Genomic DNA, 288,358 nt, shown 5'->3' with positions numbered 1-288,358 from the left:
ATCTTCAAAAAAAATTGTTTGCCCACACAATGACTCATACTATTTATAAAAATGTTGTTGAAATATAGTAGAATTTAGATTAAAAAAAAAAAAACTCAGATGGGGCACCTGGGTGGCTCAGTCAGTTAAGCATCTGACTCTTGATTCCAGTTCAGGTCATGATCTCAGGGTGGTGGGACTGAGCCCTACATTGGGCTCCAGGCTCATCAGGGGGTCTCCTTCAGATTCTCTCTCTCCCCCTCTCCCTCTGCCCCTCCCCCATTTGCTCTCTCTCTAATAAATAAATAAATCTTTAAAAAAAAAAGTCAGACACCGTAGTGAATGTGGTGTGCCACCCAGGTCCCCCTCTCGAAGCACTCATCTCCCCAGATGGTTGGTGGCTGGATCCTCTGGGAATTGCCCTTTTCAGAACGGGTTACACCTCCTTCCCAGGGGCAGTCAACATACAATTAGTTAATACATGTCCCCTTATAAAGGCCCATCCTCCTTACCTCAATGCATGCCAACGATGCAGGGCCTTCTCAGCAACAGAGCTGACTACTCTTCACTCTCTCCTTTTGCTGGATACTGCTCCCATGATTCCTCCACAGGTATTGAGCCTAAGAATTCCCCATTAAATACCCTGAGCATGAACTTCCCTCTCAAAACCTGCTTTCTGTAGAACAGAACTGGAAATATCTATCTAACTCATTAGCTCTTAAAACTGTTATCTCAAGGGATGGGGGGAAAAATCTCATTTTAAAGATCAAATGTGGAGCCAATGTCTCACCTTGTCCTTACATTGTAATTCTGGAAAGAAATTATTTTAATATTGTAAGAGTAAATTTTTTTTTTTTTACATTTTCCCTGATGCCACAAGTCAAAAAGGCATGTTCTCCACTCCCTTTCTTAGAACATATCCTTGAGAAACCTAGTATTTGTAAATCCTTTCTGTGTCCCTTTGATTTGTACATAAATATTGTTAAAGGATAAATAAATTAGTGTTACAATCTAGGAAGGTTTTTCTTAAAGGTCTAGGATCTATTTCTTTGAAACATAAACCTCAAGGAAGCTGGAGTCCCCGTCTCCTTGTTGTCAGACTCTTAGCCTGGAGGCCTCTCCAAGCTGTAACCACCTGCTTGTCACAGAGATACAGAAATTTTATTACTTTCTTGGATAAAAGCAATTAGTTAGCCCAGCCAGCTACTCCAATCAGCAGGTGAATTTGGGATGATCTGTGAAAGAATGTGCAGCCAGAAGTTCTGTCAAGTTTTCACGACGACAAGTTAATCTTGAGAACATGTATACAAGGGATCATATATGTGTGGCAGGATACAAAGAATGGGATTTTCCCTGTCTTTGTAATATCATTAGCAGATTACCTGTGATGTACATCTCAGTCTGACTTAATGTTTTCTTTCTTATTTACATTTGAGGAACAGTTTTTCTAGGTTGACAGGGGATTTTGTCAAGTTTTCTCCAACATGCCAAACAAGTTTCCGTTATAAATAAAAATATAAAATGAAACTATGGTATCAGCAGTGCTAACCATGCTGATGCCTGTGGTTTTCCTGTCACTTGATCATTCCTGGGGTTGCAGTTGTACTCAATGCTAGATGAGTCTTCTTAGTGGAAAGAGTTAGAGAGATGGCTGGACTCAGTCTCTGGAATGCTCATCTGTCCAAAAGGGCTCTGGGCAAAAATCACACATTACAACACTACAGAGTTTGAAACCCCCTCCCCACGTGGGCCCTGGTTATTACTGTGCTGGCTCAGGCCATGTATGTGAAGAGGATTCTTCACACCTAGAACTATGTGGCCTGTTCCAAAACCAGTCTTCTTTGGCCCATCATCCCCAGGACAGCAGTTATTATTAATCCTTTAGTGAATGTCATTAATTCTTGGAAACTCTGATGACAGCTTTTAGCATCTTACTCAGAGAAATACACATATATACCTGAAGTCAGATTTATGCAAGCAAATTTAGGGAAGTTCTGCAATTGTTGGTCCTCTTCCCCTCCGTAATAACAAGAACTCAATATTCCCCAACACTGTATAATTTTCACCTGGCTACAATTACTGTTTTTTTCCCTTCTCCTTGCTCCATTCCTTCTAATTGCCTAGCATCAGAGAAAAGAGGTCTGTACATACCTCTAATATTCAGTAAATATTATTTGGGTAAATCCTAGACTTCTTAAGATATGACTGATGCTGGGGCGCCTGGGTGGCTCAGTTGTTAAGCGTCTGCCTTCGGTTCAGGTCATGATCCCAGGGTCCTGGGATCAAGCCCCGCATCGGGCTCCCTGCTCGGCGGGAAGCCTGCTTCTCCCTCTCCCACTCCCCCTGCTTGTGTTCCCTCTCTCGCTGTGTCTCTCTCTGTCAAATAAATAAATAAAATTAAAAAAAAAAAATGACTGATGCTTATGGTTAAAATGACAAACTAAGTTTGTTTTTTTTCTTGCTTTCCTGTGAAGAACTGAGTTTCCAAAATAAAAGGGTCCTTCACTAACCTTGAATTTCAATTTAACCTCACTGTACTTCTAGCAAGAGCCCTTTCTGTATATATTATGCTATGTGGGTGGGCATAATGTAGTAAAGGACATAGACAGACTCTGGATTCAGACTGCCTGGGTTTCAAATATAAATCTTTGTGCCTCTGTTCCTTAGAAAAAGAAGATAATAACAGTACCTAGGCTCATTTGTTTTTGGTAACAATTAAACAAGATATTTCATGTACTATATTTACTCAATGTTTGCCACAGTAAATGTCCAATAAATGTTAGCTGTGATGATTATGAGAAGAAAGTTCGTATTTAAGAGATGCTATTTAAAGATTAATCCCAAAGAAAGCCACTGTTGGAAAAGTTAAGTACAGATATTTATATTATTACTTGAAAAGTAAATTTTTATTTATTTATTTTAAGATTTTTTATATTTTAAAAGTTTTTTATTATGTTCAATTAGCCAACATATATATAATACATCATTAGTTTTTGATGTAGTGTTCAACCATTCATTAGTTGCATATAACACCCAGTGCTCATCGCAACACGTGCCCTCCTTAATACCCATCACCTTCCCCATCCCTCCAACCCCCTCTCTTCTGTAACCCTGTTTGTTTCCAGAGTCTCTCATGGTTTGTCCCCCTCTCTGATTTCTCCCCCTTCAGTTTTCCCTCCCTTCCCCTATGGTCCTCTGCGCTATTCCCTATGTTCCACACATGAGTGAAACCATATGATAATTGTCTTTCTCTGCTTGACTTATTTCACTTAGCATAATCCCCTCCAGTTCCATCCATGTTGATGCAAATGGTAGTATTCATCCTTTCTGATTTTTAAGATTTCATTTATTTGACAGAGAGAGTGAGAGAGCACAAGCAGGGGGGAGCAGTGGAGGGAAAGGGAGAAGCAGGCTCCCCACTGAGCAGGGAGCCTGATGTAGGACTTGATCCCATGACCCTGGGATCATGACCTGAGCCAAAGGCAGATGCTTAACCCACTGAGCCACCCAGGTGCCCTGAAAAGTAAATTTTTAAATAAAATATATTAGAGGTATGTACAGACCTCTTTTCTCTGATGCTAGGCAATTAGAAGGAATGGAGCAAGGAGAAGGGAAAAAAACAGTAATTGTAGCCAAATTCATATAGATGAGTAAAATCAAATATGGGCTGAAGAACAATCCTACATTTGAAGTTTTAGCACATGGGGTGAAATTTTAGAAGTTTTAATAGGACACACACAAAGTTCTTTCCCTTTGAGATAGATTACATTTTTGTTTGTTTTCAAGTTTTCATTTAAATTCTAGTTGATTAACATATAGTGTAATATTGGTTTCAGGAGTAGAATTTAGTGATTCATCACTTACATATAACACCCAGTGCTCATCACAAGTGCCCTCCTTAATACCCATCACCCATTGAACCCATCCCCTGCCTACCTCCCCTGCAGCAACCCACAGTTTGTTCTCCACAGTTAAGAGTCTCTTATGGTTTGCTTCCCTCCTTTTTTTCCCCCCTTCCCCTTTGTTCATCTGTTTTGTTTCTTAAATTCCACGGGAGTGAAATTATATGGTGTTTGTCTTTCTCTGAGTGACGTAGTTTGCTTAGCATAATAATACACTCTAGCTCCATCCACATCATTGCAAATGGCAAGATTTCATTCTTTTTGATGGCTGAGTAATATTCCCTTGTGCGTGTGTGTGTGTGTGTGTGTGTGTGTGTGTGTGTTTGTACCACATCTTCATTATCCATTCATCCATTGATGGACATTTGGGCTCTTTCCATAATTTGGCTATTGTTGATAATTCTGCCAGAAACATCAGGGTGCGTGTGCCCCTTCAAATCAGTATTTTTGCATCCTTTGGGTAAATGCCTAGTAGTGCAATGGCTGGGTCATAGGGTAGTTCTATTTTTAACTTTCTGAGGAACCTCCATACTGTTTTCCAGAGTGACTGCACCAGTTTGCATGCCCACCAACAGTGCAACAGGGTTCCCCTTTCTCTGCATCCTCACCAACATCTGTTGTTTCCTAAGTTGTTAATTTTAGCCATTCTGACAGGTGTGAAGTGGTATCTCATTGTGGGTTTGATGTGTATTTCCCTGATGATGAATGATGTTGAGCATCTTTTCATGTGTCTGTTAGCCAGCTGTATGTCTTCTTTGGAAAAATGTCTATTGTAGTCTTCTACCAATATCTTAACTGGATTACATTTTCTACTTAAGATAGATCTATCACACTTTGAGATAGATCACATTTTCTACATAAACTTAAATCTGATGAATGGGGCGAGAAGAAAAAGCCTTTATGCTGAAATTGTGAATGATATTAGAAAATTCGAGAATATAATTTGAGAGTGATTGGAGAACATAGCTCATGTTAACATGTTGCTCTGTGTTCCTCATCCCCTGCAGAAATTATTTAGATCTTTTATTTCCTGGTGGGAAATTATGTTTTGAGAAAATGTAATCACTGTACATTTGAATAACTATCATTTCTCTTTCAATACAATTCTACTGAATGTAAAAAATCCATATCACTCAGCCCACTATTTGTGAACTTCTTAAAAATGCATATAATGAGTTACTACAGTTCCAGGTTTTTGTGTTGAAACTGAATTAGACAGCAAGAGAGCAAAAACTTTTTTTTTTTTCTACTTCATTTCCATTGCAAGCCCCAAAGGGATATGCCAAATTGTCTTTCATTTACAGAATATCCTAGGGGGATCAAAACTACAAATCCTGTCCACCACAAATAATAACTTCTCACACCCAAAAGAGTCAAGGTGGATTTACTACAGGGGATCTCAATTGTGTACTTCTTTCTTCTGCTTCTGTAAATTCAGTCTTTTGAATTGACCATCTGGAAGAGAATCATTCTCTTTGTGCTTTTATTTGACCTGAAGATGAAAGTTTAATGACCTTGATTTCATGAAGCAAACTACTTCTTTTCCTCATAAATACTGGCAACATCCACATAGCCACTATTTTGTGTTGCTGTTTTTATGGCTTTCAAAAATTATTTGTAGTTATTTCATATTAGTTATATCTTACCCTGGATTCCTGTCATCATCATGTAGTAAAGAATTGGCCTTAGCAAAGAGAAATCAGTCTGGCTTTTGCCCTCAGCTTCTGGAAGGTAATTGATACCAGGCATGATAGGAGTGTCTTTGCTTGGGTGGGGGGCTGCTCACACTAGATCTTTAAGTGGAGCTGGTGACATCCCATCATTGTAGAATGGGTACTGGCCAGACAAGAAACACCAACCATGTGACTTAGGGTGAAGGTATTGGGTTAAGCAGTATCATTCGACCTGGATTCTGAGATCAAGCATTTAGGCAATCAATCAATGTTGTTTACACAATAAGCCCAAATAAAAACTGTGGCCACTAATGCTCTCATGAGCTTCCCTGGGTGGCAATATTGTATGCATATTATCACAGATCAATGTCAGGAGGTTAACACAACAAAAAGATCGTATTTGTAACCTTCACAGACCCTACTCTATGCATCTTTTCCTTTGGCTGATTTTGATACATATCCTTTCCCTGTAACAAACCATAACTATGAGTAGCTTTCTTTCTTTCTTTCCTTTCTTTCTTTCTTTCTTTAAGATTTTACTTACTTATTTGAGAGAGAGAGAGCACAAGCAGGGAGAGTGGCAGAGGGAGAGGGAGAAGCAGGCTTCCCCTCGAGGAGGGAGCCTGATGCAGGGACTCGATCCCAGGACCCCGGGATCATGACCTGACCCAAAGGCAGACGCTGACTGAGCCACCCAGGAGCCCCGAGGATGATAGCTTTCACAGTGAGTTCTATGAGTCCATCTAGTCAATTAGTGAATGAATGGGTATTCTGGGAACACCCTGAATTTACAGTTGGTATCAGAATTGAGGATAGTCTTGGGGACTAACTCTTGAGAAGTCATTTAGTATATATACAATAATATCCTCACTTAATCTTTCAGTTTTGAATATTTAGGTTGTTCCTAATTTTCTGCTATTAGGGATAATCCTGAAATGAATATTCGTAATTTGGCTCTTCTTGACTATAAATATCTTATTTCTCATGAAACCAATTCTCACATGAAAATTTCTCTTATTGTAACACCAAGTTTTCTCACCAACTTTCAGTTTGGTTTTTTTTTTTTGGCTTTCATTGTCATGTATCTTTATATATTTTTTGGTCTGTATCAGTTGTTGTTTGTTGTTTTTTAATAGCTTTATTGGAATACGTTATATGCCATAAATTTGGGGCATTTAAAATATACATTTCAATGGTTTTTACTATATTTACAGAGTTATGCTTTTATATCAAAAGAGTTTCTAGTAATGTAAAATAGGGACAAAATTTCATCATTTAATTTTAGTAATTCTTGGATATCAAAAGTGGTAAATTATAGCATTCATTCTAACTCTGGCCATGCAACATTATGAAAGGTGTTTCTTCTCTTCTTTCCACAGTTGCTCTGATTGTATTGATGACAATATCTATTCTGCCTGGAATTTTTGGCTCCCGTTTTATAATTGCATGATCTTATTCTTAGCTTTTTGTCTATCATTCTCATAAAGGCCATTGATAGCCTAGCAATGAGCACCTTCCCTATGCAAAGGTTTCACTTGAACTCAAGAGAAAATGACTGGCTTATAAACAACTCTTTATCAACCTTTTATTTGACATGTTTTTCTCTGCCTTGCAACAACTGCCTTCTAGCTGTGCCCTCCTCAGTAGTTCTTCACAGATACCTATGGAGTATCTTCTCAAGGAGCCATATCTCTTAACCTTTTACCTTCCATTTCCTTAAAGTTTGCTGTGGGGTTTGTTGTCAGCTGATGCAATTAAAAAACACCAAATTTTTAAGTTCCTTTGCATAGTTACTTTGATAGATTACTCCAAGACACAGGAGAAGAGCTACAGCACTATTAGAAATTGGCTTGGCATGCAGCACATTTCCTAAACTAGAAGAAAAACAGCACCATGAATTTTTTGAAATACCCTCAAGTCTGACCTGTGTTTTCTAGAAGGTGATTCTTTTCTTTAAAAAAATATTTTCTTCCTCTGCAGTGGAAAAAGAACTAGCAGTTTCTCATAAATATATCATAAGCTGCAATATAATTTATGGCAAAAGTTGTTTCTTCCTTTAATTTCCACTGGCTCTCTTCTAACCTGAACACTATTTACAATCCCCTTAGTCACTGAATTAATCCTATAGCTCCTGAATTCAGTGTCTCTGTTCAAAATCATGCACAATGTTGCCATTCTAAGTTTTCTAAAATACAATTACCATGCTTTTCCTGGGTCAAAAATCTTTACTGGCTCCCCATTTCCTTTAAGATAAAAGTAAAATAACTTAGGCAATATTTAATGCGAGAGTAATTTATAGAGACACAAGTTTCGATCCCTACTCTGTTACTTTGCAATTTTGTGATTTGAAGGCTATTGCAAGTCATTTCCTTTGTTGACAAATTTGACTATCCTTTGAAGGTACTGAGAAAACTAATTTAGTATGTGCCCAGTTCCTGGAAAACAGTAGGTGCAAAATAAGTGCTTCCTGCATTTCCTTAGCTTTATTTTTTTTAGATTTTATTTATTTATTTGAGAGAGAAAGCACAAGCAGGGGGAGCGGCAGGCAGAGGGAGAGGAAGAAGCAGGGCTCGATCCCAGGACCCTGAGATCATGACCCAAGCCGAAGGCAGATGCTTAACCAACTGAGCCATCAAGGCATGCAGGCCTTAGCCTTATTTTTAAGCCTTCCTCTATTTTGCCTATATATATTTTTTTTTTTCCTGAACACCTACTGTGCACTATGTATACTATCAATGTCTGTGAGGGATATACAAAACAGACAGTGTTATTGTCCTCAAAGAGTTCAGTGTAAAGAACATAAAGACAGGGCAATAGAAACCTACATAAGGAGATGTGGATTTATGAAATATATAGTTGGTTGAGTCTACAAGGCTTGGTGATTGAATGGAGGTGTGAGGATAATTAAAGGAGAGGACAGAGTAAAGGAAAATCCCAGGTTTATAGATCAAATCAGTGGTTAGATAGCAATTCTTCTCTTTTTTTTTTTCATAATATCTCCCTCTTTCTGTTAGATGACCCCTTCCCTTGAATGGATTAGAAGTTTCTTAAGCTCACAATACCATGGCATAGAATTGCTTAAATCCGCCAAAGTGCTCTGTATAGAAAACAGACACTCAATGAATGATTAATGGAGTAAATGTTTGTAGAGAAGAGAGCAATTTGGGGGTGAATGAGGTCTGCCAGGGATCAGTGCCTCTCCTTGCTATTAATCAATTCAATCACATGAAAGGATACCAAGACAAGTACTCACTTCTATGGTGAATAGAGTTACTTTTAACAAACTTTGAAAGATTCACACATCTTATGTTAGTCATTTTAATTCCATCTCCTGGAGCTGTTAAAAAGCAAAAATGGATGACTTGAGTTTTTTGTTTGTTTTCTTTTTTTTTTTTAAGATTTTTTTTTTTTTTTTTGAGAGAGAGTGAGAGAGAGAGAGAGCACAAGACGGGGGAGCGGGAGAGGGAGAAGCAGACTCCCTGCCGAGCAGGGAGCCCAATGCGGGACTCGATCCCGGGACTCCGGGATCATGACCTGAGCCAAAGGCAGTTGCTTAACCAACTGAGCCACCCAGGCGCCCTGTTTGTTTGTTTTCTTAATAGTGGCAAACTGAAAAAAAAATCAAAATGTATGCAGGTATGAGGAAGAAGAAAATCCAAGAAACTGTTTATATAAGGGAAAATCACATTATAAATTTACTAACATTTTATAATAAACTATAAATGTTTAACAAGGCCTTTTAATTCATATATATATAACTGTATGCACATACACATACAAAATAAATACATGTACATTACTTAAACTACTAATTAGTTTTTGTTTATTAATACTGTGTAGTATTTAAACTATTAATTAAGTTGCAAACTTATGTGATTTATCTGGGGTTTGAAGGAGTACTAGATTTCAAGTACTAGAATTATTTTATTTTCTATAGTGTTTTACTGTGAGAGAAGCTAAAAGACTAAAAATATAGGTATATTAATTCTTTTTTTTTCAGCTATACATAATTTAAAAAAATTTTAATTTTAGTGTAGTTAACATACAATTATATTAGTTTCAGGTATACAATACAGTGATTCAACAGTTCCATATATTACTCAGTGCTCATCAAGATAAGTGTCCTCTTAATCCCCTTCACCTATTTCACCCATCCCCCTACGCACTTCCCCTATGATAATCATATTTGTTCTCTATAGTTAAGAGTCTGTTTTTGGTCTTTCTCTTTTCTTTTCTTTGCTTCTTTGCTTTGTTTCTTAAATTCCATATATGAATGAAATCATATGGTATTTGTCTTTCTCCAACTGGCTTATTTTGCTTAGCATTATACTCTTTAGACCCATCCATGTTGTTGCAATTGGCAAGATTTCATTCTTTTTTATTGCTGAATGGGTATAGTAATCCTTTTATTTGTTTGTTTTTGTTTTAGTAGGTTCCATGCCTAGCATGGAGCTCAATGCATGGCTTGAACTCACGACCTGAGATCAAGACCTGAGCTGAGATTAAGAGATGGACGCTCAATTGACTGAGCCACCCAGGCACCCCTGGTTATATTAATTCTTGATAGGAATTTGTAACAGGTCATTTAGAAAAATATGGAGCTGATAGGAATTTGTAACAGGTCATTTAGAAAAATATGGAGCTGATAGGAATTTGTAACAGGTCATTTAGAAAAATATGGAGCTGATAAAGAAATTTCGAATAGCCCTTGGTTTCCAATCAGAGGCAGAACGTTGGGTAGAGATGAACATGGCAGTGACTAGGATCAGTCATCACAATAGACCTTACCTTCTGAAGGAACAGAAATACACCTTAATTACTGCTTATAGTTCTTGCCACTCTGTGATGCTATCCACTAGGTAGTAAACAAGAGTCATTCACCATATATTAACTAGCAACTAGAGGCCAGGCACTGTGCTTGTAAATATCTGGTGATGAATAAGGTATTATTTCTGTGTTGCAGAAGCTTATACTTATGGGGTGATAGATATGTAAACAAATGATTCTAAGATGCAATCATGCTGATTCCAGGCCCTCAAAAGACATCAGTCTTTCACGGGGCTCTTTTCTCTGCTGAGTCAGGACCTGCTCTCCCAATCTTTCTCAACACTGTGGCCCAACCTGGCTTGTGCATCATTTAGAGCTGGCATGCAAACTGAGGTTATATGCAATGAATAAGAGCTCTGATTGCAAGAATGGAGAGAGCTGGGGAAGCCAAGATGCTCTGTCTGATCTTATTGAAGCAACCTATTTCAAACTAAGTGATGTTGACCCATGCTAGCTCAGTGAAAAACAGGTAGAAGCCTGAGACCCATATGGCAGCATAAATGCAAGCTCCTTGAGGCCAGTCCTTAGGAAATGGAGTAAACCCTTTTGTAAATGCCAGTTTCCTGCTAAGCAAGTTGGGGCACAGATGGCTAAATGAGAAATTACTATATTTTCAGTGAGGCATCTGTTATTTTACATTACCACATCCTCATTTTTTTTTTCTCTGTCTGAGAAGCTGTGCCAAGCCATTGGGCAATGCTTTCCCCTCCATTTAGCATCTCTGTGTGTTTGGCCCAGAGATTCTGAAGTTCCCTCACAGACATTCTTTTTTTTTTTTTTTTTTTTTTAAGATTTATTTATTTTAGAGACAGAGAGTGCGTGAGAGTGGGAGTAGGGGCAGAGGGAGGGAATCATCAAGCAGACTCCCCGCTGAGCATGGAGACTGATGTGGGGCTCCATCCCAGGACCCTGAGATCATGATCTGAGGTAAAATCAAGAGTCAGATGCTCAATTGACTGAGCCACCCAGGTGCCCCCCACCCCCAGATATTCTTAACGGTAAAGTATCTGGAATTCATTTTTGCAAATACATTAAAGAAAGGTAGATATCTTACTGAGTCAGGGCTGAGAGCGCTTATTTCCTGTCTAGTATGCAATGACCCCCAGGGCTCAGGCCCCATGTGGAGCTCAAAGATGTCCCCAGAGAGGCAGAGTTCCTGCCTGTGTGTAGGTTGTCCTTATCACCCATATATTTTATTGTCATAGGAAATAGAGTTTCTGAGTCCTAAGATTTTTTTTTTGCAGTAACTGCCTCTTCCCTAGGCTGAGTGCCAGAGAAAGAAAAGAGTTTAGGAGATTCTAGGAGGAGAGACAGAATTTACAGAGTAATGACTCTCGGGTGTGAGGGAACAGAAGAGAATAGCACCTGGCTCTTACTAGGTTTCCCATAATTTTATTGTATGTGTGAATGAAAACATAGTTGCAGCCTGAACTCAAATTAGAAGTCTTGTCTTCCTGATGGCTGGAATCATATCATAATAAATAAAACATAGTTTGCATTTGTAAAAAAAAAGTGTGAGCAGAGGTGAAAAAAGTGTTATTTATTGTGAACTTAGCACACAGAGAACACTATGAAATATGTAGTGGAAATAGATATTATCAGGGCATGGTTACACAGTTACTGTCCTGTTTCAAGTCGTATTGTTTGTAAATTATTGACTTTGATACAAAGAAGGTTTAAACAAAGAAGTGTTTTCAGAACAAGTAATTAGAATTAATTCAGTTGGGTCATGATCCTGATGGAAGCAAGCATGAGTCTCTGAATTTCTCCTCTATTATTTACTAACTTGGGTAAGACATGTAGCATTTTTGATCCCCAGAGTTCTGATAAAAGCATATCTGGGGATACAGCACCCACTTTAGTGTCCTGCCTTGAAAGTACTCAGCCCTTTGCCTGGCCAGATGTGCCTCGCACAGTGTCCAGTAACAACAAAATATTATTTTTTCCTTTCTTCATGTAAATTGGATATTGTGTTGGGTCTTTCATAAAGTATATACTTTTGAAAGGAGACAGTATTGAAGAAGAAAAACAACTGGTTTTTTGAGCCACTCTAGGTTTACAATCTGAGTTTAAATTAATAAACAATTTAGTTTCTACTTTGTCTGGCTGATATTTATTCATCTAAGAAAAAATATGCTCAAAGGCTGGCAAGGTTGGATGAATTCTCTTCTCTTATAGATTTTCTGTCACAGTCACCTTTCTCTGGACCAGGCTCTCAATTTTCTTGGTAACATTAGTTTAAAGGTGAATTTCAGAAAGTGTAATAGTACTAGAAGAACTATTATCTTGTACAATGAAAAAAGTTCTGGAAGTTAAAAACGCAGGCTTTAATTATTAAACACAAATTGTGGTAATTCTTAGTGTTAGGTGCTTAAATTTAACTTAATTTAGCCCTTACTCTCGTTTAAATCCAAAACACCTTTATCAAAAGCATGAAAATACCTATTTCATTTTCCAAAATATTTGCTTTGTATTTTAAAAATTTAGAAAAAGAAAAATAAGCTATATCACTTTATATTATTTCTGATAGTTTTTGATAATTCTTAAATTTTATGGAATTTAATGAAATGCGGATATCAGCCATTCTCCAAACGATCAAGTGAACACTAAATAGGGGACGATGAGAGAAAACTATTTTGACACAATTCTCTCTAAAGCAACTCATGCAGCAATTAGCAACATAAATTATGAAGGCAATTCTGTTAACCAAATATTAAAGACACTGAACTTTTATAACTTGGGCCAGCAAAGATTACCGGACATGTTGGAGACAGTGCAGGTTTAGTAATAAAGCACAAGAACTTACAAATCAGCCATATAACCACTAATAATAATACTAAAGATGATAATAGTAATAGCTAACAAGAGCTTACAATGTACAAAGTACAAAGAGTTTCCAATGCACCTGCATTGTTCTAGCATTTACATGTATTACTTCAAGATTTCATTTATTTATTTGAGAGAGAGAATGAGATAGAGAGAGAGAGCATGAGAGGGGGAGGGTCAGAGGGAGAAGCAGACTCCCCGCTGAGCAGGGAGTCCGATGCAGGACTCCATCCTGGGACTCTAGGATCATGACCCAAGCCGAAGGCAGTCACCCAACCAACTGAGCCACCCAGGCACCCCTACATGTATTACTTCAAATTAAGTTATTTTAATTTCCATTTTGAGCTAGGTAATCTTTAACAATTTCCTGCTACTGTTATAGGTTTGTGCTGCTTGATGGGTGCAACTCTGGGTTTATTTCCTCCAAGCTTCACTCAATTTTTATTCAATCAGCATTCACATTCAGAGCGTTCTGCATATTGTAGGAAGCAGAAAGGCTGGAGATAGGGTGAGGCAAGTGAAGCACTCACCTCAGGCATAAATGTAAGGGAGCACCAAAAAGCTCACTCACGACAAATTGCGTTTTAATGCACAATTTTTAAAAATAAAAATGAATGCGGGCGCCTAGGTGGCTCAGTTGGTTGGGCGACTGCCTTCGGCTCAGGTCATGATCCTGGAGTCCCGGGATCGAGTCCCACATCGGGCTCCCTGCTCGGCAGGGAGTCTGCTTCTCCCTCTGACCCTCCCCCCTCTCATGTGCTCTCTCTCATTCTCTCTCTCACAAATAAATAAATAAAATCTAAAATAAATAAATAAATAAATAAATAAATAAATAAGAATGCAAAAACTCCACAATGAACAAAAATATAAAAATTTTAAATAAAGACAAGATCAGTAAGTGCTACATTAGAGCTTGAGACAAAAGAACAAATCAGAAATACTGACATTCACCATGGAGTTTCTGCATTCATTTTTATTTTTAAAAATTGTGCATTAAAATATTATCTCAGTTACTGAGTTTTGAGGCACCCCTTAAATCTTGTGTCTGAGGTGAGTGTGTCTCACTGGCCTCAACCTAGTGCCATCTCTGTGGGCAATTATTTTCATATATGGTTTTATCACAGTTGGAGTGGCCTAAATATTTCTCCAATGAAGCCTTTTGCCATAAAAGGGAAAAATGACTAATTTCCTGCACAATATTATCTGGACAACCTTTACCCCAGAAATAAAACCATACAGTGTCTCTCCAGTATGTTGTTTCTCTACTTTAAGATCTACCAGGAGAAAGCAGGTATAAAACGGAATTTTAACTCTTGACTCAATGTATTAGTTATGCGAGCATTACAGAAAATGATCAAGGGATCGCAACTGAGGGTAGTATTTCTAAATAGCAATTACTATTGCTCAATAAAATGTTATGACTAAAATGCAAAGATAAAAAATTGATAAAGAAATTACCATTTAAATCTCTTTTACCTCTTCCCAGTGATGTACTCTCTAGTTTACTGGTGGCATGAACATTCTAAAAAAGATTCAAAAAAAGGCATTTTTTAAACTTAGGGTTCAGAGCCTCGGTTTTATTTAAATTGAAAAAGAACAGAGACATTATAATGATTCTCAAGAAGGCCAGTAATAGAGACTAGGGGCCATTTACTTTCTATCCCTAGTAGTTTCTGAACATAAAAGAAATCAGTAGGGAGTCACATGTTCTTCCAGAGATATTGACTCAGGGAACAAAGGTGAACATCACATAGTTCCTACTCTTGAAGAGTTTAAACTTTGATACGTATATATGTCTTTATTTTTTTAGGAAAAATCAGAATATATTTCTGTCTTTTATTTTGACGTGTTCGAAATTCATGTTACAAATAAAGGTTTTAAAATACTCTTCTAGCACTGTGGTTTAATGGACATCTTGAATGTGGATTATTATTTGATGAAGACTAGCTGGGAAATTCTGATAAGCATGAGATTAAAATTCCCATTGTTTCTTGGAATTCTACTGATGCTCTCCATGTTCCTACATTTTAATCTTTCATTCCCTATGTCTTTGCTGTGGACTTTGCAGAAAATGTAAAGATAGTCATTATGGTACATTTATAATGCGAACATAAAGAAGAAATTCACATTTTCGCAGTATCTACTAAGGGCCAGGCACTGTGGTAGGAAAAGTCCATGTATTATGTATCTCATATAATTCTCACAGAAATCCCTAGAAATACATATGATTACTTCTATTTGATATGAAAGGAAATTGTTACAAAGCAGTGAAGGGATTTGTTCAAGATCACATAACTAATGGATTTCAAAGCTTCTATCTAGCCCTGTCCCAAAACTCATGCCTACCATATTTTCATGCAGACACAGCCCAGCATATTCATGACCGATACTCTGGGAAGTATCAAGGTGCACAGTGGAAGCCAAGTTGTCAGGAGGCAGGAAGTTACTCCCTGACTGTCTACCAGCTACAGTGGAAAGGACAGTTGAGAAAGAAGAAAGAAAATAATCACAATCAGAGAAACAACTTTACATACCTAAATTCATAAAATTTGTGTATATTCTCTATGCTTTTAAGGATTAGAGAGAAAATAAGGGAAATTTAAAAATAAACAATGTTCAAGTCATGAATGGGAGGAGGAAGAGAATACAATTTTGACCCTTTGTTTGGTTGGAACAAACAAAGTGATAAGGAGGCTTTGCCCCCAAAGACAAAGAGATACAAGTGGATGCTCATCTTTAAGCAAGATGGTAGCCGAAGGAAGAAATCTTGCCAGTTCTATCTAGAAACCATTGAATCAATGCTGCTAAAAATCGTGTTTTATATTAATAAAATCCTAAATCCAGATCATGTGCCTCAAAAATGTCATGAATGGGTGAAGAGATCTACCTAATTTACATAAAAATTTACATAAAATTTTTAAGATGAGAGGTAGATTTAACTTATCAGGATTGATTCCCTGGCTGCAGGCCTCTCAGAAGATGAGAGGTAGATTTAACTTATCAGGATTGATTCCCTGGATGCTGGCCTCTCCTTGCAGAGATCCATGGAGATCGGTGTTGGAAGCAATTGTGATCCTGGTTAACTACGAGTCTTGAACCATGGCCTTCCTGCCCTCACTCCAAGGAACAGCTGGTGCTAAGAACAGCTATGAATGTGAGCTGGTTAGGTAGAGCTGGAGTCCATGTTCTACCAGTAAAATTGCTACTTAATTCCTGCTCTAATTACACAGGGAAGGGTCTGGACTTTGTCTTTTCATGCAGTTTAAAAGCCACAGAACTCAAAGGGTCAAGGTTTTTTCCTAGACCATGACATCTGGCCCTGCTAGATATCTGTGCATTGCCCTAAAAGGAGAGGGTGAGGTGGGCTGCCACACAGTCACATGCTACTGATGCTATCACATGAGTTCTCCCTTAGGAATATAGTTCCATCAGGCTTGATGTGTTTATCCCCTTGTCCTCATTTGCATTACGTAAGTACAACAATATCAAACAAAGATACAAATGTTTGTACCATTCTTATTCTCAACCCTAACTGGCAAGGAGTATTGAAGATAAAGGTAATCTTTATCCAAACAACGGAAAACACCACGAGTTAAGTGACAAAACTTCAGAATCCTGAGCTGCGTGTATTACTGTAAGTTTCCCAGGACTCCCAGGACAAGGTTGAACAACCAATTCCCTCCATTACTCAATCAGGAGCTTTCCTGAATTCTGCCTCTCTCTGTCCCTCTTTCTCTCTCCATCTTTAATCTATCACTTCATTTATAGGCAATGTAGTTGCTATCATGGAATCTGGAACCCTCCATCTATTTAAGGACTTTATTTCCTAGAATGAATTGTTGCTAATCACAGCATTTTGATAAAAATATTCTATAGCAAATCATTAACCAAACAGTCTAAATTTCCCAGAGGAGCAGTTCTGTTTCTAAGGAAGAAAATGCGTTCTTTTTGTTATGGCTGCATTCTCTCTTGGGAAAATGATTTCTACACTGCTTTGCACATACTGTAGCCTTTTTTTGACAGTACATTTATAGATTTTGGGGTCTTTCTCTTGACATCAAAGCACAGTAAAGGAAGACTTACAACTCTGTGTGAGAATTTAACATTGATCCCTGTCTGCACCTCCAATCCAATAACTGCATGCCCAGAGGCGTGTAATTATTCACAATCCACTGTTGTTTCAGGTTCAGCTACTGAAATGAGCAGGCCACGTTTTGTGGTGTAATTTTTTCCAGATGCTGTTTATGGTCTTTTTGAGGCATCAACTAATTGGATGCATGAATCCAGATGAGTTTATGAAAAATGTGTTTATGAAGAAGCAATAAGCATTTGTTTTATCAACACATATTTGTCACTATTTGTGTAGGTTTGTGTGTTGGGAGCAATGACGGACTGCATCTCTTCTCCCACTCCTCAACCCGACTCATCCATTTCTATCATTTCTTTTCCCACCAACGGTGTGGATTTTAAAGTTATGTTCTCATGTTTTGAGTCAGATCTATTCTCCTTGGCTGATGAGCAAGGAGATTCTGCTACTTTGTTCTGTCTGTGTTTACATATTTCTCCAGTCCAAAACAACAATAGCAGCTATAAATGTAATGTCTCCTCACTCCTGTCCTGCCAAGGACACAAAATTAGGTGTGTTATAGCTTGGACATTCACTCACCACCCATCTATGTCAGCTTTTCTGAGTTCATTTTTCATTCCAGAACATTCAGAAATTTTGATGAATTTCTTATGGAACTAAAAATAAAGCCCATTTAGACAGACATAGCCACTGATGAAAAATGTTGGTTTCTTTTTAATCAGTCTTAGAGATTAACATAAAATCCTGCTTTGTAAATCGATAAATCCCTACTTACACTAAACAAATAAATTTGTTTGCTTTAAGTATCAAAATAAATAAGGGTAAAATAGAGATTACACTTGCAATGCTACAATAAATAATTTAAAAGCATCACAACAGAGCATATTTATGATTGTTTTTAAAAAAATAATGTGTTAGAAAGATAACATCTCTCCATAAAAGAAAGGACTGGGGAATGTCATTAGTAATGTTGCTTTCTATTGGCATTTCAGGAAATTTTCCTCTAAGTAACCCGGATTATATGAAAGAGTTGAAGATCTCTGATTCACTGTTTTGGATTTGTTTTATACCCAGAAAAAATCTCATTAACACTTAGTTACTGTGAAATAATCTAACAATTTTCATTGTAAAACAAATTTTTTAGCTAGATTTGAGTTTCAAAAAACAAATAAATTGAGAACAGACTGGATAACACTTCAATCCAATCCAAAAAAACCCTCTTTAAGTAAACACTAATTACTTCTTTTTACTCTCTGCAGTAGAAATACATAAAAGACCACATAACTACAAAGAATATATGTAGCTTGAAGAACCCAAGATAAAAATCTCTTAAAATTTAAATGTTAATCAACAATGAATGCAATCAACAATATAGAAAGAGCATCTGTAACTACAAAACAAAATGAATGGTACAAACAATAAGAACTACGGCCTTAGAGAGGGAGAAGCCCTCATGAGAAATATTGGACACCTGAACTCCTAGGTTAAGAATATTGATTATTGGATCAAATGTCTTTCTTTTTCTTGGATTCTTTTTTAAAATAGCTTTATTGAGATTTAACTGGTATGTAAAAAACTATACATATTTAATAAATACAATTTAATGAGCCTGGACATACACAGGCAGCCATGATACTACCACCACAATCAAGGTAACAGACATACCCATCACCCGCAAAAGTTTCCTTATATCCATTTTTGGTTTTGTGTTCTTTGTGATAAGAACACTGAACATGATATTTACCCTCTTAACAAACTAATTTTTAAGTACACAATATAGTATTGTTGACTATAAGCCCCTTGTTGTACAGTAGATCTCTAGAATGAATTCATCCTGCATAACTGCAACTTTATACCAGTTGAACAACTCCCCATCTCTACCCCCTGCCTCAACCCCTGGTAACTACTATTATATTCTTTGTTTCTTCGATTTTGACTGTTTTAGATAACTCATGTAAGTGGACTCCTACAATCTTCATATTGCTTATTTTGCTTAGCATAATGTCCTCCAGGTTCATCCATGTTGTTGCAGATGACAGAATTTCCTTCTTTTTAAAGGCAGAATAATATTCCATTGTTTGATATACCCCACATTTTCCTTATCCATTCATTTGTCAATGGATATATGGGTTGTTTCCATAACTTGGCTATTGGGAATAGTGTTGCAGTGAACATGAAAGCACAGATACTTTTTTAGGGGTCCTGATTTCAGTTCTTTTGAGTATATACCCAGAAGTGGGATTAGTGGATTATATGGTAGTTCTATTTTAAATTTCTTGACTGTTTCCTATAGTGGTTACACCATTTTACATTCCCAATAGTGTAGAAGAGTTATAGTTTCTCTACATCCTCATCAACATTTGTTATCTTTTTGTTTTGTTTCTGTTTGTTTTTTTTTCCTCTTGTATGAAGGACAATGTCAAAGGATGAGAAGTTAAGCCACAGATTAGGAGAAAATATTTGCAAAAGACATATCTGATACAGGACTATTACATAATATATACAAAGAACTCTTAAAACTCAAAAATAAGAAACAATCTGATTAAAAAATGAGACAAAAATCTTAACAGACATCTCATCAAAGAAGACACAGAGATGGCAAATAAGCATATAAAAAGATGATCCACATTATATGTTACCAGGGAAATGCAAAAAACCAAAATGGTACCACTACAAACCTGTTAGAGTGGTCAAAATCCAAAACACTGACAACATCAAATGCTGACAAGGATGTGGAGCAACAGGAACTCTCATACCTTGCTGATGGGAATGCAAAATGGTACGGCCAATTTGGAAAACAGTTTGGTAGTTTGTTATAAAACTAAACATACCCTTACATACGATCCAGCAATTGTGCTCCTTGATACCCAGAGGAACTGAAAACTAGGTCCACATAAAAACCAGCACACAGATATTTATAGCAGCCTTATTCAAAACTGCCAAAACTTGGAAGCAACCAGGATGTCCATAGTTTAATGGATAAATAAACTATAGCACATCTAGACAATGGAATATTATTCAGCACTAAAAAGAAATGAGCTATCAATCCATGAAAGGCATGGAAGAAAATTAAATGCTTATTACGAAGTGATAGAAGCCAGTCTGTAAAGTGTACAGACTGTATGATTCCAACTATATGATACTGAAAAAGGTAAAACTATGGAGACAGTAAAAAAAAACAGTGGTTTCCAGGATTTGGATTGGGGAGGACAAAGATGAATATTCAGGGCACAAACGACTTTTAGGGCAGTGATTATCATAATGATGAATATACATCATTGCATATTTGTCCCAACTCATAGAATATAGAACACCAAGAGTGAACCCTAATGTAAACTATGGGCTTTGGGTGATTATAGAGTGCCAATGTAGGTTCATCAATTGTAACAAATGTACCACCCTGTGAGGGATGTTGATAATGGGGAAAGCTATGCATATATGGGGGTAGGGAGCATATAAGAAATTTCTGTATTTCTTAAATTTTGCCTTGAACCTAAAACTTCTCTAAAAAATAGTGTTTGTTTTTTTTTTTTAAATGCTACTTAAGCTTTTTTTCTGAGAAAGCAGTAGGGGTATAAGAGAAAGGGAAGCACAAAATATATGTAGATTTTAGATACCAATGTATAACATATGAACATTAACATAATTAGATTTCAGAATTGCTTCCTGCTTTTTTACTTTACATTTTAATTACTTCATTTCCATTCAGTTGTAGTTATTTTAACACATTCAAAATTAGTTAATAAAGCTGTGACTAGTCTTAAATTTAGAGTGGGTTAAATATTTGAATGTTTTTGCTACTGAATAAAGCAGGAGTAACCTCAAATATAACAATTATTATATTTTACTTTTAGAGTCCTTACTTAGCATATGATGAATTTAGCATAACATCCCTGAAAAAAATTACTGAAGTCAGTTTTATATTTCTACATCAGTAAAATAAAGAAGCTCTAAAATATTAGTGCATTTTCAGGAGAAAAAAACAATCGATCTGATTGTACCTCCTTCCACTTCTGATATCAATGGTATATATTCTTCATGATATAGATAGCTTCCACTTTGAAGCAAAACACATACGCAGACCTCAAGGCATGGCCAGTAAAGCAGAGGTGTGAATGAAACAAACAACCAAACAAAAAGGGATATAAGAGTGATTGAGTGATTGGCTGTTTGGAGAAGAGGAAGGATTATCAGGAACCCTGGGTGGAGAAAGAAAAGTGGAGACAAAGATCCTGGCAGCAGCTGAGGATGAACGTGGATGCCCCGTGTCCAATTTCATATTCCAGACAGTGTTATTGCAGGAAAGAGGAAAGCTGCCTGAACCACAACTACCTTTGATTGAGCAAAACTTAAGACTCTTTGTGTTAAACCAGTAATTTCAGGGTGTACTTGTTAACGCTGTATAACCTGCCCTACTTAATGCTGAACATGCCCCGGGGAATAGTGAGATTAAGGTGAATATCTAGTGAAGATAAAGCAAGTGGAACAGCCAAAATTCCTTTGAGATGGCAAAATCATCCATAAACTAACCTCATTCAGTAGAATTTGTACCTTGGCATCCCAGGTGATGTCAATTCTTCCTAACCTAATCTATAGATTCAAAACAATCTGAATCAAAACCTTAGCAGGCTATTTGTTAGATATCAACAAACTTATTCTAAAATTTATCTGGAAAGATAAGAGATTCTAGAATACCCTAACAATACTGAAGAAAAACAACAAATTTGGAGGACTTATATTTTTAGACTTATGTAGAGTTTAATCAAGACAGAGTGGTATTGACAAAAGAATAGACACATAGATAAATGGAACAGAATAAAGAGCCCACAGATAGACCAATATGAAAGTACTCAACTGATTTTTGACAAAGGTACAAAGTCACTTTAATGGAGAAAGGATCATCTTTTTTAAAAAAATGGTGCTGATACAATGGACATCCAAATGTAAAAATATGAACCTAGACACACAACTGACACCAATGACAAAAAAATGAACTCAAAATGGATTCTAGGTGTAAATATAGAATGTAAAACTCTAAAACTTCTAGAAGAAAATATGGGAGAAAATCTACATAAACTTAGGTTTGGTAATGAGTTTTTGTATGTAACACCAAAAGCATGATCCGTGAAAGAAAAAAACTGAATCTATTAAAATTTAAGATGTCTGTTTTATGAAAAAAAAAAAAATAATAACTGTTAGAAGAATAAAAGGATCCTAAATGGACTGGGAGAAACTATTTTCAAAATATATAAGTGATAAAAGACTTGAATCCAAAACCAAAAAAAAAAAAAAAAAAGACCATTTAAACCCCAATATTTGAAAAAAAAAAACAATATTTGAAATCAACTCAATTTAAAAAATAGACAAAAGGTATGAAAAGACATCTCTCCCCAAAAGATATACAGATAGCAAATAAGCATATAAAAAGATGTTCCACATCATTTGTCATTCAGGGAATCCAAATGAAACCACGAGATACCACAACAAATCTACTAATGGGTACATCCTCCAAAACTGACATTACCAACTGCTAGCAGGAATGCAGAGCAACAGGAACTCTCACTTAGTCTGGTGGGAACGTGAATTGGCACAGCCACTTTGGAAGACAGTGTGGCAGTTTCTTACAATGCTGAACAGTCTCACAGTTAAGACCCAGCAATTGTGCTCTTAGATATTTATCCAACTGATAAGAAAATTAATGTCCACACAAAACCAGCACATGAATACCTTACAGCAAGCAGCTTTATCTATAATCACAAAAAACTGGAAACATCAAAGACAACCTTCAATATATGAATAGGTAAAATATATTAACATTCATAAATTGGAATATTTTCCATGATAATAAATGAGCTATTAAACAATGAAAAGACATGGAAGAACCTTCACTTCCTATTTCCAAATGAAAAGAGCCAGTTTGAAAATGCTACATATTGTATGATTCCATTTATTTGTATTTTTTTTATACAAAAAGAAAAATCATAGAGTAAACATTAGTTACTATCAAGTAGATGGGTGCTGTGTTGAATAGAGGAATCACAGGGGATATTTTAGGGTGGTGAAACCACTCTGTGTGATACTTTAACAGCAGTTATATGACATTATACATTTACCAAAACCCATTCAACTTTTACCAAAATGCATTCAACTTTACAGCTTAAAAGTGAATCTTAATGTAGGCAAATCTAAAAAATCATTTGGGAGATCCAGAGAGCCTTAGCTGGGATGTATATCGTGAAAAAATACTCTAATTGTATTATAAACACTTGAAACATTATTGAAGGGGGTGGGGAAAACGTTCTTATCTAAGTAACTTTGGAAATATGTAAAGTCTGTGAGAGTAAAAGTAAAAAAAAAAATGCACATAAGACATTGTACTCTAACTGATGAGGTTGCTTCAAACTGAAGTGTGGGTTAAACATTCTGATATTACTATACATGTAAATGGAAACTGAACAAGTCAATGAATGGTCAGTGATGGGAACAAATTTCCCATTGTGTTTCTCAAGTCAAGAAGAGCCTAAGAAGACATGAAGACTAAATGTAATATGACATCCTGGATAGCATCCTGAGACATAAAAAGGACATAGCTAAAATCTAAAGAAATGTAAATAATATATAGATTTTAGTTAGTAATTAAATATTAGTATTGGTTCATTAATTTTGGTAAATGTACCAGACTATGGTTCTTAGTATGTACCACATGTAAGGTGTTAATAATAGGAGAAACTGGGTGTGGAATATATGAAAACTCTCTGTACTATCTTTGTAAACACAAAACTTTTCTAAAATAAATTTTGTTTCTTAAAGATGAAATCTTTAAAAAAAATAAAAAATTAAAAAATTAAAATTAAAAATAAAAATGAGGCCTTTGGATCTATACTTCCAAACAAAGTAATGACCTCGTATTTACTTTGTTTGAGTTTATTTTAAACTTGTTTTGTTAGTGCTATCATTTCTAAGGAAAAAAGATATATCTTTACCAGTGGTTTTATCTATCTATTTACTTACTAGTTTAAGGTAAGCAATATATTGATTTGATACATTTATATATTGGGAAGTGGTTACCACCATAGCGTTAGTTAACACCTCTATCACCTAACATAATTACCATTTCTTTTTGTAGTGAGAACATACAAGATATACATACTCTCACAGCAACTTTCAAGTATGTAACATGGTATTGTTAGCTCCAATGCCATACTATGCATTAGATCCCCAGAATGTATTCATCTTATAACTGGAAGACGTACTACTCTTTGACTAGCATCTCCCCATTTCTCTCTCCTGCTCCCCGCCCCTGGTAGCCACCATCCTACTCTATCAGAGGTTCTATTTAAAGCAGCCATAGGTGCTATTTGCAGATCTCTTAATCAGAACGCCCACCATTTTTTTCTTCAGATCTTATTAATTACCATCTGGACTGTATATTGTTTCATATCAATCTAAAATATAACCAGAGCTTAATATTTTCTGAGAGCTTACAGTAATTGGCTATTCTTAGGTAATAGCTTTGCAATAATTACAGTTGGCAAATTCATTAGTTCATTGACTGAAATGCCTTCTTTTTCTTTCTGAAAGATTATAAATGTTTTAGCACATCTTCATATGCAAACTGGCTCAAAAATACCAAATCAAAATCAAAACTGACTCAAAAAATATATCCTATGTCCAATTCTGTTTTCAGTCTAGGTGTTTTGAAAGTTCTTTTGTGTGTCTATCTATAGTCAGCTCGGAAGAAGTAAACTGTTTTGTAAAATATTTTTTAAAGAATAGTTAAATGAAAGCTAATTTAACACTAACAAATGTTAGAGTCCAATTTTTAACACTATTGATGTTAGGTGTAGTTCTTCTCTAAAGCCCCACCCATGTACATTGTTTTAGCCAGGTTTTCTCTAAGTTGTCAAGATGAAAAATTCTCTAAGAATGATTAGAAATTATAATTTATATTAAAATTTAGTCTTACACAAATGTGATGAAATGACTGCCAAAGCCGGACTGTTTCAGTGACTCTTTGGATAGGTTAGGAGAGGCAGAATGGATGGGTGAATTGATGCTTTCCATTTCTGCCTCTGGTGTCCTAAAACTGTTCTCTTCATCGAAAAAAAAAACACCATAGTAGGTAAAATGTGCAAATGAGCACGTGTTGTGATGAGCACTGGGTGTTATATGCAATTAATGAATTGTTGAACATAACATCAAAAACTAATGATGTACTATATGTTGGCTAACTGAACATAATAAAAAATGAAATGCAAACAAAACAAAACAAAAACAAAAAAAATGTGCAAATGAAATTATTTCTGGCTGCAACTGTACTCTCTTCTTAGTATGGAAAGAAAATTTGGTGTCTTTAACTATGAGAGACAGTGAAGATATGCCCAAGAGTCTTCAGCAGATCTATTCCATTTCAACAGATAATTTACAGCTGCACACCAATCCAAGAGATGAATTGGAAGCAATTTATCTACTTAATACACGAGAGAGCAAGATGAAGACTTCTAGTCCCTTATAGAAAATACAGTTCAGTGAAATCAAATGTATTTAGTCAACTTTTTCTAAAGTTGGAGCATTCATTGGCACATACAGAATTGGTCATTGTACATGTAAGCAGCTATTTTGTTCAGTGAACATCTGCAGATCCAAATGAGCTGGTTAATGGAAAGGGGGATAGTAGAGAAATGGTAACATCTGTCTCTTGAAGATTTACCTTTGATACTACACAATATGCAAACTTTCCCTGCTACCTAAGCGTAATTCCTATGCCCTGAAAGCATTCTCTGTTTAAAAAATTGCAAAAGGATAATCATATGCATTCATGAGCAGATACTACATTCTGATCCCTCAAAATGTGTATATGAATAATGCAGAAGTATGGGAGATAATCCCTAGTCTTGCCAGGTTTAATAGCTAAATTTAAAAAATGGACAGCTCAAAACATGGTTGAGGACAAAGGATACGGAATTCTGAGTTAGAAGAGCTGGGTCTATATAGCCAATATATAATGTCAATGGCAAATTGAACTTGGGCTCACGAACCTCTCTGGGTACACTGCTTCCTCTCTGATGCAAAGATCAGATTATTACTACATACCTTATTGTACTCTATCTTAAAACACCCACTGAGCATCAAAGCACTGGGCAGCAAGACAGTGAAATTGGTATCACCCACTCTTGTGACCTTCAGATATACAAATCTCCTATTTATATCAATAGACCTCCTATTGAAGTCTCTAGGCAAGTAAGGAGTGTTGCTATTACGGAGACAGAGTACTCCAGGAAGAGTCACAGGTGGCTGGAAAGCCACACCACTTTTAATCCCCACCAGGCACAGATCATTGTCAAATTCAAAAAGCTTGATAATACTAGATGGTTGATAAATATTTCTTAAAAAATAAATAGAAGTGTTTGTCACCAGAGGTTCAGTTACTTAGTTACCATCTAGTTACCATCTCAGGCATATTTCAAAACAATGCATCAGGGACCACAGCACAACGGTATGTATTCAGAGTGTCCTATAACTGTAGTATTTTTAAGGTTTACAGAGTGATTCCTCACAAAGTAGAAACAAAAAGCTTAATCTGTTTGGGAGGACAACAAGAAAAGTGGGTAAGAGCTAGAACTAAGGACAAGGGACACTGTCAAAATATAGAGTGGGTGGAAAGAGGAGAGAGAAGTATTTAATCCTACTAAATGTTGAATCCAGTGGCACAAACTACAAGCCCTGTTGTTGAAGAGGAAGGAGCTCTAGGAAAGGAAAATTGAAATTTTGAACTTCGCTCTAGGACAAAATATCAGTAGAATCTAAGAAAGGTGAGGAGAGTGGTCATGGAGGAAATGAACAAAAGCCTGGACGAAGACAAAGAGACAAGATTAGACAGCAGAAATAGATTCAGTTCTCATAGCTTCCTCCCTAGATCTGTGATGTTTATTAGTGTTGCTTAGCAGATGTTGTGAGAGTCAAGCAGTCCTTCAGGGAAGGGATGCCTGCACTAGAGACAGAACTGGATGGAGCTTAAAATCAGCATCACAGGAAGTATGGGAATAATACGTGTTGTAGAGCAACTGGAAATAATATTGGTCAAGTACAAAAAAGTCAAAATTTTTTGGAAGGTGATATGGTTGGAAGAGAAGCTAAGGAACTGGGAAGCTACTGATAACCATCAGTTGGAGAAGCAGAATGATAAATATAAGTCCTAAGGAAGGTTAACTACAGTGGTTTAATAGAATATAGTTGAGAAGAAGAGGCTAAAAGCCTAAAGGTAAGAAGCATGGCTAATCCAAATAAAGGCAATTTTTCATGATGAGAGCAATGAGGGGGACAAAAAGATAATTATGAAAAGATACACTTTAAAGGAAGTCTAAATATACTTGATATTTTCAAAATAACAGAGAGAAATTAAAGATGATGTCATGATACTGATCCTGAAAATATGTGTATATTTCATAAGGTTGTGAAAAATGAATATTTTCATGTTTTTTTTAAAGATTTTTATTTATTTATTTGAGAGAGAGTGAGAGAGAGAGAGAGAGTGTGTGTGTGTGTGTAGGGGGGAGGCACAGAGGAAGAGGGAAAGAGAGAATCTCAAGCAGACTTCCCACCAAGTGTGGAGCCTGACATGGGGCTTGATCCCACAACTCTGAGATCATGACCTGAGCTGAAACCAAGAGTCAGACACTTAACTGACTGAGCCACCCAGGTGCCCCTATTTTCATGTTTTGATATATGTTCTATAATTTGCTATTTATTGCACTGCAACAGATGTTTAATTTTTACATTGCAAATGTCATGTGGTTTCACAACGTTTGCCTTTTATCAACTATTAAATACTCAGAAAAACTGCTGTTCTTGAATACAATCCTTTTTTTTTAACCCTTCACTGAGCAGTGGGGCGGGGGAGAAGAAAGAATTCTAAGAAATTATAATTAAAATATGGGATGGTTGGTTTCATTTGTGTACTAACATTTCAAATATCCGAAGTTTATTAAAAACTGATCGTTCATTCATTAACTTTGTTGACAAAGAAGAAGAGGCTGTAAAGCAATCCAAAGTGTTTATTGGGGGTCTTAGAGTTCGCAATCATGGAGACACAGAATGGACCAAAACTGAAAGTGTGCTTGGAATTGTAAGCGGGGAGTGCAGGCTTACAAAGGCAAAACCCACAATGGTACATAACTTGTTTTGAAGGAATTATGATTCCTTAGACAGTTATACTATCTAATACACAAACAGGTGTTTAGCTAATAGATGTTACATTATCTTATTTCAGTCTAAAGTGGACAGATGTGTTCCAGAAGGTGGCCAAGGTGCAACTGACAAGTTGTGACTGACGAAAGTCAAAGTCCATGGTGTTGCAAGAACTGAAACAGGATACGTGCCCCTTCTTCCTCAGATCCTCCCAGCCTTATTTTTTGAATGACGCTCTTAAGCAATGCTTACTTCACTTTGTAATCTTTCATAATTTCAAGATCCCAAGCTTCTTTTTGACTAGGGTTGTCAGATTCAATAAAGAAAATAAAGGGTGCCCAGTTAAATTTGAGTTTCAGATAAACAACAAATATTTTTTTACTCTGAGTATGTCCCAAATGTTTCAAATATTTGCCAACTCTAATCTGCCAACCCTGTTCTTGACATGTTATTTTTTTTAGTTAAAGAAGAACAAACAAAATTATTGAATATCTTTTTTGTTTTTGTCTATCCATAACCAGAGATTTGAATATACAAGACATCAATTAGGTCTAGCTTTGATGTCCTGAAGTCATCAAGACAATGAATATTAGTAGATTCATTCAGGTTAAAAAAAAAAAAAAGGAAGATCTTTAGACTTGAATAAAGATTGCATGACAAAACATTCATATGTCTTCTAATTGTAGGAGTTGACTAATGCACACATTAAGTCCGTATTTCCAATTTTACAAACTTATATAGTATTTCTGAAAAGATTTGAGCTTCAAATAGTTTATATTAAAGGAAATAAATGAGTCTCCTAAACTTTTAGAAAGATTACAAGACAAATTTTAAATATTCCTCTGGCCAGGAAAAGTAAATTCCCTTCAGGCCTAAACCGGGTGTTTTAAAAGATTAAGACCTAAGGTCTTTGAAAATAAATGATGCTATAAATTAACTAAATGGTTAATATGGTCAGAAGGTTTTGGTTAAACAAAACAAAGAACAAAAAAGAAAAGAAGGTAGAATGTGTGTGTGTGTGTGTGTGTGTGTGTGTGTGTGTGTGTGAAAGAGACAGAGACCCAGAACCAGAGACAGAGATACAGAGAGAGAGAGAAGACAAGACCTTGAATGCAGGTAAAGTGGGGGTAGAAAAATTGGATTAACATTTTGCTAGGCACTATATTATGTTTAGGTACTTTAAATTATTATATTCTGTCCTCCTCTTTTTGGGTATTATTATTACAAATGAGAGCGGTGTTTTTGGTTTTGTTTTTTAATTGGGAAATGTCAGATGTTATTGATTCCATTCTAGTTAGAAATGCTATGCAACACAAAACTGAAAATTTGGGAGCTATTTTAAATTTCAAGATACCAAAAGGTTAAAACTGAAAAGTTTATGTTGAAATGTCTTATGAATCTTTGAAAGATTAACTTTTCATATACTATAGCCTTTAGATTCAAGTCAACTCTTGGTGTGAAAAATAGATCCTTTGTCCCAAATATATCTATGTTGACTTTGTCAATCTTTGTATCTTCATTGTGCTCCATATGTGATCTTTAGTTGATGGCTTTTCAAAGAAACTGGAGTTTAGTTTGAAATGTATAGACATTCTCTGTTTTGAGGACAGAGAGGTAACAGTCTTCAGATCATAGTTGCCCACAAGAGTATTAAGTTCAGAGAAATTATAAAAATTGAGTGCTTAAAGATACATATATGTATTATTTAAAATAACCTTACTAATAGTTTATAAGGCTGAAAACCTGAATCATTTAAACACGTCCGCATACATTTCAAATCTGAATAATTTATTTCCACAGTCGGGTCTTTTCTCAAAAAATAGGTTTTAAAAGATTACATAACATTTCTACCTTCATCTAATAAATTATGAATGATATTTTAAACTTGTCAATAATATAAGAACAGTATTTTCAAGGTCACAAATGACTTTATGAATTATTATATACATGTGCCTGATTTAAAGATATGGACAATGTTAGAAACTTTAGAAAGACAGATTGTCAGTTTTCATTATCTAAAATCAGGAATCACATCTGCCATTTGTGGGCATTAAGTACTTGCTAAATTCTGTCTTTTTTAAAAAATTTTTTTATAAAAACATATAGTGGAGTCAAGAAAATGCTCAGTTTTCAAGGTTCTTCTGTAAAACAACTTCCAGAAGAACAGAGAAAATATGTATTCTCATGTACCCTTTTAATCCACGGACTCTTTTTCTCTAGGATAAAATTAATGTCTTAGGATATTTGTTCTACTGGGTAAAGGACTGCTTTGGAGATAATTAATGTGGGTTCATGTATTTTACCAGTTCACTGCATTTTGCTATAAAGCAACACGCCCAATGTTTTCTCAGTATGCTGGACATATAACAAGTATCCATGGACTAATGATAACGGACTAGATGACTTTGTTTCCAATGACAGGAATTAAATGAGACTTTACAGCTATTAAGATTGTTGTTGAGGGGCACCTGGGTGGCTCAGTCGTTAAGCGTCTGCCTTCAGCTCAGGTCACGATCCCAGGGTCCTGGGATCGAGCCCCGCATCAGGCTCCTTGCTCCGCAGGAAGCCTGCTTCTCCCTCTCCCACTCCCCCTATTTGTGTTCCCTCTCTCGCTGTCTCTGTCTCTATCAAATAAATAAATAAAATCTTTAAAAAAAAAAAAGATTGTTGTTGATGAAAAATCCTATAAATCTTTAAAAGGAAATTCCATTTTTAACTTTTAAGCAAAACCAAATAAACTTTCCAGCAATAGTATTGCTTGTCAGTGAAAAGACCACATATACACATATAATACATAATGAAAAACTGAAAATATTATAATTTTGGTATCTTGATATGTTTCTGGAGCTATATTCTCATTAATTATAATGGACGTTATTTTTTAGAATGGTTTTAGGTTCACAGAAAAAATGAAAGGAAGACAGAGATTTTCCATATAATCCTTGCCCCACTCATGCCTAGCCTCCCCCAATATTATCACCTCTCACAAGAGCGGTGCATTTGTTAAAACTGTAAACCTACAGTAACCCATCATTATCACTCAAAGTCCATAGTTCACATTAGGGTTTACTCTTGGTGTTGTACATTCTATAGGTTTGGACAAATGTGTAATAACATGTATCCACCATTATAGTATCATACAGAGTAGTCACTGCCCTTTAAATTCTTCACGCTCCACCTATTCATTCCTTCCTCCCGACTGATCTATAACAACTTCTGACCTTTTTCACTGTCTCCATAGTTTTGCCTTTTCCAGAATATCACATAGTTGGAATCATACGGTATATAACCTTTTTTAAGTTTGTTTCTTTTACTTAGCAATAATATGCATTTAAGTTTTTGCCATGTCTTTTCATGGCTTGATAGCTCATTTTTTGTTTTTGTTTTTTAGTGTTAAATAATATTCTATTATCTGTTTATTTATCTGAAGGAAACCTTAATTGCTTCCAGGTTTTGGAACTTAGGAATATAGCTACTATAAACATCTGTGTGAAGGTTTTTGTGCAGATATAAGTTTTCAACTCCCTTGAATAAATATCAAAAAGCGTAATTGCTGGGTTGTATGTTAAGAGTATGTTTAGTTTTGTAAGAAACCACCAAATCATCTTCCGCATTGCAGTACCGTTTTGCATTTCTACCATCAATAAATGACATTTCTTGTTGCTCCACATCCTCGCTGGCATTTGGTATTGTCAGTATTCCATATTTTGGCCAATCCAATAGGATGCCGTGGTATCTCATTGTTTTTTTTAATCTGCAGTTCCCTCATGCCATATGATGTGGATTGTCTTTTCAAATGCTTATTTTGATCTGTAAATCTTCTTTGGTGAGGTATCTGTTAAGGTATCTTAAGGTATCTTTAGCCCATTTTCTAATCAGGTTGTTTTCATTTGTTTAATTATTTTATTTTTTTCATCATGATAAGTGTACTTTTTAAAATCCGCATCCTCTATTTCCCCAATCCCCTCACCACCTGCCCTCTGGTAACCATCAGTTTCTTCTCTATAGTTAAGAGTCTATTTCTTGGTTTCCCTCTCTCTCTCTCTTTCCCTTTTCTTTATTTCTTAAATTCCACCTATGAGTGAGGTCATACAGTATTTGTCTTTCTCTGACTGACTTATTTCGCTTCACATTATGCTCTCCAGCTCTATCCATGTTGTTGCAAATGGCAAGATTTCATTGTTTTTTTTTTATGGCTAAATAATATTCCGTTATACATATATCACCCCTTCTTCATCCATTCATCTGTCAATGGACAGTTGGGCTGCTTCCACAGTGTGACTATTGTAACGAATGCTGCAATAAACACAGGGGTGCATGTACCCCTTTGAATTAGTGTTTTCGTATTTTTGGGGTTAATACCCAGTACTGCAACTGCTGGGTCATAGGGTAGTTCTATTTTTAATTTTTTGAGGAACCTCCATACTGTTTTCCACAGTGGCTTCCCCAGTTTGCATTCCCACCAATAGTGTAACAGTTACTTTTCCTCCACATCCTTGCCAACATTTGTTGTTTCTTGAGGTTGCTTGTTCTCTTATTGCTGTGTTTTAAGAATTCTTTGTATATTGTGGATAGTAGTCCTTAATCACATATAACTTTTGCAAATATTTTCTCCGAGTCTATGGCTTGTCTTCTCATTATCTTGACAGCAGAAGTTTTTAATTTTAATTAAATCCAGCTTATCAATTCTTTCTTTTATTTATCATTTTGTGTTGTTTCTAAAAAGTTATTGCCATGTCCATGGTAAGTTAAGATTTTCTCCTATGTCATCTTCTAGGAGTTTTATAGTTTTGCCTTTTATAATTAGTTCTGTGATCCATTTTGAGTGATTATTTTTGAAGTATGTAAAGTCTGTGTCTAGATTCTTTTTTTTTTTTTTTTTTGCATGTGGATAACCAATTGTTCCATTCTCTTTACTTTTTCTTATTATATAGCACTTTGGAACACATATTATAACCAGGTTCCAGACACTAAGTAAGTACTTTATAGTTATTATCTTATTTAATCATTGCAATGATTCTATGCATAAGCATATGCATATTCCTATTTTTTAAAAATGAGGAAGCCATTTGTTTTACTTTTTCAACAAATGCACAGTGCTTATTAGTGCTAGAAAGCATACTAAACACTTTAGAAATATTGACTTTCTTAAACCTCATATCAGCTCTCTGAGATAGAGACTATGATTATCCTCAATTTTCAGATGAGGAAACTGAGAGGCAGAGAAGTTAATTATTTCACAGAAGGGCATACTGTTAGTTATTGGTGGAGATGGAATTTAAACTGTGGCTTTCTGATGCCAGACAAACACAGGTTCCGTGACTTGTGTAAGAATGTACAGCTGATAATGGATGAACAAGATTTAAACCAAGGTCTAAGTGTAAGTATCACCATTAGACTCAAGTAAGAGAAGCTTCTATCCTGGGTCCTGTACTTTGGAGGGCTTCCTCTCTGGACCTCCTCTGACTAGGCTCCCATCCATGCATCCTGATCCTACTCCACCTTTCAGAACCATATTACTAGCAATTAGCACCCAGAATTGCCATTTCCAGCCCTAGCATGTCTACTCCTGCTTCGGTGTCTCCTAAGATCTTTCTGTACCATTAGAAGTGAACCCCCTAGTTTGAAAGAAATATAGGCATAGCTTGGACATGAAAGCTCAGGACTTCCACATATGTGTACAAGAGACACCTTGAAGTTCAGAACACATTCAGGGATGAGAAGTAAAGGGGATAAGCCGTGGTCCACAAGCCAACAGCCTCCTCTCTCCATGCTGCCATGTTTCAGGGCAAAACTCAATAAGAGTTTGAGCATTCTAAATTTGAAAATATGGTCATCTAGGTCATTATGAGGAATAGTTATGTAAGTCAGAAAATAAGACATGTTTTATCAATTTCTTAATTTTGTAACATTTACCTATTTAGATACATGACCTATATGTGAATTCTTGCCTGGGCCCCACAAATTTTAGTAGTGGACCTATCTATCTAATTCCTATAAACACACATTTCTCATCTTTATGCTATTCTGCTCCTTTTTTCATGGTTTCACAAAGTAGTATTTGGGAAGTTTGGCAATTAAAATGCCCTTCCTACAAATTTCTGTGATACTATGTTTTTCTGGAAGGTATCAAAACTTTTTCTAGTTATCCCATTATGGTAGCAATCCATCTTATTCAAAATCTTTTAGTAATAGTAAAGAAATCGTATATAAGTTGATCTGAAAAATGCTTACAATGTGCAACAAAATGTAACTTCAGAGAAAAATCAATATTATATTAGCTCAGGGTTTAGCAAGAATATATGAAGGAGTCAAACATACTAAGACTGGCCACAAAGAATACAGAAGAAAAGACAATTATGCAAGGTCAAACTTTCTTATTAGAGACAGAATCCCCAATAAAAAAAATTAGTCTTTCCATTGTAAGTTAATATACCTCCATTTTGAAAAATGGACTTTGAAACAGCTGGTCACGCATGAGTAAAACGATGCTTATAGCCAACCCAGGAGATTAAAGTCGTTCACTTTGGAAAGGAAAGAGCAATTACTGAAAAAGTTTAGAAACTTTAAGTACTCCATTAAAAAGTTTTCTATCTGATCATTTTTAATAGCTTTTCTATTGGAAGACTTTTATTTTATGAAGGTGAAATGGAAGTGATGGTCATATCTAGTTCTTTAAAAACATTCCAAATTATATAGGGAGAGGTCCAACTAGAATGCTAAATCAGATTTCCGCTTGTTCTCTCCTTACAGCCTGCTTTCTGGGCATGCTGCTATTTCATGGTCCAGTTCAACTGTCTAGTTAGGGACAGATGCATTGATACTGAACAACACCTGTCCTCCTAAGTCTGGGTCTTTGTAACAAGACATCATCACTCATCCTTATTCTATTGAGTTAAGTTCAGGTTATTGAGTTTGAAAGGCATCCTTGGACCTGGGCCCACAGTTTCAAATTTTGCTTTTACTATTCCACTTATTAAAGTTAACAGCTTTATCACAGTATCCAGTATTTGTGCTCCACTGATGGATTCCAAAGCCACTTTGGATGAGGCTTGAAACAAAGATCACAGAAGTAGAGAGCAGATTACGTTCATACCCCTAATTTCTCATGTTCTTTCTTGCCACCCAGTGGCATCCTCAACTCTAACTCCCTATTATATCTAAACTTGGATGCTGTGATATTTCTCAATGTCTCAACTCACTACATTTTCTGTTAATAGTAATAGCTAACACTTACACAGAGCTTGCTATGTGCCCGGCACTACTTAAGCATTTTAACTCCTTTAAGGTATAAGAACCCTATGAGGTAGGTGGTATTCTTCATTTTTACAGATGGGTTCTTTGTTCTGTTGTCCTTGTTAGTTACTTCACATTTAATTCAATTATGTATTCATTCAGCAAATACTTGGTGAGCCTCTGCTTTGTGCAAGGCACTGTACTGGGCACTAAAGGAAAAACAACAAATACACATACCCTCTTCCTTTGTAAACAAACTCAAGGGCTTCATTGCCTTAAGTTGAACTCAACCCAAGAAAGTGTTAAAAGCAAGTAATTGTATTACTTGTTACAAGTAAGGAAAAAGGGAGATGCCTCTGGAAGCACTGTCTCCCCTTAGGGAGCTTTTACTCAGGATGTTAGGGGGCGGGGGCAGGGAGCTTGCATATACATTAAGAAGCTTATACATATTCTATTACTTAGGTACTTAAGTTTAACCCTGCACGCTTAATGGTCAACATGCTAGGGCATACCTCCTATTCCAAAAAATGGCATTAAACCCTGCCCATAGGAGGAGATCTTAGTCTTATAATGACCAAAAGGTAACTTTAGGGCAAGTCAGGGCACTTCAGCACCTCAGCTCCAATCCGGCTCAAACCGGCTCACCCAAGGAGACACCTGGTGGAACACCTGGCCACACCTCTCTCCTTGCTAGATATGCTTGTTCTGCAAAACAGACACATTCTTCCCTAGTTTGTGTCCCTTCCCCCTCCTCCCTTTTGCTGAGAGCTTTCAGGCCTCTGATCTGAGTAACTCCCTGTGGCAACCTAGCTAACACCTTCACACACAGTAAAATCTAGTGGGGGAGGCAGACAAACCACCAGCCACAGGATAAATTCCAATAGACACACGCAGAGGGGTCCTTAGTGTCAAAGGGGGGCCACCTGAATCAGACCAGGAGGATCTAGAAGGCTTTCTTGTATAAGGAACACTTAACATGAATTTAGAAAGACTAGTTAACTGGAGAAAAGTGTGGTGAGGGACAGAATTTCTGTGAGGGTGTAGGTGTAGTACTTGGCACTCCAGGCAGAGGAAACAGTATGTGGAGCAATGATTTGGGTTATTTGTAAGAAAAAGTTTGACCTGTGGCAAAATGGAATTCTGACGAGATGGAACTTTTCAACAAAAAGCAGGTGGGGGGTGTGGAGTGGCAGTTGCTTAGCTAGTGGGAGAGTTCAGCTTACTGCCCAACAGTCATATCTCCTATTATTTTTGTCCATAGTTATCTAGTTGATCATAAATTTCCTTGTGAAATAAAAATACATTTTAGGAGTTTAGGATAAACATAATAAAAGTTATGATTATTGATTTTGTGACTATATACCCTGGAAATCTAACTCTTGAAGAGAGAACAAGAGGTGGAGAGACAGGGGAGACAGAAAAAGATTCTGGAGAAAGATAGGAAGGTTTGCAACTATTTATGAATTAAGGGATACATAAAGGTCTTCCAACCACTCATCTTGGAGATTCTTGTTGAGAGTAAACTCACTTCTCCAATCTGCTAGCTTGTTAGCATCTAATTCCCTCAAGTCTAAATAAATGTATTCTTTTCCTAACTGTCTCTTCTGGTTACCAATAGCAGATATAGATATGCTTCCACTGTTAGACAAAATCTATCACCTTGTATAATAATTTATATTTATTTTTACTCAATCCAACTATTAACAGTATTCTTTCACATGGAGTTAAGTATTACTCTATAGTACAGCATTCAGGATCACAAGTGTTGGAATAAGAGACCTTGTTTCATTCATTCAGGCAATTCAGGCTAATCTCAACACAGCAGTCATCTCCATGACCCACCCCCCATCACACATACACAAAGCTCTTGGTAGTCCCCTGTCTTGCTGCTTTGCTTTCCCAGAAGTGCAAGTCAGATCAGGCTGGTTTCCAGAAGTGAGTCAGGCATCCATTCTCTATGACTTCCACCACAGGAATCATATTTTAAAGTTCTCCAAGAGGAACTTTTGATCAAATGCAGAGTCAGAAAACCGCCCACCCCTACCCACCACCATATGGACACTTGTAATACACCCACAGCTCTCCAGGGAAAGCTTCTCACCAGTAACCTCTCCTCTCTTGATCTTTTTCAATCTTAGAAGTGGGTGAAGGTTTTCACATGCTATAGAACAGTTTGTCTCCATTCCCTTTGTAAAAGATCTATGGGTGAAGGGGATGCATTTGGTCTGACACTCACTTTTGTTATCCTTAAAATATCTAAAACTGAGCCCAGAGGAATTCCTTTCAAGCACGTTATTGCGTAAGAATTTGACATTAAATCCAAACAATATGAATTTAAACATGTATGTCATAAATTTCAGACATTGTTAGATTATTCAAACAACATTAAAGTTAATAAAATAAAACATTTTTCAGAGCTGTTCTTTTAAATATCAGCACTGGGATCTACCCCCCCCCCCTTTTTGTACCCAGTAGGATAAAAAAATCCAAAGTAATTTTTTGAAATCAATTGCATAAAAAACTTATAAAGCAAAAGCATGTTTATAGACGAGTCATAGAGCAAGAAGAGACCCAGGATATCAATGTTTTTCTCTTAGTATAGTTTTGCTAAGATTGTCTTATAATAGTTTCTAGTGAAGGCTGGTCCATGTTATTTAAAGTCATCATAAGTCACCTAACAGTGACACTGAAATAGTTGAAGAGTAAAACTATAGCCATTAAGATATTTAGTAGTTCTACTGCTCCTCAACAGGAAGTACAATTTGATTTGGAAAACAGAGGTTCTTTCTTTTATGGATTTGAAATCCCTTATCTGAAATTCTTGAGGACAGATTGTTTTGGAGTTGGATCTTTTATGATTTTAGAAAAGTAGTAAAGTGCATAATCTGGGTATTCCATTCTTTTTTTTTTTTTTAAGATTTTATTTTATTTATTTGGCAGAGAGAGAGAGAGAGAGACAGCTAGAGAGGGAACACAAGCAGGGGGAGTGGGAGAGGGAGAAGCAGGCTCCCGGCCGAGCAGAGAGCCCGATGCGGGGCTCGATACCAGGACCCCGGGATCATGACCCGAGCCGAAAGCAGACGCTTAACGACTGAGCCACCCAGGCGCCCCTGGGTATTACATTCTACCCCAGAGGTTTCTGAGGCAGCATCCTCTACCAAACACATAAATATTACTGCAGTGAGACGTGTGACCATTCACAATAAATGGGAAAAAATAAAGGTCATTAACAGATTCAGATTGATTCATTTCAGGTTCTGCCATGAAATTGTTTAATTTTCTGATGCTTTTCAAAATTGTAGATACGGAGTTATGAATGCATACCACCTTGAGACAGAATGCTTAGTTAGCTGAACAAAAGCACAGAACACTTAGTTAAAGAGATAAAGGAAATCTCAGGGTCATGTAAAAGAAAATGAATCATTCATTAGTAATGATTTGCACACTGAAAAGAACTTAAACCTTCTGGTTAATAAAACTGTAAAAGATCATTTCTCTTCTTAAAGGGAATCTTAAGCAAGTGCACAGAATGCCCTAGGACTAACACAGCCAGGGACACACACAAGACAATCAGCAAAATCTAGAAAACTGAAAGAAAAATAATTTTCTTAACCACTTGAGTGAATGGATTTCATCAACTTTCCAGGGGAGAAGAATGACTGGAAATTAAAATTATTACCCTATTCTATATGTTATAGTTCTGAATGTATGAATATTTGTAAGTCAACTCTCTAGTAACCAGCATAATGTCCTCAATCTAGAGTGGGAGTTGAGACAATCATTAGTAAAGCCTGAACTGAAGAATCTTTACATTTATGTGCATCATGCAGAATTCTTCTCAATTCTGCAGCTAAAGCTTTAAAGCCAGAGTAGGCAGGTTTAGTGAGTCTAATTCTGAAATGTCTGCTGCCGAATGTCCTGCCAGATTTCCTGTGTGCATGTGCCTCTCACGTCATAAGCATTAAGGTGTGAGGTAATATGTAGAATTAGATAATTAATTAGTGATAAAGTAATTTTTATCCTGTCCAATTCCAAGAGACTGATGTTCGAAATAAAAACACAGTACGACAGACCTGAACAATGGATATAAAAGAAATAAAGACTATAAAACTGGAGGTGGGGAGATGTGGAGAAAAATGATATTAGTTTCTTTTTCCTAGGACAAAGTAATTGTGTGCAAAAATTTAACCATAAGTTTCCAAGTAAGCATGACAAAAATGATGAATATAATCATGTGCTTTCAGTGAGGTAAGGGCAGAGTCACTGATACAGAAATTCCCTTTATTTTATAATTAATATTGGGAATTATCTGTATAACATTGTTTTGGCATATGAGTTTTGACTCTATCCTTTGAAATATCTATGAGTACTACATATAGGTGTAATAAGTTTGGGGACATTCGAGTCAATTTTGATTATTTCTATTCTGTCTTTATTTTGTCAAAAAACTTCAGAGGTCAGTTTCTTTTTTTTTTTTAAATAAGTCTTGAGATGCAGAAGTTGAGATCACTAGTCTTGGTAGAAAATGAGGCTAATTGGTTAAAATTTTACTGCAGTGGAGAAAATTTGTAAGGCAAGACTATTTCCATGTTTCTCTGAAAAAAAGTGTTTCGTTGAGTGGTTATCAAAATGTTGTATAATATGAATAATGAAAAGCACTGAAACAAGTACTTTTACATCAAAGTAATTTTAGTAAAAGTACTTTTTTCCCAATATGATTAATGAAGGAAAGAAAGATCATTTCATATTTACTTATATCATTGAATAGCCTTCATATTTCCATGTTCCCACTGCTTGACTTTCAAGTTACTGTCCAAATACCCCACAATATACAGGATATGTGAAGCAACAACAAAACCAGGGAATATACCTGCAGAATAAATTTTTCTGGAAAATTTCAGAACAATTAATTTTATATTAAAACAAGATATATTTTAAAGTAGAATGAAAAATCTGCATGGTCTTCTAAAGTAAAATTCTAGACTTCAAAGGACAGCCGTGCCATTGATGGGGCAACTGAAACCATCCCAGAAAACTGTAGCTTTGAGGAATGACTCAGGAGGATTGGAGATCTTTCCACAATGGCGTAATGTCCCTTTCCCCTCTTCCCCAAACAGAGAAAATAAAAATAATGTTACTACTTAATGAAGATTATGTGTTAAAGATGAATGGAAACTACTATTTTCACTGCCTTTAACACATAACTGAAATGAAAACAAGAAATATCTTCTAACCTTTTTCCAACTAAGATTGTTTCCCTAAGCCCCCCATATACAGATACTCTGGAGAAGCCCCTGCTCTTTTTCTTTTTCTTTCTTTTTAATTTATTTATTTAGGGGCACCTGGGTGGCTCAGTCAATTAAACATCTGCCTTCAATTCAGGTCATGATCTCAGGGTCCTGGGATCCAGTCCCCTGCCCAGCTCTCTGCTCAGCAGGGAGTCTGCTTCTCCCTCTACCTCTGCCCCTCCCCCCCATTTGTGTGCACTTGCATGTTCTCTCTCTCTCAAATAAATAAGTAAATCTTTTAAAAAAATAAATATAAAATCCTTTTAAAAATAAAATAAATCTTTTTAGAGAAAGAGAGAGCGCACACACTTGGGAGGTAGTGGCAGAAGGAGAAAGTAACTCAAGCAAACAACGTGCTGAGCGTGGATCCCCATGCAGGGCTTAATCTCATGACCCTGAGATCACAACCTGAGCTGAAACCAAGAGTCGGATGCTTAACCTACTGACTGCACCCCCAGGTGCCCCACATTTACTTTTCTCTACCAAAAAAGAATTTTTTTTAGACAGAACATTTAAGATACATGACCCTAGATCATATGATCTGTCAGGATAAGGAATCTGATTTCTCTGTGTGTTCCCAGAACCAACACGGTGTCTGAGCTCATAGAATGTTTATTATAGTGAATTTTCCTCACTTCCCTCGATTTAAATATTGTGAGACCCAAAAATACATAAATATATTTCCAAACTTTTCACAAAACCTCACACAGAGATCTGGAATTCAAATGATTTTCTTTCTTACTGGCTTTTTCAAATCAGAATGTTCCTGACAATCTGCCACTTTGGGAAGCAGCTACAGTGGCCTGAAATAGTTCAGGGTCTACTGATGGCCCCAGAATTTCCTTGTCAGAGAGGCTCTGAGGTGGCAATCTGGTGAGACATGGGAGATGCCAAACTTAGGAGAAAAGTTGTGAAGTTGCATCATCACAACAAGCACATCATTCTGTTCTTTGGGGGATTCCACTATAAATATAAATTTTTAGTACTTTAGTATGTAGTAATAATCAAGAGTCTTTCTATGAATTAACTAGAAAAAACAGTAATTTAGAAGAAAATCACTATGAAGAAGGAAACCTAAATAGAACAAAAAGTTACTGTTTTCTAAAATATTCAAACTAATAAAATTGATATGATATACTAATTGTGATTAGTAACTTTAAAATTTTAAACAAAAACTGAGTAAAGGTAAAATTGTTTTTTTAAATTTAAAATCTTACTAAGTATTTTTTAAAAACTAAAACTATTCACAATTACAGTGTTCATTGTCTTGTTGCCAATGTAAACAATACATATATGTCATTGCATGTGCATTGTTTCTATAGCTATATGCAAATTTAAGAGTGGTATGAATTCCTTAATATTGCAAAATAGTCCTTGTTTCCATGTACAATGGTTGTAAATACTGTATTAGATTGTAAGTAATCATAAATTAGAACACAAACAGAAGCAAAAAATGGACATTGAGCACTACTGTGAAACCGTACTTATGTATGCAAGAATTGCTTGCATTAATGCTATCTTAGAAAAATAATTTGATAGGTTAATTAATTTGTCTTTTTTCTTTTCTTTTTTTTTTTAGTGTATTGTCTCAAATAGATCAGAAAAAAAAAAATAAACTGATACGATAGAAAATGAGCTTAGCATCCAACTTAAGTAGGTGGAAAAAGAACACTAAACATATTTAAAGAAACTGAAAGAAAGTATATAATAAAGCAGTGGAAAGCCTAACGATCCAGTCGGATCACTAAAACCAAAAGTTGATTCTTATTATAGACAAACAATAACAAAAATTCTGGCAAAAGTGATCAAAAAAGAAAAAAAAAGGAGAGAAGTTTAATTTGTCTTTTTTCTTAAGCAAGATTTCTGCCTCTCAAATCATTCTTGCCCTCCAAAACAATGTGTTCTTAACAGCAGCAGTGGCACAAGCTATGTATGTTCACAGCATGAAAGCTATAATCTTATTCCAGGGACATAAGGCAAATGATTAAAAAAAAAATTCTGTAGGACCTATGGGTATTCACAAGTGCCAGGCATATGAATACCTCTTGCACCAACCTAAGGGTGTCTGTAAATTTTCTTTCACTGGATATTAGAGTCCTGCTGAACAGAATAATACTCTTTTTTAACCAGGTCTACCCTCACATTAAAGACCTTCTAGAATTCCTAAAACCTACCGACCCAATGACAGAGGCACCTCCAATCATTTGGGCAATCACACAGATTCCCACAAATTCCCTAAACATTCCCACTTGGTCTTACAGTCTGCATTGAAAAGTGCTGTCCCCTAGAGTGAGTGAAGTTAGAGCTAAGAACTATTAAAATTGGGGCGCCTGGGTGGCTCAGTCATTAAGCATCTACCTTCGGCTCAGGTCATGATCCCAGAGTCCTAGGATCGAGCCCCACATCGGGCTCCCTGCTCAGCGGGAAGCCTGCTTCTCTCTCTCCCACTCTCCCTGCTTGTGTTCCCTCTCTCACTGTGTCTCTCTCTGTCAAATAAATAAATAAATTCTTAAAAAAAAAAAAGAACTAGTAAAATTTAGGGGCACCTGGGTGGCTCAACTGGTTGAGTGTCTGACTCTTGGTTTGGGCTCAGGCCATGATCTCAGGGTTGTGAGATGGATCCCCAACTTGGGCTCCGTGCTCAGCGTGAAGTCTGCTTGAGATTCTTTCTCCTTCTCCCCCTGCTCCTCCCCCTGCTCTCTCTGTCTCTTGCTCTCAAATTAATTAATTAATTAAATCTTTTAAAAAATAAAATTTAGACACTAACATTAATGTGGCTTCATTTAAATTTAAGCTAGTAAGACAAAGTAATTGAGTTACACCTCTAAGAATGTCAGAAATAGTTATCAACACTTTTACACAACAAAGGAGCTACTGGTGATCAGGGCATGCTTCCCTCTAACCAAGCAGAACTTCATTTTCAGTGGGATTACAAAGTACCAATGATTCAGGGGCGCCTGGGTGGTGTAGTTGGTTAAGTGCCTGATTCTTGGTTTCAGCTCAGGTCTGATCTCAGAGTCATGAGATCATTGAGCCCTGCATCTGACTTCCTGTTCATCATGGAGTCTGCTGAAGTTTCTCTCTCCCTCTCCCTCTGCCCTGCCCCCTCTCTCTAATGAATAAATAAATCTTAAAAAAAAAAAAAAAAAAAACCACAAAGTACCAATGATTCATTAATCATTATTATTATTACTTCACCAGTTTATGTATGTTGATCTACCATGTAGATCCAATAAGGCAAGAATGTGAAAGATATATGCCACAACTCTCCTCGTGGAAGATGTGAGAAACTATTCAGTCCCAGCATACCTTCCTGCTAAGCAATATGAGTCCTCCTGTTCTCAGACCCACATTCCAGGTAGCTACAACTAGGTGAGCTGAGTAGAACATGAGATGAAATTTGTTTGCCATCCCTCATGCAGATAAAGATTAATGAGCTATTAATGAGGCACTAATGTAAATAAAGATTTTTATGTTCATTTGTTAAGTCTTAAACATCTCTACAAGAAATGCTACCTCAGGTCCAGGCATTCTGGAATCACTGAAATGTGAGTAAAGAACAACAGTACCAATGGCTTTATTCTCTGGCAGAAAGAGACTGCAATTTATCTGACGGGTATGAAATTAGTTCACCAGTCTACTCTAAAAACCTATTTCAGGAAGATTATTTACATCAAAATTACTGAGAGAACATGTGCTCCTGTTCCTAGTAAAATGGAGTAACATGCCCCACCCTATCACTCACACTGACTGAAATTATAAAATATGTACAGAATGTGTGGAACAGCTATTTGAGGACTCTGAAAGGAAACAGTAGCAGGTGGACTGAGGAAGAAGATCCGTATTTAAAGTACCATGGAACCATGAGGCAGTTTACCATTTATTCCCCCTTCGGTCTATTCCCAATCTAGACCCAACTGAATCTTAAACATGGAAGTGGGCAATGATGTCGATAGTGAGAGCTCCACAAGACACTCTCTGGGTCTGACTCTGTGAGCTGGAACCACGTTTCTTCATGCTGCGTGGGAAAGGTGGCTGTACAGGCAGAGGTGTGGGTGGGGGTAAGAATCCCTTATTTGTGTTTTTTGTTTGTTTCTTTCTTTTCTCATCCTCTAGTGTCTCCCAACTCCCAAGCAATCCTGCCGCAACAGTGGTGACAATGGAGCCCACAGGACTAAATCTTTAAGGAAAGGGACATTTTCTCCCTGATTGTAGGTCCCTAACAGGGTAGGACAAGCCCCCATTTCTCTCTATCTTCCTGTTGTTTGACACTGAACAGGGGGTGTAGCTATGGAAAGTGTATAGCTTGAGGCCAGAGGACAGAAAAGGGAAGCCCAGAGAAACAGAAAGGACTGAAGACATCACTGAGAGAGAGGAGTTCAGAAAAGCCCCTCATCAAGTTGTGAGGTGTGCATGCATGGGTCAGATACTAAATAACATACCAAAGACATTAAGAAGTGAATTACAGGGTAGATCACTGCCAAGATTCCAACTAGGTGTTGGGTGGTGTGCATAGAGGAGACAGATCACTAAAGCTTTGAAAACATAAGTGGCAATGACACTAAAACTCACAGAAAGCTGATTAGAACTTGTAGCCTGAATCCAACTGGGTCAATTACCTGCTAAAACATGGGATATAAACAAAAGCCTAAGTTTCATGTCATATTTAAAATGTCCAAGATACAACTTAAAATCACTTGCCATGCCAAGAGCCAGGAAAATTACACCAATGTCTGGATGACATCAATATTGAAATTATCACAAAAAGACTTTAAATTAGCTTTTATAAAAATTCTCTAAGAATTAAAGGTAAAAACCCTTGAAATAAATGGAAGAACCGAAAACACCAGCAATAAATGTAGGATATAAAAGGCAAAATGAAAATTTTAGAATACTAAATACAATAACTGAAATAGGAACTCATTCAATAGTCTCAATAGCAGAATGGACATTACGGAGGAAATAGTGAGCTTGAAGATAGATAATAGAAATTATGTGAGCTCAACAACAAGGAGAAAAAAAAGAGTGAAAAAAATTAAATAAAGAGACTCAGGAACCTGGGAGAAAATAACATTCATGTTATTGGAGTCCCAGGAGACTGTATAGTGCAGAAAAATATATTCTAAGAAATAATTTGTGAAAACTGCCCAAATTTGGCAATAGACAAGAACTCAGCAAATCCAAACAGGAAAGGCAAAAGAAAAAAAACAAAAATCCATATCCAGACACACAGCAATCAAACCGCCAAAAACTAAAGACAAAGAAAAAATGTTTGAAAGTCACCAGAGATAAATGACATATTACTTAGGGGCAGTGGTTCTCCCCTGGGGTGACTCTGTCCTCCCACCCACCCAGGGAACTCTAGGCAAAGTCGAGAGCCAGTTTTAATAGTCACGACAGGGGGAGAGGTACTACTGTCATCTAGTGGGTAGAGGCAGGGGATGCTACTAAATTTCTTGCAATGCACAGGACAGCCTCCCAAAACAAAGAATAGTTAGGCCCCAAAGTATCAATAATGCTAGAGTTGAGAAATCCTGCTCACAGGGGAAAACCTATTCAAATGACTGAGAATTTCTCATCAGAAACCATGGAGGCCAGAAGGGAGGGAAACAATTTTAAATGCAAAGAAATGTCGACCCAGAATTCTATATTCAGTGAAAACATCCACCAGAAATGAAGATGAGGGGCGCCTGGGTGGCTCAGTTGGTTAGGCGACTGCCTTCGGCTCAGGTCATGATCCTGGAGTCCCAGGATCGAATCCCGCATCGGGCTCCCTGCTCGGCAGGGAGTCTGCCTCTCCCTCTGAGCCTCCCCCCTCTCATGTGCTCTCTCTCTCATTCTCACTCTCTCAAATGAATAAATAAATCTTTAAAAAAAAAAAAAAGAAAAAAGAAATGAAGATGAAATAAAGACATTCCCAAATGAGAAAATAGTAAGAATTTTTTCCAGCAGACCTGCTCTTTTAAAAAACTGTGTCAAGGGGTGCCTGGGTGGTTCAGTCAGTTAAGCATCTGATGTTCGGCTCAGGTCATGACCTCAGAGTCGCGAGATCAAGCCCTGCATAGGGCTCTGCTCTGGGCACAGGGCTCTACGCTGTGTGTGGAGCCTGCTTAAGATTCTCTCTCTTTCTCCCGCTCCCTCTGCCCTTCCTTACCCCCCACTCACATGTGCTCCCTTTCTTTCTCAAAAAAAAAACAAAAAAAAACAAAAAAAAACAAAAACAAAAACTCTGTCAAAATACATATATTGATGTGGGAAACAAAGGCAGAAGAAAAATTATTAAATTTCCTTACTACCTAGAGCCCACTGACAAGTCCTTGAAACAGGAAGAGTGACCTTCCTCTAGGGACTCAACTGCCTCGACGTTAGCACTCCGTTAAGGGCAAAAAGCAATCCTAGCCTGACCCCCTCACCCAATCCTGTAAGTCTACTTTAACACATAAAAATTCCTTTGGAAGCTTCCTTTATCTCTAAACCCCCCAAGGTACACGTTGGCAATCACCCCTCAAGTATATGGCCCACCAACATACATCTGAAGGGTGTCATGACTAAGGTTTTATTAGACGGTAATGAATGACCTCTTCCCAGCCATAATAGCTAGCCCTCTCGAGGTCCTGGAAACCTTGCTTCCAAAATTCCTTAGAGACTCACGCTATCCCTAACACCTCCCAACTTGAAAGTATATAACGAGCCACTCCTCATGACCCCAGTGTAGCTTTCTGCCCATGGGTCCTGTCCCTGTGCTGTAATAAAATCACCTTTTTGCTCCAAAGACGTCTCAAGAATTCTTTCTTGGCCATCGGCTTCGAACCCTAACAAAGACCTATATCATATATCAAATATACTGACAAATTTAAATATGATATTAAAGATGCTCAAATTGAAAGAAAAAGAAAAGGGATACAGACAAATGAAACAGAGAGGAAAAAAACAGGAAATCTAACGCTGAATAGAAGAAGTCGGTCTCCAAGGTTACATTTTATATGATTACATTTTTATGATATTCTTGAGCTAACAAAACTGCAGTGCCAGAGAACACCTGTCATCATCTGGAGTTAAAGTTGACAGGGGAGTGTAAATAAAAAGTTACAGCACAAGGACATTTGGGGAGGTGATGCAATTTTCCTGTATCCTGATAGTGGTTGTAGTTATACAAATCTATCTATCTATCTATACAGTGAAATTTCTAGAACTGTACGAACAAAAAAGATCACGTTTACTGTATCTAAATTTCTAAAAATAAAATTTAAGACCATTGAAAAAAGAGAGAATATAATCTATAGTAATGTACTGAAAGCACATCTTTTTAGACAAGGGGAATTTTTTGTTCCCAGATTCGTGAATCAGTCCACAGAGATGTTGCCAAACCACTGCGAATGCCTCCAGGACTTAAGTCTTCTTTTAAATGTTAAAATTAACAACAAAATGACAATAACATTAACAACATGAATAAAAACTGTGGTAATATTCAGGTGCAAAGACCAGCATTTCGTGAGTTTCTTATTTACTGACACGTGAGTTTCTTACGGACAGGTGAGCCAGACTAGCACATTAGATGTGAAAACCAAGACTATTTCTGTATATTCACTGCCCTCTCCAAACTTAAAAGATTTTCAAAAGCACTATTCCTAATTTAGAAAAAATACGGCAAAACACAGAAAGAACCATGTAGGCATTCAAACTCTTTGATGCTGTAATTCCACTCATGAGACTTCTTCATAAAGTGCTATAGGCGGAATGGTTGTGTTCCCTCCCTAAATTCATATGTTGAAATCAAATCCCAAGTGATGGTATTTGGAGATGGGGCCTTTTGGGAGATAACTGGTCCTGCGGGTGGAGCTGTCATGAATAGGATTAGTGTCCTTATAACAGAGACCCCAAAGAGCTCTCTTCACTCCCTTCTGCCACGTGAGGACACAGCAACAAGGGGGCTGCTTATGAACCAAGAAGCAGGTCCTCAGCAGACACTAACTCTGCCGGTGCCTTCATCTTGGACTTCCCAGCCTCCATAACTATGAAAAATAAATTTCTGTTGTTTATAAGCTTCCCAGTTTATGGTATTCTGTTAAAGCACTCTGAACTGAAGCTTATGGGAATAAAATACCATGAAGCATTAAAAAAAAGTACAAATATTTCATTTCTCAATGACTTGTAAAGGTATAAACTGTAAAAATTAATTAACTAATTAATTAATAGATGGAAGGGAGGAAGGGGGGAGTGAGGGAGGGATGAACTAAAACAAAAAGCCACATAAATGTCCGATAAAAAAGAAAAAGTTGATATGCTAAATCAACAGAGTGTAATATAACATAATCATTCATAATTATGAAGTCTCTTAAGACCCAGGAGAAAGTATAATAAAATTTCAAAATCAGAAATGCTGCAGACATGATGACTGCAACTATTTAAAATATGCACATGTATGTGGATTGGAAATCAACTTTCTTCTGTGAAAGTGAGAATGTCATCAGGAGAGCAAAATTATGGAAGCTTTTTTTCTTCTTTTTGAAAATATTATTCAATTTGCTATATTTCTATCTTCAATGATAAAAGAAAGCACTTCAATTTAGAATATATATGGCTGACTGGGGCGCCTGGGTGGCTCAGATGGTTAAGCGTCTGCCTTCGGTTCAGGTCATGATCTCAGGGTCCTGGGATTGAGTCCCGCATCGGCCTCCCTGCTCCTTGGGAGCCTGCTTCTCCCTCTGCCTCTCTCTCTCTCTCTCTGTCTCTCATGAATAAATAAATAAAATCTTTAAAAAAAAAAAAAAGAATATATATGGCTGACTAATTTATAAACTTGAGCACAAAGTTCTTTTCTTTTTTTTTTTTTAAGATTTTATTTATTTATTTGAGACAGAGAGAATGAGAGACAAAGAGCATGAGAGGGAGGAGGGTCAGAGGGAGAAGCAGAGGGAGAAGTATTGTCTGCTTGTGTGCATTTTGGCCCCTCACAGGAGAGAGAAAGGAAGTGATTAATTTTTGAGTGCCCATTTTGAGCCTTCTATATTGAATACATGATACCAATGTTTCTAAACAACCACTCTGAGGTAACTACAATATTCTCCATTTCTCAGATGAGGACAGTGGGGCTCCGTTTCTGACATTTCCCAAGTTCACTTGCTCACAAGGGAATAAAACTGGCTTTCTCCCTCCTAATTATTTCACTTTTCTCTCCCTCTTTCTCTCTCTTTCCCTCTTTGTTCTCCTGCCTTACATAAAAACAATGAAGAGATGAAAAACTGAATCCATTTAAAGGAATAAAATAATATTGTCACTCAAGCATTCAATTTCCCGTAGGCATTTGTTATTAGAATCCCAATAAATATCAGAATGTGATACCTGAGTTTCCACTGGGCAAAACCAAAAAGGCAGCCTCATGTTACAGCTTTGGTAAACAACGGAGTAGTAAAGATGGCGAGAAGCCATAGCATATAGGGCACAATGTAGACATTCTGTAGAAAAAGTATATCCAACTATGGAGCATACTCATGTTTGGAGATAGAAGGCAAAATGAAAGGTATAAACCAGACTTAAAGCCAAAGAGAATCATTTCTATCCCCATATTCTTGGCAGCTGCAGCTGACTGAACAACATGTCTTGGTGCTCACAGTTGAGACTTCCTTAGCAGGTGCAGCATAGGTCTGCTTTCCTTATTTGTTCATTATCAAATTAAAATGTAAATAAAGCTTGGAGAAATAATTTTAAGTACACTAATGGTCAAAATATTCTAATCATTTATTTTATTCTTAATATATTGTTTGGGAAATGGTGCTTTTGTTATAAGCACAGGTCATAACATGTCATAAATAAATTATGTACTTTTTAATCTGATTAATTAAAACCAAAGCACTCAAATGACCATATAGTCCAAAGAGTTTTAGTCCCTCATTTTATTACATACCACAATGGCCAGGTGCATTAACATACAGATATCCAAAAAAGCAACTCTCAAATCAATGACCAATATTAGATTTTTTTTTAGATTGTTGTCTCTCAGTCCCCATATGCCTAGGGATTATATCTCTGTTCATTTCCTTCTCAAGTATCTAACTGTTTCTTGGATATTTCTAACTTTGTTTTGGTAAATTCTATAGTTACATTTATCACCATTTTATTCATTCATAAAGGGGTACATATCAATGAAATTTCCAAAATATGCCTGTGGAAAATCTCTTACTGTAGTCATCTTCTATCAGTTGGGAGACGTTGAGATAGCCTTCAACACCAAAAAAATTTTTTTCAATGTAAATTGTCAATTACATTGATACTTATCAATGAAATATTTCTTACAGTTAGTAGAAGTGATCATTTGGGGTGCACAATCATCTTTATGTGACTTTTTTTTAAAGTAAAGAATAAGTGATCTTATGAGACTCACGGAAATTTAAGAATTTATTTAGCTATAGACACCTGAAATCTTAACAAATAATTACTTAACATAACAGGTGTTTGATCTTGGACTTCCAGCCTCTAGAACAGTGAGAAAGACATTTTTGTCACAGTTAGTTCTCACTGTTGTTTCTGAGCTACCCAATCTATGGTATTTTGTTATAGCAGCCCAAATAGACTAAGAAAGCTGGTTCTGAGAAGTTGGGGTGCTGTTGTAACAAATACCTTGTACTTCCTATTTGAACTTCTCTGATAGATCAGCTCCTCTGGGTCAGAGTCCCTTTCCTGTTTCTGACCACATATAGTGCTACTGGTTATAATGAGCAGGGTTATGTCCTTCAGGGACTGGAGCCTGGTGAGATGCCTATACTATCTGAAAGCTGAGAGTCTGAGCTGGAAGGCAGATCTGAAAGTCCTTTGAGAATTCCCCTTGGTTCAGTCTCCCTCCAAGAGTTGACCAGGGGAGGGCATGGTTTCAGGGAATATGATAACTTACATTATAGTCAACACAATAAACAAGTCACCAAATTATCCCTGACACCCTCAAAGTCAGGGGCAAGGTTATCTCATAATCCATGTAACAAGTTCCATGCACATCCATTAAGGACCATTTTAAAAACTGGAAAATGTTAAAAGCTTCAGGGATAGTGAAGCTGAATTCATTGTAATTATGTAACTTTTGAAACTTAGGTCCCTTTAGCAGGAACCTTGAAAATCTCCTTCAGTGCAAACCTGCAGCTATATATACATGATATCCAGAAAGGAACACATTTTCCCAGCCTTAGGGACAATGTGCTTGAATTCCCTTGGAAGTGCATTTAAATTAGCTGGACTACTCCTCATGATGAAAATTCACTGGTTCACTATACAGCTAGACCCACTGTAGATCACTAAAGTTAGTATGTGGAAGAAAAATGTACCCAATCTATGCAAAAGGTATAGGTCAGTCTGAAAACCATCCATGCTGAAGGACTAGAGGGATAATATATTTCTGATCATTTGCTCCAGTACCTATGACTTCCAGCTTTAATTATGTTATTACAAAAACTGTCTCCTGGGAGACTACTGAGATTTTTGTTCCAAAATTGCATCTGATACAATTATTTGCAAACTTTGAGACATAAATTAGCTTACTTTTCAATTTTTCTACCTGGCTGATTTAGAGCTATAACAAATTGCAATGAAATGCAAGAAACTTTTTGCCAAGGCCAGCTCCACTGAAAATAAAAAAAAAAAATTATTTTATTGTAGCTAAGGAGTGGGTTTTGCACTAATAACTGGCATGAAGTGGATTTTCACTAAGTGTGTATGGTGTGCATGCACATGCATTCCTTCATTCAGTCTATTTTTTACCCATCTTCTTGATTGCTGCCTTCAGAGGCTGACTCATATGAGCTACATCAACAGCTTTTGGTACTTTCTGGCTTCCACTTGGATTTACCCAAAGGGTATCCCCAGCAGTTGCCAAAGGAGAGTAAGATCACGGCACTTATTCCACTAGCTATCTTCTTTAAGTAACTTGTATCTCTTAAAAGATCTTTTCTCCTGGCACAATGAACATCTTGTTTACTCTGTCCATGGTCCTGAAACAATTTCTTCCAACAATTTCTTCCAGTTCTCCCTTTAGGCCTGGGTCAGGGAGATGGGAGATGGCCATACACTTTGTGATCTTTATGATGCAGGAAATCTGGGAGTTTCTTTCCTGCCACCTAAGTAGCAGGAGGAAGGAGGAGTAAAGGAAAAACAGTGCCTTCCCCTGACAAGTTTCCAGGTATCAGTGGGAAAGAGAATACAAGATGGCAACACCTAGGATTAAGGGAGTCCATTCTTGCTGAAGGATTCATTATAGAAAGGAGATAAATGATTATCAAGGGGAATACCATGAAAACATTTGCTCTGAGCAGGAGGTTGCCCATCACCAGATATCACAAAGTTTCTGGCTTTCAGACAAATAGAAATTTCTCCACACAAAAGTTTCCAGTAGCTTCCTGCAGTTTTTATGATGCTGAACACTGACCCCCCAAAAATAAGCTTCAATAAAACTTTACTCCTCTAAACTGAGCATTTTATTGCTTCTTTGTTAATTAGATATCTTTTATAATCATGTATAGTGTTTGTTTCACTTTCATGCCTACTACTTATACTCATCCCAGTGGATCCAGCTTCTTTGGATTCATATCTCACATAATTTAATACTATAGAGATTTCCAAATTTACATTAAAAAATAAGTGTTCTCCAAATTGATTCCTGGTTAAAATCCAGGAGTCCAACCAATATTTCATCATTGCAAGGTGCAAGAATGACCCAATTCATCAAAACAGTGGTTTTAAAACCAGATATCTGAACTATAAGGGTAGGCAGTGCAATGAGATGGTTAAGGACATTTAATTCAGGGCCATCAGGCAGATCTGGCTCCCGTCTTGACTTTGACAGTTACTGGATGTGTGACTCTTTGCAGGTTACTGATATTCAAGAAGCCCCAGTTTCATCACCCATATACAAGCAAATCTGTATATGGAGACAATACCTACCCCACAGGGTCACTGTACTTATAAGTGAAAAAACGCAAGAGTAAAAGTTTGACAAATCTGAACTATTATCATCTATTGGACATGCCTTAAAGGAGACCCGAGACTGAGTGAAATGAGGACTCCCTCCCATCTTACCTCCCAAAGCAGCTCTGCTATTACTCAGTTTCCATTTTGGGTTTTCAGTGCAGATTCTATTTGAAGAGAAATTTTCACTATGAAAAAAAAAAAGATGAAAATCAAGATTTTAAGAAAATAATAATAATCAACATTCTTTGAGTATTTATTACATTCTAGACACTATTCTGAGTGCTTCTTATGCATTCATTAATTTTCACAGCAAACTCTGTGAAAGGAATAATTATCTACACTTTATAGATAAGCAAAAGAAGACAAAAAGAAGATAGGTAATTTGATCAAGTCTACCTACTTAATAACAGGATATGGACTAGCAATGAAAGATCTAAGAATTTAGCAATCCAGGAACAAACTATGGTAACCAAAAATATTTCCAGCAGCCTATGTACATGTAAAATACTATAAACTGTTCCAGTGAAAAGTCACAAACTTTACAGTCAGGTACACTTGGTTCAAATCCAAGTTTTGGCCACAGTAGGTGCATATTCTCTATTAGAACTCTCAAAGGGACAAATACTCAGCTCTTTACTGGTATAAGGATTTAGAGATTAACTGGAAAAAATACCAGATGTCTTACAAGCCAAAGCATAAACAATTAAAAAAAAAAAGTGTCTACAGGCATGACTAAATGACTCCTTAAATCACTGGTTTAGGAGATCCCTACCTAATGAGACAAATCCCATTTTCTATTATAACAAAAGAAAATTTCAAATGCTTGTTTTGCTGGCCTTTCTTGCAACTGAGGCTCAGGGATGTAGCCCCTTCTCCCCTAATCACATATACACATCCTAGATTTTGAATCATGTATTAGTAGTGCAAAACCCACTAACTACGGAGTCTATTCTGCAGAGGGTGCCATCAGCAGATAGGTTCCATCATTGGTAAGCTACACTGCAGATCTAAAGATAGTGCCATGGATCAGTGTTAACTGTGTCTGCAGAGTAAACTGTGGTAACTATGACCAAGTCAGTGCTGTGGTATCTAGACCAGTTCTTCAGTGTCATTTGGGGAACTGTTATTGGCTACATAGTTTCTAACCTTGATTTTGTATCATTTTCAGAGATTCTGACAGCTGCCAATAAGCTTTCCATAAATCTTCTGCTTAGAGTAGTTAGTTATTACTGTTGCTTGTACTTAATTGTCCTGACTGATACAGTAGCTGATGCATAAATTCAGATGTTTCAGGAAGCCTTGACAAATGACTAGGAAATACATATAATTTGTTTCCAGGTGAGTGTTTTTGCTCTGTCCTGTAGAGAGACTGGCTAACCCCTTACTGACATCTACTTGTTGGAAGAGAAACATCATAGATAGGTATTTCATGTTGTATTAGAGAAACAGATTCTACTGATTCTGACAGATAAAGATTGCCTTTAAAGGGAAAAGCTAGCTTGACAGAAAAAGAAAGTGTGCCCTTTGCTATATTTTGATGTGAATTTTATAAGGTTCCTGTACAATATGGCGCTGGGTGTTATCCTTGAAAGATGGTAACTGGTCCAGTGCCAAACTCATAAAAGGCTCTTGGGAAAGACTTCTTAATTTGACTATATGAAGCACAGTATATGAACATTCCCTAATCATATTTTTACCAGTTTCTGAACAGAATGTTGCTTTGGCTGGTGATTTTAGAATAAGACCTATTCTGTAGAAAATCACATAGCAGAACTTTTCATTCAGAAACCTAGAAATCCACTTCTTAACACAAGATGCCTTCTGTAGTTCAGAGCTCAGGGAGAGGGGAATTGAAAAGATGCTGGCATATTAGAAAGAAGACTCATTTATCTCTCTGAAGTTGTGCTTTTAAGCCAAGATCACACACTCCTTAGGGGGCAAGAAAGCATCCAATGACTACCAGCCTTGGGCATCCTATCTTTTTCATGGAAATACACTTAATTATCTCACTTGACCCAACTCTTACTTCTGCTATCCCATCCAGGGACTTCTGATCTTCTGTGTTTTATGTTTTATTTTCAGCTTCAGGTGTACTTGGATGTTAGGATTTTCCTTGGCTTTGAATCTCTAAGCTTCTTGGAAATTGACTTGAACTCATGTGAACACTTTTTTCCTCATCTGGATGCTTCAGATGCCCATCCCTCCTGACTCAGTTTTATTCCACTACATCTGGGCACAAATTCAGGGAAATGATGACCCAGCCTGCTCCAAAAATCAAAAAGGATATCAAATACCACGTTCATCAGTGAGAAGGCCTGCCCCTGAAAGAACAAAATCTCCAACTAAAACCAGTTAAAACAACACTGGCACTTTCTATCATACCAAATCAGAAGCCTAGAGGTAGGAGGTGCTAGTGTTGGAGCAGATATTCAGCACTATTATCAAAGATCCAAACTCTTTCCGAATTTTCTCTCTGCCATCCCTGTGTTGGCAATGAATCCCAATATGGCAGGGAGGTTGCCGCCACAGCTTGGGCACAACAGCCTTTGAAGCAGAAAAAAGAAGCCTGGTGAATTGGTGGCTGGGAAGATGAAGGAGTAGGAGGACCCTAAGCCCACATCCTCCCAATGATACCACTAGATAACACTTACATCAGTGTAAATAACCCAGAAAATAACCCAAAGACTAGCAGAACAAACTCCACAACTAAATTTAGAGAAGAGGCCACATCAAAGAGGGTAGGAAGGGCAGAGACACAGTGGGGAGCTAAACAGACCATGGGACTGTCCACTGGAGGGAGGGACCCACAGGCATGGAGAAGGGAGAGAAAAAGATGATCACGCTGGGGAGCCCACACAGAGAAGATGAATCCCTGTAACATTTGGCTTTGAAAACCAGAGGGGCTGAATTTCTTGATTTCTTACAACCAGAGTGACAAAGTCTGAAATGTTAAAAATGATCAAGCTTGCTTCTGGAAGAGCTTGTTCTGCTAGGCTTTGGGTTATTTTCTGAGTCCCCACCCTTCAAGAGACAGCACAACAGTCTATGGAGATAGAGCATAGAAGCAGCAGTTTGAAATATGTCTGGGGCATACAGGAAGGAAAGTTGTTTACTAATCTCAGAGCATGTCCCAGAGAGACAGAGATCCCTGGGAGACTCTTCAGGAACAAAGGAGCTGGAAGGCACCATTTCCCTCCCCCGCCCGAAAGCATAAACACTCAGCAACCTGTGAAAAACAGCCTAGTGCTGATACTCACTACCTAACTTGCTACCACCCCCACCCGCCTACGCTCCCATCCCCAGCCCCCCGCCGTAGATCCACCCTTTCCACTCACACTTGCCTCAGTCCCAGCTGTATGAGTCCCCTCCCTCAGAAGACCAGGATAAACCTTGCAAACATCATACCTTACTACCTGCATACTTTTCAAAACCTCATTCTAGCTGCTGCAACAGTGGATCCCCTCCCATGGAGGACAGGCATGCACCTTGTTAAAATTGCACACCCTGCCCACACACACTTTGTGGATCTAAACAGCTGGCCCTGGTCTCAGCAATGGTTGCACATCCCCTCTCCCTGATGCACAAACCCTGCAGTCACTGTGTGCCCCACCCCCCAGCACATTTGGATCTTCCCCCTCCAATATGCCCTTGGCCAGAGCCCATTCAAATCAGGGCCACAAGCCTGGCAATGTGCAAACAGCCCCAACAGGGGCTAGCACCATTCCAAAGTGACTCCTGCCATGAGGAGAAGGAAAGATAACCACACACATCAGTCAGACTGTGGCTTCAGCAGTGGACTGGGGGGCAGACAGCTTTTCTGATTCTAGGCCCTGCCCACCAAAAGCTTCTCAGGGAATAACACAGGGAAAGCACCCTAAAGTATGGTGCTACTGCATTTCTGGTAAATGCCTGGTCTGACTCAACTCAAGCCCAAGGCAGTCCCAGACTAGCCCACTAACACCTCAGGGACCAAACACTGCCCCCAACAGGCAAAGAGAGCCACTGCAGATGACCTCACTGAAGGCAAAGTCAACTATGTTGACTGAAAATCAACGAGAAAACAATGGCTTTGAATAACACACTGGACTGGATGGATTTAACAAATATGTTCAGAACATTCCATCCTAAAACAGCAGAATACATATTCTTTTCAAGTGAACATGGAACATTCTTCAGAATAGATCACATATTAGGCCACAAAATAAGTTTCAACAAATTCAAAAAGATTGAAGTCATACCATGTATTTTTTCTGACCACAACTCTATGAAACTAGAAATCAACCACAAGAAAAAAATCTGGAAAGAGGACAAATATATGGAGGTTTAAATAACATGCTACTAAACAATGAACCAAGAAATTAAAGAAGAAATTAAAAAATACATGGAAACAAATGAAAATGAAAACATAACAGTCCAAAACTTTAGGATGTGGCAAAGATAGTTCTAAGAGAGAAGTTTATAGCAATACAGGCCTACCTCAAGAAGCAAGAAAATTCTCAAATAAACAACCTAACCTTTATTTACTAGAAAGAGAAAAACAAAACAAAACTCAAAACCAGCAGAAGGAAGGATAAAATGAAGTTTAGAGCAGAAACAAATGATATAGAAACCAAAAACACAACAACAACAACAAACCAATAGAACAGACTAAAGAAACCAGGAGCTTGTTCTTTGAAAAGATCAACAAAATTGATAAACCTGTAGCCAGAATCATCAAAAAAAAATTAAAAAAGAGGGGGGACTCAAATAAACAAAATCAGAAATGAAAGAAATAACAACCAGACACCACAGAAATACAAATGATTGTAAGAAAATATAATGAAAAATTACATGCCAAAAATTGGACAACCTAGAAGAAATGGATAAATACCTAGAAACATATAACCTAACAAAACTGAAGCAGGAAGAAATATAAAATTTGAACAGACTGAACATCAGCAATGAAACTGAATCAGCAATCAAAAAACTCCGAACAAATAAAAGTTCAAGGCCAGGTGGCTTCACAGGTGAATTCTACCAAACATTTAAAGAGTTAATACCTATTCTTTTCAAACTTTCCAAAAAATAGAAGAGGAAAGAAAACCCAAATTCTATGAAGCCAGCATTACCTTGAAGCCAAAACCAGATAAAGACACCACAAAAAAAGAAAACTACAGGACAACATCCCTGATAAATATAGATGCAAACATCCTCAACAAAATCTTATCAAACTGAATCCAAAAATACATTTTAAAAAATCACTCACAGGGGGCGCCTGGGTGGTTCAGTTGTTAAGCGTCTGCCTTCGGCTCAAGTCATGATCCCAGGGTCCTGGCATTGAGCCCCGCATTGGGCTCCCTGCTCCGCGGGAAGCCTGCTTCTCCCTCTCCTACTCCCCCTGGCTGTGTTCCCTCTCTGGCTGTCTCTGTGTCAAATAAATAAAATCTTAAAAACAAAAATCACTCACAGTGATCAAGTGGGATTTATTCCTGGGATGCAAGAGTAGTTCAGTATTTGCAAATCAATCAACATGAGACATCACATCAATAAAAGAAAGGATAAAAACCATATGGTCATTTCAACAGATGCAGAAAAAGCATTTGACAAAGTACATCTATTCATGATAAAAACTCTCAGCAAAGTTGGTTTAGAAGAAACAACTCTACATAATAAAGGCCTTCATGAAAAACCCACAGCTAACATCATACTCAATGGGGAAAAAATGACAGCTTTTCCCCCAAAGTCAGGAACAAAACATGGCTGTCCACTCTCACCACTTTTATTCAACATAGCACTGGAAGTCCTAACCACAGCAATCAGACAAGAAAAAGGAATAAAAGGCATCCAAATTGGTAAGGAAGAAGTACAACTTTCACTACTTGCAGATGACGTGGTTCTGTATATAGACAACCCAAAAGACTCCACCACAAAACTACTAGAATTGATAAATGAATTCCCTAACGTCACAGGATTCAAAATCAGTGTACAGAAATCTGTTCCATTTCTAAACACTGATAATCAAGCAGCAGAAATGAAGTTAAGAAAACAATCCCATTTACAATTGCACTAAAAAGAATAAAGTATCTAGGATTAAACTTAACCAAGTTAAGACCTATACACTGAAAACACTGATGAAAGAAACTGAAGATAACACCAAGAAATGAAAAGATATTCTATACTCACGGATTGGAAGAACAAATATTAAAATGTCTGTACTACCCAACACAATCTACACATTTAATACAATCAAATCAAAATACCAACAATATTTTTCACAGAACTAGAATAAACAATCCTAACATTTGTTTGGAACCACAAAGACCCTGAATAGCCAACACAATCTTGAAAAAGAAAAAAAAAATGGAGGTACCAGAATTCTAGACTTCAAGTTATGTTAAAAAGCTACAGTAATCAAAACAGTATGGTACTGGCACAAAAACAGACACCTAGATCAATGGAACAGAATAGAAAGCCCAGAAATAAACCCTCAGTATATGGTCAATTAATCTTCAACAAAAGACAAAAGAATATCCAATGGGAAAAAGAAGTCCCTTCAACAAATGGTGTTGGAAAAACTGGATAGCTACATGCAAAAGAATGAAACTGTTTGACCACTTTGTTACACCACACACAAAAATAAACTGAAAATAGAGTAAGGACCTAATTGTGAGATCTGAAACCATGGAAATCCTAGAAGAGAGCACAGGGAGTAATTTCTCTGACATTGGCCATTACAACATCTTTCTAGATAATGTCTCCTGAGGCAAGGGAAATAAAAGCAAAAATAACCTATTGAGACTACATCAAAATAAAAAGCTTCTATACAGTGAAGGATACAACCAACAAAACTAAAATACAACCTACAGAATGGGAGAAGATATTTGCAAATAACATATCAGATAAACGGTTAGTATCCAAAATATATAAAGAACTTATACAACACAACACCCAAAAACCCCAATAATACAATTAAAAAATTGGCAGAAAACATGAACAGACACTTCTCCAAAAACATACAGATGCCAATGGATACATGAAAAGATGCTCAACATCACTGATCATCAGGGAAATGTAAATGAAAATTACAATGAGATATCACCCCACACCTGTCAGAAGGCTAAAATCAAAAACTCAAGAAACAAAAAGTGTTGGTGAGGATGTGGAGAAAAAGGAACCCTCAAGCACTGTTGGGAATGCAAACTGGTGCAGCCACTGTGGAAAACAGTATGGAGTTTCCTCAAACAGTTAAAAATAGAACTACCCTAAGATCCAGTAATTGCTCTACTGGCTATTTATCCAAAGAATACAAAAACATTAATTTGAAGGGATATATGCATTCCTATGTTTATAGCAGCATTATTTACCAGAGCCAAATATGTAAGCAGCCCAAGTATCCACTGATAGATGAATGGATAAAGAAGAGGTACACACATGCACACACACACACACAGTGGAATATTACTCAGCCATAAAAAGGAATAAAATCTTGCCATTTGCAACTACATGGATTGACCTAGAGTATATAATTCTAAGCAAAGTAAGTCAGTCAGAGAAAGACGAGTACCATGTGATTTCACTCTTTTGTGGAATTTAAGAAACAAAACAAATGAACAATGGGAAAACAAGGAGACAAACCAAAAGACAGACTCAACTGCAGCAAACAAATAGAGGGTTATCAGAGGGGTGGTGGGTGGGGGAAATGGTTGAAATAGGCAAAGGGGATTAAGAGTACACTTAACTTGATGAGCAACAGGTAATATATGGAATTGTTGAATAACAGTATGTCATTGCTTGTTAACTATGCTGTAATTAAAATGAATTAAAAAAATGTTTGACCCTGACAAAAGAGAAAAAAGCAGCATGGACAAAATAGGTTTCTGCTTACATAGCTTTTCCCAGGAAGGCAAATTATTCCCAGGATATCCTCTGCAGACTTACCTTACATCTCACTGGCCTCCAACTCCCACACCAAAAACTATCACGGTGCTGGGCTCCCTACCACCCAAACCCATTTGGAATCCTGTTGGCAAGAAAGGAAGAGATGCATTTGGATGTGCAACCAAACAAGTCTGCCACCCCAGCACTGCTCAGGAGTAGAGAAAAGCATGGCAGTGTATGTGCTAGCCTTGTTCTTTCCACCTTTTTCTCACAAAATAACCACAGAAAGAAGTGTGGAAACAATTTGCGTCTAATCCAAAGAGGACAGTTAGTATTCATACCTTTGCAAATTGCATATGCAGTCTAAAATAGCAATCTCCTGCTTACAGAAGGAGTCCTTTGGTTACTCTCCCATGAGAAATCATGTTCAGCTACTTGAAACAACATGACTGCTCTTATTTCCTCTCACCACGTTTGGGCTGCAATAAAAGGCAGGCGTGACAAAGCGGCCGCAGAGCTGAGACACCCACAGGAAGGAGGTGAAGCATACCAGTGCTTTCTCTGCAGGATCCTGGAGCACAGCACGGCCCATTCTGGGGAGAAGGCTGCACGTGGACAGAAATGAGCCACAGGCGGATGTAAACGTTGTTTTGTATGGGCCGCGCAACTCGCAGGAACCCATGGCGAGAAATGTGGAAGAAGAAAGACGGACTCAGCTGAAAACTATTCTGACTGCACCATAAAAAAATGCTGCTGACTTGCTGGGAATATCTGCTAAAATAGAAGGCTTTAGGATAGACATCTAAAACAGCATTTATCACAGCATCGACAGTCCTCAGTCAATATCCTGCCCACATAACACACTTGGCCATTGTCTGTGTGAATGGAATAGGTCGGACTGAAATCACCCCCACACAATAGAAACTTCTCTGTGAAGCTCTACTTTTCTTGGGATCATCTACTCCAGAAAACTTGAACCTGAGTCGCCAGCCTTATTTCATCTCAAATAAGTACATTTTATAAATCCTCTCGTAAAAAAAAACAGCTCAGCACTGTGAGTAGCGATTGCTCTTTTAAGACAGAACATGACGGCAGTAGTAATACTATAGTAATGTGTAAGACAAGCTTTCATTAATGTTTTATTCGTCAGACTGCAGAAAATGGATACTAATCATATTGATAATCTGTCTTTTGAATGTTAACCTCTTGTGTGCTAAACACCTTGCTTTTATAGATGATCTCTGGTAAAAATCCTCACCAATAACTAAATGAGATTCAGAGAAATCTTCCCAGGATTATGCAACTAATAAGAGATGGGGCTGGTCTTCAAGCCCAAGTGTGTCTGATGCTAGAGCCTTTACATTTGCTATCTCCTAATACACTATTTCATATGTGCTAGTATTTCCCATAAAACCAACAACACTTCAGGCCATCAAAAACGTCAAGGGTGAGGATGAGGGAAAGAGGAGAGAGCCACAAAGAAGAGGAGTTGAAACTTGGCCTGTGAGGGGCACAGAAAGCCACAGGGGTAAAAGACTGATAAAAAGTCCCCACAACAGGAGGACTAACTATTGAGAAATGCTGCTTTAAATAGTGGGAAAAAGTAAATCAGGAAAATGGAAACAACATGTAATATTTTTGCTGCTGAATCTTAATATTGGCAATATTCATGAAGCAATTCATATCATTACCTTTAAGTTCTAGATTTTCCTCAGTCCAATTAATGAATAGAAATATCTCAAGGATATTTCTGGATGTGCCTGTGAGGGTGTTTTCAGATGAGAGTAGCATTTGAATCAGTGGACTCAGTAGGCTGGCCTACCCAGGGAGGACGGGCATCATCCAATCTGTTGAGGCCCTGAATGGAATAAAAGATGGAGGAAGGAGGAATTCACGTCTTTGCTGCCTGCCTGCCTGATTGAGTTTGGGACATCTCATTTTATCTTCTCTGGACCTCAGACTGGGATTTAAGCCATTGGCCCCTAGTTCTCAGGCCTCCAGACTGGGACTGAATTATACCATCAACTCTCCCAGGTCTACAGTTCACAAATCACAGATCTAGGATTCTCAGCTTTCATCATTACATGAGCCAATTCTTCATAATAAACACTTCTCTCTCTCCCTCCCCGCTCTCTTTCTTCTCTCTCTCTTCCCATATTTATACATGAAAAGCATAGGTTGCAAAGTATGTCCTAGTCTATGATCATATACATGATACACACACATACACACACACACATCAGTTGTCAGATATCATTTACAAAAACTGAGGTGAATAATGAGAAGGAAAAAATGAACTTTTTGGTTCCTATAACCTATAAATGGGACTTAGGGGTACTAGGGTTGGAGGCGGTAAGATTTGTTGGCCAGAAAAATATAGATGGATTGAAGCAGAGTTTCTTAAAAGAAAAAGGGATACTGTTTTTACCTGAAAAAGAGTAGAAAGTTCTGCTGAACCAGCCAGAAAAATAGTAACTAGTTCCATTTGCATAGATGAGATAGATAGATGGTTAGATACATAGATGAGCACACATGGAAAAAATAACAGATATGTGACAGAATATTAACAGCTATTTTATCTGGATGGTCATATGATTGGTGACTTTTTTTTTCTTGGAAGTTCTCTATGTGTGGTGGATATTTGACTCTCAATCCCCATTCCACTCTTTTTCAATTTGGAGGGTCTGGAAAGCGATCATCTCGATCCCCCAATATTCTTGATCCCCCAGTATCATGCTGCTAGCATTCTGGATGCAAATTATGTGCCACTAGTACTTGGGAGAGATTTGGAAGGCAGAATGAAGAAATGACCATCCCCCCCCCCCCCAACTGTTGGCTGTTGTTAGTGGTGATGTAGAAACAGGAGACTTTCCTGCAGCTGCGCTCGTGTCCTTGTCCCACTACTCCGGTATAAACACTAAGTGACTTCCCAGTCTCACTTGCTAATATCTGGATCGCAGCTTCAGCTGCTTTTTCTCCAGTGTGAGAGGCAGTTGTCCCAGCACGTGGTAGTGGTTGCTTCAGGGACTAGAGCTCCCCTTGTGGATCAGCTCTGTATTATTCTGGAAACCAGTCCAGAAAGTCTGGCCCAGAAACTGTTCTTTCAGCCCTTCCAACAATTGTGTAAGTCCCTAATATCTTGTATTAAATGCCTTTCTGCTTACTTTTCCTGTTTCCTGCACGCAACCCTACTGATTCACCTACATTTTTCACTCTACCATAAGTATATACCTGTCTTGTATAACAAAAATATTTAAAATCTCATTCCATGCCTCTTCAAGACAAACTTCTCATTTAAGTTGGTCTCTTTACCAGAGACCATATCAGAAATGCCCTTTGTTCATTCTTCTATGTATGCATTTGCATGGTCTGTGTCTTGCTTTGGTCTGTTTGAGCTGAAAGAAACCAAGGCACGTCGTATGTCAGCAAAGTGTTCTAACATTCCTGCCACATAGGGACACTGTAGCGTTCAATCCGACGGGACAACGACAGAGTGAGATGGAGTGGTAGGCAATCCCGAGCCCATAAAAAGTTGAGGTGGAAAGAGACTTTTCAGAAGTCTCGAGCTTATCCTTGAGCAGATAAAAACAAGAGCAAGGATGATTCAGAAGCATGTGCTTGTATATTTTGATCTGTACGTATGATTTCATTATTCTTCTTCTCCCAACAGAACTCTGAATTTTGACAGTGCACCCGGGAAATGAAAATCATCCATGTCTGTTTGGCTTTGATTCATTTCCCCCTCTTACTTCGGATAGAAGAAAGTTAACATGAGACAGTATTATTTTGTGTCCTTCTTAAGTTTTGTTTTTTTTTTTTTAAAGGTAAATGCATATGGGGAAAATCTGGCCCACCAGGAAGTAAATCAAATGTGTAAAAAGGGAGTTTCTGACCCTTCAGCTTTTTAGCCATCCCAGGCAATCCGTCTGTCCAGGGATAACCACCACTACCAGTTTGGATAAAACCTTTGTGACCTCTTTTGATGCAATTAGATACATTACTGTTTTTTTTTTATGTGAACTTACTGTACATACTGCTTGCTACCTTGTATTTTCTCTTAACAATATATCATAGACATATTTCCATGTCAGTATCAATTATACTTCTTTCTTTTAAAAGGCTGCATGTGGCCCACTTTACGTGATTTAACTCTCATCCTATTAATTGACCTTGAGATTGTTTCCTCATTTTGATTAATGAAAACATGGAGGCAGTGTGTATCTTAGTGTAGTTTGACTTCACTTGATTGAAAAAAAACCTCCTAAAATGTAGGTTTCATGTGTTATCTACCAAGAAAAATGTTAAGAACTACTTAATTTATATTTTATGAGGCCTGAGGGTAAATTAATATTTTTGTCTATAGTTTGATATAAAATCTGGGTAGGCAAAAAAGTGATGAGTTAGTATATTAAACGTAAAGATCTTGAATCTTTTCCCTGCAGTAGACTGAAAATAAATTCACCAAACAAAAGATCTCATTAACCACTTATGTTCATAGATGAAATTAAGAAGATTCATATATTTAAAATACAGAACGTATCCCCCCCCAAAAGGAAATTGAACAAAGTCAAAAGCCAAGCCTATTCTAAAAAATTTATCAGTAAATATTATCAGTGATTAAGTAAAAGATTAAAAATGTAATTTGGCATAGACATTTCAGTTATCAGAGAAGGTAATATGTCTGAAATAAATTCTAGTTATATTTTGTATGAAGTGTATCCCAAGAAGAGGTTGAAAATAAGAGTTTAAGGTGAAATTGATGGTACAGATCATGCTAGGAAATCACTTATTCTTTAAAGTCCTAAACACTTAATCCCAAGACTCTAAAGAGAACTCTCCGCCCCAACCCCGTCAACACTGGCCTCAGAATGCAATCAGCAGGGGGAAAGACAAATCGTCTTTATAACAAATCAGACTTCCAGAGAATCTCAAAGCTCAAAGGGACTTCAAAGGCCACCTAACCTGTTGACCTTGGAATTCCCTTTTCTGCCCCCCAACAAAGGACTACTAGCTTATGTTGCAGGCCGTTCCTTACCTACCACAGAAATTGGTTCTACTTTCAGATACTCTGTTTTTAAAATCTTGGATTTAGGCGCCTGGGTGGCTCAGTTGGTTAAGCGACTGCCTTCGGCTCAGGTCATGATCCTGGAGTCCCGGGATCGAGTCCCGCATCGGGCTCCCTGCACAGCAGGGGGTCTGCTTCTCCCTCTGCCCTCTTCCCTCTCGTGCCCTCTGTCTCTCATTCTCTCTCTCTCAAATAAATAAATAAAATCTTTTAAAAAAAAAAATCTCGGATTTAGGTCCTCCTGTAAGCTTTTGGTTTTGAATCAACTTTGGAGACCCTCCTTCACACCAACAGCCTTGTAGATTAACTGAAAGATAGTAATGACCTGCATCCTGACATTCTCTTAAGGGTAAACATCTTGCCAATGGAAACTATTCCGAACCCATCAAGTCAATTACACTTTCCAGAAGCTCTGATTTTTATCACTGATCATTAATTTTATCAATCTACTAGTACTGGTTGAGAGCATCCCACATGTCAAGTATGACACTCTTACTCTCTGGGAATACAACAGTAAGAAAAGCGAACACTCCTCTGTCTTCATGAAGCTTACATGAGAGTTAGGGCAAAAAAAGACATTGATCGATGTATCTGCCATAAATCATGTCCAGGTACAGAAGGCAGTGCCACAAAGGAGAAGGATTCAGCTGTGTGGGAGCACACAGTAGAGAGCCTTGACCTAGACCTCGGTGATCAGGTGGGCTTCCTGGAGAAAGTGATGGTTGAGTTCTGATCCTAAGAACACTCAGACACATAGGTAGAGATGCAGGAGAGTAGCTTTCCTGACTGAAAGAAGACTTGTACCAGAGTTTTAGGAGGAAGGAGCATAATCTAAGGAAAGTGGTATAGCAAGTGCATAGAAAATGACTGGAAAGAATGGTGTGGTTAAGGTTTGTTTGGGTGTTTAGGAGCCATGGCAAGTTATTGAAAGGTTTTAAGAACAGGAATGAAATAACCAAATTTGCATTTATAAAATATGGCTCTGATCCCACGAGAGAAAAGAGATCTGAGGATAGCAGGAAGGAAGGAAAGTCAACTATTGGCAGGCTATTTTAATGGTCTGATAGCAAAGGCTAGAGGATGAAGGAGACAGAATGGCTGGCAAGAAATAGATGCACTTGAGATATTTAACAGAGAACTGTTCAGAATGCCAAATGAACCAGTAACAATTTTTAGAAGTTTTTGCTAATACAAAAGTTTAAAACAAAGTTATGAAGCAGTTTAATTTTAATTTCCTATTATTTTGGAGGATTAAAAACTTGAATACTGAATATACAAAGATGATATGAAAATTAAACTGTAGTTTTTTAAAAGTCCACAAAGTACAACAAAAGAAACATTTCAATGCATTTCTTTTTTCCTAATTTGGACACGTCAGAAAGTGTATCTGCAGATTTTAATTTAATGTTTCATCTTCTTGAAAGAATCTTAGAGGAAGAATAAAAGGAAAACAACAAGGAATTTAGAGGTGGATAAGTCCTTATATTTTTAAAAAAGGTATTATCATGAAACATACAAAATAGAAGAACAGCAAAAAAGTAAAACATGTTAAATATAATCTTCTTTCTTTGTAAAGACTGTGAGTGATAAAAAGTAGAGCTGGAGAGTATTTCTTCCTTTCATGAGCTGGTCAGGGTGGTTCTTTTATCATAAAAGTAATACATTGGAGGTTTAAATCTGAAGCTACTGAAGAAGCTACTGAAGAATCCCAAACAATGATGTCAACAATACCCTCATTATAAATCCTGGAAATCAGTAAAATTGAAGTTGCCTATTTCAAATGTAGACATTGTTTTTTTTTTTTAAAGATTGGTCACCTAGCACCATCTTCTGGCTACAGGATGATTTTTGTTTTCCGGCTCCCTTCAAACAGTTACTGTGTAAATATTGTGATTGTGGCGCCACCTGCTGGATTTTTTTTTGTCTAAAAACAAACGTGACCCTGAAGAGCTGCTGAGACATTAAATAATTACCTGCAAGGGCATGACTTCTACTCATCCTAGAAAAGAATGATACTTGCAAATAACTAGACCTCCTGATTCTAAGAATTATTATAAACTACCCACACATAATATTCTAAACAATATGGACAAAGAGATTATATATCCCTTTGGTAACTCATTCTCTAGTTCCTCTTTTGCTGTCCCCATACAACCTTTAGACCCATGCAAAATTACCCACCTATTAGTTAAGAGGAAAATAAAATAATACTTCAGCACACCTGAATACATTATTCCTTAAATTTTATAACTCTAAGAAATAGTATTAGGCCCATTAGCCCCACTGGAAAACAGAGATGTAGTTTAGCCTCATCTAAAAGATCTTGTATCAAAATGAAACACAGTTTTGAACCACGACCTGTTTACACTGAAGCCTCTGTTTTTTTCTACCCCACCTGTTTTTACTGCTACTTAACGAGGTTCAGGTAAACGTAGATTGTGTATAAATATGATATTTAAAGCCTATTTAAAGGTTTTCTAATCTCCCTTAACATGTTTCCTTGTCAGAACTTTACAGCTTTCAGTCAAGATCACTTTATATCCTTTTATTAACTTTTCCACAGGCTGAATAACACACTTTCTATTTGTCACCATGGGCTTCTTTCTGCCTGGGTATCTCTAAAACCAACTGTGAATTCAAATCGTCCATATTGGTATTTGGACAGAAAAGTCCAAAGAAAGAAATAATAATTTGTCACTTTTTCTAAAGTGTTGATTAGATTCAACCTAAAAATAAGAATGCTAAAATTTCTGAGTTAAAAAAAAACAGATGCTCTGTTACTTTGCTAACACTAGCCATGTATTTAACCTGAGCTTTTTAGTTATGCATTTCAAATGTTCTCTTAACTGGTAACATATGCCAATCGGAGTCCTCCCCAAAAGCTGAGAATGAGGACTTTCTCCCAGGTTGTGGGTCAAATTGTAAAGGATGGTAGAGGTCCCTATTACCTGCAGAAAAACCCATTTGCAGCAAGACAAAGGCCAATCTACAGAGGGAAGCAATGCTAATAGAAATGAATAATTATTCGACTGAAGGAAATCTCCTCCTGTATTTCTCAGTCATGTAAACTGAAAAAGAATCCCTTTCACTTTGTTTCTGTTCTTGCAACTAAAGAAATACTAAATAATACAATACTCCAGACATACTTATTGACTTAATAAATGTTGAATGGAATGACCTTCTTTAGTTCTCCTAAGCCCTCTGAGCTTCCTTTTTTAAAAATTCAACTATAGGGGCACCTGAGTGGCTAAGTGTTTGAGCATCCAACTCTTGATTTTGGCTGAGGTCGTGATCTCAGGGTTATGAGATGGAGCCCAGCGTGGGGCTCCACACCGAACATGGAGCCTGCTTAAGATTCTCTCTCTCCCTCTCCCTCTGCTCCCACACTCACACTCACATATTCTCTAAAAAAATAAATAATAATAATAATTAATAAATAAATAAATTCAATTCTAAAATAAAGGGATTCCTATATACTTTACTTTCCTCCCAAAGTTATTGGAGGTCAAATAAAATGAACACCACGTGAAATGGAAAGAGTTCCAATTGAAAAACTTAGAAACTTATTATAAATGTGCTATGTAAGTATAAACCTGCCATATTGTTGAAGAAATCAATCCATGTGCCCAGAATAGTGCCTCTTAAACATGGTATATGTTCAATAAAGTTTAATCTGCTCATTATGTCCATTCTAACACGTGAAGATAGGCATGGGGAGCTTTCCAAAGGACTTATTATTCAATATAGCACTGTCACTCAATGTTATGATAAAGTAAGTTGATTAAGTTAGTGTATCAGTATGATGATCACTGACATCTGTATTTGTCATACAATAGGCACTTAAGAGAAAATGTTTTATAAGAAACAACATTGCATTTACATTTTTTTCTCTTTTGTAGAAAAGTAAAGTCATTGTGTCTGTCAATACAAAGTCAGGATCATTTCCCACACTGATTTTTCAGTTCCTGCTACCTGGAAGACACTGGAAGACATCGTCTATGAAATACTGATTCAACTCTTTATGTTCCTGTGATTGTATAAGGAATTACAAGAGCAATTCATATTTATTCCTATGATGTTAAGTACCCAAGGCAGTTTTGGTAGACTAATTAAAGATCTAAGATAAGATGGAATTAGACATCTTAAAAGAACTATGTCTTCAGTAAAGATGAGCATAACTTAAATAAGATTACATTTCTCTTGCTTAACAAATAGGTCTGTGTTCTATTTGAATCTCTAATTCTATACTATGTATTTTCATGTGTTCTCAAAATGGCAACTTAGTCTAGAAAATTGTATGATAGCCAAAACTAGAGAATATATGAAGAAGAGATTTATTATCTCTGTGACCTGAATAGTTATCTCCTCTTACACAGGATGACAGTGTTAGCATACTCATCTTTCCATCCAACTTTCCCCACCATTTGAAATTTTAAGACTTTTTAAATACTGTAAGAGGAGCTCTCTTTACCACTAAAACTTAACTCTTAATTAATCTTTGCTCTAAAAAAAAAAAAAATTGCTTGTGCTTTTTCCCAATAAGTATAACCTAAATAAACCAAAGACTGCAAAAAGAAAAAAAGAATTGAATAAGAAGAGTCTTCAAATGAGTCTTTTCTTTTTTGTCCCTGTAAATTCAAATAAAACAGTGTGAACATAGAGGAAATGGACAGTAATGAGGAACTATGACTTCCTATAACAAATCATGAGTCTTGAACAACACTGACCCTCACACTGAGTTACCTTCAATAGACAATTCCTAGAAATGCATTTATCTAATAAAGATGCATCCAGTATAGCCATTTAAGTCATGCCCTATTAAGATTAAAAGTTAAGTACCCAACATTAAAAAGTATGACTATAAATCATTCATTTCATCTTTGCCTTGATAACTGCCTAAAAGTTAGTGTTAGATTCTTAAATTCAGGGTTGCTTTTCCCAATAGAGAGTTAACTGCCAATCCAGCTAAATAATCCACTAATAGGTCATCTTTAGATTCATAACATTTCCAGGAGGAAACATGAAAATATCAGCACTTTTGGAAGGTTTCTCCAGAGAGAAATTAGGCCACAAGGGGTTTTTCTGCCCCTTCCTTAAAAACCCCCCTTAGTAGGGAAAAGATCCTTTAAATTTTGCTGTGCAAGTTGATCACCATTAGCATGACAAGTCTTTTTTGTGTTGATGCAGCGTTTGGAAAACACTGAAGATCAGCCTATTCTTGGGTGTTAAGATCTGCCTTTCAGGGTGATGGAGGCAAGGACGAAGGATCCTATGACCTAGACTTCCATAAACCAGAGCATAGATAAGAAGCCACGAAAAGGGGCGCGTGGGTGGCTCAGTCATTAAGCGTCTGCCTTCGGTTCAGGTCACGATCCCAGGGTCCTGGGATCGAGTCCCACATCGGGCTCCCTGCTTGGCGGGAAGCCTGCTTCTCCCTCTCCCACTCCCCCTGCTTGTGTTCCTTCTCTCGCTGTCTCTCTCTGTGTCAAATAAATAAATAAATTCTTTAAAAAAAAAGGAGAAGAAGCCACAAAGAGCAGGCTCCTACATTGTTCTCTAGGCTGGCTGAATGTAATGAAAGGCAAGTCTGCTCATAGACTTGAGGGATGAGAAAATGTTTTACATTCTGTTAAATTAATTAAATAAACAAGGAGGCCATTAGACTGAGGGGGCTGTAATGCCATAGTGACCTACCTAAGCAACCCAAAATCTAACCCTGTAAATGCCTCAAATTTACAACGTCAAGACTCTAAGGACAACCAATCACAAACCACTATAACCATTCAAATAATTTCCTTTCTTTGCTTCTGCATTTTCTCTATAAAAAGTCTTTCCCCTTACTCCTGCTCCTGTAAGCTGGCATCCCACTAACCCCTTCCTAACCACTGTCTCATTTGAATTGATTCTTGCTCAAATGAACTTTTAAAAATTTCAATATGCCTCAGTTTATCTTTTAACAGCACCATTCTTTGGAGGGAGAGAGAGGGTGTGTCTGATGATCTAATAGTAAGACTGGGTTCTTTCTAATAAGAAATTGTGATTACAGTCTTTTTCAAATATTTTGAATTATAATAAAGGATTGATAAAAAGATAAAATATTTCAAATAAGAGAAAGAGACATTTTAGGAGGGCAAGCAAACCCCAGTTTTTTTGTTTTTGTTTTGGTCAACTTAACTATTTAAACTTTTAGAGATGTAGCAATAATAGCCAAACGTGTACTTGTAATATTTAATTTGTTAATTTTCTTACACACCCATATTTTAAACCACATTATATAAACAATATGTTCATTTAAAAATATTGTTTATTTCCATACCCACATTTCATTAAACAGTTTTATTCAACCTATTTACATGCATTTTGAATGGCCCTGGCTTAATTGTTGCCAGAGCCACTTTTTGAGCTGTTTTCAAAGACATTAATTTTCATTCCCATCTCAATGCCTCAAAAACACATCCCTTTCTAAATTCTAGTTTGGTCCTGTTACATTGTTACTGGAAATTTACCCAAAGTCTAAGGTCACCTTGATAACTGGCATTCATTAAGGCCATTCCCAACTAATACATTTTCTGAAAAACCTTTTTTTCAAACTCAAGTAATTGAAAAAGAGTTCTAAAATACAGAGACTTCATAAGGGTTCTGGTAGAAAGTGACTTACTCTTTTCTGAGGAATACTTTTGAGAAAAAGACCTGGCTTTATATGGGGGCAGTCATGATAGGTGCAGAGTTAGCAAAGGTAAGGAGGCTGAAAGGCAGATCAGATGCAAAACAACTTAGGAGAAAGTTTAACTGAGGGTTAATTGCAGGGTTCATGGCACATGACATGGAGGTGTTGTGCTATAAAGAAGAACAAAAAATGCTCTTGACAGGATGGAATAAGTTGAATCAAAAAACATGTAACTTGCTATATAGACAAATTTAAAGTCTATCACCTAGATTTCACAATATAATTGCCCAAGCACGGAAAAAAGAAAATCTGTTAAAAACTCATACATGGCAGTGATAGGTAGATAGATAATTTCTCACAAACTTTGGAGGGTAGATTCAAGACCACTTATGCAACTTGCAGGTCATAGTGTCAAATAAAAATGCAGAGCTACTTAAAAATTAAGAGGTTTAAGACAGCAAGAACAGAGCATTAATCTTTCTAAGCATGACTCCCTATGTATCTGCACAGACCCTACGACCATGAAGCTGGACCTGCACTGGTATTCTTTTAAAGGGGACCCATTCACAAAAGACTCATGTCTGCCTGCTCAGTACAAAAACCTCAGCACAAGGCACAGATCTTTGGAACAAAAGAGGGACTCGGTGGATACAGATATCAGTTGAATGAAAGAATGGTCCAAAAGAAAGAGTAATGAATCTGTCCACATCCTATTTACTAAACAGATAAATAGCATTTTATCGTGGAAAGGGAACAGACTTTAACCATAAGAAATGTTTTCAGTGTTTAAGGACTCTTAGGACTTGAAAAGAATTTGCTCCCTCAAACTCTATTAAAAAAAAAAAATAAAGTCACAGGGAAACCCTAAATACAAAAATTAGTCACACATGTCCCATTTACTTTGTTAAATAGTTTCAGATCAAAAGATAAATGGTTGCATTGAAATCAAAGTAAATAATTAAAGTTTCTCAATGCCCAAAAATAGATTCCATGACCCTTTGGAAACCCAGAAAATGAACAAAACAGAGAATCTGTCAGTAATGGTAAAATAAACCAATGTTGATATTCCATTTGCATTTCTGCATAAGTTGTTTCATTTGTGGGGAAAAGCCTGTAAGTTAATTCTTTGAGAACTTTCACTGTTTTTGTACAAATTTACAAAATAAAATCTAATTATGGAAACATTAAACAAACAGGATGAGCTATTTTTTCCTAAGATGTAAATGAAATATTTAAATTTATTTAAATAAATTCTGTTGCTAAATATCCAAGTTTTAAAATACTGGGGATGGCAGAAGAAAAGCTGAAGAGACATGAACCTCAAATGTTTTCATTTGCAAAAAAGAAGGAAAATAATATTTAGACTAAGGAAAAATGTGTGACTATTCATTTTCACAAATCCTATCTTATTTATCTACCCAGGTCTATTAGCACCATGCTGCTTTAACTGATTTCATCAGTGGATATCTATTTATCAAATACCCAGAGAAAGAGAATAAAAACACCAGCTACATTATGGGAACACTCTAACAGCTAATCTGACTTGCATTTTGAAACAGACATTTAAGATCTAAAAAATCAGCACACATTCCTTAGACAGAAAATGAGAAAGATAATTGGATGTGAAAAAAATTGTGATTTAAATAATGATCTCCAGAGTTGTCAATGTAGTTTAATGACCTAACAAGGTCATGCTTAAAGTAATATAAAATAATACTTATTCAGAAATAACAGCTATCTTTAATCTAGAAGCCTCTCCATATGAGAGAGATTACAGATGGCACCTGAAAAGAGGGTCCCAGAAGTAAGTAAATTGGAGAGACACCATATAATATATACCCTTCTAGAAGTTCATAATCACTTTTGCATATTATAGGTTCTGAGTTGTCTGACAATAAAGATAGGTGTTTAACTTTGTTTAACCTAGAATGTCCCAAACTTATTTGAACTTGGTACCCTTTTTTTTTTTTTACACAAAGGGAAAGGGTGGTTGATTTACTTGCTGTGTTTTTCACATAAAATTATAAACATTTTGGAATGCCAGTAGTTTCTGGGGTTTATTTTGAGAAATATAGCTCTATACCAATCAAACATGACACACGTGAATACTGACTATGCTTGCATTTAGTATTCTGGAGTTTTCATAATTTATTTTATAGTTAAGTTTTATCCATTTTTGCAAAGACAATGTTTATGCAAATGTACTATCCAGACTTGGGAAGTTAATGTTCTTGCCCCTTCACTCCTGGTCATATCACACTCTGAGCTCTGTGCCCGGTGCAGGACATTGTCTGGCTGTAGGGTAATACGGGTTGTCAACCTGGATAGTGGGGAGATCTGAAACCATCCTCGAGCACGTCTAAATGAAGGGCCGCGGGTGATTTGGGGCATGCATGATGGTTGCTGTTGTCTTCCAGCTCTAAACCTGCTCTTCCGTATTCTACCTTGTAAAGCCAGGGCTGGGACTTTGTAACAGTTTATTTCTCTTTAGAAATAAAAAGTTGGAAATTTAGCCAGCTCAAGTCCTGGCAGGTTTAGCCAATGGCAGGGATGGGGGTGGTGAGGGTGCTGGAGGAAGCCTGGAAGGTGAGTGGAGTGGAGAAGGATCTTACTCGTGCCTGTTTCCTTGCTCTCAGTGTCACTCCGGAAGTAACGCGTCACCTGGTGGTAGCATTTGTCTCCAGCAGCAGCTGTTCTCAGTTCCTATTTTTCCTACACACCCAGAATTGGTTTTATTGCTCGTCCTTAATCCTACAGCACCTGCCAGACAACGCCCCCTCCTACAAGATCCCTGATCCCCAGCTCTGAGCAGTTCAGCCTGGCAATATTCCCCTCCTCAGAGAGCTATTTCCCAACTTGTGGGGTCCCTGCTCCAAGCCTGTAGATTCTGACAATCTCAGCCTCTTCCCCAACCTTATCATCAGATAGAGGAGAATTAGTTTCTTTTGTGAGGCCCGTGAGGACAGAACTAGAACTCGTGGGTTGAAGTAACAGGTTCCAATAATTAGAGATGCCAAAAAAAACTGAATGGATTGCACTGAATTTCCTATCCATTAATTTAATCAAAAGAAGGATCTGCCACAAAACTAACATACTGATAGGACTTCAAGTATCAGATGGAAGATTGGACTGGATGAGATTCAAGGTTCTTTCCGTCTGGGTGATTCTATAGTAAAATGTAACTACAACTACAATTATTGAGTAATTCCTCAATTAGTAAGGAATTAACTCCCCAATTCCTTACATCTACTATTCTTAATGCTCATACACAACCCTATTGTTGGAGGTCACAGAAAGGATGCGACTGCAGCTGACCTAAGAGCTGGACCCTGAAAATGTCAGAGGCTTCTCACCCCCTCCCTTGTCCTTGGAATGTATGTTCTGCCTACTATTTCCCCAGTGGGAGCCATCTTCAAGGACACAGGTTGATAGAGTAAGGTGTTGTCGAGATCATATGGACTTAATTTAAGGTAACTAAACCCAGGTAAGGCCTCTATATAAACTTCTAAGATTCAAGTGGGCAGGTGCAGAGATCTACTCATCTTTTGAATGCCCAAGACAAGCCTCATATGTAAGTTTTCTTGCATATTAAACCTGCCATCTATCAACTTGGAGTGGCCTGCCTCTTTCTTCTGTCTCTCCTTGCCCCCATGAACAGGGGTCAGTTTCAGATTTCACCTGGGAAATTCCCGAGTTTTTGAACCAATACCTATGTTGTTAGATATTATCATTCCCATTTTATAAACATAGAAAGGAGAATGGAAGCTGATGTAAGATCATTAATAGGCCAGGATCACAAAGTTTTCAAGTGAAGGCAGTGAAGGCAGAATGTGGACGCTTTGTGAGTCCCACCACCTGCTTCCTAATAAGCCTCAGACATAACACTGAAACACTGTGTTAGAGCAGTCTCATGGTGCCTGAATCCAGCTAATCATTGTTTTTTTTTTCAACATCAGCCCTGGTGGATTGCTTTGTTTGTCTGTTTTGCAGATAAAGGAGGAGGAAAGGCAATGAGAAGTGATGAATGAAGAGTGAAAACAATTTGACAATAGTTCCTTATTCATCAAACCCACAAGCCCTACCCCCTACCACGTGGACATGCTTGCTACCTCCATCAGGACTGTTCCGTCTTTAGCTACCAGATAAACTCCTGTACATCCTTTAAAGTACAGCCCAGACACTTCCAGATGCACTTTCAGGTTCTGTCCTTAAGCTAAAGCACCTGCTTTAGAGGTATTACACAAACTAGGGGTGGTAACAGGTGAATCCACCCATGGAAGCATCATTCCGGGAAGGCAAAGGTAGATGAGAAAATCAGAAGAATGGAACCAATATCAGCGGCCAATTTGACTACTCCACTGGTAAGGATTCTGGCATTACCTTGAAGCTTCATCTTTAGACAGAATTAGAGGCTCCTGCATTTCTGCACAACACGTGTCCTATTACTACTCCCAACACACTGTTTTATTATTTTATTGTTGCTTTTTTATCTGACTTTCCTTGAGGGCAGTAATTCAGTTTATTCATCTTTGTATTCCCAGGACCTAGCAAGATATATAATAGTAAGTATCCAAAACATATGTTCTTGAGGCAACATGGGAGAGTGGAGAAAGCACAGGATTTCAATTCAGTTCCTGGGTTGTGATCATGAGCAAGATTACATAATTTTTCTAAGTTGTGTTCTTCCCAGAGAGAAGAGTTTCAGGAAGGAAGTGGTCAATGGTTTCAAGCACCAGCGGTGGGCAAAATTATTTAATTTTCCTAAGCCTAACTCTTCCAAAAGAACTCACTGCAGTTCCTAACACTATGCAAAAGTCACATGGTAAAAAGTGTCCATTGAATTTAGTAGGAAGATCACCAGTGACCACGTTGAAACAAGTACCAATGGGGATAGTAAGCATTGAAGCAGATTGCAGTGAGCCAAATACTGCACTGGATATAAGGAAGAGGACATGGGCTTTTGATTATTTACTGTAAATACAGGGGATGGGGAAGAGTTAAAATTAGTTGTTCAAAGGGCTTTGGTTTATTAGTTTAATGAGGGAATGATTTGAACACACTGTATTTAATTGTTTAAAGAAAACAGAATATAGAGAGGTTAACAAGGGGAGGGAATAATCTGGAGCAAGATCTCTGAGGAGTCTTCTAGGAGGAAAACGACCTGGGAACAAAAATGAACAGATTTATTCCAGACAAAAAGAGGGGCAACAACTTTTTCAATTTAACAGGATTACAGGGAAAAGGATAATGTGGATACAAACAAGGCAATAAACTTGGAGGTGGGAAGGAAGTGAGGTAGCTCCAGTCTGGGCTTCTGGAAGCAATTGGTGGTAGAGCACAGAGATCAAAGAGCATAGGCCCTGGAAACAGACTTTGTGGATTTAAGTCCCAGAATACCTTCTAATTGTGTAACCTCGGGCAAGATATTTAACATACTAATGCCTGATTTTCCCGACGATAATAACCATGCTCTTTCTCTCCTGGGTTGTTGTAAGGAGTTCATGACTTCATATACACACATGCAGCGAACAGTGTGGAGCATAAGCTCGCCTGAAGTGTGAGCCATCCTCAGCGTGTGAGTCAGAGCTGTGGGCTCAGAGATTTCAACAGAGACAGTTTGAAGGGAGGGCTGCAGAGTACAAAAAAGAAAGAGCTAGGCAAACACAGAAGAGGTGGGAAGCAGTGGTGAAGACCCGGTTTAAGTTGGAGATCATGTACAACATGTCACTGGGGCAGTTCCCCAAACCCCCTTCCGCAGCCCAGGTGTTGACAGGGAGAAGGCAGAGAGATAGATGGATCCAACCGACAGCGGTGATGGAAGAACAATGAGGGGACGGAACTGGGAACCCTGAACGACAGGCTGAAGTGAAGGGCCGCGGAACCACGCGAGAAGTCTTAATAAGTGAAGGGGGCTGCACTGAAAGAGGGCAGAGACGATGGAAACGATGGAAATGTATTCTGTACTTGCTGGAGCCAGAGCGCTGTTAGAATTGTGGCAACCCGCCTGCCCTAATGCTACAGTTGCGCTCAGGACCGCAAGGACTTGACCCTCCCCGCACGGGATTGGAAGACCGCAAAGGGAAAGGGCGGGGCCCAAGGGGGAGGATAAAGAGAATTGTGATGGGACGGGGCGGGGCTCCGGGCGCTGGGGGGGGTGCCCCTCCATCACTTGGTCCGGGTCCCGCAGTGCGTGCGGGGGGCGCCGGGGGGCTCTGCAGCATAAGCAGCATGTGCCTGTGCTGTACGGAGGACGAAGCCATCCAAGTCAGCGCCGTGAGTTCTCCGCGGCCCTAACGCCGCTTCGGCGACCCCTGCCCGGGGCCTTGCACTGGGGACACTTGCGATTAGGGTCGCTCGCGATCGTGGCCAATGCGGGCGGTTGGGGTGCTGAGGGTTGGGAATCCAGGGTGAAGTAGACAGACTAGATCCTGGACTGCAAGACCCACCCAGGAGGAGGAAAAGCCCCACCACGCGCCTTCTAGAAGCCAGGCACAGTCAACCATCTGTCGACTGACCCATTAATACGCCCCAGAGGTGGGATGGGGTTTACAGAAGTGGGGGGCAGAATAAGTTTCTCAACTTTGGGGAGGATGGGGGAGGAGACTGCTTCTGGGTCTTTGGGTTAAACAACTGGATCAAAATGAGGGGAGGGGGAGGTATTGAAGGTACAATTTAGAAACTACGGGAACAGCCAAGATCCCTGTGTCTCAGAAAATCATACCACTTGCTGGGATTCCTCAATCTCCCCAAACACCAGCAGAAACATAATTTTTTGATTTCTTGTATACCCTTTCTTTTCATGATAAATCTCAGTACTCTACATGCTCCCTGTAATGTGGTTCAAGCCTGGTTCTTTTTTCTCATACTATTGCCATCCTCCCCCCTGACTTTTACCTTAATGTTCTCATTCTGATCCTGCCTCCTGCAATTGAGATAATGTGCATATATTACATAAATTAAAAACAGTAGCATAGGCTTCCTATTATAATAACTAGTATTTGTTTGCTCATGGTTTTTTATGGTTTGTTTTGTTTTAATTTTACATATTATATAGGAAGGGCCAAGATGGCAACATCCTTCAGACGTCACTGCAAGGCAGGTAATTTTTAAATAAATAATTCTGGGTATTTCAAAATTGTAACTTTGTCTTATTCCTTTATGTGTGGTGGTCTCTGATATGATAGAAGTTCTATTATCTAGACACTTCAGTGTTATCTTTCATGGGACTCTGGGACCTTGTGACTACTATTAGAATAATATGACTATTATTAAATGCTTTATATTTTGTTTTTTAGTGTAATAAGAATAGAACAGATGGATCATAGAGAAAGCAATTTTTTCATTGCTATAAAGTAATACCACATAGTTTTCAAAGCAATTATACCAACTGCACTCCCACTGGAAGTGGATAAAAGTTTCTATTATTCATATACTCTGTACCCTAATACTCCATTATCTTCAAAGCATTCTAGTTTGAGCCCTTAGGTCTCTGCTACTTATAGATGCCATACAATAGGGACATAAAAATCACTGCTTGACATATGTAGCATTTAAAGGAACTAAAGAATGTGCATGAATTTTGTTTTCTTATTTCTACAAAGAAAATTCCTTTGGGGTTTTTAATGAACATTACTTTTAAAATAAAAGTAAACATATATATCCATGAGCCTTAGATCCCATAGTTGAAGTGGGAATCAAGAGTAAATAAGTCTCATTCGAAAACTCTAGAGATGCTCCAGTGTGTTTTCTTCATCTATGAACCACATATTTGAAAAAAGATTTTTCCTACTTTTATGTAGCTATGTAAAGCATACCCACTGATTGTGTTTATTTTTTTTATTGACACTGACCCAAAATATAATAAGCATGTTAACTTTTTATGTTATAAAAAGTATGATTTGTTTTCCTTCCTTTTAATTTTCCAAAAGTCCAGAGATAAACGTATTGAGAATATGAAAAACCTAAGGAAAGAGAAGAGGAAATTTAATAAACGGTTTGCAAGACCTGCTCCTCTTCCAGAACCAGGACTCCTGGTAAGTATAATATAGAGACTTCACTAAAATTAACAGGTCCTTAAATGCAAAAGATATCCTCATTTTTAATTTATGTAGTACTCTAAATTTTGTTTTTTCTCTTTCCTTTGAAAAATGTGTAATTGTGGTCTGGGAAATTACCTTAAAACTCCTCCAATCAAATTCTCATCTATTATTTAAATCTTTTTTTCTCTCTCTCTCCCTCTCGCTCTTTTTGTCTGGGTAAAGTGTACTTTATTGATGATACATGACAAGGTAGGGCTCTCTAAGCTCCTCTTCTTCAGGGAGTCTGAGACAGATGTCAGACCAAGAGATTCTCAGTGTGTGGGTGAATGAGTTGGGACAAGGACTCCCTAGCAGCTGAGGGCTCCTCTCTTCCTCTTGTGCTCTCCCTGGGTTTGGGGACTCTTACTCTTTGGAGGGCATGTGGACCATAAGGTCCACCACCCACATGCTGTAGCCAATTCATTGTCATACCAGGAAATAAGCTTGACAAAGTGGTCATTGAGAGCAATGCCAGCCCCAGCATCAAATATGGAAGAGTGAGTGTCACTGTTAAAGTTGCAGGAGACAACCTGGTCAGTGTAGCCCAGAGTGCCATTGAGCGGGCCCTCTGATGCCTGCTTCACTACCTTCTCCAGGGAGCTTTCTCCAGACAGCAGATCAGATCCATAACTAACACCTTGGGGGTGGAGATATGGAACACCATGCCAGTGAGCTTCCCATTCGGCTCAGGAACGGCCTTGCCCATAGCCTTGGAGATACCAATAGAAGCAGGAATGATGTTCTGGGCAGCCCCTTGGCCATCATGCTACAGCTTCCCAAAAAGCTCATCCACGGTCTTCTGGATGGCAGTGATGGCATGGACTGTGGTCATAATGCCAAAGTTGTCATGGATGGCCTTAGCCAAAGTGGCCAAGCAGCCAGTGATGCACAAGGCATTGCTGATAATCTTCAGGGAGTTGTCATACTTCTCATGTTTCACACCCATCACAAACATGGGAGCATTAGCAAAAGGGATAGGGATAATGACCTTCTTCGCTCAAACCTTCAAGTGAGCACCAGACTTCTCCATAGTAGTGAAGACACCAGTGCACTCCACAACAGATTCAGCAAGAACATCATCCCATTTGATGCCAGTGGGCTTTTGCTCCTGCAAGATGGAGATGGGCTTTCCATTGATGACACATTTCCAGTTCTCAGCCTTGACTGTACCATTGAATTTGTCAGGGTGTAATCATACTGGAACATGCAGACCATGTAGTTGAGATCAATGAAAGGGTCATGGATGGTGACAATATCCAGTTTTTCAGAGTTAAAAGCAGCCCTGATGACCAGGAACCCATTACAGCCAGATCCATTTACTTTAACCTTTGCCATTGTGTCTCAGGGACCCAGGTGGCACTGCACAAAAAGATGCGGCTGGGTGTTGAATGGGGAGGAGGAGAGAGCCTATTTAAATCTCCTTTGCAATTGTCTCCTGGAGATGTGGTTTAATGAAAAGAGTAAGATATTAAGAAACCACATTATTCTGGTTTCCAGTTTTTGCTTTACCATATATGATCTTGACTGCCCAAAGTCATTACTTAAACCTTTTGGATTATATTATCTGGAAAATAAATTATAAAATCTCCTGGCAAATAGTTATTCAACCTAGGCTTGATCACTTCCAACATCATAAAAGTCTGCACCAATCACAGCTTATTCCCTCTTTGCACATCTTTTTTTAAATTTAAGTTTTAGTTAACATACAGTGCAATATTGCTTTCAGGAACAGAATTCAGTGATTCATCATTTACATACAACACCCAGTGCGCATCACAACAAGTGCCCTCTTTAATACTCATCACCCATCTAGCCCCTCCCATACATTTATCTGTTTTGTTTCTTAAATTCCACATGAGTGAAATCATATGGTATATGTCTTTCTCTGACTGACTTATTTCACTTAGCATAATACACTCTAGCTCCATCCACGCACGTCGTTGCAAATGGCAAAATTTTATTCTTTTTGATGGCTTTGTCTCAAAAAGGCTGCTACAATAGTAGACATTGTGTCTACATTCCAGTAGAAAACAGTATAGAACAAAGGGCACAAAGCATATGCCAGCAGCTGAGTCAACTCCCCTTTGATCAGGAAAAGAGCCTCCTTCATATGCTTATATATGAAATATATATATAAAATATATTTATAAGTAAAATCTTGGTTGTGGTAATGGTCTCAGGGATGTACATGTGCCAAAATATTTTAAAATGTGCACTTCATTTTTATTGTTTTGAAGATTTTATTTATTTATTTATTTGAGGGAGGGGGAGGAGGGAGGGAGAAGCAGGCTCCCCACTGAGCAGGGAGCATGACGCAGGCCTTGATCCCAGGACCCTGAAATCATGACTTGAGGCAAAGGTAGACACGTAACTGACCCAGGCGCCCCTAAAAATGTGTACTTTAAATATGCACAATTTATTGTATGTCAAGTGTACTTCAATAAAGCTGATAATATATATATTTATATGTTATGTTGTACTTACTCTTTGAGTTGTATAATTCTGTGAGTTTTGACAAAGCATGTCTTTATCCACCATGACAGTACCATACAGAATAGTTTCACTGCCCTAAACATCCTGTGTTTAAAATTAAACACACTTCCCTCACTTGCCTCAAGCCACTAGCAATCACTGAACTTCTTTTTCTAAAGATTTATTTATTTGAGAGAGAGAGAGAGCACAAGCAGGGGGAGGGACAGAGGGAGAAGTGGACTTGCAGACTCTCCCCACTGAGGAGGCAGCCTGCCCTGGGGCTTGATCCCAGGACCTGGAGATCAGGACCTGAGCTGAAAGCAGACCCTTAGCTGTCGGAGCCACCCAGGCAAACCTCCCCCCCTTTTTTTTCAATTACTGAACTTCTTACTGTCTCTATAGTTGTGCCTTTTCCAGAATGTCATATAGTTGGAATCTTACAGTATGTAGCCTTTCAGATTGGCTTCTTTCACTCAGCAATATGCATTTAAGGTTCCCCCATATCTTTTCACAGCTTGATAACCCATTTCTTTTTATCACTAAGTAATATTCCATTATGTTCATGTGTCACAGTTTATTCATGCACCTATTGAAAGACACCATGGTTGCTTCCAATTTTTGGTAATCATGAATAAAGCTGCTATGAACATTCGTGTGCAGGTTTTTGCATGAACATAAATTTTCAACACATTTGGGTAAATATTTAGGAGTACAATTACTGGATAATATGGTAAAACTATGTTGAGTTTTATAAGAAACTGGAAAATTGTCTTCCAAAGTAGCTGTATAATTTTGCATCCCCACCAGCAATGAATGAGAGTTCAGGCTGTTCCACCGCCTTGCTAAACTTTGATGTTATCAGGGTTTTGGACTTTAGCCATTCTGACAGGTGTGTAGCGATACCTCATTGTTTTAATTTGCAATTCCCTCTTGACATATACTATTAATAATATTTTCATATGTTTATCTGCTATCTGTATAACTTCTTTGGCACAGTGTCTGTTTCAATATTTTGCCCACTTTTTAATTGAGGTCACTTTCCTGTTGAGTTTTAATAGCCATTTGTATATTTTGGATACCCATTCTTTATAAGATATGCATTTTTGCAAATATTTTCCCCTGGTCGCTGCCTGTTTTCATTCTTCTAATAGTGTCTTTCCCAAAGTAGAAGTTTTTAATTTTAATGAAGTCTAATTTATTATTTCTTTCATGGATCATGCCTTTGGCTGTTGTATCTAAACACTCCCAAGGTCACATAGATTTTTCTCTTGTGTTATCTAAGAGTTGCACAATTTTGCATTTTATATTTAGGTTTATGATACATTTTGAGTTAATTTTTGAAAAGTGCAAGGTGTCTAGATTTTTTTCTTTTTTTGCATGTGGATGTTGTCCCAGTTGTTTTGCACCATTTGTTGAAAAGACCGTCCTTTCTCTATTGTATTGCCTTTGCTCTTTTGTCAAAGATTTGTTGACTAACTGTTAAGGTCTATTTCTGGGCTGTCTATTCTATTCCATTGAATAAAATATTTATCTGTTCTTTCACCATTACTACACTGTATTGATTACTGTAACTTTATTGTAAGTCTTGAAGTCAGGTAGTGTCAGTCTTCCATCTTGGTTCTTTCCTTTCAATGTTGTGTTAGAAACACTGGATCTTTTTGCTTTTCTATATAAAATTTAGACTCAATTTGTCAAAATCCACAAAGTAACTCGCTGGAATGATTGAAATTGTGTTGAATCTACAGATCAATTTGGAAGGAACTGACCTCTTAATATTAAGTCTTCTTATAAGTGAACACTGAGCTTCTCCCATTTATTTAGATCATCATTGACTTTTTTCATCAGAGTTTTACAGTTTTCCTCATTCAGACTCTGTACATATTTTGTTAGACTTATACCTAAGTATTTCCTTTTTTTGGTATTAATGTAAATGGTATTCTGTTTTTAACTTCAAATTCCAGTTGTTCATTACTAGTACATAGGAAGTCAAATGACTCTTCTATATTAAACTTATATCCTGCAAACTTGCCTAATAGTTCCAGGAATTTTTTGTTCTTCTTATTGTTGATTCATTGGGATTTTCTATATAAACAAATAGAGTCATCTGTGAATGACAGTTTTATTTATTCCTTTCTAATCTGTATACTCTTTTATTTCCTCCTCTTTTATATTGCCATTAGCTAGGACTTCCAGTGTGATGTTGAATAGAAATGGTGAAAGAGGATATCCTTGACTTGTTCCTGATCTTAGCTGGAAAGCATCTAGTTACTCACCATTAAATATTATGTAGATGCCCTGTAGATGTGTTTTTATCAAGTTGAGACAGTTCCCCTGTATTCCTACTGTGCTAAGAGCTTTTTTTTTTTTGTATCATAAATCGCTGTTGGATTTTGTTAAATGCTTTTTCTACATCTATTGGTATGATCACATGATTTTTCTTCTTTAGCCTGTTGTGATGGATTACATTAATTGATTTTCAGATGTTGAGCCAGCCTTGCATATCTGGATTAAATCCCACTTGATCAGGTGTATGCTTCTTTATATGTATTGTTGGATTCAATTTGTTAATATTTTGTTGAGGATCTTTGTATCTATGCTTGAGAGATAGTAGTCTGTCATTTTCTTTCTTGTAATGTCTTTGGTTTGGGTATTAAAGTAATGCTGGCCTTACAGAATAAGTTAGGAAGTTTTCCCTCCGCTTCTACTTTCTGCAAGAGATTGTAGAGAACTGGTATAATTTCCTTTTTAAATGTTTGGTAGAATTCACCAGTGAACTGATCTGGGCCTAGTGCTTTCTATTTTGGAATTTAATTATTGATAAAATTTCTTACACTTTTTAATTGTCCCACAGTTCTTAGTTATTCTATTCCATTTTTTTCCTCATCCTTTTTTCTTTTTGTTTTTAGTTTAGACGGTTGTCAAGCTTTGATTTTTTTTTCTCTACTGTGTCAGTCTACTTATGAGCCCATCAATGGCATGCTTAATTTATGCTACAATGTTTTAGATTTTTAGCATTTGTTTTTGATTCTTAGAGTTTCCTTTTCTCCTTACGTTATCAATCTATTCTTGCATTTTGCCCACTTTTCCATTAGAGCCCTTAGCATATTGATGATAATTACTTTGAATTCCCAGTCTGATCATTCCCAAATCTCTACCATAACTGAGTCTGGATCTGATGCTTGCTTTGTCTCTTCAGACTGTTCTTTTGTTTTTGTTTTTACTTTTTAGCATGTCTTATACTTTTGTTGACATTAAGAGTCAGACGTGATATATTAAGTAAGTTAGAAACTGAGACAGATAAGCCTTTAGTGTGAGGTTTTCTGTTTATCTGGCTAGGATTTAGGCTGTGTTTTCTGTTTGCTATAGCTGTGGTGTAAGAGGTGAAAATTTACTCTTTATTTTTGTGTCTTCTCTAGTATTTGAGTTCCCCTCGAGCCTATTTCTTAAATAAGATCTGAGTTAGTTCTTTAAGCTAACTTCCCTGATGTTATGGAGGAGCCTTATTAATGTGGTGGTTAAGTTGTTGGGGGGACAGAAGCACATTATAGGCCTATGAATAGATCTCAGTCTTTTAGTGAGCCTATGTCCCTAGGACATGATTTTCCCAAAAACTACTTAGCTACCCTTACCCTTAAGTGAAACAGGAAAGCTATAGGGGATTGGAGTTGGGTATTTCCCTCTGCTATGTAGAAGAGTCTGGATTTTGTTATTTCCCTTCCCTAGGTCAGTAAGGGTTTAATAAAACTCAGATTGGTTAGGTTGTGATAAAATAGTTTCCTTTGAGGGCATGTCCTATTAAAGAGGAGAGAGGGGGCGCCTGGGTGGCTCAGTCAGTTAAGCGACTGCCTTCGGTTCAGGTCACGATCCTGGAGTCCCGGGATCGAGTCCCGCATCGGGCTCCCTGCTCGGCAGGGAGTCTGCTTCTCCTTCTGACCCTCTCCCCTCTCATGCTGTCTCTCATTCTCTCTCTCGCAAATAAATAAAATCTTAAAAAAAAAAATTTTTTTAAAAAAGAGGAGAGAGAGCTCAGGAGAATTTCAAAATAGTTGCTTTTCCCCTCCCACTGCTGGAAGCAAAAGGAGATTTTCCCCCTGATTATCACAAGAAGACCTGGTGGGGCTCCTAGAGGTAAAACTCAAGGAAATATGAGGGTCTCGCTAAGACTGCTCCCCCACCCTAAGTTTGTAACTTTGAAGCTAATCCACAGTGAGGTTCAGCAATTCATCCATTAAAGTTTGAGTGTTCCTGTTGGAACAGTATTGGCTCCAGAAGCATTGTTTGTGTCTCATTTGTCCCATGACCTCAATTCTCTGATGGATCTAAGAAGAGTTGTTTTTTAGTTTGTTCAACTTTTTTCTTGTGAGGATGGGACTGATGATTTCCAAGTTCTTTTACATGTCAGACTGGAAACCCCCACTTATATTTCTTTGCTCAAAACTGAGTCACTAGCCACCCCAAGCTGCAAGTATGTTTAGAGTGGTGAAAAGCTGAACTGGCTTCTCTGCTGCTCTGAAGAGAATTGAGGTTCCATTAGTGTGGATGAAAGTACTTTCTTTTCTCAGGCTGTGATGGTCCTCCTTCTATAATTCACCATCTTCCTTTAGTTTTGGAGTAAATACAGATTATGAGTAACAGTTCAGCCCTTAAGCTTTTTTTTTTCTACTTGTCTGCATAGTCAAGGGAGCTTATGCATTGCCACCCAGAAACTCAGGATCCTCAAGCTTATAGAGTTACTGCACTGTCTTAAATATCTACAGAGTTCTTCCCTTGCAGATATGCTAGTGTTTGAAATACCACCCACATAATCATGGCCTCTCAGATATGCATTAAAATATGTTTGCACAACATATTTTACATCTGTACAGTGATCCCTTAGTAAAGTGTAATTATATGGGATATGGGGGAGAAGAAAACAGTGATTCCTGAGACCACCCTTCTATAAGGTATGGCATTTACCACCACTTCTGAGTCCTTTAACTTTTGATTCATTTCCACACATCAGTTTGGCTAATTTTTCTATCTCATTGCAAGTTCAGATATCTTGTGCCATCAATCTTCTCCCTCATGACTTGCCCCTCAACACCAAACCATTTAGGACTTTTCCATTAAAAACACTCCCCCCCTTTTTTTTCTTGATCTACCAGATTTTTTTTATAGAAATGCCTACAGACTTGTTCTATATCAATTATCCAACCAACACACTTGAGCTTTTAGAGACAAGTAAAATGTCTCCAAATAAATAAGAATATAAAAAACAAAATGCATGATATATGAGAAGCCCGAGTTCAATCTGGTACTTAGTACTTATTCTCCTTACTACAAGGATTCTTAGAATTGTCTTCAAAACATCTAGATATTTCTCCTCTGGCAGTATTAGGCAGTCATGAAAGTTATAATATCCTGTAAAAGAGAAAATACACCCTCCACCCAAGAAAGAACATCAGGGGGCTCAAAGCCCCAAAGTATACACTACACTAAAGGGCTTCTCAGGACTCACCAAAGAGTAATAATAGCAAGGAGGTACTGTGAAAACCCTATTCTAGCGTTTTTTCTATATATTGACCAAGATATATAGTGTATCATATTTAAACTTGAACTCTCAGTGTTTCTCAAATGTGGTCAGGACCAATTTTGTTTGATTTGGTTTGGTTTGGTTTGGTTTAATTTCCAAATCATTGTGGACTATCATTTTGTATCATATGATCAAAATGTCATAGTATCAAATTATTATAAATGAACATAAGTATTTATTCTCAATTTTTCTAATCTTGTTACAAAGTTATAATGACTATTAGGCTAGCACTTAAACCAGACCACACAGAATAACGCATCTTTAAATTGTACTTATCCTTTCACTTTTTTCCTCTTATATCTTTTGCAAATTGTTGGGTTATAAGCAGCATCCCCACTAATACCCTCTTCTCTTTTTCTTTCTTCTTAAATTGATTTTTGGCTATAATAACAGTATTTGTACAACTTAAATGGTTTGGGATGAAAATAAAAACATGAGTCCATACATACACGTATTTTTAATATATGGGTTGTGCCCAGTAGAACAGAGGATGCATGATTAGGCTAGAGCACCTAGTTATAAAAAGTTTGAAAAAGTATTTTTATTTTGATTTTTGTCTGTTTAAAGTCTCTATAATAAAACTGTCTCCTAATTATTTTATTAATAATCATAATCACATATATTTAAATAATCATGGAATATTATTTTATGGTTAAATTCCTGCCAATACTGATATACATACCCTTTCTATATTTACTTATTTGTCCCTGTTGCTCACTTCAATTCAAGATGCTTTCTCGGCCAACCACAGACCATAAGACGGGAAAAGAAAACCCCTATGTTTAACATCTCTATCACATCCATAATGGTTAGAAATGACTTTAACCCTTTCTCAAACCTGTTATTTTTGGTTTCTACGAATTCTTCCTGCTTGTATTTTTTGTTATCTGACTCAGAGAAGAAAAAAAAATACTTTATATCATATTCATTCCCAGATATGAATTCTTTCATAATAGTGCTTTTCATATCTGGCTACTATCTGAATGTGATGTTGCAATAATTTAGAATAACATTTCTAGCTCTTTATGAAATTCTTTTTGTGTAAGAAAGTCTATTCCCTTTGAGATCTTTCCCAGATAATTTATAACTTTGTATTAATTTTTCCTTATATACATTTTAATTGAATTTATTTTTCTTTATGTACTTTTATTTCTTCTAGTGGACATAAAGCTGGAGTCTGTATGGAAGAAATCATGCCAGACAAAAATATGCGGATTTATAACATCAAGTGGCATTTCGTAATTTGACTTCATTTGAAAAATAAAAGCCATACTCTGCCATTTCAACAAAATAAACGCAGTGCAACCATCTAACATCCAAGCCACAGGGTCTAGAATTTTATTAAATACCGTAACTCATTACCACTCTCTTTTCTGTGGTAAATTTGAGATTTGTTTGTTGAGATTGTTCAACAAACAATAATATGTACAGACCTTTAAAAATGATATACTCCTCTTTAAGCTTTGGCAATTAAATTTATGACTTATCTAAAAATTTAGAATTATGCTTTAATAATAGGGGAAATGCCCCTAACTTGGGAGCAGCCAAATACATAAGTTAGTTAATAATAAACTTAAAGAAATTCATTGATAATAATATAATAATAGTAGGTGATTTTAACACCCCATTCACAGCAAAGGATAGATCATCTAAGCAGAAGATCAATGAGGAAACCAGGGCTTTGAATGACACACTGGACCAGATGGACTTCACAGATATATTCAGAGCATTCCATCCTAAAGCAGCACAATATACATTCTTTTCCAGTATACATGGTACAGTCTCAAGAATAGATCACATACTGGGTCACAAGTCAGGCCTAAACCTGTACAAAAAGATTGAGGTCATACCATGCATATTTTCAGACCATAATGCTATGAAACATGAAGTCAATCACGAGAAAAAATTTGGAAAGACCGCAAATACATGGAGGTTAAAGACCATCCTACTAAAGAATGGGTTAACCAGGATATTAAAGAAGAATTAAAAAAAAATACATGGAGGCAAATGAAAATGAAAATATGACAGTCTAAAACTTCTGAGATGAAGAAAAGGTGGTCCTAACAAAGCAGTACACAGCCATACAGGCCTTCTTCAAGAAGCAAGAAAAGTCTCAAATACAGAAACTTTACACCTGAACGAACTAGGAAAAAGAACAGCAAATAAAGCCTAAATCCTGCAGGAGAAGGGAAATAATAAAGATTAGAGCAGAAATAAATGATACAGAAATTAAAAAAAAAAAAAAAACAGAACAGATCAATGGAAGTAGGAGTGTTTCTTCGAAAGAATTAACAAAATTGAAAAACCCCTAACCAGACTTACCAAAAAAAGAAAGGACCCAAATAAAATCATGAATGAAAGAAGAGAGATCACAATCAACAACACAGAAACACAATTATAAGAGCAATTATATGCCAACAAATTAGGCAATCTGGAAGAAATGGATGAATTCCTAGAAACATAAACTACCAAAACTGAAACAGGAATAGAAAACCTGAAGAGACCCATAACCAGCAAAGAAATTGAATCAAAAATTGAATTTCCCAACAAACAAGAGTCCAGGGCCTGATGGCTTCCCAGGGGGGAATCCTATCAAACTTTTTTTTTTTTAAGATTTTATTTATTTATTTGACAGACAGAGGCACAGCGAGAGAGGGAACACAAGCAGGGGGAGCAGGAGAGGGAGAAGCAGGCTTCCCGCCGAGCAGAGAGCCTGATGTGGGGCTCGATCCCAGGACCTGGGATCATGACCTGAGCCGAAGGCTATGCTTAACAGCTGAGCCACCAAGGCGCCCCTCTATCAAATATTTAAAGAAGAAATAATACCTATTCTTCTGAAACTGTTTCAAAAAATAGAATTGGAAGGAAAACTTCCAAACTCATTCTATGAAGCCAGCATTACCTTGACCCCAAAACCAAACAAAGTCCCCACTATAAAAGGAGAATTACAGATCAATATCCCTGGTGAACATGGATGCAAAAATTCTCAACAAGATACTAGCTATTCTAATCCAACAGTACATTAAAAGAATTGTTCACCATGACCACGTGGGATTTATTCCTGGGCTGCAGGAGTGGTTCAGTATCCATAAATCAATCAATGTGATATACCACATTAATTCAAGAAAGGATGATAACCATATGATCCTTTCAACAGATACAGAAAAAGCATTTGACAAAATATAGCATATTTTCTTGATAAAAACCCTTAAGAAAGTAGGGATAAAAGGAATATACCTCCACATCATAAAGGCAATATATGAAAGACCCACAGCTTATATCATCATCAATGGGGAAAAACTGAGAGCTTTTCCCATAAGGTCAGGAACACGACAGGGATGTCCACTCTCACCACTGTCATTCAACATAGTACTGGAAGTCCTAACCTCAGGAGTCAGACAACAAAAAGAAATAGAAGGCATCCAAATCGGCAAGGAAGAAGTCAAACTTTCACTCTTTGCAGACATGATACTCTGTAGAAAACCTAAAAGACTCTGCCAAAAAATTGTTAGAACTTATACAGGAATTCAGCAAAGTCACAGGATATAAAATCAATGCACAGAAGTCTGTTGCATTTTTACACACCAATAATGAAGCAGCAGAAAGGGAAATCAAGGAATTGATCCCATTTACAACTGCACCAAAAACCATAAGATACCTAAGAATAAACCTAACCAAAGAGGTAAAAGATCTGTACTCTGAGAGCTATAGAACACTTATGAAAGAAATTGAAGAAGACGCAAAGAAATGGAAAAACATTCCTTGATCATGGATTGGAAGAACAAATACTGTTAAAATGTCTACACCTCCCAAAGCAATCTACACATTCAATGCAATCCCTATGAAAATACCACCAGCATTTTTCACAGAGCTGGAACAAAAAATTCTAAAATTTGTATGAAACCAGAAAAGACCCCAAATAGCCAAAGTAAAGTTGAAAAAGAAAACTAAAGCTGGAGGCATCACAATTCTGAACTTTAAGCTGTATTACAAAGCTGTAATTATCCAGACAATATGGTACTGGCACAAAAACACACATGATCAATGGAACAGAATAGAGAACTCAGAAATGGACCCTCAACTATCTGGTCAACTAATCTTCGACAAAGCAGGAAAGAATATCCAGTGGAGAAAGGACAGTCTCTTCAATAAGTGGTGTTGGTAAAATTGGACAGCCACATGCAGAAGAATGAAACTGGACCACTTTCTTACATCATACACAAAAATAAACTCCAAATGGATGAAAGACCTAAATGTAAGACAGGAATCCATCAAAATCCTAGAGGAGAACACAGACAGCAACCTCTTCGACCTTAGGCACAGCAACTTCTTACTAGACATGTCTCTAGGAGGCAAGGGAAACAAAAGCAAAAATAAACTGTTGGGACTTCCTCAAGATAAAAAGGTTCTGCAAAGCAAAGGAAAAAATCAATAAAACGAAAAGGCAACCTATGGAATAGGAGAAGATATGTGCAAATGACATATTGGATAAAGGGCTAGGATCCAAAATCTATAAAGAACTTATCAAACTCATTACTCCAAAAAAATTAAAAATCCAGTTAAGAAATGGGCAGAAGACATGAACAGACATTTCTCTAAAGAAGAGATACAAATGGCTAGCAGACACATGAAAAGATGCACAACATCACTTGGCATCAGGGGAATACAAATCAAAACCACAATGAGATACCACCTCACACTAGTCAAAATGGCTAAAGTTAACAACTCAGGAAACAACAGATGTTGGCAAGGATGTGGAGAAAGGGGAACCCTCTTACACTGTTGGTGGGAAAGCAAACTGGTAGAGCCACTCTGGAAAACAGTATGGAGACTCCTCAAAAAATTAAAAATAGAACTACCCTATGACCCAGCAACTGCACTAGTAGGCATTTATCCAAAAGATACAAACAGTGATTCGAAGGGGCACATGCAGCCCAATATTTATAGCAGCATTATCAACAATAGCCAAAATATGGAACGAGCCCAGATGTCCATCGACTGATGAATGGATAAAGACGTGGTGTGTATGTGTGTGTGTGTGTGTATATACATATGTATATATTATATACATATAATGTATGTAATGGCAAGATTTCATTCTTTTTGATGGCTGAATAATATTCCACTATATATATATGTATATATACATGTATAGCATATATGTATATATAATATACATATACATATATATGTATATAAACAATTATAATACATATGTATATAATGTATATATATTATATACATTATTATATATGTTACATGTAATATAATATTTACATATGTGATGTGTATATATACATAAAATCTGTGAGATTTATATATATAATGGAATATGACCATATATATATAGTGGAATATTACTCAGCCATCAAAAAGAATGAAATCTTGCCATTTGCAATGACATGAATGGAGCTAGAGTGTATTATGCTAAGCAAAATAAGATAATCAGAGACAAATACCATATAATTTCACTCATACATGGAATTTAAGAAACAAAATCGATGAACATCATAGAGAAGGGAAGGAAAAATAAGATAAAAACAGAGAGGGAGGGAAACCGTAAGAGACTCTTAACTATAGGAAACAAACTGAGGCTTGCTGGAGGGGAGGAAGGTGGGGGGATGGGTTAAATGGGTGATGGCATTATGGAGGGCACTTGTAATTAGCACTGGGTGTTATATGCAAGTGATGAATCACTTAATTCTACCCATGAAACTAATAATACACTATAAGTTAACTAACTTAAATTTAAATAAAATCTGAAAAAAAACCAAAAAAATAGTATGGGAAAACAGATTTCCTTTGCTATATATTTATAATGACATATGTTTAAATAAAATGTTTAAAATCTTTACAGAGTCCTAGGAAAGAGTTATAACTAAAGGCTATGTTATATCTTGATATTGCAAATAAGCTATCATGTAATTAAAATTTTCATTTAAGGTAAAATTTGAATATTGAATTACATTTTACTTTTACATATAAAATAATGATCACATCTGTCTTTGTAAGATGCTGTCTTAACTACATAAGTAATTTCTAACATGTAAATGCAATTATCATGATTATTTTATAAATAAATTATTGACTACTGAATTAACAAAGATATTATGTTCAGTGACTGATTTGCAGATTCCAAAATAAAGAGAGGAGAAACAAAATGATTTATTGCCTGGAGGAGTATTCCAGATCTGGACAGATCTGTTTACTCTTTGTCTATTATCAATATCCAATGTCTAATACCAAATCAAAATTCTTAGGCATGCCAAGAAATAGAAAATTGTAACATGTAATCAAAAGGAAATCAGGTCAGGGGTGCCTGGGTGGCTCAGTCGGTTAAGCGGCTGCCTCCGGCCCAGGTCGTGATCTCAGGGTCCTGAGATCGAGCCCCACGTCGGGCTCCCTGGGAGCCTGCTTCTCCCTCTCCCTCTACCTGCCGCTTCCCCTGCTTGTACTCTCTCTCTCTAATAAAAAAATCAAAAAAAAAAAAAATTAAAAAAAAAAAAAGGAAATCAGGTCAATAGAAAGAGATACAAAATTGGGGCGCCTGGGTGGCTCAGTTGGTTAAGCGACTGCCTTCGGCTCAGGTCATGATCCTGGAGTCGCAGGATCAAGTCCCGCATCGGGCTCCCTGCTCGGCAGGGAGCCTGCTTCTCCCTCTGCCCCTCCCCCCTCTCATGTGCTCTCTCTCATTCTCTCTCTCTGAAATAAATAAATAAAATCTTAAAAAAAAAAAAAGATCAAAATGAAGAGATAACAGACTTAGAAGGATTAAACATCTATTATCAATATGTTGGTTATGCTTAGCAATTTAAAGAAAAATGTGAATGCAACAGGACAGAAATGAAAGATTAAAAAGGACTAAATTGAACTTTTAGAACTGAAAAATATCTGAAAGTTTGAATTTCACCAAGTGATATTAACAGTATATTTGATGTAAAAAAAGAAATAACTGAAATTTAAGATATAGCAATAGAAATAGTTCAAACTGAGGCAAAGAGAAAAAAACTAGGAAAATGATTAGCTCCTAGCTGAATTGTGAGATAATATCAAGTGGTCTAATGTATGAAATATTAGGAATGTCTGAATGCAGGAGGATGGGAGTAAAAAAAATTCCCAAAATGTTTCCAAATTTGATGAAAATGAATCCCACAAACCCAGAAATTTTAATGAACAACAAGCAAGATAAAGACCAAACCTTACCAAAGTACCTGATGCTCAAACTGCTGAAAAACATCGAAAAGAGAAAGGAAACATCATGGGGGACTGGGGTACATCAGCATTAGAAACGAAGTAAACCAGAATGACATCTTTAAAGAAAAAAAAAGTCAACTTAAGTTTTATATGGAGCAAAAATATCCTTCAAAACTGAAAGCAAAAACACAGAATATTTTCTTTAGCAGACTTGCAGGAAAAGTTCTTTAGGTGGAAGAAAAATTTTTCAGATAAATTTTTGGATCTTCAAGAAACAATGAAGAGCTCTGGAAATACATATATGTGTAAATATAAGAGAATTCTAATTTTTAACTTAAAAAATAATTGACTGTTTTAAGCAAAACTAATGTATTTTGGTATTAATAACATGCAGGGATAAAATGTATGACAACAATAACAAGGGGTGGGAGAGGGTTAATGGAAGTACAATTCACTGAAAGCTTATATTTTACACAAAGAAGTATATTGTTTGAAGGGAGACTCAGATGTTAAGGATACATATTGTAAATACTAGAGAAACTAACACACACAAAGAGATACAGCTATTTGTGGAGATAAAAATGGAATGCTAAAAATCCATCCAAAGAAGATAGAAAAAGAAGAAGAAAAAAGAAAAGATTTGAAAAAAAAATAAATGGCAAGATGATCCATCCCAAACTGATCAATAGCTACATTAAATGCAAATGGTCTAAACACTCCAACTAAAAGGAAGTAGCAAGAACTGTAAGGATTTTAGATTTTACTTTTACAAGATAGCAGGTTAGACTACCATAGTTTCATAGAGGCTGGCAGAAAACAAAAGCCTTTGTTACTTCAAGTGCATGTTTACATTGGTTTCCCTTGACTCCCAAGCCCCACGGGGGGGGGGGGGGGGGGGGCAGATATGCCCAGGTGGATGCTGTGCACACAGTGGGTTTGTATCCTAGCTAAAGGAAGTCCCAATCTTCCATAAGAGGTTACTAGCAAACCTACCCAGCTTTTGCTTTTGAGGAGACATTATCTCCATTATGCTAGACAGTAAACAAATCTGCTCTAGAGGAGACTATATCTTCCAAGTTTGCTTACTACACAAACATCCTTGAAAAGATAGTCTAGAACAAAAAATATTAAAACCTTTGCTTAGAAAACAGAAACATGAAAGACCCATAGAGAATTTTCCCCCAACAGGCAGAGACTATTAACCTGGATTTTTAAAAATGCAAAAAGAGCTATGAACTATTAGAAACACACTTTGTATATAAATGTTAACAGGTTTAAAAATTAAATATATACAATGAAAACAAAAATCTTAAGAAAACTAAAATGGCTATATTAATAACATAAGGTGGTTGTCAGAACAAGTCATATTATTGGTGCTAAATATTTTATAATGATAAAAGGTTCACACAAAATAATCATAAACATATGCATCAAAATATGTTAACCAAAGAATTCAAAGAACAGACAAATCCACAATTATAACTGAAATATAAACATTCCTCTCTTAGAAATGGACGAGAAAATCAGTAAAGAGATAGAAGACTTAAATGACATTACCAGCCAATTATCTTACTGATATTTAAAGAATACCCCAATATAAACAGAACACATATTCTTTAAAGTATACCATGAAACAATAAAATAGACCATCTGCTGGGCCATAAAGTAACTCTAAGTGGATTCATAGGATTGAAGTGATAATATGTACTTTGGTCACACACACACACACACACACACACACACACACACAGAAACAACAAAAACACAAAAAAACCTTTTAGAACTAATTAAAGAACATAAACATTCCATAAAGTGGACAAAAGATTTCAACTATTTCTAAAAAGATATACAAATAGCCAAGATGTACATGAAAATGTGGGAAATTAATTAATGAAAATACCACTATACACCTATTTGAATTAGTAAAACTTAAAAAGCTGACTGTACCAACTTTGGTTAGGATAAGAAACAACTGGTACTCGCTTACTTACATCATTGCTATGGAAATGGTATAAGCACTGTAACTTACAAAAAAAAAAAAAATCCCTGACAGCTTTCCATATATGTGAAATATATATATGACTCAGTTATTCCACTCAGGTGTTCACTGGAGAGAAATAAACATGTTCACACAAAGAATTGTACATGAATATATAGAGCTTTGTTCATAACAGCCTGAAAGTGCAAACAGCCCATTAAGTCCATGGATAGGAAAACTGATTTTTAAAATGTGTATCAGGGTGCCTGGGTGGCTCAGTCGGTTCAGCATTGGCTCTTGGTTTCAGCTTGGGTCATGATTCTGGGGTTGTGGGATCCAGCCCTGCATTGGGCTCCATGCTCAGCATGGAGTCTGCTTGGGATTCTCTCTCTTCCTCTCCCTCTGCTCCCCCCACCAAAGTAAATGAAAAAATCTTTAAAAAAACTAAAAATAAAATGTATAGTTACTTATATGATGAGCACTGAGTATTGTATAGAATTGTTGAATCATTACATTGTACACTATAGAAACTAATACTGTATATTAACTACACTGGATTTAAAATAAAAATAAGGTATATCTACAACAATGGAATATTATTGAAGGAACTTACACACAATAACACTAATGAACTTTAAAAACTTTATCTTAATGGAAAGATAAAGCACATATGATATTCCATTTATCTGGAACTCTAGAAAATAATCAATCTATAGGGATAGAAAGCAATCAGTGTTTATGGGAAATGGGAATATATGGGGAAATAAATGGGAAATAAATAGATGGGAAAATATCTCATGTTCATAGATCAGAATTAATATTGTTAAAATGTCCACACTACCAAAAGCAATCTACAGATACAATGCAATCCCTATCAAAATTCCAATGTCATTTTTCACAGAAACAGAAAAACATCTTAAAATTTGTATGGAACCACAAAGACCCTGAATTGCCAAAGCAATCTTAAGAACAAGGATAGAATCATCACATTTCCTGATTTCAAACTATATTACAAAGCTATTGTAATCAAAGCAGTACAGTTTGGCATAAAAACAGACATAAAGATCAATGGAGCAGAACAGAAAGCCCAGAAATAAATCCACATACATATGGTCAGGTCACAAAGGATCCTAGAATACACAATGGGGAAAGGTTAGTCTCTTCAGTAAATGGTGTTTGGAAAACTGCACAGCCACATGCAAAAGAACAAAAATGGACTTCTTAACACTGTACACAAAAATCAAGTCAAATGGATTAAAAACTTGAACATAAGGCCAGAAACCATAAAAGTAGAAGAAAACATAAACAGTAAGCTCCTTGACACTGGTCTTAGTGATATTTTGGATTTGACACCAACAGCAAAGGCAACAAAAGCAAAAACAAGTGGGACTACATCAAACTAAAAAACCTGCACAGCAAAGAAAACTACAAACAAAACGAAAAGGCAACGTATGGAATGGGAGAAAATATTTGCAAATCACACAACCGATAATGGGTTAATACCTAAAATAACACAAGTAAATCCTACAACTCAAGAGCAAAAAAACAAATGACCCAATTAAAAAAATGGGCCAAGAACCTAAATGGACATTTTTAGTACATGTGCTGCCGAAGCGAGCACCTAAGTGGACGTTTTTTCAACAACATACTAACAGCCAACAGGTCCCTGAAATGGTGCTCAACATCAATTATCAAGGAAATGCAAATCAAAACCACAATGAGGTATCAAGTCACACCTGCCACGATGTCTATTTCCAAAAAGACAAAAGAGAGAATTGCTGGCGAGGATGTGGAGAAAAGGGAACCCTGTGCGCTGTTGCTGGGATTGTCAACTGGTACAGCCACCATGGAAAATATTATGGAGATCCTTAGAAATTAAAATTAAAACTACCGTATATATGATCCAGGAATCCCATTTTTGGGTAATGGACAAAAGGAAGCCAGAGCATTATCTGTAACCTCACGTTCATTCCAGTACTGCAATAGCAACGTATGGAAACAACTTAATCTGTCCATTGACAAATGAATAAAGAAAACGTGGTATCTATTTCTCTCTCCCCTTCTCTCTGCCCAAATGCAGCAGGCTTTTCCGCACACGGAGGCCTTGTACGCCCGCCTGGCAGGGCAGGGCAGGGCAGGGCTGGGCTGGGCGCGATGGGGAATCCCCTCTTGAGGGCGGTGGCGAGAGGCGGGGGCGGGGCGGAGTGACGAGTTGGGGGGCGGAGCCGCGGGAAAGGGGTGGAGCCGCGGGAAAGGGGTGGAACAGGGCGGGGCCGGGGGTGGGGCGTTGCCGCAGAGGGGCGGGGCGGAGCCGAGGCGCCGGTCCCGGGTGGGGGCGGGGCGAGCGCGGCGAACCTGGGAAGCCTGTCTGACCGCGCAGGTCGCACTGCCGGGTCTGCGGCGGGCCCCCAAAGGGACCCCCAGCCGCTCTCCTGATGGGGCTCTGTTTTCCCTGTCCTGGGGAGACCGCGCCTCCCTCGCCGGACCTGGTGAGTAAGGCCGCGTCCCCACGTCCCCCGGTTCCCGAGTCGGCGGACCCGCGCCGCGCGCACCTGTTCTCCGGCGGGGCGCCCCAGGAGGCCCCGAGCTGTGGGCACCGGGAGGCCCCGAGCTGTGGGCCCCGGGCCGGGCCGTTGGAAGCGGGGGCGCGGGCTGGAGAGCTTGCCGGTGGCTGTCTGGTGGCGAAGACGCGTGGAAGCGCTCCGAGGAACCTTGGGTCCGGCGTTGGGACCTGAGCCGCCGACGCCTCCGTGTCGCTCTCTCCACTTCCGTTACAAAAAATCGTCCAAAGGCGGCTCCGGGGCGTTTACCTTTCGCAGACTTGGGCGAAATTGGGAGTTGGTAGGACGCAGGCGTACGCGGACGGTGCGGTGTGGGGGCCATTCCTGGCGATGCGGTGGATGGAGTCAGGGTGCAGAAAGGATTGCTCTCTTCGTCAGCGGGGGTGTTTAATCTTCTAGGAGATGTGCGTTTTCCTGTGTCTGTACCAACTGTTTAAAGAAGGTGCTCAGTAAAGTCTCTTACACTCCTGTGCTTTATTGGATATTGTAGTAATCAGTGATTTCCCATTACTATTTCCCTCTCTTTCGAGTTCTTCCTTCTTTTAAAACAGTACGGATTTTACTTTGTAAAGGGCGTACAGTTTGTAACGTTGCCACGTACAGCAAATAAAAATACCGGGTGCCCAGTATTTTTCACGTATTTAAATTAGAATTTTTCGATAAATTTTAGATAAAAAAGAATACATTTTAAAAATAGATGTGCCTCATGCAGTATTTGGGACATATTTATACTAGAAATTATTCATTGTGTAGCTGGAATTCCCACTTAGGTGGTTTGTGGTACAATTCATTTATACTTTTGTACCTTCCTATTTACAACAGTATCTTTACATTAATAGTCCTTACAGGTTGTTGCTAACAGAAGAGCTAGATTCCTCTGTTCTCCTATCTAAAAATTCGTTGAAGGAAATGAGTTGTTTCGGGAAGTACATTAACTCTTCAGCCATTTGATTATGGGTACTAAAAATGACCTGGAAGTCGATATGGGAAAGTTTACCTTGTCTTTCTTGCTACGGTTGCTTTTAAATGTTGTTAATTTTGTTTTTATGACTGTTGAGAAAATACCAATATGCCAGCATTTTTTAAGCCCTCCCCCTCTTCCCCACAGATAAACACATGGAGCACTACTTGAATGTCACTTTATCTTTGGAGTTTATTGGGGGCCACCCTAACTAAACCAGCCACTCATCATTCCATTTCTTACCCACCATACTCTTCTTTATATTTTCTCAAAACACTTACTACTATTTAACAGACATGTATTTACTTGATTATATTTACCTGCGTCCCCTCGTTGGAATGTAAGTTCCATCTGTGTAGAAGTGTTTGTGTTTTTTCACTGCTGCATCCTCAGTACCCAGAAAAGTTCCTGAGGCATGATAGTTGCTCAGTAACTATTTGTCTGTTGAATGAATGAATGTATGTATTGTGGTATGAAAAACAAAGGAACTATTAACACAGCTGCCAGGAGAATTCTATTTACTGTCTTATATATTTAAAGAATTGATAATTTATAATTATTAATAATAGTACATGATATAAAAAGTAATATCCACTGTTTCCCAACATGGAGCAGTACCTCTTACTAATTTCCTTCAGGGCTTCCTGTCCTACAAAATGAGATTAGCTCACTTCATTGATGAACATTTCCTGAAAATACCAGGCTACTTCAAACCACGCATTTCCTTCCTTGTCTTATTAAATGTCATTTGTTTTATTATTGCCCTGACTAGCTTGTAAGCCCCTCTTTTTTTTTAAAAAAAGCAAATGAATTATTTTATAGGCCAACCTGAATATATATATGCATATATAATATGTATATGTGTCTTATGTACTTATTTGAAGATATATTGATTGGAAGAATGAAATTCAGGAAGTTGGGTATTTCATAAACATTGTAAACAGTGGCAGTCTTAGTGGGACATTTTGAACAAGTACTAAATATTTTTGTAAATTGGTTATATTATCTCTAAGATATAAATTATCCATGATAATGTTTCATTTTATTTTAAAACATTTTTTTACACATTTTCTTTAGGAAGAGAAAAGAGCAAAGCTTGCAGAGGCTGCAGAGAGAAGACAGAAGGAGGTAAGAGTAGAAATAAAATTCTGCCCATGTAGATAATTGTATACTTTATTCTAGTTATTACTAGTATCTCTAATGAAAATGGTGTCTGATAACCTGTAAATTTACATGTAATCGTTTTTCAGAATGATTTCTGTATTTCTGTAGGTTACATTAATGCATTTATATCATTTAATGCATGAAAATTACAGATGTCTTCTGTAATGTGAGATTCCCCTTTAATACCCTTCTTCCTTGGGCTACCATATGATCCAGCAATTGCACTACTGGGTATTTACCCCAAAGATACAAAAGTAGGGATCCGAAAGGGTATGTGCACCCCGATGTTTATAGCAGCAATGTCCACAATAGCCAAACTGTGGAAAGAGCCAAGATGTCCATTGACAGATGAATGGATAAAGAAGATGTGGTATATATACACAATGGAATATTATGCAGCCATCAAAAGGAATGAGATCTTGCCATTTGCAACGACGTGGATGGAACTGGAGGGTATTATGCTGAGCGAAATAAGTCAAACAGAGAAAGACATGTATCATATGACCTCACTGATATGAGGAATTCTTAATCTCAGTAAACAAACTGAGGGTTGCTGGAGTGGGGGGTGGGGTGGGAGGGATGGGGTGACTGGGTGATGGACACTGGGGAGGGTATGTGCTCTGGTAAGCGCTGTGAATTGTGCAAGACTGTTGAATCTCAGATCTGTACCTCTGAAACAAATAATGCAATATATGTTAAGAAGAAAAAAAAAAGAAGATAGCAGGAGGGGAAGAATGAAGTGGGGGAAATCAGAGGGGTGGATGAACCATGAGAGATGATGGACTCTGAAAAACAAACTGAGGGTTCTAGAGGGGAGAGGGGTGGGATGATGGGTTAGCCTGGTGATGGGTATTGAGGGCACGTTCTGCATGGAGCACTGGGTGTTATGCACAAACAATGAATCATGGAACACTACATCTAAAACTAATGATGTAATGTATGGGGATTAACATAACAATAAAAAATAATAATAAAAAAAAAGAAAAAGAAAAAAAATACCCTTCTTCCTTGGGATAATATGACGATGCCTTATAAAACACTGACAGATGTGAAATTTAAGGAAAAAATACCCAATGAAAAAATGATAATATGTTTCATATAAAGCCATTGTAGAAATAGTCTAGTTCTTTATATCCAAAGATAAAACCCCTCACCTCCAAAGAAAAACCTAAAAAGCAACAGACGCCTTTTGGATACCAAATACTGATTTTTGTTGTTTTTCTGTACCACTTAATAAATTTTCTAAAGGCTGCATCCCGGGGCATTCTGGATGTTCGGTCTGTGGAAGAAAAAAGAAAGAAAAAGGAAAAAATAGAAAAACAAATGGCTGAATCTGGGCCCCCACCAAAAAGTGGGCTTAGGGTAAGTATTAAAATTTACTTAAGGTTTAATTTACCTGGAGTTTTTAAAAACTTCAGTAGCAGTCTGTTCGATAATTTCCTCTTGCAATGGATTATCAGGAAATTTTGAATTAATTTAAAAACATGAATAATAGATATTGGAAGAAGTGCCAATTTATTTGGACATTCCAATATTCATTGTAATAGATTTGCCTTCTTTTTCCCAAAAGGAAAAAAGATTGTTTTTCCTGATTATCTTAACGCTATGTCTTAGTACTTTATATAATTAATATTAATATATAGGAAACTTAATATGAGGAATATAAAGAACATAAAAATCACCCCAAGTCATTTTGACAGGCATCATTTTTAATATCCATTATACATTAATCTTACTAAATTGGATTACACTATGGATTCTTTTTTTTTAATATAACCTACATTTTTTCACTCAGTGATTTGAAGTTTTTGAGCTTTCCATTGTCACTCGTTATCATAGTTAAGTAAATGTCAATTTGGATAATAGGGTGTATGGGAGGGTAAGTGTGATACATGTACCTCCCACCTCCCAATGTAGCAATTGCAGTTCTTGACACGGGAAATATAATGATAGACAAGTTAAACAGGTCCCTGAACGTGGGGAGCTTTACAGGCTGCAGGACTATAAAGGTTCTATTTTACTTGTTAAAACTCAATAAAATAATTGTCCAGATATTAAGATTTTATTCTTTGGTCCATTTTTAAAGGAAATAAATTTCTTAAGTATATTTGTGAAAAGACAGTGTCCTGAATTTCAGTTGTTTATATTTAACTTGTCAATGATTTATTAGCACTTATTTAGCTGATTTACTGGCTTCTCAATTTGTTTTTTTAATTTTTAATTTTCTTAAGTCTAGTTAATACACAATGTTACCTTAGTTTCAGGTGTACCACATAGTGATGCAGCTTCTCAATACGTTTTGCTATGCTCACTTCAAGTGTAGCTACCCTCTGTCACCATACAACACTATCACTATCACAATACTTTTTTTTTTTTTGCTTCTAAAACTATATATAAACTATATATAAAAAAACATACATGTATATATCCTCCTAACCTGTGGGGCAGGCCATTTAGGAGCCTCCTGATCAGAGGTGATTCTGGCTCAGGAATATCACATAGGGATAAGATTTATCTGTGTGTATTTCACCATTGTATATTCATCTAATTTTGTTTAATAAAGGAAATTAAGAGAAAACAAATTTTTTATCATTAATTTTTAACAATGTGTAGAATAATTGGTTTCAATGTTAAGGTAAATAACTGTGACCTTTGTGCTTATATTTTTTTATATGCCTCCACAATAGAATAGAATAAATCTGTAAAGTAAAACGGTTGATACAAAGCCAAATATTTATCAGAAATATAGATGTTTAATTATTCCACTAAGATATAGGTCTGTGCCACCAGGTTTACTTAATAGAAGGTTCTCAAAAACAAACAAAAAATTATGAAAATTAAATTGTAGGACTGGAAATGATGCTGAGTTTCAGTGTTTTCATAATAGAAGAAATGGAGGGACTGTGCGACAATCAAAATCACATATAATGTTGTAAGAAAAAGATACTTTATATGTAGCCAGAATTAAGAGGGTACTTATTTGACATATTCTAAACTAACAAATTTCACATTAGCTTTTAAACTCTAGGAAAGAAAGCAGCTTTCTTAATTAAACCTGAAACATAGCCTGAAGCCTATAGATTAGAAATAAATTAGGCCATGTACTGCTTCTGATCCCTTCAGAAGTGCTCAGAATAAAATCATCCCAATTTTAAATTTAGTACCTATTTTCTTTGTGTACTGTTCTTACAAGAAAGCTCTCTGGATCCACTAATAAAAATCACCCTCAAGGCCATCAAAGTTGGACAGTGGCTCATTCTTAGAAACCACACCTGTTACACACTGTGTCATTTTCCCTTGGAATATGCCTAATCACTTCTACCATTAATACACTAGCTTTAAGGGATGTCCTCCTTTCTCCTTGACCCATCTGCATAGATCATCAAAAGCATACAGTGAAGTTCAAAATCAATTTTTAGAGGCTCAGAGCTAACAGAAGGGGGAACATAAGACAGAGTGTGACTTTAATTTTCAAACCCCTTGGCCTAGGGTCCTTTAAAGACTGCTGCCGGGCCTGTTCTGCAGGCTAGCCTGGAGGGTCCTATTATGTAGCTAGATTCTTCCCAACTGGACTCCATAGACTGAGGAAAACATGTCCTTTCCCTGTCTTCATGAACTCCACATACTCATCTCCTGACTAGCTCTGCCTAGGATAATTGGCATTGGCAATGCTCACTATCTTCTAGAAAGGCAGCCTTATTTTTTATCTTTTTAATTTCTTTTTATTGATACACAATGTTACATTAGTTTCAGGTATACAACATAGTGATCCACAAGTCTATACACTATGCTGTGCTCACCACAAGTGTAGCTACCATCTGTCACCATACAGCCCTATTACAGTACCATCGACTGTATTCTCCAAGCTCTACCTTTTTTCCCCATGACTTATCATTCCGTAATTGGAAGCCTGTATCTCCCACTACCCTTCACCCATTTTGCCCATCCTCCCACCCCCTCCCCACCAGCAACCATCAGTTTGTCTCTGTATTTATGACTCTGTTTCTGCTTTTTAATTTTTTTTGTTTTATCTTTCTCTGTCTGACTTATTTCACTTAGCGTAATACTAATTCCATCCATGTTGTTGCAAATGGCAAGATCTCATCCTTTTTTTATAATGGCTGAATAATAGTCCGCATTGTGTGTGGGGGAAGGGCACACACAGCACATTTTATCCATTCATCTAGCGATGGACACTTAGATTGCTTTCATATCTTGGTTATTGTAAAGAGTGTTGCAGTAAACATACAGGTGCATAGATCTCTTCAAATTAGTGTTTTCATTTTCTTTGGGTGAATACCCAGTAGTGGAATTACTGGATCATATGTTATTTCATTTTTAATTTTTTGAGGGATGCCCCCCATACTGTCTTCCACCGTGGCAAGGCTTATTTTAAGAGGTGAGTGTGATGCTGGCATCCGGGTGCACACTAATACCAGTACAGGATATAACAGTACAGGACTAATGGCAGACCTCTCGGGCAGTGGCTCTCAACCCTGGCTGCATGGTAGGATCTCAGGAGGAACTTCCTAACAAGGTTGACTCTTGGGTCCCACCTCATACCAATCAGAATCTCTGAGAGTGGAGTTTAGTCATCAAGACTCTTTTGAGCCCCTCAAGGTAGCCTAAGCCAAACCAGATTGAGAATCACTACTCTAGTGTCTTCAGAGATATATTGTGGGAAATAAGAGTCCTATGTTTAAAAAAAATCTATTTTAAAATCCTGGATCCCATCTTGTATCCTGAATCCTTTTCTTAGAGATTAAAAAAGGCACAGTGTTCAAGTCTCTAAGAGGTCCTAAAATAAACAAAAGCAACTTTACTTGGATTAACCCTGAATTTTCAAAACTTAAATACAGATTTTAAAAAAATATGTAACACCCAATAAAATTCCTTGGATGTACATGAAAACCACTGCTCAAGAGACTGGTAAATACCTGGTACCATCCCAGGGGCTCTTTTTAGAATTTACTACTGCAGATTTGATAGAGTTGATTGAATAGAACAACAAAGTTTCTCAGGTCAAGCAAGGAAAAGACTTTGCCAAACCATTGCTTAATTTCTGCTAGTTCTTGCCTCCCTGCCTCAAACAAGAATTCCTCTATTTTTATTTTATAGGTTTCATTGTTTTTATTTTGTGGTGTTTTGTTTTATTTTTCCTGAACTGATTATTGGATATTTGGGATTTAGCCACCCATTAATCTGCCCAGATATTTTGTTTTACTTCTTTATGTTTTTAAACAATCATATGTCTTATTTCAGAAGTTTGACCATATTGTAAAATTATACTTCTCACTGCCACACACAGAAATCATTTTGCATTTGTATAGCCCACATTCCTATTTTTGTTCACAAGGATATTTTCACATAACTTTAAAAAAATTTACTTTTTCCCCATATATTTTTATCTTTTCTAGTGGACAGTTTCATAAGCATAACATGAGTGGAAAAGTCTACTGCCAATAACTAATATCTGCAATCAAGTGGACGTCCTCAGCTTACTTTCTTCTCTGAATAAACGAAGATTCAGACTTTGCAATTTGAGTGCCATGAAATGCAGTCAGTGCTTTTTCAATATTGATATACTGAAAATGCTTTTGATTTTCAAACTTAGAAAATGCCAGACCTTTCATTAAATACTTATTTTCTTATATTTGCTCTTCTGCAGGCAGTAGGCAATTTGCCATTTTTTAGTAGTTAAAACATGGACCTAAATAGTGAATAAATATATATCGCATGTAAAAAGTCTGCATACATCTCAGACATTAAAATTTGCCATTGTATTTTCTCTCCTTTATAAAATGACCTCGCAGTCTATAGTTTTCTGCTTAGCCTTGTATCTCTTTATTTCATTATCTGTGAAGGCTTTCGCTTAAACTTATGGACTTTGTGCCTTTAAACTGGTCATCAGGGAAAATTTTGAAAAATCATTTGAAGGGCTTATGTGAAGGAACAATGTAAATTTTTATAACTTGCTAAGTAATGAAAATTTGTAGAAAATTATGAATTTCTCCTTATTTATTTTCTATTTCTGTGGCTTATAAAATTAACATTTGGTGTTTTACATTGCAATAAATTTGTTTTTTTGCTTGCTGAATCTAAAATTATATATTAGTAGTACCATCAGAGGGCAGTGATGTACTATTACACAATATCGGATTCAGCTCTAAAGATCTTTGTAGAAAGGGAATGAATTAAACTAAGAATCTGGATGGGCTATACTGAGTAGTAGTATATTTGTCCAAATTTCACAGGTGTTTTTATTCTTTTATATTTATTAAAGAATGATCATAAGATTTGTACAGATATGAAATTGCCAATGCAAATGTGAATGTATTGAAATAGAAACATGTAGGTACTGTATTTTAAAAGGTCTACTTTAAACATAAAAATACTATGAGGTAATTCTATGGGATTCAGAGTCATAAATTTTTCAGATTTGTGTTTATTAGTAACATGAGTTTATAGCATTTTTGTTTTTTGAGTGTTTCTAGTATATAATAAGCTAAAATTGAAGAATTGCTGTATCTTTTAATTTGGTTGCTCTTTTGGATGACAGGGCCACAATCTGAGTCCTAAATTAGAATTCATACATAGTAAGTGCCAATAGGAATTATAAATTAAATAGACCAGCTCACTTGATTTACAAAAAGAAAATCAAGCCATTATTGTGCTCATCCTTCCCACAAGACTTACGTCATATAGCAGTATATTGTATATGTTAATTTTAAAGAGTTTGAACTCTAGTCTTGACTCTTGATTGGAAAAATTACTTTTTTCTATTGTGGTATAAAATAGTTTATGAATATCCAGTCAAGACATACATTTATACAGGCTCAATTTTCTTCATCCTTTAGAAGATTGTGGTATTTTTGTTCACAAAGGATAGTGAAATCATTAAATTGTATTATAGAAATAAAATTCTTGACTTTATGAACATGATTAATTTTTCCAAGGCAGAAAGGAAAAAAGATCCTCAATAGCTGAATAGATATAGAACCAGAGCATATTATCCTTGAACTGTGCAAATCCTTTCTTCTGCTTTAATATAGAAAGAATAATTTTATCTGTACTACATCTTAAGAATTACAGCTTGGGTTGGTGTAAACAAAGGTTTATATCCAGGGGATAATGCCCTATTTCTAATGGAGTTTATATCCAAATACCATGCTTATTTACTATTGAACCATGAATGATTTGGTGGTGTATTGCCTTCTGGGAACAATGGGATATGCTGCTCCAGCCAATCATGCATGGCCTGCCTCCATGGGTTATAATCAGCTTTCCCCAAAACCACATGGGATACATGGGCTAAGTGATAATACTAAAACGTTAAGAGTAGTTTTAGGAAGGGGAAGGGAAAAGAGGAGATGAGATGCTTGGTAAGAAACTAGTAAGTGACTACTTAAAAAAAAATTGTACATAGACATCCAAGCATCTCCCTCATCAAGTTATGAATCAGTTCCTGATGGAAACCTTAACTTGGAACCAATTTCCCATAAATCATAATTTAAATAGGAAAACATGGTGTAATGCTTAATATGTCACCCAAACCCTCCAACAAATTACTAAAATATAACTGAAACAGTAAAATACATATTTGTTAACTATCATGTTAAGATGTAAAATGCTAAAACTACTGCTTCTTAATTCTAATCATCAAACTAATATGACTGGTAACAAAAAGTTGTATATTATCACACAGCCCCTTTGTTGACATGCTGCATGTTTTTTTTTAAACATCTATATGTGCTGCTATGGTTCCACCGATTGTATTTGGAATGTAATTAATAGTTTTCACACACATGGTTTGTTATAAATCTGTATTGCCTTATGCGGACACAAATATACATTTTTCCTATATAAAAATTGACTTTGGCCATCTCTTTAACAAAATTTTATCTTTACTATGTATTAAATAATTAGAACTTGGGTAAATGGTTAAGGAAACCATGACACTTTCATCTCTTTGGGATGAATGAGAACAACAGAGCTAAAGGCTGTTGGTATGATCATAAAATCCCTGAATTTATAGCAAGGCATGCTTCTTTTTCTATACTCAAAAGGAGGAATGATATTGTTAGTGTCCTGTTTTCTAGAGAGAGAGCAAAATAATATAAAGGTTCTAGCTATCATCCTTGATACCCCAGGAGAATTGACGTCAGCTTTGAATTTTCCTTTTCTCCTCCAACAGTTCAACTTGTTTATCTTCACTAAGAATTATCCTGTGCCCTTTGAAGAAAAAGTAACTTGTCAGTTTTAGTTTCAAATAATATCTGCATAAATAGGTCAGTAAGAGACAGGTAGGTAGATAGGCATCCCTATCTGTGTTGACATTTAAGGTGTGCGGTGTTTTTTTTAACATTTTCAAACAAGCATCTCAAATTCCCATGACCACATGTGCTTTAAGTTGATTCAAATGTGGCTCCATAGCCATTTTCTTTGACATTCTCAAAAGCCACTAAGAAGGCATTTGTGTATTTCACAGACTTTGAACGAGTTTTGGGTTGATTCAGAGAGATTTGTTTCAACAACTCAAACAGTTTAACTTTCTCATATGACATAACTTTTTATTATCCTGTTCTCCTTATTCTAGATATGTTTCATCTTGCAAATATTGCCTCTAAATATGATTATTATTGTCTGAGAACTGAATATTCATAAATTACTTGACCTGGATATGACACTTTATTATATCCCTGATTGTATTGCCTATTTTTATAGCACCATACTTAAGTTTCAAATTAATGTCCTCTAGTCACAGACAGGTTTGAGCCCACTTAGCACTTTCAACATTTTCAAACATACCTCAAATGGAACAGATTAATTTTGCACACAGACTGACTCTTTCTAGGCTATTTTTCTGAAATCTGTTTTGTCACATAAATCAGAAGTCCAGTTATCCTAACTCCTTACTCTACCTAATTCCTAAGGTGCTCTTTTCTCATTCTACATTTCTCAGATAGCTAGGTTATAAGTAACAGACATACTTAAAGTAGGTTAAAAAATACCATGCATCTCATGTAGACAATTCTTAAGTACACACAAATCTGTAGAACTAATGAGTTTGGAAAGGTTCCAGAATACTAAATATATGAAAATGTCATTTCTATTTCTATATGCAAGTAATAAATCTTAAAATTAAGCTATGGTGAGCACTGTGAATTGTGCAAGACTGTTGAATCACAGATCTGTACCTCTGAAACAAATAATACATTATATGTTAAAAAAAAAAAAGATAGCAGGAGGGGAAGAATGAAGGGGGGAAATCGGAGGGGGAGACGAACCATGAGAGACGATAGACTCTGAGAAACAAACTGAGGATTCTAGAGGGGAGGGGGGTGGGAGGATGGGTTAGCCTGCTGATGGGTATTAAAGAGGGCACGTTCTGCATGGAGCACTGGGTGTTATACGCAAACAATGAATCATGGAACACTACATCAAAAACTAATGATGTAATGTATGGTGATTAACATAACAATAATTAAAAAAACAATAATTTCAATGATAGTATCACATAGAATAAAATACTTAGGAGAAAGGAAGTAAAAGATCTGAACTAAAACCTACAAAGCACAGTTGAGAAGTTAAAAAAAAAATCTAAATGGTTGGGACCATAGCATGTTTATGGCAAAAGGTATTTTGCAAATGTGATTCAGTTAATGCCCTTAAAATGGGGGAGATTATGTTGTATTATCTAGGTGGACCCAATCTAATCACATGGATCCTTAAAAGCAGAAAATCTTTCCAACCTGTGGTTCCAAAGAGATGTGAATAAACAAGTATCATTGAGATACCATATTGCTGGCTTTGAAGACAGAGGAAAGACATGAGCCAAGGAAATCAGGCAGCCTCTAGAAAGCGGAAAAAGCAAAGAAACGGATTCTCTCCTAGGCTCCTCAGAAGAGATCACAGCCCTGCTGACATCTTGATTTTAGCCCAGTGAAACCATCTCAAATTTCTCACCTATGAATCTATAACAATAAATTTGTGTTGTTTAAGCCACTAAGTTTCTGGTAATTTGGTACATTAGCATAGAAAACACAATAGATGAAGGGATTAATATTATTTTTGTTAACCTATACATTTTTAAACTAAATTAATGACATTTTAATTATTAAAGACAGATATGTTTATGGAAAAATGTAAGCACAGGAGAAAGTTTTGATGAAAACATTGCGGATACAGAGAAATTCAATGCTAATATTAATTTAAGTAACATAAAAATCAAATCACTCAATGTATTTTAAAAGATATTACAATTATTACTGTTCCAAGGTGATTTAATTTCTGACAAAACTTTAAATTTTTTTCCCCAGAATGATTCTCCCACTTCCAGCACCACCAAATTATACAATGCCTGTTGTTTAAAAACTTCACAAATAACAGGTTGTGTGTACTTTGACTAAATCAGTCCAGTGACAAACTGAGATACTTCCTCCCTTTCTGGAGCCAGAAAGGTGGATTTTTGGTTGTTGTTAAAAAATGAGGAAATGACAAATTAACTCTGCCTATATTTATGATACCTAGGCTAGCACTTAAGGGATTTACCTATGATAGTATCTAGATTTTCTGCTGAGGTGCACAAACCATGCCATCACCCAGCTGCCCAAAGTGAAGAAGCACTAGCTAACCCTAATTTGACCCTTCCTAGAACTCTCAGGAAAGTCGCCATTTGAAGATGATCTTTATTTGAGAATGAAGCATTGATATAGAGACAGATAATATTTTTTAATTTATCTTTTTTAATTCTTGAATCAGTGAGGACAATAGTTTGCTGTTTATGGGTACAAAACAGCCCTGTCCTAGGTATACAAGGGTATACGTAAGTCTGTAACATCATCAGCTACAGTAAATTTACTTTACTAGACAGCATAGCAAAGTAGGATTAACTAAAGATATATTTTCATATGAAAATGCTTTAAAATAACATGAAGTCAATGAACATTTGACTGTACAATTTCCTCTGTCAAAATATAAATGTATGTCAGCTTATGTGTGTGAATTATACTAAGTCAGTCTCAACACAGCCATGTGCTAAGGAATGTGTGAAACACTTCATGAGCAATTCTTTAAGGGGTGTACTGAAAACTTCCAAAAGTACCCCAGATATTTGGCCATAGATAAGGAATAAACTTTAAGGCAATCTTCCAAGCGAATGTAAACTTTTCTGAAGTGGCCTTTCCAGTAAAGTATTACTGTTGTTAACACTCTACTTATTTATAGTGCTGTTGAGTATTTTTTAGTAGCACATTATCACACTAATTGTCACTTTTTAAAAAAAATTAGCTTAAAAATCCTGCAATTATAAAAGTGTCTGGGGTGCTTTTTGTAGACATAAGGCAGGTAATTCCTGTTGGCTGATGTAGAAATCCTAAATATTTTCTTCTAAGAGCAGTTTTTATCTCTAGCTAAAAATTGTATTTCTAATAATGTACTAAAGACTGTGTTCACATATTGAGAAATAATAATTTGCCTACACTTTTTCTAATTTAAATCTGAGTTTAGAATTTCTTTTAATTGGTCGTTTTCTACAGAAGCATCAAAATAAATAGTGCTACTCTCTGAACGCTTTTCAATGATAACGACATTTTTCTGTCTGTTAACGCCTTTTTCCAAAGTAATTTTCAGAGCGTGTGAACTAAACTGACTACACTGGAGAAGTGGGTACAGGCCATTATGAGAGTCCCCTTGCAGCGACCAACTAGTTTCATTTAACCTCCTTCTTAGCCTTATAATTGGCAGAGACCACCAGGTAATTATCCGGATTCATGTCCTTAAGGGTTGGAGATTTGCTCTGGATGGGGGATGTTTTGCCATCCACACGGGAGATCTGCAGCATGCGGCAGGGGTCGTGTTTCAACAAATACCCTGCAAACGTTTCCCATCCTCCTCCCACACGGACCATGACATGTTTGTTATGCAGCATCTGAAATGAAAGGAGAACAAAAGGATTACATTCTGCGAATTCTTACAGTATCTCAAATCAACCTTCATTTCTAGCCCTGTTACTGTTTTTTTGTCTGTCTTGTTTTTCATGCCCCATTGTTTTCCTACTTGGTGGATAGTGTCTGAGTTAGCATAGAGTTTGTGAAAGAAGCTTTGTCTTTCCCATGCAAGTGGATCACGGGTACACATCCCCAGAATTCAGCTTCACCCTGCTACGGGAATCCGGATCTATGTATAATCCCTTGTTTGGTTGAATGTGTCCAGAAGCTTCTCTCTGATGTTCCGTTATAGCCTCATCACTGCCCCCATTTTCTGCCCACTGCCTCAGATAAGTGTTCCATTATTCCCACCAAGTTATTCCCCTCTGAACCAGGACTCAAAAGACCATGGAAATGTCTGCCATTGAATATAATGTGAATAATCACACAAATACTCAATACGAAATAGAAGAGAAATGCACTCAAAAAATTTTAAGTCTTCCCCAGTCACTGAGCCCTTCAAGGCCAGATGTTGTTGAATGGCCAAACGTTTATGTTTCCCTTTACTCTTATTTTTTCTAATTACTTAAAAAAATCACTTACCTTCAGGCCTATGGGCCATGTAGAGTTCCAGATTAACAAGGCTACAGATTTAAAAAGTGAAGAATATATGGTTCTTTTTATCTAGTAAAAACATGCCAGAGCTGTAGAGGTTTGGCATGGAGAGCCAAAGAATTTGATCTTGGCTTTTTTCAAATATCAGAAAATGTAAGGTTAGGGGGAGATGTTGCTCCATCATCAAAGACCCTGCCGACTCTGTTCCCTGCCCACAATATTATGAATCCACACTGGCACTATAATCTTGGGAAGGACATAGAGTGGTGTGAGGGGATTTGGGAGTCATTTTCACCAAATCTACTTGAATTTCTCTTGCTGTGCAGTTTAAGATCTGGAGGCTTTTTTCTTACTCCCATCAAGTGGAAGATGATTTGTGCTCACTGCTTTCATTTACATGTGGAGAATCTGATGGAAATTCTGGACTTTTTTCGAATGCCTGTATCCACGAAATTTTGCATGTGTGTTTAGGGGTTTCGCAGACTCCCAGAAATACATCCATGGACTCAAGTTAAATCCTGATGCATGTGGTTGATGCGAAGCAGTTTCAGATGTTGTGCAAAGTAACAAAAATGTGCTGGACATCAATAAAAACCAAGACTCATGAAGAAATTGGAGTTAAATTTTACTCTACTTGTTATTCTCATTTCGAGAATAAAAATTAGAATTAGACTAGAAAGGACCTTCAGAAACATCTAACTAGAAGTTTTTAGACTTATTTTGGCACCAGAATCTACTCATGAAACAAAATCTCAGCGGAAAACCCTGTCATATAAAGCAGGCAAAAGGAGTCAGGATTCAGCTGTAACTCTTTTGCCTCCCCTGGTTCTGCCAACGGTACCGTGATCTTGTTTTTCAGATGAAGATCCTGAGGCCCAGATCTTTGGTGTGATTTGCTGAGACTAGTACCCAGATTTCCTGACTGCAGTCTAATCCTTGTCCCACAACAGTTCTTTGTAAAGCGAAATCCATCAAGGCTTTTGCTAATTTGACTGACCTACTTCCATCCCCACAAGCTCCTGTGTGTGCCTCTACCGCTTACTTCCAAAACTTGGAGTTACCGGGACAAAAACTGCAAAGGCGGGCACCCAAACAGTACCCTGCCCCTTTCTCCCTCTGTTCTAGAAAACAGCTGTGCCTCTTGTTGATGTTCTGGCACCTCCTAGCCCTGTAAATTACATTTAAGAGTTGCCTCTAAACATCCTAGCTATGAATGCCTGGCAGAGTGCCCAAATTCACTTGACTATGAGCAGGCTATTTCAACCAGAAGGAATCACCAGTCAGTACAATTTTTAGACAATTCGTTAACTCTGGAAAACAGTGAAAGAAATGTTTTTCTGCTTGGCATATACGATCATTTAGGTACAAACTCTTCCTGCAGATTCTTTAATGAATCCACGCATGCGAAGTGGATCCAGCATGAAACAGAGTTATGCTGAATGTGAATAACATGGGAAATTAAATTTCTGCCCACCTTCTCTTCCATATCCTTTCAATAGTGAATCAACAACCTATAATTTGCTAAGAAGGTCAGTGGTCAAACTGAACAACAGTTTCAAGCATGGGATTAAGATTTCACAGCCATAAGCATTTACATCCTTGACTGTAGAGATTTAAATTCCATGCCTTATCTTAGTATGTGCTAAGTCTCAAAAAATAGTAACACCCATCCCCATCTCCTTAAACTAAACCCCTACTGTTGAACCTAAAAGAAAATTAACCTGCTATAAACCACACTACTCTCAACTCTACCCTCTCTCCCTGCCACAGTGCTTGCCCTACAAAACCCCAGCCTTGGATTAAGTGTATAATCTTCTAAATCACAGGAGAGAAGCTGAGCTCCCACTGGAAGAACTCTTTTCATCTCAGGGATTAGTGACATTAGGCCAATTGCCCTAACTGATCCTTTTGGTTTTGGTCAGTTCCATTTCCTGCTTCTCCCTATTCTCAAACACACTACCCATCTCTGTCATCCTCATTCTGCTGTTGGCTTCACCATCAAGCATGGCTTTCTCTCTTAGCATCTCCACTGGCTAATTTACTCCAATCTGTACTTATCCATTTCTCCACTTTCTTCATCACAGAAAGAAGTCCTTCATCCAAAGTCAACTCCTCCCCATATGTCCTAATTCCCATTACCACCATGCAGAAGTTCCTGCATCAAACATCCCATCTCTCTACTCTCTCTCTCCAACTTATTGTACAATAGTCCTTATCCTTCAGGGGATAAACATACCCAAGCCTTTCTCACTCTTGTCCAAAGCAAAACTCTGCTCCTTCCATCCCAGGCTTCTTTGTTCTCACACCTTTTCCTTACATCTGAGCTTTCTGGTAAGCTTACACGTGATGTCTTCGCTTCCAACATTCTATTCACTGTCCAGCCCACTACACATTGCTTCTGCCCCCACCTGTTAACTGACTACACATTGAAGGGAATCAGATGGTTTCTAGAATTGTCAAATCCAATGGATGGTCCTTAATCCTTGTCTTTCTTGATCACTCAAGTAAGGTATCTGATAGTATTGACCACTCCTTCCGTGAGACTCCCTACTCCTTTATTCTCTCTGACAAGACTCCCTCTCCTGGACTTCCTCCTACCTCTCTCTTTGTACTTTCTCTGCCTCTTTCATAGGTTCTATTTCTTCTGCCTACTTTTAAGCTTTGCTGTTGCAAATGATTCTGAAGGATTCTGTCCTTTCTCCACTGCTTTTCTCACTCTGACCACGCTGTATCTGGAACCTCGCAGCTTTCTCTACTATCTGCTTTAGTCTCTCAAATTATAGTTCTGGCCCTTGCCTCTTCCCTGAGCTTCCAAATGCAAGGGCATAACCAGTCCACCACCTTCCCCCTTCAACTGAAGGCTCCACAGGCCTTTCCTAAAAGAGTCGGTAGGATGAGCATTCTCCGTAACTAGTCAGACACCAAAAACATTCATTTCTCCCCAGAATGATTCTCAGCATCTATGTTATTGTTGCTGCCATTCATTTCAGCACCTCAACTTTTTCCGTGGGCCACTGTAAGGATCTCACTGCCTCTAGCCTGTCTGAATTTAGCAAATCCATTCCCACCAAAGGGAATTCCATAAATGCCTATTTGATTGTCTCCTGCCTAAATGCCTTCACTAGCTCCCTCTCCCCTATAGGCTAATATTCAGTTCCCTTTATTTGCATACATTATTCACCAAGACCACTCCTGCCAGCCTCACCCGCCCTTCCTTGAGCTCTGGGACACATGAATTATTTTAGTTCTATGTTCCCAGATAACACAGCCTTTCATGCTTTTGCATGTTTGCCCCTAAATGTAGAGTGTCTTTTCTGCTTTGCCCTCCCTACTTAACAGGACCACAAACATTAATTCAAACATCACCTCTGCCTGAAAAATTCTCCACGATCACCTTCCTTACCAGATAAGTGAATGCTTCCTTGCTGTATGCTGTTTAGATTACACGTGATTTCATTGTTTCACTCAATCTACTGTAATTGCCAATTTACCTGCCTGCCTCTTTTAATAACATGTGAGCTCTCTGAAGAGAGTGATGATAGATTTCTTCTTTCTTAAATCTCCCATATGCGAGCTCAGAGCAGTATCAATATTATAATCATATTAATACTCTTTCTTGTGTATATTTCCACAGGCTCTACCTAACTTTGCTTAACTGATGATGTCATTTTCAGCATTACTCCATTTTTAGATGGGAAAACTGATGCTTTTAGAAGAACTGATGCCCTTAAGCAACCTGTGGCACAAATCAATGGAAGAACTGAACGAGAATCGGTTTTTTTTCCCATTAGGCCACACCCACTGATTCTGTGAAACTCTTAGACTTGGATTTTCATATCTGCTTAGTTGCTTACTAGTGAAATTTGCACAGACAAGGAACTATCAATGTCGGAAACAGTAATAAGCAGCTTAAGCAAATTAAATGCCCATGTAAAATGATTTATGGTGCTATGTTCTAATAAACCCCATATACACATCGAATTTCATTTCAGAAGATTATCTTGTAGTGGTCCCAATTACTTCAGAAATAAACATGTGTCAAGTGCAGGTAATAGGACAGAATATATTTATAGCCAGATAGCTGTCGGTCTAAGTAGGACTAGGCTTTGATTCTCTGTTTAGTTACAGTGCCTTTATTTTTAATGCTTCACAATATTGAACAATTTTGTGTTCTCCATTCCAAAAGATAACTCATCTTGACTGGTAGCATCCATGCACATGGCAACTGAGTATTTAGTATTGGTTTTTTGTGCTGTTGTTTGGTGCATTTCTTCTCAAGCAAAGAAAAATAAGTTAGAATTGCTACAAATCTTCTCCAAGACTGCATGTTGCAAAGTGGTAGTGTTTGCTTGCACCTTAGGCCTACCCCTTCTGTTGCTAGTTTTTACAGGGGGCCTCATTCCTCACGGTGCCTTTGATCCTACCAAAAGGAAGAAGATTCATTACTGACTTAGCAACATCTCTCAATACTGAAAGGAAAAAAACAAAACAAAACAATAACAAAAATCTGTCTCCACGTTTCTCCCAATGGCCTTGATGAAGTTTAAGCAGATCTGGGTTGTTGGAGACACTGCAAATATTTTCTTTTTTGGTGGCTATGAGTGGTATATATTCCTTGCCCAAGAAGAGAACCAGTATGCCTCAAAGTCATGTTTTGTTTTTTAATAATTTCTTTCAGTAATGGGGGAAAAAATTCTCATTCTTATCAAGGGCATTTGCTTTATGCCTTGTCCTATTCTGATGCAATTATGTGTTGTTTTCCAAGGAGGCCTCTATTGTATGCATCAGCAACAGGGAACCCTTTATCTTAGATGAAATAGAGTCTTAGTATTAGAGCACCTACTAGGTGCCTGGTAACCTACAGATATGCCTTATTAAAATAAAGAGAGTAAAAACAACACTGAGGCCATTGGCAATTCTCTCATTTCACAGGTGTACGAACAGGAGAAGAAAGGGGCACACAGGGGGCTCCCCAGAGCCACACTAGAAATCACATCTCCTTTATCCCCCACCTAGTGCAGGGCCTTACAATTAAGGAGTTGTACTCTTCCAGAAATTATTATTCTAAAAAAGAATCCAATATTTAAAGATGGGTGAATCACTTAATATATTGACCCAGCAGGTGTTAATAACATGTCCAGTAAGTCCTAACTCTGTTTTACTAGATACAATGCACGTTTTGTTAGGTTACAATGTGCAATCTAAAGCCTGCTTTCTTAGCACCACCTTTCAATCTTATTTTCCTAACATTATAAGGTAAAAAATTATCTCATAACCAACCAGTTCTGTAACTCATCCAGATACTTAATTCAAAGGGGAAAAAATGGAAAGGAAATAAGGTAATTCTCCCATATCAAGTTAGAACACAACGGAAAATTTTAAAGTTATAGAAATGATTCACCAACAGCTCCCTACCAATGCCGGGGTCACTGTGGTATCAGGGGTCCAGAGCTCTGGCTCTTACGATATAATAGGATTTCAGAAAGGAGATTTTTTTTTCCCCTTAATTTTGTAGCTTGGAGAGACAGACTGGAATCACATTATGTGTTGGTATTAAGGAGCTTCAAGCAAGGACAGTATGAATTTTTCTTCTTCTTGGGAACATTAGTCTTTAGAAACAGAAATACATCAGCTCAGTTTTTGTTGACAAGGCACAGCTGAAATCTATGTAAATCACACAAAATCATATGTTTTACTAAATGAAAAAAAAAGGGTCACCTAAGAGAGCCAAAAAAATATTATGGGTTTATTGGTGATGTATTTATTTTTAAGCTATATTATACAAGCAATAAACAAAAATAGCATCAACAAAAATAAACAATAAGTGAAAGAAATGTCTTTGGGTAAACATAATTTATAAGCTTCATATTCATATTTGGTAGCATTATCTTATCAATTCCCCAGTACAGATATGCGTGAATATTTGCATCTGTCCTAAACTATAATTCCTATGAAAAGTTTTAGGTGTCACCACTTTCTTAGCAAAATACTGACAAATCTCTTTCATTCCGATTTGAATCTTGTGTTTGTGACCTTGAAAACTGAGGGAAACAGGAGTATCTGTCAAATTGTCTGAAAACTGATATCAGTAGCCCCTGAGGCTGTGAAAGCTTCCAAGCAGGATGCCCTCATCATCTCTCACACTTCGCCACTGCCCGCTCTACTCCAGTGCCCCAGCGCTCTTTCTAAAAGGAAAATCTGATCAGGCCACCGCCTTGCTTAAAAACCGTGCATGGGTCTCCATTGTCTGTAGTGTTTCTTAGCCATTTTCAGCTCCAGCCCACCTGAGGAATATGACTCATACTCATCAGCACAAGAAGCCTGCGGCAAAGATTCTGGAAGAGCAGTGGTGTGAACACACATGAGCGCGTATGTATGTGTGTAGGGACAGGGCAGAATCTGCATCTCGAGGGTGGGTAGAAGTACACGTAATTTGAAGAACCAACTTGCTAGTGATTCTGGTACCCCCTCTCCTATCTCTGTCTGTCCTCTGCCAGCCATGAGAACAACTTGCCTGACACACAAAGCATTTCATGGTTCAGCTACTATTCCTTCCCCACCTTCTTCCTCACTATGCCTTAATGTTGTCCAAGTTGTGCATTGCACAATGATGCAGCTATTGTGTGGCCCTACCTGTCAGTGCCCACGCCTATACTCCAAATTACCTAACCCACAAATATTTTGGACTCCTTGGAATCCCCTAAAAGTTTCATAACTATCTACAGAGAAGGCAGAGAATTGTTCTGTATTCACCAGGTAAATTAAAGTGAGTCCCTTTCTTTGGCCATTCGACAAATATTTATTGAGTGCCAGGCAAGGTTATTCCTTAGTAAATTTGAGGCCCTGGGGGCCTAGTACAGTTTCAAGTACACAATGGGCACTCAATAAATGCTTGTTTAAATGAATGAAGAAACAATGTTAACTCCTACTAATGCTCCACCCAGGCATCACTGCCTTTATGGAATATTTTTGTACTCTCCAACCTTTAGATTATTTCTGAGGGGACCTTGAGATTTTCCTGCACAGACCTCAAGCAGAGTACCTATCATATTTTGTTGTCTTATTTTCTTGTCCATCTTTCTCTAATTTCCTCTCACCTCTTTAAAGGGTCACATTCTACTCAGCTTTGTATACCTGGCAACAATTACAATGTGTGATATGTAGAAGACATTACTTATTTACAGAAAAGAAAAAGGAAAAGATGAAATGATTTGTCTTTATGAGGGAGAGTCTGAAAAAACCAGGATGTGAATGAAAATCCACATTGACCACTGCTTAGAGGATTCCTTTGAGAGAAAGATGAATTTTGGGTCAAAAAACAAAGTAACAGGAATCATACAGGAGAGAGTGAGATTGAATTAACAATCAGTAGAGCAATGAGCAGGAGAGACAGAAAGAAGAAGGAGGAAGGGAGGAGAGAAGAAGAAAATATCCCAAATGGATCCAGAATCAAGTATATTATTCTCTTCATTACCTCCCTTCACAGAGTCTCATTACATCTGGAATGCAGTTTTTAGAATATACCATTCACTATAGTAGAAAATTACTTAATAAAAATTTCACTCCCTCCAAATACGCAACCTAACAGCAGAAGAAGGGAAATAATTAAGATTAGAGCAGAAATAAAAAATACAGTAGAACAGATCAATGAAACTAGAAGCTGGTTCTTTGAAAGAATTAACAAAATTGATAAATCCTTAGCCAGACTTATCAAAAAGAAAAGAAAGGATCCAAATAAATAATATCACAAATGAAAGAGGAGAGATCAAAACCAACACCGCAGAAATACAATTATAAGAGAATATTATGAACAATTATATGCCAACAAATTGGGCAATCTGGAAGAAATGGAGAAATTCCAGAAACATATAAACTACCAAAACTGAAACAGGAAGAAATAGAAAATTTGAACAGATCCACAATCCTTTTTCTCTTTTAATGCTCAAGTGTCTTGCGTCCCTCAGCATAACCCTGGCTCTCATTAAGCCCTTCCCCGTGTCACTGACCACAACACCTCCTATTTCTTCCCAGTCTGTGAACTGCTCTCCACCACAGCCATCCTTTTAAGAGACAACTCTCTCTGACACTGACTGCCTCGAGGAGCAAGCCACCTAAATTTAAATCAGTGCAGGCTCCTGGGATATCATATGCTTCCTAACACCTCCTCGTCAACCCCATTCACTGTGTGTTTTTACAAGCCATCATAACTTGAGGGAAAATATTGTTTTTAGAACGCAGTCATCTGCTCTCCAGAGAGTGTTAAATTAATTTATAGGACAACAGACTCTGTCATCAACTGATATTATCCTGAAATGTCATATGCTCAAAATTGGGCGACTGGGAATTCAGCTGGCTGCCTAAGGTACGTGGACACATGGAGGAGTAAGGTGGCAGGTGTTCAGTCACTAGTCTGCCATGTTAAAAGCCTGCTCCCTGCATCTTCAAGGTAAGAGATAAGGTCACCTGTTAACAGGGCAAGTGAGGTTCTGTTGGCCACAGATGCCGCGTGAAGGCTTCTTTGTCAAAGGTTGGAGATTCAGCTCAACCTCTCTAGCTGTTTGAAATTATAAATGGTTAAATACTACCCCAATAGACAAGCTTGTAGAATTATCACTGTTTGCCAAACACTTTTCACATTTGTTGTTTCACTTTTATCTTCCTAATAGTCCTTTCTGCCCTTTTCTTAGATGAAGCTTCAGAGAGATGAGTAACAGTCAACAGAGCAGAAGCTGCCATTTGCTTTGACCCCACCAGACTGCCTAGACACAGTCACCACTAACTATCTGGATAGCCCTAAGATACGATTTAATCTGTCTGTGCCTCACTTTCTCATCTGCAGAATGTTTATAACATAGAGTTTTTTGAACAAAGAATGTGTAAGCATGTAGTAATATTGCCTGGCACATGATAACCAACAGTCGTCTGCCACTATTGTTTTGTTGTTGTTGTTGTTATTATTATTATTACAATAATAATATTGTTATTGTGATGATGGTGGTAAGCTTCTTACAGATTTTATTTCAGTTAATTCTTGAAGCAATTCTAAGTGGATTGCACTGTTATCCGCATTGACAGATGAGAAAATGGCAGCTCCAGAAAGGGGAAGTAAATTGCTCCAAGTCACATAACTAGGAAGTGACAAAGTTTAGATTTGACCTGAGTCTCTCCCACTTCAAAGATAATACTCATTATCACTTAACTATATACCCTAAAGGGACTTTGCCAGGGGTTATGGTTGTTTGATTTCTTATCTAGACTATCTCCATGGACAATGACTCTTTTTTCTAGGAATATGTCTTGTCATTTTATGGTGTCTCCACAGATGATCATATTGCTCAGCTCTAAATGTGCCCTGGACCCAGAAAAAAGGTGTTTTAATACGTGCTTGGAAGGACTTACTTGAATTTGAACCTGATGTTTCACCCATACAGAAATGTTGAAATTAGGTACCCCCAAAGTGCTTGGCTGTGGGTCTCACACTCTAAAAGGAAACTGTAGAGGAGAGACCCCGGACAGTCTGCAAAGTACTTTCTCTTAGATTATTTCATTTTGTTATCACACCTGCCCAGTCGTTCAGCAGGCTAGTATTACTGTTGCCATTGCACAGATGGAGAAATTGAGGCTCAGAGAGGTTAAATAGGTGGCTCACAGACACACAGCCAAGAACATAGCCTTGGTGTTTTGATTCCCAGTTTTGTGATTTGTTGTCTTCAGTAATAAAATCGTACATTAGGGAGAATGTAATCCTCAAACCCTCACGTGAAGGCCGAACTATCGCAGTGCCCTAAATGACGACAAACAATCCTCCAACACGAACAGAGCCTTGAGTCAGAAATCTGGCTATTGAGGCTGGCCAAAAAAAATTCCTAGCCTGCTTTTTCTTGGGAGAGGGGGAGGGAATAGTTCACTTCCCAGGCTCATTGTAGACAAACGACTCTCAGTAGCTTCTTTCTGGAAGCAAACATGAGAAGAGCAGCTTGCAGATGAATGTAATGATCAACTGGCAAAACGTTCCATTTGCATCTGCTTGGAAATATGTGTAGGAGCACTTAACGCCAACTGCCTCAGTTCTTATCGACTTGTTATGCAAGGGCTCCATTTTCCCAGATCTGCACCAAATGAAATGAAGAAGCCTTAGCTGCAGTCTAATTACCAGTGTACGGCACCATTTCAGGAAGGAAAGGCAAGTATGATAAATATTTCACAGAACACTCAGCAGAGTGAAAGCAATGAGGTGAACATACTGGTGGCTACAAGAGGAGAGCTGACTAAGAGGAAGGATCTGTAGGTGGTACAGCTCGATTGAAACTAGGCTTCATCCACCCCAAAGACGTAACAACTTCAGCAAAGGGAGCTGGGCCCCAAGAGGCAATTAAAACCATTCCTTCCGCTCATCAAATGGGGTCACCTTTGTCTGACTCCATCTGAGCTCCCATTCTCTCATCTAAACACCAATACCAAACCCCAAGAGCACTGAGACAGCCAAAGGCTAACTTTTCATGACAATGATGCACATCAGTGGTTCCCAACCTGGTGTCCTCCCAGGTCCTGAAAGGCAACAACAGTGTCTGTAATGCAGACACTGGAAAAACGATTACTTTGCTACTGTTTTTAATGTATCTTTAGCATATGGGGAGATCCATCAAAATGGAAAACAAAGTATGAATAAATACAGTTAGATCTTTTATATCGATAAAATATTTGAAAACATGAGTCTCTTTCTTCTCAAAGTCCCATTCAAGTGAAAGGCCAGGAATAAAAGTATTCTAAAATCACAGGACAAAGGGAAATTGAGAGGAGATGATGGTAGATCTGAAAGGTCAAGACAGTTTTAGAAGATGGACAACAGAGGGATGAATTGTAACCAACTAAGGGTGGAGAGAGTTGAAACTCGAAGCCTGAAATGACAGCTTGTCGAAAAGAAGCAAGTCAGATCATACCTTGAAATTATAAGAAATTCAGGTTTTAGAATCACCAGGCACTTCCATCAGGCGAGGAGAGACGTGCAGCTGAAGAAAGGAGAATTTGTTGAGAGTCTAAGGACTGGCTAGCCCCTCAGATTTCCTGCACCCCACTCCCCATTTGCTCTGCCTGTGGGTATCCCAGAGTACAAATGACTCTGTTATCCCAGCAGGACACCAAAGGTTTATCTTTGCAGGAATTGAATCAGAGATGCTCCAAACAAGGGGATGATACAGGAGCCGGATGGAGAGATGGATAAATACATGATAAAGCAAATACAGCAAAGTGTTCATTATAGAACCCAGATGGTAGTTCTGTGGGTATTCTCCATATGTTTGAAAATTTTCACAAGACAATGTTAGAGGAAAAATTCATCCTGAATCCCATCTGTTCTCCCCATCTCCACTCTTAATCTCCTTAGGTCCAAATTCCCTCCATTTTACCTGGATTACTGTAATAACCCTTCAACTGCTCCCCCCTGGCCCTTAGTAAATTCTCAACAGAGAAACTAGAGGGATCTTGTTAAAACAGAAGTTACCTCATGCTACAACTCCGCTCAAAACCTTGTGTGACTCCCCATTTCATTAAGAGTAAACTACAGAGTCCTTTTTTTATTGTTTATTATTATTATTAACATATAATGTATTATTTGTTTCAGGGGTACAGGTCTGTGATTCATCAGTCTTACACAACACACAGCACTCACCACAACACATACCCTCTCCAGTGTCCATCACCCAGCCTTCTAAAGGCCTCTACATTCCCGGATGATCTGGACTCCTGTTACCTCTGACTTCACATTCTACCACAGAGCCTCTCCCATGCTCTGTTACAGCCATATTGGCCTCCTTGCTATTTCTCAAATACTCCAAGGCTACTTCAGTCACACTCTTAACTTGGTGCTCCTCCCATTTAGAAGATTTTGCCCCATAACTGCAAAGCTAACCCCTCACCTCCTTCATGCCCTTGACAATCTCTCACTTTCTCAAGGAGGCTACCCTAACCACACTTTTAAAATTGTAGTCTCTGCTTCTGGCACTCCCAACCTGCCTTACCCTGCCCTACTTTTCCTTTCCTACCTTAGCATGGATTTTATCACTTTCTAGCAAGTGTTTACATATTTATTATGTTCCTTGTCTATACAATATAATCCCTCCAAATTAAGAGTGCCATATTCATCACATAAAAATACAGGAAACCCAGTTAAACTTGAATGGCAGATGAAAAACATTCTCTTAGTTTAAGTATGTCCCCTGCAATATTTGGAACATAACATATTAAAAAGTATTTGTTGTTTACCTGAAATTATATACATTATCTGTGTTGAGTCTGGCAACCCTACACCCTCTCTCCCCAACACACAAACACACACAGAGGAACAAAAAGGTCCTCAAGGAAGTCAGGGTTTATCTGTGTTTTTCTCTGATATATCTTTAGTTCTTCGACCAGTGCTTATTTCATAATATATGTTCAGTCAATATATGTTGAATGAATGATGATCACTCATTTTCTCAGGATGACCCCTAAGAAAACAAGGGAGTAATCCACAGAAGGCATATGATCCAGGAAACAGGGGATCCCACATAAGAACAAGTTAGAGTCTCAGTTGACACTTGAGGCCAACCTGGGGAAGGGGAGACAAGGAGGGACAGAAATGAAACCCCTAGGTTAGTTGGTATACCTGCCTATGATGCCACTGTGACAGGTTTTAGAGTTCTCTAAGGGGATCTGGTAAGAGCTTCTCAGTCCGACTTAGGAAGAGAGAAATGGCTACAAAAAGGAAAAGTAATCACGGCATACTACAATATTTACATGATTGTCAGGAAGTAAACACTGAATACTGATTTGACCAACATTGGTATCACCAATGATGCCGGGCAAACAAGAGGAAGGAAAGTCCACGTGTGTGGTGGGGTAAGGAAGGGGGGTGGCGCCTGAGACCACTCAATCATCATCTTCCTACTCTTGTTACCTAAGCTCAAATATGATTTCTAACATTTTTAAAAAACATTTTTTAAATTTATTTGACAGAGAGAGCAAGAGAGCACAAACAGGGGAACAGTAGAGGGAGAGGGAAAAGCAGGCTTCCCACTGAGCAGGGACTCCAAAGAGGGGCTTGATTCCAGGACTGGGATCATGACCTGAGCCGAAGGCAGACGCTTAACCATCTGAGCCACCCAGGCATCCTTCTAACTCAGTTTCTTATGCTATTTAAACAATTCGAGAATATAGAAGAATAATTTAAACCAATCTCACTTATCAGTATATACATAAAATATTACTTTTGTTATGGCTTTTAAAAAACCTCTGTCTTTATTTTTCACACAGCCATCCTCTTGGCGGCCACATCTTTTAAATAGGCGTGCTATTCTGATTCAAAAATTTTTCTTTGCTGAATATTCTATTTCCATCTTTCCTTTTTCAAAATGAGTAGGTGAAGTTTGAAGCTCACTTCCAATTATCCGGTCTTCTTCGAAATGAAGTCCAGAAGAATTAAACAATTCCTCACAGACTGTCTATCCATTCTTGCTTCAGGGGCAGGTCACATGCTCACTTACCAATGAGCCTATTGTTCCATGGGGCCACCCAAAGGTCCCAGTAGGGAGGATGACACAAACTCTCTTGATAAAAGCCACACATAACTCATGCCTTAAAAAATTATCACCAGAAACTGCGTGCTCAAATTCACCGTTTTCAGACATGAATTCCCCAAGCTCCCATGTTGGCTTTCTTTCTCTTAAATTTACTTTCACCTCCCAGAATGCTGGTACCTTTCATGTCAGAGTTTACACTAAAATTTTCACCAGCTCATCTTTTACTTTTATGTTTCTATAATTTTATAGCCCTATTCTCTCATTTCTGTACTTTTGCTTTTTGAAGTCTTTCGTCAGTGCCTGTGTTGTGGGGGACATGGGTGTGTTATATACACACACACAGTTAGAGAAATAAATTTATTCCATGTCATATAAATAGATACACATGCATCCCCAGCCCCATGTATTTTTTTCTCCTCAACTATTATTAGAGGGGTATTGTCTGCCTAATGAGGGCCTGGCTGGCGCAATGGAATAACTATCTCTTTGTTTAGTCCTACTCTAAGAATGTGCATTTTCTCACACAAAATCCACAGAACACATCCTCAGCCATGTGGGTCCCCTGACCACCTCCTTTCCTCTCAACAACCCATGGCATGTGATGGCATGTTCCTGTTTGTACAAACATCTTCATATATTTCAGGAATTTTCCAGCATCGCTATCTCTCTGCATGTCAACAAGAAACTATGGTCTTTTTCTGATAAACACTTCCCTGTGTCCCTTTAATTCTAAGTTAAATTATGATGGGGGAACAACAGTATCTACTCCTCACTGACAAGTAGAATCTATGCTTCCCAATACCTTGGTTCAGATTCAGCTAAACGTCCAATAAAGTGCTCATCTATGTCAGAGCCTCATACACAGATTCCATCCCTACCTGCTAACAGAAATATCACCACAGCTGACAGACTGAAGCCATCCTCTTCTCTGAAGTATGGGTCCAGGGCAACTGAGCCGGCAATAGTATAACTCGCTCTGCTTCTGCTCCTTCCTTCTTCTGTTTTCAATGTCCTCTTTTGTTTGTTCTCCTACCTTTGAAGGCCAGAGCTCTTCCCTGTCACTTTGTGCTTCATGTTCCCTAGCATCTAACAAACTTCTGTGGCAAGATGAAAACAAACATTTTGTAATTAATGTTAAAGTCACATCCGTGGCCTCCAGATTTTGGATCTCTCCTCTTTCCTTTTGTGCATAATAGAATTCATACAAATAATTCAATGGAAGTGGATAGTCCATATTTTGCCCATTAGCTTCTAAAGTACTTATTAAAAGCATGGCTGTCTGAGGTCTTGAAGCCTCAGCATAGGGCCTTCCCGCTGGAATGTATTATCCATCCATTATCTTTGAAGTGTGACATCAGGATGTAACCCTCTCCCCTTCCTGCCCTGACGTCCCTTCTTGCCTAGTTCATTTGGAGGATGCTCCTTCCCTCTCTCTCTTTTCTAGCCCTTTACACAGCTTCACAAAACTCCATTATCCAGCCTCTCAGACCTTCACCATCCATTCATTCTTACATCTCAAACCTACCCCCCTTTCTTCTCTGTCTCTCCCAAGTCCTAAGAGGTTTCCAGGAAGGGGAGTTAATCTCACCTGATCTGTGTTTGCTTTTCATTCAGAGATTATTTGATCTTTGATGGAAGCTATTCCTGCTAGAATGTTTTCACCTTTGTAGGAGTCTTGTTGTCTATGTCCTCATGTTGTTTTTACTCCTCCCCTGAGGTAGATTTTTGTAGGCTGTTTTATTTCTGTGGTCTTTGACACTCTGGAGCAAAAACAGGTCTTCTCTGTGTATACCATGTTTTAAATTTCTTTTTATTCTAACATAATTTGAATCATCTCCCACATACCTTCGTCAAGCTTGCTCCGTTAAAGGTTTGCAAAGGATGCTATGAAAACCTTCTGGAAATACCTTGAGGGGTAAGTGTTCTTGTGACTATTTCTTGGAGGAAGTCATCTGAGTCTCCAAGAGTGCTCTCTTGAGATTTTGCTGGATAAAGGAGCAATTAGAAGGACATCCCAGTCTGTAGGAAAAGCATGTGCAAAGGGACAGGAACATAAAACAGCACAGTCTATGTATAACAGTGAGTAGTTCACTACTTCCACAGCTGAGATGCGAGAGGGATGAGGAGAGACAGCTAGGAGATATGGCCAATGACGCAAAAAATGACCAAGCGTAAGATGACCATGAATCTTTTTCTAAGCACACGAGATAACAAAGGTCCCTGACAGGTTTTAGGCAAGGGATTGGCATGACAAGATGTCTACTGCGCAAAGATCTCCCACAGACCCACAGAAGAGTCAGAATTTGCTTGGAGCAAAAGAGATTAGAGACTTTCACAGTATATAGGAAAGAGGTGAAAATGACTGAGATTTTGATTGAGATGAGGAGAGAGGGGTCCCTTGAGTTGAACTTCCTGTTGTACTTTCACCAGCAAGTAACATTATAAGTTATCCATTCCAGCTCCTGACCTTCATTCCGCTTTATGGGAAACAACATAAGATTATGAACATTATGTTTCAATGCTTTACCTTGAAGTATCTTCTGGCCTGGGGCTGGACACCACATGGTTACAGGATCCCAGAATTCAAAAGTTTGTTCATAGAGATGAACTAGAAGAAATCTCAGGAGGTAAAGATGATTTAGGGAATGTGTCAGGACACATGGCTCTGGACAGAGGATGGGTAGAACAGACTCAAAACAGGACCAATAAACTGAAAAGCCAGCCTACACTAAGAAGTTGCCAAGCCCAATAGGCTTGAACTTCTGCTGTTTCTTTCTTTCTTTTTCTTTTTTTAAAAGATTTTTATTTATTTGAGAGAGAGCAAAAGTGAGAGAGATCGCAGAGGGAGAGAGAGAAGCAGGCTCTCCGCTGAGCAGAGAGCCCGATCGATCATGACCTGAGCTGAAGGCAGAGGCTTAACTGACTGAGTCACCCAGGAGCCCCACTTCTGCTGTTTCTTAAATCGATTCCATGCTTTCCTACTCTCATCGGCCATTATCAGGTCTTTGTTGTCTTTCTTGAACAAGCAATAATTGCTCTGGTTGTTCTGCCTTTCTTTTCAGGGCCCATGTACACACTACTCCAAGACTGAACTTACTCTTTACTTGAGAATCTTTGACATATACGTTCTAGGTTCTTTTCAAATTTGGCCTGAATTCAACTCTTTAGCTTTCTTCCTCTTAGAATCCTACCTTCTCAGTCATCAGCCAAACAACATTACTGTTTCCTGGATGTTATCATTTTCTTTACATACAATACGTTCTCCTTGATAACATGTAGAAAGTCATCCTAAATCTGTTTCTTTCCTGGATGTTTTCATGGCTTTCATACCTTCCTGTCTCCAAATCAGATGCCATTTGCCCCTCCTCTGAATCACTCTCTTGGAATTTTTAAAATTATAGTTACTTATTTATTTCTTTCATCTCCTATAAAATGAAGAAGAGGAAAAGAGAAATGCTTATTGTGAACATGGCGTCTCACCCAACATCTTATCCTCCACAGTGGTAACACTAGGTCCTTCATACTCTTTATTCTTTCTTCCACAAAATACTCACTAAGAAACTACCATATGACAGATAATATATTAACCACTGGGAACATATCATACAGAATAAATCCAACATTTCCCTGCCTTCACGGGGCTTACAGTCTACTGAAGAAATAGACACTAAACCAATAAATGCAAATGTGATGTGTGCCACAGAGGACAATTCCAGGGAGCTAAGGGATCGAAACACATGTTCTGAAGGTCAATTTAGATTAACGGACTCAGTGGCCATTCTCAATCCCCTCTCTTTTTGCTTCCATGCTAGAGACTAATAAATCAAAATACTCACGTTCTCTGCTTTCCTTGCAGTTGGGGTGGCTATAACTCTACTGGCCAACAAGCGGTAAGGAGATCTACAAAAAGAGACCACGACTGGCACCACTCCTCCCACCTTCTTCCCGCCTTAACCTCAGACTCACTGTCTCCAGCTCACAGCAGCCATCTTAGAACCACAAGGGATGAAACGTGAATAAGGAAGCTGACACACAAAGGGCAGCAGAGCTGAAGATGAGAAAAGCCCTTGTCCCCTAATGGGATCAGTGTGTTGGTAAATGAACAGCCGGAGTAACCAATCTCTGAACCTCAGTCTGTGTGAAGTTCAAGCCATGTCAACACAGTTTTTTGTTACATCAAATGAAAGGCAATCCAAATGGCCCCAAAGGGAAACTAAGAGTGTTGGGAAGTCCAAGAAGGCTGCCTGGAAGATGAGCCTTGAGGGATGTATGTGCGTTAATCTGTCCAAGGAAGTTGGGGGCAGCAGCAGACAGAGAACATTCCAGCCACAGGAATCAAAGTGGGCCCTGATGTGGAGCACTTGGCTCACTGAAGATGCTACAGAAGCATATGGGGTGATGATGGTGAAGAAAACAAGGAAGAGAGCGTCAGCAAGCTGGCCTGAAGAACCAGGCAGGAGTCCTGTTGAGCCATTTAAGGATTCTGGTATCTAAATTCAATGCAAAACCTTTTTTTTTTTTTTTTTAAAGATTTTATTTATTTATTTATTTGAGAGAGAGAGAGAGAAACAGCATGAGAGGGGATAGGGTCAGAGGGAGAAGCAGGCTCCCCACCGAGCCGGGAGCCCGATGTGGGACTCAATCCCAGGACTCCGGGATCATGACCTGAGCCGAAGGCAGTCGCTTAACCAACTGAGCCACCCAGGCGCCCCAATGCAAAACCTTTTAAGGACTCTGAGGGGGGAAATAATGTGTTTACACTTTTACTAGCTCATTCTAGCTGCACTGCATAGACAAAGCGGAGGCAGTAGGCCAGTCCGGAGGCCAGAGCAGTGATCTAGGCTGAAGATGGTTGCCTGGGCAAGGTGGTGGATGCCTGCCCCAATATGTCTTAGAGTATCCCAATGACCTCATTCTCAGCTCATTTCCCCCCAGGGTTGACATTATCTTCTTCCCAGAATGTACCACTGATGCACAGGTGGGAATTATGTCATCCTCCCTCATGTGATGTGAGGAAGGTGGAGGGAGGAGGGTGCACATTCCCCATTCGATGGAGAAAAGTGAGACACAGAATGTAATATGCCTTACCAAACACTTCATGACTTTAAAGCAACTTCCAGAACAGGCTCTCAGATCCATGTCTGTATATCATGTTAGAAAAACGTCAAGTTTTCTAACTTGACGGTGCTTGAGTGCCTCAGTCAGTTAAGTGTGTGACTTTTGATTTGGGCTCAGGTCATGGTCTCAGGGTCATGAGATCGAGCCCCATGTCAGGCTCTGCACTCAGGCTGCTTGAGATTTTCTCTCTCTCCCTCCGTTCCTCCCCTGCTCTCGCTTGTGCTCTCTCTCTAAAATAAATACATCTTATTGATTGATTGATTTGACAGAGAGAAAGAGAGTGCACAAGAAGGGGGAGTGGCAGGCAGAGGGAGAGGGAGAAGCAGGCTTCCCGCTGAGCAGGGATCCTGGGATCACGACCTGAACCAAAGGCAGATGCTTAACCAACTAAGACACCCAGGCGCCCCATAAATAAATCTTTTTTTTTTAAGTCAAGTAAGAAAAACACTTTGTCATAACTAATGTATTGTAATCAACCTTCACTTTATTTTTTATTTTCTTTAATTTTTATTTTTTTAGAGGGAGCCTGACACGAGAAACCCTGAGATCATGACCTGAGCTGAAATCTAGAGCTGAACACTTAACCAACTGAGCCACCCAGATGCCCCAATCAACCTTTACTTTAAATTGCTTCATATTTTATAACTCATCCTAAAACTGAGCTATAAACACAGTTAAAACATATTTCAGACATAAAGCATATTTCTTATCTGCTAATTAATTGCAAAGTATGTAAAGTAATATAATTTTCTTAAATCTACGGGTTATAATACTGCTCCAGGATGTCAAATTTTTCTCTACTTCAGTTGATTAATTATTGACTAGCAGGTGATTCTCTAAAAGCATCTGTGTCATGTTACTGGCAATCTCAATAAAAATGATACCTAACAAGGCCCTGTACTTCTTCATCTATCACAAGAGTAATCAAAATAATTAGGTATACCTTTATTTAACTACTTTCTCCAGTACAACTTAATCTATTTTGGAGCATTATCTGCCTAGTGATTGGCACAATCCCCAGCATATAGCATTAATGAAAAATATCTATTAAGCAATAACCAATAATTATCATGTAATTACCAATTAGTAAACATTGTGCTAAGGACTTTAAATGGAACATCTCATTTAATTTTCACATTAATCTTATGAAGCAGGTATAATTACCAGTTTAGAGTCGATGAAAATGAAACTGAGAGATGTTATTTATTTAATCACAATATTTAGTAAGTCGCAGAGCTGGGATTCGAACTCAGAGCACTTATTAATATATGATACTGCCTCGGGGCGCCTGGGTGGCTCAGTCGTTAAGCATCTGCCTTCAGCTCAGGTCATGATCCCAGGGTCCTGGGATCGGGCTCCCTGCTCAGCGGGAAGCCTGCTTCTCCCTCTCCCACTCCCCCTGCTTGTGTTCCCTCTCTCGCTTTGTCTCTCTCTGCCAAATAAACAAATAAAATCTTTAAAATATATATATATATGATACTGCCTCTATTGAATATATGAATGAGCAAATAAATTAATGAATAGATTGATTGAATTTGCTGATGATTCACCAGGCATTATAAATCTATCCCCAATTGGTACAAACCCTAGACTAATGAACAAGTATGAAAATCCTGTGTTTATATGTAGTTACCATAGCACGCTTTTACATTAGTTGTTCTCAACCCAGGGGACATTTGGCAATTTCTGGAGACATTTTTGGCTTTCACAACTGGGAGGGGGAGTTGCACTGGTGTCTAGTGGGTAGAGGCCCCAGGGGGCTGCTACCCCCTACAATGCACATGACAGCCCCCCCACAACAAGGAATTATCAGGTTTATAAGTCAATAGTGCCAAATTTGAGAAACCTTGTTCTATGATATGACTGCTCACGTGAAGTCAAATCATACTGAAACCATTCCTGTAACACACACACACACACACACACACACACGTTTCAATCATTTATCCAACCTCAGCCATAATTTCTTGTTTCTCCTGCTGTCTCACTCACATGAGATTAACAAGCAAGACTCACAAAATAATACTGACTACAGGAAGAAGAGAAGAGATAATGGTGGCAGCAACATTCATTTTTCTCGCAGGGCAGCAGAGCCTTGCTAAAGCGCAGACCTGAGGAGGCAACGTGCACCATTTCACATTGGAGAGGCGCTCGGACCCCTTACACACCGACAAACCACGTGACGAGCAAGAAGTCGGGAACCCTTTCCACTTGGGCCAGCAGCTATTCCCCATTACATAATTGAAAAGGCGGAGGGGAGCAAATAAATTCCCACAGACACATCTCAACATTATTTAACATCTGTTTCAAGCTGTTTTTCAACCTCGAATACCGTCAAACATGTAGCAGAATTGCAGTTATGAATCTTGGCACTAGGTGGCAGCAGCGCACAGGTGCGTGATCATCCCCACCTTAAAAATTTAGTGCTATTGTTTAAATCCCATTGGACAAAGAGAGGTAAACATGTTTTTTCCCAATGTTTCTCACCATTGCCTTTTATTTCATTTATTGGACTGAAAATTATGAAGTAGCTTTTTTCCCAAATAAATCTACTTTTCACTCTAGAGTATTTACGTGAGAGTAAAAAATGTTAGGTGTGCATGTGTACATACACTCTCTATATACATACTCTATATACGTATAATTATATTACTATATGTATAATTATACGTATAATTATAAGTTGCATATATTGTATGTAATTGCATAAATGATAGACATTCAATTCATAATAATAGTGAGAGTGAACATGAAATGATAATGTCAGTCACTTTCTATTGAGCATTTTCTCTCATTTAATACTTCTAATAACCTTATGGGAAGGATTAGCTTTCTCCCTTTGCAGTTTAATTGTCAAAGATCAGAGAGACTGGAAAACTTGGCCAGACTCACACAGTATAATAGCTACAGAAGTGGGATTCATGTTGTACATTTCAGAGAGCTCCAAGTCTGCAGGTTTTTTGCGATCAGGAATCTCATCTTAATTTCTGTTCTCCCTCACCAAACATGGACAAATGTAGTATATCAGTGGTAAGAATAACTTGTGCCTATTTGATGGTGTTAAGGAAATATAATTCATGTGGGAGAATGAAAGCAGTTACTGGGATGCATGTTAAAATGCAGATTACCCGGGCACCCGGGTGGCACAGTGGGTTAAGCGCCCAACTTTTGGTTTCGGCTCAGGTCTTGATTTCAGAGTTGTGAGATCAATCCCCATGCCAGGCTCTGTGCTCAACACAGAGTCTGCTTGGGTTTCTCTCTCCTTCTCCCTTTGCCCCTCTCCCTGCCCCCTCTAAAAATAAATAAATAAAATCTTTTTAATAAATATTTATTTATTCGACAGAGAAAGAGAGAGAGAGAGGGAACAGCAGGGGGACGAGCAGGGAACCCGATGTGGGGTTCAATCCCAGAACTCTGGGATCGTGACCTGAGCTGAAGGCAGATGCTTAACCGACTGAGCCACCCAGGTGCCCCAATAAATAAAATCTTTTTTTAAAAAATGCAGATTACTAAGTCCCACCCCAGACTAATTAAACTAGAATTTCTTATGAGAGTAATTTTCTTAAAGGTCTCCAGGTGATTCTAAGATGCAGCTATTGTTGAGACTCTATAGAGTCGTGACTATGAGAGTAAAGTTTTGAGTAGTTTTGGAAGGCATTTCTTGCTTCTTTTTGATGAGCCCTCAAATACAGAATGGAAAATGAGAGAGAGCATGGAGAAGGTTATGAAAATGATGTTTGGCACTAAAGGAGATACAAGTTTGCAGCCCACCAACACTGAGAACATCCCACCCACTTGTCTTCTATTGTGTGATCGATCTTGTGACTTCAGTGACAAACATGGGAATCTTTTTTTGTCTATTTTCATAAACAACATTTCCATGCAAGGCCAACCTTCACAGAAGTTAGTGGTACCTACAGTTAGAATCCTCTTTGTCCTACACTACTGATTACCTTCTAGGATTTCAGCAAGATGTTCAAGATGTATCTTGAGATGTGATTTATTATTAATACCAACTCCAAATTACAATTATTGAACACAGATCCTTGCACATATTGGGCAAGAGATGACCTATTGCTATATGAGTAGGTGGATAAATGGACAGAGAGTGACTTGTTAAGTGAGGAGATTCGAGGCTGGTCTTCTCGGTTAATCTTCAAAACCCACTTCAGGGCATCCTCAGTAATCTCTACCAGTATCTCTATCCAGCCAGTTGTTTAAAAAATAATAAAGATTGATGCTGACACCTCCAATAAGATTCTCCTTTTCACACTTTTTTAAACCAACTGATTTAAATGCAGATCCGTTTCCGGAAATGAGGGTCTGGCAAAGCTCTGTGATTGTTTTAACCTGTCAGATATAATCAGGACCACTTTATGCTATTCTGAAGTTGCCACAGCAAAAGTGGTTTGCTCTTGGAAAGATAAAATAATAAGCGAGTGGGGGCTTTTTGTTGTTGTTTGCTCGGTTGGTTTGCTTTGCTTTGGTTTTTAGCCAAAACTTCCATAGAAAACGAAGTCCTTTTGCAGGACTTACACAAGAGGAGGTCTGCCTTGTTATGTATTGTACTCCTTTGTGTTCAGAATCAATCCAGGTCACTACCTATAACTCACAGCATAAACGTAAAAGCAATTCATGGACGTGCTAGCATGTTGACATCTTCCAGAAGTACAATGCCAATTTCTCCATCGAAGTAAAATCATCTATGTTAATAGTTTGTTTTTGTATTTATCTTCCTGTAGACTCCATCCTGAGGAGCGGGCACTTGGCACCTGGGAGGCTAACATCCCTTCCCGTGAAGGTAACACATCATCCAGGACTTTGAATGGCAGAAAGCTCAGAGCAAAAAATCCAAGTGCTGCCTGCAGGTGCGCTAACAAAAGTAAAGTGGAGACATGCGTGGCAAAGAGTCCCCAAAGAAGCTTGTAATCCATACAGATTGTCAAGGCTCAGCTGTGGAGGTGACTGGGGCATTCCCTGATTCCCAAGACATCAGCAAAGTCCTTTAATCAGCATGTACATTGTTCTGTTCTGTCTATAATATTATTCTCGAATATTAAGCAGCTGGTGATTCAGTGCCATCTGGCACTTCCTGGGTAAGCGCAGCTCTGATACAGTACAAATGTGTCGGGAGTAAGGGAAAATAGTTCCCCAGGAGGATAATGTGTCAGGATAAGTCAGCGAAGCTGGGTGAGAGTGTGGGAGAAGCTGGAAGACCCACTCACTCAGGATGAATAGAAAAAGAGGGGTGGTAGGCTACCAAATGCTTTGTGCCCCTGACCTTCTTTGTCCATACAGCCTATAAGGATGTACTTTCTGAGTGCTGTGGGTTTTTTGTTGTTTCTCTCAGCAACGACATTGTGAAGCATGGGCCTGTGATACATAGAGGAGGTTGCACTGAGATGACAACAGGACAACAGCCCACACAGGTCAAACCAGCTGTCCCCGGCATTCAGAACCCCCGGAGATGAAGCACGTAGAGTGTGATAGAGGAACTTTGGAGTTTTCTTAAATTTTTTGCTCTTTTTTGCTAAGAGAGAGGATGTCATTGAAATGGAAACACAGGCTTTTGCCTATGTCAGACTTACCAGAGCTTTCTGGGGCCATGCCAGAAAATGCAAAATGATCTACAAAGGAATCTAACCCATGACTTCAGACCTTCTAGAATCAACCACCAGTTGAGAAAACCAGGTAGAAAGAGTACCAAGAGAGATGTCTCAGAGATGAAGGTTAAATGTCCTTATATCAGAGTAGAGCTAGAAGATGATTTATGAGAACATGTGTGCAGGACCGGGTTTGGGTTTCCAGGCCCTGGAGGAAAGATACGGGTCATGTGGCCCATACCCAGAGAGCATGGCCAGGATGGTGAAAAACCCAGGAAACCTTGCTTGCGGGAAGGGCTGAGTGAACTCCTTTGAGTTATCAGCTGCCACTTAACCTAAACAAATTTTATATATGCCAGGCTTTTCCTGTATACTCTGGAAAGGAGATATTTCTATCTCCATTTTATAGACAAGGAAATAGGCTCACAGAAGAGCGGCGATGTACCATTCAACACTGTTTAAATTTGGTGGAGCTGGGGAGGGAAAGTCTAGACTGGGTGGTGAGGAATATACATGATCTAAGCTAGAAAGTATATCTTAGAGATGAGCAATCCAATGCATTCCCCATTTTTTCCCACAGATGAGAAGGAGCTCTGGAATGATCTCATGGCTTGCCCAAGCTGGCTTTACCCAGATTGACTGAGTCTTAACTTTGTTGAGCCTTCAAACAGAGGCTACGGTGTGCTAGTTACTGGGTCAAGTATGGTCTCTAGTTCTCCCAGCAAATCTGTCACAGATGCCACGAATCCCCTTTGTACAGATGAGAGAATCCCTTCTCCCAGTAGTTGCATGGCTTCCTCAAAGGGACATAGAAGTACCAAGGCTGCAGCAATATATTTTATTCTAAAATCTACATTCTTTATACATCTCATGCTGAGAAAGTCTGTCTGCAAAACGTATTCATTAAGAAATAACTTAGTCCCGTTCTAATTAATCAAAAACAAAGCTGTGCTATATAGAACACAAATTGATTAGTATAAAGAAACAATTATTATACTAATTTGACCTAGGTCCTGATATTTTGGTGAGCCCAGGCATCCCTGGTGAAGATACCTTTGGTGAAGATGCAAGTTCCATTTTGCTGTCTGAGATGCTGAAATTAGCCTATGGGCCCCCATGTCTACAAGCAAAGGCCTGGGGATCTAGATATCTCAAGGTGGGAACTACTTTGTTACATTAATATAAAAAATAATTCCCATCGATATTATATTTGATAATATTTTACACTGAGTCAAATAATAAACCTCCGGGAGTTTACACATACATCTTTAATTAAAAGCACAGACCAGCCGTGAAGATTGGCTTTCCATTAAGGTTCCCAGTGAAAATCTGTGAGTTGTTAAAGGGGTTATGAATCTCTTCCTACAGAAACACGAGCACCATAAACACACGAGAGGTAATGAGCACCAAGCTTTTCTCTCTGAGAGGGAAAAATTACAAAAGAGAAATGATAGATGGTGCTTGCTAGAAATTTTAATTAAACCTGTGAGTGAAAAATTCTGAATCAGGCCAAGGGTCAGCTGCACTCAGATGTGACCTGCTAGAAAAGCAGAGGCGGGACCCACATCAGGAAATGGAGATCCTGCGAGAACAGCCATAATATCCTTGAATTTCATTTAATCCAGCGCTCCACAAGGTCTAGCTCTGAAGGGCCCTCTGGGAGACCCCCCCGCCCCGCCCAGGCTGAGTGAATAACTCCAAATACAAAGAAATCTGCTCTTGGTTGCTTAGTGACAGTGGAGTGTAGACCCCAGCATCTTCTGTGTGTGTGTGTGTGTGCATATTGCCCCTTGTTTGTTGAAAGGCTGTGTACCCTGGCAGTCTGCATTGCTGCCCTTGCTGCAGTAATTAAGTAATGAAAAGCCCTGACCATGGAAGATGCCATAATTTCTCCAAGAACTATGATTAAAGTATAACCACTCTCCATATAAAGATCATAGTGAAGGTTCCCTCTCCTATTGCTTGCTCTACCAAAAGGGCATTTAGGGGGTGGATCTTTTCTCATCCATACTTCCATCTCTTACAAGTTTCCTGACACTGGCCTGGTCTGTTAATTTCTATGGTTCTTACCCATAGATCTATCTAGCTTTGGGGGCTCTCAGAAGGTCAAATGTCCTTAATTCAAAGGGCTTTATCAATCGTCATGCATTAAATAAAAAACATAAAGTACCTTGACTTTTTTTTCCCTTTGTTTCTAAACTTCACTTGCTCTCCTTTATCCTACTTTTTGGAACTTAAGAGACCTAACATGGTTGATTAAATTCAATCTTGAATCCAAGTTACAATTACACTGCTTGCAAGTCAACACGTTTCATGAGAAAAGTGTGCTATTTCTTTTTAAAAACCTACCTTGATGTGTATGTCTCCTGTATGGATTACAGTACAACAAAAACAAAAGCCACAGCTCAGAAGAAGAGATGGTTTTAGTATCCATAACTCTTGTCTCTTTAATTTTTATTACAAATTACAGAATCAAAGCCTTAAGGGCGCCTGGGTGGCTCAGTCGTTAAGCGTCTGCCTTCAGCTTAGGTCATGATCCCAGAGTCCTGGGATCGGGTCCCGCATCGGGCTCCCTGCTCGGCAAGAAGCCTGCTTCTCCCTCTCCCATTCCCCCTGCTTGTGTTACTGCTCTCGCTATCTCTCTCTGTGTCAAATAAATAAATAAAATCTTAAAAAAAAAAAAAAAGAATCAAAGCCTTGAATCCAAGGCCACAATGAATGCTTGATGATCAGCCGTGTGGTCACTCAGCTCACACCTGATCTCCGTGATGTTTACTCTGACCTCCTGAGAAAGATACAGTCCACCTATAGTACTTCATATCTTCCTTTAGAGTGGTAGAAATGTAGTTGGCACACATCTGCCCAGTATAAAGGTCGCCTACCTCGTCTCTCCTGCAGGGAGATGAGTCAAGTCCGGAACTTTACTTAAATGGTACAGACATGTGTCCTTTCATCATTCTTTCCTCCATGTTTCTGCCTGGGGCACAGAGACATCTTAGACCATGTGTCTGATGGCAGAGTCTTGAGCTGGAGAGACCCTGAGTCCCTGAGGACTTGGAGGAGCAGAGTCATCCAACCAGCACTGGACTTTGACAGTAGAGAAATACACATCTATCTTCTTTAAGTCACAAATGTTTTGTTTGTTTCTATTACTCACAGCCAACAAAGGAAATTAATATAAAAATTAATATAAAAAAATCCACATCTTTGTTGTCAGAGTCCCTCAGCTTTCAAGAATTCTGCATTATGTCTCAACAATATCTGTTTATTTCAGTGCAATACAGTTGAAAATATTAGGCAACTCTCATATGCAAGACCAAGTAGTGGAGAGTCCGTACTGAGAGAAATCCGTGAGCAACTACAACACGAGTCTTACTCCTACAGTCCTTACTGGTGAAGAAAGAGAAGTATAGGGTGCTTGGGATCTGTGCAACTTAACAGAGAAACTGAATTTAACAGGGGCCCAACATGATGGGGAAGGAAGTTCCGTTGGACGGCAAGACATTAGGAATAATGACTAAACAATGAGATGTTAGGCAATGGGCAGAGAGAGGAGGTGCATTCCAGAAAAAAGAACAATATTTCCAAAGCCCTTTCAGGAAACAACACATGTGCTGAAAGAAGAGAAGTCCAGTAGTTGGGGCAGAGCAAGAAAGACACCAGAGGTAAGGTTAGAGGAAGTCAGGGTCCAGAACCTTCCACTTTATTCTCCATTGTCTCCCTGTCACTTTTTAAAATAGGGAAATGGACCAAAAAGTGAGAAAGAGGACAAGAGTTCATCAGGAAGAAAATTCTAGGGCCCATTTTTTCACAATTTTTCTTGTGGGTGAGGAGTTAGAATTTACACCTACACCACAGAATCAAAGTATTCCCAGATTCTCGTTCCCCCACCCAAAAAGGAAAAATACTGAAGTGAGAAAAGACAACATTTAATGGGACCATTGTTTTGCTCTAGTTTATATAAGAATGAACAGACCAGACCAAAATATGCAAGTCATCCCTCTCAACAGAACACTTCTTGTTCCCCTCTGTCTCCAAGCCTTCTCATTTGCAAATATAAAGAAATAAATATAAATCTGCTCTTTGACAGAAGCTGGCTTCTCAGAATTTTTTTCCTTTGTTTCCTACATACATTAATGCCTTTCACTGAACCAGTGAATGCATAACCACTTTTAACATCCCCCGACACTGAGGTGGGAAAATCCTATGAAAGGATTAAATAACCCGGGGAGGACACTAGAGGGCAGGTGTCCCCTTTACATCTGTTACAATTTCTGCCCACAGACTGACGACCCACCACTAGGACTCTAGGGATGCACATTTTAATTGGTCTCATTTTCCAGAACTGTTCAAATATAAGGTAAAAAAGAAAAACCTGCTACATTTCTCCTCAAATAAGCTGAGCTTTGTACTTGCTCTCCCTGTCATCCTTCCCTGCTCTTCTCAAGCCGGGCTACTTCTCATGGTTTAGGTCTTACTTCAAAGATCACGTCCTTGGAGAGGCCATCCTTTAGAGCATTACCTAAGTAACCCCTCCTGAATCCCATTATTCTCTATTACGTAAAACGTTTCCTTCTGACATTTACCAGACCCCCAATTACCTTGTGTATTTGCTTACTTGAAGATAATCTGTCTCTACTACAGAGTATTCTCCTTAAAGGCAGTGAGGGACTCACCACTCTACTCTCAGAAGCTAGAAGATAATTTGTGTGGTATCTGCTGAATAAATGAATGAATACTCAGTTCTTTGAAATGAGTACTGTTACAATTCACATTACAGACAGCTTCCAGAGATTTTTAAAAACTTGGTCAAAGTTATGCAGCAAGTTGATGGCAGAATCACATTGACCTCAGGGACTCTTGTCAGCTATGTTTCTTTTTATGATTTTTTTGGGGGGAAAAAGGTAATTTCTCACAAGAAAATCATTATTTTCAAAAATCTAGCTTCTTCTTTGCCTCTTTCTTCTATTCTATTAATATCAAATGAAGCTTACCCTCAAAATACTATTCATATTTTTCTTTCCATTCTTTCTGCCACAATTTTAATTAATGTTCATATCTTATGAATAACCTCTTACTTAGCTGCATTTGCCTTTGGTTTCTTCCTGCAGCAATCAATAATTCTCTATATAAACCTCTCCCAAATTAATTGCCTTACATATCAATTTTATCATGCTACTGATCAACACTTTCTGTTGCTGTCTAGTGCCTTCAGATCAAAATGGACAGTTTTTGGCTTTATTTTCAAGGTCCTCCACAGTTGCCCCCAGTGTACCTTTATCACATTATTCCCTACTTAAACTCTCTACATGAGCTCCAGCTAACCTGGCCCATTCACTATTTAAACATCTTTTGAGTTCTTCCTATTCTTCCACCATGCTGACCCTATTGTCCTCCAAAAATGCTCTCCGACATCCAAATCCCATTCATTTCTCAGAACACTGGTGAATTTCCACCTTCTCTTTGAAAGCTTTCCAGATATATCCAATGCACATGGATCTACCTTTCTCTAAATTCATCAGTGCCTAGAATAGTGTCCAGCTCTTTGTTGGTACTTAGCAAATTTTTGTCAAATGAACTGCTGAATCTGTAGTTGAAATCATACCCTGTCTTATGACAATCTTTATTTTGTCTTTTTGATTTTATTTGTATTATTAATTCTTGGATCCCTTCCCAACTGGATCTTTGAGGTCTGAGTCATAACTTCTATTCAGCTCCTTATAGCTTTTGTCTGACAGATTACTCCACATGCTTTAACTGTCAATAATCTTATTGATAAGCTTGTACTCTCTGATTTCTGGTATGGCTCAGAAATTAACAATAACTGCACAGAAAACAATAAATCCTACAGACCTTATCAGAGAGACAACTGAGAGACCACAGAGAGATTCAAAATTATGTCCCTCCTTTTTCTTCAATTAATGTTTTACCATCATTGATACATTGTGAAAGTAAATTATCAAGTGGGGCCATTTCTTGTTGGAATATCTAGCTGCATTCCTTTTTTTTTTTTTTTTGAGATTTTATTTATTTATTTGACAGAGAGAGACACAGCAAGAGAGGGAACACAAGCAGGGGGAGTGGGAGAGAGAGAAGCAGGCTTCCCGCCGAGTGGGGAGCCCAATGCGGGGCTCAATACCAGGACCCTGGGATCATGACCTGAGCCAAAGGCAGACACTCAACGACTGAGCCACCCAGGCGCCCCACTGCATTCCTTTTCCAATCCTCATGATACGATAACCTAATCGTGTGCCAACAACATAAGGACACCAAACTAGGCACTTAAGATAGAAACTAGTATAAAACAGGGTTCATACACTTCAGAGCAGCAAAAAGCAACATCCACAAAAGACATACTGGCCAATGTTGTATTTTCTTAGTGTTCAGTTAGTACCATCATTTAATATATGCCATGGAAATTCAGAGGAAATTCAAATTAATGATGAGGACATTATGGGAAGATATCTGAAACTCTCTTCAACAAGAGTGGAACAATTATTAATTCCCTGTAAATGACAGGCTGTTCTAGACAGTCCCTACCTTCTATACCTTTGTGATCTGTAACTTCACTTGAATAGCTTTATATATATTTTAAGAGAAAGATAGATGACGTCATCAAATTGCTCCTTAATTGTTTGGATCCCAATTTCATCCAATCATAAAGCATCACTGATGCCAAAACAGCCACATCCAGTCCCTCTCTTCTATATTATCCTCTTCTGTTCTTTTTCTTATTAGTACATGAGAACAGCCTACTTATTTATTGATCTATGTTGGGGTCAGCAAAATAGGGCCCATGGGACAAATCTAGCACTCATGTTACTTTTATAAATAAAGTTTTATTGGAATACAGCCATGCTCATTCATTTTGCCTTGTCTTAAAGAGCTTTTGTGCTAAAACAATAGAGTTGAGTAGTTGTGACGGAAACCGTATGGCCCCCAAAGCCTAAGATATTTATATCTGGCTTTTTACTATCTGACCCATGGCCTACCTGTTTACTGTCTATCTCCCCACAACAGAATGTGAAGGGAGACAGTTTTGTCCACTGTTCTAACCATGAAACTTGTATCTGAGACTTAGTAGGCCCTTCGTATCTGTTGCTGACCACTCATAGCCTTAACCGGAGAGGATACGTTGCATTAACATGTACCTCTGAACTTGGCCACACATCTGGAATCACTGCTTTCTGGGTATATATGTAATGAACTCATGTAAAGAAATTTGTAAATGGCCAAAGAATACTCTGGGGAGGATTCTTGGCCCAAGGAATAGTTTTCATTGAAAAGGCCTTGGTCTGACTGCTGGGCTTATTGGGGGCAGAGCACTGTATTTTTTATAGCCCTGCTATGCTAAATGAAATACGCACTAAATCACCAGGCAGACCTGGAACTGAGACACCAGGTAACATCTGGAAAATAAGAGCTTAGGGTAACAAATTTCTAAAAACTTGTTGATAGGAGAAACAACTTGTGCCTTTTTATTAATTACTTGACTCCTGTCGATTGATAGTACCCAGAGGTTTAAAAAAAAAGAAAACACCACAGTTGTAAGATCTAAAAACACCACTTCCCATCATTCTTTTTTAGTTTCTCCGAGTAACTTACAATTTTATTCTATGTAAAATTCTCACCAAAGACACTCTTTATTAACAAGCGGAAATTCTGACCTGCTGAAACCCTGCCAATGCCAGGCAGATGTGTCAGAACAAGCCAAAATCAACATGCTCCTTTTTAGATATTCTGTTTAAAGGACAGTGTTTCAATTCTGAGTAACCTATATACCAAGATAGAGAGCCTCAGCCAGTAGACCATAATATGCATTATATTTCAGGTTTTTATCAGATAGGTCTCCAGGCTGAGCTGCCACGGTCATGACCCGCCTACTTCCCAAGCCAACATGGTTGGATGGTATTGGTCCAGTGTTACCCCCTTTCTATTCAATCTCTGCACTACAGCCTGAGTGATTTAAAATGTAATCTATTCATATCTCTCCCCATTGAAAAATGCTTCACATCTCTGTACCGCCTTCAGGAGAAAACCAAAGCTCTCATAACACAGGCAGGTCTTCATGAGTTGGCTTTGTGTACCTGCCTTCCCCATCTCTCCCCTTGCCCATATGCCTCTCTTTACCCTCTCCTCCCCTTGCCTTCTGGTCTGAAGGTGGCACTTCTAGGAGTTTTGATGTCTCATTCTTTCTTTCTCCTTTTTGTCCCTTTCTCTTTCTCCTTTTCTCTTCCCTCTGGTGCTTCTGAGCCTTTGTGCATGCTCTTTCCTTTCTAATTCTGCTTGAAACACTTTTCCTTCTACTCTTGTTTGGCTACCTCAGCTTATTCCCTGAGTCTGATCTCAGATTTCTCTTTCACCTGATAGCCTTTCTGGATTCCCAAAATCCAGATTAACAGAAAAACCCTAGGATAGGTAACACTCTATTGGGAACTCCAACTCCAGATCTAACCCCAAGAAATGTATCACATGAAAGACTAATGAAAGGTAGATCTCTGACTTATTCTGATGTCACCCCCAACACGGTCTAAATTCTTAAGAGTGCCTTAAGCACTCTCCCAAAGCAATTCAACTATGAGTCTCTTAGATAAATGTTCAAATGCTTTGCTATCAAACAAACAAACAAACAAACAGTCCAGGAATTGTTCTTCTAAAACATGGTAGCAGTGTTCTGTTCAAAATGGCACACTAAATATATTTTAATCCCAGACAGAACTCTTGTTTTGAAATCCTTCACTTTAAAGAAGTCAGGGAGAGAACACGGATGAAGATAAGCAGCTCCAACACCTGGTAATATGAGAAAGCACTGGGTTATTCTGGAGAGACACTTGTTACAGAGTAAATTGGTTTGAAGATCATTGAATATGAAATTGTGCATAAAATGAAAATGGAAATTTGATGTATTTAACTGGCAATGTCCTGGGTGGAGGTCTTTTAAGTATCTCAACACCTCCTGCACAAGCCTCTGGTTATGTGGAAAGTGCTGTGATCTAAATGATTAAAAGGATGCCTGGCATCTTTTTTATAACCTGCTGTAGCAAGTGACATTTTGGGGGTAAAAAAGAATTGATGTAGTAAGTGCGAGCAACAACAGGCAGAAAAGATAACCTTGCTTCAGAGAGAACAATAGTTCATACCAAGTAAGTTCCAAGGCAGGTGGCCAATTCTAGGCCTATATAGACCTGGCCAGATTCCAAGGTGGTCTAAATTGGAGAGACGAGGATTGGGGTGTGGCCATGGATATGAAGAGGGAAGAGGATTAGAGCATAAGTCCCACCTGTGGAAAGGTGTCTGAAACGAGACAGGGAAAACTGGAAACTGGGTGCAGACTTGGCTAATGAGACTCAAGAAAGAGGATAGCTTGACAGCCTCCCCTGCAGGAATCAAAAAGGCTACAGCTTGAGCTCCCTCCAGGGAACAGTGTGAAAGCAAAGTGGAACCACAAGAGGCATATTACAGATTACAACCTCCAGGAGGAGGAAGAATTAGGGGGTTGGCCTCTGCTGGCCTCCAGGGATGTCAGCCCTTGGGTCTAAGCTGTGACAAAGCTTCCTAAATCCTGTTTGCCACTGTCTAGAAAGCTCTTAGTACTTTCCGAGAACCTCCTGGGCCCAAGAGTCAAAGGAGAAATAACTCCTGAAAGGACCATACCTACCAAATGATAAAGCTTAGCTCCAAACTCTTTCTTTGGGCATTATAGGATCTCTGAGAAATGCCTCCAGGAAGCAAGTCTAGATGTTGATGTTAGCTCCTTTCACTCCAGTGAGGACAATGCCAGTGTTGTCATTCTATGTCTGTACTTACAGAGAAAGAAGAACAAGGAACCAGGATAGGGATGCCACCTTAAAAAACCTGGCAAATTATACTCCCTTCCTCTACGCATCTTCTCTGGGGAAAGACAAGAAGACAGAGAAAAAGGGAGAAGAGAACCCTGCACAGGTTTGAGCCTCCCCAAAGGGAGATGTGAATTTCCCCCCAAAGAACTGGCATACCAGCTTCACTACAAAACTCCCCTATAAAATCCACAGTGCCTTCTGAGATCACACTAACTTCAAAGATATTCTATAGAGACTCACCCTTAAAATAGGAAGAATCATGATGTGGGCTAGCAGGTAATCACATTCCTGACTTTTAGTGCAATCTACATGCCCCTTTAAAAATCTTTGAAGTTAGTGTGATCTCAGGAGGCACCATGGATTTTTTTAAACTTTTTAAAAAATTAATTTTCAGGGAAGCAAGGAGAGGTGTAGCTGAAAAGGTGAAGTAGTGAAAAGAGCATAGTCACTCATATTCTTTGAATGAAGAAAACCTGTAGGACAACATCTTCTTCTTTAACTAAGTGACATCTGAACAGCGATGAGGGAAACTGCCCCCAGACAGCAAGAGTGGTTCAATCATCTTTGGTGATAGATGGGAGACAAGGTTGTCACAGCCAGATTGGCACACCCGATTTGGATTTCACCTTCACTTAGTAGCAATTTGCGTCACAAAGTCCTTATGCAACATCTTGCAACAGGTCCAAAAAAAGGTTACACCCGGTGTTTCTGTCCCCCAACTCGGTCCCGCACTCTGATGTTCAATAACATTCTCAGGTTAATTGAGAGGATTTTAGAAGTGACTTTATGGGAACTCATCTCTCTCTCTTACTTGTCAATTATTAATAAGGATAACCAATTAAATTCTATTTCATCATCAAAATTATTAGCAGTATATGACCATTATTTACATTGTTAAGCACGATTCTTACAAAGAAACAAAGCTTATATATAGAGCAAATGTATCCTCAGGATTTCTGGTAGTTCTTTGCACACAGCACACCCTCATGAGTTTGGTAAATGAATCATGGGACAAATTATGGATAAAGAAATGCATTTAACAATACTTTAGAAATCTAGACTAATTCTCAAAACTAGCTTCAAGATATAGTCATCTGGTTTAAAGGAGTATTTAAAAAATGGGGCTTTTCTAACAACCATTTTATGGTTTTGTGGAATAGATAAGAGTTACTTGAGTAATCTGTTTTTTCTAGATCATAATTGTTGATACTTAAAAATTAAAAATGAGCCAACATTTCTATTTACACTGGCAACCTCAAGGCATCAAACTCACGCCCTATCCCATTCCCAAACTCTTTAGCTTTTATTGTACTAAAGTGGTAAATCACATGTGTTCATTAAAGAACTGCTGATACATCGGGAGGTTAGGTGTGATGTCAGAAGCAAAAATTTGGCAGGGGTCCATGAGGTTCCATGTGTTAGACCACAAAGGGCAATTTGTGCAATGGGAATAGCATGGAAATATTATGAAATGATATTGTGTTTCATTTTTATCCCACAAGTGTATTCTTTTAAATATTTTAAAGCAAAGACTAAGCTGATACAGAAGCCAAGTCCAGGTTTGTATTTTCAAATAATTCTAATAATAAGCTCAGTGAAGGAACACACTGGAGCGTGAAAACTGTACTAAGAAAAGACAGAAATCGCTAGGTTACTGCCTGTGACCCACGCACAATAAGCCCCACGTTGCTATTTTTACAAAGAATAATGGGAAAACCAAAGAAGAAACAGCATTTCAAGACCTTGCTGAAAATTTTCAAGCGGGTACAATATTCATGCTTGGGTGCCCAACTTCCCTTCTTTGATTGGAGGCCAAGGCTCCAAAGTGAAAGCAAAGTGGAGAGGTTTCCCCCTTAATTATCTAAGTAATTACCTTCAATGTCTGCCTTGCTTTGGCTGTGGAGACATAGTCACAACCATGAAGACCCTACTGAAACAAGAAGATACAAAGTTCATAAAATGCTCTTCGCCTCCGTTGCAGAGAAGGACACGAACATCACCTGAAAATGCAAACTGGGATCTTTTGTGACAAGATTAGTGAAAACCTTTCTTGTCAAGTTGCAGTAAGAACGATTCTTCTATTGCCCTGTATCCTAGAATGAAGGGACGTTTTCTTGCCTAATAATCCACGGTCAGTGATAACAGAAGCATACACGGACTGGGAATTGTAGACTGTGCTGGCCATTGACATTTTAAAACACACACGTTGGAACGATCTATTTTCTGGAGTCCTTCGGTCTTCTGCTCCTTGCTCAGAGCTCTTATTATAAACATGAGATACGTGCAAGGAAATAATTTTGCCGGGGAAACAGACATCAAGTCTGGGTCTCGATTCCATAAGAAAAGCATACCACACTCTAGAGAAGATCTAATGAAATCCTAGAGAAAATTAAATAAGTGAAGTATGTATTTTCTGCATGAAAATTCCTATTTTAGGGGAAAATCCTGCCATCTTCTTTTGACTTCACTGGTGCCCATTCTCCTTATTCATTTGGGCCTCTTGCTTTTACTCAAGGCCCTACCATTTTGTTCACCCTCAGAAAATTGTGTGACACACAAGATACTCTACCACTTCCTTCTGTTGTAATTTTAAATGTATGTAGAATTCTAATCTCACAATTGTCACATACTCACAAGGAGACACCTAGCTTACCTGGAAAGTCATTTACTGAAAATTCTTTAATCAGAATTGAAGGACATATCCAGATTCTCTGCCTAAGCATCAGAGTTCCAAAGTAAAGTCATTCTTGCGAAATATTTGTTTCCCTTCCCATGATTGGATACTATCTTGGCTGTAACTTTTTTATTATTAAAAGAGGGAACTCTTATGTCTAGAATATTCCATCCTTACTTTTCCTCTAGCTGGTATATGCCAGTGTGTTATCCATCAGATCTAAGGATGCTATACATGAAGGAAGATCCCGTTCAAACTTTGGTGCCAAGATATCAATTAAAATTCAAGTTTATCTGGAATTCTTTTAGTGCTCACTGGGAAATTTCTTTTTGTTTTAAGATATTGAGTAAATACAGGAGATAGATAAGATTTTCAAGGTTGATTATGAGAGACATTCCTCTCTTAGCTTCCAAGTACACTTCTAATTCCTTGTCATGTTGACTGCAGATATAGAAGAGGTAGAAAGGCATTTTGTGGACATCATGATGGGAAAGGAATTTGGTGACATATACTTTGGGGTCCAAAGTGCCTCTCTGTGCAAGGCTGAAGCCCACCTTAGCCTTAGTCCTATCAGGTGGGCAGGCAATGAGACATTAATAATACTCCTAAGGTTCTGTGTGCCATATAAGTTTCCATCATTTTTCTGTCATCCCAGGACTTCAAAACACCATGATTATTTCAAAACAAAATCATGGACTGAATAACATTATCATGGCTAACACACTGGTGGATGATGACAAATTAATGGATAACTATTTGTCTGGGTGTTGCCATTTTAGACTGTGATTCTTGGAGACCTTACGCCTAATGCCAAAGTTGGAAGAGAGATTTGAAATCATCCTTGCCCTTTACCTGCCTTCAAATGAGGCTTCAGACAGACTACTTAATTATTTCTGCCTCACATATTCTCTGAGACTGGATTTCAAAAAGAAAAAAAAAAAAGACAAATGGCATGTTCAGAATAAAAGAGACTATTAACCAAGGGAAACAATGGATCTAACATTGGATGGGTTGGTTTAAAAAGAGGATGAAAATGCCCTTTATATGGAGATATCTTGAGTAATTATAATTTTTTTCCCACAGAGTTTATAATCCCCTAAAATTTTTCTATAACACAAAGTAGATTATAAGAACTCTGGGGTAAAAAGAACGCATTTCTTTATAATAGCCAAGAGCATTAGAAGAACAATGTGTGAGTGTAGTGCAGGAAGATTCGAAGTTGGTAAGAGAAGCAAGTGTGTGGAAGAAATGACAATGTAAAAGAAAGCTATAACTAGAAGACTAATGTCATAATGTAATGATTTCTTGCTGGTGTTCTTTTAGGGAAACAGGGAAAATATTGCTAAGTAACTCACCAGGATTTGGATTTTTTTGGTAATATCAGGATTTTTGCTATAAAGCAAATTGAGTATATATCCTAAGGCCAATGTTAAAATCAAATTCTTATACCTTGTTCTTCCCAAAATCTATGCAAAGATTTCCTCAAGATCTTAGTCTGCTTCTAACAAGATGGCAGGAATTGGCAGAATATATTCTAAAACAACACACAACCCAGCTTCAAATGAAAATGTTAATACTAATAAAATTGGAACACACCATTCCAGTGAACTAAAATTTGATGTGAACCAGTAAGGCTCTTGCAATGAAAGGCTTGGCAGTTAGGTGATGACGGCACCTTTGGGTCCAGGACTGAGAGTTCATGTTTTTAGTGAGGAACTGAAATTCAAAAGGCCAAGTTTAGAGGAGAAATGCAAGGCAGTCTAAAAGGACCGAGTCATGCATACACTTAACTAACTGATTTTATGAAAAAGGTAATACTAAATAAACGAGTCCTAATTTATTATAGTCAATGTTGTAATAAAAAACTTCCGCCATCTTGACTACATTCAATACAAACTCAGGATGGCCACATTTGCAAAGTGTCTCTTAATGAATCTTGCTACAAACTGTTTATGCAACTTGAACCCATGGAATAATTGTGTACTATTTATTTATTTATTTATTTATTTATTTATTTAATTTTTAGGTAGGCTCCATGCCCAACATGGAGCTCGAACTTATGACACTGGGATTAAGAGTTCCATGCTCTACCGACTTACTGAGCCAGCCAGGTCAGATATTTCACTGGTTTGTTCTTTGACTTCTAGAAGGCTCATCAATAACTCAAGAACATGACACATTGGGTATAATTGTTTCATTTCTTTCCCCTTTGCAAAAATAATTGATAGTAGTCACCAAAAATCACTCATATTTATATCAGCATAGAACATATAAGCCAAGAAATGTTTTTGTTGGGATGATGACAAAAGGAAGGAAGATAAAAATCTTACAAACTTTACGATCTCATTACTATGAAATGTCTACTTTGCAAGCAAGGCCAATGATCCTTAAATTAAAAAAACAGTGAACAACTAAGCATTTTAACTTATGTTAAAATTAAAAAAAAAACTCAAAGGGAAATTTTATTGTGTGAAACTTAAAATACATGGAATTTAATATATAAAAATATATATTATTTAACCCTGGATCAATCACTTGCTAGCTAGATTACCTTGGGAAAGTTATTAAATCTCTATTACTTATAGTTTCCTCATCAGTAGGATGTATAAATTAACAATCACACTGATTTTTCTCACAGAGTAGTAATGAAAATAAAATGAGATGATCTATAGGCGAATGTACTTTACAAATCGTACAGAAGTAAGCTATACTCAACCACCATGAAGTACCAGGATAAAAAGTTAGGAACAAATGTTATTTTAAAATGGTATCCATTTCTAGGGAACTTGCTTTCAAAAGCATCAATCTCTATACCAAAAATGTTCAGGTTGCACTTCATCATAAGTCTAATATAGACCCTTTAATAAGAATATAAAAAGATACAAAAGACAATTTCACCTCCCTACTCCACCATAGCATGTGTAGGAAATCCTTTCATACATAATCAGATTAAGGGCCTTAATCTTAACTGCATAAAAGCAAATGGGAATTGGAAATATGGAAATATACAATTACGGTAACTTCAAAATGTTCCTTAGTATCTTCATTTCCAGAATAAACTTTGGCTTCTGGAAGACTTTACAAATCTGATCAATATATTGAAAAGAAAATCAATGAATATGTTGAACAATGTGAAAACCATTCTGGCTGGTTTTTCTGATTTTTTTATAAGACTCTTTGTTTCCTGGGTACTCTTCTGACACTCCAACAGGGGTTAACTATTCAATTCCATTTGTCAGAGCACACCCACAAAGGCCTAAGCAAATTAGGAGCCGCACATGAAGTGTGGGTCACTTTAGCAGTGGATGCTGAAAAGTTGAGCAGCAATACTCACAACATCACTTGCCTAAAGACTAGATGATCTGAAGGAGAATGAGTAATGTACAGTTAAAACCATGGGCCCTGAAATCGGATATGTTGAACTCAAAGACAGTTTGACTGTTAGAGCTTTGTGACTTTTGGCAAGTAATTAACTCACTAATGCTTGGTTTCCTTACTGTTCAAGCAGAGGTAACAGTAGTGCCTATCTCAAACAGTTATGAGGGCTAAATAAAAGAATCCAGGGAAAGTACTTAGAAAACCAACTGACACGCAGAAAACATTCAGCGAGTGGTAAATAGTATATGTAAGGAAATATAGACCCAAAAAAAGGTGTTTGTTTTTTTTTTTCACAAAATCCTTGACTTGAAAAATCAGCTTGAGAACTTTTTAACAATCAAAATGCCAAATCATTGAACAAATTCAACTCAATAGTGCGCCTTTTCATTACATATACATACATGTATGTGTATATACACATATACACACACATATTACTATATAAGACATACACACATGCAAATTTATCTTAATAGCAGGAAGGCTACAGTGATACAGAAATTGGAAATGTAGATCATAGGATCTGAGCTTTTCTTCAATGAAGCCATTTAATTTTCCCATCCTTCTGTAAGTTTAAATAATTTTGATTTGTGGCCAGTGGAAAAAAATTGTCCATTTGTTTGGATGCAGTACAATGGCAAAAGAAAGTGATTCAAGGTGAAAGAGAGTCACACATGTATTGTACAACTTAAAGGCATGGTAAATCTATGGTAAATCTCATTGGAGATGAATAAAAATGCTTATCATGTTGGGGCGCCTGGGTGGCTCAGCTTTTAAGCATCTGCCTTCAGCTCAGGTCACGATCCCAGGGTCCTGGGATCAAGTCCCGCATTGGGCTCCCTGCTCGGCAGGGAGCCTGCTTCTCCCTCTCCCACTCCCCCTGCTGTGTTCCCTCTCTTACTGTGTCTCTCTCTGTCAAATAAATAAATAAAGTCTTTAAAAAAAATGCTTATCAAGTCAGCTGAAAAGTACACACAATTTTTAAAAACCTTCTCAATGCTAAGTGGCCAATAGTGACAAATTCTCAGGGGAAAGGGGCCTTCGGTTTTGAGTTCTCATTTATTTATTGTTCTTCACACTTGATATACCTTTCAACATTTCAATGAAAGGAGCAGTGAATTCTCCAATAAGAATATAGAGAACTGTCCCAATATATTAGCTAATCTTTCCAGTCTTGTAAGAGATATCAAATTGCATTATTTTTTCTTGCTTTCAAAAGTGGTGTCATCTTGGACAAAGTCAAGTTTGAATTTCTCCATGCTTAAAGGTTTTCAAACTCAAGTGATAAATCTCAGAAAGACAGTACTCCATCAGCTAAATTTTTTACAGCAATGGTTAATCACTATTTATTTTGCATTCATCCAAGATCTATGCTTTTCTGAGGAAAAAGAGGTGAAGAGGACTTATTAACATTTGCAAAGTCCTTTGAGAGATGAGTTACCAAAGTGTAAATTATATCTGTGTTATTAGCCCAGCCTCATTGAACATGAATAAATTACAGACAAATGGAAGTGCCTTTAATGGAGTAAAATACTACAAAAAAAAAAAAAGAATTTAAAATCTGAAATTAAAGTGTTTGAATACATTTTAAATACTGTTGCTTGCTTTTCCTGAATTAGTGTTCAGTTTTGAGGCAGTTGGGCAAAGAAAGGGACCCAATTTGGAAATATTCGTGTTCTAATAACAGCCAGGCTTCTCTCACCATAGATTAGAGCACTATAAATGCTGCCTAACATTTTACATGTATCAGAGGCAAACACAGCCAGATTTTTTTCATTGAAAAGAATATAAGCCATGAGATAGTTTTGAAATCATAATCACTGCTTACATAAATCACTAAATTAGATAAGAGGTTTATATTCATGTTTCTCAAAAAAATGAATTTTCAACATCCAGCTGCTGAGTAATGGCTGTTTGTGCAATGTTTCCACTAAGATAAATGAAAGTTTTATTTTCCCTGCTACTTGTTTAAAACTCCTTTGCATTTTTACCCAACAGGCCATTTTTCATTACCAGGAAAGGTATGCAATTTGAACCCAGCTACTTTTTACTCACAGTAAATCAATATGTGTCATAAGAACACTAAAGAAAGTAATATCACTTGCTATCATCGGACCTTCCCTTAGAGCCAGTCCCAGAAGACATTGCCAGGTTGGGTTGCTATGGCAACCGAGCTTGTGTTCCTCTCTTGCCTGGTTTGTTACAGTGAATTGATCTTTACCACACAGGTATAAACCTGAAGAATTTATATGGTAAATAAGAAATTACAAAGAATCAATAACAAGGTGTTTGACATTTCCATTGATCGGAGATGATCTAATTCAAAAGTAGTATTAAGAAGGTGACTCCATAAGATTTCAAATTCCTTTGCTGACTTCCAACTAAATTATTCATTGTCTTTTCTTTAGGCTCCTCAAGTAGTCACATTTCTCAAAATGTGGGGGTAAAATACCTTGAACCATTAGAGTGTTAGCATGGAACCTCATATGAAGGTTTTACCCAACTGTGAAGGTCTGCTATAAAAATGTCTTGAAATAATATTAATCCACTTTAAAAATAATCTACAATTAGCAAGAAGATTCCACAAGACTCTACTGGTAACCTAGAAGAATTAAATTCTGACTTCTATGAAAAAGATATCAGGACAGATAATATATTTTATAGAGAATTCTGCTTAGTTTCACCTATTAAACAACATAGGCCATATAAAGTATTTTGAACAGCATCTGGCATACAAGTAAACACCTAATCCTAATAAATATTGTTATAATTTTTATCACTATCATAATACAGTCAGACAAACACATTATATGCCTTTCTTTATAGCAGGCACTATTGATTATGCAATTGTAATGACCTCTGAATTTGGAGCATTTTTAAAGTAAAAATGATATAAGGAATACACTACTATGTAGCTGAGCCTTAAATATATTGTAAAAGGTGCAGGTCCTTTTTAGAGGACTAGCTTTGTGAATAAAATATTTGCATTTAATGGACATGCCCCAGGGAGGCAGCTTGGAGTGGAGTGTGTTATGTGTTTGGCAGTTGGGACTTCAATTTGTTCATCATACTACTTACTTGAGACCTTAAGCCCTCTAAGACTTTGTATTTCATCTGTAACAAAAAGATAAAAGCAATTTCAAAACCAACTGTGGGGTGGAGAGAATCCAGTGAGACAATGCATAGAAAGCCCCTGCTGAAATGCCTAGTACGAATGATACTTCTTACATTTTAGCTGTTTTTCCTTTAAGGATCTTCCAGTCATTTCCTTGAATCATGGTTTCCAAATGGAACTTGAGGTAAAAATGACTATAAATTCAATAATTCTTAGCAGTACTTTAAGATAGACAGATTTTAACTCTGGCAAAAGGTAGAAAACTTTCAATATAATTCTATGTTACAAATTCTTTTTTTTTCACTTGCTTCAATTGATAATAGTTTTCCCAAAGTATGTTTTCATGGCCTCCTAGCCCAGGATGATGCTCTGGGGGGAAAAAAAAGCCAGGAGAGGGAACATTTCTATGGTCAGATACATTTAGAAAATGCTACATAGTACATCTCACTCTAGGACTTAGTAGATCACATGAGCAATTCAATCCTCCAAGAAATCCCAGATAATCCCAGATACATAAATCAATAGTGCTTTGTGGTCAAGAGCACTGACCGGGAATTAGGGCTGTGAATGCCACTTTTGCCGCTCATTAGCTTATCACTTTGGGAAGTTATTCAACCTCCGTGTTTCAGCTTCATCATCTGTCAAATGGGAACAGCAAGAGTCTCTACCACCCCAGGATGAGAGGTTAAAATGAGATCCATCAGGTGCTCAGAGGCTAATAGAGTCAGTTCAATAACAAGAGTGCTTAAAGACACCTGTTTAAACTCTTTAGCATGAGAACTGTTATTTACAAATAATTTCTCTGAACACCTTTCCCTGGAACACACTTCGAACCATGCTAAAGTACAACGTTAGGGTAGTGACAAATTGTAATTAAGTAAAAGACTATTCAGCATATTAGTGCCCAAATCAAGTAGCACAGAAAGTCAGCTACCTCACAATGGATCCCACTGGCTTGCTATTTCTTGCCAGAATGTCCTACTACCAGGATATTAGAGCAACTATGTTAAGTGTAAAGGTCCTGCCCCATGGATGTTCTACTCATTAGAACCATTTACATCTATTTCATGCATTAACAGAGTTCAGTTTGTTGCATTAGGCCATTTGCATGTCACTGAAAATTGAGTCAGAAAGGAAAGGGATATCAAAGGATTAAAGCTTTAATGAGTAGGAGAGAGAAAACTGAGTATATGGCTCACAGATGGGGTCTGCAAGAAGGGACATTATCCAGATGTTTGCATGTTTCCTTGTGTTAACCCAAAATAATTTGAGTCAGTTTTCAAAATGGAGAGATAAAATAGTAAAGAGAGATAAGAAAAGGTGAGGGCTTCATCCAAGGAAACAATATGCTGCAAGTTTGCCACAAAATGCAAAGTCCTCCCTTATCTAAATAACACCACGATTCCAATAAACCTCCTTACCCTTTTCCAGAACATGGGAAGCTTAGCCAATGACCAGAAAAAGGAACAATCAGCTAATTAATCTGACACCCTTTAGAAGTCTCTTTATTTCTTTTCAAATTTGCAATTGTATCAGGTTGCTGACTTTTCTTCTTAAATTTTAAAGAGTTCATATTTTTAACGTCATCATCAGGAATAAATGCAGAACCAAAAATTAGTTTATTCATAATTCTATGCCCTCAAAAATTAAAAAATGTTTAATAATTATTTTTGTTCCCTTCAAGCCTTAATCATAATTATATATAATGTTTACAGAGATATTTTATATGTAAATACAATTTAAAAGTCTAGTTTTTTCTTTTTTTTTTTAAGATTTTATTTATTTTTCAACAGAGAGAGAGAGACAGCGAGAGAGGCAACACAAGCAGGGGGAGCGGGAGAGGGAGAAGCAGGCTTCCCGCGGAGCAGGGAGCCCGATGCGGGGCTCGATCCCAGGACCCTGGGATCATGACCTGAGCTGAAGGCAGACGCTTAACGACTGAGCCACCCAGGCGCCCAAAGTCTAGTTTTTTTCTAGTTAACATCGTATCTTCAGTATTTCCTCACAATGATACATAGAAGTCTTCAAAATGATCCTTTCTGGTATCTGAACAACCAATATTTTGGCATGATCAGACATGCAAAGTACTTCTAATTGTGCTGTGGTACAACAAGTCTCCTTCCTATAGTTCTTCCCATCTTTTGGGTTAGTCGTTTCAAATTTCAGCACGCGGCACAATTACCCGGACAGCTTGTTAAAGTACAGTAGCTGGGCCCCAACTCAGGTGAGGCCCAGGAATTTGCAATTCCACCAAGTTCCCAGATGATGCGAATGCTGCTTATCTGGGAGAGCTTTTTTTTTTTTTTTTTTTTTTAGTGTATTTTTTCTTTTGTTAAGTAAGCTCTACGCCCAATGTGGGGCTTGAACTCATGACCCCAAGATTAGGAGTCGCATGCTCTACCAACTGAGCCAGCCAGGTGCCCCTCAGGGAGATCACTTTAAATAGTTATTTTTATTTAAATAGAACATTATCATCGAGTTGGGACTGACAAATCAAATAGTACCTTTTTATGGCATCTAAGACATGTTTCTGAAAACCTTTCCTACAAGCTTATACAAATTTATATTGCCACCTGACTTCTTGATACTTGAAGCCTGGATAGAAACCAGCTAACTGAAAAAATTGACAATGGAAAATTCATACTTTTCTCCTCAAAATCACAACTCGAGGCCTCAGGTCCATCTATTTATATTTCAAGGATACAGACACCATGGCTAAAGGGTAAGATCCAAACATCTGTTAACCACAGAAATCAACAAGAAGCTTTTATCATCATTGTCCAATTTCAAAAGTCACTGAAAACTAACTGACATATTTATACCTTGGAGCAGGGTAAATGCGTATCTGCACTATGCAGATACAAATTAGCTGCACGTAGCTTGCTTGTCCAACAGACAGTTCAAAAACAATGTCAGTCATTGGAAGATGTAGGGCAAAACTCTGGCTTAAAAGATTGTTTTTGATAAGTTAGAAACAAGAGCATTCTGACTTTGGCAGGGGATTATTAGCTGTTTGCCTAAAAGCCACCGTCAAAAATCTCAGAGGTTCTCCCTTGTATTAAAGGATTCTTCATATTTGGGTAGAGATTAATCCCTCACCCTTAAACGGAGACATATACATATAAATAAACATGCTCACATAAGCATATAGATGCGTGTATATAAGGAAGCATTAGATAGCCAGATATGCAAAGTAGCTATTCATACACTCGTTTCTAGAAACCCACAAATAAGACATATGCTTAGCAAAGATATCTTCTGCAGAAGATGTCTTCCCGGCTCTTTCTCTGTCATCTGCAAACATTCTTGTATTTTTCATTCTTATTTGTTGTTATTGTATCTCTTTGAGTGTAGAAAGAGGCGTTGTGTTCAGATACATAATAATAATAAAACCATACATAAGTAAAGTGATTGGGTGTTGTCAACAAACCTTGAAATCTAGTTGGCAATGAACTTATTAACTCTGCTTTATATTGAGAAGAATAAAAATATGAGAATCTTTTAAGATTAAGATAATCTTGTATTTATGACCTTCTAAGGAAGGGTTTTTTCTCAGTTAGTGTTTTAGTAATTGTGTTATCTTTAAGTAAGAGCTAAGTCAATAGTCCTAACGAGCCTCAAGTGACTCAAAATTGTTCTTTGCGTGGACAGGTTCATTATGGCCATATGAAAACACCGCTGCTCTCTGAATGGACAGAAAACTAAGGGATAAACACTAATATAATTAATATACCATGTATATTTCACTGTATGTTTTATAGAATCATATGCATAAATGCATCTACTTATGTAGTAAATATGACCCCCCCCTTGCAGCCTCAAAAGAGATAAGGCAAATTTTAAAATATGCCAATGTTAAAAATACAAACATAAGAAACACAAGACGGCAATGCAGAGACAGTCAGGCAATCACTCCCCTAGTGTGTTTGAGATTCTGACTATAAGCACTTAGTACTTAATCCAGGTGTTCAGAGCAAACTAAAGTTAAAATATTAGCAGCAACAACCATATGATCACTTGAAAACCAATCCCTCTAAGCATTTTTGAGTCATAACTCTCAGCTCCTTATAGTGAGTGAGTGCAGAATGACAATTAATTATAGTCCAAGCCACAAATCAAAAAGTACTAGCCAAAGTGTATACATATCAATAAGACTTTTTTTAGCTTGTCCATTCAGTTTAGAAGAATAAATAGGGAGATAACATGTAACGAAAGGTGCATATGGTCTTCATGTGAAATTTCAGTTCCTAAACTCAGTAGAATGGGAGGTGAAGGCTTCTAGGGAAAACAGAGACAAGGAGAGCGGCCTTTTTAAAATCAGTTTACTCCATCAGGGTGGAAATGGACCCCTAGCAAGCTGAAGGATAAGAATTTCAATGAATACATATTAATGGATATTTTCCTTTTCTGACAAATAGTTTTAGTTTCCAATTTATGCAGTGATAGTAAGTTTGTTTTCAAAAGGATTTGAAAAAAATGGGCCACTTTTAAAGTAAAACCTGTTATACGCACCTAATGAATCGTTGAACACTACATCAAAAACTAATTATGTACTATATGCTAGCTAATTGAACATAATAATAAAAATAAATAAAAATTAAAAATAAAGTAAAACCTGTTGTAAAAAAAAAAACAGTGTAAATTACCTGTGGACAGTGTAAAAAGAGAAGGAGATTAGTGTAGTTAATTACAACACTGTTCTACAGCACGTGTTATAGCTGAGTGATGCCATAACTTGCTGGGCCAATCAGGAATGACCATATTCTCTTATTGCAGCCTCACTCAGAACATCAGAAGCATGAAACTGAATGTGTCCAATATGTGTATGCTGTGTTCACTGGTATTAAATTCAAATGCTATCACTCAGGACTTCGATGTAATTCTTTTCAGTAAAGCAAATCTCATTTCCTCCATAAACAATACATGAAAAGACTTTCACCAAAAGGAAACTATTTTCTGAATAGAAAAACAGAACATCAAAAAATACCTTAAATGCCCAATGTGATATAAATTTATCTTATTCATAAATATGGATATCAAATTCTCTGACCAATGACTAAATATGGAAGACCTGACACAAATAGACATATGTGATACATATTTTTGCTTAAAGATTTTAGGCTACATTATAGGGAAAAGTATCTAATTTATTAATCATGTGTTTGCCAACACTTCTAAAATAAAAAGCAATAATTATGTAAATAAATGAAGCCCTAGGTTTTGATTCTAGGCTCTAGGAACTAACACTCTCAAGAAGTCTGAGTCTCAAGAAAGGTTATCCTGAGAAAGGTCAACCTAGTAAAATTTATGGGTTTTTTTTTTTTTAAAGATTTTATTTATTTATTTGACAGAGAGAGACACAGCGAAAGGGAACACAAGCAGGGGGAATGGGAGAGGGAGAAGCAGGCTTCCCGCGGAGCAAGGAGCCCGATGCGGGGCTTGATCCCAGGACCCTGGGATCATGACCTGAGCCGAAGGCAGACGCTTAACGACTGAGCCACCCAGGCGCCCCCAACCTAGTAAAATTTAAACACATCTGTAGAGATGCCAAATTATTATTTTTTTAATGTACTAAAACGAAAGAAGGCAGCATATGTTATTTTTGTAATAAGACCAAGAGAACAATAAGCAAATACTAGGGCAACTCTCTTAGTGAGGCCATTCTTCCAGATTTGTTCTCAAAAACCTAATTGTCATATATCATTATATTTTTCTCATTGTCATTACAAAGCAAAATAGCAATTACTACCTGGAAATTTTTAAAAAATCAATAAACATGGCCCTAAAGTTAGATTAAAAAACAAAATGATCAACATTATTTTTGAAGGCTAATTATGATCAAACTTTTCTTCAAATAACATGTTGTAGAGCCTCAAAAAAATTTGTCATATGAATAACTTTCAGTCAAAAGTTGACATTAAGAAAACTTTACACTGACAAAATTTATACTGGGTTATCACTGATGTTGAGTATTGTTATGAATTTTCATTGATGGTACTTGCTGTACACATTCCTTCTGCTCCACAAAACAAATAACAAGCAAGATATTTTAACTTATTCAAATGAGAGAATACAGTTCCTTTGAATCATAACCTCTGTTCTTTAAAAAATGACTAAAAAATATGGAAGAAAAATACTATTAATTTCTAGGAATATATGAGTGCTATATTTTCATCTTTCTTAATTTTGAAAAGAAGAATCTTGGTCTTAGGAAATGTCACAAACTTATTTTGAGATGAAATTATCTTGATTATTCACAAAAAAAGATCACAAGTGAAAAGCATGAAATGTTACTTTGAGCCACTAATAACAACCTAAAACTGCTCATGATATCTTGTCCGATTTTTCATTAGTAAAGTGGACATTACTGATCATAAATGATTGTAAAGTGGACACATACTACCAGAACATTCATTGGCACACATTCATGCTTCCTTATTCTAACCCAGAGAACGAAATAAGAAATGGCAGTCATTAGTTAACCATGCCATTGTAATGAGTTTGCATTCTCATTCTGGTTCATGACCCAAACTTCTTGAAAAAATCATATTCAAGGCATTTGAAAAGTTACCAGGACCAATAGGACGATCATTTCCCAAACTTGGGATATGGAAGACCAGGGCAGAATACTCTTTCTTTTTCCCATGGGGTTTGGAGCCTGGGGGCAGGGGGCGCGGTGTTTAGTTCCTTTGAAACTAAATTTATAAATAAAAAAAGGAATTTGACTTTTCTTTTTCTCATTGTATTCGATCTCTATGATCTGTTTGGTGTGTGTGTTTGTTTATATGTAGAAAGAGAAAGATAGTTCTATTTATTTAGCCCTCAGTAGTAATTATGTATAATATATTAACAATGTTCATACCTCCTATCTTCAAATCCAACTGTATGCAGCATAAGGAAAGTTCCTGCTTAGTTACAGGTCATATTTCCCCTGTAATTCCCAACTCAAGTCCTGAATAGTCTCAGAAAGGACAAGATATCAAGTGAAAAGTAAAACTTTACCCTAATGAAGAGGATCTTTTCTCCCACTCGGTATCTTCCTTGAGAGAGCCTCTCCACACAGAATTTGTTTGGGCATTTGCAAGGAGGATCTTCAGAAATTCGCTTCACCTGAAAAAGAAGGCAGGCAAGTTCAATTTTCCTTAATCAGGTTCCATTTAGATTAATTTGCTCCGTGAGTTCAAAGGCCCCTGGACCATTAATGTTTTTAGATTTGTTCTGTATCAAACTATGGACTTGAGGATAATGATGAGCAAATCAATTGGCAATGTAGGAATAATGAGCTAGGTTCTCATTTGGGGAGAATTAAAAAGATTGTGTACATTGTGTTGCCAAGATAAACATACTGAAAGCTAGAATAGAATGTATGTTAACAGGGCAAAATTTCCTCATTATAATTTTAATGATATTAATTTTACCATTTTCAAAATAAGTGAGAATTAAATTGTTATTTTTTAAAAAAACAAGCCTACTGTTTCATATTATTTTGAATTCTAAGATTTCCTTTAGGAAATGATCCCTACTTCACCCAGAGTCACCCAGCAATTCACTCCATGTCAATAATTCTCACCTACCAAAACCTACTTTTGTGGCAGTATCTTAAAATTTACATGTCATTTGGAATCCATGTCTGAATATCAGATTTCATCTCTATTTTATCTATCTCCGTACTCCTTAAAAAATACATAGTCTAAGTGATATGAACCACATTCTGGGGTAGGGTGGGTTCAGTGAATGTGGGCGGTTCTCAGAGTTCCTCTATGTGTATTTCTTTCTAAATGTATTTGTAAAAATGTTTTTAAAGTAAAAGTGTATGTTCATATAAATATATATATATAAATTATATTCAGTTTATACCATTGCTAATTTATACCATATCTTTTCACCACAATAAGGGCTTCCATGAAAAAGGAGGATGGAAAGAAGGGAGAGAGGAAAGGAAGGGAGGGATGGAGAAAGGACTTTGGCCATCCAGCAGAAAATCAGTCAGCATCATAAAAACACATTTTAAGAGACCCAGACGTGGCACATTTTAAGAGACCCATGCTTGGCACACCTTCACTGCCACATAGGAACTGGGCAAGGCAGTAAATTGGTGTTCAAGTAGTTCCTCTGCTAAGACAAGACAATCATGATTATGTATGGTAAGTGTTTCCATCTTGAAGTGTTCTTAGATGAAACACAGAAACTATTGGTATTAAATGAAAGAAAATACAAGAAACCTATTCTCAAGTGACCTGCCCTTCTCCATTGCCTTCCTAGCTTTGAAAATGGACTGGCTTTTTAAAATCAAGGGCTTTTTTGTAGTTGTGTGAGAGGTGGAGGCAGAAATGGAAGAGACAAGGCCAGACTGTGGGTAGTGGAAATATATTGTTAAGTCAACAGTGACAGAAGACATCTGTGCTTCTTATATTACCTTGGGATAAGTCAGTCTGGCAGGTGTTCTGTTTTTGGCCAGGAACTCAGCCAATTTTCTGCTGAAATAGGATTTCAAGAGGAGCCTGATTACTCAGAATTATACTATCTCTCATCCCCAGACTGAGGAAGTTGATGGAGAAGAGGAAGAAAGTAAGAATGGTTTCTTAGAACTGTATTCAATTCATTGTGTGGGACTGCGCTCACCGTGAGTAAAGGCAAACAGAGAACTCAACACAACCCTGTTTTTTTAAATCACAGCTGATTCCCTCTATCAGGACATCTGGAGAATATATTAATCTGAATGGACTCCACATTCAGTGTGTGTCTCTGATGCTATCTTGATTAAAAAATGTGGCATGGATTATCTGCAAAAAGGGTCACCTATTTTTTTTTTCAATTTTCCACAATTTCCCTAAGGAAATTTGAGGATACACCGAAAGTTTCAAACTGGTAGTTATTGTTGAAACAGTTCATGGAATATGATATCTTAGGTCAGCTTTTCTTTCTCTTTATTCTTTTCTCTTCTTTTCCCCTTCTTCTTCTTTTGCTCCCCCTCTTTATTCTCCTTCTTTTCCTTTCTTTTTTTTTTTTTGATGAAATAAAAGAGTAAAAATAGCTAATATTATTAACAAAACACAGGGACTTTGCAAGCAATCTCTATCTTATACCCCTATTCTATAGCACACACTGCCGCTCAAGAATTTCAACTCCCCAATGGCTGTTTATGCCTCACACAGAGCGAAGCACTCGCCACAGGAACTCTTTCCTTTTTATATTTGACATATGAAGCTCTGATTTAAACCATGGGTGAGGCCCAAGTTATTTTTCTCTTTGTTCCGCTGTCCCTGAAACAAAACACACCAATGAAAAACTATCACTTAACCAGAATGTGAATATTTCAATGCAATTTCCCCAAACGTAGAGTGAAGGAGCCTGCAAGAGACTGCTGTGGCCAGATAAATCTGGAAAACTCCAGGTTAAACAAGACCCTCTCAGAGAACTCATTATTGCCTTTGATATGCCAGCGTGCGTTGCCAAACTCTAGACAGGGACTATGGTAAGCTATATTTCTCAAACTAACATAACCACGGAATTCTTTTCCCCATGGGGCCTCTGGCGGTGTGTTTGATTAAACATTATTTGAGAAATGCTGGTTTAAAGACTTTCAGAACAGAGTATTCTAGCTGGCAATAGTACAGAAATATCCATTTGACACATTTCCTACATTCAATTAAAACCCCTTAGCTAAACAGATGGTTATGTTCCCAAACTCCACTTAGTAAAGCTTACAGGGGGTTTGAAGCTCTCCCAAAATGCCCTTCATGGTTTGCAGGTGAGATAACAGAACTTGGAGTAGAAAGAACCACCACAGAGCAACAGTCATGCCATTTTATTTATTTGTTTGTTTGTTTATTTATTAAAGATTTTATTTATTTGAGAGAGAGCAAGAGAGAGTGAGAGAGAGCATGAGCTGGGGGAGAGGCAGAGGCAGAGGGAGAAGCAGGCTCCCAAGGAGCAGAGAGCCCGATGCGGGACTCGATCCCAGGACCCTGGAATCATGACCTGAGCCGAAGGCAGACGCTTAACCGACTGAGCCACCCAGGCGCCCCAACAGTCATGCCATTTTATTTTTATTTTTATTTTTTTTTAAAGATTTTATTTATTTATTTGCGACAGAGAGAATGAGAGACAGATAGCCTGAGAGGGAGGAGGGTCAGAGGGAGAAGCAGACTCCCTGCCGAGCAGGGAGCCCGATGCGGGACTCGATCCCGGGACTCCAGGATCATGACCTGAGCCGAAGGCAGTCGCTTAACCAACTGAGCCACCCAGGCGCCCCAACAGTCATGCCATTTTAAAGAGAGTACCCATCTCATTCTACTCCTCAACTGGAGTACCGGCAAGACTTTTCCAAAATCCCTTCCATACTTTTTGCACCACCTTCTCTCTCCCATCCTTTCACTCCCCTACTCAAGGGAAGGGGGATGAGAGATGGCCACACGTGGGACAAGCTGGTGAAGAAAAGGACCCAGTTGCTTCTAGCTACTTCTCCCAGGTTCATGTAAATGGCGTCAAGTGGCAATCTCTCCACCGTCTGCCAAGCTACAGCAAGGCTGAGGAGTACACGTACTTCCAGAGCACATGGCTTTTCTTGATAAACAGGTAAAGGCAGAAGCTTTTTTAAACTTTTATTACCTACATTGGTAATTTATCCAGTATGCATGCCACTGGATAGATATAGATGAATAAAATCTGATACTGTCATCGAGACCAAGAACCACACCTAGAGAAGAATGGGCATTTATGCCCAAGAAGGCACATACCTCATTAAATATACACAAAACTTTGGGGCATCAAGAACTAATTTGTCAATTTTGCCTGGGATAAGAGCTACTGATAAAAACTTTATACAGGAGGCTGTGCAATCTGAATTTTAAAAGATGAAAAAGCACTTATATGAATATTCAAAGGCTGAGTAAGCAGAAGGCTGATGAGGAAGGCAAGTGAGGAAAAACATAGGATATAAAATTACCTTAGAAATCTGGGATTAGCAGACATGTTTACAATGGATACATCAGAATGCAAGAATAAGTCCACAGGGTAAAAAGTCCAGGAAAGACAAAATGGGCCAGAACATGGAGGGCTTATGTGGCATGTCAATGAGTTTGGGCGTTACCCTGGAATGTGAAAGGGAACCCCTATATAATTTTAATCAAATCTGAGTTGCATTTTTTGCTGATCATTCTGGTAGCAATAATGTTAAGGGGGAGAATTTCAAGAAGAGAATGGTAAACAGTATCAAACACCAAAAAGTGGTCTCATAATTTGCAAACTAAAAAATTCATTTGAGAGGCGCCTGGGTGGCTCAGTCGGTGAAGTGTCTGACTCTTGATTTCAGGTCAGGTCATGATCTCAGGGTCTTGAGATCCAGCCCAGCCTCGGGATCCAGGCTCAGTTCCAATTCTGTTTGTCCCTCTCCCTCCCCTTCTCTTCCTCTTCCCCGCATGTGCTATCTCTCTCTCTCTCTCTCCAGCTAGAATAAATAAATAAAAATAAAATCTTTTAAAGAAATTCATTTGATTCAGTGATTCATTCATTGAAAGGCTAAGGGTGAAGTTGGCCAAAACTCTGCCTCTAATGCATCGGAGAAAGTGAACGGAGGTGACATCTAAGAGGAAAAGAACAAAAATCAAATACAGTAGCCCCAGAGAAACACATTCATAAGAAAGTCTAAAGGAACATCCTACTCTAAAGTAAGCTTAATCGGAAAAGTATAACCAGGAGAGAAGGAACATTATTCTCATCAATATATAAATAATATGTCATTGCCTACTGTTAATACAATATGTTGTTCAATTTCCTTACACAGTAAAAATGAAATACTATGACAAGGAAGGGATGTGACCAATCCTAAAAACAGTCCTGTGATTTTAAAATCCTTTTAGACGGCATTGGATTAAAATGCCCTTCCTAGTCTTTAATTCCTGAGTGGATTGAACAAAAGAAATGAAATTAAACTGATATTGGCTAAAATACCTTGGCAAGGTAAGTTTTAACTTGGCTGCCCTTAGAAATGGAAATTCTCAATCTGTCAAATTGTTGTACTTCTGCTTCTCTGAATCTGCAGTATAGGCCATAGTGTCACATGGGGAAAAGCAAAAGATGAGGCAATCTGTCTTCCACATCCTATAGTGTCAGTCAGCCATTTTCCCAGCTCTTTGCAGCTCAGACCCTAGAGAAGACTCTCAGCTATGGGCCAGCATTGCTTTTCAGTCCTGCCTATTCCATATAAGTGCATTATGGTTGGTGCTAGTTTCTGAGGACCTTTCCATGTAGGAGACATACTTCAGTCTATCATCCCTGAGGTAACTATTTTTTGAACAATTGCCCAAGTACTTTTGAGATTTGCACTCAGTCTGTGTGCTGGGAGGTGAATGCATGCACACAATCAAACACACTTCTTATAACCAAGAACTACTTTTAACAGACAGCAGAGGAGCCAGAGAGTTTTAATTCATCCAGGTTGCTCTTCCTCCCAGAATCTGTTTGCTGTGATTATGAGGGTCTATGAAAACATTCCCTAATCTGCCAAAGATAGTAACCTGCTAAGGAGAGAGGTGGGGACCCCAGATAGTTAGCAAAACTGAGTTGGAATCTAAGCTCCTCTCCCCTCAGCAGGTGATTCAATTCCTGCTTCAGTTTCTCCAACAAGAAAGGAGCCTTATGATAACAAGAGCCCTTGAAAAACAATGATAGATCCTGGCCCAGAGCAGGCATGTAGCAAAGGGCAACTCTGTTCTCTGTGGTATGTTGGTGTTCTCTTCTCCTGCCTCTGGCTTCTTATTTGTGAAACAAAGAACCATGAACCAAAACCATCAAGGTTGAATGTTTGCAAAGATAATTTTTAGGAAGTTAACTTATTATCCTAAAATTTTAGATACTACTCAGTAGAATTCAGTGACGCATTATTTTAAATGACTGGCTCAGGTTCGAATCTCAAATGACTACTACTACTGTTGTAGGACTACAAACTTTTTCATAGGATTTAAAAATGAATTTCAATGAAATTGAAATAGGTAAAGGTTAGATTGACAAGAGATTGTACAGAATGAGTTTTGAAATTCAAAAAAGACAAAGGGCTGGTAAGAAATCCAACCAATTTCACTTACTGCATCATCCAGTAAGTTTCCTGTACTCTTTTTTCCAGAAGATTTTGATGAAGGAGAAGGTGAAGGAGAAGGAGCAGAAAATGTTTCTTCTTGTTCAATCTCTTTTTCCAATTTTATCAAACCAGGAGGTTCCACACCATACCTTTTAAAAGACACCAGATCAATACACACGCATAACTTATAATAACACACTTACCATATGTTACATTTGATCATAAATGCCATAGGACCAAGTTGCTGACTTTTCAAAACTAACTTTCTCTGGCACTGAAATGGTAAGTTCTTAAACTGGCCTCCTTTTAAGCAGGAAAAAACACATATATCTGATTTTGATATAGATACATACATATACACTTATGTTTAGATATGTATATAGACACATGAATAGACACCTGACATATTAAGAATAAAAATACTCCATGTAATATATTGAGGCAATAACATGAATTATCATGTAAAATTTAGTCTTCAGCTTTTAGATTTACTAGCTTAGAGGTTTGTAATTGAATTCCTATTTTTTTAAGATTGATTGATGATTGATTTGACAGAGAGAGACAGAGCGAGAGAGGGAACACAAGAAGGGGGAGGAGGAGAGGGAGAAGCAGGCTTCCCGCTGAGCAGGGAGCCCGATGCGGGGCTCGATCCCAGGACCCCGGGATCATGACCTGAGCCTAAGGCAGACGCTTAATGACTGAGCCACCCAGGAGCCCCGAATTCCTATTTTGAACACAAGCTTGTTAAAGATGAAAATAGCAATCCCCAAAATGAACATCCTTAAATGATTTAACAGAGAAGAAATTCACTGTTAATTGTACACCTCCTCCGAGCCCAGAATGATGTAGTGTGGGGTTATACTGTGTCATAGGTTATACACTTAAAAACAATGTAATGAAAGCATGTATGGGGGTACAGTGAAAGAAAATGAATAAGAGCGAATAGAGAAATAGTTTAGAATAACAATGTTAAAAATTATGTGTTGTAAATTATCAATATTATAGAAGTTCAAAAAGATGTCATTGTTATTGTCATTCTTATCTCCCATAATCATATTTTTCTTAGGCTAAATTTTAAATTGGTTTGGTTTCTTAGATGCATATCAGTCTACCTAGGTGGAGAAGACCAAAGATAATTCCAGAATTTGAGAGTGTGAAGGACCTTTGGGATCATCTAGTTACACTCTTACATTTTTACAGAATAAAGAATAAATATCCAGAAAGGGTACAGAATTAGCTAGGAGCAAGACAAAGATGCAAATCCAGATTTTCTCAGTGTAGGGCTGAAGCTCTTTTTCTCTGACCTTTTAATCAGGTGATTACATGTTAGAAAGGAGAGGAAAAAGTCATTTGGAAAGTTGAAAAATAGGTTATGGATAATCTACAAAGAAAATAATCTACACAGAGAGAATAAATATGTAAACAGTATGTCTACTACCTCAGAGTGAATAATACATTTAAAAGATCATTAAATGCAAAAGCTTAGATTATTGTCCTGTTCTAATGGCTTGTAATTTTAACTCACATCATCACACATGTGTTCAGGATACACTTCCAGAGGAAGCAATTTCTCCACTCTTGATGTTTTGTTCTTGTCGAGGGTGCTAAATTAGTTCAATTGCTGGCCTCTCTCTTTCATTACTCACTCTTCTCCAACAAGATGAAGGGATTTATCAAATTGTAAAATCTAAGAATCAGCTGAGCATGCTTGACTCAGTTCACCCTTCTTCTAGGGAAGAAGCTACCCCCAGAAAGACCTCCATAGAAAACTCCACCCTATCCATCTTTGTTTGTAATTAGGTAGTTAATTGGCCTATTTCTGGAGGTCAGTTAAAGACACTAAACATGTCTCCCAACTTGGATCTTTTTTTATTTATTTTTTATTTTTTTAAATTAACATATAATATATTGTTTGTTTCAGAGGTACAGGTCTGTGGTTCATCAGTCTTACACAATTCACAGTGCTCACCATAGTACATACCCTCCCCAATGTCCATCACCCAGCCACCCCATCCCTCTCACCCCCCTCCACTCCAACAACCCTCAGTTTGTTTCCTGAGATTAAGAGTCTTTTATGGTTGGTCTCCCTCTCTGGTTTTGTCAATTTGGATCTTACCAGTAGATATTTGATGTTCCATCTGCAACTCTTTTATTTCATTTTCAATTTTTTTTCAGAATTTAGAGGGTAAGGATGCATGCTGTGTCAGAAGCTCTTTAAGAGCTGAAAACTTAGAATTTAGTACAAAACGGTTTAGGCTATCATAACTCAACTGAACAACTGCTTTTTTGAGAACCGTCACTAATGAACAGAATAATTTTTAGTTAAATAAATCATTAGCTAAAAGACCTAGGCACCATTCATATTTCTAATGTTTTATATATATTATCCAGTTAATGAGATATAATGGAAACATGCACTAGACTGCAAATCTGTATCAGTAGAGACCAGTGTCTAATTCATAGCATTCCAAGAGCTAGCATAGATCCTGGCACACAGTACGTACTTAAAGAGTTGCCATGTGAATGGAAAAAAAATACCATAGTATCATATAAGAATAATTTTCGGTTCCAAATATGAATTTGATTTCATTGTTCTGGATCTTTAGTTGCATGTCACTTTATTTTTTTAGGTTTTTTAAATTAATTAATTAATTTATTTATTAATTTATTTATTTAGAGTGCACATGAACAGGGGGAAGGGCAGAGGGAGAGGGAGGGAGAATCTTAAGCAGACTCCCCAGATGAGTACAGAGCTGGTGGAGGGGCTTGATCTCACGACCCTAAGATCATGAGGTGAGCTGAAACCAGGAGTCCGACAATTAACTGAGCCATCGAGGCACCCCAATTGCATATCACTTTAATAAAACATGTCAATATTAAGTGCACATAAATGCTTTACCAAAAGTTTTTCCAGAAGATTTTAAACCCTATCCAAAACTAAACCAAATACATTTTTTTTCTTTCTAGTACTTCATTAATTACACTGAAGTCAACCCAGCATCTCATTACTGTTGACAAGTACTAACAACACTCACATGGAGATTTGTGTATCATTCTTACCTGAAGTAGACTTGAGCTCACTGTGCCATTAACCTACTTTTTAAATGTAGCAAATCACTTAACCTCTAAAAGTCTGTTTTCTATCAGGAAAGTAGAAATGAAAATGGCCTGCCCCAGAGGTCTGATGTCATGGTGTGGGGAGGGAGGGAGGATGGTGGAACAGCGGCTGCTATTGAACATCTTCAATGTACCCAGCACAGCTGGGCATCCTGACACACATTATTTCTGAGCCTCCTTGAAAGTTCAATGTAAAATGGAAATTCTAACTCCTGTGTTTTAATGTTGTGGGCGCCTGGGTGGCTCAGATGGTTAAGCGTCTGCCTTCAGCTCAGGTCATGATCTCCAGGTCCTGGGATTGGAGCCCCATGTTGGGTCCCTGCTCAGAGGGGAGTCTGCTTCTCTCTCTGCCTCTCCCCTGCTTGTGAGCTCACTCTCTCTCTCTGTCTCTCAAATGAATGAATACAACCTTAAAAAAAGTATCCATTACATGCTCAGTACAGTGGCTAACACACGGCACAGCCTCTGAAATTGTGTTGATAATGGATGTATCAAAGGTTTTACCACTAGGAACCTGCAGCACAAAGATGCTTTTGCCCAAGCTTTTTGAAAAATATATTATACCACCAAATGAAATAATATAAGGGCCTGAAAATTAAGATGTAAGGTAGTATTATTACTACTGTTTATATTATTACTATTGTTTGTATCCTTTACAAAGGAACTTATTCTAGGCTTTCTTTATATCAGTTTTCCTAGAATTATGAAACAGCAGAAATATCTCAGTGCTGGATGTAGCAGAGCAAGTTAGAAACTCAGCTTTGCTCCTAACTCGCTGGCTGAACTTCTTCAGTAGGCAACTCTTTTTAATCTGCCTAGACTTCTTTGAATACTTAGTCCATCAAGGTACAAAATTTTGTTATATTTAATGTTCTTAAGAGAATAACACAAACTGGACAGTGAAGCTAGAGGAATTTAACACACTAGAATTCACGGCCAATTAAAAGTTAATCATAAGTTAAAACATCATATTCAAATGTATAAATTAAGCCAGTTGGAAAATATGATTTCACTTGTAATTGTCGGTGGATTCAGGCCACCTTTCAGGAATAGGCTCCATAATTTTTTACTTTTCTTTTTTTTCTTTCTCTCTTTCTCTCTCTCTCTCTCTCTTTTTTTTTTTACAAAGTAAAATAATAATATGTTACTAGAGGAACAACAGGTTTTGCCATGTCTGATACAAAGTAGACTAAGTTTGAATGAAGTTGGTAACAAAGTCATGCATGAAAAGCCTTGCCCTGAGATTTTTCTTTATCTGGGAATGCTGAAAATTAGCTTTGCCACTGAACACAGGGAATCAACACTAAGCTCCAAATCTCTGCTTATATTGGCTTTTAAATACTTCAAGCTGCCTAGGGTAGAGTCAGCCAGCCCCAAAATGCACACTTAAATACGATTCATTGGCTTCCTGTCTGTCTGGAGATGTCAACAGACTGTAAATCATGACATTCCCCTGGGCCTGGGGGCTCACACCTGCAAACCAACTTAGTCACCAAATAGGTCTTTTTTTCTACTCTCCAAAAGGTTGCTTTATTCTGATTTCCATGATTAAGTTCTATACCACTTCATGTTTCTACTTTGTCTGTAAGGTTTTCACAAATCTATACTATTTTCTACTCCTTTCCAGCTACAAGATTTTTGAGTTTTGGGAGAGAGAGTTTGTTGTTTTCACACTGAATAAGAGTCAAACTAAAGATAGCAAGAAGGTTGAATCCACTAAAACCAAACCCTCACATCTGTATACCCCAGTAACAGGAGAGTAGAGTGAATAATGAAAGGGCAAGAAATTTGGTTTTGTCTCATTGAAAAAAAAAAAAGCAAAGTGCCAGGGAAAGTGTCTTCTGGTTAATGACTTTATGAAGAGGTTCTAGGAATGGCTTTTTCATTTTTCTGGCACATGACATGATTTTTGAGATTGGTCTAGATGACATAATTGAGCTTTCAAACTGAGCCCTGAACTAGAGAATTTATTCAAACTATTTAGTAGACTAGAGTTTTCAAACAAAAGACATCTGGGACCTATTTCAGTAGAGTTAGGGGGACACATTTTAGAAACTCCCCCTTCTTAAGGCAGATAAATTTATAGATAAACAGATGAGTTTATAGTTAACAGTTTATAGATTCTTGCAAGATAGTTTTGCCCTATTTTTATTCTGTTTTGAAGTAATTTAAAGAGAGATTTACATTTGGAAGGAAATTTCACCCACGTGAACACATGTGATATTCTTAGCAGTCAGAGTCAAGTGCTTTAAATAGGATGTGTTAATTAATAAACCTTGTATAAGAATATTTTTATTTTAAGCAACACTTCAGTAGGCCATGGATTGAAATAGACTAACAAAAATGTTCACCAAGTATATTTCTTTCAAATGGTCATAAATTTTGTTCAAAATTAAGGAAGCACTCAAAAATAATAATATAAAAACCTCCACTAAGATATTAATTATTGATTATGGCCCCAAACCAAAATATCAGAAGTTTTTAACTTTTAGCATAAAGCTAATCTTAATTCTGTAGTCTGTAAAAAGGCTGACTTCATAGGAACATATTTCAGCAATGAATGTCAAAGCATTGTCATTAAAGAGATCTTTCAGGTTTTATTGACCTGCTTTTGCTGAGCGTTTTACTTTTCAAAATGAGAACAAGCATATTTTACACTCAGAAACTGACATGGTTTCTGAAATATTAACAACGGGATTTCACTCTCCAGTGATGATAGCTCTATTTAGTCGAAAATAAAAGGAAGTTTTACCCATGAGAACAAAAATAAGTGGTCTCATTCTCCCATCTCAGATTTCAGAGAAGCCCACACAGCTCTCAAAGGAGCTTCACTGAGTGTCCCCAGGCAGGAAAACATGGCAGAGAATCAGAAACATTTTGAGAATCATACCTGAAGTGATGTTGATGTTTTTAAGATGACATTTGTGTAATTTTAAGGAGTTAATGTTTGAATCAAATATACAAAAGCATCATCTGTCAGTGATTATTAAAAGAATGCTCACAACTCATAAGATTATACCGGGAACTCCATTATGGTCAAAACTCATCTAGTGTGTGTACAGATTAATGTACTGATTCCTAAGAGCTCTCCCCAAATCAGTTCTAGTTTTGGCTAAAGATGTCTTAACTCAATAATTTATGTAATCCTCTATGGAGGCGTGGGGCGAGGAGGAAGCACAAAATAAAGATGCAGACATAGTTTTAATACGTTCAAAGAAAAATTTAGGAGTCAAATTAGATCAGGTGGATGAATTTTGCTTTTTTCCCTTTAACTAATATGCTCCAACATACAGTGTAGGGAGTGAAATTTGGGTTTATTGGGTTGCTGTCTCTAAAGCACAAATGAACTTCCATTCGATAAAAAAAAAAAATCTTCAAATGTGTACAGATAGAAACTTAAGTAGACATTTATATTTAAATGCTCAATCTATCCAGTTGGTATTCAACTGTTTTACCTTATGCTGCACACAACAAAAGTAACACCTTGAATGATCTCAGCATATTTTCTGGTTTTCTGTGTAAGTGCAGTATTTCACATCACTCAAGTAAGTGAAGAAAATAAATAACAAGGTTTATAAATTGAGTATTGTAACATAAAGCTTATCTTAATCCTTAGATAATTCCTTTGTGAAATTAGTAATATTTTTGTAATATGAATAATTACTGCTTTCACCAGCTTACATGGTTATAAGTGTGGTCAGAAATGGAGCAACCCATTCTTATCATCAGTAACGATGATGGTGATGATGATGATGATGATAATAATAATAATAATAATAATAACAGCAGGATGAAAATTTGAGGGGTGATGGATAGATTGATGGCATAGATTGCAATATGGTTTCACAGATATACACTTATCTCCAAACTCATCAACCTGTCATTAAATATGTACAGCATTTTGTATGTCACCCAATAAACTGGTTAAAAAAAAAAAAAGAATAAAGAAATGGAGCAACCCAGAATCTCAATTTCAAAGTAATTGGGGGAAAAAAAACCCCACAAAACTTGAAATGATCCTTCCCCATGAAATTGACCAGGCCATTATAATTCTCTGTCATTAAAATTAAGATTTTAATTTTTTTTATATACTATGGCAAGGGGCAATTTATGCCAGACTTGAAGCTGAAGGAATGGGGATTTCTAAAGGGATTTTGTCACTGGGTAGCATGTCTCCTTTGATAACTCTGTCATAGTTAAAAAGTCTGGTTCAGCTGGATTCCTAATCACAGTGTTCCAGTAATAAAAAGTATAATTACAAAAAATAAAATAAACCCAGAAAACAGGCAAATAATACAAACTAAACAAGAGGATAATGACATCTCATGGCTAATTCTGCAGATGGTGTAACTCCTTCTCTTTACCTGCATATCACGGCTTTCAGAATCATGATGCTGATTTGATTCATATATTTAGATTATTAAAACTACAAAATGGAATCTGGCACTTTAGAATATTCTTGCAGTATAATTAAAATAAACAACTGAACAAAAAGTGTTCTGCCTAATCTGTTAAGTAGGAGCCATCCATGTTTCTCTCTAACATTTCATGGCAACTGCTCATTTATTGAGATTTTACTTTGTGTGTCTTCCTTCCCCCGTATTTTTAATTTCCCCCTTTTTAGGGGCTATCTGTAGAGTCCAAAGGATATCTATTCCTCTGACTCAAGGTTGTTTGCCCAAGACTGGGTGGCTTAGCAGAGTCCTAGAAGCAACTGATACATTTGTCTCGCTCCCTCATAGAACCCAGGAAGGTGACGGCTCTGTAGGGGAGTGGGGTCCAAAGGAGGAGTTGGACACTACAAGCTCAAACTAAGTCCCAGCAGTAGAGACTTGAGTGGACAGAGGACTAGGGGACCCTCTCACAAGGCCTTCACACAGTATCTGGAGCAGTATGGGAGAGAATGGGGAAAACTCCAAACGTCTCAAATTGGCTTTTTCACTTTGAGTGGAGTCTCAGTCATATTTAATTTGAATTTTTTTTTAAATTAAAGAATCTTCCTCGTACACACTTATTGTGGTAAAGTAAAATTCATACCTGACATACAATTTGTTGAGATTATGTTGGCTATCATGTTTTATGGAACTTGGAGTTACTTCTGATTGCAGGTTAACTTTCAATTGGATCAAAAACAAAAACAAACAAAAAACCCAGGTCTATTCGCTGGCAGCAACCTTTCTCCCTGTTGCTGTAATTTGCTGATGTGTACACCTTGTATCTTCTTTACCCTGATTATCTTTATAAATTTCTCTTTGAGAACTTTCACCCAGAGCTAGCTCTCCCTTTATCTCATTGGCTCATCTGATCTCTATCCTGAAAGTGTACTCAGATCTTGATGAAAAAAAAATCTAATTAATTCTTAATTTAATTTTGAATCAAGACTTCTTCAACCACTTACATCCTCATTTCTAATTCTTTCAGCTTCACAGAACTGTCAGAAGATCTGTTTGGTCATTTGCAAGATAATGATAGATAAGATATGAAACCAAAGCAAGTCAGCTGAGGTAATAAAGTCCCTTTCTTTGTCTATTTAGCTATGATTATGACTTTTACAATTAATTCTCTTTTCCTAGAAGAAAATGATTCCATACATATCTTCACCTATGAAGGATAATATTCTATGCCTTTCTCTAATCAAAATAGGGAGAATAATTGAAAAACTATCCCCCCACTTAGAAGTAGAAGCTAAAAGACCTGAGAGATGGGATGTTGAATGAGAGAAAATGAGAAAAAAGGAACAAAAGAGGAGACAGGTATTAAAATTATTAAATTTTAATAAATTCATTAAATATTAGATGATTTTAGGGATTACATTAAGAATTAATAATTATTATAAAGAATAAACAGGGAGAGAGGAGGTGAAGGAATTGGGAGAGAGAGACATAACAGGAACAGACTTTAGTGGAAAGAGTAATAGTCACACACAACTTCATGTACAAGACCCTCCCCCACCCCCCAAGAAAAGGATCGAGGGAAAATGTATTGGACGAGAGGATATGCTTTTAGTAAATGCTTATTAGACGTAGTGGCTTTGACATGATCGTGGGGCTAGGAATATTGGTAGCATGCTTTTAGTTTGAACAACTGCTCTTGAGATGTTTGTACTGATTATATTTGAAAAAGTAGCTTCTCAATACCCAGGTTAAATTAACAATGAAAAGCCAGCAAGCTTCTCAGTTGCTTCAATGCTGAGATGGTCCACATCTTAACATAGTGGCAGCAGTTTGACCTACCTGGCTGCAATCCGGCCAAGCTCTAGCAAACAGAGACACACTTCTCTGGGTTGCTTGTGGAGGACTGAAAGACAAGACAGAGGTGGACACCTTTATAATAGAAGGAATTGTAAAACAGCTCAATCGTGAACAGGCTTGCCAATGACCTCTCATCCCTCATGCTTCCCGTAAATGATCTAGTCTTCATTCTCACTTTCACAGAAACCATCCCATCCCACGGTACACTTAGCTCTACTGAAGTCTTAAAGCAGCTTTCAAAACTCTCTGCCTAACCTCCCTTCTCAAAGTCATGAGTCTCAGAAAATCTTACCCTGAGTAAATCCCATCCTGAAAGTGTTTTTCTTTTATTAGGTAATATTAGTAAGTCAATCTTGGAAATATAGGTAGCTGTCATTATGATATAAATAGTTGATATTTAAAAATATATAGCACACAGAAGACTATGGAGCAAGGCTGAACTCTTAAAAATCCTGAGTCTATCTTCACCAGTGATTTGAGCGAAATAATACAATGAATAAGGATAAAAATGATACACCACAGGCCATTGTTATCCTCCAAGCAGTGACATCAATGAGACTCTGAAACTTGATGTCCTCTCCTAATCAAGTCTGATTAAATGATACTTTAGAAAGATATACTTTCAACTGAATGGATTTGTAAATATGTATCAATATATACCAATAGCTAACTTTGCCCATAAAATGAGCAAATTAGAAGACTGTTCTTTGTATTGATCAGATTCTAATATAATCTGATTACTTAATAAATCTTGCTTTATGAATTGCTTTGGACACATTCAGTAATGCTGACAAATCATACTTGGATTTGTTGAGCCTACCAAAAGTGTATGTCCCGCTTATATTGCTCTCTTTTTAACAAGATTAGAGAATTTTAACAATATTGTTATATACCGCACCTAATAAAGCCAACAGATATTGAAAAAATATAATGTATTGAGAATGGTCTTTACATAGACAATATCTTGATAGAAGAAAATATTAGCTTACTGATAGCTTATTGATAAATTTTAAGAAAAAGAGTAATATTGCTTTAATTCTTAAACATAGAGTTTTATAATAATTCTATTTCCCAGCATTATTCTATTCCTTTAACTTTAATATCTAATTCTTTCACTCCACAGATTATGGTAGTGGCAATATTTGGTCCACTGACATCAGAATGGAATTTACTAGGAGTTTGTGGTGAATAGAAAGAGAACATTTACTTGGATTGTAAAAGTATATAATTGGCTTTAAACAGACACAATTTTATTATCTTGTTATAAAATGTCACCCTTGAAGCTCACAAAATAACTTCTATTCCCCTCAACAATGTTCATTAAAATAGAATTATGGAAAATCTCAATTATAGAATATTTCAATTCTTGGTAACATAAAGTTTAGTTTTAGCTGACCCTGAGTGAATTCCCCTAATCAGGAAGCCTAAAATTATTTCTAATTAAACAATCTAAAAATAAGGATAGTTAATAACTCCAATTTCAAAAGCACCACTGGTTGACTCTGGCTAGAATGATACAAACTTCACAACTTTACTAAATCAACTTCAGTGCAATATAACATATGGACGGTAATATCACATAGGCAACAATTTCAAAAAGAGAACAATCACAAACATCACCAAACAGAAGCAAACAAATGAAAATCAATCTTTCTGTCTAGATAATCAATTCTTTCTGACTCAGGCTTTAAAAAAAATCCTATCCATGGAACAAAATAATAAACAGGAGTTTTTGAGTGGAAAAAGGAATATATAAAAACTGAGGAGAGGAAGATTTTTTTAGGCCCTGTTAATACCCTCATCTTCAGTGAAAGCTATGCAAAGCAAGTGGCTACAGCTCCAAAAGACGTGGACACAATCTCATGTATTTCTTGATGGAAACAGTATCAAATTGTAAAAATTACTAGTGAACTGACCCAATTGTGTCAATGTGCAGTCAATAACCAATTATAAAAGTACCTGACCCAACTATAATGATTCCTTAACCAACTTATTATACATAGTTTGAGGACTCTATAAGCATTGGAATAGATACATTTTATGGAAAATAAAATTCATCCTGAAGAAAAACAATAATGTGGGTAATAAAGACAATGTGATATGTGAGACACATTACTATTGTGTGCTTCTTTGCTTCTTCAATTGAGCTATCAACTTAAAACAGCTTTGGCATGCCCAAGCCAAAACACTGAATCTATCATGGACTCATTAGGAAATCACTTTTGGCAAACTACAAAGTAACAGCATGATTCTTCATTTTATATCCTTAAAAGAACCAGCCTATAAAATTTAAGACAAATTAACCTCTCCCTCAGCATCATTTCTTAGGAAAAACGAGTAGAATGATTATTTTACTTCCCAATTTTCTTGGAAATGTTATTTTTCATAAAGGAAAAAACTTGCCTCAAAAAACACCACCGTGTTATTGTTTCACATATTAAGGGCTTTTTAAATAGCAGGTATATTATGCCTGGCCTATAATGACCAAAAAACCCCACAAAAAAAAACAAAACAGAAAAACCATGTCTGATGACTAGTGAGCAATGAGTGAGATGAAGCTGTAGAGGTGCATAATTTAGCACAAAACAGTAATTACTAAGTAATACATCTCAAAAATCAAGGATGATGACAATCATCTGGTGATGATAGTGGTTTTGACAATGAACAAACTAAAGACTAACATCTTACCTGGCGTCTTCAGAAAATGCAAATGATGTCAATGTTTATTTAACTGTAAAAACAAATACTCTTGCTTTATGGCTATACAATTAAATTCAAGAGTCTTTAAATAGTATCTAAATTTGTCAAAGAGGTGACTGTTTGGTTTTTGCACTCAAGCAAGTTTTAAAGTAAGTTAATAGAATACAGTGGCCATGGGATTCAAACCACAAAGATCTGTGTGTGAGTATCAACTCTAAGGCTTACTGCCTGCATGATCTTGGGAGGTTATTCTATAAAATCTAATTTTTCTGAGGAAAAACAAAAGTGTATACCTTGCAATATTTTGGGAGGATCAAACAAAGTAATATTTATTGTTATTCTTAGCTCAGTGTGTGGCACATAGGAAAGGCTCGCCCAGGGCGCCTGGGTGGCTCAGTTGGTTAAGCAACTGCCTTCGGCTCAGGTCATGATCCTGGAGTCCCTGGATCGAGTCCCGCATCGGGCTCCCTGCTCGGCAGGGAGTCTGCTTCTCCCTCTGACCCTCCCCCCTCTCATGTGCTTGGTTTCTCTCATTCTCTCTCTCTCAAATAAATAAATAAAATCTTAAAAAAAAAAAAAAAAGGAAAGACTCGCCCAAAGCTAGCTTTATTATTTCTTAAAATTTTTGTTATAAATTACTTGTTCAAAGATTGTCTTCATTTGGCTTAGTCAACAATAATTCACTTATTTTTTTTCTAAAAACATTTTTTTGTGTGTGCATCGATCAGGTATCAGTCACTATGCTAAGCACTATAAAATTTTATAAAAAAATTACCATTGGTATAATATATATAATTTAAAGTGGTCCTATTATAGTGACTATATACTGAATATTTTATCATTTATATTATATCAGAGACCACTAATTATAAATCAATCTAAATCAAATGTCAGGTTAAGTAGGTCAGTTTGGTCAGCATATACAGAAATATAAAGCCAATAATCCTATAGCTATTACAAGTTTGTGCTAAGTATAAAGCTTGAGTGAAATGTGTCATTTTGTGAAACAGCAAACACCTTATCATTAATTTTTCTTCCTCTGAGAATAAAATAATTTCGATGAGTCCATTTTTAGTAAATTACCCAAATTGATTATGTATCATATATTTTAGAAGATCAAATAATCGAGTGCTAGCTAGTCTTTGTCAGGATGATTAAAAAGACAACTTTTAGCATATTGCATTTGAACGAAAGCTTTTGTATTGAGTCATAAGGATACTCATCTTAAACAAATGATTTTAATGATTCATCTTTGCAAAAAAACAAGAAAGCTTCTACTTATACTAAAGTTTACAGTAGAAAACATTTTTTTCACTCTATCACTGAAACATTCATATGGGTTTTTGCTTTGAGTTAGAAGAAGGGATCACTATTGCTTCTTTCCTCTAAAAAATTTTTTTTAAAACAAATAAAAAGCTCTCCAGTCAATGGTAATTATTATGCAAAAAGTTTTATCATTGGATTTTAAAAAAATAATCAAAACCATCTCAAAGAAAAGCATAATGCAGAACACCTCTGGGAAAAGTAACACGGATCCCTATTCAAAAAAATTGTGGCAAGAGACTCAGGCGTATAACCTAGATTCTATAAAAATCTCATGGGCATCAAATGTCAAATGGAGTGCTGCTAGCTCCAGGAATAGAAAATGAGGTCTTCCACTAAAGCAAAGGGTAGAGTTTCAATGTCACAGAATCTGCAAGGATAAAATGCATTCAACCATAAATGTATAGTTTAGCTAAATATATTAAGTTTTAACACATGGGCAAAGAAATGGAAGCATGAAAAATTGTGTTGTCTATTTGGTGTCTATACACTAGAGACTATAATATTCACACTGGTTTTGAAGGAAACTGGTTTTTAGATTTATATTTAGGAAGGAAACTTGAAAAAAAACACATTTTGGTTGAATATCATTTAATTGTGAAAATGTCATAAATTAATATTGTCCACCTTCCCAGAATAGAGAATAACAAGTTCTAATACTCAGAAAGAATGGTATGATAGAAAATACAATAAATTAGAAGTCAGAAGGATTGGGTTCTAGTCTAGGCTGCATAATTTTTTCATCTCTCAAACAGACATCTTGCCTTCTACTTGCTCTTCCTTATGAGGTGATTTTATGGTTAAAAGCACTTGGTACATATGGCAAGCACTCAATAAAGGTTACTCCCTTGCTACTTAAGTAGGGTCCACAGACCAGCAGCATTGGCATCAGCTGGGAGCTGGATAAAAATACAAATTATTGGGTCCCACCCCAGACTTATTGATCAGAACCTACATTTAAACAAGCTCTCCAGGTGATGGGTATGCACACAAATTATTGGGTCCCACCCCAGACTTATTGATCAGAGCCTACATTTAAACAAGCTCTCCAGGGTGGGTATGCACTTTAATTTTGAAGAAGCACTGTATTAACCAATGCTGTGTATTATAATAAACAATAGTTATAATTCCTCTGTTTTGCTAGAAACATTCAAATGTGCTTTGATATATATATATATATATATATATATATATGCTCTACAAATGTTTCAGATAACAGTGATGACAACGATGAATTAAAGGAAAATAATTCATGCTTTGGATTAGCCCTTTATATGTATTATGGGTATTTCTCTCCTGCCAGGATTAAAGTACAAAAGATGCTTCCCAAAAAGTGAAGGGCTAGTCACAAACCGTTCCCTGTATCATGTCACTCCTGGTAAGACCCACGCAGAAACCATTGAGAGTAAAGGTAAGAGGCAATTAGGAGTAGCACAGCAATTTAAATGCCTTCAAATGATCTCAGGGAGGCTAAAGAAAAGACTAAGAATCTCACCAGCTCATGAATGCTGAGTTTGTGTCTATCCAGATGTCTCAGAATCACTATTCACATTTAGAATAGGCTATGACATCCTTATATTCATACAAACTGGGATAATTCATTCATAATCTCATCACTATGGATGATATATAGAATAAAACCTAATTAATTGCCTTTGTGACTAAGTTGAGAAATGTCCTAGAACTAGTATTGCCCTTCCTTTCTTCAGTACCCAAACCTTATGTGAAATATGCGAAATTAATTGATTAAGTCACTAACCTTCAGAACAGCAACAAGAGGCAAGAATCTTTTCTAATTTGGTCTATATTTATGTTTTATTTTCCCCCCTACTTGAAATAATCATATGAACTTCTAAAATTAATCAAACAGAGCATCACTTTCTATAACACAGGGGCATGATCTCTGGAGGTAAATGGAGTGGAATTCAAATTCCAGCTGGGCCGTTGAGAAATGTACATGGGGCAAGTTATTTAATTCTTTGGTTTCCAGCATTCTCATTTATAAAACTTTGGTTGTTGGAGGAGTGGATATGGTAACATGTGTACTACTTAGCTACCAGTATGGAGCACATGGTTATTATTACTGAATATTGTGCAGCTAAACTGTGATTCTGGGAAAGCTAGAAAGCCATTCACTTCCCTAATTCAACCCTGACTCCACTGAGTCTTGATATAATTCTCATTCCAGGGAGACATTTAGTTCTCTCAATCAGATTCTGTACTGTTTTCTCTTACATTTGCTCTGGCATAAGGCAAATGGCTAAATTTGGAGAGAATATCTGAATTCAAAAGTAAAAAAGGGAATTGAGATGCTAATCAAGTAAGTATAAGAACAGGTGTTAAAAAACCAAAAGTCTAAAATAAATTGTCCCTGGCAAAGAAACTGAATATAAATAACCCAAGTGCTGAATGAGTATCTTGAAATTGTTGCCCTATACTGATAAAAGTAATTATAGCTTTTTTCCCACAGAAATACTCTTAGAGCCCTCAATACAGACAAGAGATGACTTATCAAACACTGGAAGGTAGACACAGATTCTTTTCCCGATGTAACAGGTGACTTTAAAGTATAAAATGGAAAACAATGTTTACAAATCCACACAGAATCCTTTTTAATTTTCTGCAGCAACATCAAACTAATACTGCAGATAGATCTGTGCTTGACCAGTGTTCAAGAAAACAAAGGATTTTGTAAAACTGCTCATCAGAGTCATGCATCAACAGAAGACAGTGCCACACAGCAAACACAAACACAGAAAATAAAAACAAAGAGCAAATCACACACATTTGCATGCTAGCACAGCAGATAGCAAACCCTTTTCTTGTTGAGTAGATTCTTTCTCTGAGAAATAGATGAAGAATAGTCACTGGCCTCCAAATCCTACAATCATCCAATAACAGAATGATATTGACACAATTATAGCAAACAAAAATGATGCATTTTTAAAGTATTCCCCCCACCTTTTTTCCCCCCATCTTCCAGCTCACCAGAATGCATACAAATTAAGCAACATAAACAAGGCTCTGGGAAAAATAATGACACTTGACAATTTCTAAATTAGTATACTAAAATAAATTACAAATAATAAATCCCCTACACAAGAATATCACTAATTGATGGAAATAGTTTCTTACTTAAAATATCTTAGAAAAATTCATATAAGTGCATCAATTTTAGGATTCATAACTTAAAACTTTTTAAGATTGAGAATAAATCACAGACTTTTGGTCTTAATTTAAATGATAAAAATGAGCCATATCAAAATAGCATTATGAGAGAAAAGGTTATTAAAGTATTTAACCTTGGAAAAAAATATTACACTTACTATTAGGGGGAATATCAATACATTCTATTAACTTTTATACCTCTGTCAAACTGAAAACAGAAATGCTTTCACACCTAGAAATCTTCTAAATATTTTTTCTTTACTCCACCATTAGAAGTAAAGTTCACTTCTTTTAAAATATTTATTGGAGGAATATTTTGTCTTTAGGCTGATAAACTATATACTATTAAGTTTAAGGAAACATTCATGTTCATCTTTTTAACCTGAAGCACAATCTTAAATATTTTTAAGGAATCCAAATGAAATCAATTATGAGACATGAAAAAAACCGATCTCCTCTAGTCACTGACCTATATATCAGCCTGATTTGAACAGTGGGGGTTATAGCTGAGCATGTGTAGACCCGTAGTGTTAAAGCATGTTCCACAGAGCGCACAAAGATCTATGTCATCTGTTTGTATAGCCGTGTAAAATTCTATTATCACTTGAAATGTCAGTTTAACCTCCATAATACAAAATTGCCATTATAATTTCAATGTGTAAAATTTTATGGCAACAAATAATGCTCTATGCAAACTGGTTCAAATTGTATCTTAATATAAATATAAGCATATATTTAATATACATATTAATATATTTTTATATGTAAGTAAATATAAATATATATAAATAATATATAAAATATAAATTAAAATGTTCAAATTGTATCTTAATATAAATAAAATTAATTGTTCATCCTTCAGATTACATGCCATACTTGTTTACTCTCTAATTTTGTTAATAGGTAACTGAAAAAGAAAATGGTATCACTTACAACGTAATTACTATTTATCTTTCCTTCAAATTCTGAATATATTTTACTGTTATTTACTAGATATAAATGGGTGACCTCATGTTCATAGCATATTGTAAGTTTCCTATATTCTTAAATAGTCTCAAGACTATTATTTTTGGTTGGTATCTATGGATGATGACTCTAGTTGGTTTAAGATATCACTAACTGTCACAGATTCCATTCATTTCCATTTGTTTTACTATTACAAAAAACATTTCAGTGAACATTCTGGTGCCTACCTCTACTTACTTCCTTTGGATAAACTTTTAGAAGTACACCAATTTGACAAAAGAACATAAACACTTGTGAGGTCTTTGATATATAATGTCAAATTGCCCTCTAAAGAAGGCATACCAATTTCTAGTTTTCTTCAGCAATGATAGATCCTATTTTTCTACATACTCAACACTAAATGTATAATTTTCTCAATCTTTACTACTTTTTCATAGTTTTTATTTGCATTTACCTTATTGCTAAGCTGTCCAACATTTTTATATCTTTATTAGATTTTTTTCATTTAAATTCAATTAGCCAACATAGAGTACATCCTTCTGTTTCAGATGCAGAGCTCAATAATTCATCAGTTGCGTATAACACCCAGAGCTCACCACATCATGTGCCCTCCTAGATTTTTTTTTGTCTTCTATGATGAGGCTGTTCATGACCTTTGTTCATTTTTCTCTTGACTCTTTTTTGAAACACTATTCAAGATATAGTGAATTTATGATCTGAGAATTGACATTTCACAGAGGAAAAATTACCAAGAATTTCATTGAAGATAAGCTACAGGTTATACTCTGTATGTGATGGTGTTGTGTGGCACCGAAAATTATCTGTCAAGAATCAAAAAGGCAAGAAACATGAGGGAAGCATATGGGATAAGCTGCTATCCATGCTCCCCAGTTCATCCCCAGCATACCTTCCCCACTACGGAGCTTTCTTGTCATTAGCTGTTGTGGAAAGAGAACAGATTGAGCGAGTTGTGAATCAAGATCCCCTTGCAAATAACTGCCCCAAAAACTCTGCAACAGAGGGTAGCATATCAGTTGCCACAAAGATAAGAACGCTTTATGCAGGCAAAGACCTTTGAACAGCTAAAGACAGAAGCCTCTTGATACACAATCAGGACAGTGATCTACTTTATCATTCATTCAAACAGATTTTCCCCCTTCATCAGGGCATCTTTTCATTTTATTTGCTATTCAAAACACTGGGACACAAAGGATGCACTTCATCTTGTGTGCTACTGAAATGAAATCTTGAGGGAGGAAAAAAAAGAAAAACCCTTGCCCTAAATTCCCTTTCAAAAGTGAGGTGTGAAAAGACATCAAGCAGGGTACACTGTTACTGTTGTGAGAAAGTCAATTCGACAATACAGAGACCAAGGCCATCAGCCGTGGCTCAATCACTTCCTTACCCACAGTGAATCATAAGAAAAATCCAAGAAGAAAGGGTTCCCCTTGGGGAAATGGAATTTCTCATTGTCCTTCCTCTTGATTATCATTAACATCTATGGGCACAGCTGTTTCCTTTCTCTGAATAATCCTGAAGTCAATGCTATAATATTGGCTCCCTTCTTCTGTCTTCATGGGGCGTATTATACTTCACCTCATGTCCTATTCTGAGCAGCAGAAATTTCAAATTTGTCTTTTCATTGAGCAGCAAACCAGAAAGCCTAACTATCTGCTTTCGTTTGGTGCTGAGAGGATTAAAAATTGCTTGAAAACTTGGTTTCATTGCAAGTTATAAGCTAAGTTATAATATAGAAGATAATCAAAATGAAAGATGTTTGAACAAAATACTCAGTAGCTATCATGTATAAATTACCTGGGACTTTCTTTTTATAAAGTCAAGTTTTTTTCAAACAGAGTGAAGAACTAGGCCATCTCAAAATTTATCTTGACATTATTTTATATTCTGCAGAGTATGTATTTATATACCAGGACCTTTATTATACAGTTGCTTTAGGCTTTATTGTTTCAAGATAAAATGTATTACTTATCTGAATGGGGTTTTAAAAAGCCATCCAAGCTTCCTGGTTTCCAACTGAAAGTTTTATTAGTTCAACTAACAAAAGAACTCAGAGGCAGGGTGGAAATTGAGACAAGGTATTCCCATTGACAGCTTGTCCTATGGTAGTCATCCACCTTGGCCTATGGTAGTCACTGAAAAAGATGCTTATTTTTTTCTCTTTTCAAATTTTTATTTAAATTCTAGTTAGTTAATATATAATGTAATATTGGTTTCAGGAGTAGAATTTAGTGATTATCACTTACATATAACTCCCAGTACTCAACAAAAGTGCCCTCCTTAATGCCCATCACCCACTGAGCCCATCCCCTGCTCACCTCTTGTTCTCTGTGGTTAAAAGTCTCTTATGCTTCCCTCTCTCTTTTTTTCCCCTTCCCCCTATGTTCATCTGTTTTGTTTCTTAAAAGATGCTTCTTAAATGAAAACCTGTTCGATAAATTTACAAATAGGGCAGTTTCCCCATGCGGCAGTTCCTTAAGCAATGCAGGGGCACTTGAGAACTTTAAATCATGATGTTGTTTGTCCACACATGAAAAATATACTCCTTGTGACTAAGATCTGAACTTACTTATTTATTATTCATTCATTAATTCATTGATTCATTTGATCTTTCAAAGATATTTTTTGCAAATAATTCCACCACACTCCCTTCCTAGAAGTCTTCACTCAGACAGTTTCCTAGACACCTGAAAGTTAAAATCTATTTGTAAAATTGCCATCAGACTGAAATAGGGCTATATCCATACACACACATCTTCCCCCAAGTTTGGTTTACTTTAATGAGAGGAAATAGTAAGAGCAGTCAAAGTCCATTTATATAACGATCACTCGAGGAGCACACTATTGTACATACTAGGCTCCTGAGCAATTACTCTTTATTTTTTCCTTCAGGTATAAAATGTTCTCCTAGTCTAAATTCACATAATTTTCTTCTCTGTTGAGAGAATCCTCAGAAATCTGATGGCAATCTTTTCCATATCACATTCACTCCTCTTAGTGCAAATACAAATTTCCGTAAGCATATAAAATGGTAAGATTTTAGCTGTTACTGTCAATTTCCTAGGTTCAGCAGGGAAATGTTGTTTTGTGAGGCCTAGGGGCAAAGGGTATTCTGTGTGGAAGGCAATTTGTATGCTTGTTCTCTCTGATGGATGCTCAGCTTACTTTGATGCTAATATTTGGTATTATGTGATTTTTGTGGATTGATTGTTTAAAGCCTCAGGCAAAAGAACCAAGGCTCCCCCCTCCTTTCTTCACTCAGTTCTGTTTTCATTAGAAGGGGGCTTTAATTCCAATACTCTCCATATGAGAGCTGTTCTGGGCAAAGCTGGTACAGGAAGATTGAACATTTAACGGTAGCATATCAAGTAATATCGAAACGCTGAACAATATCCGTTTTCTCCCAAGGAAATGCAAAAGCTTGTTCTGTGGTCTGGACATGGATTTGCCAAAATTCAATCATAAGGCAAAATAAGACAAGAACCCCACAATTATCTGGGTAGGTTTAGACACTAAGGTATCTATCTTTTATTTCACCATTTTCAATTATTCCAATCTCCTGCTTGCATACCTGATTTTTAACTCACTAAAAATAGATAAACTGTTTCAACAAAGATAGACTTTACAGGAAATGGTGTTTCAGCCTTTGGTGGAGGTAAAAAACAATAGTGCCTTTATGGCTGGATCATATACACCTCTTTCTAGTCCAGGTTAGAGTCCGGTGGCAAAATGTAAGCCTCCATTTTCCAAATATCCCCCATTTGGCATTGTATATACTTGATTTTAGCTTGGAATTGTGCTACTTATATTCCTACCCTTTCACGCACGAAGTACCAACAGTAAAAGCCATGCATTTTCTACCTTCAAAGATTCATATTTACAACAAACCTGCAATTGACATCAAACTTTGAATTTTTTTCAAGTTAACAATCTATGAAATGACATCACACAAAAAAACTTTTGATAGTTAGACTGACAAAGATACATAATAATTTTATCAGCTAGAATTCTGAAGGAAATACATACCCAAACCTTCCGATTCAAATAGACACGTTTCATCTACCCCTAAATCTCGGCACCAGGATAAGAAATTTGCTGTATTGTCTCGGGCAAAAAAGGAGCCTGAGGGTGCAGTGGCTTTGCACGGAATCTTCTTCAAGGGCAGATTCTGAAAAACAAAGAAATCTCACTCTGGTGGAATATCCGGCAAAGTCATCACAGCAACCAATTAAATATACATTCATGTTTTCAACAAAACGTTTTGGAATGACTGCATATCAATAAATAGGTTTTGAAGAGGTATAGAAAAGGAAGTAAAATGCACATGAAACTTAGTTGTCTTTAAGAAACTATAAAAAAATCTGTGCGTATAAACAAATCTTGGACTTTTTCTTTTTTACCATCTTGTAGTAATACAAGCAAGTTCCTTCCCTGGCTCACATTGCCTTTTTTCTTTCTCTTCTATTTTAGGTTTTTTTTTTTTGGCCTTATGTTCCATCCAATATTCTATCATTATTTCTCAAAAATTATTCATAAATGTATTTTCCATTTGTGAAAGAAGAATGAAACACAAATATGCTACATGAATATAAACAATATGTAACACACAAACCTGCATTCTTATATGCACACACACACATATCAATATATTATATTATTAATAATATACATAATAGTATAAAAATAATTCTGTTGGATTTCTGCTATCTGACCCTGAAACATATTGACATTATGCATCATTTTTCTTATGGGATAAGAAAATGCTTAAGGGGTGCCTGGGTGGCTCAGTCGGTTAAGCGGCCGCCTTCAGCTGAGGTCATGATCTCGGGGTCCTGAGATCGAGCCCCTTGTAGGGCTGCCTGCTCAGGCGGGAGCCTGCTTCTCCCTCCGCCCTTCCTCCTGCTCATGCTCTCTCTCTCAAATAAATAAAAACTTTAAAGAAAAGAAAAGAAAATGCTTAAGATAAGGGAGGGTATGAACCTGGACAGACTTTCTTATTAACAGTCTGCCATAAAATTTTAGCCAGCAAACTTCTACTGACACCATACCAAGTGTTAGAGAGGTGTGTGGTCTTATTTTCTTTACTAGAACATAACCAGTGTCCATGGCATTCCAGGAAGTCACAGAATGCAATTCTCTGTGACATGAAAAACTGAACAATGGATTTGGATGATGTGGGCTACATAGAACTTCACCTCAAAGAGAGAAAAGATCAAGGGAGAAACACTTTGTGATTTAAGTTCATAAATAGAATGTTTCCTTCATTCACTGGGAACCACAAATAAAAGCAAAATGTTGTTGATTGTTCAACTCATTTGCAAGAATGGTTATAAAAAATGAGATAGTAGCCTTAGAGGATTGGTGAAGTTCTACTAACATCATACTATTACTAGAGTTCTTCATGTCTGAGGCTTTTATGGCCCACATAACTAAAATATTCAGTTACTACATCACTCAAAGTCTGTGTCTGTCCACTCTCAAAGGTCCATCTCTTTCTTGCTGATTGAATTTAATTTAGAGGAGACATAATGAAGATTTTTGCATGAATACACAAATATTTATATAGCTATATATTTTAGGCATTACTGATATAAATATATATGAGGTTACTTGTGTAGCAATACCCCCTGTACCATTTTGGTTAAGTAAAAGTTTTCAAGGAAATTATTTTCTATATAAGTTGTAAAACCAATCATAAATAGCATAGTGTAATATCTCCTTTATAAAATATTTGCAAACATCACTCAGTATTTATTAAAATAAAAAAAATCCTTAAATCTAGCAATTCACTTCTAAGTATATATCTTAAAGATATGATAGCATTAGTGCTTAAAATATATCTATATCTATATATTTGTTGCAACAGTGATTGAATAAGAAAATATAGAAATAAGAATATGCCAAAAGAGGGCTGGTGGAATAATACATAGTATACATACAATGGAATTCTATGCATTTAAAAAGAGTAAGATAAATGTATATATGTTGAACTATACAGATGTTCAGTATGTACTTGTAAGCAGAAACAAATAATTTGCAAACAGATATGTGTACCACAATTTCATTTTATGATCATGTGTATATGTGTACACTATATATATATATATACACACACACACAGATGGCCATATATAAGGTGAAAGTGCATGTAAATATGTTGTATTATAAATATGAATATTGTACTCATTTTTTAAAAAGATTTTATTTATTTGACAGAGAGAGACAGCAAGGAGAGAACACAGCAGGGGGAGTGGGAGAGGGAGAAGCAGGCCCCCCGTGGAGCAGGGAGCCCAATGCGGGGCTTGATCCCAGGACCCTGGGATCATGACCTGAGCCGAAGGCAGACGCTTAACAACTGAGCCACCCAGGCACCCCTATTGTACTCATTTTTATAATGTTAGTTTAGGGAAAATTTAAGAAGGACATGCACAAAATTGATAGTAATTACCTTTGAGGAAGGTGATTGATGCATAGTTTCATTTACTTCATTACATAATTTTAAAATAAGTAGGAGGATTTTATTTTATTTTTTTATTTTATTTTATTTATTCATTTGAAAGAGAGAGAGACAGAGAGAGCACAAACAAGGGGAGAGGCAGAGGGAGTGGGAGAAGCAGACTCCCCGCTGAGCTGGGTGCCTGACATGGGGCTCCATCCCAGGACCTGGAAATCATGACTTGAGCCGAAGACAGACGCTTAACCATCCAAGTCACCTAGGCACCCCAAGTAGGATTTTAAATGACTTTTACATCTTATCAATATTTTCAGATTAAATAATCAAAGTTGGTAAATTGTGTCAGCTAAAACATAAGAGGATTTGCTGGAAACAAAAATCTCCAAGAGGTGACTATAAAGCTTTTTTATGATAAGACTAAAGCAAAGATCATCTCTAAGAAAAGAACATAAATAGATTCAAATACAGAGCCACGTTAAGATTTGCCACCTCTATCCCTGAATAGAGAAATAATAAAATGTGGAAAACCACTTAAGACCCAGGAATGAGTTTGCATAGAGGAAGTATAACTTAGAAATTATAAACTATTTGACAATGCTAAGGACACCTAAGGACATAAGGCTCAAGGCTTGTGTAGCGGAAATAAATACAATATCCATTTTGCACTTGAGAAGCTAGAGATTGATGTGACACTTAATCTACCAAGGGACATATTTTGAGAGAATACCCAAAAGCAACAAGCCCTCAGAAATCAGTCAACCTACTCTTTAAGAACTTAAAAGGACAAGCACCGAGTATAGAAGTGAAAACAACATTTTCCCCTACAAGGTTCTGGTCCTTACAAAGTCATTTACATAACATATACCTGAGGATAAGTATTTAAATTCATTCTTATTCAAAGACATGAAAGTTATTTTAGGACAAATAAAATGAAAGCTGGCTACTGATATTTCATAACTTGGGGATATCCAATGCAGAGGAATTCAATAGTAACAGCAATCAAACAAGGCAGTAGTAAAGTGATTTATGGGATATCTGTATCTGTTCTGGACCTGTCAGATTTAGTGCTTCTATGTCATCTGAAGACTTAGGACACTGTAAACAGAGTGAATGGTAGCTTCCAGTCCTCATCCAGATGAAATGTTTTACTTGGTAAAATTTTAAGAAGTCATCCTCATTAGTCCAGATGACTAATGAATTGAGCCCTCACACAGAGTACCTATTTATAGGTCATCACGCATAACCAGGTGTAAGGATCTCTGTGCGATGGCTAAGAGCAGTCGCGTGCTTGTGGGATCTAATATTCTTCCTGGTTGAACATCGACTCCAAATCAAAGGTCTTTCCAGGGTTACTGTGCCATTTATAATGAAGAGTCTTAGGGCATAAGTTTGATTTCATTTGAATTAAAGAACAAATGATTCAATAATATCAGCACTCAATACCTTTGGAACTTAAAAGTATTTTTGACATCTTTTACGCAAATGTGTTTATAAAGCTCTGAAAACCTTGGCAATTAGATCGCTTCCAGTTCTGTGATTTTTTAATAATTTTTTTATTATGTTATGTTAATCACCATACATTACATCATTAGTTTTTGATGTAGTGTTCCATGATTCATTGTTTGCATATAACACCCAGCACCCAGTGCTCCATTCAGTACATGCTCTCTTTAATACCCATCACAAGCTAACCCATCCCCCCACCCCCCTCCCCTCTGTGATTTTTTTTAATTGTTAATTTCTCTCGGTTCTCATGAAAATCCTAGGGGGGGAAAATAGCTCTGGATCTCTTCTTTAATATCATTAAATAAAAATAAAAACCAATAGATTGAATAACAACTATTTCCTTGTTGATTTCCTTGCCAAGGAAATCTTTTTTTTTTTTAAAGATTTTATTTATTTATTTGAGAGAGAATGAGATAGAGAGAGCATGAGAGGGGGGAGGGGCAGAGGGAGAAGCAGACTCCCCGCTGAGCAGGGAGCCCGATGCGGGACTCGATCCTGGGACTCCAGGATCATGACCTGAGCCGAAGGCAGTCGCTTAACCAACTGAGCCACCCAGGCGCCCGCCAAGGAAATCTTGAAGGAGAGTTTTAGAATAGAGAACTGCCTTAAGTAATGATGGATGTGTATACCTGAAAGACTGAAAATTGACCACAGATATGGAGAGGAAGACTTCTGATCTAAAGAACTGGAGATTCAAAAGGGAACTTCCCCACATGGCTCATCTGATATATCTTCCCTATTAGTTTTCCCTTTACTGCTCACCTCTTCAAACAATTCCTACAGCATTTAAATTATAGACCATCTTCAGTTATTTACTAAGTTTTTCCAGACAGTGCGGTTACATATTATGTCCTCAAAACCTGACTGAGGAATGCATGCATGAATGGTAAGACGACTCCACAAAGTAGACTGTAATCAACATGGGGCAGGAGTAAACACTGTATTAGAGTTTTCACATTCCCAGGGGACACATTTTCAGGGCCTTCAAAATTCACTAAATTCATAGCATAATTTATATATTAAACGATTTCCATAAATTAAGAAATGTATAACTGAAAAATTTAAGTGACAACTTTGAGCTATTTTTGGAAGTTACTGAATAGAGAATGATGACTTGAGAATAATCGCCAAGCTGAACTGAGATTGGGTAAAAATTTAGGTACACTTACTTGCAAGAGTCACACTGCTGTATCCCAGGCTCCATGGTCTGGATTCCATATTTTGTGTTAGCAAAATGAGAAGTGACTTCTAGTAAACCATCACACGGATGCACATTAATTTTTCTAATATCAAGAGTCTAATGTTTACTTTTTTTCTCTCAGTGGGATTAACTCAGGATATGTATTCATGGCCCCCCAAATACTTAGAGACCGGATGATTAATGTACAAAAGAATGGTTTTGTGCCTTCGCTTTCCCTTCAGGGAATAAGCAGATTAGGTTGCAATAAGAAGAATTTAAATTTACTTCTAAAGGCTTTTAATTTACTCCATTATCTGCTGGGGCTTTGGAGTCCAATTCCCTGAGTTCACACTCAGCTATCTCACCTTCTTGGGATGGTATTTTGGGCAAATTACTTAATGTTTCTGTGCCTCACTCTCCTAGTCAATGCACATAGAAAACAATGCATCTCATCAGCTAAGCGTGTGTGAATGTGAATTAAATAATATAATTCAAGTACAGAAGTAAGTGTTCCTTACAGTTTATTCATTATCCCTGTTATCAATGCACATAAAAATATGCTGAATTTACCTATGATTTCCTTATTTCATATTTTCTTGCAAATATTTCTTTTTGTTGTTGTTGTTATGGGTACCAGAACTCAGAAAAAGACTGACAGCCAATTTACTTCTATCTTCATCCTAAACTTGAACCTCACTTTTAGAGTAGTTTTCCAATAGAACTTTCTGTGATGGTGGGAATGTTCTAGTAACCACTAGTGACATGGGGCTATTGAACACTTGAACTGTGGTGTGACTGGGGAACTAATTTGTAACTTTTACTTAATTTTAATCTATGTGAGATGATGGATGTTCGCTGAACCTATTGTGGGATTCATTTCATAATATATGTGAATCAAACCATCATGCTGTATGCCTTAAACATATATATTGACGTATGTCAAGTACTTCTCACTAAAATTGGGAAAAAAAATCCATTTAAAATTAAATAGCCACATGTGGCTTGTGGCCATCCTATTAGCACATGTGTAATAGGAAAAGGGAAGCCATTATTTGGGGTTTGCGAGTTCAATATTTGACCACTTGCCTAGTTTCCCTTGAACTAATACCATTCCCATGTCTTTCAACTACCCTCAAATCTAATAGTTCCCCTGAATATAGTTACTGGGACAAAACTATTTTGGTCACTTGCAAAGAGTTTACTTGTACGCTGCAGAGTTCAACCTGTGTATGTCCTAGTTAAGGTTGTGAGTGTTACAGCTTCAAAAGGGTGGTAGTGATTATTTATATACGTATAGATCTATTTATAATCCTTATAATAGCCTACACCTAGAGAACCAGGATCTTATTTTTCTTTAAGAATATTTATTTACTTACTTGACACAGAGAGAGAGAGAGAGAGAGAGAGATAGAGAGAGCACAAGCAGGGGAAGCAGGAGAGGGAGAAACAGGCTACCCACTGAGCAGGGAGCTGGATGTGGGGCTCGATCCCAGGACCCGGGATCATGACCTAAGCTGAAGGCAGACACTTAACCGACTGAGCCACCCAGGCGCCCCCGAACCAGGCTCTTATTTACCATTATACTGCCATAGCATCAAATATAGTGCAGTACTAGACACAGTACTGACTTATTTTTTTCCTGAATCATATGGTGGGTGGCAAAGGAAGGAATTAACACCGTGAGTGTAAATCATGCCTTAGGCACACAAAACTTCCTTTCATAGAGATTATCCTATTTAATTCTCAAAACATGATGCCCTGAATTAGGCAGGTGTTAGTTTCTCTATTTTCCAAGACAAAAAAATGGAGCTCATATGCAGTTTAAATCAAATCATTCAATCTCTTATACCCATACATGTCTAACTGTTCTTTGACAGCTCACCAATGCCTGGAAGTTAATATATTTCAGCAGTTGATTTATTCCCCTATTTTGGGGCCAGGTAACATTAAAATCAAGCATATGTACTCTCTTTCCCCATCCAAACTACAAAGAAAATTGAGAGAATGCCCTCTCCACTTTTCTACATGCAGTGAACTGAAAATTTAATACTAGTAGTTTAAATAATCCATTCTTCACAAAAGTTTGAGACAAACTACTCCCTTTGATTACATCGAGTAGGCATTTCAGATATAAAACAGAAGAGATACATAAAAGAAGATGTGGAAATTGCCAAGAACTAATATCTTTCTTTTTCCAAAGGGTATATAGAATGTACTGTTCAAATATGCAGGCAATAAAGTCACTCTTTCCATTATGGAAAGAATGTTTCCATTTGCATCCCCTTGCTGCTTTTAGTTTCACTATATATTTTCCTGAAGAAAACCTCTCGATAAAATTATTTGAACATTTACGGTATCAAGGTATCTAACTATAACTACCAAGTGGCTTTAGAAAGGATGAAAATGTATTCTTTAAGATCAAAATTATTAAAATGAAAAATAGGGGGGAAATTCTTTCTGGTACCACCGGCCTCTCCTGGGGATTCTGCAATAGGACCTCATGCCTCTGACAGAGTGAGCTGTGATTTAGTACAGTAGCAGTTGAATTCACTGGATTGAATTCAAAATGGACATCGCCTCTCTTTTCCTTCTCCAGATATATTCCACTCTAAAGAGAACAGGTCTTATAATAAAATTTAGTGTAATCTTCATAACCACATAAATTTTAAAAATATGAAAAAAAAGGTTTCTCATATCCAAATTCTGGTATACCCAGTAAAATCATGAGGAAGTCACTTGAATAATAGTGATAGAAAAATATGTTAAGATTTTGAGTCATCTGAAATTATCTCTGCCATAATGTAAAATGATGCTGGCAATGAAGTTCAAGCTCAGTGCTCAAACTTCAGGCTTAAAGGATGAGAAGGATAATGAAAAGTTATGATGTAAATGAGCTGAAAACTTACATACACATGAAAACCTGCACATGGATATTCATAGCATGCTTTATTATTTAAAGCATTTATTTATTTAAACATGCTTTATTCATAATTGCCAAAATGTGGAAACAAGCAAGATGCCCTTCAATAGGTGAATGAAACTCTCATACATCCAGATAATGGAATATTACTCAGCACTAAAAAGAAATGAGCTATCAAGCTATAAAAGACATGTTGGAACCTTAAATGTATATTACTGAGTGAAAGAAGCCAATCTGAAAAGGTTATATATTACATGATTCCAACTATATGACATTCTAGAAAAGGTAAAGCTATAGAAACAGTAAAATAATTAAAGGTTAGGGAAAAGAGAGGGATGCATAGGAAATTCATCATGAGATTCATCACACGGGATTTTTAGGGTGGTGAAACTACTCTATATGATACTATAATGATGGACATACATCATTATACATTTGTGAAAACCCATAGAATGCACAACCCCAAGAGTTAATCCTAATGTAACCATGGACTTCGAGTGATAATGACGTGTCAACGTAGGTTCATTATTTGTAACAAATGTACCATTCTGTTGTACTTCCTGCTCAATTGTGCCATGAACTTAAAACAGCTCTAAAAATTAAAGTATATGAAAGCATTATTATGTTATTGATAGTTGTTTAAAAGCACCAAATGCTTCTAAAAGGAGAAAAAAATATGCTGTTAAACAGAAAATGCATTCTTTCCATTTTTATGTACATTGTGCCTAATTTTACATATACACCCATAAGGGAATCATTATATAAATGCTACACTACTATGAAAAGCTTCTGTTCTCCCAACTAATTATTCACATATGACTACCCAGAGATTAGCTTCTTAAAAATTTCAAAAGTCTAGTCCTACACTTTAAAATTCAGTTAATTGCTATGGCTAATGATTTTAAATAGAAATCATTTAATCTGATTCAATTCAACCAACCATTATTAAATCACAACTCCATATCAGTTGTGACACTCGGCACTGCAGACTGAAATACAAAAAAGATAAGGACAGGTTTCCTTTCAGGAGACCTTCAGTGTCTTTTGAGAAAAAGACTTTAAAATCATCATTTCATATGGTGAGAAATACAACAGAAGTTTAAGTATTTAAATAGGAGTTAAAATTTAGCTCTTTGGGAAATTTCAGGGTGTGTGCATTTAACTTTGGGGAGGGGTTGACTGGACATCATTATAGGAAGACCTTACATATGAGCAGCAATGTACAAAACTGAAGGATCTCAAACGCTCAACAGGCATAGAAAAGAAGGGCAGTACATTCTATAAAGTGAAACATCTGATGAGACCTGACTAAGCACTGGGCATTATGATTGAGTGCAGAATGCATGTAGAAGAGAAAATGAGACCAGAAAAGTCAACTGGGCCAGAATCATAAAAGGTATTTTATACCTAACAAGAATTACCAATATTATAATTCCAATCAGGGTTATAAAGGCCCAGAAGTGGCCAGGCAAATCAAATAAAAGAATGAAGTGGCTAGCTCCTGGGGGATTATAAGGAGTTGTGGGGATTGTGGAAAACTGAAGAGCTCATGCCATATCCAGGAGGGGCAGCCATATTTATTTAATTCTAAGTGGTTACCATAAAAAAATACAGTCTCACTGTTGTTAGACCTTCCATTTTCTTAGATGAATTTAGAAATCCAGATATTTTCATGTGAAAATCCCTTGACTTTGAACAATTGAATGTGTAGACAGATGCATGTGATTGCCTGCTTATAATCTCAGTGTTCCTACTGGGGAATAATGAAAAGATTTTAACATTTTAAACTAAGAAGGAATCCAACTATACGTGTCCTCTGGAAAAATAATTATGTCATTTGTTGTCAAGGGTAAATTGAAGGAATGAAGAAAAAATTGTAGATAACTCTATGGAAGTAAAAAAAAAAAGCGATTTCTTTTTGTTCTGCATCTTCTGTCTTCACAGCTGGAGTATCAAGACTGCAAGAATCAGGCTTCAATGGGAAGAAGAAAAACTTACTCTGTGAATATGAAAGATTTCTCAGAGAAAGGGCTGTTGGATACCAGGCACAGTAGTCCCTCAGATTCTCAACAAAATTAATAGTAATTGTTAATTATTAATTAATTATAGTGGCTCAGACAAAATGATGATAGGTTTTTTTTTTTTTAAGATTTTATTTATTTATTTGACAGAGAGAGACATAGCAAGAGAGGGAACACAAGCAGGAGGAGTGGGAGAGGGAGAAGCAGCCTTCCCGCCAAGTAGGGAGCCTGATGCGGGACTGGATCCCAGGACTCTGTGATCATGACATGAGCAGAAGGCAGACGCTTAACCACTGAACCACCCAGGTGCCCCAAAATGATGATAGTTTTACAGACATTCTTGAGAATATATGTTAGTTTTCTGCATTAAGGAAACAAGCAAGAAAATTCTTTTAAATTCTTTTAAAATGGGTCTTGAATTTTTTTCCTTCCCCACAAAGATCTTGTACATTTTAAGACATAATAATTTATAATTATTGGCAGCAAATTCTGAGTTCAAAGAGGCACCGATTCTAATATTTTAGTTAAAACTACTTTTTGGTAGGCATGTGTAAAATATCCAACAAAGAAAAGCATTATCAGAATTCCCAAGATTGTTTCCTGAATGGATTCCAGGAAGCCCAGTTTATTTTAGCGGCTAACATACTTCCAAACACCTTTTGAACAAAGACTTTCTCTCTCTCTCTCTCTCTCATTTTGTTTTGGTAACTTCATTGCACTGCAGGTTTGGGGCACACTGTAAGTGTTCATCAAGAGGGATATCTCCCTAGACTCTCAGTAAATTTGAAAGATTTACTGAGGGAATGTTAAACTAATAATAAATCAAAGAGGCAAGGCTTATGCCTTGAAACTGCAACTGACCAGCAATAAGATGCAGTCAACAAGAACAGTTACTTGATCTATTTAACCTTTTGGAACTTAAGATCTATCATTCACAACATGTTTTAAGAATTAAATAAGATGGGGAGCTTGGGTGGCTCAGTCGTTAGGCGTCTGCCTTCGGCTCAGGTCATGATGCCAGGGTCCTGGGATCGAGTCCCACATCAGGCTCCCTCCTCGAGGGGAAGCCTGCTTCTTCCTCTCCCACTCCCGCTGCTTGTGTTCCTGCTCTCGCTATCTCTGTCTCTGTCAAATAAATAAATAAAATCTTAAAAAAAAAAAAAGAATTAAATAAGATGTTTTGGAAAGTGCCTAATACTAATCCTAGATGATTGCTTATCTTCAATTAATGTTAATTTTTTTTTCAAATACATGTCTACTTTTGGTCTATTTACAAAGAAGGCCCTGAGGGGAGCTGAAAAAATAGTTATAAGTTACATTGTCACATCTGTAATTACTGTAATAAGCCCGCAAGTATTTAGGGAAAAAAATTTAAAAACAGATGCTCCACATTTGTATGGCGATTTAATCACAATTTGTTTTTATCCATCTTCTAATTTTTTTTCATTATTATACTGTGCATTCATATCAGTTCTCCACACTCTAATTAGAGTGGACTTTTCAAAAGGCAAATTTAGCTTCCCAGTGCTTTTAGGATAAAGACAAAGCTCCTTATAAGTTCAACTTCCACTGTTTGTATTAGTCTTGTTCCCACCTGCTGACCTAGCATCATGACTTCACAATCTCCCCTATTGGCCCACCAGCTTCTGCTCCCACTCTTGCATGCTCCCCATGCTCCCTCCCACCACACAGCCCCGACATATAACGGTTCTCTCTGCCTTTCCCTTACCTCTTTGCCCAACTGAGTTTGCCAACTCACTTGCTTATATTTTTTTCTTGAGCAGAAATGTAAGGCGTGGTGTGAGAGGGAGCCCACAAGGCTCATAACCCTTGGGTAACCATGGGGGTATACTGCATAGAAACCCATGATTTTCCCCCCAATCCTACTCTTCCCCTGCCTTTCCAATTGTAAAATAAAGCACCACCATTCATTTCTTTACATATGAAACCCTGGACCAATCTCCCTCACTTTTCCATCCAGTTCATCACCAAATCCCACCAAGCCAACGAAAGGGGAGCAGATATGCCACCCCAACATATACCACTTTGGCATATTGATTATTTTGAATTAGAAGTACTTGAAAACAGCCAGAACAAAAAGGTCTGTCTCTCAGACAGCAGGAGATAAATCTCTCGTGTAAAATGTACCCTCCCTGTTACAGCAGGGTATATGGCATCCTTATGGACATATGGAGAATGGACATTGAGGGCCAAGAAGTCTGTATAAACAAACCTTATGCTTCTTTACTTCTTCATCAATATACTACCCCGAGTCCAACCCCATTTGTCTTGTCAATTCTTCACAAATGTACTGTTTCTTTGTCTAAAATATATAAAAGCTTCCTGCTTTGGTCCCTTCTTTGAGTCATGTATTTTTATGGGACTCCCAAACATATGAAATTTAATTTGTTTTTTCTTCTATTAATTTGTCTTATGTCAGTTTAATTACTAGACTAGCCAAAGAACTTAGAAAGGAAGAAAGGAAACATTTTCCATCCCTACCCCACCAAGTTTTGATAGATCTCAAAACCATCTGCTTCTTTGTGGACCACTGCTAGCGTCCTAGGCTAATGGTCATTATCTCTCACCCGACCAGGGCAATAGCTTTCTAAGAGGGCTCCTCACTTCCACATTCACCTCTCTATTCCAATCCATTTACCTCCCTGCGAATGTCATCTTTTTAAAAGACTTTATCATGCTCCTGTTTAAAATACTTCAGTGGCATAATGTTGTTCTTAATAGAGGGCAACATCCAATAGACTTAGCTCCGGTCTCATCTCCAAATACTACTATTCATGTTAGCATCCAAACACCTGCTTTCCTTTAGTTCCTCAAAGTCATCATGCGCCTCCACATCTGAGGGCTTTCCCCGGTGCTATGTTCTGCATTGGGAATGTTCTAGATTCCCTCTCTGTCTAACTCCCATTCCTGCTTCAGAATATTTTAAGAGTCCTTTTTACAAGACTAGGTCAGGGTGCCCTCTTAAAGCCGCTCATATGCTTGGATTTTCCCATATTTATACATAACACAGTTGTAATTCACTGTTGGCTTAATGTTATTCTTCCTTCCCTGCTACTCTGTAAGTTACCCTGTCCTGCATATTTTCGGTGTTTATAAATGTTTTTTGAATAATTGATTGAATATCATCAATATAATGTATGCTATGGTGATACAAAGTTTGACAACTACTGGTATATGTGATTTACTGAGCACCTGTTGATACCTGTTTTTTTATATGTTCATATTTTATCTACTTAACTAGACTGTAAGCCCTTTGACAGGGGACAGGAATGCCTTACTCTTCTTTTTATTTATCAATATCGTGAATGCAGCACTCAAAAAAATATCTATCGTGGAGCAGGGAGTTGAAAATTGAAAGTTGAAAATTCTAGATCATCTGTGAAAGACTTCACATAGGGAGGTCAGGGAAGGCATCAGCCAAAAGACAACATTTGAGCAGAGACCTAAAGGGAGTGAGGAGCAAGTCATACACGTACCTAAGGAAAGAATACTCTAAGTAGACAGAAAAGCAATTGCAAAGGTCCTGTGGTAGTTGGGACCTGCTTGTGGGGTTCAAAGAACAAGGAGCTCATTATGACTGCAACACAGTAGAGTGAGGAGAAAGTCACAGAAAATGAAATCAGATAGCTGGGGAACAGAATATGTAGTGCCTTGTAGGCAGTCATAAAGATTTTGGCTTTTAGTCGAAGTAAGTCATGGTGTCATTAGATAATTTTGAACTAAGAAATGGCATGATCTAAGTTTTAAATTACTTGATGATTTAATCCATGTTAAAATTTTGACACAGTAGAAGTACCTACTGAATACTTGCTTTATTATCATATCCCATGGCATTCAGTAAGTCTGAGAAAAAAGATCAGATAGCTACTCCTCAAACTTTAAGCAACGTTTAAATATAGCAAATATGATAACATGGAACAAAATATGAGTTGGTTCCTCATTTACGATTTTCAATATATATAATTTATACATATATATTATTAGATATTTGCACATGCATTTATTATATACATAAAATATAAATCTCTCCTGTCTTAATCTTCCTACTGTACCTATTTAAAATCTGTTTATTCTGAGTTTTGTATGTCTATGACACTAATCTTCACTAGATTGTGATCATCCAGAATTGGTTCTTGGTCTGGGGAGACCATGAACTTGAGATGAGCAAAAAATATTATCTTTATTTTCACTCTCCTCTAACTGAATTTTAATATTCCTTTATTATGAATGTAATCAAACTACACACCTTTCTCACCAATAGAGATTGTATGGTTTTATTTTCTATTACATATGTTGCATATGTCTGGAAATACTAGGTTTACTTTCTCCTATACTTTAAAACTACAGCATTTTTCGGAACCGTCTTGCACTGTTGATGGGAATGCAAACTGGTACAGTCACTGTGGAAGACAGTATGGGGGGTCCTCAAAAAATCAAAAATAGGGGTGCCTCGGTGGCTCAGTTGGTTAAGCATCTGCCCTCGGCTCAGGTCATGATCTCAGGGTCCTGGGATCGAGCCTCTGCATCGGGCTCCCTGCTCAGCAGCGAGTTGGCTTCTCCCTTTCCCTCTGTGATCTCTCTGGCTCTCATTCACTCTCTCTCAATAAATAAATAAAATCTTTAAAAAAAAATTAAAAATAGAACTACCCTATGATCCAGTAATTGCACTACTGGGTACTTACCCAAAGAATACAAAACACTAATTCGAAAGGATATATGAACTCTTATGTTTATTGCAGCATTATTTATAATAGCCAAATTATGGAAGCAGTGAAAGTGTCCATTGATAGATGAATGGATAAAAAAGATGTGGTATATATACAGTGGAATATTATTCAGCCATAAAAAGACTGAGATCTTGTCATTTCCAGCAACATAGATGGATCTAGAGAGTGTAATTCTAAGTGAAATAAGCCAGTCAGAGAAAGGCAAATACCCTATGATTTCATTCATATGTGGAATTTAAGAAACAAAACAAATGAACAAAGGCAAAAAAAAAAAAAAAAAAAAGAGGGAGACAGACTCTTAAAAAAACAGACTCAAACTATAGTGAACAAACAAAAGGTTACCAAAGGAGAGGTGGATGGGGGGGATGGGTGAAACAGGTGAAGGGGATTAAGAGTATACTTTCCTTGAGCAGTGAGTAATGTATAGAATTGTTGAATCACTATATTGTACACCTGAAGCTAATATATCACTGTATGTTAATTACACTAGAATTAAAATAAAAAAATTTAAAACTACAGTATTTGTAAAACCAATGCCAGGTTAATAAAATAAGCAAATACACTGCTTATCTTTTAACTTGTGTTTTAATATTTATTTTTAATACTGTAGTAACTATATTTCAATAAAATTGGTTCTATTTTGTGTTTATACTCCTATAGGTTTTATTGCAGATATTTAAAGACATCACTGTGAAAAGGGATTGGCAGACTTCAGCCAATGGATAAAGGAGGCATGGTACAAACACAAGTATTCCTGATCCAGAAGGAAGAGTCTAGGACTTATTTGCCTTCACATCCTGCATAACATCTAGTACAAAACTGACTCTCAATACAGTTCCTGCCCTTACCCAGATGCTAGTCAGTTCACTCCCATTTTAAGACTCCTTTCTTCCTTTTTACTTCAGAGGGTTTAGTTCTTTTGACCAACTTTTGATAGAGCTAAGTTTTTTATTTTGTTTTGATTTTAGTTTTGGCTTCAAGTTACAGGAATTGCTGTATTACTTCTTACCTGGAGGCATCCATTAGATGAACAGCCTACACTGTGTGAAATTAGACATGACTAGCAAAGCAATACAAACACAAAATACATACTAGACAGCTTCACGCATGATATGTAATGCATTTTCAAACCGCTAAGCAAAACAATGGCAGGTATTCATGTAGTCAGCCCCTAAAAGCTTAAGATACAGTTGAAGAGTGCCATACACTATAAATTCAATTACCTCATCTAAGAAACATTATGCCATTACTCTGTAATGTACCAGTACCACATATTTGGACCACACACACCTATATATGATGAGAACTTACATTTTAAGTCATCTAGCAATCCTCAGACATTTTCAAGTTAAAAAGAAACATTTTCCCTCAAATTTCCAGTCCCTTAAAAAAGGTTCTTGTTATAAAATCTGTAAATGCTCTACTTTAAGAAGGGGCATGCATGTTCATTATTGATTTATTTAAATGACCTGAATTTCTCCAAAGCATGGAGTAAGAGCTCATTTTAAGGTAATTAGTTCTCTATTCTCCATATGGTGAGAGTGACTTTTCGTGACATGGTATTCCATATCCAGAGCGCTTTGACACAGCAGTGGCCACAGTCTGTGCTATCAAATATCAGGAAAACAGTTCCCCAGTTACACTCCTGGCCTGTGTGCCTGCATGTGGTTAAATGCAGGATGTGAGCCTGTAAGTGGGACAGATGATGTCACTGTGGAAAAATTCCATCAGGTTTACTTTTACGCTTGGGGGCAACGTTCTGCTGATGCTATGAAATTATGTAGATGAAAAATGTGTGTGTGTGTGTGTGTGTGTGTTCCTCCTTCTTCTAATCCAGAGTTTGTTTTAATTTTTTTTCATGCTTTCGGAATTTCAATTCGACACGTTTATTTTTAGTCTTCTGCTTCATATGCTTCTAATGCAACCATTATTTACACTACCCAACCATAGCTTACAGTTTTAACTTTGAAAGGAAAGAACTGCTGAGTAGTTTTGAAGGAGGGTCCTTTATCAGCAGATTCGCATACATCTGTAGCCTCTGAAACTTGGTAAATGTCTAGGTTAAATGTTGCCACCTAGTCTTTCTCCTCTCCCCCTCACTCTGGAATGTGGGGATTCTTAGCAGAATACTGAGTGAGGCTAGAGATCCCCTCCTGCATCTCTTAGCTCATCAGAAGCAAACTCCAATGTGAAAAAAGACCATGGGAATTTGGGAAAATGACCTCCTTTCACTCATAATAAAAAGGTTGGCAACTATTGGTCTACATATAACAAATAAGTGAGGAACCAAACATGATAATAGGAGGTGATATTTTACTCTCTTGCAATTGAGGGAAATTCTAAAATAATTCTGATTCTTTCCATTTGCTTCTTTATACATAAAAAGAAAACCATCTCAAACATGAGTGCTTATCACAAAGGTTGATTCCATGCTTTGCACCCGGTTATATTCCATTTGGCTAGAACCTGTACACTTGTCCAAATAATTGTGAAGTATGCAAATATGCTTCTAATTTCATCATACAGATAATTCAACAAACTTTATACTGTTTTAAGTAATTTCCCCCCCCCCAAAAAAACCCAGCCCACCTTCTTAAACAGTGGCTATCTTGACCACCCACTAAAAGAGTTATATAACAGGGACAGTGGCAATTCTTCTATAATTTACTGAGGACAGCCAGATGAGAATAATTTAATTAAAATTTTGACTTTGTGATAAAAGAGGAAAAGGATGTAATAATAATGTATGGGTAGCAGGAATGGTCAAATTCATATGCTGAAATCCACTTAAATCATTGCAATAGCCTCATATATAAGCGCATTGGGCACTGAGATGTGTGCACAGCCATTATATTTTATAAAGCAGGCATTATTATTTTTAATTGGTGAACCTTTTGATTTTAGGAGGTAGATGACATACACTCAAAATAAAAATTTTAAACAACTATGTGTATAAAAACTTTTCAATGTATACTACTATATGTTTTAAGTTCTGTTCTAAATTCAACCACATGATAAAATATTGCCTTTCTTTTATTTCACCTGTGACTGCTTAAAACTAATTTTTTTCAAATCACTTTGTGAGCATGACCTCCAAGGTATTCCATTAATACCACATCTATCCTGTTCCTCCCCAGTAGAGAGCAAATTCCTTGAGGAGACTGGGTCTACCTTTACATCACCACCTTTCTTACCAACAACATATATGCACATAAATATTCACAGTAAATCACATCATCTCTTGTTTCTAAAACATAGACTCATCAATCATCTATCAAATTTTAAAATAATATATATAAGTAAGGACTCAGTTATCATAAAATATTTGTAGTTCATAACATTCTATATTATTAAAGGTTGTTGAAATAAAATGAACTTGCTGTACTCCATGATCATTTTCATCTCTTTTTTGAGTTATCCCTCAGTTAATAAAATAACATATTTTTGGGAAGCCAGTAGCAACATTTAATGCTTATTGTTCCTATGCACTGAAATTCTCTGGTTCCCTCCTGCAGTTTTACAGAGACTGTATTTTTTCCTTGGTTGTTAAAGACTGTTTTGGTAGATGGCTAATTAGGGGCTCTGAGAAGAAACAATGGTTCTTATATTCCCATTTCACTCACCAACTATTTTATTGGACAAAAGGGGTGGTTATTGAGAAAAAGATGCAAAGAAAACACCCTCCACAGTGATTTCATCTTTACAGCTCCTTCAGTAATTGAAAGACAGAACCCTTAATTACTGTAGTAATACCTCATTTCAGGTCAAAAATCTCTCTTGAGAACTTATTCCATGAAAGGGCCTACAATTATTCTTTTTCTTAATTATCCATGATGAAGAAATTCATAAAACCACTAGTTATCACTCATCTGATCCTTATTTTATTAGAACCACGGTATACACTATAAACAGGTCTTGAAAAATAATCCTCAAATGGAATAAAACATTTGGATATTAATATGCTCATTTCTGTCATCATTTTTACCTTTAGATAACACTCTGAACTCAAATAATAATATACCATGTGAATATATAATAACATTTGCAATGAACTAAATGATCAATCTCCAGAATTCTCTTACTAAATTAGACTTCCATGGTCTATTACTTTGCCAATCTCTTATCAGCACTTCTAATGTCCTCAGAATCTTTTTCTTTCCCTGAGCCACCCCAAAATTCTCCAGTTCTCTGTTCTCCCCATTACCTAAAAGTCAGCTTTGTTCCTTATGATTCTGAACATTAAAGACTTTTGAGTTAAGAGAAACCAGCAGAGGGAGAATTTTCAAACTTGGTGAGAATAAAAGTCTTCATGATTCCAAATCAAGAATTGCTAAAATTCACTAAAAACAGCATTCTGGATCTGCAAGTAAATATCTACACTGGGCCATTCATTCATTCATTCATTCATCCAAAAACATATCTACTGAGCACCCATACACCAGATTTTATGATAGACTTATATACAAATAACATATTAACCATGTTCTCGAAGATCTTAGAGTCTAGTAAAGGGATAAAAGCAAGCAAACAACCAAGTATAACAATATGGTCCAGGTGTTGTGATGGATGGAGAAACCATAAATATGGAGGCCATCACTACCTATACAGTATGATCATTAAAAACATCTCTACTCTTCCAAGATCCTCTTCCTTCTCTTTAGGAAATGATCCCGCTCTCATTTTATTCAGTCTGAGAACATGTCAATCAAGGTGAGGCCATGACCTGGCCACAGAATTGGCTGTTAATCACACTAATGATACTCCCTCTTGCTAAAATTTGAAACTTGAGAGAGATGATAAATGGATTTAATAGCTTCATGTTAATGAGCACCCACATGTACTAGGTATTACTCAGTGCTTATGGAGATTAAATTTAGCCGCCATAACAACTGATAAGTTAGGTACTATTATTAGCTACAGGTTACAAATGAGGAAATTAAGGCACAGAGAAATTAAGTAATTTCCCAAGTTAATTAACAGTGGAGTCATGATTTAAACCCAGGAAGTGTGGCTATTGAGTCCACACGATTAACCACTCTGCTTAGCTGAGCTCTCTAAAAGTGTTTAAAATGATTAAATCTGACAGTGGTACTCTGAAGTGACTGCCTAAGTATCTATGTTCTATAACCTTGGGATTTGGTATAAATCCTAGGTCTTCCAAAGCTATTGGTTTTTATTTCTTTAGCATCAGAGAGTGAAGTTCAGAAAAATATGAGACATTTGGAATTGGTGTTGAGGCTGATACTAGAACAAAACTGGAATGGAAAACTAGCATTCTCTTTTTTGAGAATAAACTGTTTTTGTGGGCTTTTAAGCTTACAGTATTTTGGCATCATTTTTATGAAAGAATTACAGGATTATGAATATGAAATCAGATATGGAATCAGGTATTTATTTAAGATAATAAAAGAAGGCACAACAAATAAATAGCTTTTAAAAGATGATAAACACTAGAACCATCAAAATGCACAAAAAGAACATAATATTTTAATTAATTAACTGCCTGACAGAACACTATTTTGCTTTTCCTTAAGATTTTGGCTCTATACTTTCTGGTTGCCTCTTCATAAACAATAATTTAGAAATATTTTCACAGGAAGAATAAAAAGATAACCCAATCTTTCTTTTAAGCATGATTAAGCCAAATAAATCTTTTTAATAGTTTAGAATAACCTCTTTCAGCTTTATAACTCATTATTGATAAATACCATGAATTTTAAAATCTACAAAAATTCTGTTGTCCTAGTTAGAGAAATCAATCAGGTTTCTTTTACATGTGAGCTTTTGGATGCAGAAGAATGTTCCACAGAATAGTTGTGATATAAAGAATTCAAATAATATGATTTGCATTTGGTATTGGCTCCTGTTCTTGGCTAAATTCCTGTCCCCTGACCAGTTTGTTTCCAAATGGGAAAGAGTTAAATTTTTATCTTGGGGGAGGGGCAGAGACATGAAGTGGGGAGGATAGGCTGGCACTCCCTCTCAGGAAGTAGGGAAGGTACATGGTAGATTCCTCTACCCCTGGTATTCTCCTGGACCAGGCTAAGAAAGGAGTATCAATTAACCTGGGCATTCCTGGAACCATTGCTCTGTCCTTAAAATCTCAGCTAGCCATAGTCAGAGCTGATGATCTCCAGCAGGTATCAAAATATTGCAGCCTGGATCAGGTTGGATTTAGATCCATCTCACAGTATAACTCTTAGCCAATACAGGAATTCCTGGCTGACTGGTTACATAGTCTCAACATACATTTAAAATCTTGAGTGCCACTAAGTATGTTATGGCAGGGTTTTTCTCTATCTGTATAATAGACTTTGAGGGTGTTACTTTGAGGAAAGCAGGATGTAATTTCAGATTTGGCAGAATTAATGTACTTTAACTGCACTAACTAGAATTCCGTGTGCTAGCATGGATAGCTACAGATGATCCTGTTAATAGTCTGCTAGATTCGCTAACACAAACGAAAATGCAAAGCTAGCACACCCTAAATGCCACTAAAAGGCTAGAAACCACTTGGCAAAATATAGAGGAAGGAATTCAAACCTTGGAAAAGAAATGTTGCATGCAACTGATAATGTGCACCTCACCTAAGCCTACTTTTTCCCGGGTCACTCAGTGGGGCCCAGAGAGGCTCTATTTTTTACTAAGATATGAAGAACAGGTTGGTGAGGAAAGTTCCAGAATTTCCTAATGTGATTTTCGATCCAGAAAGAGGATGCTGGAGACAGGAGTTTTCTCTTGTTAATGTGAATGGGGATTCGCAGGGTGGCAGGAATACGTAGTGACACTTAACTGTCATAGGCAAGGTGGAATGGTTGCCAGAATACAAAGTAGGCTAATCAAATCTCTTAGAATAATCTGCCCCATGGGAGATCTGACTATGGTTTATTAATCATGGGGCCTTTAGCTGTAAATTGAAAGGCAACTTCCTAAGTTCTTGATTTGTATAACAGAAACAGCAATGGCAGCAAAATGAGAGAATCTTTCTGATGACCCTGTTCTTAGACTAGAGCCAATTTATAGACCCAAGGCCCACTTAATGAAAGGAGTAGTGATCTCAAGCCTTGCCTGTAAAGCTTCCTTCTAATCGTTAAAGGGACCTGAATAGTTTGCTACGCATTAGGGAAAGGGAAGTGTCTTATGGAGATCAAGTGACAGATGGGTTTTTGACCTAAGCCTAAGTTATGACTATTGTTCCTTTGTACATATAGAAGTTATTTTTATATTTTTCCCTGAATGAGTAATTGGCAAGAGTAATCTCAGCAACTGTCATAATTTTTATTCCCAAACATAGGGGATAAAATATCACAACTCAGAAAAAATCAGAGATTCATGCACTCTCAATGGCCTGAACATTGCAAGGAAAGTGATTTCTATCACATCTCCATTCAACTCAAGCCAGTATAAAAGATGGATGAGGGGCGCCTGGGTGGCTCAGTCAGTTAAGCGACTGACTTCAGCTCAGGTCATGATCCTGGAGTCCCTGGATTGAGTCCCGCATCGGGCTCCCTGCTCAGCGGGGAGTCTGCTTCTCCCTCTGACCCTCCTCCCTCTTGTGCTCTCTGTCTCTCATTCTCTCTCGCAAATAAATAAATGAAATCTTTAAAAAAAAAAAAAAAAGATGGATGAGATGTGGGCAACAGCAGGGATAAATAATGAAGTAACAGTTTCAATCAGAGTTGCTGTTGTAGATGTGGTGTTTCCACTGAAGAATATATATTAGAAAATATCCTAGGGGTACCTGGATGGCTCAGTGGGTTACGCGTCTGACTCTTGATTTAGGCTCAGGTCATGATCTCAGGGTTGTGAGATCAAGCCCCACGTCAGCCTCCATGCTCAGCATGTAGTCTACTCGAGATCCTCTTTCTCCCTCTGCCTCTGCCTCTGCCCCTCCCCCTGTGTATACACACGCTCTCTCTCTCTCAAAATAAATAAATAAAACCTTAAAAAGGATAAAAGAAAATATCCTAGTACTTAGCATGCATCTGTTGGTCTGGAAAATACAATTTTCTTTTCTTTTTTTTTTTTAAAGATTTTATTTATTTATTCATGAGAGACAGAGAGAGAGAGAGAGGCAGAGGGAGAAGCAGGCCCCCAAGGAGCAGGGAGCCCGATGTGGGACTCGATCCCAGGACCCTGGGATCATGACCTGAGCCGAAGGCAGACGCTTAACCATCTGAGCCACCCAGGCGCCCCTGGAAAATACAATTTTCTTAATCCTGATAAATAGAAAATTCCAAAAGCTGTTTGTATACGCTTGACAAAAATAACCGAAGTGTTTTACTATCCTATACATCAGCTCAGGCTCTGTGGCATAACCTATAGGAACATGTCAACATCACACAACACACTCTTCTGTCAGATCGTGGTATTTTGCTGACTTGATATTCCAGAGCAGGAAAAGTAGGCACACCAGACGGCTTCATAACAGACATGCACTCCGGAGGGTAGAACATAAATCACATGACAACCCAGAATGGGGGTTTTGTCAACTAAATGAGGTTTCTGGGTCCAGTAGTAAGGGCCATGTAGGAACACTGCCTTCTTTGTAAAGGACACCATGCAAATGTTCCTAGCTTGCTATTATTGTCTGATGGAGACTGAATCTCCATCTTGGGATGCGAGGGACCATAGAACTTGAAATGTTCATTATGAACTTAGTGCCAGATGATCAACTTGGCCACATTTTTAGTTGTGCTCAGCAATATTCTATCACCTAAGATATTCCGTCACATTTGGCACTAGTTAATTAGGCCTTAAGATCCAGGTAAATTCCTTAAGTCCATCACTCACTCCCTATTATGGTTACTTTTTCATCCTGCTGCTTTTGTTTTCCTTAGCCCACACATAGAGCAACCCAGATCAAGACCTGTATCAAGTCTTTTATGACTAGTTGACTATGGGTGGGGAAAAAAAGTCAAGCTCCTTTTCATATAATTCTATATGATACATCAACATTTATTGCTATGTATTAAAACTTCATTTAGGCATAACTCTATAAGATGGACTAGAAGAGAAACACTCCCCATGAGAAAAAAAACTCAGCAAGATATTTCATTGTTTCTGACAAAAAGATGAAAGATTTTCCCAGTGGTCAAGAACTTAGAGAAATGGTGACAGGGGAATTAATTTTATATTGGGAAATAATTTACTTTTATATATTTAAAACTTGAAGATGTATGTATTTTTTTTAAATCCTGAGGAACTGGGCTTTATTACTAACTTTTCTTTTTTTTTCTTTTCCTCTCAGTCCAGGCAGCAAAATAACCCATAAAAAATCATTTATTTCCACATCATTATACCTGTATTCCCTCCATTTATCATGCCTCACTCTGTTGGCTTAGTCCTAGCATTATATCTGCATTTAAAAATCATGAATTTCTTAAGGAATACACAGTTATTTTATTTTATTTTATTTTATTTTATTTATTTATTTTTTTGGAATACACAGCTATTTTAATTGCATAGCCAGATATAGATGACTCCAGATTAATCACAGCTGAGATTTTCTTTTCAAAAAAACCTTTTTATCACTTCTACCATACTTTCTTGTTCTGTCAGAGGTATCAGCAGTAAACACACATTTCTGGATTTCTCTGAAATCAATCTTGATAAGATGTTCTCTAAACAAAACGTGCTGTTGATTTTTGAGGGAAAAACCTCTAATCTCTATGTTTTATCTAATTCCTGGATGGTAAAACATCCTGAAGCAGTGTTATCTTGCAGCTCAAATAACTAGATATTCTTGATGGGCAAATGTACTATAGACATTCTATCTGACTAGGATGTTCTTTCCCCCAAACAAGGACTGGATTCTACATTTAGATGGTGAATGTTCAGTTCCTTCCTTGGAGCATAATGTAGCATTCTACTAGGTAACAGAACTTCTTTTTTGTCTTTTCCCTCCATGTGTTTCAAAACTGATCTAACCACCCAGGGCTCTTTGAAGTCAAAGGAAGCTCTGAACCCGGGGAAACTCTGATGTCTGGGGCAGGGACTCTCAAGATCAATGAGACAAACAGAAAGGAATGTTAGGAGAAAAAGAGAGGTTGAACCCTTTGAATGTCATGCACCATGTTGATGCCCCAGTCGATGAGAGAATCTTGTACACAAATCAGCAAGTCATGACTGGTAGAAAAAGAACAGAGTAAATATACAGTAACAGTTGAATTCTATCTGGACCAGGAAGTGAAAGTTTATACATCAATGAAACAATTATTCTGTCTTGATTGGAGATGCCAACTTTGAGTCAGATAACGAAGGGTCAAAAAGCATAAAATCTGACCTTGGGTTTATCGCTTGTTTTAGTTTTCCCATCCCAATAGGTATTGAAAAGATTCGTTTTGGTTAGGTTTTTGCCTTTTAAGGTCCTGAGCTCCAGGAATATTAACATTTGTAGTTAGAGTGAATTAATCATATTATGGTACATATAAACTAACCAAAATCAGATTATACATTAAACTGCTGCACACTAGTCTCAAAAGCATCTACCTAACTATTGCCTAATTCCTTGAAATTTCTGCAATGTTTCCATACAAAGTGGGAAAATACAAAGCCTAGGATTAACTACTGATAGCTAACAAACATAGAGAGGCTATTTCTATTGATCTATTGGGAAGCCTAGAAAGAATCATTGGATAGCATTTATTTTCATTCACAGTATTTTATCAAGCCATAATAGGATATGACTCATGGATTTATAACTAAAATATTAAAGTTGTAAACTGTCTATTTATTAAATATACTTGCAAATATTAGGAGTGTTTAAGTCACTCTTAACATGGACATACTTCATACATACCAAGCATAACTTCCTTGCTCAAATGTGTTTATACAGCTATAAAATCCCCAAATTAAAGATCAATCAGGAAAAGTAAAATATTGTTAGAGAATGAGCATGTGAGATTTAAGTGCTAGGAGAAAATTACAAAGGGCTTCCTGTGGCATGACTTTAGGTGGGATCCAGTTTGTGGTTGATTCTCTTAAATGTAATCCTGTTTTAACATCTCCCTAACTATAACAGTTTCACTAATTCATCAAAGGTATTGACCAACTTCTCTGTCTTTTCCACTATTGTTCCTAGATTTTAAAATGCCAAGGTGGAAAATAATTATACACGCAAGCAGACAATACTGTAGCTTACAGGTTATTTATACACAATTTGAAAGCCTCCCTTTTTTCTATAGGAAATATTCAACGTACACCTAACTACCTGGGTTTTAGCAAATTTATTCTTGTGTAAAGTTAGATTTAATAACAGCAAAATGCCGTACAATTTCATATAATGTCTGTTTTAGACAAAATATGGATTGAAAATAAAAGTATATTGGACTTATGAAAATGCTCGTGTCAAACTTGGATGGATTGACAAAATTATACTTATGACCCATAATAGCTGTGAAATATTAGCCATTTGGCTCATCTACTGAAAAATTTCTCATAAAATGTAAAAAAGAAAAACTAGCCTTCTTTGCATTTTTTTCATATAGTAAGACACATGCTATTTTGATTTAAACTGCATATTGTTGGAAGTAAGTTGTGAAATATACAAATTCTGCCAAGGACACAGAAGGTAATTCAGTCAAGAGTAATTGTGTCAGTTTCTAACTCAGATTAAATTTGATTTTTTGAGCACTGAAAGTGAGGTCATAAAGAGTATTTTTAAATCTACACTTGTTCAATTACCACAGTTGAGTTTTTATACTCAAAATAAAAATATATTTATCATAATCAGAATAAATTTGAACTTTATATTTAATTAAACAAATGGCTTAGGGTCAAGGAAGTATTTCGAGTTTAATAAAACCTTGCTGCAGTTTTACTCACTTTGAAAGGAAAACTTAATTTGTTTCTTTTTATGTTTCAGAGTTTTATTACAAAAATGATATAATTTGAAATGAATGTTTCAAAAGAAAAACAGCTATCAAAATCTTGATCCATAACTATTCTCAATATTACATATTATCATGGAGATTTAGGGCAAAGGTACACCTATTTTAATGTATCATGTTAACTATGAACATTTACAAAGTACTTATCTTTTTCTTCTAGTTTCTTCTAGCAAATCAAAAATTCTTATCATTATCTCTTAACTCTTTCACATACAGAGGGGAAATAATATTTATCTAGAGTCTTTTTTGTGCAATGCTTTCTGGAAAGTATATATGCATAATTATTACTCCTACTTTATGGGTACAGAAACTAAGGATAGACATGTCTAATTAGTAAATAACAAAACCGGAACCCAAGTAAAATGTGCTCAAGACCAAAGCCTTTGAATTATAGGCTAATGCTTTGGGGGTTGGTTTACTCTTGATGGTCTTACAATTACAATTCTATTTGGAGAGCTCAGCTTCTGTGTTTTTTTGTTTTTAAGATTTTATTTATTTATTTGACAGAGAGAGAGAGAGAGAGAGAGAGAGAGAGCACAAGCAGGGGGAGGGGCATGCAGAGGGAGAGGGAGAAGCAGGCTTCCTACTGAGCAGAGAACCTGACTTGGGCCTCAATCCCAGCACCCTGGGATCATGACCTGAGACCACCGCAGACACTTACTGATTGAGCCACCCAGGTGCCCCTCTGCTTCTGTTTTATAAAGCATAAGCTTGCAAAACAAAACCAGAAAACCTTACACTAGCCTTTGTAGAGTTGTTTATTCTTTGTTACTTACGAAGGATTTAAGACCTTAACATTGAAGTAATGGTCACTCTTCCTAACAATACGCAAATCAAATGGAAGTTTCAGGACCAATGCAATATTAACATAATGCTCTCCAAAGAATCTGGGCCCAGCAAGTTTTTCCCCTTTGTGAATTATTTCACAGTGAACCTTCTATACAAATTGTGCTCCTATTAGGTGTTGTTTTCTCCTTGGTAAGCTGAAGTAGAGGTCAGGTTCATTACAGTGGAAAGCACGGCAGGAGAGTTATTGGCTTCCTAAGGGTCCTAACATTAAGTGTGACATGAGCATGTTCACAATCTCTTCATGTCTATACTACCCGCAGTGAGCTAAAATGAGGTGCACCAGGCTCAGAAAGAGGATGTCCATATCAAAGTCTTGCTCTGTCACTTACTAGCCAGGGGATCTCACACAGACCACTTAGTCTGCATCTATCCGAAAGAGAAAAAAAAATACCAACACAGTGGTTTCCAAATTTTGCTGCACATTAGAATCACCTGCAGAGCTTTGGAGACATCCCAATCCCCAGGCTGCACCCCATAGGGATTAAATCAGGATGTTCAGGTACGGGAGCCCAGTCTGAGTAAATTTTAAAGATACTCAAGTGCAGCAAGGTTTGGGAGCCACTGAATTAACTAATACTTTCACAGAGCTGCTTTTAAGGTGAAAAAAAAAAAATGGAGAGACTTTGTATAATAGCATATAGTACTTTACAGAGTGATATGAAATATAACCCCCAAAGTAAGTACAGTGCTGTAAAAAAAAATACATGATTTTAAGGAGCTTGATATGTGTTCTAATTTTAGTTCGGCAATCATAAAGAAACTATACATAAGTTATCAGTTTTACTGGATTTTTTTTTGCCAGAGTTATAGCCAATCTAACAATTCCTAAAATTTTCATTTCATTCATTTCAATTTCATTTTCATTTCATTTAAAGCTGTTTTCAACATTATTTTAACCTTATTTTTTCTTTACCTTTTTCCTTCTCTATTAAAAATTAAGAAAAGTGTCATCTATTTTGTTTCCTTCAAAAAGTATCAAGCACCATACTCTCATTATGTGCTTATAATAATCAAAAAAGAATTATGTGGGGGCACCTTTGTGGTTCAGTCAGTGAAGTGTCCAACTCTTGATTCTGGCTCAGGTCATGATCTCATTGTCGTGGGATTGAGCCCCAGGTTGGTCTCCATGCTCAGTGGGGAGTCCGCTTGAGATTCTCTCTCTCCCTCTCCATCTGCCCTTGTCCCCCTCCCAGCCCCAACTGCATGTGCACAGCATGCTCGCTCTCTCTATATATATATCTCTCTCTCAAATAAATAAATTTTTAAAAAGAATATGTGCAGAAATCTGAGCAGTTAGAAAAAAAAATTGTTTGAAGTGACTTAGTTCAATGCTACAACTTATTTAAAAAAATATATCATACACTCTAGACATTTTGTTCTAATAATCCACCATAATGATCTATTTGGAAACAAAGACCTATTTAGTAAACATTTCTTGCCCAGATTTTTTTCACCTCCTGATGACATAAATCATTTCTGTGCTAAATTTGTAATCAATACATCAGATTCAACCAGTTTATACACAGTCCTTGTTTTGTATTAATACCATCAATTTCCATAACCTTCTAGTTAATTAGACTTACCAAAAGGATTATGTAATTTATGTAATTAGAGTTCAAATAACATGTTGCCTAATTAAAATGCACTCTCTGTGTTTTGTTAATAGACATATTAATATACCCATTGACAACAAAATACTAAAACTCTGTTAATAAGCAACTATAAATGTAATCCACCCCCTGAATGATTTTTGCCTGGGGGTCTTTTACCTTTGGAGGCTTGTTAGCATCCATGCCCTCTTTGAATTTCTCCTGCATAGTTTCTGCAAGTTGACAGAGCAAGGCACCATTATCCAATTTTTCCATAAAAGTTTCTGCTGTAATCTCCTTCCCTACAGTAACAAAAAGAAGCATTATAAAAACACAATCATTCCCCAATGCAAATGTGACATTCATGCCAACGTATTTGACACAGTTTTTATCACCAAAATTTCTGTTCCAGCTGAGTTACATATACCTGGGATGGGAACTCAAGGAAAGAATTGTTTCTTTGGAATTTTATGTTTTCCTTTAGTGGCAAGAACCAAACATTTTATATTTTCATAACATAATTTCAACTGCATAAAAATTTTCTTTCACGTTAAAAGTGGCAAAATGATATCCTATGTGAAAGTCCCACCACTTGGCAATCAAGAGGAATAAAAACCAACCAGTCAATGAAACTCAAACTGTTTTACCAATGATTGTACAGTCTGACCTCTGAGATTCATTCAGTTGTCATCCTCAATAGCCCATTCAACTACTCTGGGCTGCAAGGCAAAGACAGAAAGCAGAATCGTCATTCTGTGTTTTGCTTATGTCTTTGATGACAAGAACACCAAAGCTCTCTTTTCTTTACTCTGAAATAGAGGCATGCTACATCAAAAATCAACCACCATTGGCAACTGTACTAGTGTGGTCAATGTATAAACCACGTTTCTAAGTTCTATTGAATTTGTTTTCCTGATTAAGGTAATGCAGGCAAAACCAATACAAGTGATCATTTCTGAAAGACTACCTCTCTAACCATTCCGTCTCCCTGCCACCATCTTTGAACTGTGGATTATCAGGTTCAGTCTCTGTTCTTCTCTCTTCTCAAAACCACTCAGCTTCTACTACTGCTCTTATGAACATTATTAACAGTTGTCTATCCCTGACATTTAACCAGTTAAAGGTTGTCTTTTTTATATTCTCCCAAAACATATTTTGTTTCTTTTTCTCCTTTAATTTTGTAATGGCTTTATTGTGATATAATTCACATGCCTTACAATTCACCCATTTTAAGTGTATAATTCAGTGGCTTTTAGTACATTCAGAGTTGTGCAATCATCACCACGAACAATTTCAGGACATTTTTATCACCCCCCATAAGAAACCCTCTACCTGTCACTCCTGATTCCTTCTTTCCCTCAGCCTTATAAACCCACTAATTTTTTTCTTATATGCTCCTCAAATTCATTTCCCCCAAAGCTCTCTCCTTTTCCTGGTGCTCTAATTCTCTAAGTTTCAGCATATTTTATTTCCCTGCTTTAATTTCCTATAACATATTAGTCACAAGTCCTGTAGATTCATGCTTTCTTCTGTTTCCAGTACCATAATCGTAATAAAAATTTTCATGATTTGATACCTAAACCTTTGGCGACAAAAACAGTGGCTATTCCCTGTCCTCAACTTCTCTCTCCAGTACATATCACACTCATTGCTAAAATTATTATTGCTAAACACCACATTCACCGCGTCATTACTCTTCTTCATTGCATAGTCCCTAGGCTTCTCTTCCACCCAAAATATGAAATATATCCACTTGAACATATCCAAAGGCTGACCCTTATGCCTCTAACCCACCTTTCTAATCTAACATCCTTATACTCTCCTTGATTCTTGGTCTGCACCCTGCCTTCACAGTTCCTCCAGCAAGACATTCTCATTCCTACTGTCAAGCCTTTCTTCCTGGCATGGCTCCTGCCTACAATGTCCTCTTCCCTTGTATCTGCCTGACCAAGCCCTAGCTTTCCTTTAATCAGAAATCCAGAAAGAGATTCTCCCAGTGCATACTGATCTCTTTTCTATATGGTTGTGTTCAAAAGCATCACTCATTTTGGCAACTTATCAAACCTCTTCTATTGCTACTAATATGTTCTGTGTAAAGTTCATGTCTTCCTCAAACCTCTTGGGGCATGTTGTGTGTATGTGTGTGTGTGTGTGTGTGTGTTCCTACAGATGTAAGTATGTTATTATCATAGTAGGTACCTAGGAAATATGTTCAGTGAACATGTAAATTAATAAATGAAGAAATAAACTGCTGGAAAACTTTGACAAAATGTTGGATATTATTTTTGTAAAAAGTAGTTAAGTTAAAGCAAAAAAGGAACACTTTAAAATTTTATATGAAGATTCTCATAGGATTAGCTTTTATCTTAAGAAAAAATGCATGCAGTTCAATTCCATGAACACTTAAATATAACCCAACTGGAACAACAGATAAACCACTGGCTTAAAGTTCAACACACGATATGTAATACATTTGGATTTCAAGAAACATCCGTTTGAAATTTTTTTTTTACCGTTTTGGGGGAAGGGCAGGTAAAGAAGGAAAGAAAATTACCTTTTTAAAAATGTTCTTTTTTCCCTACTGGATACTTTGCATTTTAGTCCCCAGTAAGGATAATGACTTCTGCAGTTGGCAAAACATCAGTAGCTCTAACTACTCACCACAGAAGTAGCCTATACAAACCTACTATTATTTCAAAATTGTATGCAGCTCAACTTAATTCAGGAATGAAAGTAATATTCTCAAGATACAAAAAGTGAGCACAACAAAATTTGTACTATGCATACACCATATTGGCCTGCATTTGCTAATAAGAAAGTTATTTTGGAAATAAGTATGAAAAGTAAATATTAGAAATATTTTCAAAATTATCAATTAAATTTCAAGGTAAAGAAGATAAATTTTACTCCAAATTATTGAATGATTCCTTCATAAATTAGTTATAAGATTCTCTACATTTGAAAGAGGTCTTTAGGTATTCATATTTCATTACATTCCATGGCAATTTAAAGATTCTATTCATAATGTTAAGTGACAAGATGATTACAATGAATTTAAAAGAACTTGTAAAGTATAAAAAGAAAAATGCCTTTCATTAAAAAGTTATTAGCAATTTACCAAAAGGTATGATTTTTACTTTTTATGCATTATACCTGAAAATTTTTAGTTATTCTGATTTTCATGAATACTTGAAGAAAGAATTTACATTAAACATCTGTATCTAATGAAAAATATATTAGGGCTCAGCTTTCAATTCTGTATATTTTATAGCTCCAAAAGTTGGATTTTTTTTTTTTTTTGCTAAAACAGACACAGTTACGTACTTTATAGTTGAAACATACTGCCTCAAATGAAGGAAAAATGCAAGATGGAGAAGTTTTTTTAAATCTTCATATGTAACATATTTTCCACCCAAAGAATCATAAAATACACATTTTAAACATACTTTATAATTGTAAGAGATCAATATAATCTTTATATGGAATGATATATTACCTCACTCTTATTATATTAATATTACCAAAAATTTTTTAAAAATCATCACATGAATTTAGCTCAATTTAACCATGACAAGTCCATTAGAACAAGCTATATGAAGCACTAATTACAATTTCTCAAGTAAACATTATAAAAAGCTAAATACCTCTGTTAGGCAAAACCAGATCTTCTTTAATCAGAATTGTGTAGCTTTTTTGAGACATTAGATTATAAATACTAGATGCAGTAGGATTCTAGAATCATAGAATCACTTCTTCCCCAGCTCTGTCCTTTCATGTTATTGGTATGTTTAGGAAAAGATATGGCAATGAATAGATACAATTAAATCATCTTGGAGTACCGACTGACCCACACTGGAGTGTAAAGAGTATTGACTTGAAGGTTAATCTAAAATAGCCTAGTCTAGGGGTGCCTGGGTGGCTCAGTTGGTTGAGCCTCTGACTCTTGATCTCAGCATAGGTCCTGATCACAGGGTTGTGAGTTCAAGCCCTATGTTGGGCTCCACCCTGGGCATGGAGCCTACTTAAAAAAAAAATAGCCTAGTCTAGAAGTAATATCTTTACTTTTTGAGTTCATAATTGTGGACTCTGATCTTCATACCACCAATTCAGCATGATTGACAGCTTGCCAATAGACAAAGATCAGGGAATTTGGTTAAAGATTGTGGTTAGTCACTTCCTCATAAAATGCTAGGGCATAATAATACGAAATAAAGATCTGCCTGAAATTTTTTGCCAAGTAACTAAATCAGCACACATGCTTATACACATCAGTACATTCCTCCCAGAAGTATGTGCTTGCCATAATTTCCATACTGATTAAGTATCAATCAGTAGTGTTTTAGACTGAAGCCACCTGGAAAAAGAATCCTTTTTACCTTCTACTTTGCTGAGAAAAAAAGTTTTCCTCCCAGTAAGTTAGCAGTACTAAACTCAGGTTCCTAAGATATGATAACATCTAATAATGGTATTTAACAGTTGAGACTTAACTATATGCCAGGCACTTTACATGTATTCATGTTTTTAATCTCCTCACCAATCTGTGAAATGGGTGCTATTATTGTATCCATTTTACAGATGATGAAACTGAGGTATTAGATTAAGTAATTTGCTTAAAATTACTCAGTGAATCTGGATTTTTAACCCATGATATCTAGGTTTACTCAGTGAATCTGGATCTTTAACCCATGATATCTAGGTTTAGAGTCTAATGCTCCTAGCCACTATGCTTGGCTACTTAAACAAATATTTGCTGAATACACAAATAGCTATTTTCTATAATAAAGTATTCTCCCTAATTCTATTGCCTTTTTCTTTGTAGAACTCCAACAAAGCCTTTCTGAAACAACAACAACAAACAAAAGCCGCTTGGGGCTGAAGATACTGTTGCTAAAGACTGAAGAGCAGTCCACGGTGTAGACTGGAGAATGGCTGAGAAAGTCATTCAAGATGTTCTGATGTGTGGCCTGATTCACTGCAGAAAACTGGTGTATATATCATCTCTAAAGCTGATGCAGACAGGACCCAACTCTACCGCAAACTCAAGTGTACCTCTTAATCCTCGTATATTTCTCTAATTGGAGAGCTCAAAGCAACTCATCTGCTGTTTTAACTCAGATTATTCAGTGTTTTGAAGGCTGGGAGATAGGAAATGATTCGTTATATCCAGAAGCCCTAGATCAACACCTGCTCCCTGCTGATTCAAAGTATCTACCCTGCATTTCTATCAAGAAAAGACAAAGCTATTTCTGTTGGAAACATTGGGTAAAAAAATGAGGCATTATCATCTCTGAAAGGTGTCAATTTGTGAACATGAATTTGATTCTTTAAACTTTTGAACTAGCATAAGATATCACCTTTTCTAAGGAATTTTTATTGACTATATCAAGAATATGAGACCATTGCAGGATAAGGATCTGGTAAAGGGCTTTAGGAAAAAAAAAGAAAGGAAAGCTGTTCCAAGCTCATTAGACAGCAGTTGCGTTTAACAGCGGCAACTCCAATAAATAGGTGCTTAACTTGTTAATGCTGAAATATGATTAATTTTAGAAATAACTGAAATTTTTGAAATATTATTTATTGATCATATTAAGCATATCACAACTGGATTTTCTTTTCTGTGCATGTAGGGAAAGTCAGACAAAGGGTAAATCACCATAGTATCAATTATTATGATGCATTTCTAAATTTAAGTGAAATCAATTGAACATAATGTAATTTGTAATATATTTTATAATTTACTCAAAGTCCCTGCATATATCCAAATACATATATACTTATAATCTAAAAATCTATAATCTTTAAAAACAATGTCAATTTCTTTGATGCTTAATAACTAAAAGCTTCTCTCAAAAATATATTGCCATATGGTTCATATAGTGTTAATAACCAAATAAAGGTAGACCATTATTTTCAAATGATTAAAGAAAGACAAGTGAAATAAACAATTTGAGAATATTTACATTAGTGTATTCATTTCAAAGTGAAGCCAACAACAATCTTCAATACTCCATCAGCAATCATGAAATTCATAGAATGTGCCTCATATATTTGAATGATGGGTGATGCTATAATCTGGGACTGTTAATTTAATAACATGCTGCTTATTCAAAGTAACAATTAAATGTCTCCCCAAGATTTATTTGTATAATCATCTGGTGCTCAAATATGTCCTAAGGACACAGTTAAATAGTAAATGGGCAATAGCAAGTTCATGAACAAAAGTAACAAGACAGAAGACCAAAAATAAAGACGAAATGTATACATTTAATGTATAGCAGAGGACAATGGCCAGAGAAATGTTTTATAGGGAAGAATAAAGGGATCTTTGGGATTCATTTGCTGTCTTTTCTGAAAGTTGGTCATAAAATGCACCATGGTGCCAGCTATTAGAAAACATACTTGGACTACAAAGACTATTTTCAACAACATTAGTGTATATTTCCAAGGATATGTGAGCAGTCAGTAAGCATTACATGATGATCTCATGAATCAAACTGGTATGCTATCTCATAAACAAATCCCAACTAAAGTAACTATTTATTCATCTTAACTAGTTAATTTATCACAACATAGCTAGCATTTAATATTCTAATATATAAATTTTAATCTAAAAATTTGCCATTGTTGCTTTAATTCTATGCCTAAGAATGTAAAGTGGTATTTTTTTTAAAGATTTTATTTATTTATTCAAGAGAGACAGAGAGAGAAAGAGGCAGAGGGAGAAGCAGGCTCCCAAGGAGCAGAGAGCCCGAAGCGGGACTCAATCCCAGGACCCTGGGATCACGACCTGAGCCGAAGGCAGACGCTTAACCATCTGAGCCACCCAGGCGCCCGTAAAGTGGTATTTATTATTGTCACTGATTAAGTAAGTATATAGTACCTGAAAATTATGTATTATACCTCCATATATGGCATGAATGTGAATACCGGCCTATGAACCAATGAAATAATTTTTTCTCTATCAAACATTTTTATCTACCAAAAAAATCTGAATACATATTGAGTGTTCTTTAAGAAACTACACCTTCTAGTTGACATTTTATATATAGGGCCAGATATACATGAATTTAGAAAACCATTAATACTCCTTTTGAAAGACATAAAAGGAAAAAAAGTTATATTTCAATCAAGTATTACTAAAAAGAGACAGAAAGCCTTTCTACAAGTAAGTCCACATCATTATCTAATTAAAAGCTTTAATTTAGTATGTAAATTTCTACCTATCCAAAAAATGCAGATGCTTTACACAGAGACAGTATCAACTTCGAAACTATTTTCAAAACATCTCTAGCTTTCAAATAGATGAAAAATAAGACTTGAAAGAGAGCTACACAATGTAAATTTGCAAATATTTGAGGTGATAAAATGGTCAATAATAATTTTAAAATTTACTTTAATGGTTCCATTTCCAAAATATGTGAATTCTAAATATATCTATTATGTATAATAAAAATATCTTCTTACATAACCATACATTTTTTCTCCCCTCCTTATTATCACCATTCTAGTACATAGTGTATTTTCTTAACTCCAAATGTTTTACCACTTTAAAATAATCTCAAGTTATTGGTCTACTTTCTAAGTTACCATGAGGATATTCACTTGAAAGCTATTATCTATCTACTTTTATGAACTTAAGTCAACACAAGGTTGTACTTTACTATATCTTGAATATTCCTTTTCTGAGAAAAATTCACAAGCCATTTTTGTTACCAACTACTAGCATCAAAAAAACTCTTCTTCTTTAAAAGAAAGATTATTCATTTATGTAAATTGCTTTCTCCTTGTTTATGCATATTGATGATCTCAAAGTAGGTCTCAAGAGATGGATTTCTTGGAAACCTAGACTTTTGGAACTGGAAAGGACATTAGAGATCATCCACTCCAAGCCCTTCATTTTATGGTTGAGGACACTGAGCCCAGAAAAGATAGCTGAGTGACTTTGGGCAAATTTCCTATTGAGTGGCAGAGCCAGAATCAGAAGCCAGGTCTCCTGACACCAAGTTAGGAGCCAGGTCTCCTGACTTATGGTACAAGGATCTTTCCATTACACACACACTGACTCTCTATTCTTTGGGGATGTCTTGTGCTGCTTACCCTGGTTAAACTGCTTTGTAAATGATCATATTCACCAAATGATGGCTTTGATGACATGTCATGGGACCTTGGAACATGCCTACACAATCATGCTATACTATAATCACAATCTTTCCCTGCCTAGAACACCTCAATGGCTCCTCCTTGATCATACAATAAATTATAAAGCTCCTTAACCCTGTCTTCAAAGCAGTATGCAACCTAGCCCCAACAAATCACATGAAACTTTCCCCCCTCTTGATCACTGCTGTTGATGCCAGCCTTCATTCAGTTCTTCCAAGGTACCAAACTCCTTCCTGTCTCCGTGTATGCCGTTCCTTCCACTCAGCCTCTTCTCCCATGCTTTGTCTAGCTAGCTATTAATTATTCTTCAGTTCTCAATTAAATATAAGACCTTTTAAAGGGGATTCCCCCACCCCAAGCCCTCTGATGTTTTACTCCATTCCCACTTCCTTCTTTTTACGTTCTTATTGCAACTTATATCTTTTAGTGTTTAAAACAATTGGGCTTTTTAGTGTTAAAAAGCCCAATTAATGAATTATTTATTCACTTTATTTAAAATACTTCTTTTTCAATCTATTCCAAGCCCTACAAGAACTGGTACTCATTCCCAATCACTATTCTACCCTCCAGTACTTATCAGACTGTGTCTGAAACACAGTTAATTGCAATGGTTAGTATTTACTAGCTAGTTGATTATTATGTGCCAGGTCTTATTCTAAAGCTGGGGATCTCATTCAAATTTCCAACAATCCCATGAGGTTGTTATTAGTAATATACTTGTTTTTCAGATGACAACATTGAGGCACATTGCATTAAGACATTTGCCTAGTATAACAGAGCTGGTAACTTGTGGAACTGAGATTTGAATTGAAGCATTCTAATTCCAGAGTCCATTTTTTAAACTAACATATTATGCTGCACACTCAAATATTTGTTGAACATACAAACTTATCCACAAGAATCACATTAAAAGTATGTAAATGGAATAACAATGACAAGCATATAGTATTTACAATATGCCTAGCACTAAGTAGTACACCTATTGTAATCATTTAATCCGACAGCAACCCTGCAAAGGAGACACTACTATTATTACCACTTTACCGATGAGGAGACTGAGGCACAGACAGGGTGAGTAACTTGCCCAAGATCATATTGCTAGTAAGTGGCAGATCTGGGGCTCAAACACAACAGGGTCAAGTCTGTGCTCCTAAGTCCCACTCTGTGCCGCTGTACTTGAGATAGCCCATAGTTGAGGACGGCTCAAAGTTAATAATCAATTACTTATGTAACAATCATTAGTGAATCCCCGAGAGACAAAAAAATAAAAAATAAAATAAAAAAGAGGGAAAGAGAAAGAAAAAATCCATCTGCTTAGACAAACTTGACTCCCTGTATGTGATGAAGATAAAAACTGCTCCTTTGTAGGGATGTCTTTAAAAGGCGGTAGCCCCTTCCTTCTAGTGGATATAGCTCCATAGCATAGTGAAGGGTCTTCCCAATGCCTTCTGCATTTCTGCCCTTACCCTGTGGCTGGGAGCCATGCACACCCATAGGCAGCAGCTCCGGCTACACTACATAGAGGCGTCAAAATAGTGTACACACTGAGGAAAAAGGAGACATCTACCCTTCAGATGAAGGCTTAAAAAAATGTAACAGCCACGCAAAACCCCAGAGCCATGGTGAGCAAAAAGAACATCTTGCTAAAATGTGTTAAATTCTTGCTGAACCTTGTTAAAACCTTGCTAGCACTTTAGATAAACAGGGTGCTCCTCACTAAGCTCCTTAGTTCCATCAGCTAGAAAGTGGGGAGAAAAAAAATACTTGCCTCGACGGATTCTTTAAATAAGAATGTTGGTGAAATCCCTTCTGCAAATGATAAAGCACCATATAAATTCTATGTTTACTCAATATTCAAATCTTCTCTCTCACGTGTCTATAAGGGTCCTTCCCTCAGGTTTTCATTCTGTTCTCTGTGAAAAACTACTGGTAAAAACAGCACTGCTCTAGATGATGATCCTTTAAATGTATGATTCCATTTTGCACATGGTTGAAATTTTATCCTATGAATATGAGGGCACAATAGAAATGAAAAAAAAAAAAAAGATGCAGCCTTAGCATGAGGTAGCATGTTTCTCAGAGACAACTTTTAGAAGAATGCTTAAAAACAAAAGCAAAATGAGAAGAAAAATTTCAGTTCAAGGTCGGATGACTCCAGTTAGCTCATTTAGACAAAGGATAGATGTTTTTGTACTAGAGCTTGGGCATTCAGCAGTTTCAGAAGGTGTGCTATGAAAGTAGGGCAAAGAAATCTAGTTTTGGAAGTCAGAATTTCACAGACTGTGGCCTGAGTACAACGTCAAAAGAACAAGTCAAAGTGGTCAGCTGCATGAAAGAAAAATCCAAAATCAATCAGATCAGCATATAGATGAAATAAGCAATTTGGCCATACATTTCCACCCTTCTGTGAGTGACACTGGAATTACTAAGCACAGTTCATGTGAGAGATATTGAGAAATTCATTCAAATTTTCCACATGTTTCAGGTTGCCCAGATGGAAAATCCAAATAATGAAATCGTTCTTCCCAAGGAGCTGTCACGTGCCTAGGTGAAGGACACGACATGAGGTGAGAGGAAAAAAAACTGTTATCTTTGCCCCCCAGATGAGATCTTATAACCTTACCTAATAGATTGGTTAACCACAAGGCCAGATCTTCCTTCATCGGTAGCAAGTTAGCTTCATGTCTGCTCGCCAGCCATTGGCTATACTGATGCATATCCGAGAGGCCAGGTCCACTGCGTACCTTTGGGCTCAGAGCAGTGCACATTATTTATCCACTTGTAATCCCTGTTTTGGAAACAAAAGAGCAGTTGCTTTTTACATAGACGTCTCTTGTTAAAATCTTTCTGCCCATGACATAGTAAGGAACAAGGTCCATGGACGCTTTGATGACAGGTCAGGTTATTAATTATTAAACCCCATGAGACACTATTTGCTTTTCCTGTACTGGGCCTATCCCTTTCGACCAAACACCTGGTAGGAAACGCCAGCCATCTAAGGTCAAATAGAAAAATCCAACACTAAGCTCTAAGCTCATGTAAAACATTATATTGGAAAAAGTCAGCTTGTAAGGCAAGAAATTCCACTTATTCAAAAGTAATAAAAAGGGCTTGATTAAAATTTTAGTGTCCAAATTGTAAACTCCAATGTTTTGGCTAATGTCTGAAACCATAGATTTCCACAGAATTTTAGTACTGAGTGCAAGCAATGACATAATTTGTACGATTTACTGTAAACTTAGGACTTTTCTTAAAACTATTACCTGTGAGATTAAGCAGAGCACTTGGTTCTTTGCATATGGGTAAACTATCATGGACTCATAGTTTAGAGAACTGGTGGGGAGACAGGAAAGGAGGTGCTTTCAAAGAGTACCTACTACACTTTTCTCATCTTAGAGTTAATGAAAAAAAAAAAAAACAAGAGCGGATAAATGACTTAACCAAGATCATATACCAGATCATGGCAGAGTCAGGCTTGAACCTGGGTCTTCATACTCTAAGACCATTATTCTTTCCAGAATGAAACATTTTACAAAATAGATTCATCAAGAACCCACGAGAATTACACACAACCCTAATAAATACTGCCATAGGGTTTTCTTTGATCTTACTTTTGTCTTCCCACTTTATATATTTTACAGACTAGTTTTGCTTGCAATCATCTTTAGAGTAGAAGTAGTGAAATGTCTTAGCTCTATAAAATAAAAGATGATTTCATTAACCCGACCACCTTATGAGTGGCACAGTCCCCTGCGTGGATTGTAGAAAGGATGTTTGAATATATACTTGGCCTTGAATGTAGCACTTTGCATGCATCATTTATAGGACCTAAGACTATAGAAGTAATACTGAAGCAGCTAAGGTAAACAAACTCATCAGTTTAACAATGTGTAGGACTCTATTCTATATATAAATAGTGCATATGAAATAACCACTTGTTGTATGACTAATGAAAATATTTGCAGCTGGAAAGAAGTATGATAGGATATAATGGGGTTTTCAGCTATATTTCAATATTTATGGTATTTTAAATTTACCAATATAAGTTGTATACACTTCTGTCAGTTTTATTCTTTACATAATATTCCTTTTTTCTTATTAAACTCTAATTCTCTTAGCATAGCTTAATTTTTTGCCTTTTAAGACTGCTTTTGGAAAAAAAAAATAAGACAACATTGGTGTTCAGAAAATTGCAAAATGTGACTGTCTCCCAAACATTTTGGTGTAATATTAGAAAAGACTGGTAACGTGAGTCAACACCTAAAAAGCGTCATAAACATATAATTTAAAAACAGGCAATTTCATTTCCAAAGCAATTATGCTTTGGAATAACTTTTTGCAAAAAAATTAACAAAAATTATCTTTGAAAACATTTTTTATAAATCTCTATATATCTAATTACCTAAAGTGAACCAGTGCAAATGTGAAAGATATTTAATACATTTTGTCATATGTTACTAAATTATCATTACAGAAGCCAGAATATCATCATTGCCTATTTTTTTGCAGTTAATTATATTATTCATATAATGTCCTGAAGCTTTCTCCAAAGCCTGCGATTAAATACCAGAAATCTAAAACATTTTGCTCCAGTTCTTTTAAAAATAGGTCCAGTCCCAGGAAAACAAGACATCTCCCTGTGGCTGGTTAGGATTCCTCTAGGCTAGCTAGCCTCAGGACAAACATTTAAGTAATAATACATTTAAGCACATGATTCATACATTTAAATAACTAATTGAAATCTTAAAAGGGTTACCTCTAAAATGCCTTTCTTCTCAAGACACAATCTCTCCCACTACTTTCCTGAAAGTGAGATGTGATAGTTCAGTAACTTTATCTACATCCTATTATGTGCTCTGCAAACTTTCATTTAAGCACCAGAATCCTATTTTGCTCTGTAAAAACAAGAAGACACCTCAGATTCTTAAGCTCATTGTCCAGCAAAGAATTCATCAAGGGATAGTTTACAGTAAGCCTAATGGCATGTAACAGTTGCAATGAGCCAGAGGGACACAATCCTTCCCCTCAGTCCTTCCAAACAGTGAAGTTTTTCTTTTCCTTGACAGTGGCACATTTACTTCTCATGTAGTCTGTCCTGTATTTTGCCAGAAATGTAATTCAAGCTATCTTCTAATATTTATAGATGATCAGTAAGTAAAAACAATAAGAGTAATTAAGCAATTTTTGTTATGCTGCTTCGGATATAATCAAAATTACATACAAAGGGGGAAAAAAAACAATAATAAGATTATATTTCCCCAGGAAGCCAAAGTGGGAGAAAGAAGGTTTAGTGGGTAATTAGCAGGTGATAGAAGTAAACAATTAAACATATGCCAAATATATGGACACCTAAAGTCACTGTCATAGATAGGGACTTTTATGTTTACATGCCTTGGGAAAAAAAAAATCGGGATTTCAACCCAAATTCTCCTGATCCATTTTTCATATTTCAAATCACCATCAAATCTAGCATGACTTTGTGGTTCAGTTGAAAGTCACTACACAAAGTCTTCGATTTAAACATGGCAGAGACATGAATAGGAAACACAGAAATGAATCCAGTTAGGATCAAACTTTGGAGTGTGGAAGAATTATCCCATGGTGAAGTAGTTTCTAATCGAAGTGATTAAACTGGTATGAATAACAATCAAATTTATATTACTCAGATAAAAAGATCACTACGGGATTGTAACCTTTTTAGAATTTTCAACTTTAACCAACTGGATGAGTTGAGTTAGATCACAAAGAACACACTATAACAAAAAGATAATTTCTGATCCTTTGAATTATTCAAAAATTTTCAAAAACCAAAAGAGATGCCAAGGAGTAGCTTTTAAAGATGGGAAATAAAATGATTAAGGATCCATTAGACTGAAAAAAAGTTAGGTTTTGGGGAAAGAAAAATATTTTATATAATATATCTAAACACTGAAAGATGTTACCATGAAAATTCAGATAATCTAAATATTTTAAAAGCTTGATAAGTGACTTTGGTAAGTACTAAGCAAAGCCAATTGCTTTGGAAACAGAAGGACTCAAATGCTTCTATGACTCTCTGAACTATGGCTTCTCCAAGCTGTATGGATCTATCTAAAAATGAATAACTCAACCCTCGGGATTTGGAATTCAGAAAAATAAAACTTAAAGGGAAAAACATGCAGAAATTTAATACAGAATTCTTCAAAGAATGTGTGTGTGTATTATTTTTTCTTTCTTTCCATAGTAGAACTGATTCTGGAATAACCATTATGACTATGATGAGACTGAACTAGCCCAGGGGAAGAAGAAAAAATTAATGACTCCATAAGTAAAATATCACATGTTTAAAGACTGTTTAGTCTGTTGCTCCAGAATCCCAGTTGAAGACATCATAGTTTTGACTCTGAAAAAAACGTATGCTTTCACGCCCCCTAGAGGTGTGCTTTGATTACTACCAAGATGGTTTCCAGTCTATCTCTAGACTTTGCTGACATGTATTACATAGAAAATCAATTGGAAAGAAAGAAAAATAAGAATAAATTTATAAACACTATATCACTACTGTCTGCTATGAGATCCACTAAGAAGCTTGATTAGTGGATAGAATATTAGATTGGGAATCAGAAGTGCTGGGGTCAAATACTGACTCCACTGTCTAGCTATTTAATAGCTGTTCTATTCCAGTTGGATGACTTTCTCGTTGTACTGGAGTTTTCCAGTGGGTACAATGGAGGCAAATACCTCAAATATAATTCGAAGATTAAATATTTGTGCCAGTTTTTGGTATATTATATCTGATAAGTACTAGCTAAACTTCAATCATCCTCATAGAAAATGTGCCAAAATAAAACTCCTATTGACATATTTTAAAAACAAAAATAGTTCTGTAACAAAATAGAAATATTTTATAGAACTATAAATCACTAAAAAAAGTCAAAAAAGGAGAAATGAAAACAAAGTATTTATGAAATAAAACCATAAAAAAGGGAAAATCCAAAGTTTTCTTCATATTGACAGGTGATGAATGAAATGTTAAGCTCTAAAATGAGAAGTTAACATGTGTTTTTAAAAGCAAAGTTTGGTAACAAATTATACCTCATTTTTGACACAGTTAAAAATAGGGTAACCCCGTACCTTCAAAAATAAGTGAGAAAGGATGTCACGACACTCCCCCCACACCCAACACACACACACACACACACACACACACGCAGACTCCATAATGGTAACCTTTTAAAACAGAGTGCTAATGAACCCACAGTCAAGGGGCCCATCCCTAAAGGCCAACTTTGTTCTGATCTGTAGCACTGACCTCACCTTTATTCAATTTTGTGTGTTATGAGTGTGAAACAATGAAGAAACAAAATTTATAGGCCAATAAACCATTAAAAAAAAATTAAACTAACAAAAAACATCCCAAGCCAAACACCCTTTCAAATTTTAGAAGGAGAAAATGCTATCTTTCAACTGAGATTCAAAGAACTAATAACCAAGGACCACTCTAGATGGCTCTTCATTCTGAGTTCTTTCCTCCTATGTGATTCATTTTGGCTAATCAATAACATCTCTACAAAGCTACATATTCTCAACCAATGCCATGAATACCAAATCTTAACCTAAGGCCCTAATTAGAAAATAAAAGTCTAAAATTTAATCAGAAAGATTATTCTAGATCTTAGAAGTGGACCCACACTCTGGCTAAGAGGCACAATTTGTCCACAAATTTTAAAAAAGCACCAAGACTAAAGGCAAAATGACACTCATTATCAATTTTTCTAATTATGTAATAAAGTCTTTAAACTCAAATGGATCTTAGAAGATGTAGCAAATTCCTGGTTTTTAATAAGAGACTAGAGGCCTAAGATATTTTACCCAAAGTAACAAGGTTATTAGTCAGAGTCATTAAAAATATCCTACTCAGTTCTCCTGGCGTCCAATTTTGAGTAATGCTAAGTTTTTTTTTCTTCCAGGAAATCTCTCTTCTTGCAGCCCCATGATGATTTGTCTTGAACTAAATGATGGTATACCTGTAAGAATTCCTTCTCAAATCATGACCAATAAATTAACACTAAGTGGGGATTGATTCTTATATTTTCATGGCATTTGAAATTCTTTCAAGTTCTTAAAAATCCTACTAATCCATTCTTCCAAAGAATTTAACACTGGTTTTTGGACCCCTCCAGATTAACTTGAAACATAATTTGAATAGAAAACCATCTGAAAGTCATTAATCAATTAGACTACGTACTTACCTCAAAATTTCATCTAAGTTGATTAAGTCAACTTTAATTCATGAGAACATTTTGGGGGTTTTGATGTTGTTTGTGATACAAAGACTTCTGTTTTACTAACTATAAGGCAGTTAAGAGCTAGCAGAGTTCTACATTGTATTGAATATATGCGTGTGTATATATATAGCATATATATATAAATATACATATATTTATATATATAGCATACAGTCTCATATAAGGGGAGAACAGTAGTAAAAACTCAACTGACCCTGAAAACATTTAGGACAGAAAAACTACACAAGCATTACCCATTTTGACAAGAGGTATTTTCTACCTTCTCTCCCGTTCTTTTCTCTAGCCTGAAAACACTGAGTGGAAAATCTTGATTGTTGCTCGGAAGAAATGAAAAGAAATAGTGGGATCCTGTTTGTGCCTCTATATCAAAACCACAAAAATACCAAAAGAGCCTTAACATCAGTTGCAGTTTTAACAAAACTCGGCAAAGAAATTGTCAGAGCCTCATTGTTTTTAACCAAGGTAACTTTGGCCTTCCAAAGACTCCAAAAGTTTGTAATACAGACTTGCAGGCTTGAATCAAAATTCTAAAATTACACATAACGTACTTGTGATTAATATAAGACCTGACATTTCACCATACCTGCAAGTTGAAGCTTTAGCTAAGATCTCTTCCCAAGATTCTAGAAAACTTCGTGGCAATCGCATGACCTTTTGCACCAGGTGAAAGAAATGTGCTGTGTGACTGTATCTCCCAGTAAAGCACAGTCCACATCACAGAAGTAGGGCGTTTAGCACTAAAGTGAAGAAATAAGCCCAAAGTTTAGTTAGCACACACGCTGAAATTCAAGCTACCTTTGCGTTCCAGCGCCCATTCAAGGAGCCATGTATGAAGGCTGCAATGTGCATTGCAAAAGCTGTCTGTCCCATGCCTCAGACATCTGTCCCTTACCTTCTCTTAGGCGGTCAGAACCAGGACGCCCATGTTGGAGAAGGCCACCAGAGCCACCACCTCCTCCACCGCAGTTAGGGGGGGAGCATTCCTGGAGAAGGAGCCCATTGATCGATTTCAAAGGCTGGGCAAACTAGACCCCAGCTGCAGCTAATCAGCGTCCCCTCGGCTAAGAGGTTGGGGGAAGGAAGCAATGAGCCACAAGCGCTCCTTCCCAGCCTTGCGGCTGTGAATCTCAGCGTTAGGTGCGGGGAAAAGGTGAACTTTTCCTGCCTGGCTGGCACATCCGACCTGTCTGAGCCTTTATTTTAACACTAGGAGGCCAAATGAGTGTTCCTGTGCACATGCAGATCTTATTTCCCCCACCAAAGATCTCCTATACACAACTGATTTAGCTTTGTGGGAGAGGGTACTTGGAGAGAGAGGGAGTTTACAAGAGGGACGGTAAAGTTTTGCAAACTCTTCACTAGAAGTGGATGAAAGTGAAGGAGGGTGAGGGAATGAAGGTGAAGAGGTGGGAAAGTAAAGGCTTTGATTTCCGAAAAGGTTAACTGGAGGGAAGTACTGCACAACCCACCCCCACCCCAATTGTCCTGGAATGTCGAAAACAGATTCTGTTAACCCCTGCTTTTGCTCCCTCTCTAGTCAAGACCGTAGAAACTTCGGATGTCTGGGCTAGCTTAATGGCAATTTACCTTCCTGGGCTGATAGGATTTAATTTTGCCGGAATACCTAATGCCTGCAAAGCAAAGTTGGCTCCCCTGCTGCTCCCCAAACAATTTAGGATTCCAAAACCCTGCTCTCTGGATGAAAAGAGCACTACTGCTCTGCAAAAATCTTCCCAAAGGGGGTTGATTCATAGGCTAGCGTTTGTTTATTCACTTTTTTTTTTTTTTTTAAAGCTCAACTCTGTGAAACTCATCAGTCGGAAACGGAGTATCTCCCCACATCGTTAAGTGTCGTGTTCTTTCCTGCCGTCCCGGCCTCCTCCACTCGAGCAAAACACTCAGGATCCATCCAGGCAGACCGCCCTCGCTCGGCTCCCCTCTCCCCAGCAACCGCCCGCGCTGAGCATGCATCTCAGAGACCCCGGCGCACGAAGGCACAAGTGTGCGTTTAGAATCCGTGTGCTAATGAGAAGTCCTCACTTCAGTCCCTGGTTGGCTGAGCCGCCCCAGCGGGCTCTCTGTGCGGCGGTCATCTGGGCTGTTCCACAATAGGGATGAGGGACACAGGGTTGTGTCCAGGGAATCCGAGTCACCCCCTGCAGTGCCCACCCACTGAGCGCCAGAGCCCGTCCAGCGGTCCGCGGCTCCTCGCGCGCCCCAGCCGCGCGCCCGAGGTCGCCGCACGGAGCGCCCCTCCCCCGCCGCCCCCCGCGCACCCGCAGGCAGGGCTCCCGCAGTCCCGCTGCCGAGCGCGCCCGGTGGCTGCGGCGGCGCCGGCGGGAAGCCGGCCGGCCCGCCTCGCTCACCCGGCGTCCGGAGCTGGCTGGCTGCTGGCGGCTCTCAGAGGCGCGGGGGCTCCCGGCTCCGCTCGCGCAGCGTCTCGGGGCCGGCCCCCTCCCGGCGCAGGTCCTGCAGCAGCCGCGCTCCGCACCCCGACAGCTCGGCAGCAGCTACAGCCGCACTGCCCCTCTTCATGCTTCTCTGATGGCTCCTCTCGGTGCTGTTTGGGAAAACGATTTTTCCCCCCTGCCAGAAACAGATTGCCTACATTGCATCAGTCCACATAGACCGAGCGGAAGTAAAATGCTTACTTTTTCTGGTGGACGGCAAACGCAATTGACACTGATTTACCCTTCAAATGGGGAGAGATTGTATTACACGCCCTTGGCAGCAATTCCGAGGTTGGGGCCAAGCTCCAGCCCCCTTGTCCCCCAAACTCTAACTTAAGAGAGAAAGGGCGGGGGTGCAGTGGGGAGGGGATCATATTTAACTCCAGGGTTTTTAACAGAGTCAATGGCTTCAGTACAATATTAAAATTGGGTGTTGGAAAAGTTTTGCTCTCCTGGCCGGTGATTTTGCAGACTCAGAGGCATGAGCTTTCCAGTAACTTCGGCCGCTCTTCGTTCCAAATTGAACAATTTGATTTCTTACAATTCTTTTTAAACGTCAGGGTTTTAGAATAGGCAGCCCTCACGGCTGTTTTCGCTTTACCAAAGGAAATACAATTCCACCCTTCCTTCTCTCAGCTAAAGCTCAGCTTTATGTTGAATGTCATGGACAATTTTCTCCAACTGTTGTTTATTAGTACGTGTATTCTGAGAAGAAAAGTCTTCCCATGAAGTGGACAGATGTTCAAGTGTCTGCTTCACCTCTACTACACATGTGACCCTTGCCGAGTGTCCTAATAGCGGCAGGTTACCACTTCCCGTGGAGTGGACATGAAAATTAAAAAACTTTTGTGATTTTGTTCACATGTTCATCAGCTGCCTGTGCGTCTCCATCGAATGCATAGGATTGCACTGACACAGATATTCTGATCCTCTCTTGGATACCTTTTTTTTTTTAATATGGTAAGTAACTTACCCTACCCATCCCCGCAAAAGAGAAGCTACCTGTAGATCCACATAGCTAAGGGATGTAGAAAATTTTAGATATAATTGAAGAAAAAAAAAAGGCATTTTGTATGTATTATGCTTTCATCTGGAAGTGGTTGTTCGCTCTAAAACATCTAGAAACTGCATCAGTTATTTGCTTGTAGTAGCAGTACCAGTAATGAAGAAAGGGAGAAAGATTGAAAAATTTGGTGGCATGGAACTCCAAGGTTTTTATTTTAGTTCGGTTTGATGTTGCAGCTGTCAGCTCCATAGTCCTCCTTGGCTTCCCACAAGACAGTGAAAAGAGACATTCCTCATTTTAAAGAGAAATAGCATTACAAAAAACCTATATTATCCGCCACACATAAACAACAGCAACAAAACACACAGAGCAGGTTACTGATGAATTTGAGTAAATGACACTGAATAATAAAATTTCTCAGAATTTAACCAGATCTGAGTATTCCAAGAGCCTCAATAAAGTATCTTGAGTTTCTGAATCTGTGCCGGTTAGGTAAAAGGCCAAACATCCTTGATAATTTTTCATGATCAAAATATCATCAGCCAACAGATGTTAATTTAAGTATCATTGGGATATATGAGTTCAAAGAATCTAACACCATGAATTTTGAAATCTTATATCCTATTGCTCTACAGATATAAATATTCTTGTCACATTGTTCAATATTGATAATATAAAAAGCAAAGTGTTGGCAATATTTTTGTTGATTTAGGAGCAATGCTCAACCCGGTGTAGGAAAATAAGGAAGCTTACAGAAGCACTGGGAAAGCACAGCCATTCAAATTACTCCCTCGGAGACCCTTCCCTCCAGGTATTTTTAGTTTTAGTATCTGCATTACAGCAGATCCTCTGTCCTTTTAACTAGAACCACAAGAAAGCAGCTCCTGGGTGGCTCAGTTGGTTAAACGTCGGATTCTAGATTTTGGCTCAGGTCATGATCTCAGGGTTGTGAGATTGAGCCCTGTGTAGGAATCTGCACTCAGTGTGCAGTCTGCTTGAGGTTCCCTTTCTCCCTCTGCCTCTGTCCCTCCCCCCACTCCCCCCCTCTTTCACTCAGAATAAATAAAGAAATTAAAGAAATTAAAGAAAAGAGAATACAAAAGATTTCTGAAGAGGCATCAAAATGTTTTAACATTTTTTTCAGCATTTGTAACAACTCCTGTTTTTTATTTTGTGATTTTCAAAATAAAATAATTATGTATTCCAATTGGCCATTGATACATTTGTCTGACACTTTCTTTGTCCAAGAATTTTCTTGCCTTGGGCTCAACCTAAACATGGTCATCTTAGAAAACCTAGAAAACCATGGGCCAATAGACTCAACCATAATATACTCTCCAGTGTGAAGGTGAAGGAAACAAATTCCTCATCTAATGAGGTAAAAAAAAAAATGCCTAAATATGTTCTTGAAGCTTGACAGCATAAAGAAGAAAAGTCAAGCCAGATTTAGAGAAAACATAGTTTAATTTTCCTTTTTAAGTTATCACAGCTTCGAGGATTCTCATATTGAAAGTTTGGGGGTTAATATGTGTTTCGGGCATTCTAAACCTTCAATATTGTCTTGTATATGAATTGGACCTTTTCTCTTAATATATATATATATATATATATATAAAATGAGCAATAGAATTCTTTATTTTTTCCTCATCTATAGGTTAGCCTCTCCTCCTCCCCTATCCCCTCCCTCTTTCCTCCCTCTTCTCTCTCCCTCGCAGAAATAATACTCACTTATTCCGAAAAGTGGGGCAAAACTTCACTGGATGATGGGGATCAGACGGCGTGTTGAAAGACGTTAAATCATGTGGAAAGAGATGCTGGGTAAGATAAATTTGCAAAGGGGACCAAGTCATTCTTATATTCCTTAATAAGTGCAAACAGGCCCTTAAAGATGGCACGTGATAGCTGGAGAGGCAGGTGAGAGTGATGATACAGAAAGCAGCCTGAAGACATGCAGGAGCGCTGCAGAACCACGTGAAGCAATGGGCTCAGTGGAAGCACTTACATTTTACCGAAATACTTTATCAGTGATGTCAAATATCCTTATATTTCCCTACCTAGCATCTCGGCCCCTAGGATGGGCCTTCAATCGATATATACTGAAATAAAATTTTTTGGAAATGTCATAAGGCAGACAAAAGTCCTCGTATGGTTAATTACAAACACTGTTAGGGATAACAAGTAAAGGCTGTGACTTTTCATCACCATTCATGTATAAAACTACAAAGAATAAATGAGAGAAATTTCCTGGGAAAAGTTCAAGGTTTACTCAGTTTGACATGCAACTTAAAAAAAAAAAATCTATTGCTTTACTCTCAACAGAGAACTTTAACTTTATAAACACAATACCACAGTAGCATCAATATTCGTTCCCTACTGTTCAAGGCTCATATTTTTGCAAAATGTGTGCTATATATAAACCGATGTCTTCTCATTTTTACACGGGGGATAGATTAAAATCATTTCATGAACTCTGCCATTTATCTCATCTAGTTTTAAGTACCCTATACGATGTATACTGTTGTGTGATTTTCCTCGTCCGAGTTGGAGTTGGGTTTTTTAATTTTTACTTCATTAAATATCCTTGTGGTTTGTTCCTAAAATTTTTGTTAAAATATCATGCCACCCTAATTGCAAGAAGCTCAAATTTAATAATGAGTGTTTAATATAAAATATTTTTATTTCAATCATCTTGTCTTTCTTTTATACCATTGTTATCTCCAGCATGTAGAATGCCAATGGGCATAGAGCAGGCACTCAATAAATAGTTGTTGAATGAATAAATGACTATTACAGTAAAAGCCAGTCTCTTAGGAAACTTACTACTAATTCGTTAGGTTTTTATATATTGTCTTTAATTTAGTAGTTTGGAACCCTGAATAGAAAAATAATGTTAAAATAACATTATAAATGATGGTTTCATTCCCAAGCTAGAATCATTTCATCTGGTAAAATGTAACTAGCATTCAGTAAAACAGATGCTTGCCTGTGTGCCAGGCTTATAAATGAGGTCAGTCTGTGTCATTTGTCACTTCATTAAAAACCAAGGTTGATTTGGACTCAAGGTTTAATCATAACCGATATAATATGAGTGCAGCGAAAAAAATTACTACTTCGGTGGCTTTCAAACTTTTTGTTATTGTGACTCATAATAAAAAATACATTATGGAACAGACACATAGACATACACTCAGACACCGAGGACCACAACAGATTTCACGTAACAGTACTTAACCCTCCTCCATTAATGCACTCTGATATTTTCCTTTTTAAAAAAATTTTTTTGGGGCACCTGGGTGGCTCAGTCGTTAAGCGTCTGCCTTCGGCTCAGGTCATGGTCCCAGGGTCCTGGGATGGAGCCCCGCATCGGGCTCCCTGCTCTGTGGGAAGCCTGCTTCTCCCTCTCCCACTCCCCCTGCTTGTGTTCCCTCTTTCACTCTCTCTCTCTGTCAAATAAATAAATAAAATCTTAAAAAAAAAAAAAACCTTTCTGATATTTTTCTACTTGGCTTTATTCTAGTGTTTTGATGCCATTCTGTTGAAAAGAAATGCTATTGAAGAACTGCTAAATATATTTCACAACGCACGGTTTGAAAATATCTGACCTAGAAACTAAACTAAGAAGAAAATCAGTCAAAATGGAGATAGGGTATCACTGAACAGATGGTTTCATTATAAACTACAAAACAGATGTGCATATATATTGTTAGCGGTAAACTTGACATGATGTCATGTCACAATATCCCAAACATCGTACACCCTCAGACCTCCATGCCTTTGCTCATGCTGACTAGAATGATCTTTTACCTTTTGCTTTCTCCCTTGAAAGAAAGCAGATTCGTTCTTCCAGGACCAACTTAATAGTCATCTTCTTTGTGGCTCTCTTGATCTCTCTGGCAGAAATATTGCTGTGTCTCTCTGTCTGTTGCTCTGGGAATTTTTCCATTTCTTATATATCTCATTTATAATGTAGCATCACAGTGATTTTCTTAAGCATCAACCCCACCCCCTAAACCGTGAGTCCCTTGAGAGCAGGGACCAGGTTATCCATCTTTGCATATCAATACTCAACACCAAAGGTAGTTGAATGATTGAATGAATGAATAAGTGAACCATAACCCATGGAATATCTGAGAGAGAAAAAGTGGGTGTCATTGGGTGATGGAACAGATACAAGAAGGGAAGAAGTGTGTGCATCAGAAGAGAACTAAATGAAAATTCTTCTGCAAAGATGGCACCAGCTGTTGGTTTTGCGTCATTGTGAATGGAACAATTTACATTGTAAGTGACATTTTACTGTCACATTTCTTGTGACTCTCTGGTCTAGCTATCCATTAATTTTTAAGAACATTGATAATGACAAACTTAGGATTACTTTATTGAAGGATGAGAAAACTTGCTGAAATTTCCATTGTTGTAACGTAGTTTACAAACAAGGAACCTTTGCCAACCTCTGATTTATACCAAACATTTAGAGAAATGGCTCTTAAAGTTATCTCATTGAAGGGCTTTTCGAGACTAGGCAACATGCCATGAAAGGTGGCACACTCAGCCCAAAGTGAGAGAGCATCGCAGAAAGGGGTCAGGGGCTTCTCTTGGCAGAGGGAAATACTGTTGCTGTCACAGTGACCACTACGACTCAAGAGATCTGCAAAGAGTTTCACCAGCCATTGTCCCCACCAAAGCTGTCAAGGAGTAGACATATTAAATTGTAAAAATAATAGTCATTAGAGTTAGCATAATAATTAAGAGTCCACACTGGAGCCAGACAAAACCAAGGTCAAATTCTAGTGTCTTCACTTAGTTCCTAAAAATTATAGGCAAATTACTTAACCTGGTTTCCAGTTATCAGTTTCCACATCTGTGAAGTGTGGATAACCAATAGCTCCTCTCTCACAGGCATGACTAAAGTGCTATAGAATACCTGTAAAACATTTAGTTTACTGTTTGACATACAGCAAGTGTGAAATGTATGTTAGGTATTTGATGACTAACTGAACACCTAAACCATCTCATTGACTCATTACAACAATCCCCTCCCCTACCCTGGGATAAGGACGTTACCATCATTAAATATACAGAGATCAGAGAATGTTATGCATCCTGTCTCTGAATCTTTCTCTCCTCCTCACTTTATGGCATTCCATTTTATACCATTTTATACTAATGGCTTCATGGTTCATTCATTCATTCATTCATTCATTCATTCATTCATTCATTCTCCAACCTTATGTGTGCACTTCTTATATAAAGGTGAAGTCGCAGGCCCTGCTCTCCAGGAGCTCACAACGTAATAGGAAAAATGGTCTATTGAACAGCACAGGTGGGATTGACACTCATGTCTTCCTTTCTCCTTCCTTCCTTCCTTCCTTCCTTTCTTCCTTCCTTCCTTCCTTCCATCGTTCTTCCTCCCTTCCTTCTGACCTTGCATTCTTTTTTCTTTCTTTTTAAGGAGAGGGAAGAGCCTATACATTAACAGTTTTTACTTCTGAGATAAAACTCAAATGAATTTATGTTCGAATCTTAAAATATGATAATACAATACTCCGAGAGAAAAATAACTGAACCAGTTTTGACAAGAGGAGACCATTGGTGCCAGGTATCCTAACTCAAGGCCAGATGACCTGCCCCCGGTGCCGAGGGCTCTGTGTCACATGGAATTAAGTCAAATACCTTTTGACAGTATGAAGAAGAACTCACAGAAGGAACACAGCATAAGATATGGTGATAAAGCATATAGATTTCAAAATCTTCCTGCCTTTTGGCTTAGGCTGCAGAAGAGGATAGATGGAAATCAGGGCAGGCTTCTTGTTAATTAGCTCCCACAGATAAGCAGGCCAAATAGCCCGGAGACCGAAAGAGATTATTGTAGGAAATTGGCTCTTGTGATTATGGAGGCTGAAAGTCGCAAGATCTGCAGGCTGAGTTGTCAAGCTGGAGGCTCCAGAGAGTGGATGGTGTAGTTCCCATATGAAGTCCAGCAGACCCAGGAAGAGCCAGTGTTTCCATTTGAGTCTGGAGGCAGAAAAAAAGGCCTTGTTCTAGCTCAAAACCAGTCAAGTATTCTCTCTTACTCAGGGAAGAGTCAGTCTTTTTAGTCAATCAGGCCTTGAACTGATTAAACGAGGCCCACCCACCTTAAGGAGGTCAATATACCAATTTAAATTTTCTTTTTTTTTTTTTAAAGATTTTATTTATTTATTTGAGAGAGAACACATGAGAGGGGGGAGGGTCAGAGGGAGAAGCAGACTCCCTGCCGAGCAGGGAGCCCGATGTGGGACTCGATCCAGGGACTCCAGGATCATGACCTGAGCCGAAGGCAGTCGTTCAACCAACTGAGCCACCCAGGCGCCCACCCAATTTAAATTTTCAAACATTCAAAATGTCTAAAAACATTCTCACAGAAACAGAACAATGTTTGATCAAATATTTGGGCCCAGTTAAGCTGGAGAAAGAGGTGACAAGGAAATACTCAAATTATCCAGTCCCCAAGGAGCTCTGACAAACTTTGTAAATCCACTGAGCTTGCCATGCAGAAGCCATCCCCCGCCATTCCAGTTTGCTACCCTGTCCCAGGGTGCAAGCCCTGGTGTGGCTCTGCCTGGCACCCTTCTCTCCTTCGGAGCTGTAACCAAGAGTTCTGACTTTCATCTCCTAGGGTCACCATGTCCTGATGTGTCCTGCCATGAAAAGAAACTTTAAATTTATAAAACCGGAAGGAAGAGATTTATAAAACCGGAGAACTCTGTTTTTATCCCATTTCCCTTTCTTCACCTTATTCACATTTCCAGAATCATTCTTCTTATGTGATTACTAGATTCTGCTGCATTGTACTCCTCTCTTAGAATGTTCCTTCCTTCCCACTATCTCCTTTCTATAGAAATATACCAATCGTACTTCCCTGTGCTCCTGAATTTTCGTAAGTTATCTCAAAATACGTTGTACGAGAGAAAACTAAAGAAGAGTAAAAAATTAAAACTTTAATAAAGTAAAAATGAAAATATCCAGTGTAGAGTACAAAAATATGTAAGCACTATAAGTAACACGCACACACACACACACACACACACACTCATGACAGACACCACCCGTGGGAAAGTAATAAGCAATACCTCTGCATGAGATCCACTGTAACTTGAACTGCCTTTGACTATTTCCACTGTCAGCAATTTTCTTTAGCTCATATATCTTGTAGCTTATGAATAAAGTATGGGCATGATTTTCATTTGTTAATATTGCTTTACCACTTGGTTGTGGATTTGTCAAAGCATAAGGTTCCTCCTCGGGGCTTTTTGTTTATTTTATTTTTAAATTCCAGTAATTTTTTTTATAGTTTACCTGGATTATTGTTGGGTTTTTTTTTTCTGCAACATGTGAACATTCTCTTCACATTCATTCGATTTCTCCTTTATACAATTATGTCCTATTTTTTTTCTTTTTCTTACATCATCCTCTTTGCTTCATTAGATATTTATTTTCAACTTTCTGTGCCTTGGGCAGATCTCCTTAATTGGTGGTTGGTGTCTGTCATGTGGTGAATTAAGAACAATAGCAGGGAGGTTACCCAACACCCTTCATTAATGACATATGTTGCAGCTACTCGTAAAGAGACTAGGGAAAGCTTCAAGTTTCAGGAAATTTAGCCAAGTTTAGGACCCAAGTTCTACAGAAATGACAACAACTAGTATATGCTCTGATTTAAGGTTTGTAGAAATTATGGATGTGATTGAAATAAGAAATTTCCAATTTGTTTTGAAACATTTTTTGTTCCTTGTTTATGAATAACTTTGGTCTGCGGTTTTATTCAGACAATATGATGCCACATAAAGATATTTTTATTTTTTACTGAATAATATTTCTATGAAATAACAGGAAAAAAGTATGATCCAAGAGGTACAGAAAGTACAAAAACATGCTATAGAAAAAAAGTTCACTTAACACTCTTCCTCGGAATTATTAGGTAACTTATAAAATCTCATATACTCACCCTTAATTATTGCACTAATTTTGCTAATTAAAATTTAATATTTAACTTAAATATTTGTGCCAGACACAGAGAAGGTAAGAGAATAGAGCTAGGCTCTGTACCAAGAAAGAATATTATTTACATTTTATGGTTTGGTTTAATTTTTTTCTGCTGAGTGAGCAGATGAGGCATTTATGAGGCCTGCCAAACCATACATTAATTATTTTTCATTGAGGCAGAGCTTATAAGTGGAACCAAATTATGTATGGGAATTATACAGATGTCTTCATGAACAGAGACACTATTTTTTCCAAAACAAATTGGCAATTTCTACAATTTAGAGTTTATAATTCCAACAAAGTACAGTAATTTTGTTTTTGTTGTTCTTGTTTTTCAAGTTCCTTGAACAAATTTTGGAATTAAAGAATAGGTGGAGATTCCAACAGTGTTTTTGGAAGGCTTCTTGCCATATTACAAACTTACCTCAGAGTGTTTTCTGTATTTTTTTTATCATGTAGGAAATCTTTATTAAGTACCTAAGATAGGTCCTGTGGGAATGCAAAGATGAATTAGATACAGTCGTTCCCCTTGAAAAATCTTCCATTGGTGAAGGAAATGGACGTGAAGAATTAGCCAAACACAGAATGAAATGAAAGCTAAATATTGATACAAACGACCGTCAAGAGAAAAGCAAAGTGATGCAAGGTCACCATGTCTCTGGGAATCAGGGCAGGTGGCACGGGGGAGGGGGGTGACCCTTACAGGAGAACGTAGGGGAGTTGAGCCCAGAAGTGGAGGTGCGAAAGAGTATGGTCTGCAGGGAATGAGAGGCAGTCTGGAGAGCCTGGCTCTTCAGATCATAGAGGCTAGTAGTGGAGATGAGGCTCTGACCAGATTTTAGATAGTGTTGGATGAGAAATTAAGAAGTGTGGTCTCTTAATAGTATAACTCAAGTTTCAATTCAGTTAATTTTCTAACAGATTTGGTTATTAATTCAGATGTAAGCATCAGTATATTTTTTCTTTAATGAAAATTTTTATAACCATGTATAACTGTTCCTAACCATGAGGAACAGTTATACAGTTAACTATTTAACTCTTTATAGTCTATCTATTAGTTTCATAATAAAGATACAGGAAGACACTACACATTGGGAAAGAATGTCTCTTTTTATCTGGAAAAAAATGGGTAAATTTTACATTATTTATTATTTATTTCCTATCACTTGGACCTATGAGTTACTTTACAAGTTATTTTACACTTACTTAGGAAGGAAAGTATTTAAATAATTCTAACTGGAGGGGTTTTAAAATATTATTGGACCATTAAGTGATAATGACCTCATAGCCTTTAGCCTGGTTTTGAATTAAACACCTTCGTCCAGGTACCACCTCATGCTCTAGTTTCTATTGCCATGTAACAAACCACCCCAGAATTAATGGTGTAAAACAACGACCACATAATGTTGCTAACAAACCCTATGGAAAATATCAAACAGAAAACTGCAGGGATGGCTTATCTCTGTTCCAAAATGCCTGGGGGTCTCAGGTGGGAAAATTCGGGGATTGGAATAACCTGCAGACTTTGCCCCTCATACATATCTGGTGTCTGGGCTTGGATGACTGAAGGCTTCTTCATGTGAACTGGCCTTCTCACAGCATGGTGGCCAGATTCCTAGAGGGAGTGTTGCTAGAGGAATGTCCTGAGAGCAAGCCGTCCGAGTGAATCATTGAAGCTGTGTGGCCCTTTTCAGCTCTAGCCTCAGGAATCACATAGCCTTCCTTCTGTTGTGCAATATTGGTCTATCCTTTCAATAGGAGGAGTGTCAACTCTTTCTGGGACCATGTTTAAAACTGCCACACCCAGTATCCCAATCATAACTATGACTATTTGAAGTTTTCTTCTCTCTTAGACTAGGTCTTGCTGAAGCAGAATCTATTATATTCATTATTACAGCCCTAGGACATAATACGGTACATGATATGGGTTCAAAAAGTATTGGTTGTGGGGCTTCTGGGTGGCTCAGTCATTAAGCATCTGCCTTCGGCTCAGGTCATGATCCCAGGGTCCTGGGATCGAGCCCTGCATTGGGCTCCCTGTTCAGCAGGGAGCCTGCTTCTCCCTCTCCCACTCCCCCTGCTTGTATTCCCTATCTCCTGGTGTCTCTCTCTGTCAAATAAATAAAATCTTTAAAAAAAAAGTATTAGTTGAAAAAATGAACACACTATTTCCCAATGTATCTTGCTCACCTCATTTTTTTTCATATTGCCAGTCCTCATAGCTAGAATATCCTTCTCAATCCCCTGTCTGCCAATTCATAGATATATATGCATATATAAGATATATATATATATATATATCTTAATGAGAAAGAGGAAAGAACTCTCTAATAGGAATTGTACATAGATGGTAGATTAGCAACTATGTGCTAGGTGCTTTGCAAACATGATCTCACTGAGTCCGCATAACAACATTATGACAAATATTATCTTTTCTTTATAGATGAAGGAACAAACTCAGAAAAGTTAAGTAACTTGTCCAAAGTAAATGTAAAAGCAACACTGATATTAATCCCAGGTCTGTCTGATTCCAAAATTTGGTTGAGCTCAACATACACTTACTAAACACCAACTATGTAACAGTGATTATGCTAAGAACCAAAGGTTCAAAGCATTAGTCCCTCCCCTTTAGAAGCTCAACGTCTGTTGAAAAGTCTTACCATCTAAGAAAATGCATATCCTTTCCAGTCCATCATCTTGCATTCCTATATCCTGCAAGGTACTGTAAAAATTATTGTGGACTTTAAAAATGCCCTTAAGACACAGTCATCCCATTCAAAAAAGGTGAAGTTCGAGCTAAGATGCACACATCCCCTTGAAAATGTAATTAGATTGTGTATTCATACCGTTTTTGTGGAGGAGAGACCCTGCACAATGAACCTGGACTATTGAATCCTTGTAGTAGCAATATACCTGGCTTGGTAACGGATCCAGTAGGTTCATGTCATTAAACGATTATGCTGTTTGCATCGTAAAAAGAACCTAACTTGTAGTAAAAGGTAGTAAATAGTAAATGACAAATTAACAGTCCAACCACAAGTGTTACGGGAATCTGGAAGTGCAATAGATTACTTTCAGCTGGAGTTATCAGGAAAAACTCATAAAAGGGGTAAGATTTGACTTAGGTTTTGTAGCATGGTAGGAAGTGTTTCATGTGAAGCAGAAGGGAAGACAATGATTCCAGGTGCAAGAAACATTAGTCCTAAAGTGGTTGAGAAAAGAAAGAACAAGACTGTTCTGGAATAGAAATAAGATGACTTTCGTCAAGTTAGAGGTAAGGTGCATATATATTTTTTTAAGAAAACATCATAAAATAAAACCTGCATATATTTTCCACTACCTTTTAGCTCCTATATACCCCAAATAATATTACCTCCCTTTTCTGAGTGCTTTGTATTCTGCAAAGCTGGTGAATCTTATTCGACCATATATAAAAACAAAGGAGTGAACAGAAAGAAAAAAACAAAAGAAAGATACAAAGAAAGGAAGGAAGGAAGGGGAAAAGAGGAAGGGAGGAAAGTTTAGAACGAGAAAACAAACTTGGAACTCTGCTAATACTACCTCACTAAGCCGGTGTATGAAGGAGGTTTTTGATTTCTGGATTACCTTCTAAAAGAGATGCCATACAAAAACAATTTAACACAGTTAGTCAAATGTCCTATGACTCTGTTTCTCAAACACCCTACCTTTCTCAAAACAGACTTTTCTTTTGGCAGTTCCAATTGCTTATTTCCTTTAATGCTGTGTGGGGAGTCCTTCAAATTTCCTATCATCTAGGTATCAGCTTAATATTCATAGTTTATGTTCTTCAACCATATACCTAATGAGATTACAAAATTCAAGAACACATAGATGGATTTAAAGTTGAAAATACTTGAACTGCTAGAACTTGCAGTAGAACTAAATTTAGTGTACTTTAAGTTTGAAAAAGTAGAGGACAGTAAAGGAAAATCTGGCAGCTGGTATAGGCAATAAAAGGTAAATCCATCCTAATGCACACTGTAGAGATATTCAGTCATCCTGTTTAAATTAAGCTATTTTTTTCCTTTTTACTAAAATCTATAAAAAGAGCTAATTAAAATCATCACATTGCAAAGCTAGAGGAGAACACAGAGTTCACTTAAATCATTTCTCATTATACAGAATTGCAAATATTAACTGATATTCTCCTGGTTGGGCAGAGGATAAAAACACCAAATTGTTTTTTCTCACTTAAATGAATAAAATCAAGCGTATTTTGTATTTTTACAACGAAGAACACCACCAACAGAAAATTTTATTTGAACTAGAAAGAGTTAAGAACATTACACTGGCGAAAGAATTTCAATCTACAACGGAACCAGGAAAGAGGAAATGGGGAATCTCATGAGTACACCCTCAGAAGAACAGAATTAAGAACTGAGAAACTGATTTCCCATAAATGCCTACTTTACAGAGGGAGATTTATCTCCTGACCAATTAACATCCACTAAGAATCCCTCTCCATCCTCAAGCCAATGAACGTACTGCTTGGACTGTGGGTGAACTCCCCACTCTTTGCACACCTGGACCATAAAAGCAGCCCACTCCAAACCTTCAGTGGACTCATCTATACGTAGCTTGCTAGAGTATGCATTTCCCAAATTGCAATTCCTCTGCTATTCCCGAATAAACTCAATTTCTAATAATTTGAGCCTGCCTCAGTTTACCTCTTTATTTAGGTTGACATTAGGTTACAAATTTTAATAGACAAAAATTTTTACTATAAAATTTGACGTTTTAAAATTTTTAAAAAATTATATTGTTGATTGTAATCGCTAACTTTGTAATATCTCAATAACAATATTGTTTAGGCAAGTATCTCTCTGAAAAAAAATATTTCTTAATGTTTCCCATTATACAGTCAAATTTAACTTGCTACATATATATTTTTAAGCCTTGCCTTTATTATAACAACTACTTTTTTCCTTCTACCCTACAATTCCCTCAGTAATTTTGTCTTGTTCTGAACTCTTGGCATTTTCTGACATGTTGAATTGTCTACGGAATACTGAAATGTCTTTAAATGGATCCAGGTACTATGAATATCCTGGGAAAAAGAGATGTTGCTCCATTGTATACATCTCCTCCTCTATGTCCAGTATCAATAAAACAGATGAATACCAAAACACATCAACTAGTGGAAAGGTGAAGACTCATCACATTCTAAGATAATGAGAAATAGGGGCCTTTACTCACTGCATCTGTTTAAGTAAAGACACACAAACTGGTAGAAAATTACAACTTTCATTAGTCCATTCAAAAGAATAAAGAAAAAAGAAATATTAGCTATGGCACTTTTGGTTCAAACATCTCTCTCTCTCCCCTCAAATGGAGTGTTTCCCTCAAATCTGATGGTGAAATATTCCCTTTAAAGCCTCCCTTTATGTTTAAAATTTTATAACTTACTGATAAAAACATTACCAGAAAGAATTTTTACATTCCAATAAAATGTCTCTGTGATACTGTGAATTTTGTTTTAATCACTTATTTGGCTTATTTCAGCCAGTTCATTTTGCAATGTTAGGAATCTTTGGGGAAAACACTCCTTGACATTAATGATATTAACAGACTAGACCAATCTAAGAATGAAGATTAGGTCTGGAAGTTGTTTAAAAAAAGAAAATTTCTTGATAAGTTTTCTACCATATTTGCTACTCTGTTGAGAGAATATTAATAAGGAAAATTAGATTTACCTATTGCTTTTTCAAGGAAAATTTAAAATGAATTTATGTATCTATACACATGTATTATATATGCATACTTTGCTTTCCATTTCCTTAGCTTAATTTTTTTATATATTATTTCTCTCAGGACATTTCAGGTTATAAGTCTGGAAACTTCAGCCATCCAGAAAAAAAAAAGAAGATTGGGAAATAATGAAAAAAATGTGCTGAAAGAATTCACATAAAAGTTTTGGAGACTTGAAAATGGGAACAACAGACACTTAAAAAGTTATTGAACCAGAAAAAAGAAAAAAAGCCCTTCCTGGCAGGTAGTTATATAGCAATATACTGATACCTGTGGGATAAAAATAAAGGCATCCAGATATTATTACAGAGCTCTCCTGCATGGAAATCAAACTCCTAATTCAAAGGGAAAGAGATAAACTGATTCATATATATTTTTTTCTTTCTGGTTTGGATAATTGAAAAAAAAATCACCAATTGTAAAAGAAATCTTAAAAATAAATATAGTTTAAGTATTTGGCTCAAGTATCCTCTTATTAGAAATTTCATTTCACTTCTATACAAATACACACATATAAGTAAAGAAGGGTGCATAATCTGTGTATTGATATATAGTGATAAAACCATATATAATATATTTGACCACTGTCAACATGAATTTCATCATTGTCCCTTACATATAGAATTTCTTTTCAAAACATGTGCCAAGCAAAAACAAAAAACAAAACAAAACAAAACCCCAAACATGTGCCAAGCAGAGGAAAAAATATCAAAATGACTGAAGTCAGGAGAGCTTCTTCCAGTGTGATTAATTCAAGTATTTGAGTAATTTCTGAATATTAACAATCCAAGAGATATTAAGGTAAATATTCAGATTCTGAGAATTGCATTAGAGATTATTTAAGGAAGGGGAGAGATTCTTGCTTAAATTCTTCCTTTTGCATAATTCAACCCATGTTTTTAATAACTCAATCCTCATGCAACCAAGATGTCTTTTGGAGTTACCATACTATTCACTAATTATTTGTTCTATTACCTAATATGCTAATCTAGGGGATCCTAAAGAGTGCAAGGAATGACAGTAGTCTAGGATTAAACAAGTTCATAAAAATTTCTGCTTAGCCATGTTTTGAGTTTGTATTTTCTTCTTTTTTTCTCAAAACTATATCAGTCTAAATCAATACCACTCCAAGCATTCCATTCCAAAGGTAAAGAGACTTCACCGATCACTTGCAAGAGAATATGCCAGATAATTTTGATTCTCCTCTCCATTAAGAAATCGATGCTTCTTCACAAAGAATTTTCAAATCTATTTACCACCTTCTCCCCACACCTCCTTAATATTTCCTCTGCTACTTCCTTAGTGAAACTGTCATTTTATACACTTTTGCACTATTTTTCTTTTTTTAATTCTCTTTTTTTAAAGATTTTATTTATTTATTTGAGAGCGCAAGCGAGAGAGAGAGAGAGTGCACGAACAGGGGAGAGGGTCAGAGGGAGAGGGAGAAGCAGACTCCCCGCTAAACAGGGAGCCCTATGTGGGGCTTGATCCCAGGACCCCGGGACCATGATCTGAGCCAAAGGCAGATGCCCAACTGACTGAGCCATCCAGGCACCCTTTGCAATATTTTTCTACTGGACCTCCATCTCTAGCCATTTGCCCCAGCTGGCTACAACTAATTGTCTACATTGTGTTACAGCAGATGCGATCATGACATTCTTGTGCCCCAAAATTGTCAATAGCATTTGATTGCCAATTGAACACAGACCCTATTACTTAGTACAATATTCCAAGGTATTCATAAACACTACTACCATTTCCTACACTAGACAGATTCTCAGAGTTATGGATTTCACAGATTTATAATCTCTCTCTTTATCTAGATGTAAACATATATCTATTCACACACACACATATATCCTAAAGTAAGTGTTGAAGATAATAGTAGCAAACTTTAATTTTTCCAAATAAAGAAAACACAAAATTACCATTTAGTATCACCTTTGCTTTATAAAGCAATTTGCTAAAATTAATTATGTCTCTGAAAACATTTCACATTGTTCTGTCATATGTCATGTATCACTGTAATAATGATGACTTTCTGATAGATTGGCAGCAATGTGTGGCAATGAAAGGCATTTGGGAATCATTGTGCTAGACTACTCAGCATTCCCTAAACATATACTGATTGATAATATTATGACTCACAGACTTATGTTAATTATAGGAATGGCTCAGAATTCAAATAACTGTGTCAGTCAAGGTCTTGGCAAGAAACAGGCACAGTCAGCAGGGATTTTAAAAATAATTTAACAGAGCAGTATTTACAAAGGTATGGCCAGGGTTAAGGGCATCAGTAAGGTATGTGAAGGCAACCAGGGATTAGCAACAGCAGCAAGTCCCCAGGGCCGCCAGGAGGAATTGTTGCTATCAAAACCTCCTGGGTAGGGGGTGGAGGGCCTTCTAGAACTTTTAGAGGAAGGAACAAGAATCCTGAGGCCTTAGCAGAGAGCAGAGAAAGAAAAACGCTACAAGTCTCTCCTCCTTCTGATTGCTTGCTAATGCCTCTCACTGGTCATTCAGCAGCAAAAAGACGGGAAGAGAAGAGGTTGATACCATCAAGGATCAGACCAGTCCCTCTGTGCGGAGCAGGGAAAAGGAGGCGGAAAACAGATGAAATGAAATGGGAAGTACAAAAGGAGAGAGCCAACTAACTCTCTCCCCAGCATATTTACAAAAACAGAAGGCAGGCTAATTGGAATTGCAATGCCCTTTCTTTTGTCCCCTTTCCTTAGCTAACTGCATTAGAACGCCTGTGTTAGAGCCCTGTTTCCACGCTTTTCACATTGTGGCACCTGGCAGTCAACAAAGAGGATTTGGGAGCCATGTATAAAAGACTGGGTGAAAAAACTTTTTTTTTTTTTTGCACTTTCTTAGAATGCTAGTATGCACAGAGGTGATTCTACATATTGAATTTATATGGAACTTCTTACTGACATTCAAAACTCTGAAATTTTTTAGAGAGAAAATCTTGATTCCATGATTTTTTTGGATATTGGTTTTATGTTTGGCAGGGTCAGTCACAATTCCTGATCAAGATGTTAAGTTCTCTTCATATTCTTGAGAGTCACCACTGACTAAAAATGTAACTAAAACAGATAAAACAACTTTTATAACCAATCAAAATTTATAAGAAATGAGATTGTGGGGCGCCTGGGTGGCTCGGTCGTTAAGCATCTGCTTTCAGGTCAGGTCATGATCCCAGGGTCCTGGGATTGAGCCCCACATCGGGCTCCCTGCTCAGCAGGAAGCCTGCTTCTCCCTCTCCCACTCCCCCTCTCTCGCTGTCTCTCTCTCTCTGTCAAATAAATAAATAAAATCTTAAAAAAAAAAAAAGAAATGAGATTGTACTTTTTTTTTTTTTTTAAATAGGCTCCACACCCAGCGTGAAGCCCAGTGCGGGGCTTAAACTCACGACCCTGAGATCAAGACCTGAGCTGAGATCAACAGTTGGTCACTTAACCAACTGAGCCACCCAGGCACCCCAAAATGAAATTATATTTAAAGAAAAGCTCTTCTTTCTTTATAAAGGCAACATAATGCTAAACCTTATTATAATGATGTAAGTGAATTTTGAATCCAAAAATTCCTAGTATCAAGTATTTCAAAGTTTTCATGGAAGTTCTGATTTTCAGAATATTTATGCCTTGTTAGAACAGTCTTTCCGGGCGCCTGGGTGGCTCGGATGGTTAAGCGTCTGCCTTTGGCTCAAGTCATGATCCCAGGGTCCTGGGATCGAGTCCCGCATCGGGCTCCCTGCTCAGCGGGGAGCCTGCTTCTCCCTCTGCCTCTGCCTCTCTCTCTCTCTCTGACTCTCATGAATAAATAAATAAAACATTAAAAAAAATGAACGGTCTTTCTACTACTAGCTTTGAGACCGCTTAAAGCCACATACAGTGCAAATGGAAAGGAGTGTCTCAGATTTGTGAAAAAAAAAAAAAAAAGAGATTTGGAGCAGACATCTACACCTATGCGTACAAGGAGAGTCCTACCTTTTAATCCCTTCTCCAACACCTTCCTCTGAATTCACTAGGACGATGCTCTGTCCTTCTTGGACATCTGGAACTCTTCCACTAACTTCCTGGGCCCCTTACCCATGACAGCCTTCTCAGAAAGATAGATTGCATTGTTGGGGAAAAAAATGACAAATGTGTCTGCAAATTTTTTATGAGAAATCTGTCTTCAAAAGTTGTGCCAACTTGACAGATGGTAACTATACTTATTGTGGTGAACACTGCTTAATGTATGGAATTGTCAAATCTCTATGTTGTACATCTGAAACTAATATAACATTATATGTCAACTATATTTTAATAATAAATTTTTTTAAAAGGTATACCAGCTTGTTATTTATTGTTGTTACTAAAGAATACAGAGAGACCTATTCTTACCACTGTTTTGAATGAGGTAATGGAGTCAGGATCAGGTGTAATCATTGCCCATAATATTTGCCCCTGGAGGGACTGTAAAAAGGTCAAAACACTTTCCTTCCATGAAGCAGTTTCCTGGATGAAGGAAAAACCCTCTGTGTCTGTCTTGCCTGAAGATGGGGCATCCAGGCCTACCTATTCATACAGAAAAAATATTATGTCAACAACCAGATAGCTGAAATTAATGTGGTGATATGTGATTATGACATTGTTCAGAGTAGAAAAAAGAGATATCAGAATATTTTGTTTTTGTTGGTCTCTCAGCTGCATAGTGTCCTATAATTTAGGACAATAAATTATAGGACTAAGATTTAGACCTAACCTAGAGAATAAAACCAATTTGATTTTTCTAGTCTTTACAGTGCATTGAACAAGACTGTATTAGAAAACTTACAGGACCGGGCGCCTGGGTGGCTCAGTTGGTTAAGCGACTGCCTTCGGCTCAGGTCATGATCCTGGAGTCCCGGGATCGAGTCCCACATCGGGCTCCCTGCTCGGCAGGGAGTCTGCTGCTCCCTCCAACCCTCCCCCCTCTTATGTGCTCTCTCTCATTCTCTCTCTTTCAAAAAAAAAAAGAAAACTTACAGGACCAAGAGTAAATATTGCTGGAACAAGCCGCATCTTTCTTCAATAAAATTTTCTTCGCCACTGTCCGTAACAGTGTTGGTGGTTGCTCTTTTACCTTTGGGAGGAGGGGAATTTAGAGATGTGGGCAGATGTATACTTTCAAGGCTTATATAATAACAACAGCAATAGCCAATGTATTGTTTATACATGTCATATAGTGTCCTACAGGGCTTGTACTAGTTGGGTGCATTTAGCTAAAACTGACAAAAATGAAACTAAAACTGGCACACATGCCAAAAAACAAAACAAAACAAAACAAAAAAACCAAACAACACACACACACACAAACATACCATAACTGGGAACATATAGGGCTATAATCCTAAACGGGGTTAGTTTGAGGATTGTCTTAATCCAATGTATTCTTTGTGATTCTGAGATTCTCTTGGCTCTGGGAAGGAGGCGGCTGTGGCAGCTTTGGGCTTCATATAAATATATAACAGTATCAAGAGGAAGACAGAAACTAGCTCTTAAGCATGCCTGATACTCAGCTTATGTACACTCAGATGGTTTATTACCACTTCCTCTTCATATTAGTCAACATTCATGCTCAGTGTTCATGCTCTACGGACTCTCAAAAGTAAGAAAGTATTCTCTGAATCATCTAGGCCTAAGGGATTGAAAATGATTCACCTGGTTATTTTTGAACAAATTTCTGTCATTAGGAAACACTTTACTTTGAAAGTCTTAAGACTGGGTTCCTAAATTAATTACTGAATTACAAGAGGGGCAGATTAAAATGATTGGCTCAAAATTACCAGGTACTACCCCTTGAGCTGAGCTGAGTCCCTATCCCAAATGGCATTGTCATCATTCAAAGTGGGTGGGAGTGATGATAGAATGGATATTAAAAGACAGTCATAATATTAGGTACGGCATTTTACATTTATTATCTCATGTCCTCTCTTTTCTGAACCTCACTTGTTTGTTGCTTAACAGCCATGGTTTGAATGATTATCATGTTTTAACAAAAATCTCCTGAGATTTGGCCTTCCATACACTATCCTAATTTACTGTATCCCAGAAACTTAGGGATCATAACCAAGAAGTGGGAGATTGCTCCTGGTATTTGTAGCCCACACTGTACATGTTCATGTCATTATATGTTTTACCTTGTTATTTCTCTCATTTGGATTTTCCCTTATCCCATGTTTGCTCAAGGAGTTTAAGGCCTGAATGAAGTATTGGTCCTTTATAAAACTTTCCTAGGACTCTCCAGTTTATAACTGGTCTCTCAGAGAATCATTCTTACAATTTTTAAAACATATAACATCTGATTTGCATTATAGTTAAGTGGTTTTGTGCCCCTCCCCACCCCTGGCTCAAGATTGTAGGTTTCTTAAAGTGAAGGCCCTGTCATAATTATCTTTCAATCCCTAACACTTTACATATAGTAGAAGCTATATGTAGAAGTAGAATTAATGCTCATTGAATTTTGGTGAATTAAATCTAACAGTGAGGAGAAGCTCTAAACCCTAGGCTTTTCTTTCTTCTAAAGGGGAGGACTTCATAGACATTGTTTATTGAAAATAGGCTAATGTAAAATATGTATAAATTTATACATTATATTGCTCAAGTAAGGATTTAAAATAAAATAGTATTTTAAATAGATAAGTGGAAAGATCTGAAGCTGAAGTTAATATGAACAATTCTTGCCATAAGTTCTCACCCCATCCTGAACTAAAGGCATCGTTATTGGATTTCTTTCACCTCCTTGAATGGATTAGACTTTCTCAACTCAGTTATCTGCAACTTAACTGTTCCCTTGGCCATGAAAACAATTCTCAACACTCGTCTTTGAGCTTTCAGGTGAAAAGCCAGTTTTTTAAAGAGGTCTCCCTATTACCTAAGTCTTACTGACCTACCTCTATTCTATCCTCCTATCAAATTTGAGGTTACTTGTTTAATGTCTCTCTTCAAAGTCAGGAGATGAATTCCTCCACTAGGACAAGGGCTACATTTATTTTATTTATCACTAAATCCCTAGTATCAACATGATGTGACATAACAAGTGCTCAATAGAAGAATAAATGAATGAATTAGTGAAGCCTGTACATTTCCTAAAGGCAGGCTGCACACTGGGCTCAAAGTGTCTAGTAGCCAATACAAAGAATTTTGGGATATATGGTATTCCTGGCATAAATCTAGTAATACTTCAGGACCAAATGACTGTGGGCTGATAAATATCAAATAATAAAACCGAATTAACAGCATAAGCATCACTGCTTTATTTATTCATTTTTAATTATTTTTTTAATTTTTTAATTTTATTTTATTATGTTATGTTAGTCACCATACATTGCATCATTAGTTTTTGATGTAGTGTCCCATGATTCATTGTTTGTGCATAACATCCAGTGCTCCATGCAGAACGTGCCCTCTTCAATACCCATCACCAGGCTAACCCATCCCCTCACCCCCCTCCCCTCTAGAACCCTCAGTTTGTTTCTCAGAGTCCATAGTCTCTCATGGTTCGTCTCCCCCATGATTTCCCCCCCCTTCATTTTTCCCTTCCTAGTATCTTTTTTTTTAATATAATGTATTATTTGTTTCAGAGGTATAGATGTGGGAATGCTCATTTTAATAAATGAAACATGGCTCTTCCCCCTCTTAAATTCGTTTCTCTTTCCCTTTTGTTAAAACAAAACAAAACATCAATTCTGCCTACTTAAATTAGAATGAGTTTTGGCTAGTATCTTTAGGACTGTAAAGGAACTCAGCTCAAATGAGCTGTGTCATCAACATCAGTAAGTTAAAAATTGTTGTGGGTATTTGGACAATGCAACCTCTAGTAGTTGGCACATAAATATTTGTTGAATGCATAAATGAGTGAATAATCCAGATGACATTCCCAAAATAGATCCTTTTTTCTTTCCCCTCTCTCTTCCCACAATCTTAGTCAGGTATTTGCTTTTGGTATCTGCTCTTAACTGTCACTTTTGCTCAATTAGTTGTTTGTGTGAAACAAAATTCAACTGAGCTATTTTGCTATGGAAAAAATGAAAACAAAAATAAATAGTGCAATTTTGAAATGAAAACTTAAGTTCCTTTAAAATTTTTAGTGAAGTATTAATAAGTTTTGTTTGTTCCAATTAATCTGGGCTTCAGTTCTTAAAAATGAAAGAACAACATGAAGGCATTAATTAATTGGAGGCCAGTACATTTTCTATTAAACTGAGTTAATTAAAGCCTTCATTTAATATTAACACCACGTCTGGCATTACCCAATTATGATAAACCTCAGCACAGACTCTCAGGCAAAGCTCAGGAAATTTCTACTAGGGATTATTTCCAAAGTGAAAGGAAGCACGGAGACTTTCGTGACTAACAGCATCTCACACGTGACTCCGGGAACTTTCTCTAGGACGCCCCACATTTATTCTCCTCCAGCCCCAAGGGCCTCCTTAATATTGGCGGCGAAAGTAAAACGGCCGGGCCTTTTCTCCAGTTTAAATTTCCCGCGGTCAAAATACCCGGATCAAAGCCGATGTGAGATTGATAAGGACTTTATCCAATAGCGTCGTAGAGAGGCGTATCCTTACACGGACGCTCCAATCGGCACGCAGAGAGTCGGCGTCTCCAAGGTGAACGCGGAAGTAAGCACGCCCCCATGGAATCGATCCTGCAACACCTGGAGCGCTTCTCCGAGCTTCTGGCCGTCTCCCGCACGACCCACGTCAGCACCTGGGACCCCGCAACCGTGCGCCGGGCCTTGCAGTGGGCTCGCTACCTGCGCCACGTCCACAGTCGCTTTGGCCGCCATGTCCGCATTCGCACGGCTCTGGAACGGCGACTGCAAAAGCGGGGGAGACAGGACGGCGCCCCTGGGTCCGCTCCAGTCCCCGGCTTGACGAACTTCCAGGCGCTGGGGCGCTGTGACCGCCTGCTGTCTCTGCGCCTGCTGGAGAACCGGGCCCTCGGGGATGCCGCCTATCACTACCTGCTGCAGCAGCTCTTTCCGGGCCCTGGCGTCCCGGACGCCGACGAGGAGACGCTTCAAGGCAGCCTGGTTCGCCTCGCCCGCCGCGGCTCCGCCGTCCACATGCTGCGTTTCGTCGGCTACGGAGAGAACTCGGTGCTTGAGGACGCAGTGCTGAAGACCCAGGCGGAGCTGCTGCTGGAGCGTCTGCGGGAGGTGCCGAAGGCCGAAGCCCAGGGCCCCAGCAGGTTTCTCGGCGCTCTGTGGGACCGCTTGCCTCAGAACAACTTTCTGAAGGTGATAGCGGTCGCGCTGTTGCTTCCCCCGTCGTCTCCCCGGCCCCAGGGAGAAGAGTTGGAGCTGGGCACCCCCAAAACGCCCGGAGAGGGGGGTCAGGAGCTGGTCCGTTGGCTTTTGGCGAAGTCAGGTGTCATGGCTGCCTTTTGCCACAACCTCCCGGTCGGGCTTTTAACTTCGGTGGCAGGCCGCCATCCAGAGCTCTCCCGGGCCTACCTGGGTCTGCTTACGGACTGGGGTCGACTCCTGCGCTACGACCTTGAGAAAGGCACTTGGGTTGGAGCTGAGTCCCAACACGTGTCCTGGGAGGAGTTGTACGGCAGGTTTCAAAGCCTCTGTCAGGCCCCTCCACCTCTCAAAGATGAAGTTCTAACTGCCCTGGAGTCCTGCAAGGCGCAAGATGGAGATTTCCAAGTCCCTGGTCTCAGCATCTGGACAGACCTGTTGTTAGCTCTTGGGAGTGCGTCGTGATAGTGCAGTTGGGGGGAACAAAAGTTTTAGGTCTCAGCCCAGGCCCCAGTTCACTATGGGCGGTGTTCTGTTATTATTTGTAGGTATAGTTTACAAAATTAAAATTCCAGTGCTTGCTCCAGATCTGTACGTTCAAGTGTCCAAAATATTATTTTAGGTGCTAATTTATAATAGGATTATAATTTATAATTTGTAAAGGAACTGGCTTGTACTGTCATGGATTTTGTGGATAGAGGAGTGACATTGGAAGGATCCTACTTAAAGCCAAGAGATTAACAATAGTTTGCTTATTAGAAGGCTCCTTCCTAAGAATGCTGAAAAGATGTGTACTTTTAAAAGTGACAAAACCACCTTTTTTTTCTATAAGTATGGCTTACTTTTGTAGCCCCCCTCCCCCTTACCCACCGCTCAGTAGTGAAGAGTTTCCTTTAACCAACAACATGGGTTGTCAAAAAATGTTCGTTTGAAAACCTAACTGGCCTGTTTGGAGTTTAAACCCTGGACTTTGGCCTTTTTAACCTAGTATCCTAACCAATTAGCCAGCCTCAACATGTATTAAAATTGTGTTGTTCAATGAGTTTCTTATTTCTGCAAATCACTGCTCTCTGAAATTCAGAGACCAAACAGGTTTCTTTTGTTTTGTTTTGTTTTTTGTTTTTTACCAAACAATATTTTAAAGCACTGACTTAAGGATGAGAAAAAAAAAAATTTGCTTAAGGTATAGTAAATACAAATATATGCCCTTGGATTTAGCATTTGATGGTAAAACAATCAAACCAAATATGAATTAGAAGACCCAGATTTTAGTGCTTCAGCCATTGACTAGATTAATAAATCACAGTCTTGGTGCTACAGTTGCCTCATGTGTTAAATGAAGTGTTTAAAATAGTTAAATTTCCTCATTTTTTCCTTAATGGCTGCCCTATGGGAACAGTTTAGAATATTTGTCTCGTGTGTGTAGGAACCTAATTTTGTGAGTTTACCCAGATGCTCCACAACTGGTAGAGTGATTCCCAATCTCCAAACTTGAGTGTTTTATTAACTTTTATTAGGGGGATATAACTTTGCATTTATAAAGATATTTTTGTCCCTATCCAAGTTAGTTGGTAGCAAGATTTTTTTTGAAAACGTAGGGATGTTCAGAAAGTTAATTCCTAATTTCCAGAAACGTAGTTAGAATGAGGAGTTGTATAATCTTGTGGAATTTTTAACTCTATAATAGAACGTGGAGTGAGCTACTGTTCCACTAGCATGTACACTTTTTTTTAGATAATCCTAGGTTAACAGTAGTAGGTTCTATTTTCCTGTGGTCTGATTCCTTTTTCTACCTCTAATCCATGTAGACCATCTTTTAGATTGTTTGCCATTAATGCAAGAAGAAAGGCAATTCCTTCTGTCAGTTACATGAACTGTTTCAGGAAACAACCTAGTGAAGTTCTATAGGGGCAAGTCCTAATGTTGACTCAACCCCAAATCCCATAACTCTAAGGTTTAGCTTTAGAGAATGACAGTTTGTAATTTCCCTATTTCTGCAGCTATATTGCATACTCTTATTTAAAATGATAAAAATTGATATAGATTTAAGAAAATTTTAAAATCCATATTTATACCTAAGCATATCTTATTTTAGGCTCTATGTTATGTTCATTACATAGATAATCTTGTCTAATCTTCATACCAAGACTGTATTCTTATAAATCAGGGTATAGGCTGAAAGAGATCAAGAAGAATGCCCAAGGGCACACAGAAAATAAGTAACACGGGAACAGAAGCCCTATCTGTTTTGTTTTCTTTTCCCCCCAGAGCCTAGCACAGTGCCTGGCATGTGGTAGGTACTCCAGATGTTTGCATAAATGAAACCAGGATTAGAACCTTAATCTGTATTCTTTATCTTATTTTAAACAGAATTAAATATTTGAAAATATGCTATTGATTATAGCAATCTTATTTCTCTAGGAATCTATAAGAAAAAGGGAGAGGAAGGAATGAGAAATAATTTCAAGCTTCTCATGAGTTGGCAAATAAAATGACTTCATGTCTGTTGTATTGCTGTTAGTATTATTTGAGGACATACATCTCAGTGTTCTCTTAGCACTTTTCGGGCTGGTTGTATATTTATTGAGTGTATTAGACTATTTCAAATCTAAATGCTGTTGTCTATGTGCTGGCTACTCATTCTGATTCTAATGGAAAATGCCTAAGATTTGGCTTTTGGCGAATAAATTTGTCACATTTTTGGTGTCATATGTATGATGTTATATAGTTTACAGAGTTTTACAATTAAATCATCTAGCAGAAACTCTGTAAGACAGGGCAATGTGCTGTGAGCTTCCAATTTTATTAATTGAGACTCAAGAATTGAATCTCAACATTTGTCCAACATTGTATGGTGGTAAAGCCAATGTAGATCTGGATATTTTCTAACTTAAATTGCTCCACAAACTTTCTAGGTGATTTTAGGTGATTGGTGATTTGAAAACCAATATTTAGTTAAAAGGATCTGTATCATCATTGTAAACTCCCAACTAACACAGGGTCTGGCACATATATTGTATTTAAATTCAATTTAGTTAACATCTAGTATATTATTAGTTTCAGGGGTAGAATTTAGTGATTCATCAGTTGCATATAACATCCAGTGCTCTTCCGTCAAGCGCTCTCCTTAATGCCCATCACCCAGTTACCCCATCCTCCCCACTGACCTCCCCTGCAGCAACCCTCAGTTTATTCCCTATATTTTTTCAATATTCTATTAAGTTTGGGTTATTACCCCCTGCTATAACTTTTACCAAGTTATTTCACTCTCTCAATGAGAGTTTATTCATCTGTTAAATGGAAAAATGCCACCTTTTCTACTACTTAGCATAATTAAAAGATAAAATGATAATGCATATGAAAATGATTTCAGAAGTTATAAACAGGCATATTCACTTATTTTCTTTAGGTTGATAAATACAAATACATGTTTGTAAATTATGTAAATTTAATCCATTAGTATTTATGAAGAGCAACTATACATAAAAATAAAATGAGAACTAAGAATGAAACTTATTATTTAGATTTGACCATTAAAATAAATTTAAAAAGAAAATGAGGTTAAAATGAAATTGAGAAGGGCGCCTGGGTGGCTCAGTCATTAAGCGTCTGCCTTTGGCTCAGGTCATGATCCCAGAGTCCTGGGATCTACCCCACATCAGGCTCTCTGTGTTTCCTCTCTGTCTCTCTCTCTGTCAAATAAATAAAATCTTTAAAAAATAATTAAATAAAATGGGGTTGAGAGTTTAATACAGTAAACACATTTTTGTTGTATAAATAACAATATTAAAGGAATATCCTGTCACCTCAGCACTATTTTAATGTCTATGTATTCCTTTCCATCTTTTGGTCATATGTCCACTATTTCTATAGCTAGAATAAATGTACATGCCATTTCTAGATTTTATAAAGTTATCAAACATTCTCATATTTAGTCCTTAAAAATAAAATAAAGAAAATCTGCACTGATTATAGACTGTCCTAAATAAATATTAGTTAAATGCTTTTCCTACATTTAATGAGATGAAAATGTTGAGGTCTATTTCCACCTTTATTATGCTATCTTTTCTAATGATAATTTGTCATTTCATTTCTGGGATATTCAACTTAGTCAAATGTATTAACTTTTTAATATTCTGTTAATTCCATGCATATTTTGTTTAGATTTTTGATTCTCAGTTCATAAGTGAAGTTGGCCTGTAATATTTTATTCTTACTTTTGTTTGAAATTAAGATATATTGTCCATACCATTTGAATTATGGACTGTTTCTATTTTTCTTATTGTATGGAAGGGTTATATAAAATTGGAATGATCAATTCCTTGAGAGTTTTGTAGAATTTCTCTAATACAATCTGAGCTTGATTTTTTTTTTAATTACTTAACTAAAATTTAAATTTTGTTAGTGGTTATAACATGTCTGTTTCTTCTTAAGTCAGTTTTGGTAAGTTACATTTATCTAAAAATTTATTTCATCTAACTTTACAAATCTATTGGAACAAAGTGGTTTCTTATTTTTTTATCACTAATATCTTCTTAGCTTTTTTGTCATTAGTGTATCTATAGTTCTGTTTCATTTTTGTTCTTTTTTTTTTTTTACTTAGCCTGTCTTTGCTTTTTTTTTGATTAGTCTCTTCAGATGTTAAATGTTACGTAATGTTTACCAGTAAACTAATAGTTTATCATACATTTTTTCCTTTTAAATGTTTATGCTATTATTTCATCTATTTTCTTTGTTTTATTCTGTTCTTCTTAAACAAGGACATTTAGCTTATTTGTAACTTTTCTTTTTGTATTATTAAATTGTCTCTGGATTCTGCTTTCACTGCAAGTCTCATGTTTTGACATATATCTTTTTTGACACATAATATCTCACCCCCACATTTCATCTAGAAATGGCTACCCAATTAGAGAGTAAATTTCCAGTTTCTCTTGCAGTTAGGTATGGCCCTCACACTATTTTGACCAGCTGTATATAAGCAGAATTGATATGCCAAACTTAGGATTCACACTCTAGGAATATGAAATTATTTGTCCTTATGCCCTGTTTCTCCCTTCCAGTGAACTGGAATGGCAGTATGGTTCTAGTGAGTTACTTTTAATCATATGACTGAGGGCAACTGGAACAAATGCTGTACGCTCAAAGATGAAGCTGCAGGTTTGCATGCTACTCATATCTCTGCCTTTGGAGATAATATGTTTGGCAGGGGGTTGGTGGGGCAGGGTGCGAGAGGTGACTTGGAAATTTCCTTTATTTCCTAAAATTCCAACGAAGCCTTAAAATATGTTTTGTTGAGAATCTAAATGTTTGTAGCAGTTGAGCCCTACTGAATATGCAATTACGGCTTTGCCAGAAGTAGAAGTCTTCATTTTTCCTTTAACCTATACCAACTTAACTTCTGCCCTCAATACTTGACACCAAGTTCAAAGGATAATTTTCTGGTATCAAGTTATTTGTCCTCTCTGCAACATTAGACATACTGGCATATTAAATAGTTGATAACTATTTATGAATGCATGGGAATGGAGTAAATAATAAAATAGGAATAGGAGTGGAGTAAACATTTCTTTAGAGTGTTACCCTTTGGGTCATATCTTTAAGAAACATAAATAATTTTCCTAGTGGCTACAAGGAGGACAAATCCAAACAAAAAGAGTGGTGACCTCAATATGTGGTAGCATTTTCAAGCTGTAACCCAACAATCTGAAAAATCTTCTGAAGCTTCTTTGTTGGATTTGACATGGGTCAACCTTCATCGATGTCAAGATTTAGTTGCTGTGGTTAAATTGCTCAATTTCCTTGGTTTTTATAACTCTTACACATATATGGAGCTCTGAAACAGTATACTGATGCTCTAAATAGTAGCCAGTTATAAATAGAATGGCCCACCTTCCCTAGATAATTGTGGATATAGGATATTTATATTAACATAAATTAGTTAACGTAAATGCTCTAGGAAGGAAGCATTGATTTCTCTCAGGAATTAATTGGAAATGATCAATCACTATCTTAGAAGTGTGGCAGTAGCATCATTTATCAGGTGCTAATTGTCATAGTCGGCTAAGAATGCCCTTTCGGCTTAGAAATCTGGTGGCCCTAAGGGAAAGCAGCTCAAATAATTACAATAATTAATGTGTATACAACTGGTTCTTGAAGCTTCATTACTCTTAATATTGGGGTAAAGGTTTGAGTTCAAAAGAGCTTACAGTGTTTTAAAATCTCATTGTGGTTTTATCTTTTTATCTCATTGATGATCAGGACTTTAATCTTAGAAAATTTTATATACAGTAATTCAGAAGTATAAGCATAGGGATATAAAAAGTGAATAATCTGTGTATTTTACATTTATACAAGTACTACGGATAGGATTATCAAGTTCTGAATGAGGTCTATTATAACCTCATTGTTAGGGACATATCTGAAATTTGTACTGAAATTTGGGTTTTACATATCAATATTTAAAATAAATTTATCCTAAAGGCAAATATATTTATCGGTACAAGCAAAGCAAAGCCTCCTCACTAGATATCCTTCAGTTCATATTTGCATTGCAAATTTTTACTCATTTATTTATTCAAATACCATTTGATCACCTCCTTATATGTCAGTCTGTGATTTGATGCACTAAAACTGATTACGAACCAATTTAGCTTATAATGTATATGTTATGAACCAAATTTTTTATTTCTCAAAAGAAAATACATCTGGAAAGCAATATGTAAAGTATGGATATATGTGTAAATCAATATTGGGTATTTTACCTTCCGTAATTGTTCAAAGCTCTATGGGATAACTGTTGAAATATTCATTATTATACCAAGCATCTGACATATTATCAATACTTATTTTGTAAGATATTCTGTTTGAGACTATGCATACATTTATGAGCATCGACAATATGCCAAAATGGAATAAGAAAACAGCACGCTATTAGCGTTCAGTGAATATAGATGCAGCCATGGACAAGAATGGGTAAAAAGGTGTTTGCTAATCTTAGATACATTATGTACCTTAAAAATGTTAACTGAATTTGAATCCACAATGGATGTTAAGATAAAATTTCAAATAATCTATTACTAATATATTGACTATCAAAATGAAGAACAGGGAAAACAATGCAGACTATAAACTATTTTAGAGATAAAGCAATCTCATAGTTCTGCAATAAATATTCTGGGCCAAAAAGGAAGTATATTTTCTCTCTTGTATTTAAAAAAATTATGTTCACGATCTCTGATGACTTTCAAAAATAATCAGTAGTCTGCATAAATACTGATAGCCAATAGTGGGGACGAGGTTGGAGGCGCACATTCTCTGGTCTGTTTTTCCAATAAGTGCAAAAACATGTGTTCCTGACACTGCTGGTTTGAAATTGTTGTTGGAAACATAAAATAAATTACAAGCGACTAACAAGAGCAATTTACAAAAGATACACGATCTAGTTCACTAGTCAGCAGGCGTAGGACCCGAAACTAATCGAGAGCCCGCGCCATTTTCTAATTATAGCTGGAAGCACTGGACCTTGTGCGCTGCACCAGTAAATTGGCCCCAGTAGATTCAAAATGATTTCACTGTTTGTCATTATAGACGTTAGCGAAGGCAGGATATTTGAAGAATATGGTCTCTGTAATTTGTTAAAGGTATTACACCCTTTTTAGAGTCTAGTTCCATGAATGGAATATTACACCTCGTATTACAATTAAAAAGGCATTTATAATTCCATTTAAGGGTTTTAAAAGATTAAAGAAAACAATGACTTTTTTATGGTGAGGGAACTAAAGTGTAACTAAGGACACAAAAAGGGGGAAATAAAAACCTCGTTATATGGTTTTTCCTTTATGACTGATTTTTTTTTATCATAAAACACTATCTCTGGATAACTTCGGATAAATTCTTTCATTGCTCTAAGCTTCCAACTTTTCATTTATGTAATTTGGATAAGAGTAATTACATCTGGGCGCCTGGGTGGCTCAGTTGGTTGGGCGACTGCCTTCAGCTCAGGTCATGATCCTGGAGTCCCTGGATCGAGTCCCACATCAGGCTCCCTGCTCAGCAGGGAATCTGCTTCTCCCTCTGACCCCCCCCCCCCTCTCATGCTCTCTCTCTCTCATTCTCTCTGTCTCAAATAAATAAATAAAATCTTAAAAAAAAAAAAAGAGTAATTACATCTTCCTTCAGCAAAACAAGTGCATGAATATTCAAGAGCATCTTTTGCTTTTAAGGTAGATCTATTGGCGATACATTCTCTTCATTTTTCTTCATCTGAGAATGTCTTGATTTCCTCTTAATTCCCGAAAGATAATTTGGATCAGATATAGAATTTGACATGGCTTTTCTTTCGGCATTTGAAAATGTGCCCTTTCCTTTTGGCTTGTGTGGTCTATGATGACAAATCTGTCATTTAGATAGTTTTACCCCTATAGATAAAATCTCATTTCTCTCTTTCTGCTTTAAGATCTTTTTCTTTGTCTATAGTTGTTGGGGGTTTGATTATGGTGTATCTTTATGGATTTCTTTGGCTTTACCCTATTTGGAATTTGCTCAGCTTCTTTTTTTAAAAAAAAATTTGAGTATAGTGGACACACAATATTACGTCAGTTTCGGGTGTACAACATAGCACCAACTCTATATATTATGCTATACTCACCACAAGTGTAGCTACCGTCTGTCACCATCCAATGCTATTACAATATCATTAACTATATTCCCTATACTGTGCCTTTTATTCTCATGACTTGTACATTCCATAACTGAGAGCCTCTATCTCCCAATCTCCCCTTCACCTATTTTGCCCATCCCCAACCGCTTCCCTCTGGCAACCATCAGTGTGTTCTCTGTATTTATAAATCTGATTCTGTTTTTTGTTCATTCATTTATTTTGTTTTTTAGATTCCACATTTGAGTGAAATCATATGATATTTGTCTTTCTTGGTCTGACTTATTTCACTTAGCATAATACCCTTGAGTTCCATCCATGTTTGAATCTATAGGCTTATGTCTTTTGCCAAATTTGGAAAAATTTCAGCCAATATTTTTCAGTCCCACGCTTTCTCCTCCCTTTCCTTGAATCCAATGACATAATGGTAAATATTTTGTTTTACTTTAACAAGTCACTGAGTTCTGTTCATAATTTTTTTCCCTGCAGTCTGTTTTTTCTCTTTTGTTCATGCTGGGTAATACCTATAATTCCATCTTTGAGTTCGCTAATTCTTTCCTCTGTCCCCTCCATGCTGTTGTTGGGTCCTTCCATTGAATTTCTATTTCTGTTGTATTTTTTAGTTCTAAGATTTTCACATGCTTCTTCTTTATATCTTATTTCTTGACTGAGACCCCTCTTTTTTTTTTCCATTTGTTTTAAGTGCTTGTAATTGCTTATTGAATCATTTATATGATTGTTGCTTTAAAATCCTTGTCAGATAATTCCAACACTTGTGTCATTTTAGTGGTAGTACCTACTGATTGTATTTTCTCACTTTTCAAGAATATATTTTGATGAGATAAATTTATTTTTTCCAACTAAGAGAAAGAAAAATGTAGCTCCTTGAAAGTTAGGTGCCCTAGTAGAAGACATTATTTGCAATGTTAAGATCAGGGGCTTTCAGCATAGGATCCATTAACTTTTTCTGTTGAATTCAATTTTTGCAATGTTATTTTTTGTAATGTTATATTATATGTCAATTATAATTCAATAAAAAAATCACTTAATATTTACTGCTTACCTATACCTACCTACTTGTACATAGTAGATACTGTCTACTATTTATCTGCTTGCTTGTTTACTATCTACTTACCTGACTCCCTATCTAAACATCTATACAGCTGTGGATATGGATACAGGTATCCACATGGATATAGACATAGATCTACACATAGAAAAGTATCTGGCTGAATTTAATGATTGTTATTGCTAAATAGTAGGATAGGAAAGATTTTTACTTCTTTATTTGTGCTTTTGTTGAATTAAAGTAGTAAGCATATAAAATTTTTTATAGACAATAAAAGTGCCAAATATTTTTCTTAAGAATAATCTTTATGAATGCAATTTAGGAAATATATCAATATAGCCACCATCTAATTGATTTGGTAACCATTGCCAAGGTGACTAGACACATTAATTTTATACTCATCAGTGGAGCATTGATTTGAAGAATTTTAAATGGATCTGTAGACCCTATTCAACTGATTTATGTCTTCTTTGAGAGCAGTTGTGCAGCAATCCAGTATATTTTTTCCCTGGACTACTAATATATAACATAACAACAGAAGGCACAAAGATGAGAGAAGTCAGAGAAAAGAGACAATTGGCTAAATGACAAAACAAAATGTGTGTGTATGTTGCTATAAACAATTATACATAATATATAATTAATAACCAAACTTATTCATTAATTTATTACTAATTAATTTATTTTGCTAGAAGTTGTTTTTCTTTTTAAAAAGTTAAGAGGGATGACAGACTTTGCTTATAATTAGATCTGTTAATTGAAAATGATTTGTCTGTAACTTTGAGATGTAGGTACCAAACCAGTTCCTTTCAAACTTTCTTTTGAGTCAGAGAAGATTGATAGAGAGGTAGAAATGATTATTCTGCAACTGGAAGTTGCAAACTATTGGCAAGTCTTAAAAGAGAACACATTGGTTAACAATGTTTATGAGTTATCAAGTATATCTCTACCTTTTTTGATATCCTAATTATGTATAAATACATAAAGATACACAGTGTTAAGATTAGAGGAAATAAAGAAAAGAGAGAGTATAATAATTACTCAAATATCCTATTTTTCATTAATTGAATAAATTGAAATTTATTATGCTTTAAATATTCTATTCTGAAATTTATGGTGTGAGTAAACAATATTTGCTTTACAATGGCTCCTTGAAGATACAATTATGCATGGTGAATAATTTAAACAAAAACACAGTTACAGAATAACTTTCAAAAAAATGGGTACTCATAACTTTTTTTTATTTTTTATTTTTTATTTATTTATTTATGAGAGACACAGAGAGAGAGGCAGAGGGAGAAGCAGGCTCCCCAAGGAGCAGGGAGCCCGGTGCGGGACTGGATCCCAGGACCCTGGGATCGTGACCTGAGCTGAAGGCAGACACCCAACCATCTGAGCCACCCAGGCGCCCCTACTCATAACATTTTGAAGACAGGATATTAATTGTTTGTCCCCATAGCGATTTCTTCAGCCTATTCCAAAGAATGGATGTTGCTAAGCTTTAAGTCCAGAAATCGCTAAGAAGGGATTTTTTTTTTCTTTAGTCACTGACAATAGTGCAATTCATTCAGTTCATAGCTAGCTATCATTCAATGGGATTCATTTCTTTAAAAGATTTTATTTATTTATTTGCCAGAGAAAGAGAGAACTTGTGCACGCGTGAAGGAGCATAAGCAGGTGGAGCTGCAGGCAGACAGAGAAGTAGGCTCCCCGCGGAGCAGGGAGCCCGATGCGGGGCTCGATCCCAGGACTCTGGGATTATGACCTGAGCCAAAGGCAGACGCTTAATCAACTGAGCCACCCAGGCGTCCCTCATTTTGTTTTTAATTTCCAACCCATATTATGTCATAGAGAAATTAACAACTAAAATGGGTGACTTCAAGTTGACAAACACTCTCTCCTCAACTAAACTTTAGTTGAGCTCCCCTGAACCCTCTTTTCAACCAATCCTGACACTTGACCCCTGTCCAGTTCTGTCTTTGGCCTGCTCAGCTGAGTTTTAGCAAATAATCCCGCAAAGGCATTCCACCCTTAGATGTTTGATCACCCTTGATATCTGGTAAAGTTCTTCATTTCCCACTTTAAATGTCTAGGCCCTTGGCCTGTCTTTAGCAAGGATCCTGTAAGGCCAGTTTAGCAAGAATCTCCCTGTGTTTGATGTCTCCTTTTAGTAATTTTCCACCTACTGCCCCCTCACCCTACTAGTTGGCTATAGATACCAGGCCGTCTTTGAGCCTGATATCTCCCCTATTGCGATGGTATTGAGTAAAGTATTCCTTACCATTTTAACAAGTATCAGAATAATTTTTTCTTTAACAGAGTCACAATAGCAAGATAGATCAAACTTAAAGATGTAGTTTTCCAGGGTTTTCTATATAATCTGAGCATAGGTAAGAAAACATAGAAACAAGTATTACGCTTTTTTTTCTTTTCTATTTCCTTTTTTTATTATTATGTTATGTTAATCATCATACATTACATCATTAGCTTTTGATGTAGTGTTCCGTGATTCATTGTTTGCGTGTGCTTTTTACTTTAAAATTCATAACCAATCACCGAGCAGATGATTTGATGAGCACTGGTCAAAGCAGAAAGTAACTGGTGGCAACCAACAAAGATTCACTAAGAACAAGTCATGAAAACAAAATTTTTTTCATTTAAGTGAAGTTTACTATGCTAATATTCTTGGAAATGCCATAGATAAAACTTATCATGATTTGGGCAAGATATTCAACAAAATATTTCATGGAATCGTTTTGTGCCAGATGGAGGAATATGAGCTGGGTGGTTGTTGGTTGGGTCCACTGATTGTATGAAGTAGCCCTCCCTCCACCACCCACCCTCTACACACTTGATTAACTCTATTACATAAGTCTGTTTTATATTTGTTATAGCACTTAATCACTGTTTGGGATTACTTGTTCATTTATTTGATTAGTCATTTATTTCTTCACAGCACCACGTAAGGTGATCTCGTTATCTTCCTCATTTTACAGATAAGGAAACTGAGGAATAGAAAATTAAATAACTCAGTCAAAGTTATATATCTATGACTGCTGCATAATACCACCTTCCTTAGCAGGGATTGAAGATACTGAGTTTTATGGGCTCATGGGTGGATGATTCAGAAAGGCATAGCAGATACTGGGTGTATGACCACTAAAATCTCTTCTAAGCTCTGCTCCATGGTGAGGATTATCCGAGGAAACAAGCAGAGTGGAGTATGCTATTTAGATGTATTGGGTTCTGGAGATCAGAGTGACTGGGGAAAATCTAAGACTAATATTAATTAAGCAATCATCATTCCATCATCTAATAGGCAATTTCAGTGATCTAGACAAAAATCCTAAAATACTTTAAATAGTTGGCAGGATTTAGTGGTCTATGGTGCTAATACAGAAATAGAGCTGTTCCAAAAGATGGCCAGTTAAGATACATTTTATAAATAAGTTTGAAAGCCTAATGGTCTGCAGACAGCTGCAAATATAAAATTAGAATTTAAAGAGTTAGAAATTGGTATACAGCATTTGACATTAAATAGCATTGGGAAATGATGGTCATAAGACTTGATTTGGTCTCCAAGAAAGTTGGCATAAAAGTTCTGTCCTTGACCTTGGCTTTTTGTCTTTGAGACTTATGTCTTATACACTGAGAAAGTCACTCAGTTATGGAGCAAAAGGAGGAAGAACGATCTTCAGAGATGACATACAAGAAGATGAGAGGAGGACAAGAGGAACATGATGTCACAAAAACTGAAGGACATTTTAACAAGAGGATGGTCCATGGTGTCATCTGGAAACAGAAGACTGAGAGAAACTGAAATTGCCTTGCATTTGACTACAAGAAGATTTTGACAAACTGAAAATAAGTAGTTTCTCAAGACTTGAAAGAAAATAAGACAGTTTTTAGAAGGCTAAAGGAAGTTATTAATGCAAGAAAAACATAGAAAACGGACCACAGACCCCTGGCTGACCTGAAAAACTCATTGCAAATAGAAATATTCCCGCGTATTTGCTCAGAACTCAGTATTTGGAATCAGAAAGATGCAGCTTGGATCCTATTGAGGAACAGAATTGGTTTCTTCATCTGAAAGAAATAAGGATCATAATAGCACCTACCAACAGAATCCTTGTAAAGAGAAATAACATAGCTTATGAAAATATTGAGAATAATGTTTGCATATGGTAAATGCTCAAGTAATGGTATAAATTATTATGGAATCATAGTTGTAAGAAGCCAATGATATAATATTTTAGGGTATGCATTTGTGTGTACATGTGTATTTAAAGTGGTTTTGTGCAAGTTTGAAAGGGGAGTATGATGGATATTTGTAGTTTATGCCTTCTAGCATGCCGTGCCTCCTCAAGTAATAGCACCCTGCTTTTGCTTTAGGAAAACTATACTAAGGGCGCCTGGGTGGCTCAGTTGGTTAAGCAATTGCCTTCGGCTCAGTTCATGATCCTGGAGTCCCGGAATCGAGTCCCGTGTCGGGCTCCCTGCTCAGTGGGGAGTCTGCTTCTCCCGCTCCCGCTCCCCCCCTCTTGTGCTCTCTCTCTCTCATTCTCTGTCTCAAATAAATAAATAAAATCTTTAAAAAAAAAAAAAAGAAAGAAAACTATACTGACCCTTTGAATATAGCCCAGTGGCACTCTGGTTAAGGTGCTCTGCTCTCCCGTAGACCAAAACATGAAAAAAGTGGTTGGAGTCCATTCACCTATTCATGGTGTCCTGCCCGACTTGAGCTCATCGTCTGGATCCTTAGAGCTTCTCTGGTTTCTGGCCCTTTACTCTTTTTTCCAACTATTCCTGTAAGTCTGTGAGGAATTTATATGCTTCCAATAAATTTTGTTTCTCATAGGTTGGCCAGGGATAATCTCTGTTGTTTGTGACCATATAATCCTATCTGATATAAAGAGGAACCAGGAAGGAGTTAGAGATTTAAGACATTAGGGCAAGGACAAGAGCAGGTAGAGTTCAAAGACAATGGATGGAAAAGTTTTTTTGGAGCAGAGGTAGGCTCTCTTTCCCAGAGGATTACAACATCAGGGAGGGGAAAGAACAGAGCTGTAGACAACAGTGTGTGGAAGCAAAACGTATGAGAAAACTTACATATAAAAGCACAAGTAGGTAGCTTTGATCTCAGTAGAGAAAATATGACACAGTCGCTTGCTCTAAGTGAGGAACGGAGGGAAGGAAGTAGGACATTAAGAAGAAAGAAGGTATGGAATAACCATAATGAGGTGTCTTTTGGAAAGAGAGAACTCATAAAACTAGAAGGAATTTTCAGGCCTTGAAAAGAAAACTTCATATTAAATCATAGGGGGGAGAGCACCAAGTATCTATTGTTTTCTTATGATAAAGCCATCCATTATCAGTAAGCCTCAACTAATCCAGGTTCTTTGGCAGCAAGTGATGGTGAAGAGTAATTACTTTACATCAACCAAGTTAAAAAATTAGATTTTCAGTCACAGTAAAATGTATGAGTGTAAAAGAGTAATGAAATCCTGGGAATTAGTACCACAGTGAACTCCAGGCATGACGTGCCCTAAAGAAACAGAAAAATAATCACATCCATGTCACATCTGTGAGAAAGGTGCAGGAAACATTACTTACTGGCTGCCTCTGTCACTGAAATATTGAGGAGATTAAAAGGGAAATCTTGAATTATTTATATATAAGACTATGACTTCAGAAAAATACCTTCTAGTTCTTAACAGCTGATTTGATCTCAACTCACTAAGCCAGAGTTGAGCAATAGAACTGTGATAATGAAATGTTCTATAATGGCAAAGATAATTGTAGCATGTATAATCTGTGCTGTCCTATCTGGCAGCCACATGTGTCTCTTGAGTACTTGAAGTATGCTAACACAACTAAGGAACTAAAGTCTTAATTTTGTTAAAGTTAATTTTAATTAAGTAAAATTTGAATAGTCATATGTGACTAGTGGCTACCATACAGTGGACAGTACAACTCTAGCCTATATATATTTTATTCATCTACTGATATTCTAAAATTAGACATGCAATATCCAAGATAATCCAAATGGATGGTATAGATAATAATCTAAGAACAGGTAGAATAGGTAGGATTCGATTATAGTTTCAATTTGTTTGCAAAGGTGCATTAATTTTTGTTACATATGCTAATGCTGCCATATATTTCCAGTTTAAGTTAAAATGATAAATCTCTGAATTTTAAATTAAAGGAGACAACTATTATCAAAGCCATTGTAATCACTAAAGATAATTTAACACATATATAATATACTTTTAACTGTGCACTATGTATTGATGTTTAAGAAACAGTTTCAGTATAAGATATCAGAGAACTGGGGGGTGGGGAATGGGGGTCAGAGAAAAAATTATTCAGCTATTTCTCTCCTGGTTCATCTACCTATCAATGCAACTGTAATGTTTGAGATTTTCTTGTTTCCAGAAATACCTAATCAAATAAGGAAAATAGCGTTAAGTAATTTTAGGGTAGAATAGTAAAAGGCATATAAGAAAGTATGGAGGGAGAGAAGATTAATTCAAATTGAAACATGCTGATAAAATTTTAGGTGGTGAACATAAAAATATATTCTTGACCATGAATATATTATACAAATGATCACACTAGAATTATAAAACGTGGAGAGATAAGAATTCATATCTGTTGAGACTCTTTTGTATAAGGAATATTTAAGTAGTCCATTAACTACCATTTTCTTAGACTTATGCAAAAAGAGTCAAAGATGTAATTTCTTATGAGAGATTTCATAACGCAGAAATAAGTAGCTTATTTTTATTAAGATACAAAATGTACATTTTCTGCATCTGTAATATTTTTCATGCAAGTAGGAAAGAATATGATATTTCTTAAAGGTACAGAGAATTATGATTTAATTTTGCTTTATTTACACTTATGGATTTTTGGGGAAAATGATTCATTCTTATCTTTGGAGGATTTACTGATTTGACTGACATACCCACTGAATATATTCTGATGAAACATTGAAACAATATTTTGCATTATCTTTCAGAATTTTGCTCCTGGAATTTATACTTTAAGCAATATAAATATATTTATTACTATTAGTAGTTTGGGTCAGAAAATAGAAAACTATGTAAAAGATACCTACAGATGTAGAAAATTAAAATGCAAAAGATTACATATACATTATAATGTATACACATTTATATTTATGAGTATATACATAATTCATTTAAAATGGCTTTATCTCAAAGTCTAGAAGATTAAGACTGGCTGAATCTACATAAAAATAAGTTGTTCAAATGAAAAGTATAACTTTCAGTCAGTAATATGGATTTGTTAACTTTATACAAGAAAGTTATTATCATACCTACATATCAGCTATCATATAGATGATACTAATACTGCAGGAGAGCGCAGTACTTAATATGGCTCATGTGGTAGAATTTAGATATACATTAGGTTAACATATGCATGGGAAAAATAAACTAGTAAAGATAGTATTAAGGCAGTATCTTGCTTATGTATACATAGCAATGTGTGTATGGAATTCAAATAACTAAAAATCAAGCTAAATCCATGGAATATAATAATTATATTCAGCACAGCTTTCTTAATGCCCAAATAGTTTGCAAAATGATTTCTGCTTTAAACATATGCCTTGATATGGATATCTATCCTCATAGCCATTTTTTTCTTATCTTGATATTTCATTTCTACTACATTACATGCCAAAGTTGGAAAGCTACAATTAGCTTAGCATTTCAATTTCCCAAAATGAATTCCAGGAATTCATTTCAAAGGATGTCAACAAACTTGCAAAACAGAAATTTAAAAATTAGTTTTCCCTTACTGAAGAGTCAGTTAGAATTTTGAATATGCTAGTATACATCATTGATTTCCAACTGAGAGACATTTTAATTTTATTTAAAAATTTTAAAAGATATTGTCAAGGGCCTACTCTTTGTTATGTTAAGGAAAAAATTATTCATGGCAGTTGTTAAAGACAGTAAGACAGACTTTCTTCAGCACCATCACAATAGGTGTAGGGACCACTACAAGGGACTTTTGTAGTAGGGGAAAGATCCTGGGGACAACTCCAACTTACAACAAGGAAGAGTAAGTATTTTATAGCCCAGGAGCAGGTTGTGTGTGTTGGGTGGGGGGGTGGTCAGTGGTTGGATAATTACTAAGAGGAAACGTCAGGAGTGAGGGGGACTCTGGCTTAACCAACTGATTAGCAGGCTTCCTGCTGAAGGCAGGCCAGGCTGATCAGACATCTGCTGAGGGGTGATGAAAGATGAGCAAGCAGATCAGATTTGAGTGTGATCAGATATCGATCAAGGGTGGGGGATTCTGGTTAAATTGACTTAACGGGATTCTTGTTAAAATTGGACTATGCAGAGACAAACAAGGAAGCCTAAGAGTCAGGGTCCAGTTGAGAAGGGAGTTCAGAGGAGTCTGCCTAAAGCTTGGTCAAGGAGAGAGTCTTTGTCAGTTGGGCTGAATACAGTAACTGTGAATCTCACCATTATGGAATTTGTAGACTAATGGGGAAGACAGGTATGAAATAAGCACACAAACACACACATATATGTAGGCAAACATTTATAGGAGTAAGAGATTCACAGAGAACATCGTTAAAATGAATCTGCTATGTTTTGTTTATTTTAATGTGATAAATATCCTAGATGACATATGAAGCACATTTTTATAAATTGATATATTATCTTTTAGGGGTGCCTGGGTGGTTCAGTTTGTTAAGTGTCTGCCTTCGGCTCAGGTTATGATCCCAGGGTCCTGGGATTGAGCCCTGTGTTGGGCTCCTTGCTCAGCTGGAAGCCTGCCTCTGCGGGGAGCCTGCTTCTCCCTCTCCCACTCCCCCTGCTTGTGTTCCCTCTCTCACTGTGTCTCTCTCTGTCAAATAAATAAATAAAATCTTAAAAAAAAATAAAATGAAGCTTGAGTGTTTATTAAAATATATCCAACATAATAGATCATTTGGACTATGTCCTAATTTTTAAGGATATACTTAAGAAAACTTGTTTCTCTGTTCTATACAGATTTTGCTTTTGAATCATTTTTTCTGGTTAATATGTCTATTTTTTTAGGAAAGAACAATGATTACATGAGAGATGATATATTTCTATTGAGTATATATGAGTAATACAGGGTGTAAAATTTGAGAAAACTTTCTGGACCCAAATTTCTAGTGATGTATGCCACTTGTCAAATTTCTTCATATTTTAACTGCTAGAACAGCTCTTTGGTAAAGCCATGCAGACCATTCAACACTGATTCAATGTTGAGTGTGAGTGTTGTTTACACATAATTCTGGACACATTTTTATGTTTCTAAGATAAAGAGTTGGCTAAAGAGGAGTATTTGAAGTACTATAAGATAGAGACAGGTTCTATAGCTAATTTCTTTCCTGACCTACATAAGCCATTAATTGGAAGGTTCACCACCACATTACACATGGGAAACATGTGACTTTAAATCAAGGAAGTACAGTTAGCACTTCCTAGAATTTATTTATAATTAACTTTATTAGAAGTATTTATTTCACTGATAAAACAGTTAAGACTCTAAATTGCTGAGTATCTGTGTTGGCAACAAAGAATGAGAGGTGTAACTCCATCATCAATATGCATAATATGTACACACAATACATTTTATAAATCATGCATAATATGCTATACTTAATCTTCCTTTAAGTTAAGCGATTGTAAATATACACTTTAATACATAGCACCTACTTATCAAAGGAATCACGTTTTCCTTATTTATTTTCTCATTCACGTATTTAGTTCTTCATTCAGTTAGTTGACACCTTACCATAACTCCTACTGGGTCAGGTTCTGATCATGATAAGAAATGAGCATAAGATAAACACTTCCATTGTATACTTTAGGACTTGTTCACTTACAAAAACTATGTTAATGTTTAAATTACTCTAAATTCCAACATGAATACTAAATCATGAAATTTGGAGTTGCTTGTTACAAAAAGTTATAAAAAGCTATTTCATCCATTCCCGCCCTCTTAAAACTAAGGTTAACAGAAATTAATAAATAATTAGTTTTGACAATGGAAATGTAACCAGGACTCTAAGTTTTATATTAGCTCAGTGTTAAGTTTTATATCAAGTAAGCTTTTACTTATTTGATCTATTCCTTTTCTTAAAATTTGACAATGTATTTGTTATCGCGTAAGTAATAAATAGAATGCACTGAAATCTTTAACATTATTTTTTTCCTATCTAGAAATATTGAAAATGAAGGCAAAGCAAGCATAAATGCTATTATAAGAGAAAAGGAAAAAAGAAAAAAAAGGGGGAGTGACCTAAGGGCTGGCTCTGAAATGATAAAAGCCTGAAGAAGTTGAAGCCTCATATTAAACTTTGCTTTTTGTACTGAGGTATTTGCAGATGATATTTCCCTGTCAAGAGCCTTGGAAGGCAGGTGATATTACATGCTAAATATGCACTAATGACTAGTTTCAATATAGTGAGGAAAAGACTGATCTTTCTGGCTTTGACAGTATAAAACTAAAAAAAATATTTTAAGAAATTAGCTTAAAATTAATGTAAGTTTTTTTTCAATGTAGAGTACTAAAAACAGTACCAGGTGAATTGTTAAATCCTTAACATTCCACTTAACACATGGTAGAGTAGGTGTAAGGACAAAATCCTGTGTGAATAACAGCGAAAATATTTCTCTATTGAATCAATTCTCTTTTTACTCTCATAAACAATCACAATTATCAAAAGTATTAAACTAGTGAAATCAGCAGAACTAAATATCTTTTTTTTAAAGATTTTATTTATTTATTTGGCCGACAACAGGTATTTTAATAGAAAGATTCAAATGGAAAACTGGAATTTTTCGACTTTCACCTGGCTTGGCGATGATTTTGGTTGGTTGGTCATGACTGCTGACTAATGAAGCGCTGAGCTGAGGATTCTGAGACTACCTTGGTCACAGCATTTGTGATCATCTTCTCCCGCCCCTACTGGGATGTGGAATAGGGGCATTTATACCAGGTCTTTATGATGGGCTGTATCCAACTTTTCAGCAGAATACTTCTGTGCAGGGGCACCTGGGTGGCTCAGTCAGTGAAGCATCTTACTCTTGGTTTGGGTTCAGGTCAGGATCTCAGGGTTATGAGATCAAGCGCACACAGGCTCAGCATGACGCCTGCTTGAGATTCTTTCTCTCACTCTCCCTCTACCTCTCCCCCTGCTCAAGCTCTTTCTCTCTCTCAAATAAATAAATCTTTTTAAAAAAGAATATTTCTGTTTGTAACTTGTTAGATGATTGAATCAGGAACAGAGAGTCTCTCTACTTAGCTGTTCACGGATTCACATTTCATAAGTAAAGATTACTCTATATAATTATGTACAATGGATGGTAGGGTTCAGCTGTTTACTGTTATTGAGCAAGGACAGAGGTTCAGAAACAACATTGATGGATGTGATTATTTTACTTTCTACCTGGCATATGGTTCTTTTATTGAGGGAAAGAAATCCCTCCTGCTGCTTTAGTTATTTTTCATGTTTATAAGGTGTAAGTATAGGCTCATATGGTAGATTCATATAAAGCAGTCAGTTGCAAATAACTTGTAAAACATGATTTATTTATATTGGTTCCACATTTTCCTTTTTACACAAAATGCATTTTATATATATTGCCAAAGTGCTCACATTGCATCATTTAAAAATTGCAAAGATTGTGCCTATGTTTTCTTTGCTTTTTAGTTTAAAATGAGATTTATGACTTATAGCCGAAAAGGCACTTTTAGAATGGGAATACCATATGGACCCGCAAAGGTAGTCTACCTTCCCGCCTGTGCCGGCCTTGGCTGGGCTGTCATCCTTGCCGACACACCTCTTCTATCTGTTGCAGTCTGCAACTTCCGTGTTAGCGTCTCTGAGTGCTGCCGTGCAAAGGATTTTATTTTATTTATTTTTTATTTTTTTTAAAGATTTTTTAAATTTATTTATTTGAGACAGAGAGAATGAGAGAGAGAGAGCACATGAGAGGGGGGAGGGTCAGAGGCAGAAGCAGGCTCCCTGCTGAGCAGGGAGCCCGATGCGGGACTCGATTCAGGGACTCCAGGATCATGACCTGAGCCGAAGGCAGTCGCTTAACCAACTGAGCCACCCAGGCACCGGTGCAAAGGATTTTAGAGGCTGACTTTTTTCATGGAGATTTCACCCAGGTGCCTGCCTCTCACAAGTCCGATGGTGTTCTTAACATTTTCATTTTTTTTAAATTTACAAAACAATGTAATTCCTGACATACAGCAAAAATAATGAAATTCCCCTTCTCATTGCCCCATCACCTATACCGTCTCTTTTCATTTTTCAGAGATAATCACTTTCAACAACTTGGTGTGTATCCTTTCAGACAGAAAAGGTAGTTTTTTGTTTTTTTAAGATTTTTATTTATTTATTTGAGAGAGAGAGAGAGCAGAGAGGGAGAGTGACGGAGAAGCAGACTCCCCGCTGAACAGAGAGCCCGATGCAGGGCTCAGTCCCAGGACCCTGAGAT

General features: G+C 37.1%; 4 protein-coding genes and 1 long non-coding RNA gene across 6 annotated transcripts in view; 3 read left to right on the top strand and 2 right to left on the bottom strand.

Annotated features, from left to right (window-relative positions):
- The window catches only part of LOC118015700, a 238,291-nt gene extending 184,180 nt beyond the window's left edge, over window positions 1-54,111 (bottom strand). For both annotated transcript variants that reach the window (XR_004680683.1, XR_004680684.1), the window contains exon 1: window positions 54,065-54,111. This is a non-coding gene — a long non-coding RNA (uncharacterized LOC118015700). The remainder of the gene's footprint in view (window positions 1-54,064) is intronic.
- A 25,217-nt stretch (window positions 54,112-79,328) lies between these two features.
- Window positions 79,329-82,195, top strand: CCDC179 (coiled-coil domain containing 179). The gene is made up of 4 exons (XM_035013700.1): window positions 79,329-79,818; window positions 80,600-80,644; window positions 81,474-81,578; window positions 82,067-82,195. The coding sequence occupies exons 1-4, from the start codon at window positions 79,558-79,560 to the stop codon at window positions 82,193-82,195; spliced, it is 540 nt and encodes a 179-aa protein (XP_034869591.1). The 5' UTR covers window positions 79,329-79,557.
- An 18,971-nt stretch (window positions 82,196-101,166) lies between these two features.
- SVIP (small VCP interacting protein) lies at window positions 101,167-111,394 on the top strand. Its single transcript, XM_035012460.1, has 4 exons — window positions 101,167-101,328; window positions 103,439-103,489; window positions 104,774-104,887; window positions 108,943-111,394. The coding sequence occupies exons 1-4, from the start codon at window positions 101,275-101,277 to the stop codon at window positions 108,955-108,957; spliced, it is 234 nt and encodes a 77-aa protein (XP_034868351.1). The 5' UTR covers window positions 101,167-101,274; the 3' UTR covers window positions 108,958-111,394.
- Window positions 111,395-115,002: 3,608 nt separating this feature from the next.
- GAS2 (growth arrest specific 2) lies at window positions 115,003-234,139 on the bottom strand. Its single transcript, XM_035012458.1, has 7 exons — window positions 233,913-234,139; window positions 223,310-223,431; window positions 193,998-194,139; window positions 181,779-181,842; window positions 172,436-172,577; window positions 166,353-166,460; window positions 115,003-115,454 (listed from the first exon to the last, which is right to left on the bottom strand). The coding sequence occupies exons 1-7, from the start codon at window positions 234,055-234,057 to the stop codon at window positions 115,236-115,238; spliced, it is 942 nt and encodes a 313-aa protein (XP_034868349.1). The 5' UTR covers window positions 234,058-234,139; the 3' UTR covers window positions 115,003-115,235.
- Window positions 234,140-265,178: 31,039 nt separating this feature from the next.
- FANCF (FA complementation group F) lies at window positions 265,179-267,145 on the top strand. The gene has a single exon (XM_035012457.1). The coding sequence runs from the start codon at window positions 265,492-265,494 to the stop codon at window positions 266,566-266,568; it is 1,077 nt and encodes a 358-aa protein (XP_034868348.1). The 5' UTR covers window positions 265,179-265,491; the 3' UTR covers window positions 266,569-267,145.
- Window positions 267,146-288,358: the final 21,213 nt, after the last annotated feature.

Source organism: Mirounga leonina, unplaced genomic scaffold, assembly GCF_011800145.1.
Source record: "Mirounga leonina isolate KUSES-001 unplaced genomic scaffold, KU_Mleo_1.0 Mir_166, whole genome shotgun sequence".
Lineage (NCBI taxonomy): Eukaryota > Metazoa > Chordata > Mammalia > Carnivora > Phocidae > Mirounga > Mirounga leonina.
Note: the sequence above shows the minus strand (reverse complement) of the source record. Positions and strands in the feature narration are given on the sequence as shown.

Coding starts and splice junctions, on each gene's coding strand:
- GAS2 (XM_035012458.1), bottom strand. CDS start 234,057: ATGTGCACTGCTCTGAGCCCAAAGGTACGCAGTGGACCTGGCCTCTCG. Junction 172,578..181,778: donor CTTGGCCGGATTGCAGCCAG/GTAGGTCAAACT, acceptor GTCTTTTAAAAG/GTATGGTGTGGAACCTCCTG. Junction 166,461..172,435: donor GAAACTTACTGGATGATGCA/GTAAGTGAAATT, acceptor CTTCTTTTTCAG/GTGAAGCGAATTTCTGAAGA.
- CCDC179 (XM_035013700.1), top strand. CDS start 79,558: ATGCTACAGTTGCGCTCAGGACCGCAAGGACTTGACCCTCCCCGCACG. Junction 80,645..81,473: donor CAGACGTCACTGCAAGGCAG/GTAATTTTTAAA, acceptor ATTTTCCAAAAG/TCCAGAGATAAACGTATTGA. Junction 81,579..82,066: donor TTCCAGAACCAGGACTCCTG/GTAAGTATAATA, acceptor CCAGGAAATAAG/CTTGACAAAGTGGTCATTGA.
- FANCF (XM_035012457.1), top strand. CDS start 265,492: ATGGAATCGATCCTGCAACACCTGGAGCGCTTCTCCGAGCTTCTGGCC.
- SVIP (XM_035012460.1), top strand. CDS start 101,275: ATGGGGCTCTGTTTTCCCTGTCCTGGGGAGACCGCGCCTCCCTCGCCG. Junction 101,329..103,438: donor CGCCTCCCTCGCCGGACCTG/GTGAGTAAGGCC, acceptor CATTTTCTTTAG/GAAGAGAAAAGAGCAAAGCT. Junction 103,490..104,773: donor CAGAGAGAAGACAGAAGGAG/GTAAGAGTAGAA, acceptor AATTTTCTAAAG/GCTGCATCCCGGGGCATTCT.